General features: G+C 41.4%; 1 protein-coding gene across 7 annotated transcripts; it reads left to right on the top strand.

The window, feature by feature from the left end:
- Nucleotides 1-24,356: 24,356 nt before the first annotated feature.
- SLC6A1 (solute carrier family 6 member 1) lies at nucleotides 24,357-136,645 on the top strand. 7 transcript variants are annotated; one of them, XM_073352310.1, is made up of 18 exons: nucleotides 26,645-26,860; nucleotides 31,265-31,433; nucleotides 31,905-32,223; nucleotides 40,327-40,554; nucleotides 88,970-89,390; nucleotides 90,063-90,194; nucleotides 91,842-91,942; nucleotides 98,518-98,627; nucleotides 98,755-98,887; nucleotides 101,687-101,821; nucleotides 101,943-102,046; nucleotides 102,417-102,541; nucleotides 116,884-116,996; nucleotides 119,399-119,530; nucleotides 120,210-120,312; nucleotides 121,755-121,855; nucleotides 129,295-129,462; nucleotides 134,182-136,645. In XM_073352310.1, the coding sequence occupies exons 5-18, from the start codon at nucleotides 89,153-89,155 to the stop codon at nucleotides 134,284-134,286; spliced, it is 1,800 nt and encodes a 599-aa protein (XP_073208411.1). In that variant the 5' UTR covers nucleotides 26,645-26,860; nucleotides 31,265-31,433; nucleotides 31,905-32,223; nucleotides 40,327-40,554; nucleotides 88,970-89,152; the 3' UTR covers nucleotides 134,287-136,645. The 7 variants fall into 7 exon arrangements, with proteins under 7 accessions (XP_073208414.1, XP_073208411.1, XP_073208410.1 ...); XM_073352313.1 differs by lacking the exons at nucleotides 26,645-26,860; nucleotides 40,327-40,554 and adding an exon at nucleotides 24,357-24,521; XM_073352309.1 differs by lacking the exon at nucleotides 40,327-40,554.
- The last annotated feature ends 107,148 nt before the right edge of the window (nucleotides 136,646-243,793 follow it).

Raw genomic sequence — 243,793 nt, 5'->3', positions numbered from 1 at the left:
CCAGTTTCCTTCCTTAGTGTCCCCCTTCCCAGCTCTGACACCACAGAGCCTTACACCGGTGTCCCTGTTCCCATTCCTGCCCTTAGCCAAACATAATTCCAATTTCCCCACTCCCATTCCCTGTTCCCATTTCCCCCTTTAGCAAAACATGATTCCAATTTGCTTACCCCCATTCCCTGTTCCCATTTCACCCACCCACTTCCCGATTGACTGCAGACTATATAGTAAAACTTGAGTTCTGCTTACTATACCTTAACCAATCATTTTTCTGAAATTTAACTAACCAATCCTCACATATTGTAACATGATTATGTAACTAATTATATCCCACCACCTTAATTAGTTTACACCCAGCAAAATTAATTATACAGCAGACAGGAACAATCACAGAACCAGACAGAGATTATACAGACAAACAATAGCAAAGTGGGAACTATAATGACAAAACAATACAGAAGTGAGGATTTCACATCCCAGTATTGATAAGTTAGTTCTTGCCAGACAGGATGCTATCAAACTAAGTTTCCTTTTACATTTTCTAGGCACTTCCCTTTCTCTGGAGGCGATACGCATTATCAGGACAGGATTGTATTCCTAACAGCCCAATAGCACCTTCTTTCAGTGTGACCAGTTTGGAATGGGAGGCTGTGACCGGTTGCTTCCCAGCTTATGGCTGCCTCTGCTGCTTAGCCAGAGGCCTTAGCCTAAGACCAGGGCCTGAGCCTGTCACAGTGAGAGAAGGCCCTTACACCGGCAGACAGTGATTTTGATTCTTTCTTTTATACCCCTAACTAGCCAAGTGATAAGAATACACCTAAATTCTTAGAGTACAGGCCTTTACAGACAGGCCTGAATATCTATATCCTAACAGGGCTCAGTCTCTGGGCTTCACCTCTGGGGTGGCAGGCTCTGGCAACGGGGCTTTTGGCTCCAGCACCGGGCTCCATCCACGTGGATTCAGGACCCATCCCCAGGCCATGAGGCTTCAGGCTCCGGCCCCCTGGTGCCTCCCCTGACCACCCATCCAGGGCTTAATTTGCCCCCAGGCTTGCCAGAGCTGAGTAAGTCTGCTGTGAAAAGTTATACTTGTATGTTTGTTAATATTACTTTTCTCAGCACACTTACTAGCTAGCAATAAATAAATACGATTTGGATGTGTATGTGTGCATATTTATTTGTTTTTCCTGAAGCTAATGAAGTATTTTAGGAAAAAATATGCGAGCAACCACCAGCTAGAGTTGGTGGCCACACTCTGAAGCCACCAAATAATTTTCCCTGAGGCAGAGCACTCCAGAGGCAGCATCAGGAGCCATGTGGGCTTTGCTGGATGGATGTCCCCATTGCGTTGAGGGGGAGAATAACTTACTAAAGCCATTTAAAAGGTAGAGTGTACTCTCCTCTCCTCCTCCTGTGTGACGGGCCAGCTCTGGGAGCCTGCTCCTAGGGAATGGGTTGGAGATATGGTCTGACCAGTTGCTTCTAAGGATGTGTGTGAGGGTGGGGAAGGCAGCCCTACTCACTAGCAGCAGCTGTTTGTTCCCCAAATGCAGAGGCTGAGATTCTGGGCAATCCTTACCTGGGCCATGCAGAGAGGCCTCAAATGGCCACACAAGGGCAAGCATGCTCTACCCCTGCACTGTAAGTGAAGGTATGCATAAGAGTTGACATATCCAATTATTCCCTTACATAGGCAATGAATTAGGGCATTATAGACCCCCCCAAGAGAAGAAATGAGAACCCAGATGAGACAGTAGAGCATAGTGGTTACAGTAAGCATATAGCTCGAAGATTTCATTTCAGTCACTTACTCCTGCTTCCTCCACCTTTCCTGAAATAGTTCAATTGTTAATCTAATACAGGGATCATGTCTTTCATTATCTCTTAATGTTGACTGTATAAGGAAATTAAGAGAATCAGATCTCTCGCTCAAAAAAACCCAAATACCTGGTACGCTGTATGCACATTTTTCTGAAGAACTGCAAGGCAATGCTGACAACATCAGACTAGGTTTAGAAAAGGAAATGAACCAATAAAACTCTCTAGAGCACTATTGAACATCCTGCTAACCGCTTCTAGTAGAACAGTAATAGAAAGAATACCAGCCCAAAATTAAGATTAGGTGTTTTCATGAGATACTAGATATTAGATATGATTTGTATTACAAGAAAAAAATTTCAGAAGAAAATAATGTCTTCTAGGAATGTCCCAAGTTGGTCTGATGTAGGAAAACTGAAAGAATTTCTGGTGTAGATGCTCTAAAGCCTCCCCCTTTATTAAGGTTATTAAGGAAAAGCCCTGGTACACAAACATGAAACAAAGATGCATACTGATTTAAAATCCTTCTTTCTACAGGTTCATAAATCCCATCTTTAAGAGCCAAATTCCACTGTCCTCTCAAGCAGATCTCCTGCTGCCAGATAAACTTGGCCCAGTGGTTGCAGACATAAATACTGATTATATGAAGTAGTTAACAAGAATAACATGAAAGTTCATTTTTTAGTTTTATCTATAATTAGTGCATATATGGTGCCCGTCTCTGGGGGAAGAGTCTACATTCTCTTCCTTGTCAGAACTTTTTAAAATGCTTGTTAAAACTAAAAATGAGTTTTGCAGCTCACACATATCCATTCTCCCTCCCCGAAGGGCAATTTTGTCCGTGGTGGTTTCAATGGACTGCTCACACTCTGAGAGGGGCTATTGGTCGTGATTTGTTGGCTGCTTCCTGGCAGCTCTGCATGTCTAATTATAGGTCAGCCATGGCATTCTGAGAAGCCAGTTCCCCTCTGTGTAGTATTCCATGTTCGTTCCCAGTACGGCATAGGCAATCAGGTCTGGTAATGTAAATCTAGTGCCTGCCAAGGGCTTACCCACTCTTAGCATGTAAGGAAGAAGCTACACTTTTTCAGAAGAACAGCCCATAGGGAGAGAAACATCTGAAGGAAAATGATGGCTCAAAACGAGTCATTGGAAAAGTGGTGACTGGCAGGTTCCTGCTGGTCTAGCTTGCTGTAGCCCAGCTTGTTGTAGTTTAGTTACTAACTGAGCAGCTTATAATTATGCCTGATCCTGCCATAGTGTTGCACTCGGCACTCTTATCAACTTTAATGGAAGTACTGGTTTGGAAGACTGTCAGCACTGGGGAAGGTTCTGAGTGGTAAACACCTTCAAGAGTTTTGGCCCCTGCTGGTATGTACTGCTTCACTTCCTAATATTGGAAGTCCTAGGACCCTGAGAACTGAGAGTTTCATTCAGATCTACACCTCCATAGCACTGAGCCTGAGGAATGCTGACCTTGAGATGTAAGGACCCCAGACCTGCCCTGTTTGAAACAGAGCTTTAAAAGCCTCCTTTTTCAGAAATACTTCCTCCCTGCTCATTGAGCTGCTTTTAGTATTTTAATAGCATGGTTTAAATATGATATATGAATGGAGATCTGAATTCTTTTCAAACTCCTGGAATGCCAGTGGCATATAGACACCTAAACAAATATTAAAAAGGACGAATCAAGGAGTAAACAAGAAAACAGAGAAAAATAAGAAATATTGCTAACTTCATTACTTTATGATGTGATCGACTTTGGCTGAGATTTTCAAAACTGTATAGGGGATTTGCATAATAGTTTCCATTAATTTTAGTAGGAATTGGGCATCAGGACCTCTCAGGGGCTTTGAAAAATCCCACCTTTGTCTTCAGCATATGTTTTAAGTGAAAAGCTCAAAAAAAAATGTAATTTGCAGCAAATTAATGTATCTGTGCTTGCTCCATTAGGGATTTTCACCCTTGTAAACTGTTTTCACCCAGCATTTAGGTATATATTATTCAGCTGTATTCTTGTAAATTTTCCAGGGTATGCTAATAAAGAGGAGGTCCCTCAAAGGAAGCAATGCAATGCTGTTGTATGAAGCATCTGGAACATGAAGCATCTCTATACAATATTCATTATAATCAGAAGTAGCCTATCCTCAGGATCAGGTAAGTGCAGGCATCGGACGAGCTTGTGCATTCATCCTGACTTTGATAATATTGCCAAAACAACATTGTTAGGAAGTTTTCCAAGACCAGTTGGCCAGTGTAGTACATAATGTACCTCTAATATAACCATGACCTTTGCATTATTAAAACATCTCTGCAGCAATGCTTCTGATTGCTATTGTTTCCTATGACAGTGCCTGTCAGTTCTGTATAATCACTCTTTATTATTGTCTTATGATTCTGTCTCCACTCCTCCAAATGATATTTCCTTACTATGATAATTTTAAGTATTTTAATATTCCCCAGTTTTTGTTTGCTGCTTTCCCTCATGACATGTTAGCAGCACATACCATAACCCTTTTCTTTCTGCTACTGTCCTCGTGGCTTGCAGTTCTGACATTTTGCTTTGCTTTAAACATTCCTTATCTGCCAGCTAATTTACATCCTTGTTTCTAAGCTCTAAGTCACCTGGACATGTAATCACAGGCATCTGACAAGCAGCGCAGATACTATCAACCATGACCATATTTTTTCAAAAAGCATTTGTTCGGTTTTTTCCTCACACACATTTCTGTCCAAATGGAAGAAAAAAGCAATAATAAACAGTTCTAGCCAAGCCCCTCCAGCACCAGCCTCGTTTCCCAAAGATAGCTAATCAATATGGAGGCAAGTAGAAGGTAGCTAATATGGATAATGATAAAATAGCAGGTGCATTGCTTTGATGCTTTGTGGCTGTGGAATTAATATCTAGGCCATTCTTAGCAGGCTTCACTCGCTGAGCCTCTGGGGAATAACTCTCCTTCATGGGCTACTCCACAGGGGATCTTGGGTGGCACTAGGGGTGATATACAGCCCTACTCATACAGTCGAGGAGTATTTCACAATCTTTGGTGACTCCAGATGCCTCATGGTCCCACCACCACAGTTTATCTCCAGCAGTAACAGCCACCTGACATGGGTCCATGCCCAACACAGCTCTGAGAATGGCTGCATGTTTCATTATGATGGAAAATAGCTTTTCATGCTTCTTAACTATTAAACCTAAAAATCCCATTTTGACACTTCAAATTGCCGTGATCCACAATATAAACAGTACACACTTAGGCACAAGGGAAAATATTTATTTCAGCATCTTGCGCTAACTGGGATTTGGAAACATTTCCAGCTTACCTACATACGTCTCCCAAACACTTTCCTTCTTCAAGTGTCTTTAGGGTTTCCAAAGATCACCCTCTACTTTTGGTAGTGTGGAAAATTAATATGTTCCTCATCGAATAAACTGTGAGTTGGAAAATTTGAGTTGGAAGTTTTGTTGCTTGTTTCATGAACAGTTTCATTTTTGACGAATAGGCATTTTTGGTGAATAAATGGTTCAGAGAAAAATTCCCAACCAGCTGTACTGAGGACCATGAGTCCTGGTTGTGCAAAGGGAAGGAGATTTCACACTGCTCTACTAGGGAGGAATGCCAAACCCAAGAATCGTTTTCAAAAGCACTCTTTGGCCTAATGCTGCTCCCATTGAAGATAATGCTAAAACTCCCATCGACATGAAAAGTGTGTGGTGAGTGCTGAGTGCTTTTGAAAATCACCCCCCAAAAGAGAGAGAAAAAATACCATGAATTCCTATCGCCTGTGACATAAACTCATCCCTCTCTGAATTAGTTTCTGTTAATATGCAAAAATGAGACAAAGATGGCTGGTTTGGGGGTTTTTTAAATAGGATATTAAATATGATCCTTCATTTTTATTTTATTGGACTAGGAATCTGAGCGGTGTGTGTTAGACATCATCCATTAATCATGCAATACGGATCCTGAGTCCATTCATGAAGTGGTAATAAACTCCTGCAGACAGTAAACAAGAGGAGCAGGTGCTTAGCATTATTTAATCTTGTCAGAAAGCAGTAAAATTTGCCAACTGTTGCTTTTGAGACTGATGAAGAGCAGAATAACCGGGGGAAGCTACTGGAAAAATGAATATAGCAATAGAAACAAGAGATTTAGGAACCACACCTACAATTCTTCTACCTACAAAACTCCCAGAAGCTAGAACATTACATATAGATTGTAAAGTGCCTTGAGATCTATTGATGACATGCACTGTAGAAAAGCTAGGTATCAATAAATTATTACCTACTTTACAACCCACTTTGAGATCCCTTTGCATTCCTGGAGTAAAGGGCCCTTAGCATCAATGAGAATCAGGCCTCCAGTCCCACCCCCTCGTTCTTTCAAAGAAGCAAGTGTAGTTGCAAGGTCTGTGTGACAGTGGATATGTACCATTGGCTTCTGTGCATTCCTGTTCCTCCTTTAAAAAAAAATACAATTAATTATTGTTTGAGATACACATGTGCATATCTGAGGACAGGTTTAGTCCTCAAATATTTGGCTTCCAGGACTAGGATTATAGAATAGGATCACACTGTTCACTTTTAGTTTTGTTTTCATTGTTGTTCAAAGAAAGTGGTAGTGTGTGAGAAATTTAGTTCCAAATCCACAAAGGCTGAATCTGAATCTGAGTTTGGAATCCAAAGCAAATTTCTGTGCTTATTTTTTGGTTTATTTTCCTTCATGTAAACAGCTAGTAAATATTATCAGCCCTCTGTTTCAAGCTAGGTCATATCTTCAGGACATTAGGGGCATTTTAAAAAAAACTATTTCTCTTATGACAGCAAGTGAGAGATTATCTTCATATGGGCAGATGCCTTAATGAGCACTATTTTCAAATTATTGATTTATAGAATTTCATGTGGATTTCCCAAACATGCACCATTTCTAACAAGCAGCTCTTTTGACTTCTCCAAATAATTTGCAAGACCAGTTTTGAATCTAAACCTTTAAAAGGCCATCAGACCAGTAATAGGAAATTTTAGAAGCATTATTTCAAAACCATATGCTACATAGATCAACTGTCTTTTTGCTGCCTTTTCTAAAATACCATGGCCAAGATTTTCACAAGTGAATAGTGACTTTGGGTGTTCAACTTGAGATGCTTTAAAGGGGCCTGAATTTCAGAAAGTTGGTGCTCAGCACTTTCTGAAAATCAGGCCACTTTAAGTTTTCTAAAGTTGGGCACCAAAAATCTTGAGTCACTTTCAAAAGTCTTGGCCTACTGTTATGCATCATACTAAGACAATTTGCATCATAACTAGTGTACTATTAATGTGGTTCAGATAAGAAGAAGAATGGATGCAGATTAAGTTGCTAGGTCGTTTATTGATTAATTAAGGATTATAATAGTGTTTAACACTTGAATTTACTATATATTCAGTACAGCAAAATAATTGGCATATGTTAAAATATCTGCCCACTGCCACATTTCTCTTACTATCATGTAGTGTCACATGAGTAGTTTAGATGAGGCCAAATACTCCCTGGTGATGAAAGAATGATCCTCTGTATTCACCCAAGTAGAGAACACCACAATACAGGGAGACATGGCCAGCTGCAGGGACAAGTCGAGTATAAAGCGCAGCCATGATCAAGACCAGTTTAGACAAACGTGGGGATGCCTGTGAAAACAATTGTTTGGGGCCCCTAGATTCAGTTACTGACCTCTCTCCTCCATCTGTCACAAACTCCTATGCCCTGTAAATTTCTTGGGACTGAGCCCTGCAGTGGGTGAGGGAGAGAATAAGCAATGCATTCTGAATTGGTGCATGTGTTTGTGGAGACAGTTAAGGAAATAGTGTCTGGAGGACGGGGGAAGAGCTGACTCCTGTTCAACTGATCCTGGTGGCAGGAGATAAGTTAGGATGCACCTTTACACCCAAGCTGACTAGCTGTATGGCTGGTGTTATCCCTTAAGCCAGTCAAAAAGTCAGACGCTACAATGTGCTGCGTGTTTTCTTTAGACCTGAATGCTGCCATGTGTTGCTCACATGAGACTTGGACACTAGCTTGGAGGTGCTTGCGTGGGACTTGAACTCTAATAGTGGGGGGTGCCGATAAAGTTGCTTAGATAGTACTTGCATATTCCATTGCACAGGAGCACAACCAAGGTGTTTAGTTATGTGTTTAGATATATTATAGGTTTATACAGGACAAAAAAGTTGGTAGACCTGGAAGGTGCATTTCTACAGATGGCTAAGCAGAGCGAAGTCAAAAGAGCCAGGAAAAGGCAGGTGCTACCACCCCCGGAGATGTCTACTGTGCATTTGTGCTGATTGCTTAGCAAATTAAACTGTGCTCCATGCCCAGAAAAGGAAGTTAGTCTGAGATATTACAGCTGCTTTGTGCCTGGCTTTTCTAAGATTTCATACCAACTCTCTGTATACTTGACTTCTTGTTCTGTGTGTATACATTTTCTGTACCACCAACTTGCTCCTGAGTCAGGATGTCAAAGCAGGTTGTTCTTTCTTTTCCAGAATGCTGCAGTACTCCGGTGTGCAGCCATTAGTAAATTACAGGGTAAGGATCCCCCGTTGATTTCCCCCATTCCTTGTATTAGCAAGTGCATGGGAAACACCATTGGAAGGCAGTGCAATTTAACATCTACTGTAACTTATTTTTTCTTTTAACATTTAAAATGTTTTTGGATATTTTTTTCTCTGCCTCAGCTGAATGGTAAAAACAGTTTTTTAACACAGAGCAGCATACTGCAGCAAGATCTAGTAGTCTACTGTTAACACACTTCCTTCACCTAGTATCAACTGATCTTACAAAATACGTATCCTAGTCTGAAGTCCATGTCCACATTAGGTCTTAAGAGAAAATTGACTTACTCTCATCCCAATGCCCCTTTTGTACATAAGATGAAACCTCCCTATTCGTAAAATGGAATGAGAATTAGAATAACAGGAGTGTGACATGTATGACAGCTGTGGGGAGGAGGCTTACTTGATATCTGCCAACACTACACCTGCCTAAGGTGAGCTCCTGCAGTGAGCTCCTGATCCTGCAGTGAGCTCCTCCTGGGCATGCCAACTGTCCATGAAGAGTCTTACTGCTCTCAGGATCGAACATTAAGATCGTGCTATTTGTCCTTCCCTTTAGTGAGCACTAGGGGCCTTGCACCTCAGATAATTAGCTACACCTGTGGAACATCAAGTATGGCACAGCCAGAGGGCTGTGTCACTGAAGAGGATACCATGGTCCTTGGAGGGACATGAGTCCAGGAGCAGAAGAGGTGATGGGCAGAGCACCATTGGAGGGGGTGCACTGGCTACCAAAGCTAATTCCCATATCGGCCACAAGAAGGCGCTAAAGTGGTGAGTGAACCCAGTTACACCATGATACATTAAACAATGAAAATGTAGAGGCAGTGTGAAAACCATTGGCTTGCTTTTCAAAATAACACTGGGACTATTGTACTGATTGTATTATTAATTTTTCCTATCTAGTTAATTATAAAGCTTAATCCACGGTCTTTGCTTCAGGATTTTGGTCCAGCTTCATGGAGTCCATATGGAATTGCTAATGCTACTGTTTCTAACCACGAGATAATCCTTCCTCTTGCACTGGTTTAGCATGTTTGTTTAGTTGATGTTGATTTTAAAAAAAGGTATTTTTTAGGAGATGTTGATTTAAAAAAAGGTATTTAAAAATAAGTATTGACTAAATTCACAGCAACTCAGCAAAGCTTAAAGGAATGTAATTAGTGTTGTGAATTAAGCTGTATAGAAAGCATTTCCTTATCGGTTCTAGCCTTCTCCCTTTGACTAGCTGGGAATGATAACTTGATGAAATTATTGTTTTTGTATAATCCCTTTTGATCAGCACTATCTTGCAACCAGCAAATGTCATGAAGATTGATGGGTGAGATAAGGATGACAGGCAATCCTGCCCTTCACTGGAAGTGTTCAAAGAAAGTTCCCCTTTAACAAGAAGTCCCACCCCCCTCAGTGCCATCAGAAGTCCCACCTTAACTGGCAATGATGATGTCACAGGAAATGGTGTTATGCTCTAAAATTTTACCCTCTGGGGAGTGGCTTATCACCTTTTGACCTCCGACCCCCAATAAGAAGGCCTGCCTTACCCAAGAAGGGAGTCAATAGGATTTAGTATATGGCCCAAATCCCTTCTTCAGTATCTAATAAGTAGTGTCATTTCCTGTGACTTCATCATTGCCAGTTAAAGGGGGTGGGGGAGCTTTCTAATGGCACTGACAGGGCAGGACTTCCTCTCATGTCAGTCTTATCTCATCCATCAATCTGTGTGATATTTTCTAGGGGCAAGATACTATTTTCGTCTCATTCATATTGCAACTTAATCACATTAATAGGTCTTAATTGGTGGGTGTATTTGTTCAGATTTACTTTGTATTGTGTAAAGAGTTGTCACTTTGGATGGGCTATCACCAGCAGGAGAGTGAATTTGTGTGTGGGGGGGTGGAGGGTGAGAAAACCTGGATTTGTGCTGGAAATGGCCCACCTGATGATCACTTTAGATAAGCTATTACCAGCAGGACAGTAGGGTGGGAGGAGGTATTGTTTCATATTCTCTGTGTATATATAAAGTCTGCTGCAGTTTCCACGATATGCATCTGATGAAGTGAGCTGTAGCTCACGAAAGCTTATGCTCTAATAAATTGGTTAGTCTCTAAGGTGCCACAAGTACTCCTTTTCTTTTTGTATTGCCTGTTTCCCAGAATCAGTTCATAATGCAGATCAGCTTGGTGAGTCATTTCTAAAGACTTACATTGAGGGAGTCTGTCTTACATGTTGTTGTTTTACTAAAACTACATGCATAGTTTTTTCATGGTGTGCCATATTGGAATGCAGTTTCTGATAGTATTGACAACCTTAGATTGAAATAGAGCAATACTGTATTAGCGCTAAAGGACTAAAGGCATGCGCTGCTCTGATAATGTCAAAATTCATCTGTGCAGGTGTGGCTAATCTGTTCATTAGTTTCATGCTCCTCTGATGAAAGGCCCTGGACATAGCTCCTATGTTGCATGAAGAATATTTTCCAATTTAACACATGTATTAGTAACTAACTGGTCATTGTTTGGCACCCAGGCATAATAAACTAGGTGCATGGAATATACAGATCTGAGATCTGCCAGGCTATTTACTCTCTTGTAGCCTTCTCTTCTGGGATTTTACTCAAGAGGGAGCAATCCAGCCCTGAGTAATGAATATCTTATCGATAAGACTTCTCATCTTGAAGAATCCCACAGTGGTTTACAATCTACTTCCAATACATATATGAATCACTTTATCCGCTGCAGCAAGACAGCCAAACCTGGGGGTGAAATGAAACAACTATTCAATATGATAAAGCAACCCTATGCACAGAGGCCACTCAAGGCAATCTGCTGCTCCAGGCAAAACTTCACTGTGTTACCTCCCCATCACACTCCCATTAGTGCCACAGGCTGTCTACAGGGCTCTGAACTGCAGAGCACTCTACTGTGGAGCATTCTCAATGCTCCATGTAGACCTTGCTGGTGCAAACTAAAGGGTACCTACTGTACGTTAACACAGTCCTGTGGACTACATCAGTGTGAACTAGGTACTTTTTAGTTCACGCCAGCAGGGGACTACATGGAGCAGTTAGTGTGACCTGCAATTCATACCCCCATAGACCCATCTGCAGAGCCATGTAGACAATAATAATTTTTGTTGGTTGAGCATTTTAAAAAAATTGCTTCTCCCAGAAATCCGCCACCTTGGGCAGCTGCTGCTGTAGCAGCTGCCTCATGTGCCTATAGCTAGCAAAGCTCCTGACCACACAAGATTTTAGGGCAGGAACTGAAGAACAATCACAGCTTCAGGGAATATATAGGTAGACCGCATGTAATTACCCAAACTGGAGTCTGGCCAGAATGCTGGAGCTTAACATTCTTTCTCTGGTGAAAAGAGCAATGGAAAGGAAAACACACTGACCATAATTGGTCAGGTTCTTAGTCTTTGTTGTATGTGAATGACACCTCCCACAGCAGAGTTCCCAAAACACAATGCTGGGTATTGGCTCAGTACTGGCTCAGAAGGAGGCATTCCACACCGCCTTTCGACATTTACCATGTTAGGGTGCTAAGGCTGAGAAATGAGCAAGACATGCTCAGCCATGAAATGTAAGCCTTCTGGGTGATTTAAAGAAGGACAATGTCAGAGCGTATGAATGAGATTTGCAAAGCTCAGTGCCCATTGAAATTAATGGGAATTAGGATTTCAAATCCCTCAGGAGGTTTTGAAAATAGTCTATCAATCCAAAATGTATGTTACACAGGACATGGGTCTAGCTGGGACCCCCTAGATGAGCCCTCTAGTGAATGGGACTACATGGGGTCACCCAGTCCAGTCCCCTGCTCTCAGCAATCCTGTTTTATAATCCCATTTGTAAATTTAGCAAGTTACATCTTAAAACTAGTTAAGTTTGCCCTCATTACTCCAACTGAGAGGTTCTTGCACATCCTCACTCCTCGGATGGTTAGAAACCTTCTTCTAATTTCCAACCTAAATTTATTCATGACCAATTTACCCCGCTTTGTTCTTGTGCCAACTTATCCTTCAGCTACCATAGCTCTTCTCCCTCTCTGGTGTTTACCCTCTGATGTAATTTACATTTTTTTCAGATTAAATATATCAGAAAAACAAATATTAAAAGGGTGTCAGGGTATTTTTTTAAAAAATACTGAAAACCATATTATTTGTCTTTGAATGCTCCCTTGCAGCATTTGCAGCCTCAACATTGCAGCACTGCACTAGTGCAGGAAAACCTGGCAAGGAAACAAAATGCTAACAAAGAGCAAAATGGTGTTAACTACACCAACAGGTTTTGTTTTAATAAGCGAAGAAGTTAAGGAAAGAAGTTAAGGAAAGTGGCCAGTACCAGATGCTTCAGAGAAAGGTGCAAGAACCCTATAATAGGCAGATGTGAGTGTGACAGTATACCCCTGTGTTCATGCTGTACACACTATTGTAAGAATCTTTGTACAAATTATGTCTTGTAAAGTATCATTTGAAAACTCATAATTTGCTGGTCAGTAATCAAGTACATTTGGCAACATTGCATGTGAAGTTGTAAGATTCTCCTGTATGGTGGTGTTAATACATGTTCCAAACCCCACAGAGCTGCCGAAATAAAAGTTGGCATACAAAGAACATAAGAACGGCCATACTGCATCAGACCAATGGTCCATCTAGGCCAGTATCCTGTCTTCTGACAGTGGCCAATGCGATGTGCTTTAGAGGGAATGAACAGAACAGGTAATCATCAAGTGATCCCCTGTTGCCCATTCCCAGCTTCTGGCAAACAGGTCTGTCAAGGTTCGTCCCCCAATCTGAACTCTAGGGTACAGATGTGGGGACCTGCATGAAAACCTCCTAAGCTTACTTTCACTAGCTTAGGTTAAAACTTCTCCAAGGTACAAATTAATTTTATCCTTTGTCCCTGGATCTCCACTACCACCACCAAACTCTAACTGGGTTTACTGGGAAACATAGTTTGGACACATCTTTCCCCCCAAAATCCTCCCAAACCTTGCACCCCACTTCCTGGGGAAGGTTTGGTAAAAATCCTCACCAATTTGCATAGGTGACCACAGACCCAAACCCTTGGATCTGAGAACAATGAAAAAGCATTCAGTTTTCTTACAAGAAGACTTTTAATAGAAGTAAAGAAATCCCCCCTGTAAAATCAGGATGGTAGATATCTTACAGGGTAATTAGATTCAAAACATAGAGAAACCCTCTAGGCAAAACCTTAAGTTACAAAAAAGACACACAGACAGGAATAGTCATTCTATTCAGCACAGTTCTTTTCTCAGCCATTTAAAGAAATCATAATCTAACACATACCTAGCTTACTAAAGTTCTAAGAATCCATTCCTGGTCTATCCCCAGCAAAAGCAGCATACAAACAGACACAGACCCTTTGTTTCTCTCCCTCCTCCCAGCTTTTGAAAGTATCTTGTCTCCTCATTGGTCATTTTGGTCAGGTGCCAGCGAGGTTACCTTTAGCTTCTTAACCCTTTACAAGTGAGAGGATTTTTCCTCTGGCCAGGAGGGATTTTAAAGGGGTTTACCCTTTCCTTTATATGGATGACAAGGTCTATCCTAAACAAAGGAATGTGTGCTTGCCTTAATTTACATTTAAGCAGTAAACAGAGTCATTAAGCAGGAAGGGAAGACAAAGAAAGTTCAAACAGGTGAAAAAAACCTCAGGAAATATCCTTCCACATAGAATCTTTGGCTTCTGGTTCTCACCTGGAAATGTTTCTCAAGAGAGGGACTGAAAGTATAAAAAGGAGGGAGAAACACCCCAAAGCACCCCTCTCTATCTCTGCCCATCACATTCCCTGTGCCTGAAGAGACAAAGGAAGCAGACAATGAACTCTGTGGGAGGGGCCCTGACCTAAAGAGCTTGGTCAGTAAGACTGCTGGAAGCATGTGGTGAGAAAACTTAGCTGTGAATCTAATATCATTTGTTAAATTAGGCACCAGTAAGCATTTACTTTTTATTTTTCTTGTAACCATTTCTGACTTATGCCTCATTACTTGAAGTGACTTCAAATCTCTCTCTTTAGATAAAACAAGTTTATTAACTATAATCAATGTGTTCAAGTTGAAGTGTCTGGGTAATTCAATTTTGGGTAACAAGTTGTGTGCATATTATTCCATTCAAGGAATAAGAGACAATGTATTTGTACTGTCACTGAGAGGGCTGGGCAGTACAGGACATACGTTTCTGGGGGAAAATCTAGGATTGGGAGTGAATTGGGGTCACACGGCAGTAATTTTAAGGCTGGTAAGAGCCACAGTGTGGCTGGCTGGCTGCAGCGCACACACACAGACATGCTAGAGGCTGTCTGTGAACAGGAAGGCATTGTAAAGGGCACCCCAGGTCACAGTGTAGGGGTGACATAGCTACTCATTAGTCTAGATTGTACCCTGGTGCCACAGTGGGATAATCTGCCTCCCAAGAAGGACTAATTTTATTGCCTAATATTCAAGGTCAGTGTAAACCCTGAATTCTGAGTTTTTTATACCTTCCAAAACTTTTTTTTGTATTAACTGTTACAGTTCTGGATATTCTTACTGTATGCATCCGATGAAGTGAGCTGTAGCTCACGAAAGCTTATGCTCAAATAAATTGGTTAGTCTCTAAGGTGCCACAAGTACTCCTTTTCTTTTTGCTAATACAGACTAACACGGCTGTTACTCTGAAACCTGAATTCATATAGACTCACATATACTCATATAGATTCAAAACAGCAAGACATAAATGGGTTTTATTCAGTTAAACAGTATAAGAATCCTCGTAAATTGAGGGAGTGGATTTTTCAGCAGATCTGCCATTAGCATGATCCAATAACACCCAAGAGCACAATGATCAATGAACCAAAACCAGCTTCTCCCGGGGTTTTTTTCCAAGCTATTAGAAAGTGAAATAATCAATTACAAAGCTGACCTTTTGAAAAAGGGAAATAGGAGAATTTGCAATACAGTTGAATGAAGTACAGTACATGGGTTTGAAGGAGTGTGCTACCCCTTTAATGGACTGACTGGTGCTTACAATCTAGACAGCCTGATGTAATCAAGGGCAATCAACCCCTTCCCTGCCCTCGGGCTATTTAAATAGGAACAAGCAGTTGTGCAAGAGAGGAGACTAGTAGCTATGCAGGCTATAAGGGGGGTGGTGAGCCTTCAGGTGCTAGGCGATTAGCTTGAGGAGACAGTGTTGCTAACTCTCATTATTTTGTTATGAGTCTCATGATAATTATTGTTAAGGCCCCAGCTCCTGAAGTCAAGTGGAGATGTAATGATTTCAGCTTTCATTCCTGAAGAAAAGGTAAGTTTTTAGCCCTTGTGACTGTAGAGAAAGTGTCAAAATGTGACCCCAGTGCACTCTACCGGTTCAAAAAGTAGAAGGGAAATAAAAAAAACACCAAATCGGTTATTTGTACATAATCTCATCATTTTAAAGCCAGTCACATGATTTTTGGTGAGCCTGGCTCATGATTTTTGAACACCTGGGGTTGGCAATGCTGAGGAGATTGGAATCTTTGATTTCAGCCCTCTCTAAGTTTGAAAGCTCTGAACCAGGATCCTGAGGTAAGGGCCTTATGAATGCATGACAAATGCACCTTCTCTGAGACCTTGTTAAAGGGACCTGCTATTTGGTTTATTTTGACTTCCCTTCACAGATCCTTCAAAGTGAACTTACTGATACCCCAGTTGGGGAGAGGGGTGGAAGACATGGTGGGACACCACTATAGTGCCACCACTGGGCTGCAAGGAGTGGGGGTGGGAATGGAACATGCCTGTCACAATGGGCCAAATGAAATTCTGGGGTAACTCCACTTCAGTCAATGGAGGTATGCTCTGTGGAGCAGATAGCAGCCCATCCTGTGTGTCTAGGAAGCCGAGTAAAGCAAAAGGTGCCCCCTATTATTCCTTTTGTACTGACCATCCAGAAGTCGAATAGCAGTATGAAGAGGGAATGGCTTTTGGGGAGCTGCTACACCCCTCCCTGTGCAGGTGGACAGGGACTGCAGGAGAAGGAGTGGGGAATGGGTGGACCCTTGTCTCTGTGCCAGCCAGTACATCTATCTGGGGGCTTTATACTGCTCCCTGTCACTGTAGCATCTGAGTGCCTTCTCTGTGACATCTGCGTAGTTATGCTGGGGGATGTATGTCCCATATGTATATGGCTGGCAGAGGTTATGTCCCCTTTGGAATGGGGGAACCTTTGAGTCACATTTTGTTACTGATCTTCTGGAAGAGTGGAAGCACTAAACACTGTTCCACAAAGCTGCAGTTGACCCTGGGGTGAATTTGGCACTGGGTTTTTACATAGTGATTGTAAATGGTAATATTTGCTTTTGACGATAATTTCTTTATCCAATTCTTATGGCTTGATTTTCCCTATCCGCAAAGGTCTGTTTTTGTGGTAAGCACATCTGGATGGTTTTCACCAGAGTGGAGTTGGGAAAGGGATCGTCTGCTTTGAGAACCTATTTTGATGACAGACAGGAAATAGACAAACTGCTAATTTTAGCTTTGCCATCAGTTCCTAGCCAGTGCGCTTGACAGAGCAGTCTCTTGCTGCTTCCTCAGCATGCAAATCTCTTAATAGTCCCTGGATACTCTCTAGTCGCCATTGTTTGAGACTCTGATCTCATGATGATGATATTCTTGAATCTCTTCTTGTCTCTGCTATAGTTAGCATTGCTCATACATTTCTATATATAATAATTTCTCTTTCCCTTCCACATATTAAAGTCAAATAGCTCTGCTTAAGGGAGAGCCAAGACTGTTGTGATTTATTTTTTTAAAACTAGCCAAATCTCTTTCTGGGATATGAAAATGTAATGGAACATTATGAATGCACTTTTATGCTCTAGAAATGCAAAAAGAGCTATTGTGATAATCATTAGATTATTTGTTATAATCTATTAAGGCCAAATGCTGGCTCCAATAACATCCATCATTGTTGGGCTCCAATGCAATTATCATTAGGGACCTGATCCAAAGACCACTGAAGTTGGTGGGTGGCTTTCTATTGACTTCAGTGGGATTTGCTCAGGCCCCAAATATTTGTTAATCTATTCAAACCAAACCTGGGTTCCAGTAGTGTCCACCAAAGCTAGGCTTTACAGCACAGGTGGTCCGAATGAGGAACTTTCAGGAGGCACTTAGGGCTGCAGTAATACTCAAAACTCCAGTGGGTTCAAAGGGAGGGGAGGTTCATCCAGCTGTCCTCCCAATTAGCACTCTTCCTGCCCTGTTCCCATACTTTTATGCACTGTGTCCCTTACAAATTCAGCCTATGGTGTAGAGTGGGGAAAAGAGGTCAAATAATATAAAGTGCTGCTGAGATGAAGCTGGTCGGTCATCACATCATGATTTATGCTTTAAGAATCCTCTGACCAAAGTCTAATTTCAGTTCAATCTCTATTCAGTTACTGAGCCAGTAATGTACTGCAACCACCTTTGGCACCAATTGAATGAGTAATGGGGATAGGGGCCGCTGGGTATTTTTCCAGCTTTCCCATTTTGTGCTTGAATAAAATAAGGCCTAGGAAACACCACATTAAAGTATAACTTCTCAATATTTCCAAGTCAAAAACCAAGTTTAACTGATGTAAAGATTTCTTTACAGTGTGACCCTGTGTTACTGTGCTTCAGAGGGGGAAAGACAATAGCTACAAGGGTGACCCATATTCATGCTGTTTTTAATCACAAGATAATTAAAAACAAATTACTTATAATAGTGTCTTTCATCCCAAGGGTTCAAAAAGCTCTTTACAAAAATTTGGCCAAATGTTGCTCTTAATTATATTCATACAATCATGTTCAAATCTGTGTCTCCTTTCTTCAATCACTGAAATGCACACACCTCTGGGAAGGTACACAGCAGCTGCTTATCAGAACAGAATAAACTATGCAGCAAGGTAGGGCAGCAGGTGAAAAATGCCAAATCCAGTAGAAATGATGGGATATTTAGACAAGTGGAATACTATAACCCACATTGGGCAGGAGGACATGAGATAGCACCCCCATGCTTGGGGAAAGAATTGCCATGGGATTTTGAATGAATGCAGGTGGTCAGGATCTTGACTCAGCTGGCACACCTCCCTTCAGCCTGGGGTAGGGATTCAGGACCACCTGTTGAATTATTAGCACCACCTAGTATAGCACCTGTGTTTTCATAGTTTCTGTCCTAGTACTGACCAGATTTAATTCTGCTGAGCTGAGATCTATTGAGGTATAGTCCAAATTGTTGTGGCTCAAAGCCTTGACATGAAACTATGTTGTTTCTAGAAATACAGCCACAGAGGCCTGATCCAAATATTCAGTTGTTTATGGAAGCATGATTCCCATCTGTTTGTCAAAGGAGTTAGTTTTCTGTTTCCAGCAGTTTATTTTGTGTCAAACTGCATGTTGGCACTGTTTGCACAGTTCACAATTAGGGGAAACAGATTGTTGCTTTGATCATTCAATCATGTTGTGTAGAGAACTGTTAAAAATGTAATGCTGTAGCTTGTAGTGTTTAACAGTATTAAGTGGTGTGTTGGCTGCTATCAAAACCCTTGATGTCACTGTATTCACAAGTACTAGTTTGCTTTGTACGTAACAAAACAACTGTCTTTTTTTTTTTCCTGTAGGCCTACAGCTAACAGCTTCCAGTTTAAATCGATTTTCAGCTTCCACAATGGAACTGTCACAGGTCTTGAGAGTATCAATAGTGTTGGGGCAAAGAGCATTCTAACATATTTCCCTCTTTGTATTGCTTAGTGCCCAGGGACATTTTACGTTAAATGCATGTTACTGCATACTCTGTTTAAATGAACAGAGTGAAAATAAATCCCTGGGGAGTGAAGACTGAGTCTTATCCATATCCAAATCACCCTTGTCCCACAGGGAAAAGGAGGTTGGCCATCATCTTGGCATCATCCAGGGACAGGAGTGGGTGAGATCTGTGGTTCCCTCTCTGGGATCAGTGCAGAAAAGTTCATGCAGCTTCCTGTCATATTAGCTTTCTCATGCCTCCTACCCTACCCTGGGAAATCCATCCTAACTCTGCTGCTTATATGGAGATTCTGGATCAGCAACCAGATGGAAAGTTCCTGGCAATGCAGTTCCAATAGAGCTGCTCTTCTAAGGAGCTGGAGTAGGGAACCAGTGCAAAGACCCTGTGCCTCCAGCAGATCCTGTGAGAGCTATGGTTTCTGGGATGGAACCATCAGGTGTTCTGCATGAGGATGAACCCTGCTGCATTCCTACATCATTCAGGAAAGCTCAGCAAGGAGATAAAAACTCAGTTTTCCTCCCGCATAACTCTTGGGTGTTTCAATGGGTGAGGACTGTCTTCTCCCTGGATGATTGCTGTGAGCTCTTTTTTTGCAACCCTATGTAACAGATACTTATTTCTTGTTTTGCTGCAATATAATTTCTTTCAAGGTCTCTAAGTAAGAGTTTTCATTATCTGCCAGAGGAAGGGAGAGGATTTGAACATGTCTCCCACACCCTTCATGGCAGTGCTCTCACTACTGAACTATGGAATATTCTGATGAGGGGCTCCCTCACTCTCTCCTGTTGAATCTGTTCCAGGCAGAGGGGAGAATTGAATCTGTCTCTCCTATATTCCAGGTGAGTGCTCCTATCTCTGGGCTAAAAGTTTTATAGGGTGGTTGCCACTGCCATCTCTTCCTCTTCCTCCTCGTCCAGCCATTTTGTGTAGTGTGAGGCTGGCACCTGACCCATTCATAGAATCATAGAATATTAGGGTTTGAAGGAACCTCAGGAGGTCATCTAGTCCAACCCCCTGCTCAAAGCAGGACCAATCTCCAACTAAATCATCTCAGCCGGGGCTTTGTCAAGCCTGGCCTTAAAAACCTCAAAGGAAGGAGATTCCACCACCTCCCTAGGTAATGCATTCCAGTGCTACACCATCCTTCTAGTGAAAAAGTTTTTCCTAATATCCAACCTAAACCTCCCCCACTGCAACTTGAGACCATTACTCCTTGTTCTGTCATCTGCTACCACTGAACAATCTAGATCCATCCTTTTTGGAATCCCCTTTCAGGGAGTTGAAAGCAGCTATCAAATCCCCCCTCATTCTTCTCTTCAGACTAAACAATCCCAGTTCCCTCAGCCTCTCCTCATAAGTCATGTGTTCCAGCCCCCAAATTTGTTTTGCTCCCCCCCACCCCCCGGACACTTTCCAATTTTTCCACAACCTTCTTGTAGCCTGGGGCCCAAAACTGGACACGGTACTCCAGATGAGGAGTACCTCACCAATGTCGAACAGAGGGGAACGATCACGTCCCTCAGTCTACTGGCAATGCCCCTACTTATACATCCCAAAATGCCGTTAGCCTTCTTGGCAACAAGGGCACACTGACTTATATCCATCTTCTTGTCCACTGTAACCCCTAGGTCCTTTTCTGCAGAACTGCTGCCTAGCCATTCGGTTCCCAGCCTGTAGCGGTGCATGGGATTCTTCCGTCTTAAGTGCAGGACTCTGCACTTGTCTTTGTTGAACCTCATCAGATTTCTTTTGGCCCAGTCCTCTAATTGTCGAGGTCCCTCTGTATCCTATCCCTACCCTCCAGCATATCTACCACTCCTCCCAGTTTAATGCCCTATGCAAACTTGCTGAAGGTGCAGTCCATACCATCCTCCAGATCATTAATGAGATCAGTCCCACAAGACACTGCCTAGGTGCCTAAGTTGGCTGACTCCACGTAATGGGTTCCTGTTCACGGCTTGTAACACCAGGTGCCTCCCTGCCTATCTCTGTGAGAGGGGAGGGACTTAAGACACACTCTTCTTGTCAGCATCTCCCAATGGTTAGCTTAGATGGCTCCCTGCCTAGCATGCTGGCTTTGTGGCTCGCATTCTAAATCACCGGTCTCTCCCTATTCATTGTATAGTGAGCCTTGGTGCCTAACTCAGGCTTTGTGGATCAGTGTTTCTGTGATGATTTTTTAAGTGTCCTAAAAGTTAGGAGCTATGACACTTTGTTTCAATGCCTATGTCCTTTGTGGGTCCAGGCCATAGTCCCTAGGAGGACAGCTGTGAAACCGTGGTATAAAGCAGTGAATTTGTAAGCCAAGGAAGGCCAGGACTGAAAGGAGGCAGTCCCAGAAGGAGGACTGAAACTCTGGTCTAAGGGGGGGAACTTGCTGTCGGGGAAGGCAGGACTGGAACTACATAGTCCCAGGAAGAAGGGCTGTTTAACTTGAATTTACAGCTGAGTGAAAGGGGGCTCACTCTGGGAACTTAACTGTTGAATAAATTCTCTCTCCACTGAGGGACAATATTCTATTAGACTTTTGCTGTGAGTAGACTCTTTCCAGGAACCTCAGAGAAACTGAGGGAGAGTGCCTGCAGCACCACCCTGGGTCATGAGGGGTGGTGGTGGAGACATTTACACTGTTATAGCCACCTTTGTGTCTTGCATATTCTGAAGGTTTCTGCAGGGGATCTGCTGAGAATAACTAGAATTCAGCTATTGGCTGTTAAAACTGTTCAAGGAGTAAAGGACCACTCGACTTGAGTAAGATTATCAGAATATGCTCCCAAATTAATAAAAAAAAACTAAGTCAACCAGAATAGCTTGAATACAGCCTAGAACCACACAAGGCAATTGGGCTAGCCATGGAGTAAGGTTCTGATCCATGGAAGAATCTGACCCTATATGCCCCTGAAGTAACAAATATGTCATCAAACCAGTGTTAGTTCCCTGGTATAGTAAGTAGAAGAAGTAGACACCAACTAAAATATCTGAGACCACATAGAAAGGAAAACAGCCTATTGGAGAATAACAGGACAATCCGATTATTACTCACAACATGAACACCCACAATTAATGGGCAACAATATTAAAAATTCAGTTAACATAGTTACTAGATCAAAACTCCTAAGCAAGTCACTGATGATTCTGAGCAACCTGTCAGCCCATGCATAACTACTTGTGTATCATAATAACTAGGCAATTTTATGAGAGCCCCTCTATCTACTTTCCCTAGTCTTGAACATGTTTTAAACACTGATTCTCCAAAAGTCTTGAGAGTCTATGGAGAGGGAAAAAACGTTCAGAAGATAGATTATGGCCAGATGGTTCACAAATGCTGGGTGGATTTGTTGCCCAGGGATAGGACAAACAATAGCCTATCAATCCACCCACCTATGCCTTCTGCTTTGGGGAATCCATTAAGGAACAAGAATATAGGAAAAAGGCATGCAGTCTTCCTTTTACTGACAAAACAACAATGCAATGGATATTAGTTTCTCTTCAGCTGTTACAGATTGTATATCACTGATTCATTAATGTTAGAAGGCACTGAACGTTGTTTGACCTTCAGAACATTGCAATGATGCCCTGAGCATCAGCATATAACATATGGGACTTACTCTTCCACTGCAATGGGAATTACTTTAATCCCTCAGGAGAATAGGGCCCTACATGCCATCTAATTACAGCCCAAGCAATCCCCTCCTGTGTTGTGGAGAAAGATGGAGAAGCTCTGTAGTGAAGAAACACTGTTGTAGAGCTCAAACACTAACCCTCTTAAGAGAGCTTCACATATCCCTGGTCCACCTTTCTCCTAGGCTGACTGCTAGAAACAAAGGTCTCAATTTTGAATGTTAACAGTTTAGACAGAGCAATGTTGAAGGTATTACTCTTGACATACAAAAGGCTCCTCCAGACAGCCAACCACTGTTCCACTGAGGCTAGCTTGAGCATGCCATCTTCATGTCTGTCTTTTGGATAGGCTGTAATAAGATCAAGGGATATTTCACTTTTGAGACTGAAGGGTGCTGAGTGGTGGTAAGAATTCATGTGGGCTGAATCTCCCACGAACTCCTATAAAAGGAGAGATCTGCTCTGGAAAAACTGAATTAAATGTTCTGGACCACAATCTCTTCTGGTGTAAACAGGCATTTCTCCACTGGCTTCAATGCAGTTGCACTAATTCACATGAGCAGAGAATTTGGCCTTTGTGTCTCCTTAAAGGACCCATAGAGGGAAGCAGTTGCCCGGCTGATATGCCCAAAGGTATCTAAAGTCTTAATGGTTTGAGACCTGTCTACCTTGTAGGTCTAATCAGCCCTCTGAATTGCTATTGGAATCCGATAGATATGGACAAAAAACATTTTGCGAAGACACCACCTCCAGATCAAATTTCTCTTTTACTTCCCCCACCTTCCTCCAGTAAATGTACTGAGAAGGCTGTGGAATGTAAACCTATAAAAATGGAGACTAATTCACTATTGTTCTAAGGTAAGAAGCAGCTGACTCCACCTCAATCAATGGCCTAAATTAGCAATAATAATCCAATCTTCCAGCTATATGGTCTTGAAGAGCCGAGCTAATGTATGGATACATTTGCTGTCCTTTCCAGCAAATGTCAAGAAAGGTCATGACTAGAACTGACATGCATGAATGTCTTCCTCCTTAGAAGTCCTTCCAAAGCATAATAACATTATTTTTCCCAGTAGCATCCATAACAAGTTAGGTGTATGATGGTTGTGCCAAGAGGACACAGTCAGGATCAGGGATCCAGTGTGTAAGCCCAGTAAAAGAAGGTTGCTGCCCTGGACACGCTAAATACTTTACAAACACACTATCTGACATACTTTTTTTTTTTGGGGGGGGGTAGTAAAACTACTTGCTCAAGAAACTAAAAATTCATTTTATGTCGCTGTAGAAATGTGTATAGGGAGGGGAAAAAGGGATTAGGGCCATATACTGAAGTCCTTACTCAGTACTTATTCATGCAAAACTCCCATGGTCTTATCGTTCAGTAGTCTGTCCTCAGATAGTTGCAGGTGATACTTTCTGAAATCAATAAGAATTACTCATACATACTTCAAGGCAGATTTTGGCCCACTGTAAGAACTTTAGTGTATATGGCCCCATGGTTGGTTGTATCTCCATCACTGCATTTTGACTAGTTTCCCAAACCTTCATCTCTTTTGACAGGTTGCAACACAAGAAACATTCAGCACCAGTGATTAAACCTATTGAAAGAGGCTACCACGTTAGTAACTTCTTCCAGCACTATGGCATTAATCTGGTATGCTATTTACCCTACATTTTCTTAGTGTTGAATTCAGAGGATCAGAAAATACCATCATATAGTAAATGGTGAGTAAACACCTCTATGATGTTTAGACACACACTTCAATTGCTTGCTTGCTTCCTTTTTGAAGGATCAGCAGAATAGAGAAATCATGGTTGAGGTACTCATTAAAATGTGCCTATTTTGGCAGCTTGGTCAAAAACAAAGCTGACACAGCTGCAAAAAGAAAGCAGCTTTCCCAAAGATTAGCAAAACTAGGACCTTATCTGAAATAACATAAACTGACTTATCTCGGAAAAACCCCTGGAAGATGTCCTCCATTTCTCTTGCTGAAATCCTGTTATTAGTTGTCACATCTTCCACTCATTTCAAATGGACCCTTCGGGAGTCAACACACTTTTTTTCTAGATGTCACTTCTCACAAATAGCTATAGTCTAACTGTTGTTTGTGAAATTCAGTTACATAGCAGAACATTTTGGCTTTTAACTCAGACATTTCTGACAAGGAAGAGTGTTTTTGATACTATCAGGTACTACATCAGTGACTTACCACCACTTTATGCATTTATACATGCCTTATAAATAGAGCTGGTTAGGAATTTTTCAGTAAAACGTTTTATCATTGGGAAATGCTGATTTGTTGAAACTGAAACTTTTTGTGAAAACTGTCAGCTTCAATGAATTTTTCAACTCTAAAAAAGGTTGGAAAGAATTTTTTTAAAATTGTGGAGAGGTCTTTTGATATTTTTAAATAAAATTTTGGTTGTGGGTTTGGACCAACTTTTCATTTAGAAATTTAAGCTAACTGTTAAAACAATTTGGGTTTTTTTACTAATGTTTCAATTGATCAAAACGACTTTAATGAATCACAATTTCTTACAAATTTTTCAAGAATTCATCTTTTTGTCCTAATGCAGGATGGGGAAAAAAATTTGAAATTAGGAAATTTTCATGAGCTGGAAAAACCATTTCTGGAACATCTGTGTAAAGGCCTGTGGCAGGGGGACTGCAGAGCATGAATAACAGGAAGGGGGTTTTGGGGTTTTTTTTTTTTTTTAAATTCTCAGTACAAAGTAAACAATGCTAGTTATAACTATACGGCTGCCATGAAAAATATGACAGGTTTCAGAGTAGCAGCTGTATTAGTCTGTATTCACAAAAAGAAAAGGAGTACTTGTGGCACCTTAGAGACTAACCACTTTATCTGAGCATAAGCTTTTGTGAGCTACAGCTCACTTCATTGGATGTATGCTGTGGAAAATACAGGGGGGAGATTTATATACAGAGAGAACATGAAACAAGGGGTGTTACCATACACACTGTAAGGAGAGTGATCAGTCAAGGTGAGCTATTACCACCAGGAGAGCGGGGGACCTTTTGTCGTGATAACCAAGGTGGGCCATTTCCAGCAGTTGACAAAGTCTGAGGAACGGGCGGGGGGGGGGGGGGAGGTGGGAATAAACATAAAAACATGATTGCTCTGGGCTTGTTGGCATCTAGACAAATACAGGAGGGGGTCAGAGGTAGCTGTGCTCCAGACCCTCCCAGTGAGCTAGACCTGGATCCCGCCACCAGCTAGAACCCCCTCAGTCTAGCAGCCACCTCTCCAGAGCTGCTCTTGCCTGGGAAGAGTCTGCTGGGGGACAGCAAATCTCCATACTGCCCATGGTCTCTCCTGGTGGAAAGGGGGACATCTCTCAAACCATAGCAGAACCTTTTCCCCTGCGTCCAGTCTAGCCTACACTCCTCCCCCGCCGGTCTGTCCTCCACTTGGCCCGTCACCTCCTCAGTGCGTTTGGGGGGGGGCACTCCCCCGCTGCCCCCTGAGCTGCTCCTTTGCCCCGCTCCCACAATCACCCCCAGCGCCTGCCCCCGCTTTGCTGCTGTCTCTGATCTGCACCTGCTGAGTCTCCTTCTCACCTCGCCCGCAGCACCCCGCCCAGCGCCCCTCCCCCCACAGCGCCGCTGCCCCTGTCCCCGCAGTCCTGCGCCGGGGCCCGCTGTCCGGGGCACACGCCCGTCGAGGCCGCCCCGCTGGGCGCGTGCCTGGCGCAGGGTCCCGGCCGGGCCGGGGGCTGTCCTGGAGACCCGCCCGCCCCCCCCCCCCCGTTCTCGGAAGGGGCCCAAGCTGCGGCGCGGGGCCCCCGGGCGAGGTGGCGGGGGCCGGCCCCCGCACCCAGGTGTAGGACCCAGGCGGTGGGGGCGGGGCCGCTCGGCCCGGCTCCCCTCCTCCGGGTGGGCTCGCGCGTGCTGCGCGGGGAGGGCGAGCCAGAGCCCGGAGTGTGCAGCCGGCGCCGAGCTTTCCATGAACAGTCCTGTCGGGCAGGGCGAGCAGCGCGGGCGGGCTCCGGCACCTCCGCCAGCAGTGGCGGCCGCGGCAGCAGCCTCCTCGGGAGCCCGGCAGGTAGGTGCGTGCGGTCCCGCAGCAGCTGCCCCACCGAGAGCTGCTGCTTGGCGCTTTCTCCGCGCCCAGCCGTCCCGGGGTGCTTGGCTGGCGCCGGGGGCGGGTGGACGGAGAAGCGTCGGGCTTTGGGGTGTTGGTTGGGTCGGTTACACTCACGGGTCTCTCCGGTGAGGACAAACCCCCAGCGAGCCCGTTACTGGCACTTTGTAATGCATGGGGACCCGGCGGTCCTGCCCCGAGAATAGCCTCTACCTGTGGCATCTACCTGTCCTGCTCATGCCTCTCGCTTGAACCTGCTCTCAGGCCAGCTCTGTGTCAGCGAGGCTGGAGCGAGATCTCTATGTCTGTGCCACTTGCCTGAAGTTTCTTTACGCCCTGTGGTACCTTGTGGGGCGTATGATATCTTGGGAATGATCTTTGTTTGCTTGTGCAGTTCTGAAAATGCAGAATTTTTGAAAACACATCCAGTGTTTCTAGCATGTAAGGGGTGAGATGTTTCTAAAAGTTTGGTTCACAAGCTATTTTAATGCTTTGTGAGATGTGCAAAAAAATGGCTTTGCTTAAAATTTAGGATTTTCTACAGGGTGAACTAAATATCAAGCTCAGTTTCTATTCCCATCTATAAATAACACTTATAATGTAACTGCAGGTAGCTACATCTTAGAGAGAGAGAGGGGCTTATATCCAACAATATCAAATTGTGGACAGTTGCAAAAAGGGAATCTAAGACTATTGGCTACTATAAAAAGGCAACTAAGGTGGAATTGACACTGTAATCCTGTTAGTAGCTATAATCTTAGATTTCATTATATCAAATCTTAGGGGACTATTCCCTCATTTAAAAGACCAGGTTATAGATTTAGAGTTAATAACTACCTTTGCTGCACATGCATAAATTATTTATTATATGTATGTAAAGCAACCACCAAACACCTGTTAAGAATACTGCATGTCAGTCTATCACATAGATTTGTCTTCTTGCTGAGCTATTTGCTGAACATTTCCTATTTTCTCCCTATTTGCACCCTGTCATGTTGTTTTCCTCCACAATGTTATCAACAGTGGCACAGAATGCTTGAGATGCTCCTAGATGCCAAGAGCTTTGGTAATGAAGGTCAATGAACAGGAATTTGCCTAATGCCAGTATAAAGTCATTCCTGTTCCCAGTTTTCTCCCCAGAGGGTGACTGCTTGAAGGTGGTTAACCCCAGCCTAACTTGATTTTACCTACACATTTTGGATTGCAGAAGTAATTAGGTACAGGCACTCTTAAGGCCCTAGGAAGAACTGAATCAGTTCTCTCTGTTCCTCATTTTGTTATTCACTGAGCTAAACACTGATTTCTTGTTAACATGAAATCTTTGTTCTATTGAAGTAGACAGGGTGAAAGGAGAAAAAAAGTGTCAACATGAAACAAATAAGTGTTGTTAACTTGAATGACTAAAATATCAGACTCTTACACTAAAGAACTACTGTTTATATCACTTTTATTTAATGAACATGATAGTTCACCTGTTTACAAAAAAATAGGCATTGATGGTTCTGATGCTCTTCACCTTTTTATTTTTGTTTGAGTTGTTTTTTTATTGTTTGAGAAAGGATGGTGAGGCGGTATTGGAGACTTAGATAGTGGTGGTTGGAATATTTTTCTCTAAACAATGCATTGGGATGTGACAAATGTTCTATGAAGACACACATTTCAAATGAGATGCTATGGGAATGGTTGACAGAGCAGTCTGCATCTGGATTTTAAAGAGATTGTTCATTCAGCTCAATATGTTCATGAACTTCAGTTGATGGTGTTAATGTTTGAAAAGAGTGAACTGTGTCTGTTTAACAATATGTACAGTGAAAGTGCTGGAAATAAGATTTTGTTTTACAAAATTATATCTCTAGATGTTTTCTTGTCTGTTAAATGTAACTTGTGTATTGTCAGTCCTTTGTTATGTATGAAACAGTTCTTGGACAAAAATAGGTGAACTATGTTCATTTAAAAAATTAATTAGTCATTGTTTAGAACTGTTTAACAAGCTACAAAACATTGCACTGTTTTATAAAGAAATCTATTGAACAAAAATGAAGAGCAAAGTTTTTTTCAAGAGTAAGTTGAGCATTCTTTGGATATTATTTGAATCATTTGTATCTGGAAAACATGCAACCCTCACCCTATGACACTCTAGATATGCTGACATTAAATTTTCCAGTGTCTTACTAAAAGTATTTTTGCAGAAGATGAAATAACATTTTAAATCAATGTGATTGTGCTTCAGTTTTGGTCTGTAATTAAAAAACACACTGATTTGAAAACATAGAGAGAGCTTAGTAACATATTTATAGCTTGTTAGTGTGTATCCAAGACTTGTAATTTCAATTCACTTATTTTCTTTGCTTAGCTGCATTTGAACTTATTTAAATCTATGTTCTCAATAGAGATGAGTGAACTTTAAAGAAAATCAGGTCAGGCATAGATTCCAGGCATGTAACCCTTTTTGGATGCCCAGAAATAGCCACCAGAAATAGCATGACAAATTTCTTTTTCATGAACAAAGCTTTTTTTCTTTTCTTTTAAGGAAGAAAGAAGCTTCATAGAATCTCTCTACAGATATCAGAGCCTTGTAGAATGGATGTTTCTAGCTTATTTTATTAGAATTAATATAGCTAGTGTAATTTCTACTTTTCTGCTGTTGGACTTAGGGCCACTTGACTTCAGAAGTATGAGATTATTGGGGTTTATTTTAAAATAAAGATTTTTCTTAAAAAAAAAAAAAGATTATCTTTGTATGCAGCTCATGAGCCTTTTCCTTAGAGGCAGATGCCGCTCATCTGTAGAAAAAGGTTTGGGGGCATTAGATGTTTGGAAATTGACAAAAAAAAAACCAAAAGAAAATACCAGGAAAGGAACAAATTTGTTACTTGTTTTTTCTCAAATAGCTAATAAGAAAGCAGTTGTATTGACATAAGGTATAGGAAAAAATAGAACTATCTTATTATTTGAAACAACAGGTAGAATTAAACTACCACATGCCTTGTTTTTCAGGACTTCACAATTGAAGGAAATGATTAGTTTATCCTACAGTAAATGGAGCAGATCATAACCTCTTCCAGTGCTTTCTTTGTTCTCTATTGGACAGATTCAATTGCTAAGAAGCGATGAATTTTTAATCCCTAAGTAGATGATGTCATAATGACATCATCACATCCTTCATTTGATTGATTCTCATAAAAGAACAGTAATGAGATTTGATATGCATGTCTTAAAATTCTCCCTTCCCTTCAGGGGATTGCCTGACCTGCATGGCAAATTCCAGTGAATAACACTGAGTTCCAGCAAAAAAGACATTCCTTTTTGGAAGCCAGGGTGGGACATGAAGGAGCAATGGACTGATCCTGATCGACTTAGAATTTAAGGACTTACATTCTCCCCATTTGAAGTTTAATCATGTATCTAGAAGTGGAGACATTGACCAATATTTTCAAACTTGGTGCTGCTAAATCCATGTTTAGGCACCTAAGCAAAGGTGACTTGATTTTCAAAGGTGCTGAGCATATTCAGTTTACACTCACTTCATTTGGATTTGTGGAAGTTCAGCACTTCTGAAAATCAGGCCACTTTTATTTATGTTTGGATACCTAAGTTTAGGCACCCAGGTTGGCAAATGTTGATCATTAAGCACAAATATATTTGAAAGCTTTTTCCCCCCCAAAAAATACCAATCAAACCAAAATATTAGCCATAACTGTAACTGGGTATAATCTGATGATAATTGCAATGTTAGTTTTCTATGTTGATGACTATAAACTCTAATTAAAATAGTTGAAACTCTGATACAGTTGTATTAATACAGCAGAATTCTCCTATCATAAGCTTAGATTTAATGAAACTCGGTTTATTGAGAAGCAGAGCAAAATCCTAAAGTCTTTCAGTGCATTATTGTGTGAACATTGTAATTCTGATTATAGTAAGCCCCGTTTATAATGGAATTGTTCTTTAATTTAAATTCTTGTAAGAAAACTTCATTGTTTTTCATAAGGTAATCTGCTACAATTTTTAATTTTTAGTACAAAATTTTGGTATCATATTTATTACACTAAAGCAAGGGTTTTAAAAGGAAAGACATGTCATTTAAATGATGGCTGGGGTAGGCTGCTGGTTTATAGAGCAGCCTGGGTATTTTTGCACAGATCTATGAATATTTATAGAATTCTATAAGTATAAGATAAATCACATGCAGCTTATTTTATACACTCTTTTATCTTAATCATTAATTGTATATGATAAATTTGAAATAATTCTGAGATTCAGCCATCAGGTTAAGTGAACTGTTCTTAATAAACTTGGAAGGCTTTTATTTCATTTGTGTGTGTGTGTGCGCGTAAATTTTGCTTTATCTCTCTCTTTATAAAGTATTGCGCATGATGAAAGACAGGGAAAAGAGGTGATCTTCATGTTGCTGTTGGTTCTTTATTGGGGTTTGGAAGGAGTTAAAGAATGAAGCCAACCTCTTACAAGCACCATCCTGGCGATTGCAGTTACTGCTCTCATCTTTGATTCTCAAAGACAACCACCAAGTTCGGTGAATATCCTGGAACTACATTTCAAAAGAAGCCAATGATTTAATAACCATGGGCAGGCTAATCTCAATGCAAGAGCTGGTGTTGAGTTGAATTAATGATATCAACTTATTTACTTAAGACACAGAAATCTTACATCATCAGGCCTGTCAACTTCGGTAGTTCACCAGTGTTGTATTAGGAACTGTTGAGTAGTGATTGGGCATGGGCATTGTTAACAAGCAAGGGGGATGGTTGTTTTATAATTGAATCCATAAATGATAGGCACCCACACGTTATTGGTGCCAGATACATTTCTAAATAAATCCCATAAGCCTGTCTGCACCCATCTTGCATGAAATAATGAATTTTCATGAGCTGTAAACCTGTTCTAGAATGACTCAGGTATGACAAACAAACGATAGAACCCTAGTGTTAGAGAGAATCCTGATTTGATAATATTCCATGGAAATTTCTTTTCACTCTCCTCTCAGGATTGGCCACATGCTGTGAATCTTCTAGCTTGTGCCTGCATTGTACATTGAAAACAAAAGATGGGTTTGGACTTTGTGAAACATCTATGCCTTCTGACTGAATTTTAGATGATCACCAATGACATTTACATGGTTGTGCTGTAATGCAGTGACATATTTGGTTATATAAAATATGGAAAGCCAAGCATCTCAGAACCTTTTCTGAATGCTTTCTACTAGAGACTGTTACTGCAATAATGACCTTCTTGAACATGAGATGACCGCACCGACTTGGCCAAACAGAGAAGAACAATGAACATTTTCATTTTGGAAAAACAAGGTCAGTTGTGGCAATTGTTGAAGAAAATGAAAATGAGGCAGTCATGTCTTGTCATTGTACTGATTTAATGATAGTAAACAAGATGTGCAGTTTTTGTATTATATTATGTAAAAATACAAAAGGATGTAAAGCAGAACTTGATGCAAATCAACAGTTACCGTATCTATGTTATGTCTGATAGTTAACACAAATTAATACATTTCAAAAGTAAAAACAGCACAGTGACTGAAATATTCTGTTCCATTTGCTCTCTAAAGAATTATCTTAATCTGCAAAGGATATGAATAGGCAGCAAATTTTATGTTTGTTTTCCATTTTTGTTTTAGGCTCTAAATCAGAATAAATTTAGACATTGAATTGGTTACTACTGTTCCTAAAACATCTTTTAGTATTTTTCCATGTTTATTTTATAAAGGAATTCATCATAGAACATGAGACTTCTTCACACTGTTTTTACTGGTTCACTTAATAGGAACAAAATGTATAGCCACACTTTAGAAGTGTGTTTCTTTCAGATAAACCAAAAGTTCTTATGTCTCCTTAGATAAGGGAGCAAATCAACTTGACTAATTGATGCAAAACTTCTGTTAACTTCAGGGGACGTTTTCTTTCAGGATTTGGTCCTAAATTTACTAGTGCTGAAAATTATTTAAAAATTATTTTCAGTTTTTTCCTTCACAAATTCAAAGTACCAAGAAGTTCAAACATCAATTTGTAAATAGTAGTGTTAGCAACGAAATGTGTGAGATTGCAAAGAAACACTAGCATTTTGTAGGGATATTCTGTGGCTATGCAAAATGAATTTGTAATGATTTTAACAATTATTTAAAATTAGGCAAATACACAAGCTTGTGAAAATGAGGGTGCTGACAGTATCGGCAGTGGTAACTGTGTAATCTGCAAGCCAGGGACTAAATACCGCTCAATAACAGTAATACCTGGAGTAACTTCATTAGCTTTCGTGTCAATACTTTGGATTTAGCCCAGGGTAATAGGCCCAACATAGTCAGACAATTTAAATTCTGATCTCTTTATGTTTCTGTTCCAATTTCTCACACTGCCAGTGTGATCAGCTTTTAACATGAAGAGACACTGCAGGTTTTAGCTATAATTCTGCTTTCATATTGGTTCACTCATAGTTCTGCAATACAAAACCCGTCAGATGTATTTTCATTTGGAAACCTGGAATGCACAGAAGGTGTAGATTCTGTGGTAAAAGGCAAATGTTGCACACTAGCTACTAAATCACTTACAGTATTCACTTCAGCATTTTGTAAATGGAATATTTGTCTTGCTCTTAAGAAATCCAGATGTGCAAATGTTGTTCATGGAAATAGAGTAAATAAATCAAAACCGTATTTCTACCTGACTTGAAGTAGGCATTATCCACTACATAGATTCAGATGTAGGTTTTGACAATCTAACTTTAAGATTTAAATCTCAATAAGCCAGAGACTCATTTCCATGTTTATTGTTCTGAAATCATTTCCAGGCACCGAATTGCATCTCAAAAAGAATATCTGTTGCTGGACAATGAATTAAAAACACTACAATGTTTGACTACAATACATTTTTAGTCACTTCAAATAGTGAATAAATGTTTAACTTTTACTCTCACAATTTTATTAGCAAGAAATCCAGTTATTTATTTATTTATTATAGCCTTCACACTGTTACTTAAGCCTGACTGTAACCTAAGCTATGGAATTATCCTTGTTTAAAAATAGGTTAATGAATATAAATTTGAATGATCCATCAGATCTAAAGATATACCATAAGTCAAATCAAGCCCGACATCTGTACTTTTAAGCTATATGATTTTTATTATCATATTTTATGAAAAATATTTAATATATGGGAAAATCTGGTCAAGTTTTTACCTTTCTTTTTTTACACCACTTCTTAAAAACACAGCAAATATTATAAGAAGGATACATAAGGAAGGGAGTAAAGATTTTTTTTTAAATAGAAAAAAATATTAATTTCCTTTTGATATTGGAATATTTTGCCTTTGCAGTGTCTGACCAGTCTATATATAATAGTTAATTATATAGCTCCATAAACTAAGTGACAAAAGCAAAACTGTGCACAGTAAAAAGGAAGAAGAGCCTCTTTTGGAATGGTTGAATATTGAATTGGAGGCAAGAGTACATGTCAGAAACCTATTTGCTTGGGAAGTTTCATTTTAAAAAGTAAATATACCTTTTCAGACAGACTGTATGTCTGTTACATTCCATATCTTTGTTGCATTTAAGGGAGAGAATAGAAATATAAGATTTTCTATCACAAGGGCTGATCCTGCATTCCTTCTGCAAGCAAAACTTCCATTTACTTATTCATCTCTCTTCATGAAGTAAAGTGACACAACTGACCCCAAGATGTGAACCTCTTTTCAGATATGTGTTTTCTGAATATATGCTGTCATAAATATAAAGGAAAGGCTAACCACCTTTAAATCTCTCCTGGCCAGAGGAAAAAAACCTTTCACCTGTAAAGGGTTAAGAAGCTAAAGATAACCTTGCTGGCACCTGACCAAAATGACCAATGAGGAGACAAGATACTTTCAAAGCTGGGGAGAGGGGAAAACAAAGGGTTCTCTCTGTCTGTGTTTTTCTTTTGCTGGGACCAGAGCAGGAATGCAGGTCAGAAGTCCTGTAAAGGATTAATAAGCAATCTAGTTAGATGTGCGTTCGATTCTGTTTTGTTTAAATGGCTGATAAAATAAGTTGTGCTGAATGGAATGTATATTCCGGTTTTTGTGTCTTTTTGTAACTTAAGGTTTTGCCTCGAGGGATTCTCTGTGTTTTGAATCATAGATTCATAGATATTTAGGTCAGAAGGGACCATTATGATCATCTAGTCTGACCTCCTGCACAATGCAGGCCACAGAATTTCACCCACCACTCCTAAAAAAGACCTCACACCTATATCTGTGCTATTGAAGTCCTCAAATTGTAGTTTGAAGACCTCAAGGAGCAGAGAATCCTCCAGCAAGTGACCCGTGCCCCATGCTACAGAGGAAGGCGAAAAACCTCCAGGGCCTTCCAATCTGCCCTGGAGGAAAATTCCTTCCCGACCCCAAATATGGCGATCAGCTAAACCCTGAGCATATGGGCAAGATTCATCAGCCAGATACTACAGAAAATTCTTTCCCGGGTAACTTGGATCTTACCCCATCTAAAAACCCATCACAGGCCATTGGGCCTATTTACCATGAATATTTAATTACCAAAACCATGTTATCCCATCATACCATCTCCTCCATAAACTTATTGAGTTTAATCTTAAAGCAAGATAGATCTTTTGCCCCCACTACTTCCCTCGGAAGGCTATTCCAAAACTTCACTCCTCTGATGGTTAGAAACCTTCGTCTAATTTCTAATCTAAATTTCCTAGTGGCCAGTTTATATCCATTTGTTCTTGTGTCCACATTAGTACTGAGTTTAAATAATTCCTCTCCCTCTCTGGTATTTATCCCTCTGATATATTTATAGAGAGCAATCATATCTCCCCTCAACCTTCTTTTAGTTAGGCTAAACAAGCCAAGCTCCCTGAGTCTCCTTTCATAAGACAAGTTTTCCATTCCTCGGATCATCCTAGTAGCCCTTCTCTGTACCTGTTCCAGTTTGAATTCATCCTTCTTAAACATGGGAGACCAGAACTGCACACAGTATTCCAGGTGAGGTCTCACCAGTGCCTTATATAACGGTACTAAAACCTCCTTATCCCTACTGGAAATACCTCTCCTGATGCATCCCAAGACGACATTAGCTTGTTTCACAGCCATATCACATTGGCAGCTCATAGTCATCCTATGATCAACCAATACTCCAAGGTCCTTTTCCTCCTCTGTTACTTCTAGTTGATGCGTCCCTAGCTTATAACTAAAATTCTTGTTATTAATCCCTAAATGCATGACCTTACACTTCTCACTATTAAATTTCATCCTATTCCTATTACTCCAGTTTACAAGGTCATCCAGATCCTCCTGTAGGGTATCCCTGTCCTTCTCTAAATTAGCAATACCTCCCAGCTTTGTATCATCTGCAAACTTTATTAGCACACTCCCACTTTTTGTGCCCAGGTCACATCTGATTACCCGGTAACGTATTTACCATCCTGATTTTACAGAGGTGATTCTTTTACTTTTTCTTCAATTAAAATTCTTCTTTTAAGAACCTGATTGCTTTTTCATTGTTCTTTAGATCCAAGGGTTTGGGTCTGTGTTCACCTATGCAAATTGGTGAGGATTTTTATCAAGCCTTTCCCAGGAAAGGGAGTGTAGGGTTTGGGAGGATTTTGGTGGGGAAAGACGTTTCCAAGCAGACTCTTTCCCGGTTATATTTGTGAGACGCTTGGTGGTGGCAGCAATAAAATACAGGGACAAAAGGAAAACTAGTTTGTACCCTGGGGAAGTTTTAACCTAAGCTGGTAAAAATAAGCTTAGGGGGTTTTCATGCAGGTCCCCACATCTGTACCCTAGAGTTCAGAGTGGGGAAGGAACCTTGACATGGTGGCAGAGTGGTGGGATTAACTTGAAATAATTTTGACATCAATTTGAGATTTTTTGAACCAGAAGCATGGATTTTTTTAAAGGAAAATATTTTTTTTCCTTTGGGCTGCTGGAAAGCAGGTTTTAAGCTGAAAGCAGTTAGAGGTTGTTTTTTTTTTGTCTCTGCTTGGGAGGCAGAGCATAGACAAAAGGGAATTGTCTTTTGTGAACTGGAGTTTTCTCTACTTATAGGCAGGGTAGTTAACCTCCTGCAGGGAAATTCACAAGTCTTCACAGACCTGAAGTTGATTTCTTTTTAACCTAAGAGCAACTAGAGGGGTTTTCTGTCTATTTGCCTGGAGACAAAGGTGTTGGTTTTGGGTTTTTTTTTTTAGGATTTTTCTGTAGGCTGGCAATCACTATCAGAGAACATAGGTATCCGGTTACAGCACAACATATATATATATATATATATTTGACAAGCCAAGATTTTTTGTTTGTTTTGTTTTATTTCTAACTCTCGGGTGTAAAGTTAGTTAAAAACAGAGAGGCTAACATGACAGAAACCAAGGCACAACACAAATTGGAGTTAACCAGACTGGAGGCAGCGAAAGAGGCAGAAAAAGCCCTAGAGACTGCTCACAGGAGTGTTATGGAGGCAAGGGAAAAAGAAATGGAGGAGAAGGAAAAAGAGAGGAAGCATGCACTGGAGATGGAGAAGGTAAGGGCTGAGCAGAATCTACTGGATAACCCTAACAATCCTTCCCCAACAATCCACAAATGGGAGCGACTGTGTCCACAGTATAATGAATCCAGTGATATTGCTGAATATTTTCTCACCTTTGAGAGACTGTGCATTCTCCATAAAATTCCTGAAGCTCACAAGATGACCACATTGGTCGCAAAATTGACTGGAAGAGCTCTGGACATATTCAATAAGATGCCTATTGATGAGGCTTCTGACTATAATAAGTTCAAGGATTTGGTTTTAAAGCAATTTCAAATTACATCTGAAACGTACAGAGTAAAATTTTGAACCCTTAAGAGAGGGCCTCGACTAAGTAATGTGGCTTAACTAAACCAGATGAAGGATCTGTTAGATAAATGGATCCAAGGAAGGGGTGTCACTAGCTTTAACGGAATGCATGATTTGATAGCTCAGGAGCAATTCCTGAATATGTCCAAGGAGGAAATAAAGGTGTTTATGGGATAAGGAAATAGACTCTGCAGAAAGTCTTGCTTCTTATGCTGATCAATACGAGTAGTCCCAGACCGCCAGAGAGGTGGGGCAAGCCGGAACAAAACGGGTGGAGGGAGGAGAGAGGAACAACCCTGGTTGCACTTGGAGCGGATACCCGAAGGGAAACCCTCAGACCACCCCCTACTACCCGGGGCAGCCCGAGGCCCCAACTACGCACCAAGGAATACTCCAGACACCTTGTCGTCCTGCCTCACTGTTCTCCAGCAACCCACCTTGCCCCAGTGATCCGTCAACTGGATGATGTTTTAAATGTAGTGAGCCGGGGCACGTATAGGCCAACTACCCCAAGAACCCCAACAGATTACAGTTCATTGCACCGGAATCACACCAGAGGTCTTCAGGTCCAGATACCTCCCAGATACCCTTGGAGCATAGGGAAACTGTGAGTGTGGGCGGGAAGAAGGTCACCACGTGAGGGACACCAGAGTGCAAGTGTCGGCTATCCATGCTTCCTTAGTGGACCCCAATTTAATCAACCCAGAGATCCAAGTGACAATTCAACCCTTCAAGTCTAACTCTTTCAATTTGCCTACAGCCAAGTTGCCTGTCCAGTACAAGGGCTGGTCAGGAATGTGGTCTTTTGCAGTATATGATGATTATCCCATCCCCATGCTGTTGGGGGAAGACTTGGCCAATCATGTGAAGCTAGCCAAGAGGGTGGGAATGGTCACCCACAGCAAGGCTAAGCAAGCCGTCACGCCTAGCTCTGTTCCGGAAACTTCTACCAGGACCTGGTCAGAGGTGATGGAACTGGACCCCATGCCAGCATCTGTAACAGCAGTAGTGGATCCAGTCCCAGAGACCCAGACAGAGCCAGTCCCAGAACTGGAACTGGCGGAACAACCAGCACCAGACCCATTGCCAACACTGAATCCAGTACTTGCAACCCCAACACCAGAGGGCCCCACCGAACCTGTACCAGCAGCAGCAGATAACCCTACACAAGAGGCTCAGCCCGAGCCTGAAACCCAACATAGTGCACCAGCGGAGAGTGGTTCACAGTCAACAGAAACAGCCCCATCCCCTACATCGCTTCCAGAGGGACCAAGCCTAGGTCCACAATCCAATGAGGAACTGATGTCTCCAGCATCAAGGGAAGAGTTCCAGACCAAACAGGAAGCAGATGAATGCCTCCAGAGAGCTTGGACGGTGGCACGGAGCAACCCACCGCCTCTCAGCTCTTCTAATCGATCCAGGTTTGTTGTAGAAAGAGGACTTTTGTACAAGGAAACTCTTTCTGGTGGACACCAGGAAGACTGGCATCCTCAGAGACAGTTGGTAGTTCCAACTAAGTACCGGGTCAAGCTCTTGTGCTTAGCCCACGATCATCCTAGTGGCCATGCTGGGGTGAACAGGACCAAAGACCGTTTGGGGGGGTCATTCCACTGGGAGGGAATGGGCAAGGATGTTTCTACCTATGTCCGGTCTTGTGAAGTATGCCAGAGAGTGGGAAAACCCCAAAACCAGGTCAAAGCCCCTCTCCAGCCACTCCCCATCATTGAAGTTCCATTTCTGCGAGTAGCTGTGGATATTCTGGGTCCTTTTCCGAAAAAGACACCCAGAGGAAAGCAGTACATACTGACTTTCATGGATTTTGCCACCCGATGGCCAGAAGCAGTAGCTCTGAGCTACACCAAGGCTAAAAGTGTGTGCCAGGCACTAGCAGACATTTTTGCCAGGGTAGGTTGGCCCTCCGACATCCTCACAGATGCAGGAACTAATTTCCTGGCAGGAACTATGGAAAGCCTTTGGGAAGCTCATGGGGTGAATCACTGAGTTGGCACCCCTTACCATCATCAAACAAATGGCCTGGTGGAGAAATTTAATGGGACTTTGGGGGCCATGATACGTAAATTCGTAAATGAGCACTCCAATGATTGGGACCTAGTGTTGCAGCAGTTGCTCTTGCCTACAGAGCTTTACCACATCCCAGTTTAGGGTATTCACCATTTGAACTTGTATATGGCTGCGAGGTTAAGGGGCCATTACAATTTGTGAAGCAGCAATGGGAGGGGTTTACACCTTCTCCAGGAACTAACATTCTGGACTTTGTAACCAACCTTCAAAACACCCTCCGAACCTCTTTAGTCCTTGCTAAAGAAAACCTAAATGATGCTCAAAAAGAGCAAAAAGCCTGGTATGATAAACATGCCAGAGAGCGTCCCTTCAAAGTAGGGGACCAGGTCATGGTCTTAAAGGCACTCGAGGCCCATAAAATGGAAACGTCATGGGAAGGGCCATTCACTGTCCAGGAGCGCCTGGGAGGTGTTAATTATCTCATAGCATTCCCCACCTCAAACCGAAAGCCTAAGGTGTACCATATTAATTCTCTAAAGCTCTTTTATTCCAGAGAATTTAAAGGTTTGTCAGTTTACAGCCCAGGGAGGAGATGACGCTGAGTGGCCTGAAGGTGTCTACTATGAAGGGAAAAGTGCTGGTGCCGTGGAAAAGGTGAACCTCTCCATGACCCTTGGGCGTATGCAGCGACAGCAGATCAAGGAGCTGTGCGCTAGCTACGCGCCGACATTCTCAGCTACCCCAGGACTGACTGAATGGGCATACCACTCCATTGACACAGGTAATGCTCGCCCAATTAAAGTTCAACTTTACCAGGTGTCTCCTCAAACTAAAACTGCTATAGAACGGGAGATCCAGGATATGTTACAGATGGGTGTAGTCTGCCCCTTTGGCAGTGCATGGGCATCTCCAGTGGTTCTAGTTCCGAAACCAGATGGGGAGATACGTTTTTGCGTGGACTACCGTAAGCTAAATGCTGTAACTCGCACAGACAACTATCCAATGTCACGCACAGATGAACTGTTAGAGAAACTGGGACGGGCCCAGTTCATCTCTACCTTGGACTTAACCAAGGGGTACTGGCAGGTACCACTAGATGAATCCGCCAAGGAAAGGTCAGACTTCACCACACATGTCGGGCTGTATGAATCTAATGTACTCCCTTTTGGGCTGCGGAATGCACCTGCCACCTTCCAAAGACTTGTAGATGGTCTCCTAGCGGGATTAGGTGAATATGCAGTCGCCTACCTTGACAATGTGGCCATATTTTCGGATTCCTGGGCAGAACACCTGGAACATCTACAAAAAGTCTTTGAGCACATAAGGGAGGCAGGACTAATTGTTAAGGCTAAGAAGTGTCAAATAGGCCTAAGCAGAGTGACTTACCTTGGATACCAGGTGGGTCAAGGAACTATCAACCCCCTACAGGCCAAAGTGGATGCTATCCAAAAGTGGCCTGTCCCAAAGTCAGAGAAACAGGTCCAATCCTTCTTTGGTTTGGCCGGATATTACAGGTGATTTGTACCACAATACAACCAAATCGCCGCCCCACTGACAGACCTAACCAAAAAGAAACAGCCAAATGTCGTTCAGTGGACCGAAGAGTATCAGAAAGCCTTTAACCAGCTTAAAGCGACACTCATGTCTGACCCTGTACTAAGGGCCCCAGACTTTGACAAACCGTTCCTAGTAATCACAGATGCATCCAAGCGTGGTGTAGGAGCAGTTTTAATGCAGGAAGGACCGGATCAAGAATTCCACCCTATAGGGTTTCTCAGCAAGAAGCTGTCTGAGAGGGAAAGCAACTGGTCAGTCAGTGAAAAAGAATGTTACACTATTGTCTATGCTCTGAAAAAGCTACGCCCATACATTTGGGGACGGCGTTTCCACCTGCAAACCGACCATGCTGCGCTATAGTGGCTTCGTACAGCCACGGGAAATAACAAAAAACTTATTTGGTGGAGTTTAGTTCTCCAAGATTTTGATTTCGACATACAACACAACTCAGGAGCTTCTAACAAAGTGACTGATGCACTCTCCCATGAAAGTTTCCCAGAATCAACTGGTTAAAATTGTCCTTGAGATGTGGAAAATATTGTTAGTCTTTATATACTTGGTAGTATATTTAGAGGTGCATGTGTCTTATTAACTCTGTTTTCTCCTAGAGCTCCAGGAAGAATCACAGCCAGCGTTTCACCCTATCTGTGATTTGGGGGGCATGTCATAAATATAAAGGGAAGGCTAACCACCTTTAAATCCCTCCTGGCCAGGGGAAAAAAACCTTTCACCTGTAAAGGGTTAAGAAGCTAAAGATAACCTCGCTGGCACCTGACCAAAATGACCAATGAGGAGACAAGATACTTTCAAAGCTGGGGAGAGGGGAAAACAAAGGGTTCTCTCTGTCTGTGTTTTTCTTTCTCTGGGACTAGAGCAGGAATGCAGGTCAGAAGTCCTGTAAAGGATTAATAAGCAATCTAGTTAGATGTGCGTTCGATTCTGTTTTGTTTAAATGGCTGATAAAATAAGTTGTGCTGAATGGAATGTATATTCCGGTTTTTGTGTCTTTTTGTAACTTAAGGTTTTGCCTCGAGGGATTCTCTATGTTTTGAATCTGATTACCCTGTAAGGTATTTACCATCCTGATTTTACAGAGGTGATTCTTTTACTTTTTCTTCAATTAAAATTCTTCTTTTAAGAACCTGATTGCTTTTTCATTGTTCTTAAGATCCAAGGGTTTGGGTCTGTGTTCACCTATGCAAATTGGTGAGGATTTTTATCAAGCCTTCCCCAGGAAAGGGGATGTATGGCTTGGGGGGATTTTGGGGAGAAAGACGTTTCCAAGTGGGCTCTTTCCCGGTTATATTTGTGAGACGCTTGGTGGTGACAGCAATAAAGTCCAGGGACAAAAGGAAAACTAGTTTGTACCCTGGGGAAGTTTTAACCTAAGCTGGTAAAAATAAGCTTAGGGGGTTTTCATGCAGGTCCCCACATCTGTACCCTAGAGTTCAGAGTGGGGAAGGAACCTTGATATATGCCATGTAAAAGTGTACTGTTTTTATGTGGTGTGTGGAATTGTTATATTTCTATTGCAATTTAAGTGTCTTTAGAACTCAGAATTGATACTTGCCGGGTCAGAGAGATGTAGTAAGATGTCCTTACGAATCAGAATCTTGGGACTGTTATTAGCTAACTAGATTTTTCTGGCTAAAGTGGGCGTATAGCATCAGTCTCATAAATGATATGCTGCCTACAGGGGGATGGTATCTGTCTGGCATGTCTTTTAAATTTTTCACTACTATAATCTCATTTTTCCACCAAGTGACTTTATTTTCTTTCCGAATGTTTATAGTGAAGTTGAGATGCTAATCCTGGACGTTGGAAACATTTTAGGGTTTAAAAGCATGGCCTCCATCTTTGGTCAACAGCAAGAGAACACTGTTGGGTATGTTTTTCTTTTCCTGAATTTCTTTTCAGGCCATTGAAAGCCTAAGGAGACATTCAGCATGGCAGAGATGCACAGATTCCTCCTACTGTACTGATGATCAGCACAGACATTACTGAAAACATGCAGAGGCTTTGCAGCCTTGTGTAAGAGTAAATGTTATAAACACCAGCAAGGGGTAGATACAATCAGATGAATGCTTTTAATTATAATTTAAATAATTCCGAATGACCAGGGGGGGTTGCTTCTGGGGAAAATATGTATAATCCCAAAACCTGCGGAAACTAAAATGAACATTTTATTATCTAAATTATTTGTTTATATAACTAGAAGGATAGTGGGGGGATGGACCCTCAAGTAGTATGTGTGTGTTATTCACTTGATATGTTCCTCCTTTTCAGTAGAGTGAAAAAGGTTAAGATATTCTGAATCCTAATTTAGTTTAGTATTAATGCTGTTGTTAATGCTAATCTTATGTATAAAGCCACTATTAGTTCAACAAAATAAACAAGCTACAGCTATTAATGTTTTTAAATATTTAAATTTTTTAAATGAATGATAGCAGTATTTACTCAGGCCAGATTCTTTAAGGGCTTGACTGTTCAGAGTGCACACATCCCACAGTAAAGGATAACTCACGAGTCATTCTTCTTTGGGGGCACTTCTGAATGCACAAAGCCTGTGCAACCATTATTGTCTCTTTGTGGAGTACAGTATACTAGTTTACTCCCCTTTGGGTGGCCAGCCATCTGGTGCAACCCTTCCCCAACCCCTTAGCAATACTTTGCTCCCCCAATAGCACAGAGAGGGAGCATTCCGAGTATCCCCACTGGCACAGAGGCTGGAAGTTTGCTCAGCTCTTACATGGCCTGTGTAAGGGTGATTGGGAAGCTCTTTGTAACCTCTACCTCTCATTGTTTACTTTTGTAAGGGTTAGGTACAATATTGCCCTAAGTTCTTACTCCAGGCCAAATTTTGCTCTGGACTATATTGGTGTAACTTAAGAGCAAGCTTTGGCCTGTTGATTTCACTAGGAGTTTTGTATGAGTATGGAGTTTGGAATCTGGCCCTAAAATCGAAGGACAGGGTGAGCTTTCAGTGCAAACTTTAAAGATGTTTTAAGTTTATATGGCTCACATGATGGCCTAATTCCTGTTGCAATGCAGACATTTTGCCTGCAGTTAATTGTTGCCACATATCTAGCACTTGGACAGCTATGTACCAGATTTGTGCCTGAAACTGGGTGCTTAGCAGACTAAGCAGTAGATTGCCTCCTGTTAACTAAAATATGGACAGCAAAAAATATGGGCAGCAAGGGAGGCCAAGCTCAAGTCTGACTGATAATTGGGTCAGAAATGTATGATGTTAATGTTTTTGGTGAACATATGAAGTGATTTTTCTGTTGACTTTTCTCAGTGCTTAACAAACTCACTGGCCAAGGGTGCATAGGCAAGTTTCATGTCAACCTCTGGAGTATTTGAATTTTCATGTAGGCAATGGAAAGAAAACCTTCCAAATGTGACCCCAGTGTAGTGCTGTCTTCATGTATCTGCAGCCAACCAGCCTCAAACAGTAGGCAGTCGTGAACTGCTTAAAGTCCAAATTGTAATTCCAGCCTGAGCACACAATAGTCCATATTGCATGAGTGGAGCCACTACCCAGCTGCTACTCAAGGAGTGCACAGGGATCCCATATGGAGCTGGACTCCACAGGGCACTATGCTTGTGCATCTGATGAGTGAGCTTTCCAAGTCCTGTCCCCACACTCTCCAGGAACCACCCTGGTTCTTCTATGGCCCTATGGGGGTAATGGGTCTTGAGAGAGGTGTGGAATGATTCTGTTCATCTCAATGATGTGTTAACTCTGCAGAATGACTCTGTGGCTCACAGTAGGCATTTTGCCTCTTGCTGACAACTGGTGCTAGATGTAGACAGCATAGTCAAGGACAAATTATGTTCAGAACTAGTTCAGTATACCCATGGTTTCGGAAACAGTGCTGAGCAAAAGTTAAGGGTAAGTAGGGATCAGAAATATTCTGCACAAGGTCAGAAACCTTTTTGTCAGCAATCAGTAAATTTCCTAGTGTAGAGGGCGTCTGAGCTTTTCATAGAGCCCACAAAACACTGCTTTCAAAGCATCATCCTTCCTACCCTGCCCAGCATGTAGTTCACATTTTCTAGCTAGCAACTTATTGGATGATTTGGCAAGGGTTGTTTTAATAAATTAGGTTACTTATTTTCTGCCTGAAATTCCCCGGTTGGTGGCTCAGGGAGGCTTTGTATTAAGCTGTACAGAGCATAATGAGGTTGCAGGAATGCTTTGATGTGGAAATGCTTATATACGAAAATGGCCTGGGCAATTATTGATATAGAATGCTTTCCCAAAGTATTCTGGGACAATTTATATTAATCAAATTCAGATTATACTGTAAAGATAATAAATTTGATAGTAGCACATCAAAACTCTCCAAATTCAATAGACAACATGAAAAGGTAAAATCAAAATAATTTTCTTCCTTCATTTTGTTGATACATTTATAGCTTACTTCAATCATTTTTCATAGGCATGTTTGATATCTGCAGTAATGAGAAGTTAATATTGCAATGCTACAGATTAGCAGAAAGATTTTTATCTTTCATATAATTCGTACCATAGCCATTCTCCACCATCAGATTTACTGAGACAGTGATTCATCTTCAGCATTGAATGTCTGCAATGAACTGTCACTACATTTGTCTGACTTAATAAAGATTGTTATATAAGAGTTGCTTCCCCTTAGCTGATTGAATTTAATTTCCCAGGCCACCTCTGGCTTCTAATACTGTTTATCAGCAAAGTAGAGTTTTCTGTATTTTTTCCTTTTCCACTTGCATCTATCCTTGAGGGTTATTAACACAAAGTAGCCCTGAGTGATGGCTTCGACACCAGAGATTCTAAAAGTCTGTAATAGCCATAATAATAGAGTTGGTTGAAGGATACTGGTTGCCTTGGTAACCGGGCATGTGCCATACAAGATAATGTACCTGCTATAGTGAAGAGATCTGTGCTGCATATTGATTGCAAGAGTTTTGAGTATTCATATAAATGTTGTATTTTATAATGCATGTTCCAGCTACGAAGTAATTGTGGTTTACTAAGCAGACTAACTGCATCCAAAACATCTCTGAATCTAGAGTACCTTGAAAACTAACTGTATTTTGTTTTGGTTTGATTTTTTTTTGTTTTCGTTGGGCATTATTATAAGGGTAGTTTATACCAGATATGATCCTATAATTACTGTGGGCTTTTTCTAATTGAGTTAAATGATATTTCATCATCAGTATTCACAGTGACTCTTTTTAGTCCTCTAATTCACATTGTATTCCCACACTATTTTTCAAATACTCCTGAAAACAAAGGGCTAACAGTGTTGGCTAAAACAACGCATCTACTGAAGGACATTCTCCTGTGTGCCGAGTGACAGCACAAGGCACTTCTGTCCCATTTAAATCCTCAAAATGGGGCTCAAGCGGGATGTAAGTGGTGCATAGGCCTTGTGAGCGAGTATAAATTTCACCCACTATTAGCAGGACTGTGCCTGCTTCCCCACGTGGCTCTTGATCTGGATTAACCCTACACTTAGAGTCCTGGGCTTCTTTTGAGCAGATCCCTAGAGATACCAAATTATGTGGTGGTTTCTGAGGTGCACAAATGAAAACTAGGCTGAGACCACCAAACTCCACTTTGTCTGTGAGCTCCAACAGATCAGAATTTGGCCCAGGTATCCAGTGGTGAAATAAACTAAAATCATTAACCTGTATACCTAGACCAGATCCTCAAAGATATTTAATTCAGGTGGGAGTTAGGTGCCTGAGTACTATTGTGGATATGAGCCTTAGCCCCCAGGAAGCCACTTCAGGTGGCACTTCTAGGCTGATTCTGTGCAACTGAAGCCAATGGTAATTCTGCCATTGTCTTCTGTGGGTGTGTGATCAGGCCCATGATATTTAGCAAAGCATCTTGTCATCCAGATGTGTTCTACCTTGTCCTCATTCCTCAGTGTTCCTCCTCTTTGTATCATTATTGGTGTACTCTCGTCTAGGCTTGGCCAGATTAGAATTTGTTTGACATGTTACTATATTCATTCAATATATTTGGTGAACATTTGCACACACAATGAAAACATTCACAGCTAACAGGACAGGTTCACAAATGATTCAAAAGCTAAAGAGGGAGCCAAAATCAATGGAACTTCTGGTTTAACAAATCCTGTTTGGCCAAGTTTAGTTTTGTTTTAGTCTTTTTTAAATTTTGTTCGTTTAATGCTTGACATTCACATTTATCACAATATCGAAAGGCCTTTGCCCAGATGGATCATTCACTCAGGAAAGAATTCGTCAGTGGCCCTTTTTCACAATATTGATTATTTTATCAAAAAGTGTCTGAATTTTATTTTAAAAAATGACTTGTTTCACTAAAAGTTCCATGTTCAGCAATTTCTGGGTCCTAAATTAAGAAAAGGTAATAGCTGGCAAAAAAAAAAAGACACGTAGGACCAGCTCCTCTGGAGGTGTAAATCAGCAAGGCTCCATTGGAGTCACTGAAGCTACACTTAGTTACATCAGATGAGAATTGGGCCCATGAGCTCAGTTGGTCAGATTCGTTCCCTGGCAGTAACTCAGACTCACGACCCTGGAGGAATAAAATCTTCCCCATGGGAGTCACAACACCACAATGTGCCTTTAAGCCTCGTTCTATCAGGGGGTCCACTGTTGCCCAAGATTGGGTAGTACTTGCCAGGGACTGGTCTTGTTCAGGACATTGACTGATTCAGGGCATCCTAGGGAATCTGAATGCAAATTAATCTGCCCTCCCAGTGCTGAACCCCTGGGAGAGTGTGGTAAACTATACACTTACTTGCCTTTACCAGTCATAGATTTGAATTAAACATTACCTTGTTCTTTATAGCTTGACTTTTTAAGGCAGCATTTGACACTGTGCATCTTATAAATCTTTTGGGTCAGTTGCATGCAGTTTAGGGACTCTGGCATTGTTTGAATGTAATTTTTCACTCTCAGAAGTATAGCTATAACGTTGAAATTGAATTTATGGTTTATGGCATCAACCCTGCACAGATATGAATATTGGGGTTCTTTGTTTTGATTACTTATTGAATATTATCAGTTTGAGATGATTGCTGGAGAGGATAGATTTGGAAATGTTAGTTATCTCCAATAATTACTTGCTGGGTTGTGTAACTTAGTTCATTAGTACAAGTAATTTAAAATGCAGTGCTCAGACTCTGTGAATTCAATTCTTCCTTTTGCTATTATCCCTGTTCTTAAATCCTTCCATTGCTAACTAGCAAAGTGCCTAGTTAATTTCATTGCTGACTTATGAAACTCCTAATAAAATGGATTAAACTTATAAAAGATACCAAGCGGGTTTTTTTTTTTAAGTCTATTTGAAGTTGTTGGATTTTGGGCAGCAATATTTTCACACACCTAGAATTTGTTTTTGCTTGATATTAAATGTCTGATCAAATTCTTTGTATTGTTTAATACTGAATGAAGAGACCATAGTTTGAGGCACTGTTACATTGTTTTGGATCCTGTGACCCATCATAAGATATTCTCGTGAAGGATAACCTTTTGTGTTTGTACTCTATTTCAAAGACTTACAAGGATCTGATGCTTTCAGAACCTACTGTGTTTAAGTAGAACCATTACAATTACCATTCCTTTTGCAGAGTTCACAACCATTGGAACTGATGGTTGTCATATATCTATGACTGTATATCCCTCTAAGGGCCAAATTCTGATAGTCTCTTCTTATGCAGAATTTATGTTGAAATTAGAACCATTGAAGTCCATGGATGTTCTGCTTGAGTAAAAACCAAGTTTCTAATGCATTCACAATTATACACATATTGGCCAAGACCTACATCTCATATTCATTTTGAGGAGTACTTACTCACATAAGCAGTCTCATTAAAGTTAATGAGACCGCTTGTGTCAGTGAGTGGAGAATCAGGCCCCGTGTAAGAAGTCCGGCTCTTAACCACATATCTGTATAATTTTCAGTGAACACACAGTGTAGTTTGTATCTTTTCTTACCTTTAGATATTTTCCCAATATTCCGTTTTACACTGCGTTTTACACTGCTGGTTGCTTTGATTAGAAAGTTTAGGCATCCATAAGATAAAAATTGCTAAAAGAGTCATTGGCTTTCCATTTAGCAGTGGGTCCAGCAACTAGATTCTTTGGTTCAAGGCCCAGAAGACAAATGATTCCTTTGCCAGGAGGAAAACAAACTAACAGGCTGAAATAAGATGGCATTTGTGATATATAGCTTAACAAAGGCTGTGAACCCAAATGGAAATAGGGGTCAGTCATAGGAACAACACAGTACCATGTCTTATTAGCTTCACATTGACATGTGGTAATGGCACAGTTAACTCTTGTCACTTCCTTATCATCTCTAGAGAATGGCCACTATTGTTCATTTAGCATCTGTATCTGAATTAGTGACAGTGCTAAGTTAGCAGCACGTTTTTCTGTTTCCTGATGTTGCTTTCTTGCTTGATCCACCCTTTATAGGCCATTCCTTCCCAAGATTTGCAGCTAACATTGCAAATGAAAGCCATATATTCATTTGGGTCAGAGTCATTCCAACTGTATTCTAGCAGCTCACCTAGTACCCAGTCTAATGATGTCGAATGAGAAAACCTGAATAATTTGAAGACTGAGCTGTTTACTTCAACTGGTATGAAATACAACAACATGCTCTAGGAAGGCCTTTGCTTGTGGTGTGTATGTGTGTGCACTCTCTCTCTCTCAAAACTACAGAAAATCAGCACATCCAACTGGGGTCAGAAGGGTGAATTCCCCCCTATGCATTTATGGAATACATGGAGGATCTTGACATCGTATACACCAGTATTTTTGGCACAGTTGGCAGCCTTCTCCCTGATGTGCTGACACCCAGCTCCATAGCCTGGTGGGAAGAGATGTGAGGCCATAAGCCTGCTTCCACCCTGCCCCCTTACTGTTAGGAGGGAGTACTCTCTGCACTACCTTGAGAATGGGGACTGCTGTTGTCTTTGATCTTTGTGTCCTCTTCATCCTACCATGCTCACCAGCACTGGGGCCAGACACAAACTGGCCATTAGTATATTTATTATGTCATAGGGGTGACATTTACAATATTGAAATATATGAAGCAATAAGTGGTCCTTATGGCTGATTAAATGTTGAAGAGAGCCAGATGCACTTGATAACCACAGAAGCTGCGTATTGTGAGTATACTGCAGAGCCCTGCAACTGTAAACTATTGAGGGGGCTAAAATCTAGAAACTTGTGGAAAGTAGGGTTGACATCTGATCTTGCAGGTCTTTGTAAAGCTTATCTGACCATCTTGTTTTTCAGTCTTCACTGTGATGAATCCACAGTGGTTGTTTGTCAGTCTAATGGTAGTGAATGTGAAAGTTGCTAATAAATACCACAAGAAGGGAGATCAGAGTTTAGGGATTCCCATACATCTATGTATACATTTGCGTAACATACCTAAAGTTTTAAGAATCAAGTGACAGAACTGAACCAATACAAACATGCACTTTCTGAAGTAAAATGTAAACACTGTCAAGAGTTAAGTAAAAAGCTAAAAAGTACAGGTGATCATCTCAAAAGATGCAGAAAATCAGTGTCTTTGCATTCTTCAAGATCAAATGTGTCACTGAATGAAACTTTTCTAGTGATGTTCAAGAGCTTTGAGTTCGATCATCCCAAAAGTTAGACATTTTCAAGCCATTGTTGTTATTGAAATGTAGCCCCAGTGATAATTTAAATGCTTCTTCCAGGCCTGCCAGCCATACTTCAATGTCAGCTTCATTCAGGAGTACACTCCATTTGTTGTCAAGACCCCGGGAAAAAAAAGACAAGGATGGGCAGGAGATTATGCCATGAAAACAAGAGAAAGGCAAAGATAAAAAAGTTGCAATCTTCTTTTATACTAACAACATTGTCAATGTAGCACAAAATGAGCAATTTAAAGAAATGATTGACATTGTTCCCAGACAGATTTAAACTTGCAGTTCCACTGCTGGATGCTCCAAATGATGGAGTTGAAGGAAAATTAAAGAAAGAATGAAGAGAATCAGAAGCAAAACTGTTGGTTGCACACAAAAGAATGACCTGACAATAGGTACAAACAACCAAACATGGAAAAATGCATTCATCCATCTGAAGAGAAAACCACAGAACAGTAGGCCAGATTCTTAGCTGCTGTAAGGTAGCATTGTTCCACGCAAATCAATGGAGCAACACTGATTTTCACCAGCTGAGAATCTGGGCCACTGTGTCCAAGTTACTGAAGAAGCCATCTAAAAATACAGTCAAAAAGTATGTCAGGTGTGTCATGGTTTTTTGTTTGTTTTGTTTTGCCATTTTCTCAAACATAAATGAAAGGAAGAGCTAAGAATACTACTTAGGTCAATAATCTAAGGCCCCTGGTATCTGAGTGTGTTAGGTATTGTTGCTTTCTCCTTGGGATTTAGAGAGTGTGCAGAGCACCTAGTGGAACTTCATCTTCTCTTCTTGGTTGGTTGACTGAAAGAGGATTATTGCTTCGCTTTACAGTGGCCTCAGTGGAACTCTAAAGGAAGGCTGTGTCTTTGCTTTTGATTACTACAAGTATATTAAAATTTGCACTTACCATGAAGACTATTGAAGATTATTTTACACGAGAGATTCCAGAGTGGAATTAAGTTTACAAAACAATCGAAGAGGGATTCAGAGGGACTTAACAAATGATAAATTATCACAATCTCAGTGGACGTCTGGTTTGACATAAATAAAAAATATTTGGAGATACACGGACAAAATTGAAACACAATTTAGACAAACCTTCAGACCTTTCAATTATCTGATTTGTTCCCAGAACAGGAAGAGGAGGCTGAGACATGGCTAATGGAACATATTACAGAGCTCCTTCTTTCTCTTCCTTAGTATTTAAAATTGAGGCTCAGATTTCCATCCTACATCTGTTTGTGAAGGAGGTTGTGTATGACAGCAGATATTAATATCGGCAACAATAACTGAACTTCAATATGCAGATGATTGTGCTGTAGTTGCACACTCAAAGGAGGATCTACAAAGATCCCGTAATTGCTTCTCTGAAGCTTACAAAAGCCTAGGGCTAACTCTGAAAATCGGCAAAACAAAAGTTCTCCACCAGCCAGTCCCCAGGCAATCATCAGACCCAGCAAGGAAGATCTACATCAACAAAAAAGAACTGGAAAATGTAGAACACTTTGCCTGTCTTGGCAGTCATCTTTCACAGAGGGGAGACATAGAGGTTGAAATCCAGCACAGAATTTGCTGTGCTAGCCTTGGCTTTGGCAGACTGTCTCACCGGGTGTTCAACAACCACAATATCAGAACACATATTAGACTTTTAGTTTATAAAGCGGTGGTAATCCCAACTCTCCTCTATGGTTGTGAGACTTGGGTGACACACAGAAAATACCTGAAAAACTTGGAACACCAGCACCAGCTCTTTCTTCAGAAAATCCTCAACATAAAGTGGGAGGATCATTGCACTAATGTTAGTGTCCTCACAGAGGAATATTGCTTAGTAATGAGTGTCCTTTTCCAACAACATGATAAAACCGAGATCAAGGTAGAATGGGGATCCATATAAGTAGGTAGGCCTTTATAGGTCTGTAGTGCAATGAGTAGGGTTTTCTCAACACCTAGTACTGCTGTAGAATGTATTGGGAATTCATCAGAAATGTTGATGGGTGACTTTCTCAAACAAAGAGTTAATCGTGAGCAAAAAGAACATTACTTGGCATTAAATTTATATTTTTCAGCACTGTGACACTTTCAGTAAAATTTATGTTTTTCACTTTTAGGGCTTTTTTGTTTTGTTTTGTTTTTTGAAACTACCTGGTTGCCCCAGCATCTCTGTGGAGGAACAGTCAAGTAGTTATATCCAAAAGGCTTCACTTAAGCATTCATAAAACTGCAGACACAAATCTGTGTCTGTCGTTTGTATCTGCAAAATGGAAGGTGCAAAACTGGAGGTCAAGTTGAGGCCCTGTTCAAACTCAGGATCTGAAAAGTTGTCGTGTGTCTAAACGAGAGATGTCACTCTTGAAAATTTCCTGAGACCAAGCAGACAAGACGCGGGGATTTGTTTTTAAAATCCGAGAAGAGAGAGACTGTTTTCAAGGATTGGTAATGGGAGATAGAACCTTTTCATGTGTAGTTACTGATTCCTGTCTGATCCTGATTTACCACCACGTGATGGAAGCTCATTGGCCTTTGTGATATGAGTTACTGCTTGCAATTATTTTCTTAATGGACCTGAGTCCCCATCATAGCTGAAAATTCTTTGGTTGTTTGTGTGTGCAAAGAATGCAGCACTGGGCTCTCCCTATGTAGTACAATCCTACAGAAGGCCATATTTTTACTTGTTTTGCTTGGTTGCATCAGGGAGGAGTAGGGGCAGCTGTGCAGAAAACAGCCAGAGTCCCTGAGTGAGCTCCCTGAGAGAAAGTTGTGGGAGTACCAGCACTACAAGGAATACTGGAGGGAGTGTGGCTGGATGAGCCCCTCGCCTCATAATCTTCTATACTAACCAGTAGTCTTAGGCTGATACTGCGGGGAGTCAACCTAGACCTTGTTAAAGTGTGTAGCAGATTCTGCTCTTGCACATACTCTGGTAACAGGGCATTTGATTTTTTGGGGGGCTGGGTGGGAAATACACATATGCCAGTGCACCTGTTAATGGCCCTTGGGCCCTTTAAACTGGGAGCTGTAGTCGTAGGTCGCCTAATCACATACACTGCAGGAAACTAGATACAAGGTTTTCTGCTTCTGAGGCAGTGGTAGCAGAGGTCCCTAGTCGGCAATGTGTAGTGTGGGTCTCTCGTCTTCCAGCTAGTGGAAGCTTGGAAAACCATAGGTGGTTATTTTCCATTTATTTGCTCTTATTATGGAACTCCTGTGTTGGAAAATAAAGCCACTGTGGAGGAAAGGGTCTTGAGCTGGGAGCTTTGTTCTACTTTTCTAACTGGTGATTTTGCCCACTGGCTTACAACCTTTTTAGGGACCAGGAAGCATTTGGGCAGAATATCTCCAACCACTTGCACCAGTGCATGTCCCACACCTCTCCCCAAGATGGCACTGGTTACTAAAGCCTAAGGTGCACTAAAGAAATTCCCAGAGAGAGTGTCAGGTTAAAACACACAGATGTGAACAACAGATTCACTTAGCCATGGCCAGATTATACCCATGGGAGAAGGTTTGGGGGGCTCAAACTCCATAACACACATCATAGTTCCCTTGAAATCCCTTCAGGTGAGAGGGACTATTGAGAATGCAAAAGAAACAGGGTGTACGGCTTCCCCACACCATATATCATGGGAATCCACTGGGAGGAGAATCCTCATCCCCACTTGGCCTCCTCTGGCCACTGCTCTCTCCTGACACCTTATACCTGAGCAAAGTTCCCTTCAGAATGGGGACAATGTAAGTTAGGTCTTGAATTACTACTTGTTCAGCCAGTAGTGAAGTAGGCATAGATAACTACTGTGCTAGCCATTGCCTGGAGACACCGGGGGAAGGGCACAAAACTGCTGACAGTGGCTTCTTCCCTTGTCATTCTAGGACTGTTAAAACTACTTAAGTAAGGATAAAAAGAACAGGAGAACTTGTGGCACCTTAGAGACTAACAAATTTATACCTTTAGTCCTTTTGGTATGATGTCCGTCTGTTTGCATTTGGAAAGGAAGATGATGTTTGTCTGTATCTGTACAAGTATTTTCATGAAGTTGATGGATTTCCATTCCATACAGCTAAATTCAGTGCCTTGCAGAATGACACGTTTCCGAGTAGCAGCCGTGTTAGTCTGTATCCACAAGGTGCCACAAGTACTCCTGTTCTTTTTGCGGATACAGACTAACATGGCGGCTACTCTGAAACCTGTCATTAAGTAAAGATGTAAGGGCTATTGTGAGGTAGAGAGAAGGAGAGAGCATGCAGTGTGCCTGGCCCTTGTCCCTTCTCCTCAGGATACATCAGCACTGTTTTGCTACACTCCATTCAGAGAAGTGGAGGGCAGCATGAGCCCCTCTGTTACAAGTAATGCCTGAGCTGATTTTATTATTTGCCTGCTTTTCCATGTTTATTTATTGACGAATAAAATATGCAGAATTTTGCAGAATTTTTAAATATCATGTGCACAATTTTTTATTTTTGTGTGTGCAGAATTCTGTCAGGAGTACATTACTTGTTTACATTTTTAATGGATTTAAATAAGTAGATCTATCACGGAAACATTTCCTTTGGTCTTAGGTTTTATAAAAACTTGTTCTGATCAGTCAGTGTCCGTTCCAAGTCAATCTTGCAACGTGCTGAGTGCCCTCAATGGAATTTGTGGATGCACTGCCCTTAATAGGATCAGGCCCTTAATTTGCACAATTAATTTTAATGGATGGTAGTGAATCTTCGCTGGTTCTGTTATACTGATTGATGGCTTTAGTCAGATGATAAATTAGGGAAGGAAAGAACAGTCATATAAGATGTGTAACATGCACTGCACACAAAGTAGCTGATACGCATTAGCCAAGCAAATCTGCTTGTTTTCTCCATTTATATTTTTTACCATGTATAGCCATTTGGGACCACTTTTATATAATGCTTTCTATGCATTAATTCAAGGGTATCTTTATCTCAGGCTTAATGTTTGCTGTCTTGGGAAGGCACTGCCTCGTAAAAGCTAATGTATCTTTCCTGCTTGCAATATTTTACAGTGTGATAAGAGCTTCCCTCTGAAGAGAAGACACAGGAAATCAATCACAACCAAACAGATGTTCAGAAGTAGAATTTTTACTTGGGTGTGGGGAAGGATATATTTCAGAAAGTAAATCACTGGTGAAAAAGTAAATACAGATAAATAGGTATCAATGTAACATTCTTAATTCTGTAGCTTGGATCAACCTTGAGATTGGAATGAGGAAAAGACCAAAGAAAATGAAAGGAAGAAATGGATTCCTTTTTATCTTTTATGTCCTATATTCACAGGGATGCGCAGGTGCAGCAATTGCTTTTAAAACGTTAATTGTTTGGCAAGGAGCCAAGCTTCCCAGTGGCATAAGCAGGTGTAATTCCATTGGTATCTGTGGTGTTGAGTCTCTTCATTGAAATCAAAGGAGTTGCATCTGCTCATGCCACCAATGAACATGGGCCCAGCACTTTAGTGTGGGACATTGTCATCTTGGGACAAGTATTAGGCTTAAAAATCCTTTCCCTTCCAGCGTTAATTTCACTTCCAAAGAAGAAATCATATTTCCTTCAGATGGCTTGGGCTGGAGGATTTGCAGGAGCAATACTGGGATTCAGAATAGGTCACTTTATAAATTACAGACTCACTGGACTAAATTTTTCCCTTGGTTAGTCCATGCAAGGCATCCAGAATCATTGGTTAGGCCATCAGTATGAATTGAGGATGTGGATATATAACTGAGAGCAGAATCCAGGCTTCCTGAGTCTAGGTTATCACTTTCTCTATTAAGTGGAACATTTCTAGTTTTGCTGTACGGGAGGAATTCACCTCTGCACTGGAATAATGGATGCAAAATGGCCCTAAAGAGGAATACTTCTGCCTGCTGTCTGGTTCTCTGCCCACATCTCATGCAGGGGGCATGCCAAGGATAGAAGGGAATAGAAGGTGGCATTTATAGGGCATTCCTATGCCCTGGCTATTATACAGCAACTCCAGGATCAGAGTTGCTAGCCACCTCCCCTCTGTTTCTGTGCTGGGTTGTACACTAACACATGAATTTAGGCTTCAGTGTATGTGTAATATATATGTGGGAGGGGTAAAATCTTGCTGGAAACCTTATGTCACGCGGTCTGGAGTGGCTCATGACCATGAGTGCCAACCTCAGGGCGGACGGTCAAGAAACACAGCATGAACCACAAACTGGTTGTGTGTTCTATACTTAGATTTCACCAACCAAGTAACAAATGTGAACTCCTAAAGCACCATAGCAGCCTTAATAGGAAGCCACAGACATTTCCCTGGGGTACTCTGATCTATCATGCCACCCAGGCAAGCCTGCCTCTGTGATAGATGGTTCCTCACACCAAAAATGACAATATTATTCAGGTTACTCCCAGTCCCAAAGGACCAGTTACTTACCCCAGGTCAATTGTACTCTGATCTCAGACCAAAGACAGCACTTGTAACCAGCCCTGTGACAAACTAACTAAAGGTTTATTAACTAGGAAAAAGAAATGAGAAGTTATTTGCATGGTTAAAGCAAGTAAACATACACAGAAGTGAGTTACAATCTTACGTTCAAAAGGTAATAGAAGCTTCTATAATAAGCAAGTTTTATGTCCTTTATGGCTAACTCAAGCCAAGCAGCTTGGGAATCTCTTGTTTATGTTTAGGAATCTTTGCTCCTCAGAGTGCAGACAGCATAAAGATAACAATTTCCCCTTAACAGACATTTTTGTTCCCTTCCCTCAGCATTCAAGCTGTGAGGGGACATGGGCTTGCGCACTTACTTTCTTCAGGAGTGTGGGAGAAGCAATCAGAAAAGTCTTTTGTCCACAATGGCTGATCTGATGTCTGTAGAGCTTCTTTTGTTGGGGAGGAGACAACACCTCTTGTAAACTAGCATCTCACACTTGGTAATGCTTTTCCCCTGACTATGGGGAATTTACACTCTTAGCAAATATTTTTATAGTTACAGAGCAAACATTTAAACACTACTTTATAACCCAGGATACAGATATTATAAGTAGGATTAATATATGCAGCATCCTATAAGCGTTCCATAAAGTCTACACATTAAATATGTTCTTATAACTCTAATATCTATTTCACCAATACTAACACATGTGAACTAGAGTGGTTTCCAGCTATGCATTGGTCAGTGTTCAGTAAGGCCCAGGGCCTTGGCATGAGCTGGCACTTGGACTGCCAGGATCATAGCTTAATACTGAATGTCATGGCTTTTGTTGGTTTAAAAACCTATTGAATTAAGATTCTTGAGTAGGTCCAGTGGGTTTACCTTAATTGTGGAAACCAGGAAACTTAAGCACTATGGTGGTTCTGACATTGCCTTGCTGTGTGTCTTTGGTCAGATCACTTAAAATCTGTTTCTCATTTTTCCAATTATATAGACAGAATAATGCTATCTTGCTTGCGTCACTGTGTTGTTATAAGGCTTAATTAAATACCCACAATATGTGAGTCAATTATGTTCACTATATTACAGTTTTGTTCTCATAATTTTTATAAAACAAACAAAATTTACTGACCCATGAAGATGTGCATGTGCATATACTGAGTTTCTATGTCATCATATTTCTGTAATCTTTATCCTTCCTCAACTCATCGCTACACCCCTGTTCCCCTCACTAGCATCCCATCTAATGCTCAGAGTGTAAGTTCTTTGGGGCTGGAACATAAGCTATCCTCTTTCTGCCCTCACACTCATAAAAATTCAATTGAGGCATGCCAAGTAGGGCCACCTGTCCTAGTTGTATCTGGGTGCTGGGATTTTGTCAGGAAATGTTATCACTGATCTGCTTATTGCTACCATAATGTGATCGATATGGCAATTTCCTGCAGTATCATTGAAAGATCGTATTTTGTTAAGTTTATGTATTATTGTGGGCTAGGATTGTAGGCAATCTTTCGGTGGGGTGGGGACAGGAGACTAATGTTAGAACTGGGATTTCAAAAGACTATATTGAAAATGTGCCAGACAAGATGGATTTGGGGGATAATAAATGTTAAATGGATTTCCAGAAGATTCCCTAGGGAGTGGTTAATGAAAATTCCTCACCTCTGGTTATGTGAAAACCCAGCCTTTTGAAGCTATGCCTTGGGGAGATGGTCATTGTCTGCTGGTTACCTGCAGAAGGCCAAGATCAAAGGCCCAAGCTGATTAAAGAAATGACTGATCTGCTCAGCCTGTGTTCTCATTCTGGATCTAAGACAGATGGACTTGTAACCACAGGGATAAAACAAGTTTTGAACGACTAACACCTACCAGAGCCCTAGGCTAGAGTTAGGGTGACCTTTAGTGAGCTTTATAGCATGTGTGTAGGAATTTGTATTGTTTTAATATGTTTCTCTGTAATGCTTAAGAATAAATGTGCTTGTTTAGAAGAAACTTGTGGTTATGTGTAATTGCAGGCAGTACACTGGTCCTAGGCTTCAAAGAGCTAACAAAGTGCAGGTACTGGCCTGTTTAGGCAGTCTGGCTTGCTGGGGATATCAGAGCGTAAATCCAGGGAGCTGAGCAGCCTTAAGATCCTGGTCAGAAGGGAGTGACATTGATCTCTGTCCAGAAGAGGTGACATCTGGGAGCTGGAATTCTTTAAGTGAGTGTTAGTGGACCACGGAAGGTGAAAACATGTGCAATTAACATGAAACTGTGACATAAATGTTGTCACTGACTACTCATTGTTACTGTAACACCTCAGAACTTTGTGCAACTTACTATGAAGGTAACCAGAACACTGCTCCTTCTAGTCTCTGTCTCTTCCTTTAAATTGATTTCTGGTTTCTGAATATGTATGATTCTGCTAGAGATCTTCTATAATATCACCCTTTAAACACCCCCCACTACACACACACAGAAATTAAGCAATTTCTTGATTTTGCCAGGCTCCTGGGCTAATCTAGTTCCCTCCATTAGAGAGAAGGGAGGAATCTGAAGGTTGAGGGTTCTGATTCAGTCTAGGTCCATTTATTGCACAGCATGTGTGCTTTTCCTTTTTCATATATATTTCTTTTTTGTAGTGCAGCTATGGTTAAAATATGGGTAGAAAAGCAACTGATTTAAAAAGGATCTTTTCCTACTGACCAGATCAGCTTCCCATGGGAATTCTGAACCATGCCTGCTTGCTTTACCTGAAGAAGAGCTCTGTGTAGCTCAAAAGCTTGTCTCTTTCACCAACCAAAGTTGGTCCAATAAAAGATATTACCTCACCCATCTTGTCCTGCTAATATCCTGGGACCTACACAGCTACAACAACATTGCTTGCTTTATTGACTATTTTACTCCTGTTTTCACTACAGAGCTAATATAAATGTGGGAGAGTGAGCTGGATTATTTTTTGATTGGAACATCATTTGCAGAATCATTAACTAACCCAGCTTCAAACCTATGACTTTCATGGTTTCAGTGCCATTATTACACATAAGGTGGTTTGTCATGTCAAAGTATTGGAAGATGCACAGCAGCGTCATAGCAGAAAGTTGGGAAAAATCAGAATCATAGCCGAACAAAACAAATCACAGGGCATTAAAAATATATATTATTACAGTATTTGTATCTTATAAATAAGACCAACAAAGGGTGGTGGGAAGCAATGATTGCCTTTGTGTTTATACAGTGCCTAGTACAGTGGGGTCCTGGTCTATGGCTGAGGATCCTAGGGGTTACAGTACCAGAAATAATAAAGACGAATTATTATCCCCATTTTACAAATGGCAACTCAGATACAGAAATGGTGACCTGCCCAGAAAGCAAGTCTCTGCTTGGAGGCCTGTGACAGGGAGATCTGTTGAACCAAGATGTTTTGAGACACTGTCCAGTGCCTTAATCACCAGAGCAGCCATCTGGTGTCTGGGCCCATTCAGTAAAGTAAAACCTGAAGCATTTACTGAACTTTAAGAATGTGCTTAAATCCTATTGGTTTAAATCAAAGCTGACTTTAAGTCAAAGACTAATCGAATTTAATTAACTTAAAGAAGTGCTTAGCCACTTTCCTGAATTAGGGCTTAAGTATTTTGCTGCATCAGAAACAAAATTGTGTTTCAGAATTAATAAAAATTAGCACAAACCTTCATTCATATTGGGAAAATCCATACTTCACATAGACTATGGAATGCTCTGCTGAAGCTTTGCAGACTGGTAGGACTTGGGAAGACAGCATTGTATCACTTACACTTGATTCATGTTTGAAAGATTGTCTAAATAGCCGTATAGGCTGGAAACTTTTTTTTTTAAGTGAGCTAATGCAGTTCTACACACTATGGAACATCCATCAATCTGCTTTTAAATTGCAAAAATCACAAAAGTCCATGACAAATGCAGACAGTATAACAGATTCCTAGCCTTGATGAGGATACGTGAGCCAGAATGAACACAGCTTTGTTTTCAGATCCCAGGATGCATTTGCAAGGCTGATGGTATGAAAACCATTCTTTTTTACTGGTAAACTGAGCAAAGGCAAATCAGGCACAATGAAAATGGAATCCCAGATGCCATTTTTAGAGTCACTTTTCAAAGCATAAATGCATCCCTCATTTCCAAGCTGCATGGAGTTAGTGGGTAGTGAGACAAATGCAGAATGATTTTGTCATCTGCAAAACATTTTCTAGTTGTCTTTGTAGTCGTCGATCCTTATTTCTCTTGTTTGTTTCTTTGCAAAATAAGCTGCTTTGTAATGAAGCAGAACTAAGCAGCCTGATCTCTGGTGTAGTTCAATATTTTGCTTTTCCTTTGCCCCCAAATGTGGTGACCCACTTCCCAATAGAACCAGAAAACAAAAGAAAAGAAAAAATAAATTCTTACCTGGTTTGGAACAATTACCTCTCTTTGGAATTATTTCTTGTAATAAAATATGTTTATTGTCGTGGACTTCTATAGTAACTAAATATTCTACACCCTTGTGAGAGAGGGAGATAAGGATGATTTTATGCAGCACTGAAAGCCAATTGTAATGTACTACTGACATGCCCTGAAGGTTCCTGATCAAGGTTTTGGGGGGAAAGTGTGGCTGTAGAGAATTCATCCCATGATTTCTACTAGACCCAGCCAGCTGATGCCAGAAAAGAGTTTAGTAAGAGCTTTGTGAATACCTATGTAGTGTAGACATGAGCAATAAAGCTCATAGTTATGTTACTCAATATTAAGTCTCAGTGCTTTGATTTAGGAGCTTCCAGTAATCAGGATACAACAGCAGTCATATCTTGAGATTACAACAGCTGCTTAACAGCACAGGGTAAATTTAAGTAGACAGAATATAATTACCTGAGTTGGAATTAACCAGGGGTCTGGGGTTAACTCTAGAAAAATGCCAAGGGATCTTTTATGGCCACAGATTATTCTGATGTTACTTTTGGATCTCATCCAAAAGATGGACTTTTTGTGAGGAATATGGTCATAGAAAGAATCCACCCAGCGTATAAAGCAGTATCTATGTGTAATAATGCGTGTGCAGGAATTCCTAGGGAGAAATATATTAGACAGTTTGGCTTTGAAGCAGTTTGGATAAATTATGTCTGAAAATCAAAAGAGTTGATCAACAATGAGGCTATGTAATGAGTACTTTATGTTGTCCCAGAGGTTCTAATATCAAGCAAGCAGTCCTGTGTGCCACTGCCAAGTAGCTGAAATTATACTAAAATCATAAATGAGGCATTGCACATTTTCTATCCAAACACACACATTCTTAACCTCAGGCTCTTGTGAGATACCTTAGGCCTCCCTCCAAAAAATATCAGGACTTCAGGGATGCAAATAGAAACAGTGACATTGAATAGAATGGGAGCAATAGAGAGATGAGTCCTGTTCATGTAGGCTATGAAGAGGAGACTCCCCCTGCTGTTCAGAGTAATATAGTAAGGAAGCACATTGTTCTTGATTGTTTATATAATACAGTGGGACACAAGTGGGAGCTTTGAGTGAGGCTCAGAGATCTCAGGGGAGGAGGAACAGCGAGAGAAATGGGGTGAGAGACGGTGATGGGGACTCTAAGAGGAAGAGAGGGAGTGGGGAAGGGAGCAGAGCTAGCTGTGAAGTTGCTGCAGGGGAAACAGGCCATCTGCCCCTGAAGATGTGGAGAAAAAAAGTACTTTGGTTCCCAACAGGCAGTGAATATTCAAATTTATGTAAATAAGCAATTGCACTTATGTAAATTTGACCTGCAGGCTTTTACGGGCCCAATGTGGGCAGGCCTGGCCAAATCCCAGAAGACATTTTGACTGTAAAATCCATCCAGATGGGATTTTAAATGCTAAATTTCATAATTATCTCTCCTTTACATCCCATCTGACACTATTCTAGCATTCTGGCTAGTATTCTAGACTATTGTCAAATTAAGAAGTATTCATCCTTGGCACACAGATATTTCACTTCTCCCAGGATAATATTTCAGCATGATGAAAGAATATTGCCGTAGTATAATTTTCCTTTGTTGTTTTGTGTTAGCAAAAAGCCTGCAAACTCAAAGATGTGCTGCACTTATTAGGGTGGCAGCCAGAATCCTGTTGTACGGCCAATCCACACACACACACACACACACACCTCCCCCCCGCCCCCGGCCTTGTACTTCAAAACCAAAAATTCCTTATGGTATCAGGATTTGAAAACTGAATGATATTCACTTGCATGGGCGGGCGGGCAGGCAAGCTAAGGAGTCAGCTGTGTGGTCTTGACACTTGAAGACTTCCACCAACCCCTAAAGCTGATTCCCCTTTGACACCTGCTCATGGGCATTTGGCTCCTCCCCTAAATCCTCTTATATCCTGCCATCTCCTCTACACCCTCTGTCCCTGCTGTCCACAACACTTCCACTGCCTCCCACCTCAGTCCATCCGGCCGCAGAGATGTCAAGGTTTGCAGAGCTGCATGTGTGACACCCCTTGTTCTTGAGAGTCCAGTGGGGATGAGGGCAGGCATGATGGGCTGGGAGAGGAGGGCAAATGTGTGAATGTTGAGAGATGCATCTGATTCTGCTGCCTTCTCCTGCTCCCTCCTTGACACACCCAGATGCCTCATCTCCTTCTCCCTGGAACCTCCCTTCCCCAATAGGGAACAAGGGCTGACTAGCAGAATTGAGATCAGGAAGGAGTTGGGGCTGCAGGGAGGAGGGGAGTTCAAGTAGTGTAAACTGAAAGAGTTGTACTGCAGCTGGACTTCTGGCATAGCATAGGGGTTCCCTCTTCCTCATAGACCAGGCTGCAGCCCTCAAGTACAGCCTTGTTCCTAGGCAAGGGAGATCCTGCTGCAGTCTCTAATCCTCTCTGGCTCTCAACATTCCCCTCCAGAAAGACATAGGAAGCCTTGGTGGGCTGGAGAAGGCAGGGAAACTCTCTCCTGGAGTCCCCCACTGAGGCTCTGTTGCTTGGCTGTAATTTGGAGCCTGGACAGAGATGCTTATTCAGTGCCTGGCCAGGGGCTGGGAAGGCAGCTCAGAGCTAAGTTGATGGAGTGCTTAAAAGTTTAAATGCATAAGGACTTAATTGTCCTGAGCTGGTGTCCCAGTCACTAGCTAGCTACAGAGGTAGCCGTTCTGCTTGGCTGTCCAAAAATCCTTTAACTCCCCCTACAAAACTATCCTTCACGAGCCCCTCTGCTTCATTATGCCCCCCCAAAAAACTCCCACTCCTCCTATAATACCTCCTCCTCTATCATATATCCTGGCACACTCCTGTTTGGCCCCAGTATACTGTGTAATAGCCCTCCTGCACTGTGTCCTTATAGAACTGTTCCTCCTCTAGCTGCCAGAATGTTTCCTCGTCCCCCATAACACGCTCATTCCTCTTCCTGTCCCCAACCCCTTGGCTCCTCTGAACTTCCAACATGTCCTCAGAAATAAACACCTTCTTCCAACCCCCCCCTCAGTACTCCTCTCCTCCTGTGCCCCCAAGACCTCCGCAACAACCCGTCCCACCAGGATTCACCAGAATGTTGCTTATGAATGTGATGATGTCTTACTGTTGCTGGGGAATTCTGTGTGGATGCACCACATTCGTCCCACTCTCTTTGTTCCTCCTTCCCCCTCTTCTGAGCAAGATTTACTCTCGCCTACTGTTGGGGAGAGGAGTTTGAGAAACTTGCTCTCTCAAATGGGAGCTTTAAGGTTTATGATTCCCCAAGCTTTTCTCCGCAGCCATGATGGCTAGAAACTTACCTTTTCCCCCCGCTGAATGTCATCACAGGAGCTGAAGTTTTAAGAAAAACACGAAATATCATGAGAGTTGTCAACTATTCTTGGGGATTCCTTCTGTCATCATTGTTCTGTTTGCACTACCTGAGATTCTAAAAGTGCCAATCAGATCTGTGGACTCCAAACAAGCTATGTGAATGGGACTGTAATGCTTAGCAGCCTTTCTGTAGGTGATTAAAATCAGGAGAGCTGCTGCCCACATTGCAGCTCTGTCTAAAGGTTTGCTGGCAGGTACATATGATATACGGTATATATAAAATGGTGGGGTCTAAATTAGCTGTTACCACTCAAGAAAGAGATCTTGGAGTCATTGTGGATAGTTCTCTGAAAACATCCACTCAATGTGCAGCGGCAGACAAAAAAGCTAACAGAACGTTGGGAATCATTAAGAAAGGGATAGATGATAATACAGACAATATCGTATTGCCGCTATATAAATCCATGGTATGCCCACATCTTGAACACTGCATGCAGTTGTGGTCGCCACATCTCAAAAAAGATGTATTGGAATTGGAAAAGGTTCAGAAAAGGGCAACAAAAACTATTAGGGGTATAGAACAGTTGCCATATGAGGAGAGATTAATAAGACTGGGACTTTTTAGCTTGGTAAAGAGACCACTAAGGGGAGATATGATTGAGGTCTATAAAATCATGACTGATGTGAAGAAAGTAAATAAGGAAGTGTTTTTACTCCTCATAACATAAGAACTAGAGGTCACCAAATGAAATTAATAGGCATCAGGTTTAAAACAAACAAAAGGAAGTATTTCTTCACACAATGCACAGTCAACCTGTGGAACTGTTTGCCACAGGATGATGTGAAGGCCAAGACTATAACAGGGTTCAAAAAAGAACTAGATAAATTCATGGACGATAGGCTGTTAGCCAGGATGGATGGGGTGGTGTCCCTATCCTCTGTTTGCCAGAAGCTGGGAATGGGCGACAGAGAATGGATCACTTGATGATTACTGTTCCGTTCATTGCCTCTGGGACAGCTGGCATTGGCCACTATTGGAAGACAGGATATTGGGCTAGATGGACCTTTGGTCTGACACAGTATGGCTGTTCTTATGTTCTTGTGTCACCAGCTGGAATATGGCATCATGGAACTGAATAGGTTGTGATGTCCTATCCATTGCTTTACTGTTAGTGATTTTTAGTTTAAATTTTGTTCACATTTACAGTATTCACTCATGCGATCATAGATTAATCCTTCTATATTTTTATTTTAAATTAAAATTCACATTTTAATGCTAAATTAGAAAATAAGAACAGTTAAACCGCATGAAGAGGCATTATCTAGAAAAGTGCTATCACCATATCCATAAGGGTTAGCTATTGGAATGATCCACTTAATACTAAATTAGAATTAATCTGTATACCCTTTAAGAGTCATAAAGGCACAAACAAAAACCTTGCAGTGGTGATTTTGGGTCCAACTTTAAAGGTATTTAAATGCTAAAGATGCAGATAAATGCCTAGTGGGATTTTCAAAAGCACCAACTCATTATGAGTTAAGTATTCCAGAGAGGTCCCACTGGTGGGAGGTAACTGCTTACATGCTTTTGAAAAATTGCACAAGGCACCTATTTGCATCTTTAAGTGCCTAAAAACTTTTAAAAATCTGGTCTTACCCCTTAAGGTTACTGCTACTTTTGCTTAACTTCATCCTTCCAATTCAGAGTTCCTGAGGGCTGCCATAATCCCAGTTGTTCCAATAAAGAGATAATCTTCTTTGTCATGATTATTTTAGCAGTACTAAGCAAGCATAGGAAACAGTGGGAGTACATTGGGTTTCAGGAACATAGACACTTTGGGGTTTAGTTACTCATTTTTTTACATAATAGCCATTTGAAATTGCGTTGTCTGTGGGAGCCCTTTTCAAGTACTGAAGTTCCCTATTAAGGTATAACAGTGATGTTTGTGATCTGTAGTATACTGTCTTGCAGAGAGTCAGTGAGACAAAGCTCAGGAATGGAAGTTCTGTGCAGAAGATTTTAAATGAGGCTGGGAATCTGTTCTTCTAACTTCTTCGTGATGAATGGTCTTCATTTATCCTGGAAAGAAGAGTATTCAAGGGAAACTGCACTCCATAGTTGAAAGAAGTAATGGTTATGAACTGCCATTTAATCAGGGAGGCTAATTAAGTTTTAGCTCTAAATGTTTCCATGGGAGAGCTGCTGCATATGGTTCGCTGTAGTTGGAACTGCAATTGCAGGCAATTATGTAGTCCTTCATTGGGCAAAAACTGAAAGCTCATAAAAAGAGGGATGTTCAAGTTGTTTGGCTTTCACAGAGATCTTGAATTCTTCAGAATTATCCCAAGTCTAAAGATCAGATCCCTGAGCTAGTTCCCTACAAATGAAATGAGCCATTGACAAAACATATTAATTTGGCAGGAAAAGATGAATAATCTCAAAGGTTGTAGAGTGTACATCATAAATGACATTTTTATACCTTTTTAATAACATCAGACTTAATAGCACATAATAAATACACATGCAACTTGTACACAGATAGAAAACCAGCCCTTTAACAGAATTATTGTTTAATCTTCCAGCAACACAACACGTGTAATTTTATAAAGCAATAGGAAGAGGTAAGGTACTTGAACACAATTATACACTAGCTCATCAGATGCAAGCAAAGGGCCCAGTTCTGTAGTCCTTAGGCAAAACTTCCAATAGAATCAATCAAGAAGTTTTACTTGAAGGTAGGCAGACCCACATTGCCTAGTGAATAGAGTGCTGGCCTGAGACTCAAAAGAACTGGGTTCCGTTCTTGGCTTTGCCACTAGCCTGCTGGGTGAACTATTACTAGTAGCATTTTGTCATGAGTCACTCTTGCAGAAGGATTCAATTAACAATGTGTTTGAATGTCTCCAAATCAAGCTGTGATTGGCCAGGAGGAGGGCAGGAGAAATAGCTGCAACCACAGGTTAAATAACTTTGAGGTGCTGGAGGGAGGCTGAGGAATAATATTTCTCATCTAATATCCACAGGCAGCTAAGAATACAAATGTGGTTGCCTGGCAAGAAAATGTGGTTGTCCCACTTTCCAGACTGTGATCTCATTTTCTCAAGTAAATTAAAATGGAATATTGTTGCTTTCATGGTTGCCTGAGGACGTTTATTTCTCGGCATTCCATTTGTTCTGTTACAGATTATTGTGCCAGTGTTTCTCAGTTGTATTCTCTTCTTTTCAGTACGTCCATCGCCCATTTAGTTTAATATAAATGACAATGCCACTAATGCCACCAGTCGGAGAGGGTGAGTCAGAATCGAGACTGTCATAACTTATTTCAGATGTAAGCGAAAATTCTAATACCTGAGCAACATTATGGATAATGGCCGTCTGGTCGGAAGCCTCAGTCTAATCCTACAAAGCAGCACTAGAGCAATCGTCAATTAAGTGCTGCCTGCTGTTGCTGCTGGTTCCTAAGGGACTGTGTTCCCAAACATGTCCTTGGTCACATTTCAAGGCGCTAATTAAGGATGGAAAGCATCTGCATTTGGACCACTCATATACCTCTTCACCAGCTCCTGGAGTGTGCTTTGCTATATAAATTGGCATGGGCTTGTTTTGATTAAGATCCACTTGGTACCACTGCAGTGCTAAGGATAACGAGAATAGTATTTCCACCATGAGCAACATACCCTGAAAGGCAGATGCACTGGTGGTTAAGGGTGGGATTTTCAAAAGTGCCTATGTGATTTGGGAGCACAAGTCCCACTGAAAGTCACCTAAGCTCTCCTGAAAATTCCACCCACATTTGTAGTCTCATTTGTTGTGGATTTCATGATACTTAAGAGTAATTTTAGAGGTAACCCCTGACAGGTATTGATCCTTCTGGAAAAGGGCTAAGTAGGTTCTGCTGATTCAGAGGTGGGTGGTTTATAGCCCCACCTAGATGTAAGGGAAATTGGAGCAGCTATCTAAAGAAAGAGCATCTAGGGTGTGGGCTGAGTGGTTGTCAAGAACCCTCTGCTTGGGGAGATGATAGGAGATGTATTTTGTTATTGTTAATTTAATTGTTATTAAAGTCACGCTCTCGGAAGGGGATCAGCTTTTGACTCTACACATGTGCAGACTTCCCCATCATTTGATTTCATCAGACTTCATTTGATTCAGGATGATGGATATATTTATTTATTTTTAATCCAGAAAACCCAACTGGGTGCCCTGTGTTCCAGATATTTTTCAAATATTTTTGAGTAGTTTTCATACACCTGCATTTAAAATGGTTAGCTTGCCAATCAAGGACAAATTAGCAAATTAAACTTCCTGGCCCTTGGCAAACACAGCTAACCTTGCAACTACAAGGTTGTTAAAAAGTAGCAAAGAAGAGGCCATCTCTTTCCCAAAATGAAATCAAACTGTGTTATGCAACAACTGCAAGTGAGGATTTGTCTACACAGCAAAGTTTTACCAGTTATACCAATATAGTAATACCGAGATAACTCTTTGCAAGTTACAGGCTAAAGTCAGTGGGGATGCATGGACATGAGAGGTTATTTTGTGGGCTAGCTTAAAGCAACCAACATTAGCTAAACTATAAGGGACTCTTAGGCCAGGTCTATGCTAGAAAAGGTTTGCTGGCATGGCTATGCTGACACACTCTTTGTGTCAATGACGCTTGTACTGCCAAAAATGTGATTTTTGCCAGCATAGTTTATACAGTAAACTATACCATCAAAAGCACTTTATGCTATGTGTCTACACTAGAGCTTTTTCCAGTATAGAAGTGACAAAAATTACACCCCTAACGAATGTTGATATACCAGCAAAAGTTTTTCATGTAGGCTTGGCCTTATACTAGAATCAAAATGCGCCAAAAGGGATTATACCAATATAACTATGTTGGTTCAACTTAATACCCTGGATTATACAAAAAAACCTTTTCCATGTAGAAAAGGCCAAACAAAGCCTTCTCCCTCTTGCTTCAAACCATCTACTTTGGCCTGTAAATTGCAAATATTACTCTGCCTCTTAAAAATCAAAATGTTTCTTGGAGCATCTGCTTACCTTACTGGCAAAAAATACTGCCTTTGAATGGACAGACCTGAGATCAGAGCACAGATGGATAGTGCATTGAAACTGAAGCTTTGTAGTGCACTTCTCCCCAGTCCCACCATCTTCTCCAAGCCATTGTTTATGTAGCTGACCTCAGTCAGACCTAGGCCCTTCCCCTTGTCCTGCCCCTTCCCATCTGAATCGCATTTCCATTCCAGTGCTGTGCTCAGGCCTTCTCCACTTACCACTGAGACCACTCAAGCTGCTATGATTGTCATTCAGTTAACCTTGTTGGCCTGGTCTGGTGAACAGGAAACCTGACACTTCACTTGCCCAGATAGTACATCTAGTTTTCCTAGGGTTATGAGCCTTTGACTTTGACCCCCATAGACTGTTTGTGGGCCTAAATTATCTTCCCCCAAAGTGGGCATTGGGTCTACATGGTACTGAGCAGCATCACCAGCTTGGGGTTTGGGGACTGTGCTCAGCAAGTGTGGGATTAGTTTTGGGGATGCAGCCTCTAGCTGCACTTGTATGGCTGCTGCAGAGGCTACCAGGATGCAAACAAGTGTTGCTTATTCAAGTTAAATTGACAAAATGTGGCCGATTGAGTTGCCGCATTCAAGCCATCAGCTCAGAACTGTTGTGTTCTCATGGATGTGTCAGTGCTCACTGGATAAAGTCCTTATCTTTGTTTCTTTGTTGCTACCAGTTTCATTGATGGTTTAGAAGGAAAAGTGGGAGTTGGAGTTATTGGACTTTATGGCCATATCTGTTTGCCATGTGTGATGATATTAATTCTTGTATTTGCACAGAGGTATTTTATAAAGGAATGTATAAAATAAATAAAATTAAATATATAAAATAACTTTTCATTCATACCCTCATACGATGGAAAACTTTTACCCGCTAGCTACAGAATAGTAAATGAAGTGGTTTTATTTTATTTTGCAAATATTGTAGATTACTGCTTTTTATTCTAAGTAGTATGTCAGCAATTCTTTGTTCTTTTTACTAAAGGAGTCACCACACTCTTTGCTTAATGAAAATGACAAATTACTTTGGGGGTGGGGAGTATTTGATGCCCCAACTAACAAAAACTTTGCTGAGGCTACTGTACAGCTATGAAACTGATATCGATGGCAGGTTTGCCCAAATAATAACTGAGCAACACCTCGAGGAATTGACCTGAGATAGATAATCTCCTTTAAGAGATATAATACAGACTGTACTGCCACCCAATAAAATACTCAGTAATGTAATGTCACTTTGGAGTGACAGTGGTGTAACTGAGAGTAGAATTTGGCCCATAATTTCTTTCACAAGAAGTATGCTGCCGGCTTTTAATAACTGAGAAGAGGAGAAACACATACCTTGCTTTGTCCATAGAGTAATGAAATTCAGGCACCACTCAAAGAAAAAGATGACCACTTTTCACCTATTGACCACTTTCAAAATTTGTAAACTTATCTTGAGCTTCTACTTTCTGAAGCAAGAAGAAAGTAAATTGTTCAGTTTATCTCTTACTTCCAGAACAAGCTTACTGATTGTTTGTCCTTATCACTTCAAGCCAGAAAGTTTTATAGATTTCTAGACACTTCAGTAGCACGTAGTTTTAAATTCATGATTTGACAGGGGATGGGGAATTTCTTGCTCCCAGTTAAACTGCTTTCATTTCAAAACGAAATCCCATTTAAAGCTGGAGGTCTGGATTGAAGCCTGAGGATCAAAGAAAATAAAATAGAAAAAAATTTGACTTTAACTTGAAGTAGTAGCTGAAAAGGTAACCATCAAAATTTATTTTGTTTGAGGGCATATCCCTTCTGGTTTCTCCAAAAGAAGCCATATGTGGTAATATGTGCCTATAACCTGCTTTTTATATGGAATATAAAACATAATGACGTGGATGAAGCATGAGAGCATAATGCAAAGGCTTGGTCTTCGTAATGTTCAGCAAATAGGGCTATTTAAAATGATAAGCTGGGATCTAAAATTTATACATGCCAAATAACACATTAGAAGCATTTGGAACAAACTACTTTAACAGCAGCTGGTGTCAGTTGATAGACTAGGAAATAGAGATTATCATCAACCAAGCCTACCCCACCCCCTCCTTTCTAAATGCTGTCAGCTTCAGGGAAGTTTCGATCTGTCAGCTTCAAGGAAGTTTCGATCTGCATCCATATGACATATAAAATTAGAAAAGGAGTCTTTTTAATCTATGTCATTTCTCAAACTCGAAGCCCAGCCCTTACCTCAACTCCCACTAAAGCCAATGGAAGCCTGGCTTGAAAAAAGGATTATAGGACCAAGCCCCAAAGCTGTTGAGAACTACCACTTCCTGTCCAGGAAAATTCATTCCTCCCATAGGGGCTGACCCAGTGCACACTGAATTCAGTGGGAGTTGAGGGAACACAGATTTTTGCAGAACTGGGCCTGTAAGCCTCCATTCCAGTGCATCCCTGTTTATGAATCATTGCAATTGATTTTTACGTTGTAGTTAGTAGTAGCTGTAGAAGTGAGTCAAATGGAAACCAAAATGACTTGACAGTATGCTATCATTATTTCAGCTGTTCTGGATTTCTTCTAAGTGGTGGTTTAAATGAAAGGGGAAAACGTCAGATAATCACATCTCAGTAAAGAATGGATGGAAGGTCAGAAACAGACTCTCACAATTGCATGAAAGATAAATTACAGGCAGCTAAAACACATTAATGTTTCAACATTTATATAGACTGTTTCTTATTTATATTGGTAGCACCCAAAGTCTCCAGTCAAGAATGGGGGGGGGGGTTCCTGTGTGCTAGGCACTGTATAAGTAGAGAGGAGGACATTGCCTTTGTGCCCACAAGCTTAGAGCCTAAAAAGGTACAAGGGAGAAGTTTGAGTAAGAAGTGGAAGGGGCAGAACACCCTGTAGGATGATAGAGATGTATGAGATGCATTTGCACTTTGATCTCTCCATTGAGTTCATGGTGGAATGTGGGCAGTCTTTAAAAAGTCTCATCTTACGCAGGGGCTAGGTTCTAAAGTCATTGCGTAATGCTAATATCATGTATAGTCAAAATTACACTTGAAAATCCCTTAAATCGCCCATAAAGTACAGTATACTGTACATGGTTTTGTGTATACAACCCTGTACAGTAAAATGTATAAACGTATAAATGTATAATGTATACAATAATATACAGTATATAATAAAGAGTACATATGCAAAATATAATTTTACAGTATTGTATTTTTAATTACAGGGGGGTAATTACAGGGTGTCGTCAGGGCTTGATGTCGATCCAGGAGACGGAGGTGACGGAGAGCTTGGGTGATGGAGAGCGAGTCGTAGACGAAGTGGTTGTTTCTGGTTCAGCTTGAGAAGTTGATTGCGTAGGCTCATCTGCTACTGGTTGTTTTTCCTTGAAAAACATGGTGATCGGCAACTGTTGCTGTTGGCTCCTGAGCTGCTCAAACACTTCTTGATATGGTCTCAAATCGTCCGTAATACTACGTGTGATTTTGAGGCTTCGTTCCATAGGGGGATCGTATTCAGAAATTAAATCATTCTTCATTGGCAGATGCAGCTTCACCAGTAGTCTGCACATTTTTGAGGTTGAAGCGGTTCCTAACACTGTTAAGCCAACCTTGGCTGGCTTTGAATTCCTTCTCATCAGAAGGCTGTCCCTCTTCAGTGGGAGGTTTGAACAGCGCGTAGAGGCTCAGAGCCTTTTCCCACAACGTGTTGCCATCGATAGGCATATGTTTACGGTTCATGTCTTCCAGCCATAAGTTTAATGCCTTTTCAGTCTTCACTAAAGTCTTATCACGCACTTGCCTCATCACCTTCGCAGTTCTTGGAGCACTTGATGCCACGGCTTGATGAATTTCTCTCTCTTGAATCTTGATGGCACAGATGCTAGATTCATTGCGGCCATATTTACGTTCCACGTTGGAGACCGACATACCATCTCTCAGTAAGTCCAACACAGCCACTTTTTCCTCCAGCGTTGGAACAGATCGCTGTTTCTTTGGTTGAGCACCAGATGAAGTAGTTGGCTTGCGTTTAGAGGCCATGTTGAACACAAAATACGTCTCTTTAAACACTAGAATCACACTCAGCACAGTGAGATGCTCACACTATGAGAGGCACGCAGGAACTGAGACCGACTGAGGGAACAGCAGATTCATGTTTTCTATCTCGCGCTCACTCTGGGGCATACGCTCATTGAGTGGAATGGTGGATGGAATAGCCCACACTATTTACGGGTATCTTGTTATTTTTCTTTTTTTTTTGTGCCGGGCGCATGTAGTTGAATTCACGTAAGTTAAATGCGTATATGATGTGACTCACCTGTACCCATTTTCATGGTACATAATCTCCATTTCATCACCACTTTTGTTGTCTGCCGTCTGCTGGCAGATGTGAAAACCACATAGAAATAGACTGGTTTGAATTATTACTGTGCCCAAATCATAGAATCATAGAATCATAGAATATCAGGGTTGGAAGGGACCCCAGAAGGTCATCTAGTCCAACCCCCTGCTCAAAGCAGGACCAATTCCCAGTTAAATCATCCCAGCCAGGGCTTTGTCAAGCCTGACCTTAAAAACCTCTAACGAAGGAGATTCTACCACCTCCCTAGGTAACGCATTCCAGTGTTTCACCACCCTCTTAGTGAAAAAGTTTTTCCTAATATCCAATCTAAACCTCCCCCACTGCAACTTGAGACCATTACTCCTCGTTCTGTCATCTGCTACCATTGAGAACAGTCTAGAGCCATCCTCTTTGGAACCCCCTTTCAGGTAGTTGAAAGCAGCTATCAAATCCCCCCTCATTCTTCTCTTCTGCAGGCTAAACAATCCCAGCTCCCTCAGCCTCTCCTCATAACTCATGTGTTCCAGTCCCCTAATCATTTTTGTTGCCCTTCGCTGGACTCTCTCCAATTTATCCACATCCTTCTTGAAGTGTGGGGCCCAAAACTGGACACAGTACTCCAGATGAGGCCTCACCAATGTCGAATAGAGGGGAACGATCACGTCCCTCGATCTGCTCGCTGTGCCCCTACTTATACATCCCAAAATGCCATTGGCCTTCTTGGCAACAAGGGCACACTGCTGACTCATATCCAGCTTCTCGTCCACTGTCACCCCTAGGTCCTTTTCCGCAGAACTGCTGCCTAGCCATTCGGTCCCTAGTCTGTAGCTGTGCATTGGGTTCTTCCGTCCTAAGTGCAGGACCCTGCACTTATCCTTATTGAACCTCATCAGATTCCTTTTGGCCCAATCTTCCAATTGGTCTAGGTCCTTCTGTATCCTATCCCTCCCCTCCAGCGTATCTACCACTCCTCCCAGTTTAGTATCATCCGCAAATTTGCTGAGAGTGCAATCCACACCATCCTCCAGATCATTTATGAAGATATTGAATAAAACCGGCCCCAGGACCGACCCTTGGGGCACTCCACTTGATACCGGCTGCCAACTAGACATGGAGCCATTGATCACTACCCGTTGAGCCCGACAATCTAGCCAGCTTTCTACCTACCTTATAGTGCATTCATCCAGCCCATACTTCCTTAACTTGCTGACAAGAATACTATGGGAGACCGTGTCAAAAGCTTTGCTAAAGTCAAGAAACAATACATCCACTGCTTTCCCTTCATCCACAGAACCAGTAATCTCATCATAAAAGGCGATTAGATTAGTCAGGCATGACCTTCCCTTGGTGAATCCATGCTGGCTGTTCCTGATCACTTTCCTCTCATGGAAGTGCTTCAGGATTGATTCTTTGAGGACCTGCTCCATGATTTTTCCAGGGACTGAGGTGAGGCTGACTGGCCTGTAGTTCCCAGGATCTTCCTTCTTCCCTTTTTTAAAGATTGGCACTACATTAGCCTTTTTCCAGTCATCCGGGACTTCCCCGGTTCGCCACGAGTTTTCAAAGATAATGGCCAGTGGCTCTGCAATCACAGCCGCCAATTCCTTCAGCACTCTCGGATGCAACTCGTCCGGCCCCATGGACTTGTGCACGTCCAGCTTTTCTAAATAGTCCCTAACCGCCTCTATCTCCACAGAGGGCTGGCCATCTCTTCCGCATTTTGTGATGCCCAGCGCAGCAGTCTGGGAGCTGACCTTGTTAGTGAAAACAGAGGCAAAAAAAGCATTGAGTACATTAGCTTTTTCCCAATAGGCCACAAGGTTCTTCCACTTGTCTGTTCCTAGGGTTGCCATTCTTTTCACCCAGCAGTGGGCGGCACCTAATGAGATGGACCCTGTTCTTGCAAGGAGCCCTGCATGAGCAGACTCCTGCACCCAGATGGAGCCCCACAGAACTCATTGCAGAACCAGGGCCACAAACTTGAAAAACCACATTCAATCCTACCAGCTATATCACTTAATATTAAGGAACAAAATTATGTTTCTGGGTATTGAATGCACAATTTGCACCCCACTGAATCAGGAAAGCCCTTTTTAATAAAAACATGCAAAGAACAAAATCAAACCAAAATGCAAGTACAAAACCATTGTACCAAATGCACAGTTTGATAGCTGTAAACCTTGAACTTTCTGCTCCTGTCCAGTCCTTTTGATTTTTGTCTTCATTCTTCACATGCTGTCTCTTTTTTATATTATAAAATCACTCATGGCCCAAATCTTCAGTTGGTGTAATTTGATGTAGCTCAGTTGAAATTCACGGAGCTACTCCAGTTTTACCTGCTGAGCATACGACCCTCTAGCCTTAACAGCACTGGTCCAGCAAAACACTCAAGCACATGCTTAACTTTTGACTTAGTGTCACTACTCCTATACTTACATACTTTGCTGGATCAGGGCCTTTATCAAATAACCTAAAATAGATGTGCATAGCTGGTTGCTCGCTGACTAAGCAATGCGTTCATTTTCATGTTCCTTTACATGTGTATTGTGGGGTAAAAGTTAGATATGTTTGTGTTAATTTCTTCCACAAACCAGTCATGTTCAGTATGGGGCCTCTGGTGTGGGGAAACTCTGGTCATCTGTGCTTGAGAGTTCAAATGTTAGCCAAGAAAATGTGCACGGATATGTTTATCAGGGTAAGTAATTATGTAAATTCTAATGTTAGATTCTGAGAGAGACCAGGTGACCTCTGTGAAGCTCGAAAGCTTGTCTCTTTGGCCGACAGACATTGGTACAAGAAAAGATATTACCTCACCCCCCTTTTGTCTCTCTAATATCTGGGACCAGCATGGCTACAACCACATTGTAAACAATTTTAGATCCTGTCAACTAAGAGACAGTGAATTTACTTGAAGGCAGTTTTATTTTGAACAAGTGCATGTTCAGTAACAGTTAGCAGTGTGTTACTGGCAAAATATTTTCTGCAAGGAAAATGACCTTATTCCATATACTGCTAAGCATGGATTTCCTGCAATCTATCTATTGTATTGTATAGACTCCATTACCACAGTATCTGAGCACAGGAGACTTTAATATATTTATCCTAACACCTCCATGAGGTAGGGCAGTGCTGTTATTCCCATTTAGCACATGGGAACTGAGGCACAGTGAAACTAAATGGCTTACCCAAAGTCACATGGGAAGTCTGTGGCAGAACAGGGAATTGAAAGCTGCTCTCCCACGCTAGGTCCCTAACCACTAGCCTATCCTTCCCCTATCAGTGCTCATGGGGGAGTAAAAGTTACTCAACTGCATGGTAGCAAGATTTGGGCCCATAGTGTTTCCAGGGCTTTTGAGCAGATGACAGCAGTAGGTTGTTAGGTTCTATTTGATACCACCCCTGTTATTACGAGGCTGAAAACCTGCATATTTATGAATAAGGAATCGATGATGAAGGTAACATTCTCCCTTAAGTGATCTGAGGCCACTCTCTTAGATTAAAATTATAAAACCAAATATCTCCACGTTTAAAAGTTGGAAATGGCCAGGGAGGCATGAATGTGCAGCCAGAATCTCAACTTGTAAATAATAACACCATTCAGCAAGATGGCTACTCCCATCATTTGGCTCAGAAGTGCAGTATTGCCAGTTCTCATGATATTTGGTATTTTCCTTGAAGCCTGAACTCCTGTGCTGTGATTAGGGAAAAGCTCAGCTTTAGGTTTTTAGAAAAAGTATGTTTCTAGCCCTCCTAGTTACAGAGAATCTTGAAAACGTAGCCCAAGTGGGTCCTAAAGGCTCAACAATGGGAAGGCAAGTAAAAACCCAAAATACCGTTTTAAAAAATCTCATAATTTTTAGGTCAGTCTCGTGATATTTTTGAATCCTGACTCATTTTTAAACTCTGGATTGGCAATACTGAAAATATAGCACCAAATTTGCATTATGTCCACTTGTACCTGTCTGAATTCGGCCCATGTAATTTCAATGTAATTCATAGTTTTTACAGGATGACACACAGGGAGAACCTTGTGAATTTTCCGTTGGGCACAATAGTTTGAATGAGATCCTATGGGCTAGATAGGATTGACAATTTCCTAATCACACAAAAATGAACACACCTGCCCCGCCCCTTCCATGAGGCCCCACCCTTTCTCTGAGGTTGAGGCATGAGGCTGGGGTTCAGGGGGCTATGGGCTCTGGGCTGGAAGTGCAGGCTCCGTGTGGGACCACAAATGAGGGGTTCAGGGTACAGGAGAGGGCTCCGGACAGGGGGTTAGTGTGCAGGGGGATGAGGGTTCTAGCTGGGGCTGTGGGCTCTGGGGTAGGGCCAGGGATGAAGGTTTTGGGGTACAGGAGGGGGCTCTGGGCTGGGGCAGGGGGTTGGGATGTGGCAGAGGGTTGGGATGCGGAGGGCATCACTGAGGCTCTGCAGGCTGTGGCTGCCCTCGTGTCTGCAAGCGGACACAGGTTGCGGTTCCTGGCCAATGGGAGCTGCGGAGCCGGCACTTGGGGCATGGGCAGTGTGCAGAGCTGCCCATGCACCTAAGGGCCACAGGGATCAGGTGGCCGCTTCCAGGAGCCGTGCGGAGCTAGGGCAGGCAGGGAGCCTGCCTCAGCCCCGGGCCCTTGCTGTGCCACCAACCACACTTTTAACGGCCCAGTTGGCAGTGCCAATCGGAGCCACCAGGGTCCCTTTTTGACCTGCCATTCCAGTTGAAAACTGGATGCTTGGCAACCCTAGGGCTAGCTTGTGGCTTTGAGTGCTAGAGGAGCATGTATAGCAGCCACTGCTGCTACACCATTAGCGGGATGTGCTGCTCCTTGCAATGATGCACAACATCAAGTTTCAGCACAAAATACATTTTATTCATAGAGCTGTAAGTCACTGAAAAGTGACAGTTTCTGCAAAGTGCTTCTGACACAACAGAATTGCATTTAGAAGGATGGAGGTTATTGAATTGGTATGGTGCTATATATTTTCATTTTGGCACTACTCTGTGAAAACTTGTCAGCTTTATAGCTCTGCTCATGCTTAAAGACCTGCTAATCATATCCAGAACACAGCTCTGCAAAGTAGTCTGATAGCTACATGTAAGGGAGTGGACTCACCCCTGCGGCGCCTCCTGCTGGTCTGCGTTGGGAATTAGCTTACAAGGCTCTGGAGCACCCTCTGCAGGCCGGCGGTCTGCCTTACCGCTGGCCCCGCGTCCCTCCCAGACCCAGTGCCCCTTGTCTCCTGGGTGACTGCCCCCTGGCAGTACATCCACTGTCTCTCCGGGTCCACCCTACACCCACTATCCCCACCTTGCCTCAGTGTAAGGCTACTGCCAGTCACCAACTAGCCCCCACTCACTGGGGCAGACTACAGTGTAAAAGCCACTCATCACTGGTAAGGAGGGCCTACTTCCCTACTCAGCCTGGGCTGCTTGCCCCAGCCACAGCCCTCTCCTGGGCTGTTCTAAGCCCCTCAGGGCAGGAGCGGGTGTCTACCCTGCTACAGTACGTTAAAAAGAAATACATTGACTAGATAAAAATGAAGGGTTGGGTCACCAATTAGCGTTGTTCTGCTGCTCGGGAAGTCAGAATCTCCTCATCTCTCAGCTGCTCTGGGGAGGGAGCAAAGTGTGACCAGGTCTATATCCATCTCTGCATACGCTGATACAATGTGATGCTGATGCAATGGCATAACTTTGCTAGTAGGTGCATTGGGTGGGGTGGGATGGAGGCAGGGCTCCACCCCTTCCTGCCCCCTTTCACTCACTTCCATGATGCAACAATATCGTGGCTCTGCAGAGCCTGTTTCTCTGCACATTCACCTTATACCACCTTCGCTCCCTTATGCCAAAATGCAGGCCAGGCCATGATCTGGAAGTTCCAGAATTAAGGTTGCATGTGCAACCTTAATATACCCCCACAGCCCTGTGTATGCATTAGTCTTTAATTATGTGATCACATACTATTTTTTCACAAACACCCTGCTTCATTCAGTACACAGGGTGCATGGTGCTCACTAAATGAACAGCTATTCAATATTTTGTACTGTCCTCATTGTTCGATGTGTGGCCCTAGAGCTTATTTACTGCACACCATTCACACTCTACTAGGAAGACAGAATTCATTATCTCATGGGCTTTTCTATGGTGCTCATCACTCAGTCTCCAAGTGCTTCACAAATGTTAATTACCTTATCTTCACAACACCTCTATGAGGGGAAGGGTGGTATTATTCCCATTTTACAGGTGCAGAACTCACGTCAGTAAAAAGTTCACACTAATTTTGGGTGCCCAACTTGAGATGCTTATGACTGATTTTTCAGAGAACTTACCATTATATAGCACTTCACATGTTCAGAGCCCAGCTCCCACTGTCTTCAGGTACAGTCGAGAATACTGAGCTCATCACACTTCAGGGTATCAGACTGATCACCCAGGCAATGAGGAACATGCAGTCAGTGACCAGCTGTGAAAATGTTGGCTTAAGTGCAGGGGTGCTGAGAGCCATTGAACCAAACTGTAAACCCTGTATATGATGGAAACTGCTTCAAGACTGCGGGTGCGGCAGCACCCCTAGTTCCAGCACCTACGCTTAAGTGACTCGCCTAGCATCACATAGGAACTCTGTGCTAGAGGCAGGGGTAGAATCCAGTTCTCCAGGGCAGCATTCACATGCCTTAACCATTAGACTGTCCTTTTGCTTCTTGCAGTCCCCTGCCTCATTCACCATACACCTTCCAACTTTTGCACCAAATGAGGCAGGGATACTACAGGGCAACAACTTCCTTTACTACGCAGCCTGGATTGATTCCCCATAGCAGTTCCATTCCATGCACTGAATGTGGTAGGGGCCCAGTGGAAAAAATAGTATGTGACAATGCAATTAAAGACTCTGTCACAGTGCATAAGAGCAAGAGGGCTGAATTAAGATTGCACAGGCAACCTTAATTCTGGCATTTCCTAACTTTTTGTGCTTGCCTTTGCAACCTTAACAATGTTCTTTTAACATAAGTTTTGTGTGTGTGTGATTTCCTTGGTTTCTAAAAAAGCAAACAGAAAAAAACAAATTTCATCATAATGACACTCATCAGCAGGGTTGGAACTAGAGCTGGGTGGAGAATGGTAATTTGGTTTGGTGGAGAATTTCAATATTTTGGGATGTGGTTTCATTCTGATTTGGAATAAAAACTACAAATTTCAAAATTCTTTGTGAAAGGGAATGGAGCCATGGGTCTGGGACAGTCCACCTTGCAGGCTGCCACAAACCATTTAAGCCCTACAGTCCCTGACTCAGAGGCAGACACATAATGCCAAGGATCCAGGTGGGTGAGCTGGTAGGTAACTACGCAATCTTCTACCTGATAGGTATGTTTTGAAAAATGCCTAGTTTCTGTGAGAACTTTGTCAAAATCCAACCATCTCCATGAAACACTTTCGATTTTTAACAAATCACCAAAGTTTGATGTAAAAATCTTTAGTTGGAATTTTTCCAACCAACTCTAGCTGGACTCTTTAGATCCACTGCACCGAATTCTGCCACTTGAGCTAACGGAGTAACTGACAGCAGTAGTAGGTTGTCATCCTCTATGTAGACCAGCATCAGAGGGGGATGAGAGAGACACTTTGACAGGGAGTGTCACAACTTGGTTGGCACAGAGGAATGGTTCCATTCCAGGTTCTAGAGGGGAGTGTGCTCTAGTGAGCATACATTCTTCTGCCTGTTCCTCACAAGCTTGACCCCTCTGTCCCATCCCCTCCAACCTGTTCCTGAGTCAGTCCTGTCTCTTCGCCACCCCAGGCTCCCTGTCTCAATCCCATGCTCCTTGCCTACCTAGTCCCAGTCTCCACTTCTTCAGACTTCTCACCCCAGTTCCAGTCCTAGTTTTCCCTTCTGGGCTTGTTGCCAGAGTCCCAATCTCTCCCTCTCCATACCTACCGCCAGTATCCTCACCTAATTAGCCCCAGTTTCCCCGCCCCGGGATCATCATGCAAAATGTCTCTCTATTCCCCTACACTGGCTTCCAGTCATAGTCTCCCTCCCTGGGCTCCTTGTCTAATCTCAGTCTCCTGCCCCCTTCACTCCCTTCCCAGCACCATGTCCCAGTCTCCCACCTTGCTGTCTCCTTGTCCCATTCTCTTTGCCAAGCCACCCACTGTTGTCTCCCTGCACCCAAACTCCTTGTCAAATCCTTCTCCCACTACCCCTGTTCCCTTCCCACTGGTTCCTAGTCCCAGTCTCCTTGTCCGGCCAGTTCCAGTCTCCCCCCTCCACCTCCTCATTAGACTTCAGTGTTTCCCTCTTCTCAGCCAACTGACTCCCAATCTCCCCTTGCTCTCCCAATCTCAGTTCCAATCTCACCAGACTTCTTGTCCCAATCTACTCCTTTTCCTCCTCCCCATGTCTGGCTTCTGTCCCCTCTGCAGTCAAATCAGGCAGCTTCCTCCTCTTCCTCCCTGAGGTGCTAGCAAAGGAGTCAGTGAGAGCGCAGATGAAATTTGTTTGGAATATTTAAGTTAAAATGTTTCTAAGAAGGAGGCTAATAAAAATTACATTATTTTGCCTATGATAAAAAATTCTGGTGACTTTTGTCATCCCTGTGCTCAGGAGAAGGGAGCTGAAATTTGGCAGGAAGGTGGCCTTTGTATCAGGGATGTGCCTTTTGCCATGCCCATGAAAATCTGCCCACATTTGGCCAAGTCAGAAGCCTTTTAAAAGTTGCAATTCAGTAGAGATGTGTTGGAGCTTAGCAACTAAAATCTCAGAAGATTCTGTCCTCACTGAGCATGCTTGTGGCTCTCACGGCCCCTAGTGCTGACCTGACCATCCTCTCATAGCTACTATGTGTGGTGGGATTACACATAAGCCATCCCATAGAGCAATTGAGCATGCTCCGTCCCCTCACAGCTCCTTTGTGAGTCCAGACAAACACATGCACCATCCCCACAGAGCAACTGCTCGGGGCTACAAAGAGTCAGAAGGACTTTCCTTATAATGGCTGATCTCAGCTGCTCTAAGCCAGGCACTGTCACTGAGAACAGGGAGTCAAGCAGACACCTAGTATGGAGAAAAAGTCATCTTAAGTGGTTAAAATCAACAAAATTATAAGCAAATGAAAACAGTGTCTTATAATGGGAATTGTCAGGAAACCTTAATAGGTGGTCCTACGAACCTGCCTATAAATAATATGCGTGTTCAGAATTTCAACTCTTTTGTAATTAAAAGTAGTAATTAATGGTAAAGGAATTCTTGTTTATACAAGTAATTTATCATCTTCACTAAAATAACTTACATTCCATAAAATATTGATAATTGCTAGCAGTTCATTTTCCAATGTAAAACATATCCATCAGTGATATACTGTACACAGTACACTATATCAAAGAAATAAGTGATACACAATAGTCAGTCTTTTTAATTATTCTGGTTATTGTCTAAAGCAATAAACTGATGCAAAAAGAATAATTTTACACTTTGGCAAATGAGGAACGCTCCTAGATCTCAAACAAACCAAAAACCTGGAGGTCTGATCAGTGTGTTGTGAGAAAAGGAGGCAGAGTGTTTTATATCTCAGTTTAATTTAAGGCAGTATTTTATATCCGGGATTTAGGAGATTCACACACAGCAGTAGATGGTGCACAGTTTTTATTAGCATTGTGACTCTAAGCTCATTCATTGCTGTAATGTGATCACTGTTACAGTACCAGACTGAGCTACAGGGCAATGGCCTGGTGGGCTGGTTTCCCACAGAGGCTGCAGGATGGGTCAGTTCTTTCCCATCTTGTATCTGCTAGGCTGTGAAGACTGCAGGCTCCCTGCAGACTCAAAAAAGGACTCAACAAAAGGGAGTGCTGGCATGCAGCAGTCTAGCTCCGTATAGCAAATCCCTCTCTAGTGGCTTGCAGGAATTGCCCTAACTACTCTGATTCTGCAAGGAGTCTTTGCTTGAAGCTTCTCCTTTCCAAGCCTTAGGGGTTCTCTCTCCTCAGCCTCTCCCTGATCAGCACAGCAGCTGCTCTGATGTCCTCTGGGCTCCCTCTCCCTCCATCCACTGGAGGTGCTGCTGCTGGAGCCTTCGGGCCATCTCTCCCTTTCTGTCTGCCTAGCAGAGTGGGCTTGCTGTGCTTTTGGGTACTGTCTGCTGCTGTGTGGGTGGATGAGTGCATATGCCTCTGTGGGGTCAGCCAGAATCCTTCCAGGAACTGCCCCTGGGACAGAGCACTTCTATCCTCCAGCAGTCACTGGTTGCAATGACTAAAGCAGGGGCCTTCCTGAACCAGGCAACGAGCTTGCAAAAGCCATATTCTAAAAAGAAATGTATAAGGCAGCTATGGCCATTGGCATCATCAGAGAAATAAAAATGACTGACCTATATGTAAGCTTGTTTCAGTATCAGGATATCCAAAACACTAAACACATGACTGTTCTCCAACTGAAACTGCAGGGGGAATTTTAGGTAAGCACAAAGTAATTAGGCAACTGAAGTGGAGCTAGGGTACCAAGTTATCACCCCTACCAGAAACATTCCATGGGATTTATAATGCAATAAGCACCCAGGACCTTAGTTTTACTTCTTATTATCTTATTATCTTATTACTTATCTTATTGATAGGAGTCGAGGACTCCTGAAAATCCCACTAGGTCCCTATCTTCATCTTTAGGCACCTAAGGACCTTTCAAAATCTGGCCCAAATGAATGTGTGTGGTAAAATAGTACATGCAGTATAGCATCATATTTTGCATATGTGTATTGCATAGTAAAGAGGTCACTTATGCAGGCAGTAAATGATGCTATGATATTTTGGCCCTAAGAGGAGCTTGCTTGTGGATATCACGGTATGGGAGGTGACCAATTTGAATAGATTCAGCAATCCCAGTTTCATGCACCAAGTCTACTTTGGTATGTTGCTTACACATGGTGTGCTGCTACTCTGAAACCTATCCTTTGAACATAGTTCACCAGTAGAAATAGAATTCTAGCAAAAGCTTTCACAATAGGCTTAATTCGGCTACCACTCAAGTCAATGGAAAGAGGCAATGAAAGTTAGATCAGGCCAACTGTGTGCATGCGTGTGTGTAAGGCAATGTTTCTTTAGAATTTCATAGAGCTAAGCTGCTAGAACATGGCCTTGAGCCGGGACCTAGGAGCTGTTACACTCCAGGGAGGGACACAGTGGACAGTATGGGGTGAAGCTAATGGAATCCTTGACATAGAGGGCTCGTTCATTAAAAGGAAGTTTTGTTTTTTTATATGCTAGTGTATGTGTTTCAGTTTCATAGATTCCAAGGTCAAAAGGAACCATTGTGATAATCTGATCTGATTCTTGTATAACACCGGCTACAGATCTTCCTCAAAATAATTCCTAGAGCATATTGGTTCCATATCCTACCGTCTAGATTTTGGGTACTATTTGTAACAGATGTTGCTGATATCACTGTGTGCTTGAGTTGTATGAGGCCAGTTCTTGCACCCTTGAAATACAGCTCTTTGCAGCTTTGGAGAAGGGGATTTAATGCCTTTGTTAATTAAGTGGCAAAATAGTGCACTCCCTCTTTCCTGTCCCTCCCCTCCCCGATTTATTTACATTACCTTGGCTGCAGTTTGTGCTAAACTCTCTAATAGCCATGCTTCAGGAATGTGGTCACAATGCAGGTCGTTCAAATAGCATCCAAAGAACTGTTTGAGGGGGCACAAAAGGCAAATCACACCCATCTCAGCCATTGTGGTCGCAGACTGGAACAATGACACAAGTTGTTATAGGTCAGGACTGAAGTGCATTGGTTGAACTGGGTTCCCAAGCTTGCTCAGCTTAAGGTTGCTTAGCATCTTCCCACACTGTGGTTGACTGTAGTTGGAGCTTTGATTCCTTATTGTCATAAGAATCACACCCATATTCAGAAAACCATCCCATTGTCCTGAGACAGACTTTCCAACTCACTTGAGTTCCTTTGAAAATTTCAGCCTAAGGGAGATGGGCACAGATTTGGACACCTGTCTCCATAAAGGCTCCTGGGAAAATCTCAACCTTAATCCTACAAAATAATGGAGTAGGGTGAATATTTTACCATTTGTGTGTATTTAACTAGCCCCCAACAATTCTTTTTTGCCAGAATCAGGGAATACTGGGCCAAATGAATCACTCCCCTGACTTCACTTGAGCTGTCGAAGGGGGAATTTGGACCATTGTATCCACAGCACAGATATTGCTATTTTAAAGTGAAAGTTTTAAAACAAATGTTCAGGTTGATAAGCCCAAAATGTCTCTTCTGATTTTTTTTCTATTGACTGGCACAGGCAGTTTTCTTCTTTCTATATGTGGATAATAAAACCCAAAAAACCATGTGCATGGAAACCATAAAGAATGAATCTGAGAAGCCACGCACTCCCAAGCAGTCATTCTGCAATGATAAAGTTGTGTGAATTTGTGATGGAAGAAATGGCCCACGACACTTAAAGAGGGGGGAACGTTATCTGGGCTTGTCAAGGGAAGGCAGCATTGCTTTATGGTGTGTGTGGGGGGAGAGGAGAGAAATGAGATCAGAAACTGCTGCAAAAGGTGAATGGTGGTCAGCTTTGCAGCGCTGACTTCCCCTCCCCCCCACCCCCCAGGAATGTGAGGTCAGAAGGCTATAAAGGTGCAAGCCCTGGGTGTTGGAAGCCCCTTTTTCCGCACGCAGGCAAGGCAGCACCCACCCTCCCTCCCCTAGAGGTGGTGAATACCAGGTTGGGTTAGGACCTCCTGTGGGCATTGTACTAGTCGCTCCTTTTTAGGTGGGGCTGGGAAGGAATTTTTCTCACACCACCAGATTGGCTGCGGTGGAGTGAGGTTTTTTCACCTTCCCCACAGCTGGTGTCAGGAAGGACCTTTTCTGGTAAAAAGAAAAGGTGGTAGGCTATATGTCACAACTTATTTTGTAAATGTGGGGCGGAAGTCCAGTGCAGGTACTTCATAGGGAAGGCATCCAGTGACCAGATAAATAGCCTGGTAAAGGACTTAAAAGGAGGTGCTGGATAAAGGAATGGAACAGAGGAGCTGGGTTGGGGACACCTATGATTGGTATGGCAGAGAGCCAATCCCACCTCATTCTTATAGCTCACCTTAACCCTCTTACGAGGGGGGTGGGTGGTAAGGTCCAAGCCATGGGTTGGCTGGGGGGGAACCTGGATGGAAAATGAATGGAGACTGGTGCATTGAAGTCAATAGGAATTGCAGATGCTTAGCACTTTGCAGAAGATGTCACAAGTTATTTATAGTACAGTCATGCCTATTTTCTGCTGCTTGTCTTGTGTGTACCGAGGCCACAAAAGAGTAACATGGACATGGTAAAGCTGTGCAAAATGATTAATTCAATACTAGCAAATGCTGTTTAAAAGGCCCAAGGGTGTAACCCATACCAGAAAATACAGGGCAAGGATAGTGTGATCATTATAGCCAGTTACCTTAAATTACAAGGTGGAGTGAATCATCTGCGCTCTGTATGCTAGCCGTTAATTGTAAGAATATGTAAGTGTGTGCCTTACTTTACTTCAGCCTTTAAGGGTTGAGCCTTGTGGTTCAATGTAGCCTACTATTTGCAAATTCCTTTGGGAGTCTCCTGGATCAAAGGTGCTGTTATAAATGCATCGTCTTAATAATAAGAGGGCCGCAATTATCTGTAGAAAATAACACTGGGATAGTCATGATGGCTCCCTGCAAATAAAGAGAACCTGCAATTATCATGGGAATAAATCTTTAACATGTAAATGTACAATGTCACTGATTTGTTAAAATTTGAACAATGAAAACATTCCTCTTTTAAACTCTTAAAGCAGCAATTTCATTATTGACACGTCATGCCTATGAGCAAAATTATGCACTGGAATATGGAAATGCTGGGTCCCTGACCAACCTGTAAATTGATGTTAAACTCCTATTTTCTGCAGGTGAAACTGCTCCAAATTCTAGCTGACAAAAATATTCCTAATCTTTATTAAAGCATGGGCATTACTTGGGATGTGTGAAGAGCCTTTGTTTAATTTTCATGACTGTTGCCACCACTCTGCTGCTTTTCTTGGAGCATAAGATAAAGTCAGTGTGTACCACCACTTTCTGAAAAAATGTTATGCTGTGCTATTGGAATTGTTTAATGCATGTTTAGAGAAGCATGAGATCTGAAGCTGACTATGTAGTTTCACGTTTTCTCTCTCACTATTTTACCTTTGATCCTGCTACCATTGAGTCAACACCAAACCTCCCATAAGGCAGGATCAAGCCCTTAGATAAAACATACAGCAAAAGTAGCTTTCATAAGGAAAGGCCTCAATTTAAAGGCTATTAAATCAATGGACATCGTCTCATCAGCTTTGGATCAGGCTTCAAACAAGAGGTTACAGTAGAAGCACCTCTGAATTCTGTTTTGATCTTATGTCTTACAGATTAATAAAGAAGCTGATTCTGGGATTTTTGATTGGATCACAAACTATTCCAGCATTTTTTTATTTTGCCAAACTCTTACCCCCCTAGTTGGGTAATCAAAAGCCGCAAAGCTGCTGTCCACGTGGACTGGTGCTGAAATTTCTCGTCTGCCTCCCAGAGCCTCTCCAGCTAAACCCAGAGACATGGCAACGAATGGAACGAAAGTTGCAGATGGACAAATCTCCACTGAACTTAGTGATGCTTCCATCACCAATGACAAGCCTAAAACCTTGGTAGTGAAAGTACAGAAGAAGAAAACAGATATTCCAGACCGAGACACCTGGAAAGGAAGATTTGACTTTCTTATGTCCTGTGTGGGTTATGCCATTGGCTTGGGGAATGTGTGGCGATTTCCATACCTTTGTGGCAAGAATGGTGGAGGTACACATTTTATTTTATGCTTGTAGCCTGCAGTATCTATTTAGACTAAAATGCCCCACAAAATGTTCATTTTAACATTAAAGTATAAGTTGCTGCTAATCTTTTTTCCATCAATAAAAATAAGAAAATTAATTGTTTGCTTGGTGTTGCAGGAAGGGTGCCATCAAGGAACTGGTTATAGCTCCTTGATTCTCAGGGTGGATTTCACTGCTGTGGGGCCTGTGGAGGTCAGAGCAGCCTGGGGCCCAGCAACTTTAATTAATCAGAGCTGGAGCACATTGCAGTGCCGCCTCCTCAGCCACTACACCTGGGCTGAATTTGTGGGGAGATGGTGCGAGGGCTGGCTACACCAACTGTGAGCTTCCCCATGGCAGGGTAACTCTCATCCAGCCAGATCCAGCTACTTTCCTTCCCCTTTGTGCCACCTGAACTATTTTAAAAGCAAGCAATCCAAATTATATTAGGTGAAGTCCTTTTCTCCTTGGCTTTCTACCTCTTTGGGCTACTAGTTGTTCAGAAAGGCATTCATGCATGTTAGCAATTTTGAATAATCAAAATAAAAATGAAAAAAAATCTGCTGTATAATAGCTATGGAAGTATTGGACTCTTCATAAAAATGTAGATTTAAGATGACTTTTCACTGTAATGGACCACTTACTGTATTCCTTTTAGGAGCATTCCTGATTCCATATTTCCTTACTTTAATTTTTGCTGGAGTTCCACTATTCCTTTTGGAATGTTCCCTTGGTCAGTTCACATCTGTAGGAGGCCTTGGAGTCTGGAAGCTTGCTCCAATGTTTAAAGGTACAATATGAGATTTGTATTAATATCTACCGTTCTGATACTTCTAGGTCACAGAAGCTGTTCAAAGCACTTACAGAGCAGATACAATGTTCCTTCATTTTTACTTTGCTCATTTTTTTAAAGAAACATCTGATTTTCTGAAGTGGGGCTGAAACTTTCAAAGTCATCTAAAGGATTTAGACACTGATTCCAGTAAAATTAATAGAAGTTGGGCATCGAAATTTCTTGAGTAGTTCTGAAAATCTCAGAATAAATGTTTTACTTAGTCTTATAAATTTTATATTTTTGACAAAATATAGAATAGTAAAGATTGTTTTGAATAGTACTGTGTGGAGGAGGTATAAAACATAATGGTTTCAGTTCATAGCCGTGTCAGACAACCTCCTTTTATCCTGGTTCATATGGGTTTTCAGCCCCTATTATTTATTAATATTATTACTTGCATTACAATAATGCCTAGAGGCCCCAATAGAATAACTTTAAGTTTGAACCTCAGAGCAAAACTTAGTCCAAACTTCTTAGTTTTTCCTGGTTTGAGATGCCAACAATGAGAAACTGTGAGTTTTGTCTTGGTTGTAAATGAAACCACAGCACCCAGAGCGAAGGCTTTGGGTTAGTAGTGAAACCTGAAATGAAACAAGTTTCAAATATGTATTCAAAAGTTAGTTCTGCTCCACACTACAGTATACATTTTAGCTTTCCTGCATTGCCATCTATGTGTGTGACTTTCCCCGTACTTACTCCCACCTTGTCCCCCTCTTGTCTGGATTACTGCAATAGGACTACAGCCGGAGAGCATCTTGGAAAATTCAGGTGATGCAGGTTACAGCTTACATAATGGTCTTTCCCAGATAACACATTACATCTGTGCTCTACAGTGTACACCAGATCTTCTCCAGGCACAATTCAAAGTACTGACTTTGGTCAACTGTCTTTTATGCTTTGGGTCCCATGTACCTCTGAGATCAGCTTGAATGTCATACAGTCCCTCAAGGGGTTCCCGTGGGGAGCTGAGGGTGGGGCATTCTCAGTGGATAGCCCACAACTCTGCTCCCTGCCTTTGGTCCGACACAGCCTGAGTTTGCTGGCTACTGCGGGATACTCATTCTATGTCCACAGGCATTTTCTGAGGTACCAGGGTTGAGGTGTGGTGACTTACTTGAGGAAGCAGTGTGATAGAGTGTGTGGGGTTGTGGGTTGGAAGTCTGTTCATATGTATTGAAACATAGTACTGCACATACAACTAGGCCTCATTTTTTCAAAATTACCCACTAGTTTTGGGTGCCAATTAGAGGCACCTAGGAGATGTTTGTTTTCGTTATTTTCAGAAGTGCTAAGCACCACAACTCCAGTGGAAGTCAATAGAAGCTGCAAGTGTTTATCATGTCACAAAATCAGGAATCAGGTGTCTCAGTTTGGGCACCCAAAACATGAATCACCCAAAATTAGTGTCCACTTGTTATAATGTTAATTCTAGAGTTTCAACTGGGTGCATGATCAATAAATCAATACAATGTAATTGTTCTGCGTATGATGTTTCCCCTTTGTATGCCACCATTTGTATTAGTGCTGATGTTGTTAAAAACATTGCCAAGAATAGTAGAAAAATCTTTAATATTCACTGTGTTTTGTTTTGTTTTCCTGCAGGTGTGGGGTTAGCAGCTGCTGTCCTGTCCTTTTGGCTAAATATTTACTACATTGTGATTATTTCTTGGGCCATATATTACCTATATAATTCATTTACTACTGTAAGTGTGTGTTTACTTTTGTTTTAATAGAAGAAGCAAAAACTTGTTGCTGATAGCTGATAGCTGCTTAATCCAATCCACCTCCTTGTAAACATCATTGTGGATTTAAAAAATAATCTTTTTGAGAACTAAATTGAATGTAACCTCTTTTATTTAAGTAGAGAAAGTTTAAAAAACATAAACAAAGTACACAAAAACTCCCTTTTTCCCCAAAAAAATTTAGAATGAAAAAAATTTATTCACAGTTTTTCATTCAAAAAAATTACAAAATGAAACTCGGTGAAAATTTCATTTGGATTCAGTTTTAATAAAAGCCAAAAATTTCCAAAATATGGGAATTTTAGATTTTTTCTCTCTATTTTCAATCATGATTGTATGGAATGAATGAAGTCTAGCGTCCCTTAGACACCCACCTCTTTTTTTCTCTTCCCTTTTCTCCTTTTTTATTCTGTAATTTCTCAAAACTTCTCACATTTTGGAAAAGTTAAAGTGACAATGTTGCATTGTTTCATTTTTCCTTTTGCCATTCTGTAACTTTTCCAATGTTAACAAAGTTTTGAAAAGATACAGTGGAAAAAGTGATGGAGAAAAAAACTTTAGACATTATTCATTTTGTTGCACTTAGTGGGGAAAAAGAAGGCAGAAAAATCGGGGAAAAGGAAATTCAAAATGTTTTTGGTTTTCAAAAACTGAAACAAAACAAATTTCAGTTTGACATAAGTTTTTGTTTCATTTCAAAATTTCAAAAGTGTTGTCAAAATGCTGTCTAGAGACCAAAAATGTTGTCAAAATATTGTGTTCAACGAAACCCTATTTTTCATCAGAAAAATATTGCAGTTGAAAAATTTAAATGAGCTCTAAAGTTGAGTGTTGTTTTTGTCAACAAACAATATCACTAAAATAAAAGTCTATTATAACTGGAACTACAGTTGGCACATTGACATTTTGGACTTATTAATTTCATATTTATTATTAATAATGTATTAAGCACCATTGCTGTACAACTGGACCCAATCAGGCAGTTTTTATGAAGTTATTACCCAATAAAAACTCCTATTAAAATGAATGAGAGTTTTGCCTGAGGATAACATACTTCTTGTAGAGCGCAGTCTAAATCAATCTTCATTCTCTTCCACTATATGCTGAATGGAATTTCATAGAAATTCAAGTGGTATTTCACCCATATGTGTGATCTATAGATTGTATGAGATGCCTTCCATTTAGTTCTCATGAGAGCAAGTATGGGTAAAACAAGTCTGATCTTGTGTTCCTTATTTACAAAGATGTTCCACCCTCCTCCCCCAAACAGAAAGAAAGATACAAACAACAATGTAGCACTTGGTCAGCACAGAACAACAACTCCTCTTTAGAAATATTTTTCTCTATGCTGCCATGTTGTTATAAGATAGAGGCCCAGATTCTCTGGGCTGGCCAAGCTCTGTTCAGCAGAAAACTGGGTGGGGGAGGACAAAGATAGCTTCTCTGCACCTTTGTGGTTCTCCAATCCTGAGACTGGTTCAGTTCCCCTCAGTGCACTTTAGAGCAGCCTCAAGGCAGTTTGTAACTCCAGAGAGGTCTTTTGGAAGCCACGGATTGCCAAAGTGCAGTGGTACTCCAACCATGCCCCCCACCAATGCGGAGGCCCAGGAAGCATGGTTCTGTACTACCCAGGAATCATCTATATAGGGGGAAACTTAAGGAGATCAGTTAGACCAGCTGTATGACTAATTTGTGCCACTGAAGTGTCTGAAAGGGGCCATGGCAGAGCCAAGAATCTGGCTCAGGTTGTTGTGTTGTTGTTCAGTATTGTGCATGCCACAATGGAAATTCTGAATGCAGCTTTCATTAGTCTCTTTTGACTTGGCTTTTCTAAGGAAGCTTTACTTTGCTTCTCATTATTTTCTATAGTTCATATTTAAGAAACTTTTGTTTTCTATAAATTTTAAAAAATGGGTAGAAAATACAATTTGGTAAAGCCACTTTCCAAACATACTAAATTGAAATGAATACAGACTCCATCAGAACTTGCATCTTGTTTCTGGACAACCTCGTTAGTTAGGGACTTAAGGTGTTTTCATGATTCATAGATTTAAGGCCAGATGGGACAATTATGGTCATCTAATCTGAGCTCCCGTATAACACAGGCCATAGAACGTCACTCAGTAATTTCTGCATCAAACTCATAATGTCTGTTTCAGCTATATCATATCTTTTTGTCTTGATTTAAAGACTGCAAGTGACAGAGAATCCACCAAAAAGAAAAGGAGTCCTTGTGGCACCTTAGAGACTAACCAATTTATTTGAGCATTCCTAAGTGAGTTGTTCCAATGGTCAGTTACCCTCACCACTAAAAAAAAAAATTGGGCCTTATTATTAGTCTGAATTGGTCTAGCTTCAGCTTCCAACCACTGGATCTTGTTAGGCTTTTTCTGTTGTATCTAATATCAGAAATGTCTTCCCCATGTAGGTACGTGTAGACCATAATCAAATTACCTCTTAAACTTCTCTTGGATAAACTAAATAAAATGAGGTTCTTGAGTGTCTCACTATGAGGCATATTTTCCAGACCTTGAATAATTCTTGCAGCTCTTTTGTTGAACCCTTTCCAGTTTTTCAACATTATTTTTGAAATAGGGACTTAAGAACTGGACACGATATTTCAGTAATGACCTTGGTAACGCTGTATACAGAGATAATACGACCTCTCTACTCCTACTTGAAATTCCTCCTCTTATGCATCCAGAGATTGTGTGTGTTCTCTTACCTACTTGTCCAGTTGGCTATCTACCATTATCCCTAAGTTCTTTTCAGTGTCACTCCATTTCAGAATATTGTCTCCCATCCTGTAAGTGTGACGCAAGTTCTTTGTTGCTAGATATAAGACTGGCATTTAGCTGTATTAAAGTGCACATTTTTCAGACAAAGGTGTACTTGACCAAACAGTCCAGATCAGCATGTGTAACTGACCTGTCCTCATCATTATTTACCTCTCCACCATTTTTTGTGTGATCTGCAAATTTTACTAGAAATGATTTTATATTTTCTTCCAGATTATTGATAAAGATATTGAATAGCATTGAGTCAAGAACAGGTTCCTGTAGAATCCCACTAGAAACACTCCATAGGATAATTCCCCATTTATTTATACAGTAATTACTTTGAGATATATCAGCTAACCAGGTTTCAGAGTAGCAGCCGTGTTAGTCTGTATCCGCAAAAAGAACAGGAGTACTTGTGGCACCTTAGAGACTAACCAATTTATTAGAGCACAAGCTTTTGTGGGCTACAGCCCACTTCATCGGATGCATAGAATGGAATATGTATATCTTAGTACATGTTCCATTCTATGAATCCGATGAAGTGGGCTGTAGCCCAAGAAAGCTTATGCTCCTGTTCTTTTTATTAGCTAACCAGTTGTTGAGCAATTTAATTTGCACTATACTGATTTTGTGTAGTGCTGATTTTTTATGGGACTAAGTCAAATGCTTCACAAAAGTCTAAGTCTGTTAAGTCAATACAGCAGCCTTTATCAATCAAAACTGTAATCTCAAAAAGGCATCAAATTTGTTTCTTCACCATCCTTTATTTCTTTACTGCTTGCATCCCATATCAGTCTTTTCATGATCTTGCCCAGCATTTATATCAGGCCAACCAGCCTATAATGTCCTAGGTCATCCCATTAACTCTTTTAAAATATTTGTGCAACATGAAGTTTTTTTCCAGTCCTCTGGAACTTTCCCAGTGTTCCAAGATTTATTAACAATCAATTTTAGTGATTCAGAGAGCCCCTCAGCCAATTCTTTTAATACTCGTGGGTGTCCTGTTGATTTTAAAAGGTTTGACTTTAACAGTTTCTGTTTAACGTCCTTCCCAGTTATTAATGGAATAGAAAGTATTTCCTTATCGCTGTAAGATATGAATACATCATCCTGCTTCTTTACAAATACAGAACGTAAATATTTATTGAAAACTTCTGCTTTTTTCACTCATGATTGACAATTGTACCATCATTATCTAATATTGAACAAATATAATATTGACCTTGATACCTGGGAACCTACTAGAGCAATGTATAAAAGATTCCATTTGCAAACACTTGGAGGATGAAGGGGTGATCACTAGCAGCCAGCATAGATTTAACAAGAACAAATCATGCCAAATCAGCTTGATTGCCTTCTTTGACAAGGTAACTGGTTTGGTGATAGGGGGAATGCAGTGGACATAATATACCTGGACTTTAGCAAGACTTTTGCCACAGTCCCACGTGACATTCTCATAAGTAAGCTGAAGAAATGGGGGCTCAGTGGAACTACCATTAAGTGGATACATAATTGGTTATACAGCTACAAACAAAGAGTAACTATTAATGGAATGATGTCAGATAGGAGGGAGGTCTCAAGTGGGGTTCCGCAGAGATCTGTTCTGGGTCCAGTATTATTTAACATCTTTATTAATGACCTGGATGTAGGAATAGAGAGTATACTGATCAAATTTGCAAATGGCACAAAGCTAGGGGAGGTTGCAAACGTTTTGGAGGATAGAAATAAAATTGAAAGGGATCTTGATAAATTGGAGAACTGGGCTATAAACAACAAAATGAAATTCAACAAAGACAAATGTCAGGTGCTACACTTAGGGAAGATAAACCAAATACACAAATACAGAATGTGGGATAACTGGAAGTTGTGGTAGGTCACAACCTCAACATGAGTCATCAGTGCAATGCTGTGGCAAAAAAAAATCAAATGCAATTTTGGGTTGCAGTGACAGAGGCATAACATTCAAGTCACCAGAGGTGATAGTACCACTCTACTTGGCGCTGGTTAGGCCTCAGCTGGAGTAGTGTGTCCAGTTTTGGCCACCGCTGTATAAAAAAGACTTAGAGAAACTGGAAAGGATCCAGAGGTGAGTGACAAGTATGATCAAAATGATGGAATGCAAGCCATATGGGCAAAGGCTGGAGGAACTGGGTATGGTTAGTTTGGAAAAGAGATTAAGAGGGGACATGATAGCAATCTTAATATACTTGAAAGGCTGCCATTAGAAAGATGGAGAAAAATTGTTCTCTCTTACTACAGAGGGCAGGACAAGAGGCAATGGGTTCAAATTATAGCATTGTAGATTTAGATTAAATCTCAGGAAAAACTTCCTAACTGTAAAACCAATACGACAATGGAACAGACTGTCTAGGGAAGTCATGGAAGTTCCTTCACTGGAGGTTTTCAAAAGGAGGCTGGATAGCCATCTGTCTTGGATGGTTTAGACACAACAAATCCTATGTCTTGGCAGGGGGTTAGACTAGATGACCCTTGCGGTCACTTTTAACCCTATGGTTCTGTGAGACTATGATTCAATACCAATGTTAGGATTTTGTTTGTTGATGATGCATTTAAAGAATTTCTTCCTATTTTCCTTAACCTTACTGGCCATAGATTTTTTTTTTGTCATTGATACCTTTCAGCTTTCTTAAACATTTTCTTAAAGCGTTCTTAAACAATTCCCAAGTATCATTCACACTTTTATTTTTTCCTCCCACTCAATTCTGCTCAAGATTGCTTTCAGCTCTGGGCAATTGGCCCTCATAAAGAACCAAGTTTATTTGTTTGTGACTATATTCTATTTGCACATAACATTTTCTGGATTTTACATAACATGTTCTTCATAAGACAAAGTTGTTGGTAGTCTGGTATATGCTGGGAGTGTAGGATTGGGGTCTAAATTGGAGTATTTTGATTTTCAATTCTCGTGAAGTCTCTGAAAAACTCACTCTGTATGCAGTTTCCACGGTATGCATCCGATGAAGTGAGCTGTAGCTCACGAAAGCTCATGCTCAAATAAATTGGTTAGTCTCTAAGGTGCCACAAGTACTCCTTTTCTTTTTGCGAATACAGACTAACACGGCTGTTACTCTGAAACCTGTCACTCTGTATGCTGTAACATGTGCAGTAGTCTGCAATAATATATAAAATCACTGGCTTCCAAAAGTATGACTATCAACAGGGTATATATTTTATTGAGATCAACATTGTCCAAAATTACTTGCATAGATATTCAGTCACTGGATTCTGGTTTTTATCAAAACATCAATTCTTAAAGTAATGAACACTGTTGTATAAAATACCACTGGAAAATATCAGCTGTAGTTCAAGTTCCTGTAAACATCTCTCCTCCTCAGTCTGAGAGGAAAACTGAAACCTTTGGAAATGGCGTGCTCAACAATAGTCACATTTCATTACCTTTAATGTAACAATGACTCTTGAGGTCCTCTCCAGGGCAGCCATAGCTTAAAGAACTGTCAATACACTCTCACATTGTGAGAGGCATAGCTGATTCTGAAACATTTTTGGCTGATATGGTGAAGAAAGGAGGAAACATTTTTACATTTGATTCATATAATAGAGAAGAAAAATAACTTTTATGGCAGGCATTCTCCCAGGGACATACGTGCAGTGCAGAACTCAACCTACATTAGTTTTCGAGTCAGCTGTCATTCCTAGTCAGAGGATATCACTGAGGTAATTCTTACTTGTAAAACATTGTCAGTAGTTTGACTCATATTTTTTCTTTTTAAATAGACTCTTCCTTGGAGACACTGTGGAAACTCATGGAACACAGAGTGCTGTTTCTCCAATTACAGCATAGCAAATACCACCAACATGACAAGTGCTGTGGTCGAATTTTGGGAGTAAGCAGAGCAGAATCTCTATACATCATTTGTGTGCATATGCATAGTTCAGCTTGTTATAATACATATACATACTCACTTTGGAATAAGCAGTTGTCAAATGCACCATTCTTTTTGCTGATTCTAGACGCAACATGCACCAAATGACAGATGGACTGGAAAAGCCAGGGCAAATCCGATGGCCATTAGCGATTACACTGGCAATTGCCTGGATTCTAGTGTATTTTTGCATCTGGAAGGGGGTAGGCTGGACAGGAAAGGTAAGATTTAGAACTGTTGTACACGCTCTTACACTGAAACTGTGCCTAGTTTGCTCAACCAAGTATTCTGAAAATTCATAAGGTAAGATGTACTAGTGACAGCCCACTTGCTGGAAAATCCCTCTGAGATATTGAATGCTGCGTTACTATAAAGTATAAAATCTTCTATTTTTTCACCCTTGGATCTCTTTGTAACAGGGTATGAAGGGTTTTGATAATTATTCAAAAATTACTTGATAATTACTAACAATGAGAGAGAGACACCAGATGGGTGAGGGAATGTCTTTTGTAGCATCAACCTCTATTGGTGAAAGGGGCAAGCTTTCAAGCTTCACAGAGCTCTTCCTCAGCTCTGGAGAAGGCAATTAGAGTGTCCCAGCTAAATACAAAATGGGACAGACTGTTCAGCATAAGAGTTCACACACGTTGTAGAACTCCACTTAAAATGAAGTGGGCAGTTGCCCACTCATCTCCTGGAACCAACACAGCTACAACACTGCAAACAATGACTAAAAATGTCCATACAAAAATAATGGAAAGCTTCACGAAAAATGCGTCAATTTAAAACCATGTAAAATGGATGTAGATGTGATGTACACCTCCCTGCACCACAGTTGGTGAATCTGGCCCAATATGTTTAGTAATCTACCTGTACCTGTCACCTGTACTTTGCATAAAATCCTGTGCATAAGAAGAAATTCACAACTTCATACTTTGGATCAACAAGTAAGTGCCTGCTTAATGAAGCAGCTGTGTGTGTGGGGGGGGGGGGGAGGTTATAGTTTAAGGACTTGATTCTTAGCTACCCTAAGGCTTCCTTGCACCACAATGGCAGTTTAAAGGGGAGCAGGTTGGTAACATCCAGTTTGAGGCCCCTTTAGCCTGCCAGGGCAAGCTAAAACAGCCTTAGAATACATGAGAATCAGGCAAAAAAAAACCCCCTGAAACATGCAACAGTTTTGAAATTCTCATTCAGGGTCTTCTGTGACCATTAATACCTATAAATCCCATACTAGACAATTAAGGCCTTATGTTAAACCTTAACTCTGCCACAAGGACTTACACTTTCCAACACTCCTGTATTCTCATTACTATGTACCTATACTATGAATATCCGCTGGTGATAGTAATATAATTTCAGTGTATTTACCAAAAACTACATTCACTGTACATTAACTACATGAATTTGAAATGTAGCTACAGTATAATTCTGAGGCCTGGCCTTTATGCAGCTGCACGCTGGGTTGGAAGAGGTACAAAGAGCCTTTCCCCCTTGCACAGCCCTTGCTGGGGCCAGTCAAAATTGCTGTCATTGCGCTTCAGGGAAGGTAAGGACTACTCCCTCCCTACTTCCCTGGGGATGACCTGGGACTGGGAACAGCATTTAACATAGACCCTTGGGCTTCACCGTGTTCTTATGTTGTGCCCACTACCTCTTCTGTGACTAAAAAACATCTCCCCAAATTAGCAAGTCCTGGGAAGAAATGCCATGGAGGTATGTGCTGCTGCAGCTCATTGTCTGTAGGAGCAGCTGCAGCCTACTGCTGGGTTGGGGTGCAGGATTCTACACCATCAGTCCCCACATTGGACATTGCAGGGGACCAGGATTTGGCACACCAACAAGATATAAAACACTATCATTAGGCAGCAAAATACACATAACTGAAAGGAGCCAATTTAGTGACTGCTAAGTGTATGTCTGCTCCCTTCATATAGACTGATGACAACATGCAGACGATTTGTCACTTATCTGAAGAGAGAACTAAGGCTATGTCTACGCTACTGTGGTAAGTCAACCTAGGTCGACGTAGCTTAGGTTGACTTACTGCAGTGTCTACACAGCGCTGGGTCAACGGGAGACACTCTCCCATTGACTTACCTTACTCTTCTTGTTCTAGATGGAGTACCGGGGTTGACTGGAGAGCGCTCTGCCATCAATTTAGCGGGTGTTCGCTAGACCTGCTAAATCAACCCCTGGTGCATTGATCCAGCGGTAGTGAAGACATAGCCATAGTATAGTTGTCAGATTCAGACTCCACTCTAGTGATGTTACCATACTGCACTTAAGTGAACTTCGCACATAAACTTTGATGTGGCCAACTGAAGGCCTTCTTACTGGTCAGTAAGAGCCATGCTCCACTTTCAGGTTAAGCTGATAGTTGGATTTAGCTTGTTCAAAGAAAATGGCTGCAATCCAGAATTTCCCTTCTCCTCCTCCTTTCATACTTTCCAAGGAGGCAGCTAATCCATTTTTGTGGCCTGTCTTCCCAACAATCTATCCCAGGGCTTTTGGAAGCCAGATGGTGTCAAGATCCACTGCAGGGCAATTCTGTCACCAACAAATGTCTTCCACCTCTCCCCTCTGCCTGATGTAGGGATAGAGCTCACGGGATGGGAAGAACAGAGGCATATGGTGCTCTCCTCCAGGCAGAGCTCTGCATGACAGTGCTGGTGCTCACACTGCCAGCAATGAGGACAAGAGCAGTGTGAACCAGTGCCTCAGGGGCAACCCTGACCTCTCCCCAGCCTCTGGCCCTAAGAGCAGGTGGCAGAGCAGTTGGAGGGGGATGTTATTTACATTTGGTAAGTAGAGGATTCTGGACCTGGTGTATGGGAATAAAGAGCAGTATACCGTCACTTCCCCACCAAATTTGACCCTTGCCTAGTATTGCAGATTGAAAAACAAATCTGGGTTCCTATCACTGTATTTTTGTGAAGCAAATAGCTAAAGCTACTGAAAGTTAATGCAAAGAGCCCATTCTAACTCCATGCTTACAATTCCTTGTTTCTTTCTATTAGGTGGTATATTTCTCTGCTACTTATCCATACATCATGCTGGTAATCCTGTTCTTCCGTGGAGTGACACTGCCTGGGGCAAAGGAAGGCATTTTATTCTATATCACTCCTAACTTCAGTAAGCTTTCTGATTCTGAGGTAAACATTTAATCCTTGTAAACCAAAGTTCCATGCTAATTGCTCACCATTAACAAAGTACCTAAGCAGCCACCAAAGTGTACATCTACACATAGTAAAAAAATTTGCTTTCTCCAATTAGGTCTGGCTCGATGCTGCCACTCAGATTTTTTTCTCCTATGGTTTGGGTCTTGGTTCACTGATTGCTCTTGGAAGTTACAACCCTTTCCACAACAATGTTTACAGGTAAATGTATTGTTATATGTATTATAGTAGGACTTAGACATCCCTACTGAGATCAGGGCCTTACTGTGCTGGGGGCTGTACAAATACGTAGCAAGAAACATTTCTGGGTCCTAAGATCAAAGAATCTAAATAGAAAAGACCAAAGTAGTAATATCCCCATTTTACTAATAGGGAATTGAGACCCAGAGAAATTATGTGACTTGTCCAAGGTCACAGAGAAAGTATGTCAAAAAACTGAATCCAGAAGTGCTGAGTCCCCAGTCAAGTGCCTTAACCATAAGACCATCTCTCAATGAGGATAATAGAAATCCTGGAAGGTAATCAATATTACTTTGTTTATTAGTCTAATGTACCTCTTTCTTTGTTTCAGGGATTCCATCATAGTGTGCTGCATAAATTCATGCACAAGTATGTTTGCTGGCTTTGTCATCTTCTCTATTGTTGGATTCATGGCTAATGTCACAAAGAGGCCTCTTGAAGATGTTGCAGCATCAGGTAGGCAACCTATTTCTTTAAGCAATTCAGTGGCATCCATTAGTCTGTTTGCAGCAATATATATTTTATCCAATAATTCCATTTAATTATTTGTTCACATTTAAGATAGTCCAAGAAAGATTATAGGGCTTGCTGGAGCGCAAGACTCCCATGCTGCTTTGCAGTTAAGATAAAGATGTCTAATGAAGAATGAAAAGGAGGACTTGTGGCACCTTAGAGACTAACCAATTTATTAGAGCATAAGCTTTCGTGAGCTACAGCTCACTTCCTCAGATGCATATCGTGGAAACTGCAGCAGGCTTTATATATACACAGAGAATATGAAACAATACCTACTCCCACCCCACTGTCCTGCTGGTAATAGCTTATCTAAAGTGATCATCAGGTGGGCCATTTCTAGCACAAATCCAGGTTTTCTCACCCTCCACCCCCCCACACAAATTCACTCTCCTGCTGGTGATAGCCCATCCAAAGTGACAACTCTTTACACAATGTGCATGACAATCAAGTTGGGCTATTTCCTGCACAAATCCAGGTTTTCTCACATCCCCCCCACCCCCATACACACACAAACTCACTCTCCTGCTGGTAATAGTTCATCCAAACTGACCACTCTTCAACTTTAAATCCAAGTTAAACCAGAACATCTGGGGGGGGGGGGGTAGGAAAAAACAAGAGGAAACAGGCTACCTTGCATAATGACTTAGCCACTCCCAGTCTCTATTTAAGCCTAAATTAATAGTATCCAATTTGCAAATGAATTCCAATTCAGCAGTTTCTCGCTGGAGTCTGGATTTGAAGTTTTTTTGTTTTAAGATAGCGACCTTCATGTCTGTGATTGCGTGACCAGAGAGATTGAAGTGTTCTCCGACTGGTTTATGAATGTTATAATTCTTGACATCTGATTTGTGTCCATTTATTCTTTTACGTAGAGACTGTCCAGTTTGACCAATGTATATGGCAGAGGGGCATTGCTGGCACATGATGGCATATATCACATTGGTGGATGTGCAGGTGAACGAGCCTCTGATAGTGTGGCTGATGTTATTAATGAAGAATGGAATTTCATTGTGTAGTAACCCTTAACCTATTTTGAAATGTAATTTTACAATGTACTAACACCAAGATTTATAACGGATTACATTATCCAGTAAAGGCCATATGAAAGGACTAACTAGCAGGTGTTGAGACAGTTGGAAAGTTGCAATGGAACAGGGAACTTTGGAAATACCTTTGAGATTTTGCTTAGTTTATTTCAATGAACTAAAAATAAAAGTGAAGATTAGTTGAAATATTCATGTTTCCACCTGGTTTGGAGCTAAACCACGAATCATCTCAGGTTCACTCAGAAAACTTGTGATATTGAGAAAGTTTTCCACAATCCTACTTTGAGTTTCCAACAAAATCAGGCTGGTTTCACCATTTTTGTTCCAAACATTTGCACAACCTGTGTGTACCAAAAGAGGCAATCATCAGGGGCCAGAATCAGGGTCATCCTTAGGATTTATGGTGCCCTATGCAGTATTATTAAACCGGTGCCCCTATGCCCGACGGCAACCCGGGCTCCTATGTGTATTTTAGATAAGGGTGGTCTTTTAAAGGATTTATTTTAAAAACTATGTCTGACGGTCCAAGCATTTAAGGCTAAAGATGAATACTTAGATTGGGCATCTAAACATCTATGCAAGGATTTTTTACAGATGTGATTTTATAATCTTCAGCAACACACTAATGAAATATTTTTAAAGCAAATTTTAAACGAAGGTCCTGTAGACTAACATGTTCTGAGTAAAGTAAATATTGCAGTAATGCACAACTGTTTTTGTCAGTAAATTAAGAAACTGACAGTATCTACCTGGGGGTTGGCAAATGCCCGCTAAAGGGCTTCATTACCACTTGAATGGCCCTTTAACACTTTCAATGTAGCTCAGGAAAGCTCATGCTCAAATAAATTGGTTAGTCTCTAAGGTGCCACAAGTACTCCTTTTCTTTTTGCGAATACAGACTAACACGGCTGTTCCTCTGAAAACTTTCAATGTTGTGCTAATAGGTCTTGCAGGCTGGAAGGCTTTTTCCCTTTTAAGTACTAGATCCCCTCTGGAGGAAGACTCAACAGGCTGCAGCAGCCAGCTGTGTTGGGAGCCTGCAGGAAGGGTCAGAACAGGGATAGGAACAGGTGGGTGGGTGGACACTAAGACCCAAGGGTGCCCTAAATTTTTGGGTGCCCTAGCAGTGGCGTATGCTGCATATGCCTAACGATGGCCCTGGCCAGAATAATAAAGAATGAAGGGCAACAAGGATATAATTACTCCCAAGAAATTATTAGGAAGAAAGACCATCCTTCAGACTGGACGTGTGCTGTGGATATAAACTGTTCAGGAAGGACAGATATGGGAGGAAAAGTGGAGGAGTTGCATTCTATGTAAGAGAGCGGTATGATTGCTCAGAGCTCCAGTATGAAACTGGAGAAAAGCTTGTTGAGAGTCTTTGGGTTAAGTTTAGAGGCGAGTACAACAAGAGTGATGTCATGGTGGGCGTGTGCTATAGACCACCGTTTCAGAAGGATGAGGTAGACGAGGCTTTCTTTGGACAACTAACTGAAGTTTCCAGATCACAGGCCCTGGTTCTAATGGGGGACTTCAATCACCCTGACATCTGCTGGGAGAGCAATACAGCAATGCACAGACAATCCAGGAAGTTTTTGGAGAGTGCTGGGGACAACTTCCTGGTACAAATGCTGGAGGAACCAACTAGGGGCCATGCTCCTCTTGACCTGCTGCTTACAACCAGGAAGAATTGGTAGGAGAAGTAGAAGTGGGTGGCAACCTAGGGAGCAGTGACGATGAGATGGTTGAGTTCAGGTTCCTCACAAAAGGAAGAAAGGAGAGTAGCAAAATACAGACCCCGAACTTCAGAAAAGCAGACTTTGACTCTCTTAGGGAACTGATGGGCAGGATCCCCAAGGAGGCTAACATGAGAGGGAAAGGAGTCCAGGAGAGCTGGCTGTATTTTAAAGAAGCCTTATTGAGGGTGCAGGAACAAACCATCCTGATGTGCAGAAAGAATAGCAAATATGGGAGGCGACCAACTTGGCTTAACAGTGAAATCTTCGGTGAGCTTAAACTCAAAAAGGAAGCTTACAATATGTGGAAATATGGACAAATGACTAGGGAGGAGTATAAAAATATTGCTCAAGCATGCAGTGGTGTAAGCAGGAAGGCCAAGGAACGATTGGAGTTGCAGCTAGCAAGGGATGTGAAGGGTAACAAGAAGGGTTTTGACAGGTATGTTAGCAACAAGAAGAAGGTCAGGGAAAGTATGGGACCCTTACTGAATGGGGGAGGCAACCTAGTGACACATGATGTGGAAAAAGCTGAAGTACTCAATGCTTTTTTTGCCTTGGTCTTCACAGACAAGGTCAGCTCCCAGACTGCTGCACCGGGCAACACAGTATGGGGAGGAGGTGAGCAGCCCTCAGTGGTGAAAGAACCAGTTAAGGACTATTTAGAAAAGCTGGTCCAGAGCTAATGAATGCAAGGGTGCTGAGGAAGTTGGCTGATGTGATTGCAGAGCCATTGGCCATTATCTCTAAAAATTTGTGGCGATTGGGGGAGGTCCCGGATGATTGGAAAAAGGAAAATATAATGCCCATATTTTAAAAAGGGAAGAAAGACCGGTCAGCCTCACTTCAGTCCTCAGCAAAATCATGGAGCAGGTCCTCAAGGAATCCATTTTGAAGCACTTGGAGGAGAGGAAGGTGATCAAGAACAGTCAACATGGATTCACCAAGGACAAGTCATGCCTGACCAACCTGATTACCGTCTATGATGAGATAACTGGCTCTGTGGATATGGGGAAAGCAGTGGATGTGATATATCTTGACTTTAGCAAAGCTTTTGATAGTGTCCCACAGTATTCTTGCCAGCAAGTTAAACAAGTATGGATTGGATGAATGGACTATAAGGTGGATAGAAAGCTGGCTCAATTGTCAGGCTCAACGGGTAGTGATCAAGAGCTCGATGTCTAGTTGGCACCAGTATCAAGCGGAATGTCCCAGTGGTTGATCCTGGGGCTGGTTTTCTTCATCTTTATTAATGATCTGGATGATGGGATTAATTGCACCCTCAGCAAGTTTGCAGATGACAATAAACTGGGGGGAGAGGTAGATAAGCTTGAGGGTAGGGATAGGGTCCAGAGTGACCTAGACAAATTGGAGGATTGGGCCAAAAGAAATCTGATGAGATTCAACAAGGACAAGTGCATAGTTGTGCACTTAGGAAGGAAGAATCCCATGCACTGCTACAGGCTGGGGACTGACTGGCTAAGCAGCAATGCTGCAGAAAAGGACCTGGCGATTACAGTGGATGAGAAGCTGGATATGAGTCAGCAGTGACCCCTTGTTGCCAGGAAGGCTAACGGCATATTGGGCTGCATTAGTAGGAGCATTGCCAGCGGATCGAGGGAAATGATTATTCCCCTCTATTCGGCACTGGTGAGGCCACACCTGGAGTATTGCATCCAGTTTTGCGCCCCACCTCCCACTACAGAAGGGATTTGGACAAATTGGAGAGAGTCAACGGAGGGCAGTGAAAATTATTAGGAGGCTGGGGCACATGACTTATGAGGGGAGGCTGAGGGAACTGGGGTTATTTAGTATGCAGAAGAGAAGAGTGAGGGGGGATTTGACAGCAGCCTTCAACTACCTGAAGGGGAGTTCCAAAGAGGATGGAGCTAGGTTGTTCTCACTGGTGGCAAATGACAGAACAAGAAGCAATGGTCTCAAGCTTCAGTGGGGGAGGTCTAGTTTGGATATTAGGAAACACTGTTTCACTAGGGGGGTGGTGAAGCACTGGAATGGCCTACCTAGGGAGGTGGTGGAATCTCCATCCTTTGAGGTTTTTAAGGCCTGGCGTGACAAAGCCCTGGCTGGGATGATTTAGTTGGTGTTGGTCCTGCTTTGAGCAGGGGATTGGACTAGATGACCTCCTGAGGTCTCTTCCAACCCTAATATTCTATGATTCTGTATGAAAAACTACAGGGATGTTCTTCCATAGCTTTTATTAATTATGTGCCTCTCTGTGCATGTGCTGTCTTACTAACTGTTGGGATAAGTCAGCTTTCATTGGATGTATTAATCAAAGTCAGTTGTTGTTGAACAAATCTGAACTTGAGGGAATGTTACTCATTGAACTTGTAATTGCAATGAAAAATTCTATTGATTATTGGTTATTTATTAATTTGTTACTGATTATTGACAAATTTTTGATCACAAATGATTATCAACATATTTAATATTTCCCCATTAGGCCCTTCAGCTCCTTGTTAACTCAGTTGCACCTTATACAGAGAGAGAGAGATGAATATGAATTGTTTCAAGTCTCTCAAGGCAGTCCAGTCCAGTATAGGCCCCTAAAGCAGTTAACATTGAATGGGATGACTGCCTAACTGAGTCGCTTACTAGCAAACCCAGCTCTTAGGGCACCTACTAGGGATTCAGCTTGTGCTAAGGAGAATGGATGACAGGGACTGCTACTTACAGGAGACAGTATTAACAAATGGGGACACGTTCAGGCAGTCTGGTGCTTAACTGGGTGTTAAACAGGTGTGAAAATCTGAGCAACAACCCTTTGCTGAGGTGGTTCCCAAAGTAGAATAAATACAGATGAAAATGCAGTGACAATCAGTTCCATTTGTCTGTTTTTACTCATTCATTCATTATTTTATTGTCAGACTTTCCAATCCAGCATTAGTTTTTCCTTACTGACTTATTTTCTAGGGACACGACCCTGTGCCTCTCCAAGTCAATGGCAAAACTTCTATTAGCAGTGGGAACAGGATTGGGCCCCTTATCCGGACAGTTGTTTTATTAGGATAATAAGCTGGGAATCCTGGTTAGCAGGAATCTGTTGTATTTTGCTTGAAATTCACTGACTTGACCTCAAGTGAAAAAGCTTAGCTTACTAGAGCTGATGCTTGCCATGACTCAGTTGCCATGCCAGATATCCATACAGATAAACAGTAACTGTAACCTCAAGGAGGAACATGCTGATAACTATAAGTCACTGGTTGAGGGACACCAGAGTAGTATGTCTTACCATGTTATTATGAATAACCCAATTATAAATACCTTCTGGTCTTCTAATGAATAGAACTTGAATCCCAAGAACATTAACTGTCTTAAGCAGAATATAAGTACAGAGGAATAAGCCAGAAACCTGTAAGGACATGTAAAGTTCCCATGTGATGGCTGTGAAAGTCAGTGGTGTGAGAAATAACCTTCTTGAGTTGTGCACTTGATTTCTATGTGACTGAGTAAAGTTTTCCAGTGGCGCCTGTGAACAGTTGCCAACGATTCCAAACCTGGGTGCCAAACATTAGGCTCCTAAATGCATTCTAAGGCACCTCAGGCTCAGAGCACAAAGGTCTGTAGGCACTCAAGTCCACATTTTAGGCTCCACTGTGGTCCACAAAAGTCCTGCTAGGCTGCCATGAACAGTATAGATCTCTAAACTCACTTGGTGCCTATGTGTTTGCAGTAAGACTTCCTTCCTGTGTTTGGGCAACTGCACTGCTGCCTCACTCTAGGCACCCAGTCGTCTGTCTCATGCCTAAGTCCCAGAGCAATCCACAGAGCAGGGGAAGACAGGCATTTGTCCGCCTCGCTCATGTGCAGGGCCTGATCCAATACTCACGCTCAGTCACCACCTACTGGATCGGGTCCTGTTCAAAATCAGGCCAGAGGTAGTGGTGGCCATATCCTGCTTATAACTGTTATCCCAGTGGTTAGAGCACTGCCTTGGGATGTGGGAGACTCAGGTTTAATTCTCCCCTGTCTGAGGAGGCAAGAGGATTTGAACAGGGGTCTTTTTCTCAGGTGAGTGCTCTACCCATTGTGCTAGGAGGGGCTCTCTCAAACTCTCCTGTTGAAGCTGTTCCACTGTGGATAAATAATTAAATTGTCCTTGGGCTAGAGAGTGTGTGAGCATCACTGTGAAGCCTGGTGGTTGGGTCACCCACCTTGGAAGACCCAGGATCCAGTCCCCGCAACTCCAATGACTTTCCATCAGAAGATCCCCATGGCTCAGTGGTTAGAACATTCTGTTAGGGGTGTGGGAGACCTCTGTTCAAATCCTTTCTCCCCCTCAGGTAGTGGAGAGAACTCAACTTTAGTCTCCCAAATCTCAGGTGAGTCCTATTAATACTATACTAAAGGTTCTAAGATGGGCAGCATCACCCCCACCTCCTCTGGCTGTTCTCTGTGGAGCGTGGCAGGGACCTGACCCACTTTCACAAGAAACTGCTTACAGGCCTAAGCCACCTGACTCCAGGGGAGGAGTTCATGGATTGCAAACAGAGATAAGTGCTTCTTGGCACTTATTTAACTGGGAATTGGTCCTGCTTCGAGCAGGGGGTTGGACTAGATGACCTTCAGGGGTCCCTTCCAACCCTGATATTCTATGATTCTATGATTCTATGATCTCCATGAGGGGGGCAGGGCTTAAGACATACCCCTGTCATCAGCATCTCCCACTGGCTAACTTAGGTAGTTACCCACCTACCATGCTTAAATGTCTCTCCCCCAATGTATTGTATAGGGAGCCTAGGTGTCTAACTCAGGCTTTGTGAATTGCAGTGTTGTTCCTGTGTTTTCTAGACACCTAAAAATTGTGACACTGAGCATTGCAATGCTTAAAGTCCCTTTGTGAATCCAGGCCTAAATAAATAGCTTGATTATTCACAGGTGCTCAGCACCGGCTGCTGTCATTCATTTCAGTGGTAGCTGCAGTTCCTAAGTGCATTTAAAAAACAGGCCAATTTTATTTAGGTCTCTAAATATGGATTTACTTTAATAACTTAATTGTAATTACCCTAGCTTGTCCATAGCAAGCTAGTAAATAAATACTTATATAAAATGCACTTTCCTTAGATTTTTAGCTATCCTAAAACAACGTATTGTCTTGCAATCTCTTTTACATTGTAATTTAGGTTTGCTGACCTTTAGGCCTTTATGTCAATTGGTGGAATTTTAAAGTTTGTAAATGTCTTTTTTCGATAATTCTTCAAACACAGTATTATTTCCGTATCCTTCCAGAGAATCTTAGAAACTGAAGATGGTCATCTGGTCTTCACATCCTTGTCATTATAGGATTGCAATGATTTGCATCTGATGAAGTGAGCTGTAGCTCACGAAAGCTTATGCTCAAAATAAATTTGTTAGTCTCTAAGGTGCCACAAGTCCTCCTTTTCTTTTTGCGGATACAGACTAACATGGCTGCTACTCTGAAAAATGACTTTACTGCTGTTCATGTAATTCTGGCAACAGAAATGGTCTTGGACTGGAACTTACCATGATATTGGACTTGGTGTTCCAGGGGGAGAAAAATCCAGAGCCCAGTGACCTTAACTCTCCCCATAACTGTATTTGACACCATGGGTCCATAGAGCTCATTTTATGAGAAGCCCTTTGAAGTATCTTCTAAGTCATCTTTAAATACATGAACATAGCTCTGACACACACACGTAGTGTTAATATATCTTTCCTTCTGCTTGGTATAGCAAGAGAAACTCCTTTGCACACTAAAATCCATGTGAATTTTTGCTTGTTCTCACTAAGCCTATTGGACCATTACTTGAAACATCCTAGTTTAAAGTTACCATTTACAAATAGTAGAGAAAACTGTAAAATTTGCTCACTGAGGTAATGGTTTATATCAAAATGCTAATAATGTGCTGAAGACAAATTGGCAGAGCATGACTTGATTTATGCAGATGTGCTCTGGGACTCTGGTAATAGCTATCAGAGTGGTCCAGAAGCAGTGCATGGTGCTACCATGCCAGAGACCTGGGTTTTAGGAGTGAAGTTAGACACCAGCTTTCAGTGCACCTGAAGACCAGACTCTGAGTTCGAAGATGTCCACAATAATCCTTTTCCTGCACTCCCGCTGCTAGCTAACAATGACTCTATTAAGTGCAGCCTGAAAGGAGGCTGGGTTGGTGTGTCAGCAGGAAGTTCAGACAATATAACAGGAGAAGACTGTTTCTGTTCTGATTATTCCACCTATAATTGTCCCTTCTGGGAATATCACAGAATGGTTTTATAGACGAGGGATAAGAAAAACACTGATCAGATCCATTTGGCATGGATATTACATATAGAATATTGAAGCAGGAAATGATAGCCAGCTGAATTTCCAGGCTTTGTTCAAATGGCTACCATTTCTACAGTCAAGGAAATGTAAGAGAGTTTAATGTGTTAAGCTGTGCAGTCAACTTCCATTTATAGTTTACAAAGGGTTAATAGATGTTTTAATACATTGCTAATCCGTCATCATACAGTCCAATAGGTCAATAGATGGCTTATTACTAACACCTTCTATTGATGTGCTTATAGCGATCTGTAACACAAAGTATTCATGTCTGTAACATGCTCAGAAAATCTATTAGTCATTTATTAACCCATTATAAACCATTTCTAAATCAAACTTTAATACAAAGTTAAATGGTTTACTATCTAGCTTTTTATTTATTTTTTTATTTTGGGGGGGATACTAATTAATATGCACTGAATTATTTTAAACAGAAATACCAGCTTTGTCTCATACTGTTCAGATATCTGTGAAATGTTTGAAAGGAAACCTGGAACCTCATGAAACTTGGTTGGCTTGAGGTTAGTGAGTGTGTGTGTGTGTGTGTGAAAAAATCTCTGATGCAGAGATATAGAAAAGAGAAACTGCGAGTGCAAAATAAGAGCAGTCCTCGGGCTTGTCTGCTGTGCCCCACAGTTTGGAATATGGGGGTGTGAAAAGCCATGTCCAACAAAGCTCTGCACTTTAACTCCCGCATGTGGAGACTGCAGGTGTGACTGTAAGGTTCCTAGTTCGCATTAGCATACTCCTCTTCAAACAGTTCATGTTCACAGCATTCACACTCTGCAGCATTTTGGTGCACACTGCAATTCACACACTCCTAGTCCAAACTGTAGTATCTTCAGAGGTGGTACTGAGCGTATGCCGTAACACCAGTTCAATAATAATTTTCTTGTAATAAGTAATTTGCCACACAAGCTCCCTGTTAATTCAGAGGCTCTTTGAGGATCGTAAGAATGTAGTTGTCAGTTTCAAGTGGACTTGGATGCTCTATGGAATAAACCTGGGTCAGTTCATGGGTTTGTACTGAAACTGCATGAGTCAGTTTTTCCATAGTTTTGACTCAAAATCAAGTGAATTTTGCTTTGAAATTGTCAGGTTCTTGAAGGTTTAAAAAAAATAGTGAAGCAGTTCATTGAGTAGCTGCAGCTGTTAAAATTGACTACAGTATTCACCTTTGTGTGTGTGTGCACTTTCTGAGATCTTTGCTTTGACAGACATGGGTTCAAGAATTCAAACAATCTCAAAGCAAAACTTGGAAGTTACACATCCATAGGACTTAAAACCAAAAATGCTCTCTCATACCTTTAGGAAGCAAAAGCAGCCAGACGAGCACAACTCTAATAGCAATGATGTTCTTTGACTTCTGCTCGCCCATTCTTTTTGTTCAGTAGACTCAAATATGCATATATGTCCAATATATATATTACATCAATTTTATTATATAGGATAATTAGTCACTTTAACTTATTAAAGTAAGTTTTGATTGATAAACTAACAGCTGTAGCTGCTTCATGCTGAAAAATAGGAGTGTGCATCTGCTACTATATGTATTCTTACAGGTGCACTTAGCAACTCTTGGCAAAATCTCGTGGGCTCTTCCTTACGATGTGAGATGAGCAGAAAGGAAACAGAAACAGCAAGAATGTTTCAGAGTGGGTCATTCTCTCTTTACAGTTTGGTTCTTACATTTTTAAAATATCAGGCAAATACCAGAGTGACCCACAATTACAGAGTAGTTATGACAGCAGTACACTTACAGGGAAATTATTAAATGACCTTCCTGTATTTAGCCCCCTCCCCCCCCCCCCCCCCCTTTCAGCCCAGTTTACAAAGAAAGGACTCTATGTTAAGTAAATCACAGTTAATCTGCTAAGAGATTATGACTGGGCTAGTAATGTTTGTTTTGTGTCATAATTATGTTTGGGTTTTTTTTTTTTGGTCCAAAATACTACTTTACCCAGTGATGTATGGACAGTGGAGAGAGAGTTAAGGCAGAAGTGAACTAGTTCAGAGAGCTGTGTTGGTTTCTAATCTTGAAGTAAACTCTTCTAATGTTGATATAGTCCTTAAAATCCAAAACAGGTACCATGTATTATTTGTCAAAAAAATTTCTTCCACATATTCAGAGCTTCACATCTCCTTGATTCTGAAAAAGTAATATGCAGTATCATGAAACTATGATATGGCTGTCTTTGGACTTCGATTTTAGTCAATATTATCAGCAGCTGCTCTTGTAAAGAGCCTTTCTGTAGAATCAGAGAGCACATGACTCTGTGGTTTGTATAGTGCTGTAATGCTACTTCTCTCAGTGTTGTTGGTATAATAGAATATGCAAATAGTAATGAAAAATACCAGCCAGATGGCATTCCTTAGATTTTACGAACAGGAGATAGGCTACATAAATTGGGAAAGGCATCTTATGATATTTGCTATGGCTCTGGCTTTTGGAATATTATGTATATTTCATTTGACAATTACACTACAGATGCTGTGCAATAGCCAGATCTGGTTTGGCAGTTCCATGTTCCTGCTGGGATTTGATTTTGGAAGCAGACTCTGTTTTGCTCCTCAACTCATGAAGCAACACTGGAAAAAATGTGGTTCATATCCTCCTTTATATATATAATCAGACTGTGATTTGGATTAAGCTATGAATAATATTTGCTCCCTTTTGTTAGGTATAGAGCATCATCATTATTAGAAAGGAGCTTGGGTCCACATGTGGATTTCATACACAGTAATTATAAGCGCATTAGTTCAAGCTGGGATTTTTGGTCTGGTCCAGAGATAGGAACCAACCCCCAAATGTGGATGCAGATCCTAGTTCAGAATCCACAACCCAAAATTATGGAGCAATTCAGATCTGCTGTATTGGGTTGGGCCCACCTCTAATATTCTTTTTAAACATGTAGGCTTGATAATTCATCACATCTTTTTTGACGGGGTTGCAAATTGCCATCTGAAATATTTGCTCTTTGAGTCTTGATATATTTATTCCTGACATCATTTTCTCTAAATGCTCCAGTTTCATTTTGTAAAAAGTAGTATGAAGTGAGAGTTTTAAAGACACTACCATCACAACCTTTGCTTTGTGTTTGATTGATGCACATGAACACAGCAAAAGCAAGGGCATATTTCTCTTTCTGGGATTTTTGCCATGTGGGAGGCATTCCAATCATATTTAATAATGCTGATCAGCAAAGGTCGAAGTATATGCAATGAGGACATTGGAAGGTAAGCATCTTGGAAGATGATAACATTCAGATATCTAATGTTTGCTGCTTCGCTGTTCGAAAAGCTACAGTATGTCCCTGCCAGTTATCACAAATGTAGTTATTTTCTGTGAAAACTGAATAAGGATTATATTGAATTTACAGTTAATAACTAGGATGTCCACTTGAGGAAGAGGCACTCCAATTTTATTTCTATGATTACTTTAGACTACTATGAGTTTCTCCATCAGCCTATGAACAGCTAGTTCCCAATGTGCTGAGACAACAAAAACACACTCTTTCCTTTTTTAATAAGGGTCATTTCCCCCGTCACCTTCCACTTCTTGTGTTTCATAGTAAAAAGACCAAGCATACTGGGACCAGTGCTGTTCTACGTATTCATAAATGATCTGGACAAAGGAGTGAACAGTGACGTGGCAAAATTTGCAGTTGACACAAAATTACTCAAGATAGTTAAGTCCAAAGCTGAAAGTGAAACATTACAGAAGGATCTCCCTAAACTAGGTGACTGGGCAACAAAAGAGCAGCTGAAATTCAATGCTGAAAAATGCAAAGTAATGCACATTGGAAACAATTATCACAACTACAAATACAAAATTGTGGGTTCTAAATTAGCTGTTACCACTCAAGAAGATCTTTGAGTGATCGTGGATAGTTCCCTGAATACATCTGCTCAATGTACAGCAGCAGTCAAAAAAGCGAGCAGAATGTTCGGAACCATTAGGAAAGGAATAGATAATAAAACAGAAAATATCTTAATGCCACTATATAAATCCAATGTATGCCCACACCTTGAATACAGTGTGCAGTTCTGGTTGCTTCCTCTCAAAAAAGATATATTAGAATTGGAAAAGGTACAGAGAAGGTCAAAGAAAATGATAAGGGGCATGGAGCACCTTCCACATGAGGAAAGATTAAAAAGACTCAGACTATTCATCTTAGAAAAGCGATGTTTAAGAGGGAATATGGTAGAGGTTGATAAAATCATGAATGGTTTGGAGAAAGTGAATAGGAAAATGCTACTTACCCCTTCATATAACACAAGAACTAGTCATCACTAGATAAAATTAATAGGCAGAAGGTTTAAAACTAACAAAAGGAAGTACTTATTCACATAGTGCGAAGTCATCCTGTGAAACTCGTTGCCAGGGGATGTTGTGAACTGAGTTCAAACAATAATTAGATAAATTCATATAGGATAGGTCCATCAGTGGCTATTACCCACATGGCCAGGAATGCAACCTTGTGCTCCGGGTGCCCCTAAACCTCCAACTGCCAGAAGCTGGTGCTGGACGACGGGATGGATCATTCAAAATTGCCCTGTTCTGTTCATTCTCTCTGAAGTATCTGGCCCTGATGACTGTCAGAAGACACTTCTTATGTTAGAGTAATGTATATTGCAATAGAAATCATTCCATGAAATAGCAAATGGTCCTATTCTTAATACTGGAAAGTGAATCTGCATCTCCATCAGAGCTATCTTTTATATTCCTTTTATCTATTGTTCTGCATACATCAGAGGGGAAGTGTCTCCACATTTCCTAAGGACTGTTCTGGCTGTTGCAGCTATCACCAGCTGTTTGAGTGTAGGTTCAAGGCAGAGAGAGTTCACAAGGAGACTGAAGATGCAAATTCTATCCCAGAGAGGCAAGCATATTTGCAGTATTGAAACTCATAAAGGCAGCCTTTTAGGAGCAGCATTTTGAATTACATCTAATTTAAAACGTTTGAACCTGAGGTACCACTTACTTCTTTCTCTATAGAGGAGTCTATTTTCTCTCTATTATTTCCCTGATCTCACTATCCCACCCCAAGTTGCACCTCATTAGTCTTCAGACTGGCAAACAAATCTAAAACAGAAGTACCATAGAGTGCAAATACCCTGACCATCCTGTTGCATTGTATCAAAGCTAAAATAAAGATATACAATTAATAACCCATCTCTTGTTTCTGTTACCAGGTCCTGGACTGGCATTTTTAGCTTATCCAGAAGCCGTGACACAGTTACCTATCTCTCCATTGTGGGCAATTCTGTTCTTCTCCATGTTGCTTATGCTTGGAATTGACAGCCAGGTAATGTTGCTTACTGTTGATTCTTTTAAAATACTTACTAAGGAAGGCTAATTATTTTCTGTCATATGTATGACATGACACACAGCATGCAGTGTTGTTGTAGCCATGTTGGCGCCAGGATATTGGAGAGGCAAGGTAAGTGAGGTAAATATCTTTTATTGGTGATTCACCTTGTCTTTCTAATGACACACAGTATCTCTTTCTGTGCATTTCACACTGTAAGCTATCATTGAGTACAGGACCACTTCTAGTGGAATGGGGTAGACAGCTGTGGGAGGGGACCTAAGGGTTTGGGATTTTCTGAAGGCCAGCAACTGGTACTGAGCCACTTTCCTTTCCACAGGAACTGCTAGTTCCAAACCTCAGAGTCAGCGGCTGCAACAAAAGTAGGTACAGTATGCAGGATGTGTACTCTGCAAACAAAAGGGCCTCCCCCTTAATTAATAACAATTTTATATTGTTGATTATAAACATTTCTGAGGTGTCCATCACTGTGGCAATATTTGGACACAGTTTAAAGGTTTAGACACAACAAATATTTCCTGACAAAGGAATCATATACGCTATGACTCCCCGCAGCGCCTGACTTAACAGCTAAATTGATAACTGGAAAAGTCTAGCTAGTAGACCAAGTGCAAGGAGACTCGAGAACCTACAACTAGCAGAAGGCATGGACCAAGAGGCCATCTTGCATCTCATTCTAAATGTAGTAAATTGCAGGATTGGAAGTATAACCCATAGGTGCGAATTCAAGAGGCAAATGGCTACTACTGAGAAACCTTGTTTCTGGCACCTGAGGGACAAACAGAAGAGAGACAGCCTAGCATAGTTGTCATGGTAGCGTGTGGAAAGGAAGCAGGTCTCTGAGATACTGAGGCTTAAACCAGGAAGAACTTTATACATGTTAACCTTAATCTTGAATTTCACCTGGGAATGAATAGTCAGTATAGAGCTTAGCTGTTCTGCCAGTCTGCCGCACTGAAAAACAAGATGCGAAAGAATCACTTTGGCGAAAATCTTTTCTGGACTTGGAGTGCTTAAAAAGACTGGAAAACTTCATACAGCCTCAAGAACATATTTCCATCACAGAAAGGGACTAGGTGGTTTATATTTTAATTGCCAAAGGAGTGATAGTATTTTCATTTTCTATAAATTCCATTAATTTACAAAATACCTTTGTAGACCATGATTCTGCCACTGGTCATGAGCATGAAGAGTCCTGTATAAAGCCATTCTGAAGTTCATCATCGATGCAGGGATCCATACACACAGTTGCAGCGTAAGGGACCTTTGCAAACAACAATTCTCCATTTGATTACTAAATCATATGGCATTGATGGTACATAACCTGTGGGACTGCTTACATATGACTAGTACTGCAATAGTCTTTAATTAATTAGAACAAAATTCTGTGTTTTTCTGATAGCCAAACTGATTGATTGCAGCCCTTGCCAAGAAGTGTTTAAAAAACAAAAAAGAAAAGCAAGGCATTTTGCCAAGAGATATGAAAAGAAACCAAAGATTCTTATTTTTGCTATTTCCTTTGTCAAGCCTGGAGTTCATTGAAAAACTATAAACCACAACATTCACTCTGGGGAACTACTGTGAAATTAATTGGGTCAAAAATATTCTTGAGAGAGCTTGTCTCTAGGCTATTTTAACAGCTGAGGAAGATACTCTAATATTATTACAAACAAGATATGTCTACAGGCTGTCAGGCTTTCTTCTTTTTTCTGTCTAACTGCTCCATCAGTTATTAATGAAACATTTCATGCACTATAAGAAGAACTGCAAATATTGGCTAAGTCATGATTTCACTTCTAAAAATGACTGTAACTGCACATACAGCAGGCTTGCATGATTTCAGTTGTCATCATGGAAATAACTTTCTGTTGGTAATTTTTCTTAAGTTTCCCCATGGGGTTTCAGATCCTCAGCTGGTGTAGATTGGCATTATTCCATTGACTGAATGGAGCTACGGTGATATACACCAAATAAGGATCCAACCCTGAGTTTTTCACCTTCCAGTTGAGGTGCCCAGTCTGGCAAGCTTTTATGCATATATTTAATGTTCTTCATGTAAGAAATGCCAATCAAGCACATGCACAATTGTTTGCTTAGGCTGTATGCACTTCTTCTTCCATCACAAAAGAAACAACACTTGATCATAATGGAGCATATGGTAATTTGTAAGAGTTGTGCCAAAAGGATAATTTTTTTGCATAGATTTTAATAACCAGTAAAAGGGATTTTCAGAAGTGTTCAGCATCGGCCTATGGTTGCACCTACTGAATTTTCCATTGACATCAATGGGGGCAGCACTGAATGCTTTTGAAAATGTTGCTTTAAATCTAACACTGCAGCTTCATTGTGTTGTGTGTAACCTGTAACTCTACTTGCAGTTCTGTACTGTGGAAGGATTCATAACAGCTTTGGTGGATGAATTTCCAAAGTTATTACGCAATCGAAGAGAAATCTTCATTGCTATTGTGTGCGTTGTTTCCTATCTGATAGGACTGTCCAATATTACTCAGGTAAGTTTTATATAAAGGGATTTTTATTTTGAAAGCTTACCTACAATGTTTATCATTTTGTTCAAGTTCACTAAGAAGCTGAAGAATGGAAAAAACCCTCCACTGTGGCTATAAGGTTAATATATTTATAAGGAAATATACTAAAGAGGGCAGAAAGTGGAGCTGGACAAAAACTATCATTACCCTCTGAAGATTTGCTCAAGATGCAAAGATTAGTACATTGAAGTCAATAGAGCTATGCTGATTTTCCGCAGTTGGGAATCTCACCCAAGGCTCCTAAGGCTCTTTGAAATCCTTAAGTGACAACACTATGAAACAAAAATGTATTATTATTATTATCATCATCATTATTATTATGAATTTACTGGTTGCAAATTAGTTCAGAAAAATTACTGAATGCATAGCCAATCAGGAGTTTGTAATTTACATATGCAAGCTAATTGGTTAACATTATTCTAGTTCTCAATAACTACTGATCTCTTAAAAGGCAATCAATACAATCTTAAGCATTATATAGCTTTTCAGAAAATTAAACTACAATTTTAAAGTAATCATAATAAAAATAAACCAATAATAATAGAGAGCTACAAAAATATTAATGAGAAATCTTAACCTGTCTTCAAAACAAATATCAGGTGAAATGTGCTCACTTCAGTCATTTGTTTCTTGTATCTCATAGGGTGGAATTTATGTGTTCAAGCTGTTTGATTACTACTCTGCAAGTGGAATGAGCCTATTGTTTCTTGTATTCTTTGAGTGTATCTCTATATCCTGGTGCTATGGTATGTGATATGTTCGTCTCTTTATGCTGCATGGGGTAGTGAGACTATAAATTTTGTGAAAAAGAGGGGCCAGTTTCACTTATTAAGACCCATTTTGTTCAGTAATCTGTTTATCTAAATATGGGGCCAGATTTTGCTTTCATTTGCATGAGTACAACCTCCTTACGGCACGGAAGGTTATGCACATCTTAGTGTAGAATTTGGTCTATGGTGTATGACTCTCTAAAACACCCCAGAGAATAATATCAGCAGTTGTGGGAAGGAAAGTGTTACATGTGTGTCTTCATATTTATTTGTAATCCTGTGTTAGAATGAAGAAGTTTTCTTCCGATCCAGCTCTAATTGCTTCTTCGTTGCTGGAGTGATACACAGGAATGCAGAACAGATTGGCCCAATTTTTTTTCTTTTGAAGATTAAAAGCCTTGCCGAAAAAAAGTTGCTGCCCGTGCATAAGCAAGGCAACAAAATGTACACCCTAGTCTGCCCAGGGTGTTTGCGAGCTTGATATTGGGTTGTGGCCCCAGTTCCATGCTTATGCCAAGCATGGTCATGTCCATATATGAATCTTGATGTAAGGGCTTTGCTGACTACCGTATGCCTCATGTCCAAGCCAGAACGGCAACAGTCATCATTTCTGTGTCAGACAGGAACAATTTAGCAACTTTGATTTGCATTGTGGGCTTGATCAAAAACCCGCAGAAGTCAGTGGGAGACTTTCCATTGCTTGTAATGAGCTTTGGATGAGGTCTTTAATAGGAATAAACCATGTTTGGATGGAAAGGAACAATGCACCATATGAATCCAGCATATGAATAAGAAAGAAATGTAACACTAGGTATCCCAGATGTGGACAATGTGCAGGTCTGCAGGTTTGCACTTTTTGAAGGATGACAGAATAGTGGTAGATCATACACGTAAACAAAAACTGCTGTTTGCAATTAATGCATCTGTACAAGGCATTAAAGAACCCTCTCATTCCCTCTCCTACTAGTTGAGGCTGGGATTATGAAGGCTTCTTTAGAAAATCTCAGACTAAATCTCTTATATTCTAACAAAGCTTGAAGAGTTTTTGCTAACCTGAATGATAGTGTTGTCATTGCAACCTAATGATGTTAAGGAACTTTTCAACATACTCATGGAGCTAAATTGACTGCTGGCAGCAACGGGTACAACATCACTGATTTGACCCATAGCCTCCTTTCTCAATGTGGTGCAATGAGAACGATATATAAAAGTCCTGTTTTTCATGGCATTTGCATGCATTTTTTCTCCTGTTCCGTTAATTGCAAAGTTTTGCCATAGTCTATATAGACTTTGAGAGAAATGCTCCTTGACCACATTACTGAATGTGCATTAAAAGGGTCTTTATTATCTCAGACCAGTTGTGCTTTCGTCATCTGTCAGACAAAAATTTCTTTCTTCTTTTTATTTCTATGTTCTAGGCGTTAACAGATTTTATGACAACATCCAGGAGATGGTGGGATACAGACCCTGCATCTGGTGGAAACTTTGCTGGTCTTTCTTTACTCCTATCATTGTGGCAGTAAGGAACAAAATTGTTATACTGTGATATGAAGGATATAAATGACTTCAATATGTGCTAGAATATAGTCATGCTATCTTAGCACATTTATGCAAATCCTGACAGTTAAGACTAATGTAAGAGAGAGGAGACAGACAGGAGAATCTGGAATTGGAATGCCAATTGGAATGCCAATCTTTTGGAATTGGTCTAAGAAACGAATGACTTGCAGAATTCTAGGGTTTATGCTTTCAGAAGTGGTGAGTAGCTTGATGGTGGAGATGGCAAATCCTGTAAAGTTAAACATGATACAGCTGTCCTGTTCCAAGTCTAGAATGCCCCAAAAGTGCCCACTTCCTGTAAACTATATTCCTTCACGGGCGTTACAAGTAGAGACAACAGAATGTGTAAGTGCTGCAAGCCGGAGTCACTTCCTTCATGGAACTCTGATGACTGTGCCACCAGATTGTGTCATCAGCTGCTGGTATCTGCTTTGCTGACAAATCCAGACAAGTTTCTGTGCATCATGTACTATAGATGTAGCTTGAACCATATTTGTTTCTCTCAGAGAAATACATAAACAGAGAGAGGCAAACTGCAGCATTTCTTTAACTAGAAGGAGTTTCAGTAAACCAAATTGGAGGAAATAGAGGGCTACGTTGAGGAGAAAACATGTAAAGAACATTGCTGTGTCTCCTTACATCAGAAGTGTCTCAGCCCTCCATTTTTCTGTTCCTCGCTCAACCTTCCCATCTCCAAGCTCATTGTCTCTGTGGGCACTCAACACAATGATAATGTTGATGCAGTGTTAAATTTGAGATTTGAACCCATGAAAATAAGGCAGAAAAACCTTGAAACATTGCCCACTTGTGTGTGTATGAGTGTATGATCATCACCTTTCCTGGCATGATCAGTAGGGCTGGTCAATGGAAGATTGGGGTTTTGACTAAAATGAAAATTTTAGACAAAGAGTGTCCACTTTCTTAGGAATTTTTCATTAGAAACCCAAAAAGCTAAAAAACAAAAGCTTTCAGCATTAGGGGTTTTCTTCTTTTAATGAAAAGTTTAAAATTTCTGCTGAGAGTTTTGACTTAAATAATTTTGTTTCTATCGATGTTTCTCATAGGTAAGGGAAGGAAATGTTTTCTGATCAGCTCTAATAAATGCCTAGACCTCCATTTCAGCAAGATATGGAAGCATGTATCCGAGGTTAAGCTTGTGACTTTATTGAAACTACTCTCATGCTTAAAATCAGACACATGCTTGAGTATCTTACTGAACATTTAAAAATTTGAGTTGAATGTGTAGAGATGCAAAAATAGTTAATCAAATGTCACATCATTTTCACATGAATCATGCAGGAAGTCCCATTTGAAGTTAATGGTCCAAATTCTGCTAGATGTTATACTAATGTGAATCTGCATGGAAGCCAGTGATAAAAGCAGACTTGATGGAACAGTCTCACTTAGTTCAGAAAATCCTTTCTACCGGTCAAATTAATGACTTTTGTTTATGATTATGGCCAATATGTTAACAAAATTATCGAATACTTTATTAATAACAGCTAAAAATGTAATTGTATTGCATCATATATTATATTTAGTAGGGAGAAACAGTAAACTAATTTTAAATGTATTTACATTTCATTTCAATTGTTATAAAAACAATTAAACTGAAAGTTTTACAAGTTACAAAAGGATTTTTCATTAGCTTGCTCATAACAAGTCACTATACTCATTACAAAAACATATAAATCAGACTTTTAAGCCTTCTAGCTCACATTGGTCAATGTTATGTAAACATGTAGTGAACAACTGCATAATGCATAAATACAAAAGATGAAGTTAAAGTTACTTTTCAAATAAATGGGATTTCCCGGTGGCTGAGGGGTTTAAGCTTCAGCATAGCGTCATGTTAACGTCATTCTTTAATATAAAGTGTTTGGCTGTATGTGCACAGAAGCTGGATCAAAGGCCTAGATGGAGAAATAAGTCTACAAATTGGGAGGCTAATGGTTTGCTATTGGAGTCCATGCCTGTTGTACAAACATGTTGCTATCTGGTTTTCTTGTATAAATTGGAGGTTATGGGACTGTGGTGCCTCCTGCTGGTCGTCCAGGGAATTAGCGTTCCAGCCTCCGGAGCACCCTCTGCAAGGTAGTGTCCCGCTTGCTGCTGGGCCCTGGATCCCAGTGCCCCCTTTCACACTGGGGTGCTGCCACTTGCAGTACCCTGCACAGATCTGGGTCTCTCCTCCCCGGGGAATCCTCTACCCCCCACCTCGCCTCAGGCTGTGGCCACAGCCAGTCATCACCTAGCCCCCATTCCCTGGGCCAACTGCAGTGTAAGCACCACTCATCATAGGCAAGGGGGGTTTGGACCTGCTGCCTCTGACTACCCCCTGGGCTGCCCTCTGCAACCGCAGTACCTATTTGGCCTTCCAGTAGGCCTGCAGCCTGGGGGTTTCCGGGCTGGAGCTCCCCAGTTCCTCTAGCCTCCCCCCAGCCCTGCTCCACCTCAGGTACCTTGGCATGCTCCCAGCAGCCAGGTCCCTCCCTCGCTAGAGAGACAGTCCTTCTGCTCCTGGCTTCCCTGCCTTTTATAGGGCCAGCTGGGTCTGTTTGGGGCATGGCCCCAGCTGCGGCTGCCTCTCAATCAGCCCAGCTTTTCTCCTGCTCCAGCCCCCTCCCAGGGCTGTTTTAAGCCCTTCCAGGCAGGAGTGGGTGACCACCCCACTACACCCCCCCCCAAAACCCCCACACCTGGGGATAAGGGGGGCCTCTTGGCCTTGGCTCCCCAAAATTAGCCCTCCAGGGTCACCCCTCCAGGCTCGCACACTTTTTCTCCAAGGCCTCCCAGGCTCGGGCCTCCGCCACAGCCTCCAGTCATGCACGCAGGTTAGGGTCCCCCAGGCCCTCTTCCTTCAGGTCTGGGTTCCCGCTGCCACCTACTCTACCCCCAGCTGGGTCCTGGCCCAGTCTGTCTGGGTTTCCTGAGTGAAGACCTCCCTGGTGATGGTCTGGGTCCCGCCCTCCTGTGGGGTCCCTTCCATCCAGGCTGCGACCTTTGCTACTTCTCGTGCTGGTCACTTTGCTACTGGCTGGTCAGTCACTCTCTCGTCCGCCTCTAGCTGAGTTTGCCCTCCTCCAAGGGGGCAGTTCTTCTTCGTGTGGCCCGGTTCCCGGCAGGCTTGCCGCCCCTTTCCTGCCCCAGGCCCCGGCTTCTTTGGTTTGTCCCTCACTGGGCCAGCCCTCCCTGGGTTGCCCTGGGCTGTATTCCTTGGGGCAGAGCACTCCCGCCATAGGTGCCCCCTCAGCCCACAGGCCCGCAGCCGCCTGGGTTCCCTCACCCAGCGGACTGCCTGAGGGACTTGCCGCGGTCCCATGTCTGGATGAGGCACCCTGCCCCCAACCCAGTAGGGACCGTCCTGTCTTATATGTCTATGCCTGGCACAGCCGTAACAAGCCCTTTGTTCTGTGCCAGGCCTCCTGACCCCGGCACTGGCCTCCTCCCTCAGCAGTTCCTCCTGAACTCCTTCCAGAGGAGCTTTACCAAGGCCCGCTGTTCCTCCGCGAGCTGGGCCATCAGTTGCTGGAGAGCCCATTGCACCTCTCATAGTCTGTTCTGAGTATCCCGGCCCCCCGCAGGTCATCAGCCCCCTTCCTCCAGGGGGCTGACACCAGGGGATAGTACCTGGGGTCTCACCATAGAACACCCTGGTGTATCCGGGATCCATCATCCCCTGTTTCAACTGTTAATGTCCGGGCAATAGTCCTGCCGTCCTTGCACTTTCCCCTTGTATCAGGGGCGGATCGACTATGCCCGCATTCTCCACCATGTGTGGCGGGGCGGGACTCACCCCTGCAGCACCTCCTGCTGGTTGTCTGGGGAATTAGCGTTCCAGCCTCCGGAGCGCCCTCTGCAGGCTGGTGTCCTGCTTGCCGCTGGGCCCCGAGTCCCTCCTGGTCCCCGGTGCCCCCTTTCACACCAGGGTGATGCCATCTGTAGTACCCTGCACAGCTCTGGGTCTCCCCTCTCTGGGGGCCCCCAACCCTCTACCCCCACCTTGCCTCAGTCTATGGCCACGGCCAGTCATCACCTAGCCCCCGTTCCCTGGGGCCGACTGCAGTGTAAGCACCACTCATCATAGGCAAGGGGGGCTTTGGACTTGATGCCTCTGCCTACCCCTTGGGCTGCCCTCTTCAACCCCAGTACCTATTTGGCCTTCCAGTAGGCCTGAAGCCTAGGGGGTTTCCGGGCTGGAGCTCCCCAGCTCCTCTAGGCTTCCCCCAGCCCTGCTCCACCTCAGGTACCTTGGCATGCTCCCACCAGTCAGGTCCCTCCCTCTCAACAGGCTGGAGAGACAGTCCTTCTGCTCCTGGCTTCCCTGGCTTTTATAGGGCCAGCTGGGTCTGTTTGGGACATGGCCCCAGCTGAGGCTGCCTCCCAATCAGCCTGGTTTTGCCCCTGCCCCAGCCCTCTCCCAGGGCTGTTTTAAGCCCTTCCAGGCAGGAGCGGGTGACCCCACCACTACAGGGACACAACCTATTTAGAAAGAAGATCTTTATTACATATTCAGAGGGAGATTCTGCTATCCTTACATTGAAATAAAAACACCTTACTTCACCAGTGGTCCTATTTGAAACCAGGGGGATTACTTAGATACCACTCACCGTGAGTGAGGGAATCCGAAACTGGCTCTTGGTTGTGCGCAAGACACAGCACACATATAGATGCATGCATTCAGATTCTGGAATCATATATAAAGGCATGCGTACAGTTAAAGTTTGTGCCTTTCTCATTAAAGGATTAATGAGCAATCATTTGTAATAGCTGAAGGCCACAGCCAAACAAATCAACAATACTAAAGAGAACTGACACAGTACTTTGAGTGTTCCTTGCACTCACCCATTCCCCAAATGCAGTGACCCACTTCTCAATTCTCTGAAAATAATTATTAAAGAAACATTGTTTGGGAAACTGTAAAAATTGCAATGGAAGGAGTGAGGGGAGCATAATTGCTTTTTATTGTAAAAATCTTTATTTCTGGGAATCCATTATTCATGTTGAGTTCACAGGTGATGATAATGTGATCTAAAAGCTGCCAGCTTACATTTCCCTCTTTGGTAAAACTTTCTACATGTGGCCTTTGCAAATAAAGGTTGAACTTGTGAGCAAAGTGAGCTTTGCTTTCTTTCTTGATTCAGTTAACAAGGTTGCCCCTGAGGTATGCTGTGTTAGCCACTTGCAGCAGGCTAGGAAAGAAAGGACTTTGTGTTTGGTGAATTTATAGAAAAATGACTACATTAAATATCAAAAGGTATTTTTTTCAACAAGATGAATGGGGGATTATATGGACATCACTTGATAGTGCAAGTTCAATTAGTACAAGATGGCATTAGGGTGGTACAAAGCAAATGGTATTCCACACACAGTATATTGAAAAATTTTCTCTGGCTTACCAACAAAAGTCAGTTCTATTGTACCTGGTGAATGGAGGTACTGGCCTTCCATTCCATGCTTTGCTCTGTGATATAGACAAAAATCTGCAACAACTCCACTTTAGCCTCAAGTGGCAGTAGATTGTGCTCCTACTAGAACTGGACAGAAAACTGTTTTCCCATCCAGTGAGAAGTGGAGATTTCAAAAATTCTCTCATCCCAAATTAGGATGGAGAGTCAAAATGTCACTGTTGTGAACCACTAAACCAAAAAAGCATTCAATTCAGGTCAATTGACATGTTTTTGCTTTGATTTTGACCTGTTTAAACAAACAGAGGATTAAAAGAAAGTTAGACTAAGTTATTGCAACTCAAAAAAAACCCCAAACTTTCTATTGCCAAAATGTTGAAATGGTATCTTTCAAAACATTTTTGAGTTGGCACATTCACCCAAACTGCCACACACACACTCACAATCTCTTCTCTCTGCGTTCTCTTGCCTCAGTTCTTGTAACGGAACAGGAGTAAGATCTTGACAAGAATCCCATGCAATATATCTATCCCCTAAATCCAATGCATACAATAGATAGCAACTGAAATAAGAACGAACTAGGGACAAATTTTCAAAAGAGGGAAGGAGCAGTTCCCTGCAGGCACAAACACCAAAATTTGGCCATACTTGTGAAAAATCTAACCTGTTTTCTTTGTATGGGCAATTATAGCTTCAATAAGTGGCCAGATCCTCAGTGGGTATAAATCAGTGTAGCTCTGTCAACTTAAATGGAGCAATGAAATTTTATACTAGCGAGTAGCTGGCCCAAAGCTCTGGTTCTTTTTCAGTTAGTTTCTGTCAACATAGCCCCAAAATGAAGGTATACTAAGATGCTACCTACCATGCTTTAGACCTGAGTGAATGGTTATAGCTGACCTGGCTGACAGCTGTAATATGTGCCAAAGCTGTTTAATTGTAGGATGCTCTGTTCTTTTAACAAGTGTGTTTAATTAAAACCCTATAGGCCAAATTCTGACAGGTGCTTTGAAAAAGGCCTAATAAAATTTGAGAGAAAGAACACCTTGCTCTTAAATTATATCATCATATACACTGCAAAAGCATTGTTCTGTCTTCTGGCTAAGTTCCACACATGCATACCTTCCAGGATCTATTCCTAAGAGTAGAGAGAACCTGCCTAGGGAATATGCATTGAGGATGCTAAAAGGTCAAGGAATTTACGCACAGAAACATGCAGACCAAAGCTGAACCCCTAGGCCAGAACATGGTCTCTGGTCATGGAGCATCTTTGGACCCTGCCTGGGAGGTTTTTTGAAGGGACACTAAACAAAGACAGACAACTTCCGCATCAGCTTGCTACAGGTGGCTGTTGGTTTTCTGGCATGAGCTAGTAGTCATCACAAGTCAAACTTTGGCCCAATGCAGCCACTATGGACATCGCAGATTCACATCTCTTTTAGTAACTGTTACACTGTTTAACATTTTCCAGGGTATTACAGTAAAAAGTCTAAAGCAGTTAAATGCCTCCCATTCCTCAAACTAATTCTTCTTGGCATCTCACAGGGGTGGACTGGAGTTTTGTAATCTAACCCCAGTAAGCACAGAGCAGGGCCAAAAATGGGACTCAGCCAGAATGCAGTTCCTAATTCTCCCTACCTCTACGGGAGAAGTGACTTATGCCAGCTGTTCCCCTGCCTCGGTTCACTGCCCCTTCTGCAGTGGCTCAGCAGTGCTGGCTGGCACAGGGTGGGGTGGAGAAGGCCGAGCCAAGGTTCTTCCACCTTGCAGCAGTGGCTTCTGGCCCCCATCCCCAAGCAGGGTCTGGTGATGCGGGCAGCTCATGCAGGAAGTAAGGGGACACTTTTTGCCGACCTTGCTTTCCTCTCCTCTCCATGAGGGTGGAGGCAGGCTCAGGATTGAGCCCAGTAAGTCCAGCAGAGTGGTTTGGAAAACACAGAGACAACTGTAGATCACAGAGACGTCTCACTATTTTTTTCCATTTTTTTTTCAGGGAGTGTTTATCTTCAGTGCTGTGCAAATGACTCCTCTCAAGATGGGCAATTATGTTTTCCCAAAATGGGGCCAAGGGGTTGGCTGGTTCATGGCTCTCTCGTCTATGGTGCTGATTCCAGGTTACATGGCATACATGTTTCTTACCTTAAAAGGCTCCTTAAAACAGGTAAGTCTTTTTTATTTATGTGTGCATGATTATATTTTATAAGCTATACATGCCGTGATACTTGACATGCGACTGGTGACCTTAGTTGCTTTGGCATCAGTTGTCTTAGCTCAGTCCTTTTGCGGCAAATGGAAGAACGTGGAAAACATGATTACTCTTCCTGTCCAGAGTTTAGGCTTTCTGAAGACATCAGATATTAACATAGCTTGCTACCATAACAATGTCGGCTCTGAAAGCCTGCCAGCTACGAAGTACGAGGATGGCAAACAAAATGGCTGAGCGTTAGCCCAATAAGTGCAATTTACTCCTAACACGGTAGGCAGCTGCAGCACAATATGTCAGTGATAAGGCTGACGTAGTTCTAGGGATCTGGGGGGCCAGATCCACAGCAGCAATTCAGTATAGCTCCCTTGACTCTAGTGGCTTTAGACAAATGGACACCATCTGAGGCTCTGGCTGTGACGTTACTGAAGACCTGGGCCCAAATTCTCCACTGCATCCAACCTGCTCTGGGCTACAGCGAGATGGTTGTGGCTGCCTGCCCTCAGCACAATGTAGAGCAGGATCCTGCTCTAACTTGTGGTGCTGGCATAACGGCCCTTACAGCAGTGGAGCTCAGCTTCACTCAGCCCCCAGCCCACCCCAACCCACCACCTCCTTCCCTCCTGCCCCATTGATGTAATAGCACAAAGTGGCCTTAGCAGACTGGAAAATCTGGGCTCTGCTGCCTTATCTTGCAGACCCTCCTCAGGCGAAATTCCCAGTGAGGTTGAATAAGAATTCTCCCTGTGTAATGCATGAAGGACTTGGCTGCTGCTGAAGAACATAAAAACCCCAGAAGTTGATACAGATAATGATTCCCACAAGGAATTAAAAATTGCTCACTCCTACCTATATCCCTGCTCTTGATGAGACTGGAAATCCCGCATGGTGTAACTGGAGTCCACATGCTGTAGCCCTATTATTTTTGTGAGACTACTCTCATGAGCAAAGGCTACAGGATAGGCCAGTGCATGCTGCACAGGACCCCTCGCCAGGAGGTCTGGGATCTGTTCCTGCTGTCTTGAGCAAGTCACTGAACGGCGACATATAAGCCAATGCAAAGTGTTTGGTTTTGCCCGTCCCAGCTTCTTTAGCATGTATGAAGGTGACATCATAAATGTGTATTTAGAAAGGCCTAGATCTTCAAAAGATATATAGGCTCCTAACTTCCCTGGGATAGTGATGTCACACGAGGCCATGATCTGAGTGACAGCTCTGCCTCTTGAAGTGGGCCCCTCCCTAGGGGAGGGAGAGAAGCTTTGTGCAATATCATTATTTGCACCCTGAAAGATCTTGCCAAAATCCTCCAGCAGTGAGGAAAGTGAAGACCTAGGGATGTGATGGATTCTCAGTCACTTGAAGATTTTTAACTCAAGATGGGAGATTTTTCTAAATGATATGCAATAGCTCAATCAGAAGTTATGGGCTTGATGCAAAAATCACTGGGTGAGGTTTCATCATTTGTGCCATGAAGGAAATCAGATGATCATAATGGTCCCTTTTGGCCTGAATCTCTGAACCTGAGAGAGAGAAATCTGTCTTGAGACCACCCAAAAGTATCCCCATACATACTGTCCCAGATCCAGTGGTGTGGATAAGCTGTGGTGTAGGATGGGAGGTGCGGGGGCAGGGGTGGCAGCAAAGGAAGCCTTAGTCCATTTTTTTGTTCTCCCAGTCTTGGAGCTGTTCTGGCCCCTGACATAGTTAGAGCAGCCTGGAGGCGGCTTTAATTTATGCTTGTCTGCCCAGTGCCCCACAGTGTTATTCTGGCAGCAGGGAAATAGCCCCCCAAATCAGGACCATTGTATACAATTATGCTTTACCACTGTTTAGTCTTTCAATTAAACAACTTGAATAAAGGTCTTTTTTTCCATTCTGCAAGTGTATTCTTAACCACTGCACTTCCAGTTTAACAGAGGTGTTGAGAGGCTTATGCCATTAATGTTTCTAAAGCTGTTTGAGATCATTAGACAGATGCTGCTATAGAACGGCAAAATGTTATATATTTCATTATATAACTATTAACGTCATCACCAAATAGATTTTATCTGAGCACATACTTTACATCTTCCTGTGCTGAGACACATTCTGTAGCTCAAGAAAGCTTATGCTCTAATAAATTGGTTAGTCTCTAAGGTGCCACAAGTCCTCCTTTTCTTATTGTGATTCTTGTTTCAGAGAAAGATTTCTTCAGCAAAATTGCAGGAATATATGTTTCCTCCCCTCATGACTGTAGGGGCCAAAATTTACCAGATTCATGTCAGATTTTCTAGAATATTCCTTAAATCAGTTTATAAACAGCAATCCTTGCAAGAAGACAGATGACCCTAAGCTCAATTGACTAGTGATGACTCACACATTGCTCAAATCTGCTGCCCAAACACTTGACTTTACTTAGCCTTAAAGCCTCACTGATGTTTCATGGAAGACTATGAAAAACTTTCTATTTTTTGAGTCTGTGATGGTGGTGTGTCATATTTTTGGAATCTCTCTTCCCTAATTAGTATTAGTACTGGGATATGTACATAGAAATAGAACCTTAGGAGCAGATCTGCTTTTCGGCCATGCTATAGGATACCATGACAGAAGTTCACCAACTTGGTTACCCTTTATCTTAAAATTCTATTTAGAAAGGATTGATAAATGATTACAGACATGACATTATAGATGTTTAAAGGAATAGCAGTAGACTGTATGTAGTTATAAATTGGACTCAAACAAACAATCTATAACATTTGATTAGCTATTTTTAAAACATTTATTAACCCTTTATAAACTATAAGTAGTAACTGAATATAGAGTGTGACTGCTAACTATAGATAGGCAAACAATGCAGATAAAGTTATAACTATGTTAACCTTTCTCCGAAACTCTAAGTGAACTTCTGTAGAGGGTCAACATTTTCTAGTCAAGATTTTTCACTTTTTTGCAGAACGAAAACAAATGTTTAAATGTTGGGATTTCCCACAGAATGGAAATTCCATTTTCTGACCAGCTCTAAAAATTACTTGCTGATCACAGATTCAATCCTGCAAGGCTTTTGCTAAAGAACTCTCACTCAGGACCTTTGACATTACCAGTGCAGGATTATGATTTCAAGTGAGCAACAGGAAGTGACTGAGGATCTGACACCTTATTTTTTATATATGTCATGAGTAATAAAAACATGAAGGGAGGAAAAAAGTATAGTAATCATCTACAATGTAAGCCAAATTGTTTAAAGTTACAAATTGTTTAAAGCTCAGTTAGGTCTAAAGCCATACATTGTGGCAGGGGGAATAAAATCTTCATTGTCACGTACCTACATTAAACATTGTTTTCTTTAACACAATGTCAAAAGCTAATCAAAACCATCAAAGTACGTTGATGTCTGGCTGCATCTTATGCAATAATTGGAACAAGATTTGTTTCCAAAAAAGTATGATTTGCGTAGCAGAAACCCTTTTCATCTTGATAAAGCCAAATTCCACTAAAGCACTTTAGTGAAGGATCCTTAACTGAGTGCTTCAGTTTTTGTGTTAATGCACCTTATTCCATTTACAAATAATTCCCATTCCTGTCATGATTAACAGGAGACCAAAAACTCACTTTTAATGGTGTTTGTTACTGTCATAAATATAAAGGGAAGGGTAAACCCCTTTGAAATCCCTCCTGGCCAGGGGAAAGCTCCTCTCACCTGTAAAGGGTTAAGAAGCTAAAGGTAACCTCGCTGGCACCTGACCAAAATGACCAATGAGGAGACAAGATACTTTCAAAAGCTGGGAGGAGGGAGAAAAACAAAGGGTCTGTGTCTGTCTGTAGTCGTCTTGGCCGGGGACAGAACAGGAATGGAGTCTTAGAACTTTTAGTAAGTAATCTAGCTAGGTATGTGTTAGATTATGATTTCTTTAAATGGCTGAGAAAAGAATTGTGCTGAATAGAATAACTATTTCTGTCTGTGTATCTTTTTTGTAACTTAAGGTTTTGCCTAGAGGGGTTCTCTATGTTTTTGAATCTAATTACCCTGTAAGATATATACCATCCTGATTTTACAGGGGGGATTTCTTTATTTCTATTTACTTCTATTTTTTATTAAAAGTCTTCTTGTAAAACACTGAATGCTTTTTCATTGTTCTCAGATCCAAGGGTTTGGGTTTGTGGTCACCTATGCAAATTGGTGAGGCTTTTTATCCAACATTTCCCAGGAAAGGGGGGGTGCAAGTGTTGGGAGGATTGTTCATTGTTCTTAAGATCCAAGGGTCTGGGTCTGTAGTCACCTAGGCAAATTGGTGAGGCTTTTTACCAAACCTTGTCCAGGAAGTGGGGTGCAAGGTTTTGGGAAGTATTTTGGGGGGAAGGACGCGTCCAAACAGCTCTTCTCCAGTAACCAGTATTAGTTTGGTGGTGGTAGCGGCCTGTCCAAGGGGTAATATTTTGTACCTTGGGGAAGTTTTGACCTAAGCTGGTAAAGATAAGCTTAGGAGGTTTTTCATGCAGGTCCCCACATCTGTACCCTAGAGTTCAGAGTGGGGGAGGAACCTTGACAGTTACTAAGATGTTTAGCAAATGTGACTGCATAGATATTTAAACCTTTGCATTAGCAGGGAGAATGGACAGGATTGTCTCTCAACAGCAATGGCCAGAGAAAGATGTTTAGAAATATTCAATGACTTCTTCTCACTTTTTTTTTTTAAATAGCGCATCCAAGTAATGATTCAGCCAAGTGAAGACATTACTCATCCTGAAAATGGTCCGGACCAGGCCCAGCAAAGCAACTCCGCAAACAAAGAGGCATATATCTAAATTTCTGAATTGGAAAGGTACACATGCTACTCTGGAAAAACAAAAAACAAAATGGTTGAATATGACCACAAATTTATGTCTGAGAATATAATTACCTACCTCTAGTGGCCAAAAGAAAAAAAAAAGACCATCACCACTATAATGGAATTGATGGGGGTACGATCAAACCATTTGGGGGGCTCAGATGTTGGAAGTGTTATGTTTTCTGGCAATCCACAGACTGTTAATGTTTTTATCCTTTCACAATAAGAGTTAACTATCTTGGAATTTGTAAACTAACGTGCAGGATATTTTTAATCTATCTTTTAGCATAACAATTTGATGTTTTGTGCTGATGATTTTTAGTAGTTTAATGATAATATTTCTTACAGCGGAATCCCAAGACTGTTATTTCTGACTTTGCAGGAAGTACAATTAAATTTGAAAGCTGTTTTTTAAAGACAAATAATTTTGTACACAGATAGATTTCCAATGAAAAGTTCGCCCCTGAAATTCGTATTAGCAAACACTATTCTTTTTTTGGTTCTTATAATTATTTTTCAGGCAACTTAAGTTTAGGTATGTTATAAACCATTCCTGATACATGTTCGATTAATATTTATAGAAATACAGTATAAACAATTTCTTACATACTAGCTAAATACATTATCTACACTTCAGCTTTCTGCATTTACTTCCACAAACTCATAATATAGTCTTATAGTGAACTATACTGTATCTTTTAAAAACATTTTATTTTTATATTTATAAATTTCAGATACACATTGTAGAAGCACAATGTTTCATTATAATGTTTTAGCAAAATACATAATAATATGAAACTATTATGAGCTCTTACTAAGATTCCCAGGTTAAAGCAGTACAGACTAGTCATAGTTGAAGCCAGGTAGTGTTTCTGTTTATATTACACCATTAACAAGAATATCGTATTGCCACCAAAATAGAAACCAAAACAATAGTTTAAATATTGAACCATCTCCCTATAATTCTAATTTAGGGCTTTAGATCATGGACTGTGGTATTCAGTCTGTTTAAAGGTCTTTCAACACAGTTTGTAACTAACAAGTAAATTATAGGTTGTGGACCGCTCTAGCACTTTGAAGACAATTTTTTTATTTTCTTGATTTTTTTCATTGATATATATATTATTCGTGGTGATGATGATGGCACAAGGTTATTGCTATAATACAAAAAGCTCCCTTACTCTGAATTTCCCACACAGCTGAAACTCCCACTGAAGCTAATAAAAGTTCTTCCTGTGTAGAGAATGCAAGATCAGGCCCTATTCAGTGTTTCTTATTTGGCAGCTATAAAAGGAGGATGGCAAGAGTTATGGAAAATGCAGTATTTGATGATTGATTGTAAATGACTGCGACAGAACTGTGCAATGAAACATGCTTTTTCAGCAAACTTTTGTGCAACGTACAATGTTAGATAGCACACAATTTATGTAGAACTACTATGTGAAAAACATATTAACTAACTGTGAACGTTGGGTTTTTTGTTGTTTTTGTCTGAAGGTGACAAACATATGTTCTTGCAATAAGGTATTATTCTCAGAATGTCAAGCACATAATTGTAGAAAATATATATATACATATATTTCAACTTATGTCATAAAATCACAAAGTATTGTTTAGTAACTTCTAAACTGTTTCATACAGTAGGTCAACTGTAAAAATATTCTGAAATCTAAGATACATTCTAAATGTCTATAGCTGAATTCATACCTAAATGCAAAAGTCTTGTAAGTTTTCAGGGTTTAGGGGGAAAAAAAACCCCATACATCATACATACACATGATAATTGTGATTTTCATTAGACAAAGGATAAAAATTCCAACTTTCTCTTTAATGTAATCAAGTCCCATGTTGTTCTAAGAAAAATGCAGTATTTAATGTTTGATTGTAAACAATTTTGACAGATGTTTGGCAGACCTGCTCTTTAGCAGAGCTCTGTACAAACTATTATCTCGTATAGCACAAAAAATAGTGTTGTAGAACTACTGTGTGTAAACTGTGAATAGCTGTATCTTTTTGTAGTATTTACCCTAAAGAAGAAAAATTATTGTATGATCATATATGTTTTTGCAATAAGGAATTCTCTGAACACCAAGCAAATCTATCTCTATATAAAAATATATATGTAATATATACATATTCTAAAATATATACAGAGCCTGTTTAAAAGAGTACAGTATTATTTAGTAAATTGCAACCTGTTCTATGGACCAAATGTAAAATATTTATAAATTAAGATGCATTTTAAATGTCTATACTTGGTGTCATAATTAAAGCACGGTTGTTATGTAACTTTCCAAGAGTTTAGAAAAAAAATAAAGGCTATATTATACATTAAATGATGTGCTGTTTTTATATCCTGCACTAGGTGAAAACAAGTTTTGTTCAGGTCCCTTTATTTTCTTATCTCATGAAGCAAATTCCAAACTTTTAAGAAATTAGTGTTACCACATTCTGTATATGTGTATTTATCCATCAGTCTGGCGCAATTATAAATTAGTCAATAATTTGCCTGTAATTACACAATAACCAAGGCTTGCAGTAAAGGTGTTGTATAACCCCTCCCAAACCAATCGTTTATCTCAGGTCTCTTTCAGCAGCAGTAGCACGCAACTGTCCCCATTATTGGTTTTTATTTGGAATAAATACTTTAAGTTAATACTCAACAGCTAACCACACAAATTGACGTTCAAGTATATCATCTGAACTGACCTTACTGGTAGTTAGTAGAAACCAGTTGTGGAATCCTCACTACCATAAATAACCCTTCCCCAAGTATTCTCAGGGAATGTAGTTGGCCTGATCCCCACTGCCTTGCAACTTGTATAGGAAGCATTTTGTATCCACAGTGGACAGGCATAAGACATTGATTCAGCAAAGCACTGAAGGCAATGGGATGAAGTGCTTTGCTGATTAGGGAGGGACTTTAACACATGTTTCGCTGTATAAAGGCCTAAGCAACAGACAATACAGGGCAATGGAGAATCTGGCCCAAGGTACATACTTGTATAAGAGTTATTCACCAAAGTAAGAATCAGTTTTGCATTACCCGATCCTCTTTGTAAATAAAACACTATTCCATTGCCAAGCAATAAAATACCCAAATCATGTTTTATGATGCTGACAAAAAGCAATGTATTGCTCCCAGTTGTGATGCAGCAGTGAATTTCAACAACATTTCAGGAGTTTACCACATCAGAGATGACAATGAACCAACAACAAAATACTCATGGTGGGTGCTGATCCATTAGGAAGTTGAAACATGGGGGAGAAAAAAAAAATCCAAATGAAAAACGTGGCAGTGAAAAAAAGCAGTTTGAGTGCATCAGTCTTGTTTAGGCATTTATAAAAAGCCACACAAGTAAAAACTGTGGAAAAGCCTTAAATATATACATATTGACTGAGATTTTCAAAGCTGCTTTAGACAACCAAGCTCCACTAAAATTAGGCAGCTTTGAAAAGCTAAACCCTTGTGATTACTATGCAATCCTCGTTGTGTGTATTTTCAAAGGGAAAGCCATTTGTAATGGAATGAAGCATTCTATCATGAGCAAAAAGAACAGGAGTACTTGTGGCACCTTAGACACTAACAAATGTATTTAGTTAGTCTCTAAGGTGCCACAAGTACTCCTGTTCTTTTTGCGGATACAGACTAACACGGCTGTTACTCTGAAATCTATCATGAGCTTTATGTTAAAATGCTGTCTGGGATGCACAGAGGCCTGGCAGCTACCTCTCTCCCCAAACTGGAAGCAGGAGAAGATTAACCCCAGGCCTGGCTTTTCTCCATTGCCTGGGTCTCTGAAAAACAGTTGCTTCAAAGCTGGTGCATATACTCCCTTCCCTGACAAAGGTGCACTTCCCCAATTAATCCTAGTCCAGCAAGGCCTACAGCGAGGCTGCTGCTGGCTTCATTATGAGTGTACCATAACCCTGCTTTGGAGTCTTAACATGCTCCTGTTGGTTTTTTTTTAAATTAATTTCCCCCCCTTTTCCAATGGCCTTCTCCCCCTCACCTTTTTACTTAAAAAAAAAAAACACTAGGAGGAAAATGACTTTATTTTACAATTTTATCAGAACATGGAACTTATTTGAGAGGGTGGAGGCAACTTCCAAACACATACATAACAAGGAGTCTGGTGGCAGCTTAAAGACTAACAGATTTATTTGGGCATAAGCTTTCGTGGGTAAAAAACCCCCCACAAAATCTTATGCCCAAATAAATCTTAGTCTTTAAGGTGCCACTGGACTCCTTGTTGTTTTTGTAGATACAAGCTAACATGGCTCTCCCCCTCCCTTCCAAAACATGTTTCTTTTGAAAAATTTTGACCAAGTCTAATTCTCATTCATGGTATTTTGTGGCCTAGTGTCTTTAAATTAAACATCACATGGCAAAGGTTACATTTCGGGCAGGTGGTAGCATTGTTTTGGGGGGAGGGATAGCTCAGTGGTTTGAGCATTGGCCTGCTAAACCCAGGGTTGTGAGTTCAATCCTTGAGGGGACTGGTCCTGCTTTGAGCAGGGGGTTGGACTAGATGACCTCCTTAGGTCCCTTCCAACCCTGATATTCTATGATTATTTAGTAATGATTGGATTGCATTGCATTGCCCATGAGCAAGGGAAGCAATTCTAGATTAAGCCTAGCTAGTTAGCAGAGTGATATTTCCATGTTCTTCCAGAGGAACTTTCTCTCCCTGTCCTGACAGCAACTAGATGAGAAAATGCAAATAAGGTCACTTCTTCTCTACAGGACGCCCCCTAGGAACTTCTTATCTTTGTTTATCAGGAGTATCGTTGAACTGCTTGTGTTTTAAGTCTAAAATAATGCTGGGTGTTTTATCATTCGCCACAAAAAAAATCTAAGCTGTGTTGGGAACACAAGATCCCTCTATGCAATGCCTTAAAATTAGTACAACAGCTACAATTATTTAGATGTGCTAAACACTGAGTGAAGACAGTTTAGCATTGTCAAGATCGAGTCCAATGTGGCTGCAGTGCTTTTAGCCAGGTTTCCTTTCAGTTACATTGCTATAATTAATACAGCACGCAAAAGAAACTCTAGTTCTGCTATACTCAGTTTTCAGAGGCACCAAAGGCTTGTCAGATGCTGGAGGCTAATGCTGTGTGCTATGTACTTGTTTACTCCTGCCCTTTTGTGCCATGACACAACTTTGGATGTAGCTGGGATTTGACACCATTGCATGTTGCAAATCTTTTTGATTATGATTCTGTCATAGGCCTGCAGGCTCCTGAATGGGCATCCTTGGCTGGACCCTATGGAGCCCTGGCATGGGGTTTCAACAGCATCCCAGAGTGCAAGGAAGCATGCCACAGAGCCAGATGGCCTTTAACCTACCTCATGCCAATCACATTCCATTTAGTTCAGTTCTGCTTTGCTTACCAAAGTGAAAAGGAGAATCTAGCCCCCCTATTCTTTAACAAGCAGCTAAGAACCCTTTCACCTGTAAGCTAAAAGTTAAGTGGTTAATTTTTACACACATTTAATCATTAGTTTAGGGGGGTAGTTCAATGAGTAAATATTTACACCTATTCTTGTTCTCCCATTGTATGCACAGTGGCACAAAAGGGGACATTCACCAAGCCAGAATAAGTCTCTGAAACACTGGTGGTGCCTGGGTGGCACCAAAGGAACAAAATGGTCACCAAGATAGAGGATAAGAAGGAAAACAACTAGTTCTACTCCAAGTTTCTTCACCATTTTCCATTTTTCATTGTTTTCCCCCTTGTCTCCTCCCCTCCCCCCTCCTTTTTTGTGGCAAAATAAAAAAAGGAAAAAATGGAGGCAAAACAGAGGGAAAGGCAGGGAAATTGAGAAATAGCAACAGTGAAAAAAACTTAGAGTTAAAAAATTTGTAATGTTCATGAAAAATTACAAGTGTACAAAAAAAAACCATTTGTCTTCCAAACCGCTGTAAATAACATACCTTCAGATTGCTAAATAAGGTTCCCCAATCTCAGTTTTTCAACCAGTGCTAAAGAGAACAAGTAGGCCAGCTCTCTTCCCTGCCAAAATTTACCAGAAAGAAGCTTGAATATCACCTTAGGAAAACACAGTTCACCTTGGGATCAAATTAGTCCTTTATCCTTTTCCATTTTTCAGTCTTTAGGCATGCCAATAATCTCCTTCCCTCAATGCTCAGCTGCACCAGCTCTTGACACAAGATCAGTGTGAACATCAATGCTTTTGACAGGCTAGAGAGAAAAATCCCATGACCGAATTTTCCTCAACCCAATGCAAATGCTAATCCAATATTTTTTTAAGTAGTATCCCTCACTGTTGGCCTGTTAAGCCACAACTAGATTTCTTCTGGTAGTTTTCCATGCTTAAATAATAGAATTCTGATGCGTATGTATTTGATTTGTGGCTGCACATGTCAATTATTAAGTATGAAAAATTAGAGGCTATTTTTGAAAATATGATCCTTTGTTTCCCTACAACTAATCTGAAGAAAGCATAAAACAGACAGAAGAGAATGCCTTTTGAGTAAGCCTGTAGGCCAGTGGTTCTCAACCAGGGGTATGTGTACCCTTGGAGATACTAAGAATTCTTCCAAGGGCTACATCAACTCATCTAGATATTTTCATAGTTTACAACAGGCTACATAAAAAGCACTAGTCAAGTCAATACAAACTAAAGTTTCATAGGCAATGAGTTATTTATACTGCTCTGTATACTATACACTGAAATGTAAGTACAATATTTATATTCCAATTGAATTATTTTATAATTTTATGGTAGAAATGAAAAAGTAAACAATTTTCCAGTAATAGTGTGCTGTGAGACTTTTGTGTCTGATTTTGTAAGTTTTTAAGTGAGGTGAAACTTGGGGGTACACAAGACAAATCAGACTCTTGAAAGGGGTACAATATTATGGAAAGGTTAAGAGACACTGCTGTAGGTAATGGGAGAAATACACTTCTATTTTAACTAGAATAAATATGTCCTATGGAATCAGAGAAATATAGGGTTGGAAGTGCCCTAAAGAAGTCATCAAGTCCAACCCCCTGCACTGAGGTAGAACCAAATATATCTAGGCCATTCCTGACAGGTGTTTGTCCAACCTGTTCTTAAACGCCTCCAATGATGAGGATTCCACACCCTCCCTTGTTTCAGCACTTAACTACCTTTTGTAGTTAGAAAGTTTTTCCAAATAGCTAATCTAAATCTCCCTTATTCTTGTCATAGATTCAGTGGACATAGAGGATAATTGATCGCCAACCTCTTTCTAGGAGCCCTTAACTTATTTAAAGACTGTTTTCATGTCAGTCAATCTTCTTTTCTCAAGACTAAACATGCCCCCTTTTTTCCCTCCCAAGTGTAGTGCTTTTTTATGGTGCTACTGTGGCTCTAAGAGAATGAATAGAATCTCCAGAGTGTGGGAGCTGACAGTGGGAGGAGGCGGTTGCTTTTAGGTTGAACTGATAGTTAAGATGCTCTGTATATATGTTAATAAAGACGGTTAAGTTACTAGCAATGAATTACTTGCATATTAAAACAACACATGGTACCAGAACTAGGGTAAGTGATAAAAAGAACCAGAAGTTAAAAACAAAAAACCTTGAGGTGAAAGTTACTCAGAAGTGAAAAACAAGTTTGAATGGAATAAGATGGATCAATTAAGAGTTCCTCCACTTCTAAAAATGCCGAGAAATGCCGCAGAAAATTGGAAAAGGTTTAAACAAGAATTTGATTTATTTTGAGGGCATCAGGATCTACTCAGGAGGAAGTTGAACAAAAGATTGCTTCAGTACCTGCAATATTTTTTTAAAATAGCAATTTTATTATATAAGTCATTTGAGCTTAATTGTTATAGAAAAAGCTGACAATGAGTTTCTCTCTAAACATTTTGAGGAATATGAAACATGAAACATTGGAAATATTTCAGTTTCACTCCAGAAATCAAATGGATCAAGAGACTTTTGAATAATTTTTCAGCTCTAAAGATAAGAAGTCAGACACGTAATTTCCAAAATCTGAGTCAACGATAAGAGATCAAATTGGGATGGGTATAAAAAGATATCAGAGTAAGAAAAAGACTTTGTTAGAAGAACTAGATCTAAATCCGGGACAAAAAAGTAAGAATTTGTCAATCTGCTGAACTTAATCAACAACAACTGTACATTTTAGAAAGAAAACAAACTGATGTGAATATGAACTTAATAAGAAAAACTAAAAAACAAATCTATAGAGGAAACCAGTGAAAGTTAAAATATGTGAGCATATGAAAGAATGTTGTAGATGTGGAAGGAGAAACCAACCTAGATAATAGTCAACATATATTCAAATCTGTCTGTAAACTGAGACACCTGAAAAAAATTAGAAATATTCCTTTAGTTCAAAATTCAAAAGTTTCAGAGAAGATATTGAGTAAGAAAAACAGCGCTATCATTACAGATGAAGAAAATTTAGTTCTGGGTATTTTGAAATACTCTGAACTACCAGGAGGATTGGACAGTTTCACTGTCTACTGATGGAACATTTATTTAATATGTAATAGATTTTCATGCACAAACTAATGTAATTTCAGAAGAAATTATAAAATGCCGAAAAGTAAAGCCTTTAGTAAGGGAACAAATACATACTAATTTATGATTGTATAGTGGTGAAAAAAATCCTGTTCTTCTTCGACTAGTGTAGTGTAGGTGTGTCCCTATGCCTCTAATTGGAGATTTTTGGTAGCAGTGTCCCATTGAGCCTGCGCATGTGCCCACCCTCCCTCCTGGTCAGCCTCCAGGCTAGGGCGAACCCCCCTCACTTCCTTCTCTACAGCCTTTGGCCTCAGACAGAAGGAGCAGTTGTCCCTTCCTTATCTGTGTCATTAGCATAAGTACTGTTTGTTTTGTTACCTTTGCTCTCCTTAAAAGTAGTTAGGCTAAAAGAAAAGGAGTACTTGTGGCACCTTAGAGACTAACCAATTTATTTGAGCATAAGCTTTCGTGACCGACAGCTCACTTCATCGGATGCATACTGTGGAAACTGCAGAAGACATTATATACACAGAGACCATGAAACAATACCCCCTCCCACCCCACTCTCCTGCTGGTAATAGCTTATCTAAAGTGACCACTCTCCTTACAATGTGTATGATAAGCAAGGTGGGCCATTTCCAGCACAAATCCAGGTTCTCTCACACCCCCCCTCCAAAAACCACACACACAAACTCACTCTCCTGCTGGTAATAGCTTATCCAAAGTGACCACTCTCCCTACAATGTGCATGATAATCAAGGTGGGCCATTTTGGTTATCATGCACATTGTAGGGAGAGTGGTCACTTTGGATAAGCTATTACCAGCAGGAGAGTGAGTTTGTGTGTGTGTGTGTTTTGGGGGGGGGGTGAGAAAACAGCAGACCCCCACCCCCCCAGAAAGGCTTGTAAAAAGAGCTCCTCCGAGTAGCTGGCCAGCCAGAGGGGTTCCCCAGTGCGGCCATGTCGGCACCGATCCCCACACATGGGCTCCGAGTAGCTGGCCAGCCAGTGGGGGTTCCCCAGTGCGGCCACCTCGGTAGGACGACCCCGGCAGCTCTGAAGCACTGACAAGGGGCCCCCTGCTGTGAGCTCTGCTGCCGCACCGTCCCCACAGCACCGAGGGGCTTCCACAGTCAGGCTCTCAGGCAACGATACCGCCCCCTAAGGAGAGTGGCACAGAAAAACCCTTTGGTACCAGGTGCAACAAAACTCCCACCTAGGAAGTGTTCTGCACCTTCCCAACCTTCGACACTGACAGCGTACTACAGACACTCCTCTGTGGTACCACCTGAGCCCATGGTAACACACCTGCTCTGGTACTCTGGAGACCTGTGGCCTCATTACCCAGGGAGAGCCAATTACCATACCATCTCTAAAATAGTGGCACCAACAAACTTTCTGCACAACAAAACTCTCATTTAGGGAGTGCTCTGCCCAGCTATCGGTACTGACAATGTACCACAGACACTCCTCTGTGGTACCAAATGAACCCATGGTACTGCATGAGCTCTGGTACCCTGGAGACCTGATGATTGGGGAAGAACCACAACCCCCATTACTTGGTACCAGGACCCCGGTATCAAGCACATCCCAGCACCCAGAATCGCTCTTGGCAGTGGGCTGTATACTGCCAATACCCCAGTCAGCACCACCCTTACCCACTGACGAATCTGACACTGGCCAGGAGATCATTTCCCCAGCCCTCATTGTGGCCCACTGTCACACTACAAGGGTCCTCCCAAATTCCATCAATCCAACCTACAATCGCGGTATAGGCCCCCTGAGGTAAGCCCACTGCCCATACCCGCCTTCCTCCCTCCCCCCCCAAGGTCATATTGTAATTCTTGGGCGACGTACACACACATGTCGTGACTATCCCCGGTGTCTCTCAGGGAGAGTCCGCCAGATGGTTTGCTACAGCCTGGCTGTCCAGAGCACCTGAGCTACTCCTCCAGCACACTTCTCCTCATCTCTCCCAGATGAGGCTGTGCTGCCCACCCCTCATCACTAGGTGAAGATTTTAAGAACTTTCTGCATCTTACCAAGAGGGTGGCAGACGAGCTGCAGATTCCCCTACAGGAGGTGGCAGATTCACATCACAAGTTAGTGGAAATTCTGCATACCACATTCTCATCCAGAATTATCCTCCCAATTAATGAGGCAATTCTAGATCCTACCAAAGTCATCTGGCAGACACCAGCCTCCATCGCACCATCCAGCAACAGAGTGTAAAAACAAAACAAAACATAAAAAAACCCAAAAAACCCAACCCCTACATCTCTACCCAAAGAGGCAGACTTTGTTTTCAACATCCACAACCCAACTCCATCATAGTGGATGTGGTTAATGCACGAAGCAAGCAACATGATGCCAAGTCAACTCCGTATGATCAGGCTTGGCAAGATGACGTAATCATAGACAACATTACTGTTTAGAGTCATAAATCACCAAACTGTCATGACCAAATACAATTTTATTAATTATGGGAAACCCAATGTGTTTCTGGAACATTACTGGGAAACACAAAAAGAACAGATTCAGACCATTCTTAGAGATGATCAGTTAATAGCCAGACTGGTCCTAGAGACAGCATTGGATGTAGCTGTTACAGCTGCCCGCCCAGTCTCCATGACAGTGGTACTGAGGAGGGTTGTGTTGGTTTTGGGTTTTTTTAATTTTTTTTTGCTACATCTCTCTAGATTACCCAAAGAGCTACAGACTTCCAGTTTGAAGGGCCAAACTCTTTGCAGAGAAGACAGATTTTCTCTCCACATCCTGAAGGATTCTTGGACCACGTTAAGAATCTACCCTGTGGGACAGAAGAGAAGATCTACCTCTCAACCACATGACAAGTCACAATCTTCTCAATATCCACCATCTAAGTGCTGTTATGAGCCACAGTGTAAGAGGACCAGGGCTCAAAAATGGGAACAGTCTGCACCCTAGTCTGTGACTTCTCAGACTGCCTCTTATAAGCACTTTTGATGAGCTGGTCGAGGGCCTGAACAGTGATACCTTACAGCATCAGGAGCAATCTGTATACCTGTCTCGCCACTCAGAAATCACCTTGCCCTACTTCACAGCAGTTAGGACCAGCTCTAAAGCAAGGAGATTGATTTCTAGCCCTGAACCTACCGGGTACCTACTTCCATATCTCAATACAACCACCGTACAGGAGATTTCCTACTGCTTACCTTTGGGGCAGGATTATTATAGGTACAGACTGCTCCACGCAGGGTAGTCTCCAAGGTTCACTTCACTGTAGCAGCATACTAACCCTGGTACAGTGACTAGACTTTATCAGCACCAACCTTGATGCAGTACAAGCGAGAGCATTCATCTTGCTACCCACATTCACCACCCTGGGACACGGCTCCCTAATATGCGGGGGAGATCACCTACACAACCACAAGGTTCAAGACAAATGGCCTTCCACAGAAATGACCTTCCATATCACTCTTTTGGGGCTAAGGGCTGTCAGGAGTGCCTGTGCACACTTTCTGCCTTTCATCAAAATCAACACACAAAGGTCATGATGGACTTAATGTGACCTGTATGTTTTGTATAAACCACCAAGGAGCTGCCAGATCTCCCTCCCTCTATAAGACACCATTCAAACTTTGGAATTGATGCACCCATCACAATGTGTTCATCTCAGCTGCCTATCTACCAGGGATACAGAACATCACAGCCGATAGTCTCAGTTGCAATTTTCTCATGACAATGAGTGTGTACTGAATTCAGAGGTGCTTCAACATATATCTGCCCTTTGGGGAATCCTGACTATCGATCTCTTTGTTACTTAATGGAACAAGAAAGGTCCTTGTTACTGCTCCAGGGCCGGCCTGGGGAAACATTCACTGGCAGTTGCCCTCATCTTCCCATGGGACAGGGCCTACTTGTATGTCTTTTCCCAGTTTCCTACTCTATCCAAGATTCTGTTGAAAATTCAACGAGACATAGCGAGAGTTATTCTGATTGCCCCCCTTGACCATGACAAGTCTGGCTACCTTACTGACACAGAATACAATATGCCCTCCTGGTTCTCTTCAGCCCATCCCTCACCCACTCTCTCAAAACAGCGGGCTGACCCTTCACCCCAACCTGCGGGTCCTCCACCTCCAGGCTTGGCTCCTTCTTAGTTCCAAGGCTTAGAGGCAGAATGCTCTGACAAGCTGAAAGATGTGTTGTAACACAACCAGAAGTTGACCACTCGACATACTTATCTACAAAATGGAAACAACTCCAAGCGACTCCAAATACACAGACCCAACCTCATCTTTCCTCCCTCTGATTTTGCACTACATTTTAAACTCTTACTCAGCTCCCTTAAGGTTCATCTCGTGGTGAAATCGGCTTCCTTCTTGGTGTTTACTCACCCACTAATGTGTAGGTTCTTTAAGGGCATTGGGAATCTCTTCCCGCATGTGACACCACCCACTCCAGCCTGGGACTTTAACCTAGTTCTCAGGGCTTTGACTAGACCTCCCTCTGAGTCCAGGGCACCTTGTTCTCTCTTACACCTGTCCATGAAGACAGCATTACTAATTGCCATCACCTCAGCTAGGCACATAGGAGAAATAGCAGCCCTGATGGCACATCCATCGTTCATGGCCTCTTTTTTTTTTTAAAGACAAAGTAACTCTAAGGCCATATCCCAAGTTTCTCCCTACTTTCTCTGCACTTTTCATATGAATCAACAGATCCATCTCCCTGTTTTTTCCCAAAACCACATTGTGACAACTGGGAGATAACTGTGCATATGCTAGATAATAGAAGGACATTAGCATTCTACTTGGATAGGACTAAGGACTTCAGGAAATCCCCTAAACTCTTCCTTTTGTCCACAGAAAGATCCAAAAGCTCTGTGATATCGGCTCAAAGACTATCCAAATGGGTCTCTAGTTGCATTAATGACTTATCAAGGGAGCAACTTGCTTCCAGTCCAGAGTCCATACGCACCCCACGAGGTCAGTTTCTACCTCAATCACATTCCATAGGGATACTCCTATCTCAGCAATCTATAGAGCAACGAGTTGGGCCTCTGCCCATACTTTCACAGAACATTATGCGATCACTGAAGATTTGGCCGCTGACATCATCCTCGACTCTACGGTACTCTCTGTAGCAAAAGACTCCACTCTGAAGTCCCAGCCTCCAGTGGTGGGTACTGCTTGGGAGTCACCTACAGTGGAGCACCCATAGGGACACTACTCAAAGAAGAAGAGGAAGTTACTCATCTTGTGCAGTAACGATGGTTCTTCGAGATGTGTGTGCCTATAGGTGCTCCACCACCCGCCCTCCTCCCCTCTATTTTGGAGTTCTCTATAGGGCTCTGCGGTAGAGAAGGAAGTGAAGGGGGTTCGCCCATGCAGTGCTAAATAGCCTTGAGGCAGACAAGGAGGGAGGGAGGGCACATGCGCAGGCTCAATGGGACACTGCTACCAAAAATCTCTGATTAGAGGCGCAGGGGCACACATACACCTACAGTGACACACATCTCGAAGAACGACCGTTACTGCACAAGGTGAGTAACTTCCTCTTATAGGTAATTTGTGAATTACAGGTGTAAGCTAAAGATAATTAAGAAAACATAAGATTTGTAGTAGTTAAGGGACAAGGAATTTCTATTTTAGGTTTATCACTAAATCTAATTGGTAGATTTCAGATTATTCAGAATTCTGAAACACTGGAAACAGAACGTTAATTTACAGTTATGCCCTGGCATTGGTGAAGTGGATACAATGTATAAAATACAGTTAAATGAAGCAAAGAAACCAGTTATACATGCAACTAGAAAAATACCCTTAGCTATTAAGAAATAGGCTACAAAAGGAATTGGAAAGGTTAGTTAATTTAGATATAACTAAAAGAGTGGAAGAGCTGACTGAGTTGGTGAATTCATTAATAATAGTAACAAGAAAGATGGATCCTTACGGTTACGTTTAGATCCAAAAGACTTAAGGTAGTATGTTAAAAAGGAACATTTTAAAATATTTCATATGGAAAAAATATTTGGACAAATAGGAGCAAAATACTTTTCTTCTTTACATGCTTTTAATGGATTTTGGCAAATACCACTGGCACAAGACAGTCACGTGCTATGTACGTTTAGCACATCTTTTGGACATTACTGTTTTAAAAGATTCCCTTTTGGATTATGTTCAGCTCCAAAGGTATTTCACAGAGAATTACAAAAGATTTTTGAAAATATAGATGTCACACAAGGGTACATGGATAATATAATAATGAGGAAGATCTTTAGAAAAGCGTGATATAAGATTAACTAAAGCATTATCTAGAGCAAAAGAAGCAGAATTAGAAATAAATGTTATTAGAGTGCAAGAATTAAAGTTTTTAGGAGAAATACTGACCAGTCAAGGATTACAGATTGATCCACAATGAATACAAGTCATTGATAACGTTGTTTACCCAAAAGAAAAGGAAACTTTACAGAAAATTTTGGGTATAGTTAATTTTATAGGAAAATACATACCTAGCCTATCAGAAAAAACAACAGATTTAATGGCTCTACTTTGTAAAAATAATCAGTGGAACTGGGACTGTCAACATCAACAAGAATTTAAGCAGCTTAACCAACTAATAAAAATAGCGCCAGTATAATTCTATTTATATGTTCAAAACTATCTTCCAAACAAGGCATAGGAGCAGTTCCACTACAAAAGTATTGTGATCCATGGAAACCAGTTGCTTATGAATCTAGAGCTATGTCAAAAACAGAATGTCAGCATACTCAAACAGAAAAAAATGCTTTGGCATTAGCTTTTGCAGGCAAAAGAAAATCATACTTATATTAATATTTAGTAGAGCTGTACTGGCAGAAACAGAGCATAAATCATTAGTTAATATTTCAAAAAGGAATGTGACATCCGGAGCCATGATAGAGGATTGCATGATTGAGGATTAGAAACCGAATGATAGAATATGAAGCTATAATGGTAGAAATTGGGTTTAGAAAGCTACTATAACAAAAGAGGTAGCATCTCAATCTTACGTCATCATGACTAATAATGGTCAAGTGTATAGACGAAAGTGGAGACATTTGCAATGGTTACCTGGAATACCGCACTCAGCTGAAAGAAGAAATGATACAGTACAGCAACAAGAGCACCAAGAAAATGAAAATGACATAATTCCACTAAGCAATAAGAACCAATTCAATAACACAGCAAATATAGAAATTAGACAGTCATTGCCTCAGATAAGACCTGTTAAAAGACTTATAGAAAGTTAAGATAATTCTGATAAATATATAAAAGAATAAATTTGTGCTAAAAAGTTGAAAGAAGATGTGGTGTTATTGTGGCTTTAAGAGAATGATAGAATCTCCAGGCAGTTGGTTTTAGGTTAGACTGATTGAGTTAAGATGGTTATCACTACATATCTAATAAAGACTGTTGTTAAGTTACTAGCCATGAATTAATATTAAGACTAGTGGATTACTTGAATATAAAACAACATATTTTGCACTTTTCTTTACTGAATTTGACCTTGCTGATTTCAGACCAGTTCTCTAATTTGTCAAGGTCATTTTGAATTCTAATTCTGTCTTTCAAAGTGCCTGATGCCCCTTCCTCCCTCCAAGCTTGGTGGCATCTGGAAATTTTATAAGCATATGCTCCACTCCACTCCAAGTAATTTATGAAAATATTGAATGGTTCCAGACCCAGGACTGACCCCATGGGATCTCATTAGATACACCCTCCCAGTATGACAGCAAACCATTGATATCTACTCTGAGTAGGGTATTTCAACCAGTTGTACATTCACCTAAAAGTAATTTCATCTGGACCACATTTCCCTAGGTTCCTTATGTGAATGTCATGTGGGACTGTGCAAAAGCCTTACTAAAAATCAAGATATATCATGTCTCCTGCTTTCCCCCCATTCACTAGGCCACTAATCCTGCCAAAGACAATTAGATTTGTTTGGCATGATCTGTTCTTGACAAATCCATCTGGCTATTCCTTATAACCCTCTTAGCCTCAAGGTGAATATGATGTTTTTGTTTAATAATTTGTTCCAGTATTTTTCCAGGTATTGAAGTTAAGCTGAAGAGTCTATAAATCCCTGGGTCCTTTTTGTTCCCCTCTTTAAAGATAGATACTATGTTTGCCCTTCTCCAGTCCTCTGGGACCTCACCCATCCTCCAGGAGTTCTCAAAGATAATTGCTAATGATGCTGAAATTGTTTCAGTTAGTTCCTTAAGTACCAGAGGATGATTTCCTAAGGCCCTGCTGACTTGAATACATCTGACTTATTTAAATATTCTTTCCCTATTCTGGCTAGCATCCTTCTCCCTTTCTATTAATACTAATTGTGCTGTGTATCTGGTCACCATTAACCTCTTTAGTGAAGACAGAAACAAAATAATCATTAAACACCTCAGTTGTCTTGATATCGTCCATTATTAGCTCTCCTTCCTTGGTACGTAGCAGATCTACACATTCCTTCATCTTTCTCTTGCTCCTAATATATTTAAAGAACCTCTTCTTGTTGCCTTTTATGTCCCTTGCTAGTGTAATTCACTCTCTTCCTTAGCCTTTCTGATTTTGTCCCTATATGGCTGTAGTATTCTACTGTACTCCTCCGTAGCAATGAATCCATGTTTCCACTTTCTGTAGGAGGCCTTTTTGATTTTTAGGTCATTAAAGAGCTCCTGATGGGATCATATTGACCTCGTACTATTCTTCCTATTTTTCATTCATATTAGGTTAGTTTTCAGCTTTGCCTTTAATATTATTTCCTTGAGAAACTGCCAGCTCTCCTTAACTCCTTTATCCCTTTCTTCGTATGGGGCCTTACCTACCAGTTCTCTGAGTTTCTTAAAGTCTGCTTTTCTGAAGTCCACTGTCTTCATTCTACTGCTCTCACTCCTTCCATTCCTTAGAATCATGAAATGAATCATGTATGAGAGTGACTAATCCTCTAAGCATTTGCACTGTATGTTTGTCAGTTCTGTCCTGTCTGGCTTACTTTTGCCCTTCTAAGCTATACAGGAGTCAACCCAGCAAACTAATCCTAGAATGCAATAAGATGAGACATTTCTTCCTTTCTTCAGACATAAAGGCAGAAGACTTGTGACGAAATAAAAATACTTACTGATTTTTATAAAATAACGGTTTTCCCCCTTTGTTGAAATTTCTATTCTCAATTTGATTTGAAAAGGCCTTTGTTAGCCTAAAGGGGATGAGTTTGAGCCTTTCAGGGGCTGACATTTTTTCATGAAGATTTAATTCATGTCTGTATTGCTGGTCTTCTGTGCAAAAATTAGTTTAAACATGATACAGCGGATACTGATATTTTCATGTTTTACATTTACTTTGCAGGGTCTGATTCTTTATTCTGTAGGAGAAAACAAATACATTGAGCAAAACCCCAGCATTCAGTTTAGAGTTGTATGTTATTGGAGCATTTTGTTAGAAGGTGTGGTCTTTCAGTGATGACTGAGGATACGCCTACACTGCATGCCACTTGTGGTGGCATCTAGCCTATGTGTATCCACATGCCACAGTGAAAACAGGTTGTGTCCACCCTGTGGCGTATACATGTGCCAGTGAAAGGTTCTGGGAGGGAGGAAGCAGCTGGGAGCTGATGGAGCCTTTACCGGGTGCCTTTCCCCTGCCAGAGTCTTTCCCTTTAGTGAAGAAAGGCTTCAGCAGGTCCCCACAGCAGGGAAAGTCTCCTGCTGCAGGGAGGCAGCTGTGGAGGGAGGACATTACATGGCTAAAAACAGTAGTATAGATGAGGGGAGTCACTGCTTGGGCAAGTACAGAGCTGTGCGGGGTACATACCCACAAGGTTCAGGTGTGTCTTTACTCACCTATGTAGTGCCTCCCCATCTACTATACTGCTACTTATATCCATGCTTGGGGAAGGTATAGTGTATGTATTCTACACATCACCGAAAGGAGTGTGCATGTAGACACTGCTTTTGGTAGATATAGATACTTTGAATGGAAGGATGGTCCAGTGGTTAGGACACTAGTATATCACTTGGGAAACTGGGGCTTATGTCCCTGTTCCACCACAGAATGCCTCTGTGATTTTGGTCAAGTCACTTAGGATCCTTCGAGGATCCAGGGTTTAGTTTCTCTGAACCTCAGTTCCACATCGGTAAAATGGAGAAAGCAGTAAATCCCTAGTTTACAGGGGTAAATACATTCAAGATTGTTAGGCACTCAGACACCTAAATACTTTTAAAAATTTGCCACTAACTTCCAATGAAATCAACCGGAGTTAGGTGCCTAAATACCTTTAAAATCTGGTTCTCAGATATTATGATAATGGGTGCCATAGAACTAACTAACTAAGATACTTTTTAGATGGGGCAGAGAGAATGCAAAGTTCATGTGTGGTGTGTTCCCCCCACCTCTCACTCACACACACACGGAGTTTGGACAGTTCATATTTTAAAATGAAATTTTTAAAATAAAATGTCATGCATTTTAAAGTAATTTAATGGAGCGGATTTGATCGAGATTTGACTGCATAGGATTAAAATAATTTATTTTTCAAAGTGCCAGTTGATATCCAGAGAGATGTTCAAAGACACCACACTGCCATTGCAGACAGGCTTGGTTTGGAGAAGACACACTAAGGGTTTTATCTGGATGATCCCAGGGCCATCAGTGCTTTGAAATTCAAATCTAAATGAATTGCACTGAATAATGAAAACTAAAAATCACAGCAACTCAAAACAACTTACTTTTTTATTGCTTAAAATGATGCACACAGAGCACTTTCTATATGTTACTAACATTGACTAGAAATTTGTAAAATCCAAAGGAAAACATATTTGCTCTGAATCCAGCACACCACCTCCCAACATAATTTTATGGAAGTGTTCTCTCTCAGCCATAGACTAGATGGCAATAGACAAAAACCCAAACAAAACCAGAGTTTTATTAACCCCATGTAGTAAATGTTTTATTTTCTACATGCCACTATCTGTGTTGGACAGAAATACTAAATAAATGCAGGATTCTTCTTCATTTCCTATCCTGGTTAGTTGTGTAGCGCTGCTGTAGACTGGTTGACATTTGTGTTGAACACAAACATATTTTGCAAGGTGAAATTAGTTTTGAAAGTTTGGTCTATGGGGTCACATCCGCAGTCGTTACTCAAGCAAGATGTCACATTCACATCAGGAGGAGTTTTCTTTGTGAAAAAACTACAGGACTGGGCCCATGGTTTGAAGAATGTTTTGGGGCTCCTTGTGGATGCAGGACGTTACACTGTAAAAAACTGAGATATTATCACTATTAAAAACAAAGGTTTCTGGCTCTGGAAACACTGGAAGATAAAACTGATCAAGGACTAAATCCTGAATGCTGTCCCCAGTCCATATAAACTGGATGTGACGGAAACCCCCTGGGAGCTGCCACCTGATGTGCCAAGACTACTTCTGCCCCTGCTTTCCCTGCCAGCTTAGGACTCCAGCACCCTGTCTTGCTGAGCCAGACACGCCAGTCTGCTCTAACACAGACACAGGGTCTGAACCACATGCCCCAAAGCTGCAGTCTTAACTGAAAGCAAGTTAAGAAGTGTTCCTGCCTTTAGCACTCAGATGCCCAACTCCCAATGGGGTCCAAACCCTAAATAAATCAATTTTACCCTGTAAAATTGTAAAGCTCATGCTCAAATAAATTGGTTAGTCTCTAAGGTGCCACAAGTACTCCTTTTCTTTTTGCGAATACAGACTAACACAGCTGTTACTCTGAAATCTCTCTTTACCCTGTATAACGCTTAAGTGGTTCCAAGTATTAACAGACAGAACAAAGTGAATTACCAAGCAAAATAAAATAAAACATGCAAGTCTAAGTCTAGTACAGTAATAAAACTGAATACAGATAAAATCCTCACCCAGTAAGCTTCCTTTTACAGACTAGACTCCTTCTAGTCTGGGTCCAGCAATCACTCACACCCCCTGTAGTTACTGTCCTTTGTTCCAGTTTCTTTCAGGTATCCTTGGGGGTGGAGAGGCTCTCTCTTTAGCCAGCTGAAGACAAAATGGAGGAGTCTCCCAGGGGCTTAAATAGACTCTCTCTCTTGTGGGTGGAGACCCCCTCCTCTCCCCTATGCAAAGTCCAGCTACAAAATGGAGTTTTGGCGTCACCTGGGCAAGTCACATGTCCATGCATGACTGAGTTCCTTGCCAGCCAAGCCACATTCCTGGGAAAGCTCAGATGTGAACTGCTTGTCTCCAAGTTCATTGTTGGCTTAAGGGCTTCTTGATTGGGCACTTACTGAGAATAGTCTTTTCTCAGGAAGCTGACCAACCGCTTCACTAAAACTTACTCAGAATCAAAACATGTATGCAGCCAATATTCATAACTTTGAATATAAAAATGATACATGCATACAAACAGGATTAATAGATTCAGTAGATCATAACCTTTACAGAGATATGTTACACCATATATGTAGCATAAAACACATTCTAGTTATGTCATATATACATTCATAAGTTTATTTCCATAAAGCCTTATGCAGGGCACCGTCACACTGGAGTCCTGTGAAACTCATTAAGGAAGAAACCTTTCCACCCCAGACATCACAAGAATAGCAGAGCAACAGCAATGGACCCAGTGGCCCCTGCTACTTTCGCCTTCCAAATTCCTCCTGTGCACAGCGACAAAAAGAAACCCTGTGGACTACAGCCACGTTTATGCAGGGAATATAGGATCGTCCTATCCTGACTCCTTCCTCCTCCTCCTATTTTAGGGACATTCCTGATTGTGGCTGTGGAGGGATTTTCCCCTAAGTCTCTGGTCACAAATGGAGTAAGACTTGTCACTAGCCATGAACAACATGAATATATGAGCAGGCAGCACTCAAAATTCTTGATGTCAATCAATTAAGAACATAATGCGCTTAAAGATTCAACTTCTCTCCTAAGATGCAAAATGGCCAATCACCCAGAATGCTCCTTGCAGGGAAGGGGAACATGTGTAGTGTATTGTAACTACTGTTCACATTACTGGCTGAAAAACTGATTTGTTTCCTTGTTTTCCTAGCTTCCCTTTGAAAATCCGCTGTCCTGGACCTAATTAGGGCATTGCCTGGATGATGCACATTAAGTGGCATATTACCTCAGAACAGCTTGAAGGTTGCCAAGCATGTCCTGGCCCTTTGTTTCCTAATTAAACAAATAACAAAATGAGACTGAAAGAGTATGGTTGAATTTGGCCCTCAGGGTTAGAGTTTCACAAGGGTGCTCCACTGGTCAGTGATAATGGCAAGGTAAGATCTAGTGTTGGAGCCAAGTCTACTCTAAGCATGAAGAGCTCCAGAGGGCCTGCCAGTAAACTTCTTATTGCTATGGGCTAGATCCTGAGCCTGTGGAAATCAGTGAAGGAGCATTGAGTTAAATTTGGAACTGCACCCATTTACACCAGATAAAGATCTCATCTAGCAGGTGTCATTTTTCCAAGCTCTTCAGTGGTTGATATTAGGGTTAATAGCAGATCTTCATGCTTATTTTGATTGTTAAGGCTGAAGTAATCTGGTGAATTATTTGTGAGTCATGAGTACTTGATGGTGCTAAATATGGCCAAAACTGCCTTAGAGAAGGACTGGACAGATGAGGCAGTGTCACAAGAACTAGAAATTAATTTGTTTTGCCAGCAATGATGCTTTAGTCATAATGGAATATCTTAATCATCTGTCTTTGGATAGAATAAAAACTGGAGCACTCAGGTACTTAACATTTTAAAGCAACACTGCATAGAAAAGGGCCAAATTTTACAACAACCTCCTTTACATTTGGGCCTGGAATTTTCTCTGCACAAACAAGACTGGAGCAAATCAAGTAATACCCAACCTGTACATGTAAAAACCCAATCAACTGACTGGCATGTTTACTACATTGCAGAAGCACAGTTTCTGTCCAACACAAGGACTGTAGTGAAAAGCAATGACTTCTAAAAAAGCCAAATAGAGGTGAATTTGAAAGGCCTGGGGGGGTTGGTTTTATTTTCCAAAAAGGATTTTCAAAAGCCTTTGCAATAATCACAATTCCTATACCATCACAACTCACCTAAACTTCTAGGCCAATTACAGCAGTCCACGGAGAAGAAAGAAGAGACCATGGTACATGTGAACAAGACAGTATTTCCACTCCTCTCCCTGCATCATGGGGTCTGATATTATGATATGCTGAGAGCCTCAGATATAGGATCCCACCCTTGTTAACCCCAGTTTCTTGATTTCCTCCTTAATGCTTGTAAAGTGCCTTCAGATCCTTGGAGAAAAGATCCTCTGGAAGAGCACAGTACAGCAGTGGTACAGTGTGTTACACGTCAACAGGTAAGTGACTTATTTGCTAATAATTGACTTTTCTTGTCCAGATGTTTCATTTTAATAGATTGTTTTCCTGGACTGGACAGATACACTGGCTACCAAGAGTTCAGCAACTACCAAGGTGGTGACTAGACTGCTGTGGGCATTCAATGGAGGCTCTTCATTGAAAACAGAACACAGATTTCATGTCCAAGCAGAGAGATTCTCTTTCTGTTGACTATATGAGGTTTTACCCGCACAGCTCTTTATACACATAACAGCAATGAGCTGCTTCCATTCATGCTCAGCATTGGTTTTATATTACAGAGAAAGGGAAAATATTTAGTCCAACCAATTTGCGCAGAAGATTCTGATGCTGCCACAGCTATTCCTGAAAATATGCTGCATCTTTTGTTGGTGCCACTGTATGTTTACAAGCATCGAGACAACAGGCAGCCTCTGGATCTTTACAAGCAAATTTTCATTCCCAAACTCCAGAACTTCTGGTGCAGAAAGTCATTAAATGTCTTGGCTTGTTTAATGCCATCTGGTATTGCAGGTGATGGTATGCAACTGCCCTGAGAGCAACTCAGTAGTATTTTGCCAAAAATCTTCCGTGAGCAAGACAATAAATATCTATCTAGTGATAAACAGAAGTGTCAGGTTCTGTTAGGGAATTATTTCTAGGTCATTTCAGTTCACTGCACTGTGTCAAAAATGTTTCCTTGAATGAGTGACCAACATAATTAATCAAAACATTGTGGAAGAAACACCAATTTACACTGAAGGAAACACTAACTTTGCCCCGAAAATGACAGAGCCCAGCATTTTGAATCCCCTCTTTACCAATTGTCATATATTAGCAATAAATAAAACTCTCATCTTTAGCATACAAAGGACAATCACTGCCACTTTCCAACAAAGTGAACTGTGCTAGTACCTAAAGGAAAACAAAGCTCTATTTTTCAATGTCTGCTTCAGGATCCTTAAATTAAAATCTAGATTTCTTTTAACTGAATTTGGGTAGAAACCCAGCTAAGGATAAACCCTCCCAAACCAATTAGATTAAATTAATCCCAGGCTTAATTCCATCAAAGACAGAAGATGGGCACAGTGATTAATTAGGTCCATTGTCCTGCATCACTATAATAGGATGTAATCTGTGACCTTTAGGAGTCGGCTCAGCCTGAATGAACATCATTGTCTAATGACACCTTTCCCCATTGCTTTGAGAATTTGGCATCCTTGGGCTGCAATTCAGCAAAGCCATGGTTATGTTCTATCAAAGTCAATATGACTTAAGCATATGCCTAAAGTTAAACATGTGCTTATGTGCTTTGAATAGGGATGGACCACTGAACTGGGGCCTCTTGGGCATGTGATTACTGTTCACTAAACCCAGATCTGTTGGACTTGGGCTTGTGGACTCAATGTTTCCCAATCAGTTCTTGAGTGTCCACACTGCACTGTAAACCTGGGTTTACAGTTGCTGGGCCTTTCAGCCATGTGAACACATCCATATTTCTGACTCAGGTCTGTGGCTTGAGCTGTGTCCACACTGCAAAATGACAGGCTTGGACCCACATCACAGCGGAACTCAGGCTCTGATCCACCCCACCCAGCAGGGTTCTGGGATCCAAGTCGTGAGTGCTTGCTTCCCCAAGCCAGACTGATCTGCATGTAGACAGAAGCAGGCTGAGGCTCAGGCCAGAGTCAAAGTCCAGCCTTAGTATACAGTGTAGACATACCCTATGTCTACATTGCAAAAGCTCTGCAGGATCTAGCTACCTGAGCTAGCTTGAATCCAGCTACTTCGGGTAACAATAGCAGCAAAGACAGTGCAGTGCAAGCTTCAGAGCAGGCTAGCAAGCTGAGTATATACCCAGCATCGGTGCCAGTCTTGGACTACCTGCCCAGAAGCCCATGCTGTGCTGACTTCACTGCTATTGTTAGCCGTGCTGGCTGGACTCAAGCTAGTTCAGGCAGGCCAGCCTTTGCGCAGCTTTACAGTGTGGACAAACCTAAGAGGTACACGTCCCTGTGCTTCTCCTGGGGTGGTACCTCCACGTGCTCCCTGACACCAGGGGCTGTAGCAAAGCTACCATGTAGCTGACTGAAAATAAGAGACCCCTCCTAAGTTGCAGTAAGTCCATTAAACTGTTCGTTGAAGTGGTGGCAAGGCAGGCTGAGCTGATGGCTGTTTTACCAGCTCTTCCATCAGTCATAATGTAGTTTTGTGGTAAAGGGACTGTGGAAACTGGATGATTTGTATCAAGGATAAGCTGTTTCTTTGTAAGGGTAATCTATATAGAGATGATGTTTGTAACTGAAGGCTAGAGGTTCAGATAATGAAAACATTGTGTGTTCAGCTAAATCCCTTGGGAAAAGATGGTATTTCTGCATGAAATTAGTGCCATTTCCCAGATGTAAAGGAATGAGGATCTAGGGTAAATATCTCATGGTTAACTCCTTTTTATAGCATTGAAAACAAGACAAAACAATATAAATAAAACAAAACAAAACAGGTATGAAAATATTTCATCTGTCCAACAAGATCAAAGTCCAGGGTAGCCTATTTGTGAATACATGTATCTGCTCAGATAAAATCTCCTGTACACGCCAAGTAAATAGCTGAGAGCAAAAAATGCACATATATTTACATACTCAACACAATGGAAAACATGAAACACATGGATATTCTTTTTGATAGTGAATGGCATGGAAAAAACAAAATTAAATTAGTACTTTATCTAAACACTCTGGCTGTATTCCAGCCAGAGGTGATTTTGTATTACAAGAGTTACATGTTGAAAAAAAAAAAACTTTACTATTTCTAATTCTGATCAAATGAATGGCTATGTGAAAACAAAATATTGGCACTGACTGCTACTAACTGGAAATGGTAAATACACACATAGTCCGTATTGAAAAAGAGGAATAAAGGAGAAAGGTCACAATGAATTGCTCCATCAATATCAATTACTACACAGAACTTTCAATTAGCACAATACTTTGCATTACTATATTATACTTCAGTAGGACAACTCACTTCCTTAAGTTTAGGCATGGGTTTAAGTACCTTGCTGAGTCAGAGCCATTACAATCTTTGGTCACATGTACAAACAGGACAGCCTACTTCAGTAATGTGAATATGTGTAACATCAGGACTAAAACTTGCAACTTTCAGCTACCCAATAAACTGAAAAAAACCCAAACACTCCACCAGACATAGCTGGTATAACAAGTTTAACATACCTTGCAAGAGAGGGGACTGGTAAATCAATATGCAACTAGTACATTTCTCAGACCAGTTAAGAGAGATCTCATCCTTAACTTGTATGCAAAATCTGTATCTGTAGTTTGTAGTAGAGCTGGTTAATTTTTAACAAAAATATTTAATAAAAATGCTCTTTATTGACATTTTTCACAAAAAATGGTTCTGAAATTCTGTAAACTTCACAAATTTCTAATCAAGATTTTTCAATTTTTCAAATAAGACATCTGACTTTTCGAAATCTTAAATTTTTTTAAATCCCACCATACAACTAAACTGATAAAATGCTTTAAAAAAAAAAAACAAAACCCTGAAACTTTTATTCAGAAACAACTAGATAACGTGTTTTTCATGTTTTGAAAAAAAAAATTCAAAATGTTCATGATTTTTTTCATTTTCTATGAGCTGCAGTTTGGAGCTCAATACAACAGTTGGGCCTCAATCAGCAAACTTATGTTCACAGATAACAATTACCCAATCACAGACACATAATATTGGCGATATAACTCATGGTAAACATCAGAAAAACAGGAAGTGAACTAAAAGTGTGTCCGCACTACTTCAGGTATTGAGGGCTGCTATGTGCATATGAACAAGTCTGCCATGTTTCATCATTTAGAAAATAAAAATATATGTAGTCACAAGCCATTACATTATATTATATTAGTCTCAACTGAAAAGGATTGCTAAATACCAGCCAGAGACGACTAACCAGGAAAATGGTATGACTGAAATGACAGCCTCATTCGCTTGCCTTTCCACACCAGGTTACATAAACCCATTGTGATGTAGGCTAATTACCTTGATTTGATTAATCCCTTCTAGGGCTGAGCAAACTAATAGCAGAGAACAATAGAATTGATTAAAATTTTTCATCTGGAAAGTTTTCTTGTCAAAAAGTACAGTTTCATTTAATCTGTTTGGTTTGGGTTTTGATGAGAAAGTATCAATTCCAGTGAAAATTTTCAAAGTTACATCAAGAAATGTTGAACTAGAAGTTTTTATTTCAAATAGGCATTTTGAAATTAAACAAAAATGGTCATTTTCTTTTGACATAAAAAGTCCTTTCTTTTAATTTTTTCAGTTTAAGAACATGTAAACAAAATGACAAGTTGAATCATAGAATTTGCGTTGTGCTGTGCCAGACAATGATAGATTACATGAGTTTTGTGAACTGAATGGCAGAGTATCAACTTAAAATTTCTACTTCTCTTGTATCCTAGACAGATCAGGTTCGTGGCCTCAGTCCTGCAAGTGGCCAACTGTCATGGCTTTAACCTAGAAAAGCAAAATTAAGCATGTGTATAACTAAGCACATGCAAAGTCCCATGGAAGTTATGACCAGACCCATTCTTCAAGTGCTAATGGGGAGGGGAGAGTACCAGTAAAGAAAAACACTCACCCTCATCAATCATGTGCTTAATTTTGAACACATGCTGGACTGGGGCCAACATGCTCAGCACCTTGCAGGTTCCTGCCATAAAGATACATTTTTGACATATACAAAAAAATTAAAATGTATTTTCTTGAATGGTCTGAAGTAAGTCTTCATTTTCAGAAACGATATTATGACCACACTGCTGTCGTGCTTTCAAGCCTTCCTCTTTTATGGGCTCCATTTCCCAGAATTTAGAAGTATTTCTTATAAAATGGTAATAAAACAAACCAAAAACAGGAGAACAACGGATTCCTAAGAATATAGTAATACTCAAGTAACAACCTTTCATTTTAGATCTTTACATTCTCCACGTTACCTTGCACTTAACGTTTTGTTGCTTGAATTCCATACACCTTTGTGCTTGTATGGCAACATTTGCTTCCTCAGAAGCTTTCGATAACGTATTTGTTAAGGTTAAGAACGCATGTGACTACGCAGCCCAGCTTTATATAACCTGTTTGTCATACACAATGAAGCCGTGCAATCCTGTGCAACTGAATATAATGGGCTTGGCGTTACTTTGTGCAAAAAAAAAAAATCCGGTTTATTGCAGCCCAATTTGGATACGTTTAATTGAAAAGTTTCCCTGTTAAATTAGTACTTTCGAGGTTTAATGGATACCCTAATTAGAAGGTGCCATTAACATAAGCACACAAATTAAAACAAAGCCCACTGCAGCCTTGTATTGATGTCAAATTGTTATACATTCAAGTGGTGCTGCTTAAATGGGGTATTTTTATTGCCTTCTCCATGGCATTTCTTTCTAAAATCTTTTCAGCAGAATCTCCACCATTTTTACATTAAATGAAATAATGTACTGCTGTACCCAGATTTATTCTGGTGAGGAGTATTGTGAAATAAACATAAGGGAAGATACATCCCCCATTGTTTGCAGCTGAAAGCATTTCAGACAGGGGTGCTGGGATGCTTCCAGCTGAAAGCCGTGTTTCTTTGTCATGTTCCATGACAAATAGTGCTTCAGAGAACAGTGTCATCAGCACAAGAAAGGGGGGGGGGTCAGGAGGGGGTAGGAGTGGAACATGCTCCATGGTACATTAACCAGGAAAAGTTTGGAGATACACAACTCAATGGGCTGTCAGAACAATGTTCCTCCAATGCGCTGCATAGAGTAGCATTTTGTCACTGTAAGTACAAATGCCAAAACTGGCTAAGTCTTCAAACACACCACGTACATTTTTTTAGTGACTGATGCAAATAATGGAAGGCAAAGAAGGAGGAGAATTCACTAATAAATGCATTTGCATATGCTTGAGAGCTCAGTGGCTCTCAACCTCTAGCTTTATGACTCAGAGTCAGCTCATGTCTTCAATGACATGAGAGTAATGATGTCAGCTTAGTCTTAGTGGAGAGTGTTCAGAACAATTTGGCAGATATTACTTTAATGAGGCGTGACAACATTCTGGTGAACCTTAATAAAAGACCATGTATTATTTTGCCGAAGCCCTTTTAATCATCCATATACTAACATCACCATCACTTCTCATTCCACAAATGTTTGTGTCTCTCCCTGCAGTGTTTATTACTACTTGCTGTTGTTTGTATCACAACACCTAGAGGCTTAACCAGATCAGAGCCCCATCCTGCAAAAAACAGTCCTTTGTGTAGCATCACAGATCACAAACAGGGAGAAAGGGTTAAGTTCAACAGTTCAGATTGTTCCCTGTGAAGAGTTCATTCAACTCTACTTTCAGCAACAGTAAAGAGTCTTCAGATAGATTGCCCTTACAAGACATGCTAACCTCTTGTTTCCACTTTTGTGCAGGTGTCATGCAGTCATAACTTTACTGAAACTGGGGCCAAAGCTGTAAAGGAAGAGCAGGTGGATTACCTTCCCCCTCCACAGCTGTTTTACAATAAAAGAAGGAAACTAATTTAAATTCAATGATCCTCTCTCAAAATAGAAGCTCATCAGTGTTAGATGCTACTTAAGTTTGAACTTATTGTCCTTGTTAGTTTGCACAGCCAGATAATGAGTGAGGCGGTTCTGTCCCGTCTTTCCCATGGAATCTCATCTTGAGCATAAAGTTGTTAATTCCAAATCCTTGCCACTTGTTTACACCTCCAAGTACGTAAACAATTTATCCAGTACCACTTGGCTCACTAGATTTGACCCTAGCACAAAGTAGCATTAGCTTCTGGTATATGAAGGAAAATTGATGGTGAAAACCTTAAACACAAACCAATGCATGGGGCAGTTGCCTGATTTAGGAGGTTAATAGTATTAATTTGGGTAGTATGGGTTATAGGCTCACCAATCAATCTGATCAGAAGATAAGGTTCTTGTCCCAGAATCAGGTTACACAGAATATGCACACTGTGGGGGGTATGACAGGACATTCACACTGAGACCAATATAGTCTTAAAGATTTTTATTGAGATAAAAATGAATTATAATTAAAGAGTAATCAAATGGTAAAATAATCAGAGTTACAAATGCAATACTACTATTTTAAAGATATATATGATATTATATACTATAAATCTTTTAATTAATATACTCACACCCTTCCTTGATGACCCGGTTATAAGAGACCAAGGACCAGCCTCACCTCAGGGTCCTCAATTCTTGAGTGGGAGGTGCAGAGTTTAGAAGAAGCTGGAGCTAAGAGCTATTGAAGCTGGCTTAGAATTTCACTTTGACTTAAAATTTAAAATTAAGCTAGCAAACTAATAAACTCAGAAAGACGCTTGAAGCTTAGATTCTTAGACACTTAGATTGGATAAAAGGTAAGTTGTGGCATGGTGGGTCACCCCCCTTATAGGGCATGAGTGCTTGAGCCCTCCTTCTATGTCCAAACTTAGTTTCCTCACCCACCAAACTGTTGGGATACACTTACTCCATAGGCTGGTATGTTTGTACATATTGAGGACATACACATACGTATTAATGACATTAGATCATTCACACATTTGTTATTTTTGTTCTCCCGGTTATTTTGGTTCTTTCCTTGTGGTGTACCTGTTTACAGAGAGCATGAACTCTGGAAAGCCCCTATGCTCCCCTGCTTCAATGCATCCTTTATCTATCTAAGTTAAAGGTCACTGCCATATATGGACCTTATGCTTTAACTTATCACTATCTATCTAGGTGAAAGGTCCTAGACATATGTATGCTAACTTTGCCTTAGCTTAACATACAGAATATGGCCTGTAGGTCTCTTTCATTACAGCCAAACTATTTTAGTATAAAATATATTACCTATTATATATTATATATCCTATAAACCTATCATAATAAAACAAACAATCAAAACCATAAGAAAAGATATATAGGCAAGCAAGCAAGCTAACCTTCTAGGCTACAGGGCCTTATTCAAAAAGCTCCCATTGACCTACATACACTTGTCATCTGAAAAGAGTCCCAATAAACTTCTATGTCTGGACTGCAATGGGAAGGGAGAGGGAAGCGCTCAGCATCTCTAGGGATCGGTCCCCCATGGATCCAGCAGTCATTTAAATTTTCTGTAGGAGTTGCTCTGGTGGTTATTTTCTTCACCTGTCCAACACCACATGGCAGACAATCTCCCAGAGCACTCTGCTGAGAAGTAATGATTTTTTTATCCCTCAAGACCAACAAACAGTGTAAATTGTGGAATAAACTCAAAAAGCCACTGTGTAAACTTAATCAGGATGCGTAATGTTTCAATTTAAGAGATACAAATTAACTGTGAAACCAACTTTCCATTCAAACCTAAAATATAAAACCCTAAACCCATTCCTTTAAAATATAACATCCCATTACTCCAGTGTCCATCACACATTCACTGCCATACTAACTGTGTTTGTTACAGAGGCACCAGCTGAGTTAAGGTTGAGCTAAGTTTTGCATATGAATGAATATACTAGCATCAAGATTTTCAAAGCAGACTAGGAGATTTTAACCACACAGCTCCCATTTGTGACAATGGCGGGTGTGTGGATAAATCTCTTGATAATCTTTGAAAGTCTCATCCAAGGGGGCGCTAATCCCCAGTTTTGGTGAAATTCCCAGCTGAGGTAATTCCGTTCTGCCTACTTATGTTTTTCCTATGACTTCAACTAGATCCTTCCCTTTCTTCATTTGATGTCTAGCATCACTGGGCTGTGCCACCTTTCACCAGAAGAGGTGAATGCACTTCTTATATAGGGGCCCATCCCTGATACCAATGGGACTTCTTGCACAGTAATGTAACCCTCGCTGTAAGCACAATTTTTGAAGCATATTGGACTCTATTGATGCAAGTTGCTATAAAAGGCCCCAATTCAGCAAAATACTTAGCAACATGTTTAGCTTTAAGCAGAGAGGTAATCCCATCTCTGATCAGCAAAGCAATTAAGTACATGCTTAAATCCCAATGAAGTCAAAGTATGGCCAAAGTAAATTAACACACTTCAGTGTTGAATAGGGGCCTTCATGTTTGTAAAGAAAGCCGGAGCAGCAATTTGGCACTGAACTCTCTTCAGACCCTTTAAAAATGCCAGCCTTGGGCTAAAAGCACCCCAGGCCTGATCCTTGAATCCATATTTATGCTGCGTAGTTGTTACTCACAAAAGTAGTCACACTCACTCACGTTAAATGCCACCCAATGTGAATAACGGCCACAGATGCAGGCCTTTAATTAGTGCTATTGTGATAGCTGCCCTCTTGCCTGACACACTGGGAACTGAGTTGGGGATCTACAGACCTAACAGCATGAACTGTTACAGCTTAAGCTAAAAAGCCAAGGCTAGGGCGCTGGGTAAAAACTCATCTTTGGTGTATCAACTAAAAAGGGGGACCTGTAACACACATTCTGCTGTGGGTTACACTATTATAAATACAAGATAAATGGCATGTATGTCAAAAAAAATCACTTGTGATTTTGGGTGCCTCGAGTTATGAGTGCTCAACTAGACACATCTGAAAGGGGCTTGATTTTCAGCAAGTGATGTGCACCTACAGTCAAAAAAAAAACAACAGGCCCTTTTTTGGGTGACTCAGGCTGGGCACTCAAAACCAGAGGCACCCAAAATCATTGGTGACTTCTGAAAATACAGACATTACTATTCTTACTGAACTGGAATTTGTTCCCTTCCTTCCTGTTCATTATCACTTGGAAGAAAATATCTATTTACTAGTTGAGAACAACAACTGCATACAATAGGACTACCTATGGGGTTTTCTGCTAGAAAGCTACTAGAAAACTGGCTCCTAACTTCATGGATTCAAAGTGGTTATACATACGCCACTGTATTCATAATGTGCAAAATACAAGCTCTAAAAAGAGCAACTGTAATTCTGCCAAAGAAAACAGCAGGAGACGCTTGTATTTATTAAACACTGTCAGTCATCTTCTAGGAATGTTGCTCTGTGGGAGGTCCAATTGATTATATAACATAGCTAAATATGTCTCCTTGCACCAAAGGCTGGTCTAAGTACTCTATCCATTCATGCACTGAAAAATACCACATGACAGCATCTTCTGGTGCAATCATAATGCTGTCATTTTGTCAGCTAAAGAGCATTTGATTATTACTTTTTGTTTGTGTTTCTTACAGTATAAAATTCAAGTACCAGAAATCGTGAACAAAGTTACTATATTTAGATTAAACGACATGATTCTCCAATCAGGCAAACTTTTTAAGAAACTGATGTTTGATCATTCTAAGTATAACTAAATAATGTGGCATCCCTGAAATACATGACTGCTGTGTAGTAACTGTTAGTAAGTGCTGACTTCTCAGTATACAGTAGAGTACAAGATACAATACAAGTACCTTGCCTGTAGCTTTTGGCATCAGTGTAAAATGTACTAAAAACTTCTTATTAATGACCTACTGATCTTGCTGACAATATGCTAGGGACAGTGTGAAATCAAAGGGAGTTTCCTTCACAGAAGAATTATAGGATTGGGAATGCAGAAGAAACCCAAAACCATTTCAAATTGTTTTTATTATTTTAAAATGAAATTTTCAAATCAACACATTCTTGTGGAACATGCCAATTTTGACAAATTACCAAAACCCTACTAACTGAAATTTTTTGACCAGCTCGAAGCTGGGTTTACAACTGCCTACCTAATCTGTATAAGAAATTCTCACACTTGTGCCTGCAGACTGGCGAAATGAAAATATTTTTACCCAGCACATTCCACTAGCACTTTGTCAAGGAACTGAATTAGAGCTGAAACAGCTCTCTCCCAAAGCCATCTTTTAGCATCATATTCTGGCAACTGATAAAGAGGAATTAATTTTTGAATAATCCCTTCTCAATTGCCCTGAAATGCAAGCGCCTCAGGAAATTGTGCAGCCTCTGAAGTGTGGAGTTCTTCCTGAGAACTTTATAGCAAGTAAAGAAAGTTCTTGAATGTTCTCAAAAGGAATTCTTGATTGCAGAGGAGTCTCCTGGCAGCTATCAAGCAATTAGGATTAAAAGTCACTCTAAATTAGCTGATGGAAAAGATACAGCACAAAGAATGCAGATGTCTTTCTTAATTCCATTCTCCCCCTAACACCACTAATGCACAGGTTTGTCCAGCCTGTTAGAGTCTCTTGTTAGCCTTGACAAGTATTAAGATCTATGCATTATAACTATGTTTAACGATTAAGGATATGCAAAAACGTGCATATAAAGAAAGTCTGGAACTTTTTATCTGAGAAAGGAAAGAAATAACATGGAGCTTAAGAGTATCCAAAATAATGAATGGTACAGATGACATAGATTAGGAACCTTTTTTCACCCTCTCTTATAACACAAGAACGAGGGGATGTTCATTGAAATCAAGATATGGCAAATTTAAAACTAATAAAAGGAAATACTTTTTCACCTAATGCACAATTAGCCTGTGGAACCCATTGCCACATGACATGACTGAGGCCAAGAGGCTAGCAGGATTCAAAACAGGGTTAGACATTCATAAAGGTAACAACAATATCCAGGATTTTTATAATCAACATAATACACCCTCATACTTCATGGCATAACTCAACCTCTGATTATTCAGGGTCAGGAGGAAACTTACCAAGTGGGGTAGAGGGGGGAGATTATCTTTCTACTGGCTACTGCTGGTTTCTTTTGCACCTTCTTATGAAGCAGCTAAAGGTGTTTTTTAAAGATGCTGCCATGTTGGGACACACCTGTCCCAGCAGTGTATGGAAAACACATGCAGGCAGAATAGCTCCTTTGTATTCACAGATTGCCAGCAGAGAGATTCCAGCCACTCCACATGCCCACTTCACACTCCTAGCTCTTGCCCCAGTGCATATCTGCACAGAAGGAACTAGTGCCTCACTCTTTGATGCCACTTGCCTGATCTTTTCATATGATAGAGTCAGCCTTGCAAACACCGATCTTCCCCCACCATTTTCATTATATAATACTGATCAGCAAACCACACCCATGCACATTCCACCCCAGAGGTGGCACATTTAGTTGATTAAATGATCCTGGCACATCATTTACATGCAAGCTTGCTGACTTTGCAAAGTGCTTTGGAATCCATTTTGAAATACAGCACTGTATGTACTACAAACAGAAGGTCATCATTACATTCACTATTACATGACTGCACACAAACTTTAAATGTACAGTAATATTTCTCGTTGTAGGACAAATGAAGGCAGACTCACACTATAGGAAAGAACAGTGTATAACACACGGGCCTTGAAATAATCCTCGGCTCAGAGGTGAATTTCACCCCTGGTAAATCTATCACTTCATTTCATTACAACATCCTCGAGACACTAGAGCGAGGACAGCTTTGAAAGGTTAAGATGTGATTTTAATGTGTTAAACTAGAATATGTCAATTTTGCTCATGAACCCTGAGCCACATGACTGCCTTAGGACAAAGGAGAGATGATGAAGCATAAAGGAATATTATGGGGTCATTTAAAAAAGTTAAAGGAGCAAAGAAAGGTTATTCATAGTTAGAAGGCACTTAATTCATATTTGTGTTCCCTTCTTCAGCAAAATCAGGCAGTAATTTTGCTTAACCGTGCAAGCATTTTACCATAATTTATTCACTTGTCATTTGATATTTTCCAGAACTCAAGAAGACAAAGTGTATTTGATAACACAAACGATCACAACTAAGTAAGCTCACTTGGATATTATTACTATTATTATTGTTATTTATATTGCAGTAGAGCCTAGGAACCCCAGCCATGGAACAGAACCCCAATGTGTTCAGTGCTGTATAAACACAGAACAAAAAGATGATCCTTGCCCCCCAGGGCTTACAATCTACTATTGCATATGGAAGTCCTCATCCTGGCCCATCCCTTTACACCACAACAGGTACTTATATGGTGCCCATCACCATAGTACTTGAGTACCTCAAATGTTAATTTATTTATCCGCACCACACCCCTAATGAGGTAGAGAAACCTGATTTATCCCCATTTTACAGAGGAGAAACTGAGGCACATTTGGGGGCCCAAATTCGACCAGCCTAAACCTCCATAGAAAGCAAATTTCAAAGCCACATGCATAGATATATGCAGAAGCCAAACATTAGCTTATTTGCACAAGCAAGAATTTGTGCAGGAAACGCTTTCATGCTTATGCAGTCAGGAAAGAAAGACAGACACTATGGGACTTATCTGACCAATCACAACTAAGCAGCACAGCTACATTTTCAAGCATTTGTTATAATCCATAAATCCACTCAGTCAGAATAAGGAAGTGATGTATTTGCAGAATATCCACAGGAAGGGGGGGGCTACATTTAAATAAATTATTCCTTATATTAATGCAGTTATTAATGCAATACATATTATTTTATCCTGCCTAGCCTTAACATCCTTCAACAATGGAATATCTACCTCTATTCTAAAGCACAATACATCTTACTGTCTCTCTCCAGTATCCCCATGGATCATCACCCCAGCTAGAGAAAGCTATACCTGCAGCTTCAGCGCAGCACACTATGAAACAGCCCTAGAGAACAATGATGCTGTAAGAACTCTCATAGAAATCTTTTTGAACAGATGGGACCGGAAACAGTCATCACAAAGAAAAGTAGCCACATATCCCTACAAAGTTTGGCAGGACATACAAGTTAGCTGTTCCAAAAATACCTTGAGTTAGGTCAGGAGAATGCTTGACAAAATGACGTAGCTGAAGGTTTCAAGCTGTAGGGTAAGATTTTCAAAGTGCCTAAGTGACTTAGGGTATGTCTACGCTGGAATATAGACTCACAGCACAGCCAGGGCTGACCCAGGCTTGCAGGGCTCAGGCTGCAGGGCTAAAAATTGCAGCGTAGATGTCTGGGCTCGGGCTGGAGCCTGAGTTCTAGGAAGCTTGGGCTCCTGCCCAAACCCAAATGTCTACATAGCAATTTTACAGCCCAAGCCCTGCGAGCAGTCAGCTGACGCAAGCCAGCTGCAGGTATTTAATTGTTGTGTAGACATTCCATGAGACTTAAGTCCTAAGGTAAGATAATGGATCCTGAGTAGAGCCATGTGAATAACCAGTTTTTCAGTTCAATGAAATCAAATCCAAACAAAATTTTTTAGCAAAACAAAAAGGGTCAAATGAAACATTTAAGGCTTGTCTACACAGAAAAGCTAGTGAACACTAACTCCTTACGTGAGCACGCTTATGTGTGCACTGAAAGTGTCCTCAGGTGGGTTAGTTTCATACACAAAGACGCTTTTAGTGTGCAGTAAGAATATCCATACAGGGAATGCACAGTAACTTCTGCACTGTACATTCATACCCTCACTTACTGCATGCTAACTTCCCATGTAGACTTCAAAGTAGCATTGTTAGTCTGTATCCGCAAAAAGAACAGGAGTACTTGTGGCACCTTAGAGACTAACAAATTTATTAGAGCATAAGCTTCGTGGGCTACAGCCCACTTCATCAGATGCATAGAATGGAACATATAGTAAGTGTATATATATATACACACACACACACACACATACAGAAAAAGAAAAGGAGTACTTGTGGCACCTTAGAGACTAACCAATTTATTTGAGCATAAGCTTTCGTGAGCTACAGATCACTTCATCGGATGAAGCTACAAAAACAGACTCCAACGAGAAACTGCTGAGCTTGAATTAATATGCAAACTAGATACCATTAACTTGGGTTTGAACAGAGACTGGGAATAGCTGGGTCATTACACATATTGAATCTATTTCCCCATGTTAAGTATCCTCACTCCCTCTTGTCAACTGTCTAAATGGGCCATCTTGATTATCACTACAAAAGTGTTTTTCTCCTGCTGATAATAGCTCATCTTAATTAACCAGCCTCTTACTCCACCTTTTCATGTTCTCGGTATGTATATACATCTATCTATCTTCTTACTATATGCTCCATTCTATACATCCAATGAAGTGAGCTGTAGCCCACGAAAGTTTATGCTCTAATAACTTAGTTAGTCTCTAAGGTGCCACAAGTACTCCTGTTCTTTTTTCCCATGTAGACAAACTCACAGTTTGACCCAAAACAAAGTATTCTATTTTCAAGGGGTTTTAACACCTTTTTAAAATATGGAAATAAAAATTGAAACAAAAAGTCATTTTGAATAAAATGTTTCAGTTTGATAAGATCAAAATTAAATGTTTTGACTCTTTTGGAATTTTGTTTTCCACATGAAACAATTCAGCAAATTTTACATGAATTCATGAAATGTTTCTGACAACCAAAATACAAATTTTTTGGCAAAAATATTAAGTGTGAAAAATTTCACCCAGCTGTGCCTTGGTCACTTTTGAAAACTGGAGTTAGATGCTTTTGAAAATGTTACCACTAGACTAGTTGCCTTGGTAATAGCTACATTCTTTTCAGTAAAGTTATTTTCAAACCAGGAGGTCGGTCAACTTTGAGAAACCTTCAGACATTGCTTCTGAGCAATTTATCACTGCAACTGATGCTTAGTGTTAGAAGTTCCCTTTTAAACCTACCGTTTTCATTTTTTCTTTGGCTTACAAATCCCTTGTGAACCAATCAGCATACCTGTTGTACATCAATGAAAATGGCATAAATCACGCTGCCCCAGCTGCTGTTATCTCTTCAAGGTTTTTTACAATGATCATCAGCAAATTCTATTACCACAAACGAGTGTCAAGACTTTACTAAATTTAAGCTCTTGCTAGGGATCATTTTCCTGAGTGCCCAGAGTAAAGTTAATATTAATGCATTAGGCAACTGTGCAGACTACTCTGAATAAAGCTTGTGCAATGATAGAATTCAGTGCGTTTCCTCTAGTTATTTTTAGGTATTTGTACTGTCTCTTCCTTTGCTCTTCAACCTCAAACGAATCCCCTTGTACCTTCCTGCCTTAATCCAATAAACGTATGACTGGGGAATGCGGCTTGGACCTTGATCTTGCAGACCCATGCATGACATACAACAGGATATACGCAGCTGTTGTGCTCTACTACAAATGTAAGTGGAGGCTACGTAAGGACACCAGGCATAAATAAGATTAATGGCAAGGTATCATCTGCACTGAGCCCCCTCAGCATTTGCTCCCATTAAATGGGGAGAGGCCTGCGCAGGGCTGAGGAGACATGATCTTTGTTGTGCTAGAAAGGTGCTAAGCTACACTTTACTCTCTTAATTTCTTGTTAGGGTGAAATATTGAAATACTCCAGAAGCAAGATGATCAAAAGAGGATGCACCACATTTATCATCAATTGCCCAAGAACATGCAGGTTTCTAGAAGCATTTAGATCCCTGGCATACTCAGTGGTTTAATATGACCATTAGCATGGTCAGTTCCAGAGAGACATTACATAAATTCATTAGTATCGCCATTTCCTTACTAGTGACACAATACCTGTTTACCAACACCAGCTAGAAGTCAACTGTGCATCTATGCAGCATTTCTTACTGCACAGTCAGACTCCCCCCATGCTCTCTGACCTCATCACTTTTTATTTTACACTTATGTGTGCATTGCCCTCCTCCTGCATTGAACAGGATCAAGCTCTTGGTACATAACTTCCCCTGTCTTACAGTAAACAGTATTTCTTTAATGGTTTCTTGGTGGTTATTGCTCCTCCATTCCCCAGTGCAGCAGAAAGATTTACAGATCGGGACACTAGGCTACAGTTTAACTTAGATCAAATTCAGCTCATTTTCACCAAAGGTACAACATTCATTAACTTTCTACCTATTTGGTTACTTATAAGTAGGGCCCCACCAAATTCAGGATCCATTTTGGTCAATTTCACGGTCATAGGATTTTAAAAATAGTAAATTTCATGATTTCAGCTATTTAAATCTGAAATTTCATGGTGTTGTAATTGTAGGGGTCCTGACCCAAAAAGGAGTTGTGGGAGGGTCGCAAGGTTATTGTAGGGGGGTTGCGGTACTGCTACCCTTACTTCTGCGCTGCTGCTGGCAGTGGCTGCCCTCAGAGCTGGGCAGCTGGAGAGCGGGCGGCTGCTGGCCAGAAGCCCAGCTCTGAAGGCACAGCCACTGCCAGCAGCAGCACAGATGTAAGGGTGGCATGGCATGGTATTGCCACTCTTACTTCTGCGTTGCTGCTTGCAGGCGCTGCCTTCGGAGCTGGGCTCCCAGCCAACAGCTGCCACCTTCCGACCACCCAGCTCTGATGGCAGCACAAAAGTAAGGGTGGCAATACCACGACTGCCCTAAAATAATCTTGTGACCCCCCTTTGGGGTCAGGACCCCAATTTGAGAAACATTGGTCTCCCCCATTAAATCTGCATAGTATATGGTAAAAGCACACAAGACACCAGATTTCAAGGTCTGTGAAGCATTTGTCATGGCCGTGAATTTGCTAGGGCCCTACTTATATGGCCCTCTTCACTGTAACATTTGAGTGGGTTTTCCCAAAATTCCTTGCTTGTCATGGTTGCTACATATACTCTTTCGTGTATGTGTGTGTGAGTGTGTGTGTGTGTGTGTGTGTATGGGAGAGGGGCTATAAATACCATTGTTAAGTAATTATTAGTAATCCAAGCTATTATTACAGTGGGAGTCACCAGATGCGATCATGACTCATAGTTTTACCAGTTCTTTATCTGTGAAACATCTTAGCTTTGACAAAGCCGCATATGTTGCCAAAATATTTAGACCAACTTGAATTACGATGAAGGTGGAAGACAATCAAAACATCACTCACTACTACTATGGTTCCATATGCTGTTTTTGGTCACTGCCATCCTGAGTTTGATTCAGCTCCAGGTTATGCCAGGACAAAGAGCCCCCAGTGGCAGAGAGTCAACCTAGAGAAGGACTGCAGTGATACGCGACAACCTCAATCCCTGCTCTACCACGAGGATTCCAGTCAGCAAACAGCATCCTAAAGGTGAGGAACCCCAACAGGGAAGAGGACATTGCCAAGGAAGCCAGAGGATAGGCTGGTTCATGGCATTCCTCAGGTACCTCCACTGCCAGGACTCCAAAGTACCCCACACTGCACTCTGAATCTGCTTCTCCTCTGGCACAGCTCCCGCAGAAGGGAAGCGGTCAGCAGTGGAAACACCATCTCAACCCACATGGACATTGGCCTCCACTGGCACCGATGGAGAGCTGGAGCCTGGTTTATCCGTGGCCGCTGGAAGTGACCAAATGGGAACTGAATTGAGAGATAAGAAATGCCTGAGTAGCTAGGGGCTGAGAAGGTCTTGAGATGAGCTCCTGATTCTGACCCAGTCGACAGGGACAGGGAAGAAGAAATGCTCCAGCTCTGAGGGAGGAGTAACAGAAGGCAGGTCCTCGCAAGTGAATGCAGTCCTGGAAGATATTCCAGCACCAGGTTTTCCTTGCCTTCGAAGCCAATTGTGTGCCCCCTCACCCTCAGCAACACAGGGCACAAAAACCCTTTTTCACTTCAGTGATATCTCCTGCCTCCTCCCATACTCCTGAGCACCTTGCAATAGCCTGCATGGTCCTGGAATGGATACAACTTGACTACTGGAGCAAAACATGCCGTTTTCTGTTCAGCTCCAAAAACATTTTGGATGGCTGATTAATTGGTGTCTTCCCTGAGGCAAAACAAAATAAACCTGCTCTAACAAAGAGCTGTGCAGATTTTTTTATTTAACCACCAAGTACAAAATGGTAAGTTGGGTGCTTTTATTGTTTGTTTGTTTTAAGCAGGTAAGAATTATTATGATGATTTTACCTTTAATCAGCAGCAGAGCTGGTGTCAGCCTAGCCTAAAACCCCCTTTCATATTCTTATAAGCATCAGCTAACTGGATAAAGAGGATTAATTACAAAGTGGCTTCAAACGAGAAATTCCCCACGCCTCCCGCAAAGGTATTTAAAAGATTTTTGATTCCAGTGTCTATGGCTAGCCTGCACTGTCTTCTTAAATAGTGATTAGAATGTAATTATACACCTAAGAACTTATTTTTAAAAACTTGTGTCATTTTCAGGCCTAGGGGTTATTCAATACTCAAAGAAAAACAACAGACCTGATTTCTTCTGTTGTCTCATACAAACACTGGTTTCTGGAGCGAGCAAAGTAAAGAAACAGAGTGTATAATTTGAAGAGCTAAATCAAGCAAGAGACTTCAGAGCGGGTACAATTTCCATGACAACCAGTATTGAGACTACTTTATCAGAGTGAATGAATGCTCTTATAAGATATGCAAATACAGCAAAAACTTTTAAAATAATTTCCATTAGGAAATAATGTCTATGCTGCCATGTGATTCTGAGTACACGTAACATAGTCACAGAATAGAAATAATTTGTAAAACACATTCCCCCAACATAATAAAAAAAAACAAACAAAAAAACTTAGCTCTGAATAGCTGAGGGCTACAGCACTTCCCATGTAACAAGGTGCTTTATGGACATAAAGTTACAAAGAAGAAATGCTGTATGGGGTGTACGTGTATGTATATATCTACTCAAAGTTGGGTTAGGAAACGATAAAAATGTCTTCACCACCACCTCCACCTTTGCTGCAATTGAAGGGGTTACACTGATGAAAAGCAACAAGTCTGAATTTTGCCCATAGAAACCCTCAGTGAAACACAGGCGGCTTATGTGTGCTAATTCCCTTTAATATCAGAACCCAACCATACTTGTGCGAAAGCACTGGACTGGGACTCAGGGAGCTGAGTTCTATCCCTTCCTCTGCCACTGGTCTGCTAGGTGACCTTGGGTGAGTCACTTTCCCTCTCTGTGCCCAACTTTCCTCATCTGTAAAACAGGGGTCATGATACTGTCCTCCTTTTAAAGAACTTTGAGATCTATGGATGGAAATGGCTACATAAGAGCTAGGTATTAATATTTATTATTATTTAAACCCATTTAAAAAAAAACACCCTATTTTTAAACACAGACTTAATAATGCTTTCTGCTTACAAGGTTTAAACACTGTTTTCCTGCTGGGTGTAGACCCAGAGAAAGCCATTTAAGAAATCAACTATTATAAAACTGCTCATATCTCATGGCCAAATTTAGCTCTGATGCAACTGAGAACATTTTCAGTTGATTTACATGGAAACTGCTTGCTCATGCCTGGGATAAATTTATTCCTAGATCCTTACCTAGTCCGTGCAAAATACCTCTTGCCTATAACCACAGAAAATCCCTCCTATTGAGAGTTTAAAACAATATCTGGGGATAATCTTTCTGTGCGCTACTGTGCTTGCTGTGGGTATATTCCCCATGCACTGATATGAAAATCCATCTCTACCTCCATTAAGAAACTGGTGAATAGGAACTTCACTCATCTTCATTATGAATTTTGAAAAATGACTTATGATTTAATATTCAAATTGCAGGAGCTCCCAGAGGTTCCAATCAGGATCTTAGTGCTAGGTACTGCACTTCGCATGTTAAGAGACATCTCTTGCCTGAGGTTTACAATTCCCTCACTATACGGCATGTCTGACTACCATCTTATAATGATATGAATGCACATATCAATGCATGAGGTCTAAGGGTTATGATCTTAATTCCCTTCTCATTTACACTGTTGTAGATCAGCTGTAACTCCAGGTAAGTGTAAAAATGGTGTGGGTGGAGTATTAGGCCCTCTTTACACTTCTGTATAAAATTCTGTTTTTGGATAAAATATTCAAAAGCCCTGAAGTCCAATCTGCAAAATTGACTGAGGCCCAGATTTTTAATTATTTAGGCATTGCAGTGCTCAGTGTCACCATGCCTCACTGATTTAAGAAATTCAGTTTAATTTTCAAAAGGGATTTAGGCACTTCTAAGTGATTAAATCCCTTTTGAAAATGAAATTTAGGTTCTTAAATCAGTTACGTGTTGCAACGTTAAGAGCAGCACTGCCTAAGCACCTTTAAAAATGGCCCTTATGCACTAACGGCCAGATTTTTAAAGGTACTTAAGTGCCTAAAGAAGCAGATAGGAATTTTTGAGAATTAGATGCATAACTCCCATTGATTCTGTGCTTAACTTGCATAGGAACTTTTGAAAATCCCACTAGGCTCCTATCTGCATCTTTATGCACCAAAATGCCTTTAAAAATCTGGCCTTAGACACCTCAGTCTCATTGAAAGTCAGTGGGACATAGGCTTCCAAGACCATAAAGGGACTTGCGCATTGCAATGCTGAGCTGAAGTGGCAATTAGCTGCCTAAGTCTCTTTGAGGATTTAGACCTAACTGATAAAGTCACCTTTGAAAGCGGTACGTACATACGCTCCTAAATCACTCCAGTGCTTTTGAAAATATTACCTTGTATGTTTATTTTGGGTGGGATTTTCAGACATCCTTGTCATTGATATAACTGAGCTCCCCTTAAGCCAGCAGTAAAACTCCAGTGAGTTCACTGACAGCAGAGTTAGATCAATACAGAGTGATTCTGAAAATCCCTCTGTTACTTGGGAGTGTTGTGTCCTGAGAAGCACTGGGGAATAGCCAAAAAATAAAGAAAACAATCCCCTGAAACCAGGCTTTGCAAAGCAGTCATGACCAAATGCAAAACCTTGCAACTGGAGATTTTCATATTTTACTAATGAAGATCTAATGAAATTTGATCTTTTTATACTATTTTTATTTCATTCTGAAAAAAGATCTATATTTTGCAAATACCTCAATTTTTTCAAAGATTAATTTTTATACTGAAATCAACAAAAACTCAAATTTTGCATTTAGGAGTTAAAACCCCGATTTTGTGATCCCCCAAAATCAAGATTTTATTTGCACAAAAGTGCCTGAAAGTTATGTGAAAATAATTGTTAATTTCAGACAACTCTACATTATTTTTTGTTATTTTTTATTTGAGGACACATTATTATTTTGTCACATATGATGAACAAATGTAATGTGCTGCATATCTGGAATGCTAACTCTTATATCTGTTCTGAGCAGATCTAGCCAGTATATTCATTTTGTTCTATTTTTAAAAAAACCCACATTTGTCAAAAGCTTTTGTGTATGTAAAAGTTCTACTACTAATATGTTTTTCTATCACAGCTTTTCCTTCTATCCTTTTTACCTTCCCTTTTCATAGTTCACAATTGAGCTATTCTAAATAAAAAATGACAAAGGGAAGATGCTTGGTTTGCTGCTCATAGGAGTCAAAGATCACAATGGTGTTTTCTCCTCATTTAATAGAAATTTATTAGACTGGTATCATTTAAAAATCCCAAGGAAAATCATATCTGTGCTTATCACTTCCTGAACAGACTTCTTCCACTTGCAAAGAACATCAGATAGATCCCGAGCTAAAAGTCTGATACCAGCTCTTATGGAAAAATGTATCATCTATTTTGGCCTGGAGAAATTTGAAAACTCAAACTTAACAGCTAACAGCCACTACCCCACCCCTGGGTTAAAATAGTACAATCCTATGATCCGCCATGACCAATGCTTTTGGAAGTTCAATGAAAACAGCACTACTGCTGTAAGTTGACAGTTTTGGAGACAAGAGGATTAGAGTTTTTTGAATTTGCTCATATAGAATAGCATCAACTGAGTTTTACCAGAAAAGCACAGAATGTAAGGCAAAATAGATACAATTCAACAAATAAAAAAAAAAAACCTTAAGAAAACACTCTCTTTCTAAACATTTACAAATTCTCACAGGGCCATATAATTCCACAGACATATAGTGAAAAATAGCAGAAAGATGTCCTCTTTGTTTTGTCAAATATCTCAGATTGGGCGGGGCAAGACTAAGCCAAAGTGGAATTATCCACATCAGTCTCCACAGCTCCACCCACTCCATGTGAAGTCTGCCTTCTTTGTCTGAGGTGCTAGGCTGGCTAATTAGCTGTGGCCCAAGGACTCAAGGTGCCCTCTGGAGCATAATCCCCCTGCAAACCCACAGGAATGTCTAGAGTGTCTTTTCAGACCCATTGCAGAAGAACAGACCTCTGGGTTCCATGTGGCCCTGAGGGGCCATAGCTGCACTCTGGGGAAGGTAGGATCCTGCAAGTGGCCCAAGCCCTGTAGGATTGCCCTGTGGATCCTGGTATACCTATGGAGCTTGAGGCCCATGCCTTCTACTTATTACAGGGGAATGAGTCAGGAAAGCAAACAAACAAACAAACCTTGTACAGCCTTTTACAACTAACTTTGGCCCTCCTGTTAACTTTTGACATGGAAAAGCATGTGTTAGTGCAATGTACTGAGAGTTATGGATGCCGCAGAAAAGTATAACTGGGTAAAAAAAAGAATTGGAAAAGTTCATGGAAGATAGGTGCCACAACAGCTATTAATGAAGATGGCCAGAGACATAACCCCATGCTCCAAGTGTCCCTAAACCTCTGACTGCCAGAAGCTGAGGCTGGATGACAGAGGATGGATCACTTGATAAATCACCCTGATCTGTTCATTCCCTCTGAAGCATCTGACATGTTTCTTTATAAAATGGCTCCCTCTATGTGGTGTGAACTCACACATACAGTTATTAGGAATATAGGTGTCCAAGTCTCTAAATAGCCCAACACAATGTCCAAGGTCTGATATGTTTCATAGTAGCAGCCGTGTTAGTCTGTATTCGCAAAAAGAAAAGGATGATACTAACAGAAGCCCTGGTCCTTTCCAGCTTGGTCATGGCTCTTGCATGGATTCCTGATTCCGCCACCTGGTGCCTTTTGCCTTAGGTCACTGCTTTGAATCTAGCCTAGATTAGTAGTGACCAGCTGCCTACTGTGGATTTATTTATTTTTAATATATTAAATCCACTGTGATCTCTAGATATACATACAATCAATATAGAGCCCTAAGTAACAAAACAGAGAATAGGCAACAAGTCAATCAAAGAAGCCTCTCTTCAGTTCACAAAGTTATAGCCACTCAAGCCACAAACTGGAGTGAATAGAGAAGTGTTAGTTTTTAATTTCCAGTGCACACTAAGAGTTAAAAGACCCAAGGAGGAAACAAATACCCCAACTCTAAGTGGCATGGGGACCATTAGCAGGAGCATCTCAGCAGATCTCAACTGTTGGAATGATACACAGAGAGTAGGACTAGTTGAAAAATGTCCATCTAAACATTTGTGTTCCTGACTAAATGAAAATGTCTTCTTTCTTCAAAAAAGTTAGAAAACCAACATATTCTTGGTTTTAGACCCAAACATTTTCATTTTGAGGCCCAAAATGTTTCAGTTTTTAACAACTGAGAACTGAAAAGATTTTAAGTTTTCTGTCTTTTGAACAAAAGTCAAAAACAAACATCAGGGGGAAAAAAGACAGAATCATCAAAATATTTAGCAACTCTCCCACCGCATACTGGCTTTAGGAGAGAGGCAGCCTACATAAAGAACAGGGACATAAATGAGGGAACTGTGAGTTAGTGTTATCACCCCAGTCTCTTGCTGACAACTGTCCACCCAGCACAAAATCCACCCTCATAACCAATATTAATTGACACCGTTGTGAGCAGCTGCAACCACAAGTCAGATGTTCAAATGTATTGGGGAACTGTGGAGAAGTTTACCTTGTGAGTGGATTTGCTCTATACATTAGCAGAGGATTTCAGTCAGTAACCAAGGTTCTCAAATTACTTAACAAAATCTTTAAAAGACACAGGAGAGGGAGCCTTCATCACTTGTTTTAATTACTGAGTATAGCATGTACCATAACATTGTGGCACCAGGGACCAGCATGTGATTCATTTTACCTGGATCTGCAACAAACTCTTTATTAGATTCCCAAATGACCACTAAAGTTGTCTGAAGTTTGTGTTACACAATTGTTCTTCGTCAGGAGCCTGAGTGAGCCCTTACACTCATGAGGAAGATCAGATTTTAATAAGGGCTCCCCAAAACTGAACCACTGAAATACAACCTGGTCAGTGGAGATTCTGGAATAAAAAGTAATGCTCTGAATGAAAATGTGGTATCATTACATCATTCTTCACTTGTCCTGGTAAGAAAGAAGTGTGGTCACGTGACAGAAAGTAAGGGGTAGAGGGTGTATTCAGCTCCAAACTGCTATAAATAAACTTCTCCTCTCTCCTTTGATCAAGCTTACATTTGCTTTCCAACTGCGGTCAATGGACTAGCCTGATTTACACCAGCTGAGGATCTTGCCTATGTAAATGCAAAATATTGCAGCTCAGCCCATCTTCTCATAAGTGGACATAGCAGTGCCTTAATAAATACATTCCACTATTTGCTTCTTTGAAGTAGAGCTGGTTGAAGATTATAATAGTTCAATAGATATTTTTGTGAATAAAAGCTCAGAGTCTGATTTGCTGTGGTCAAATTATTCATCACTTGCACCAGTAACATGTGATTTACTATTCTTCTTATGCTATTCCTCTAGCGAAAACATTTCCAAAACAATACCATGTGACTTAAGCAACCAACAGTAAATATAGAATATTCTAAGTGAACACAAACACCCCATCGGCTGAAACGGTGACATAATCTGTTCAGTGAATTATGAATACTGAATATATGTATACATATATGAATCAAGACCAGGACACAAGCAAACTTTCAGACAAAGAGCTAATTTTGCAACCAAATGACTGGCAAGTAACAACCTCTACTTTAAAGCAAGGGGAACTCAGTGAGAACAGTATGAGCATCTTTCAATATCCATTTTTCAAATATCTCCCTTGAATAGGTTTCTCCATATACACCTTGAAAAGCTGCCTATCAGAACAGGAGCAAAAAGTAGCATCTTGCAAACTGCTAGAACAGTAACTGTTTCAGATGAAAACATTGCTGAGAAACACCTGTAAAGCTGCATGAAAGGTTTTGACAGACGGACCATCTAAAAACCTTCACCAAGAGCTGCATAATCAACAAATGGTTCAACAAAACTGTGTTGGTGTATAAACTTATACCGGCATTGTGCACAACATTTTGCATTGGTACTAGGATACAGATAATAGCCCATTCCCGAACACCACCAAGCTACACTATCTGGAGACAACAGGTGTGAAATCTACTGAGTCCATGCAGTATAATTAGAGATAGGTAGATAGGGAAATATTGGCCTGTCCCAAGACTTCCACTGCTTGATAATATTTCCTTCAGCTCATAGCTGATTGTTCACTCCGGAAGCACCTATCAGCTTTTTAATAACATTTCTGACATTACAGGGTATGTCAGGAGCTTACTAGAAAAACCATCATTCCCCTGCCCCATCACCCATCCATCACCCATCCATCATTCTGCTCCATTGCTGTCCAGTGAAGCCAGCATCAGGACTATACCCCAAAAACGGACAATCCCCTTGACTAAAGCAACCACCTCACAGTAGCTGTAAAGTTTCCAATACATCATTATTCAAAACTAGGGCTGCTGATTAATCGCAGTTAACTCACATGCTTAACTCAAAAAATTAATCGTGATTAGAATACCAATTGAAATTTATTAAAGATTTTTGGATGTTTTACTACATTGTCAAATATATTGATTTCTTTTACAACACAAAATACAGTGCTCACTTTATATTATTTTTATTACAAATATTTGCAGTGTAAAAATGACAAACAAAAGAAATAGTATTTTTCAATTCACCTCATACAAGTACTGTAATGCAATCTCTTTATTATCAAAGCGCAACTTCCAAATGTAGATTTTTTTTTTGTTATGTAACTGCACTCAAAAATAAAACAGTGTAAAACTTTAGGGCCTACAAGTCCACTCAGTCCTACTTCTTGTTCAGCCAATCGCTAAGAGAAGCAAGTTTATTTACATTTACAGGAGATACTGCTGCCTGCTTCTTATTTACAATGTCACCTGAAAGTGAGAACAGACGTTCACATGGCACTTTTGTAGCTGGCATTGCAAGGTATTTACATGCCAGATATGCTAAACGTTCATATGCCCCTTCATGCTTTGGCCACCATTCCAGAGGACATGCTTCCATGCTGATGAAGCTCATTAATTAAATATGTGACTGAACTCCTTGGGGGAGAACTGTATCTCTCCTGTTCTGTTTTACCCACATTCCGCCATATATTTCATGTTATAGCAGTCTCGGATAATGACCCAACATGTTGTTCGTTTTAAGAACACTTTCACTGTAGATTTGACAAAACGCAAAGAAGATACCAATGTGAGATTTCTAAAGATAACTACAGCACTCAACTCAAGATTTAAGAATCTGAAGTGTCTTCCAAAATCTGATCAGGACGGAGTATGGAGCATGCTTTCCGAAGTCTTAAAAAGAGCAACACTCAGATGCAGAAACTACAGAATCTGAACCAGCGAAAAAGAAAATCAACCTTCTGCTGGTGGCATCTGATTCGGATAATGAAAATGAAAATGCATTGGTCTGTACTGCTTTGGATCGTTATCAAGCAGAACCCATCATCAGCATGGACACACGTCCTCTGGAATGGTGGTTGAAGCATGAAGGGACATATGAATCTTTAGCACATCTGGCACGTAAATATCTTGGGATGCTGGCTACAATAGTGCCATGCGAACGACTGTTCTCGCTTTCAGGTGACATTGTAAACAAAAAGCGGGCAGCTTTATCTCCTGCAAATTGTAACCAAACTTGTTTGTCTGAGTGATTGGCTGAAGTAGGACTGAGTGGACTTGTAGGCTCTAAAGTTTTACATTGTTTTATTTTTGAATACTTTTTTTTTGCAATAACTCTACATTTGTAAGTTCAATTTTCATGATAAAGAGATTGCACTACAGTACTTGTATTAGGTGAATAGAAAATATTATTTATTTTGTTTTTTTACTGTGCAAATATTTGTAATAAAAAATAAATATAAAGTGAGCCCTATATACTTTGTATTCTGTGTTGTTGAAATTGAAATCAATATATTTGAAAATGTAGAAAACATCAAAAATATTTAAATAAATGGTTTTCTATTATTGCTTAACAGCACGATTAATTGCGATTAATTTTTTTAACTGCTTGACAGCTTTATTCAAAACCATTCCCACTAGGGAGCCAGTTATATTATTCCTCTGTCTGGTTGCTCTGTGCAGCTTTTGCACTATGTGGTGGACGTGTTATTGTAGAATACATATTAGGGGACTATAATGAGCATGTTCAGAGTGTTCTCCTCCCATCTTTCCTGCCCAAACCTGTAAACGCCAATCTCTCCCCCCTCTCACACACATACCCCACAATGCCAAGTTCTCCTCTCCTATACACTGGTCCTATCCCACTGCTTGCACTGATGTAATTGTGAAATAAATTTGGCTCCAGGATATGAGTCAGAAACAGCCCTAAGGAAATTAAAACGCCTGAGGCTATAACACAATGAAGACAAAAGGAACGTCACTGACCTTCAGATCAAGACACTACATATTCATTTCTAGATCCTGCTCCTGCTCCCATCCAAATCAATGGTGAAACCCCCACAGGCCCGGATGTTGCAGGATGAGAGCTCAAAGCAATCATGGCATGTCATTGCAGCTCGGGAGGACATACCCAACCTAGCTTTACTCGAGCTAGCTCAGATACGAAACCACTGAAGCTGCAGGAATATGAGCTTCAGCATGGGCTATATGAACTTGCCCAAAACCCATATTAAAGCTATCTTGGGTCTGTCAGCTCGAGCTGCAATCTCGGCCTGTGACTGCAATCTAGGCATACGCAGACACTGAATGGCAGTCAGCACACCATGGAGAGTCTATGAAGATGAGCTTCCCTTCATTACGACCTCCAGGTATGATGTCACACACAGCATGTTCGCCCCCTATAACTGCCTTGTTGGGGCTGGTTAGTGTGGAAGAGGAAGGGGCATGGCTACATAGCCACCAACAGCTGGACAAACCCACAGGAGTGTTCAGGTCAAGGAGTCACACATCTTATGGCTTTTTCCTACACATGTGGACTGGGAGAGAGGGAAGTCCCCATCCACCCTTTCCACATCTAGAGCGCACAGGCAGGGCAGCCAGGACACACAGAACCCACCAAATGCAAAATATGAATTAAAATACTAAGCACCTGGCAGGGGAGAATGAATATTTGATGGTGTTTCCGTCACAAAAGCCAGAGCTGGAATAGACCTCATAGGCCAAGCCGGTCAGAATTTTTCAACAATTTTTTTTCATTGAAAAATGACCATTCAAAACTGAAACTGCTCATGGAACAGCGTTGGGTTTGATGAATTTCCCAACTTGAACATTTGTAGAGAAAAAAGTTTCAGAATTGTAAAAACCATTTTGACATTTTTATAAGAAAAATTCTGGTTTTTAGTTTTAAAATGACTTGTTTTGAAATTTAAGATGATTAGACTGAAAAAAAAGGTCAAAATCAAAATGAAATGTTTCAAATTTATCAAAACATTTCAATTGACCTGATATTAACACAAATTCATTTTTTCAGTTCATGAATATTTTTGAGATTTTGATTTTTTTTTGTTCCAATTCAAGACTAGGAAAAAAATGTCAATTTCTCAAAAATATTGACAGGATGGGAAAACCATTTCGTGTCCAACTCTACTCACTGGTGATAAAATCCTCCAGCCATTTCTACCGCCTAGGGCAATTTTATTAATCCAGTTGGCATTTTGAATGATTATTTGTAATTGGCTTAACCTCTAAGGCATCACACTATATGGAACCTTGGAATAGCACCTTGATCAACAAATAAACAATCACTAACTTGTTGCTGTTCTCAAAAATGTGTCAAGCTTGTTTTTTAAACAAACCTGAAATTGCCTTGCAAATTTATGGTAATGTGATCGCTCTAATGTGCAGCAAAATGAGATGGTGATTATTCAGGAATAATCATCTTACGGAAATTCTTGCTATATGTGCAGCTAGATACAAGGATTTTTTAATGCTTATTCTTGTTTTATTTCCTAAGGGCTAAGATTCAACTCAAGAACTGAGATAACAGTTGATAATTTAAAGTGACTGTGCTTTATACTCTGTTGCATATGCAGTGAAAGTGGGGGTATGGGGAAGCAGGGGAACTCAACCACATTTCACTCTATTGTGTATGAGCCATATTTGTCACCTAGGTTTTAATCCTTGTGCCAGTGAAGTCAAATGTAAGTTAGGCCATCAGTTCATATGGGGTCAAGATTAGGCTGTCACCTAACTTTGGCACTAAATCCTGCTTCACTAAAGTCAACAGTAGTAATCAACCTTTTGATTAATTAATATACATTAAAACATGGTAGCAACTGTAGTGTGGACATATTGAAAGCAATTGCGTCCTCCTTACGTACCCCTAGTTTCAAAGGGTATGGACAGAATCATAGAATCATAGAATATCAGGGTTGGAAGGGACCCCTGAAGGTCATCTAGTCCAACCCCCTGCTCGAAGCAGGACCAATTCCCAGTTAAATCATCCCAGCCAGGGCTTTGTCAAGCCTGACCTTAAAAACCTCTAAGGAAGGAGATTCTACCACCTCCCTAGGTAACGCATTCCAGTGTTTCACCACCCTCTTAGTGAAAAAGTTTTTCCTAATATCCAATCTAAACCTCCCCCACTGCAACTTGAGACCATTACTCCTCGTTCTGTCATCTGCTACCATTGAGAACAGTCTAGATCCATCCTCTTTGGAACCCCCTTTCAGGTAGTTGAAAGCAGCTATCAAATCCCCCCTCATTCTTCTCTTCTGCAGGCTAAACAATCCCAGCTCCCTCAGCCTCTCCTCATAAGTCAATCCATAAGTCAATCCATGTTTGTCTCATTTATTTGCCTTCAAGCCAGAGCTCTGGCAAGGAGTTTGCGGAAGGCTATCTTTCTGCTGTGTTAATCAGTGTCCCATAGTATATAACTATGCCTTTACTTGTCATCAGCACAAAAGGAAAAGTAGCAGTCACGGAAAGGAAAGAAATGTGGTTCTGCTGTGGACATACTGGGCATAAAGTTCCTATTTTTCTTACTGAAGTACCAGAACTCTGATACTTTGGTCAAGCCCTCTTCAACAGAAGACAGAAATAATCTAGTCCCCTTCATTCAGCGCACAGTACATTTATTAGGCAGTTTGATATAAATTGTAATTATTCAAAGGCTCTGAATGGCAGCATTTCTGATTAAAAATGAAAGCCAGTTTGCTACAGAAGAATGGGTATTAGATCTCTTTGTATTTCTTAGTAATTCTTAGATCACGGATGGCTGGTTTTATTTTTATTATTTTAAACAAACCAGAACAACAAGGACTTTGTAACACAAATATATCTTGCAAATCTAACATTTGAAAGAAGTTAATTAAAATTTAAAAAATTGAGAATAAATTATACTGGATGACACATTTCTTCAGCTGTATTAATGGCTTAAGCAATGCATGTTTCTCTTGAAGACCTAGACTAAAACGTGTTCTTAAGCCACACTCACTTGGAAAGTTAGAAATGACTTCACACACAAATGAACCCTGCTGATTGTTGACAGTGCTTTGCCATCTTTTTTATATCCTGTGTTGGTAGCACAGGTGTTAATCGTTAGCCATTTTTCTTATAATTAAATGAAAATGCCAGGGCTAGAATTGCCTCTCTCATAGAACACACATTTCATGCTTTGCTTAGCACAATAAGCTCCGCTAAACTCCCTATGAACCAATCATATCTAGTTGCACATGTTGCACACTTAAGAAGCAGTGGCAGCTAGAGATTGGCCATCAGTTTGGGGCTTGCAATGCTTAGAGAGATGTCAAGACTAGCAATGGTGAGCCTCGAAAGGGTCAGAGGTTGGAAGAAGCAGTACTAACTAAAGAAGTAAGCAAAAGATTGCAACTGGGGCACACACAAGTTCTTATCCTGTCTCTACCAAGCAGCTGTGTGATGTGTGCCCTGAGGTGATTACCTAAGCCTACTTTTAAAAAGGAGCCTGTTAATTTCATGTCTCCCCATTTTTGGGTGTCCAAATTGAGACACATAAAGCTTTTATTTTTAAGAGTGCAAGGCACCCACCCCGCCATTGAAGCTAATTGGAGTGTGGGCACTTAGCAGCCCGAAAACAACCAAGCCCTAAGTGTTGACAGCCCAATTTGAGACAGCAGTCGACATTTTTGAAAATATAGGCCTTTCCCTGTGTCTGCTTGATGACTGTAAAACAGGCGTAGTACTGGGCCTGGCTGGCCCTTCACACACCACAGCCACCTGCCATGGAATGTGAGGGAATAATGAGGAGGCACTAGCCATGGAGGCAGCTGAACATCCCTTCCTTAGGGCACTCGGAGATCCACGTGCAGAGGGCTTCTGCCACACTTGGATCTGAGGGGCACAAATTCCCCTAACTGGGGATCTCCTCACTGGACTGTTGCCAACTGTAATTAATTAGTGTTTCTCAAGCACTACCAACTATAGGTCCCGAGTAGTAATAGCTTCAATTGGGTTTAGATAAGCACCCAACCTTTTATGTGCTGACCTAATGGATACCACAACTCTTCAAGTCACATGGGCTGGAACTAGAGTGAGAACATGTTCTCTTATGACATTTTTAGGACCTGCAGCTTCCAACAGTCTTTCAACAGCATTACTCTTCTATTTCATTCATAATAATGATGTTTATGAAGGTAGTGCCTAAAGACTAACCCAAGAATGGGTGCTAGGCACTGCACAAACAGTAGGAGACAATCTCTACTCTGAAATCTAAATAGACAAGACAAGACAAGACAGATACAGGTGTGGGAAGGGGTAGAACACACAAGCAGAGTGAACAATATGGTGACAGCAAATGTCATGTTAATTGCACTTGTTTTGAGTGCGACTAGGAGGGGGATCAACTAAATGTACTTCTGGAGGACTTCTGTGCCAAAAATTTAAAAATTCTACAACACAAAATTAAAAATTCTGTGCACAATATTTTCAAATTCTGCAAAATTCTGCATATTTTATTTGGCAAAATAACACAATATAATCACACCAGTTTCAATTATTTTTCGTCATTTATTTCAAAATACCTGTCAGCAAATTTGTCTGTAACAATACAGACAGCAAAAGAGATTCAGAAAATGTTTTTTGACCAATACATTCCTTACTAGATTCCTTAGTAGAGAACTTTGAGAAATAATTAATGTAAACTACAATTCAGAACCATATTTCCCACATATCACAGAAGCAGTGCAAAGGCTGGGGGAGTCAGGGGTAACAGAAGAGCTGAGAGAGACAGAAATAATTGCTGGGAAGGAGCGCACATGTGAACTTGGAAGGCTGTTGGGTATGCTTGGGAAAAGTATAGGACAGGTTTTTTTGGGGGGGGGAGGGGGCAGGGAAGGACTGTTAGGGACCTACCCCCATGCAGATCATGGCTGACCTCAGTCTCTCCCATTCAGTCAGGCACATTTGCCCATGCCCCCATGTGTCCCTGCACCCCCATATGACTTGCACCCCATGTCCACGTGTCCCTCCACCTCCACTCAGACACCCACTCCCCATCCCCATGTTGCCTTGCACCCTCTCCACATCCCCATGTGTCTCTGTGCCCCCACTCAGCCACTTCCCCATCCCTATGTGGCCCTACACCCACTCCCCCTCTGCCCATGTGGCCCTGCATCTCCCTGCCCATGGCCCTGCACCTCCACTCCCATTCAGCCCCTGCCCCAATCTGTCTTCCCCCATTAACCCTTATGAGCCCCCGTCTGACCCCCCAGCATCCTGTCTATCTCCCCATAGCCCGTCTCCTGACCTGGCCCTACAGGCGCTATGAAGAAGGCTATATTATTTCTCTACCCTACCTGGCTGGGAGCAGCTGCTGTGTTCTGTTGCCACAGCTCCTCTGGTGGGCAAAAGGCAGAACTGCAACCAGTTTTCAGCAGAACCTTTTGTCTGTGCAAAAAATAAAAGTATGCACAGCTCATTAATTATGCATGTGCAGTGGCGCAGAATTCCCCCAGGAGTATAAATGGAAAGAAAAGTGAAGGGACAGGGACACTGAAGGGAAGTGTGTGTGTGTGTGGGGGAGGAGTTATTGGGCCAGGGCAGGGGAAGAGAGGATAAGAGGTGCAGGTGTGGAGTGCGACTGAGGTGAAGAAACTCAGGGGGTGAAAAGAGGGTTGGAGCAAACAGCCAGTCCACAACACTGCTGTTCCCAGCTGGCACACAGAAGCATGCAGGCATGTGAAAGTGAATAAAAATTAGAATGTCAAAGTAACTCAGAGAGCTTTTTACCCTAAGAAAGTTCAGGCTAAGGAAGGATGTTTAAGGTAATCCTATTTTATCAGCCCCAATTTCCAAATCCCATTCAATAACTACAATCTGAATGATATCGTAACTTTAAGGATCCTTCATTAAAAGCGTGACCTGTAGAGAGATATTTACTCTAAATGGAGGTGAGACAGCAGAAATAAACCAACCATTCATTTTGACTTTGTTTCCTCTCACTGTGGAATGGGAGCTAGGTAGATAGAAGAAGGACTGTATGAGCCCAGAGAGCATTCCCCAATTAACGCATCAGGGAATAACATTTAAATAAGCGATTAAAGCACATGGGCTTTTATGATGTTCAACTAAGGCCAAAACATCCCCTTTGCTCTTTTTCAATCACATATTACTAATTGCAGAAGAGAAAGACATTTTCCTGCAGCTCTAAAAAGGAAGAGACACCCTCCTCACCCCTCTTGCTGACTGAAACAAACCTGCCACAAGTGAAATGAAAAACTGCTGTCACATTCTCAGGGCCAATATCTTTTGAAGCTGAAATGAAGCTAAAGAAATATTGTATATATGGCTAGAAAAAAAAAAGATGTCTCTCTCCCATCTCATCATATTGTACACTATGGGCAAGGATATCAAAACCGCTCATTGAGCTAACACTGTCTATTGCAGGAGAAAGTAAAACTCCCACTGGTGTCAATGAGAGCAGAGTCAGACCAGCGGTGAGTGGTTTTTGAGTACCCTGTCCTCACTGAAATGAATTCTGAAAGTCAAAGAGCTAAACCTCAACCCAGCAATAAATCTGTTTGAAACTTTAATTTACATTCCAGTTGTAGGGACAAAAGCTGAGCATTTTCCACATAGTATGGTGAAGCAATAGTGACTCCAACACAACTAAGGCTGCATCTGGCTTCTGCCTTTGTTGGACTTTAAACTTTTCTGAAGCTCCTACAGAAAACAAAAAATGGAAAGTACCCTCAAAATTGTAATCATAATCACTGTAGTTGCTATTGCAGTCATAGCAGAGACACCCACTGAGGGCTTCCTTGTACAAGCTCTCTGCATGCAGAACTTCCACTGACTTCAGTGACAGTTTCAAATCGAGAGGGCTTGCAGCATTGTGGCCTGAAGTAGACACACAACTTGGAAAACTGTTTTAATTGATTTTCTTTTAAAATTTCCAAAGACAGCCAGGGACTGGTTTGTGTGATCAGCTTCTCCATTATCCTATTTCCTCTATACGTAAGGCTCAGGGACACATGATGACATGTATGTCCTGGTCAAAAGACCACTGAAGTTAGTGGAAAGATTTCATTTGGATCAAACTCATGGTCAGTAGATTCAAGTGTTCTTATATTAGCCAACATCAGTCTCTCGGTAGAGGTGGGAAACAGAAAAATGTCCTTGAATGGATGTTTCTCCTACCGTATTGCTTATTTTTCAGACTTCTTGATGTCCCACTATGTACAGGCCCTTCATTTGACTGACACCAACAGAAAAGTGTATCTTTACAATGGCATGTGTGAGGTCAAGGTACCTTTACCTCCAACATGTCTTACTGCCTGCAAAAGCACCTTTACCCCAAATATAAATTCATATTCTAACAGAAGGTTGAAAACACCACCCATTATTACTATTGGCAATCTCACTGTACATATGCTAAGTGTTCCCCCTAAATGTCATTTGACACTAATTCCCAAGATCCTGGGCCACATACAACTCATTTATCCCTTATAACTCTAGTATAACTGACCAGAAGTTACATCACTAGTTCATATTAAGCTAGATTTTTAACAGGTGAAAGTTTACACATATTGAATTTGCATGCACACAACCCAGAACACCAACCAGTGTATGTGTATTTGCACACACACACACGTTTTGAGTTGCACATGCTCAGATGAGACACATGCACACAATGCACTTCTGCAGATCTGTTTGCAGAGCAAATACTTCAACATGAAACCGTAGAATTCATTTTAGTCATCCCCAGAGGCATCACTGTTTTCCTTTCCCTTGCCCAGAGAATAGAGATACTGGGCTGTACGGCACGTTTGTATCTTGTAGCGCTATGTTCGACTTTTACAAATAGAAAAAGATTGTTGACAAGATGAATTTATGTCAACTTTGCCCTTTCAGGACTCAATCCTGCATGAGCTCTACATGCAGAATGCCAATTGCCTTCAACAGGACTTCCATGCATCACATGCTTGCAGGCCCTTATTTGGTATATCTGACACATGTGAATGTTGACTGGGAGAGGGAATGTTGTCCAGTGGAGAGAGCATGATACTGGTAATACAGAGACCAGTGTTCTATTCCTATGTCTGCCACTTTGGGTAAGTCATAAGAATGGCCATACTTGGTGAGACCAAAGGTCCATCTAGCCCAGTATCCTGTCTTCCAACAGTAGCCAATGCCAAGTGTCCCAGAGGGAATGAACAGAACAGGTAATCAAGTGATCCATCCCCTGTTACCCATTCCCAGCTTCTGGCAAACAGAGGCTAGGGACACCATTCCTACCCATTCTGGCTAATAGCCATTGAGGGACCCATCCTCCACAAATTTATCTAGTTTTTTTTTTCACCCTGTTATAATCTTGGCCTTCACAACATCCTCTGGCAAGAGTTCCACAGGTTGACTGTGCATTGTGTGAAAAAATACTTCCTTTTGCTCATTTTAAACCTGCTGCCTATTAATTTCATTTGGTGACCCTAGTTCTTGGGTTATGAGAAGGAGTACATAACACTTCCTTATTTACTTTCTCCACATCAGTCATGATTGTATAGACCTCAGTCACATCCCCCCTTAGTCATCTTTTTTCCAAGCTGAAAATTCCCAGTCTGATTAATCTCTCCTCATATGGCAGCTGTTCCATATCCCTAATCATTTTGTTGCCCTTTTCGGAACCTTTTCCAATTCCAATATATTTTTTTTGAGATGGGACGACTACATCTGCACGCAATATTCAAGATGTGGGCGTACCATGGATTTATACTGAGGCGATATGATATTTTCTGTCTTATTATCTATCCCTTTCTTAGTGATTCCCAGTGTTCAGTTCGCTTTTTTAACTGCCGGTGCACATTCAGTGGATGATTTCAGAGAACTATCCACAATGACTCCAAGATCTCTTTCTTGAGTGTTAACAGCTAATTTAGACCCCCTTATTTTATATGTATAGTTGAGATTATATTTTCCAATGTACATTACTTTGCATTTATCAACATTGAATTTCATCTGCCATTTTGTTGCCCAGTCACCCAGTTTTGAGAGGTCCTTTTGTAGCTCTTTGCGCTCTGCCTGAGTCTTAACTATCTTGAGTAGTTTTGTATCATCTGCAAATTTTGCCACCTCACTGTTCACCCCTTTTTCCAGATCATTTATGAATATGTTGAAAAGGACTGGTCCCAGTACAGACCCCCGGGGGACACCACTATCTACCTCTCTCCATTCTGAAAATTGACCATTTATTCCTACCCTTTGTTTCCTATCTTTTAACCAGTTACCAATCCTTCCCTCTTATCCCATGACAGCTTACTGTGCTTAAGAGCCGTTGGTTAGGGACCTTGTCAAAGGCTTTCTGAAAACCTAAGTACACTAGTCACCTCTCTGCCTGATTCCCTTCCATCCTTTGTCTCTCTTTCCACTTAGACTTTAAGGACCTCATGACAGGAGCTGTCTCTTTCACTATGTTTTTGTACAGCACCTATTACAATGGGGACCTACTGTCAGTTGGGCCTCTGGGTTCTACTGTAATACTAATAACAATAACACTACATGTGTGGCAGGAAAAATAATTCACCTGAAGTCACACAAACTACTTCACATCATTCCAGAGCTGTTCACCAGGGATCGTGCTCTATACAGCCTCTTCTTGGCCACCCCTCAATCACAGTATATGTTCAGAGCCTCTTTAAACATCCCCAGCTCTCAATGCAGGATGGTCATCATGACTTGAGATATCCTGAAGATAAATGAAAAAGTCCCCTCTGCCCAACTAACAGTAGGCAGAAAAGGGCGAAAAAGAGTTTCCCCATGATGCTCATCCCTCCTTCTAAAGTTTCAGTGAACCATGAGGTTCTATAAGCTTTTTTAATAGGATCCTTTGGGGTTTCATCGCTTTGGATATGCACAGTCTGCCCACTCATACATGGTCAAGACTAAGGACCATTCTGAAAATGAATTATAAGGAAGAATAGACTGTTCTTTCCAATGTTCTAAGAGAATTTGTTGCACACAAAGTACTTTAAAACTAGGCCCAGCAACACAATAATTTACCTCATTAAACTGTCTTTAAACCATCTTGCTTTGCCTACCAATCAAGCTAATAGCCACATCACATGAGCTTTGCAGCTGGCACAAATCTGGGGGCTTGGGAACCAGCTGGGTTTGAAAAACAAACTCTAGAGATGCTGCTTAGTGTACATGCCTAGACCAATTTTCTCCTAGAGTGTTAAAAACAGAGTTACAGGCCTGAAGAATTGCCACTGTAAAGTGATTGTTTTCCAACTGTTTCCCTTCACCACCCCTCTGCATGTGTCTAAGAAGACACAGGTTCATTCATCCCATATGTGCTGTCTGTGGAATCACACAGAACAGTGGTTCTCAAACTTTTCCAATGGTGACCCCTTGCACATAGCTAGCCTCTGAGTGCGACCCCCCCACCCTTATAAATTAAAAACACTTTTTAATATATTTAACACCATTATAAATGTTGGATGCAAAGCGGGTTTTGGGGTGGAGGCTGACAGCTTGCAACCCCCCATGTAGTAAACTTGTGACCCTCGAGGCATCTTGACCCGAGTTTGAGAATTCCTGACGTAGAATAAACTTGCTTTTATCTGTTACATACATGACTATCCAGAGTCATGGAAAGTCAACTCTTTCACTCAAAGGCTCTGCTATAGATCACATACAAGAATCTGGAATTAAAATACCTGTTGACACAGCAATGAGATATTAACAGTATCTTGAACTGTACATACAGGCTTTAGGACTTTGGAGATCTGAAATGCTTTTTTCCCACTAGGGTTTCCAACCCTGAAGGATTGTCCTGGAGTCTCCAGGAATTGAAGATTAATCTTTAATTAAGATTGTGTCATGTGATGAATTCTCCAGGAATTCATCCTACCAAAGTTGGCAACCTTATTTTCCAGGAGAAAAAGTTTCACTGTGAGCTTGCTGTAGGGATAGAAGATTAAATTCTTAATCTACTTAAGGAGGTGATTGCAAATGCACTTATAACCTACACAGTAGATACAGAGCATTTTCTGCATTTCCCTTCCTTCAATTTGTTGCAGTATCAACAGATTCTAGTAAGCTTATGATATTGCTTTAGAGATTTCTACAGCAGAACTGGGTCCACTGATCAACTAGGATGCAGAAATTCTAATTCATAGGACACTCATTCTTCACATTGACTATCTTCCTGTGATGGGGTCCAAAGGCCCCATGCTGAACCAGTGCAGAGAAGAGAGCAATAATAGACTAGGGATGCCCTGCCCCTCAACAGTTGGAAGGCATATTCTCAGTGGAGGAACAGTTTAAAAGGATGTTGGTAGCCCAGGAGAAGTGGGGAAAGTGGCACCAAGAAGCAAGGCTGATGCTGAGAGCTGGGCCAGGAGTGGAAACAGTTTTGTGAAGGCTGCTCTGGTAGCTGGGACTTGAATATTTCCCCCCTCCCTTCTTTGGGAGTTGAAAGCCCTAAGAGAAATTGACTGACTGAACAGGATGCTAAGGACTGATCTACACTACATGGTTAGGTCAACATAAGCTGCCTTGCATTGACCCAGCTGTGGAAGCGTCTTCACTTACATTTGGCTCCCACCGACATAAGTGCCTCTCTATGCTAATTTAGAAACACCACCTCCCCAAGCTGGGTAGAGTCAGTCAATGTAATTAGGTTGATGCAATGTCACTGCAGACACTGTGTTGCTTACCTCGACAGTTACTGGCTTTCAAGAGCCATCCCAAAATGCCCTACATTGACAGTACAATCGATACAAGCACTCCTAGTGAGGACACCCACTATCAATACAAGGAGCCAAGTGTGCATAAACAAGCAATTTAATAACTGTGGTGGCTGTATGCCAATGTAAGTTGGGCAGTAAAGTACTAGATCACTAAAGTCCTCCCCTTTTGGGGAATTCACAGTCTTTCCAGACCTTCTAGCTGGCTGGTGCCTCCTACATCCTTGCTACTCCCCAGAGGCTGGTAGGGGAGCCCAGACCCACCCTCTATACTGGGTTCCAGCCCAGAAACCCTATAAAAGCAGCCACAGTCCCTGTACAATCCAACCTCTTCCTGCTGTTTCCCAGGGCTTCTTCCTATATATCTGGCTTCCCGCCTCTCTAGGTTTGCCAGCATCCAGCTCCGTCTGTTCAGGGAGTGACTACAGCCTACTTCCCTAAAGCTTTTCCCAGCATCAGCTCCCAACCCTGCACTCAGTTACCTGGCTTTATACAGGCTCTCTCTGGTCCTACACAGGTGAGTCTGTCCTTAATTATCTCCCTCCAGGCAAAATTGCTCCTGCTTGTAGCCTAATTAGCTCATTGGGCCCACCTGACCCTATTCACCTCTTGCAGGGCTAGTGTGGGGACTCCACCCTATCACACTGATGGTGTGACCCCACAATTCCAGAAACATCAGCTAAGAATCTCTCTGTTTAATATTTGCTCCAGAATCAACTATGATTCCCTCATCCATGTATATCCCCCCCCCCCCACACACACACACACACAAATGCCTCCCAAGCATTTCTCTGCAAAGCAGAGCATCCAGATTGGCTTAAAAAAAATCAGATTGCTCTATTTTCTGCAATAATGTATGCAGGCACTTAAAAATTAAGGAAACATTTAACTCAGATTTTGGACACAATTAATTAAAATTTTGTAAGCCAATTTCTAGCTAATCCCATCTTCCACGTTTATGACTGCTGGTAAACTTTTTTGGCCTCAGAAGTAGCAATAAAGTACAGCAGTACTTCCCAACAGTACTCCACAGATATACCATAATTATAGTCAGGAGGGACCACCTATGAGTGGTCTCCACATCAGTCATTTGTCAGCCTCTCCACTGAAAGTGCCAAGAAAGAGGTGAGTTGTAATTCTGTCTTTTGTAGTGCGGGAATTGGATTCATCATCAAATACTTTTTCATAAGTCTACCAGACTAGTAACAACTTTCAGGCCCTGAACCAGCAAGCTGATTGCAATGACACTACTCATGTGGTTAAATATATATTCATATAGCTTATGGCCAGACGGAACCATCTAATCTGACCTCCTGTATATCACAGGCTATTAAATTTCACCCAGTTACCCATGTATTGAACTTGATAAATTGTGTTTGACTAAAGCAGGGGTCAGCAACCTTTTAGAAGTGGTGTGCTGAGTCTTCATTTGTTCACTCTAATTTAAGGTTTCGCGTGCCAATAATACATTTTAATGTTTTTTAGAAGGTCTCTCTCTATAAGTCTATATATTATATAACTAAACTATTGTCGTATGTAAACAAGGTTTTCAAAATGTTTAAGAAGCTTCATTTAAAATTAAATTAAAATGCTGATCTTAGGCCACCGACCCGCTCAGCCCACCGTTCACCTAGGCCAGCAGCGGGCTGAGCGGGGCCTGCGGCTGGGACCCCGGCTGGCAAGGGGCCGGCAGCCAGAACCCCAGACCGGCGGTGGGCTGAGCGGGGCCGGCGGCCAGGATCCTAGGCCAGCAGTGCGCTGCGCTGCTCAGCCTGCTGCCACTCAGCCCGCTGCTGGCCTGGGGGTCCATCCACTAGCTCCTGCCAGCCAGGGTCCTGGGTGCCAGCCCCGCTCAGCCCTGCTGCCGGTTTGGGGTCCCGGGCCTGTCCACATAGAGTGGGTACCTACCTGCTCCCTGGTTCTAGCCATTCTCTTCCTCTCTCTGCACTGAGATGAGGGTGGGAGTGCGCTGAGCACAGGGCTGGGGGTGAAGGAGCAGGCTGGAGGTTGGGGTGCAGGGTCTGGCCAGGAACTAGAATGAGGGAGGGGGCTCAGGAGGTTTGGGTGTGGAGCGCTTATGTGGGCAGCTCCCATTTGGTGCGAGGGGTGCAGGTGGGAATGTGGGGGTGTGTGTGTGCAGGAGCTCCAGTTTGGTGCTCAGGGTGGGGATGGTGATGTGGGGGTGCAAGAGTCAGGGCATGGGGGGGCTGGGTATGTGTGGGGGGTGCAGGAGTCAGGGCAGGGGTGTGTGAGGAGGGTGCAGGAGTCAGGGCAAGGGGCTCGGGGTATGTGAGGAGGGTGCAGGAGTCAGGGCTGGGGTTGTGGGGAGTTGCAGGAGTGAGGGCAGAGGGATGGGTGTGTGTGAGGGGGTGCAGGGGTTAGGGCAGAGGGCTGGGGGTGTGGGCTGGGGTCGTGGGGGTGCTCCCAGCCCCCTGCCCTGAGTGGTTCACGGTGGGGGGCTGGAGGGGATATGCCAATTCCACCCCCTTCCCCAAGGTCCCCCGAGCAGAGAGTGTGCTGCGGCTCCACTGTTCCCTCTCCCCCTCCATAGCAAGAGCTGCCAGCTGATTGGCCGCAGGGAGGGAACGGAGGAGGGGCAGGAACCAGCATGCTGGGGGAAGAGGCGGGGGGGAGGAGGAAGCTTGCCTGCCCTGCAAGGAGAGAGTGGTGGGTGGGGGGCGGAGAAGAGCGGGCCGGGCTGGGCCGGGCCGGATTTTTAATGACATCCTGCTGTCTGCCGTCCCCCGCAGACAGCAGCGTGCCATTAAAAATTGGCTCGCGTGCCGTCTTCTAAAGCATAATTTGTATTTGGCTAAAGCCTACCTATGAGAAAGGTATCCCGTCTTGATTGGAAGAGTTCCAGAGATGGCAAATCCTTGGTATTTTGTTCCAAAGATTAGGCAATTTATTTTTTTTTTTAAACAGTGAGAATGACTGATTTCTAATTTGAGTTTGTCTGGCTTCAGTTTTCCACCACTGGTTCTCGTTATGCCTTTCTCCATTAAATTCAAGAGCCCTTCAGTATCCAGTATTTACTCTCCATGAAGGCACTTACACACTGTAATCAAGTCACCTCTCAATTTCCTTTCTGATAAGGTAAACTGGTCAAGTTTTTAGAGTCCCCCACTCTAAGGCACTCTCTCCAACCCTCAAATCATTTCTGTGGCTTTTTTAGGCACATTCTTTTATACACAAATGTTGGTACCTGCAGGATTCCAGGACAGGCCTTATCAATGCCCTATATAGGAGGTAAAATCACCTCCCTACTCCTCCTCACTTGACTGTAGAGGACATTAGCCCTTTTTGTCACAGCATTGCATCGGGAGCTCATGCTGAGTTGCTTACCCAGCGTGACTCCTTAATCCTTTTCAGAGTCACTGCTTTCCAGGCTGCAGTCCCCCATTCTCTAGGTACGGCCTGCATGCCTCATTCCTAGATGCATAACTTTGCATTTGGCTTTATTAAATAAGCATTTTGTTTGAATGGGCCCACTTACCATGCAAATACAGATCACTCTGCATAGTCTCATCATTCGTTACTCCTCTGTCAATCTTTGTGTCATCTGCAAATTTTATAAGTAGTGACTTTATATTTAATTCTAGAGAAGTGATGAAAATGCTGGCTAGCATCATGGTTGGTATCGATTCCTGCAGAACCCTAGAAACACTCCCAATTGGTGATGATTCCCCCATTGACAACTACTTTTTGAGATCTGTCAGATAGCTAGCAAGCCAGTCTTGCTCAATCAGGGCAAATCACTGTTACTAACTCTGACTGGATTTAAATTGCTGACCTAGAGATAGGCATGCAAACCTTTCATTATGCCAGTAGCCTTTCATTTCTAGTAAGGTTTCCGGTTTGAATGAAGCCCAAGTTTCTTTAGAAACCTGGGACTAGTAAAGATTTGCAACAACAGACCCTATCTTCCATTACTCATTCCCTGGGACAGCCAGTCCTGCCAGAGTATAATTCTCTTGTTTGATATTTTTAAACCATTCTTTCCTCATTTGGCAAATACTTTACAATTACAGACTTACTAAATGGAAACAAGACTATAGTAAAATGGGGAAAGGTTGCTTTTATTTCTTACAATATATGAACAATTATTCTCATGTTTTTCATTGTGTCATTTGCAGCCTTGCCCAGGAAGAGAGAAGACATCCACTACTCTCGTCTTCACAACTTTGAAACAACACTGACTAATCCCAGTTTTTCATCAGAAATCCTTTTCTGGTATTTTCACAGGTTCCGTTTGATGCCGAAGGCAAAATACCGCTGCTATTTTTTGGCTGTTTATTAGGAGTAGTTGCCACAGAATGAAATAATAAACATCTCTACTCTCACCTACGAAATACATATTTAACCCTCAATTTGCCTAGAATACGTAGAGGAGGATGAAAACACTGCCCATACAAGCGACCTTGAAGGGCTGGTATTTTCCATTTGTTCATAAACAAACACCACTCTTGCTGGGAATTTTAAAATCTACTGGATTACAGATCAGATCTTATTTTTATTTTTAAACCAAAATGTTCCATTTTTTTCCCCAGCAACTCTTTTTTCTAAGTAGAAGCCTTGCAACAGCAATGTAATATATATTAAAACAAAATTACAGACACAATTCATCCAGTTTAGGCTTCTGAACAGAACTGCCCACATTAACTTAACTCCCTTCACTGGATCAGTCAGTATAATCTGAACCAGTAACGTTCTTGGATTTTTGCAGTCTTCCCCTCTCTTATTGCAAGAATTGTGTGTGTTTGTTATATTCCCTCTTCTGTTAAGCAGTTGATATATTAGAAGTGTTAATATTCTATATTATCTCTGAGACTTTCCTTGTCACAGTCCCTGCTCTCTCTCCCCTCCCCCACCGACTGTTTCCTTTCTCCCACTCTCTATTTCCCCAACAAAAAAGGCTGAGGTAAAAGTTGTTCTTGTCACAAACTAACATTTATAGAGAAGATTTTGAAACAAAAATGCAGAAAATATTATTTTTTCTTCTGCACTGGCTACCTTCCCAGCCTTGGGGCATGTAACTGACATCATATCTACATGGGATTCTTCACTGAGATTAGCCTCAAAGCAATTCAGCTATGCTTTCAGTAATTCTGGAGGACACAGCAAGGTCAAGAACAACATAGCACCAGCAAAGCTCCCCCTGTTAAAAGGTTTAACTCTAGATGAACGTTTCAAAGACCTACACAAAAACATCAGGATAGCATGTGATTTTATGTGTCTTATTTACAAAAACTCATGCTTAAATTATCTTCAATTAAAAAGACAGTTTGGATGAAAGTGCAGCATGATGTTGCTCTGCTAAGTTGATTAATCCTGTCAGCCTCAACATTAAAACACTATCTTATTAAATGGAACATATTGGGGATCAACCTAATTTACTGAAATCATTTGTTAAATGATTTGTTTGTATGTAAATCTGAAAGATATCAGAACAACAGATATAAACATGAGCCCTTTTCTTGGCTCTATTTTAATCACACCCCAGCTGTAAAGTGATCCTGTGTTAACCATACTGAGCGCTATGCACAGATTGTTTATTAATTATGTGCTAAGATAACAGGCTTTGAAAACATATATTGATGAGAAAACTCGCTAGAGTTCTACTCAGGTACAAATAGCCTCCCCCCTCCAACACTTAAAGGGGAAGGGGGCGAACCACAACCCAGAGGTTTTCAAGACATGAACATCTGTCTCACAATCAAATCAAACTATGAATCAAATCTGAACAGGGACTGGGTGGGAAGGTAGCAGATTCCCTACCCAACCACCACCACCACACAATTGTCTTTCTATGCAAAGGCCAAGTGAAGCCATAAGCAGGCATTTGGACTATCCAGGGCAATACCTACATCCAAAGTCTCTGATAACTCTGAATACTGTGGTGGCAGTTTACAGTTGTAGAACGGGATCATCTTGAGACCCACCAGACTACCAGAGAACTTTAGCAGTTGAGGAAGCAAAAATGAGCTCAGAGTTAGGACACTGGGACTCAGCAAATCATGGATTCCAAGGCCATAAGGGACCATTGTGATCATCTAGTCTGGCCTCCTGAATAACACAGGCCACAGAACTTCTCCCAGGAGATTCCTTTTTAACTAAAGCATATCTTTAAAAATATCCAATCTTTATTTTAAAATTGCCAGCAACTGCCAGTTATGCATCCACTTCAATCCTTGGTAAATTGTTCCAATAATTACCATTGCTGTTAAAAATTTACTCCTTATTTCTGGTCTGAAATTGTCTAGCTTCAATTTCCAGCCATTTGATCTTGTTATATCTTTGCTTGCTAGACTGAAGAGCTCTCCATTATGCAATTTCTGTTCCCCATATAGATACGTACAGGCTGTGCTCAAGTCACCCAGAAACCTTCTTTCTGTTAAGCTAAATAGATTGAGCTCTGGGATGCAGCAAATATATAGGAAAGTCTTCCTTGTGAGGAAAAAATCCTATAAAGCAAAGTCTGAGGGACACACATCGATGTCAGCTGTTGCATAGGACTCTCAATCTGGCCCCAACTATTTTAGGTCACATTGAAGTTTTCTGCATCAATTCTGGTCTTGATCATACAATGGACCCCCATTCCTCTGTACAGAGGTCTGTAGTACTGAATTGAATTGCAGGATCAGGGCCTATGTTTGTGACAGGTCTAAATAAATGTAGGTCTTACTGAAGTAAATAGGACTGCTGGCATGAGTAAGTGAAGCAGGATTTAGTCACAGGGATATTTTGATCTATGAGTATGTTGTGAAGTAACTCCACGTTAGTATATGGCTCTGATTTTGAATAGAAATCTGTACTTTTAATAACCTCTAGTTAACTCCCTCCCCAACATACCACACTGTGTGCGCTTGTTAAATTTCCAGGCTCACTACAATGACTCTCTGTTTACCCTGACATTTTCTAAGGAGGTGGAATAAGATGCCAGGGCTGTTTGGGGGGCTGAACAGTATTTCAGTCTCAGCATTAGGTCAGTTTGAATTATTCTATAGATGTGCTTTCAAAGATAACTGATTATTCACCTCACACTCAGTCTATAAGCTAAAATTTAAAGTAAAAAATACTTTATTTGTGCTCCACTATCTTTATGTCCCTTCCCTGCCTTTACACACAAAAAGCCCAGCAGCTTTTTAACATGCTTAAACACACATGCATTCCACCCACTTTACCGCAGGGGCAAAATGACCTGCCTACACATTTTTATTAATGTAGCCCTTATTGTTTCTGTCATAAATATAAAGGGAAGGGTAAACCCCTTTAAAATCCCTCCTGGCCAGAGGAAAAATCCTCTCACCTGTAAAGGGTTAAGAAGCTAAAGGTAACCTCGCTGGCACCTGACCAAAATGACCAATGAGGAGACAAGATACTTTCAAAAGCTGGGAGGAGGGAGAAAAACAAAGGGTCTGTGTCTGTCTGTCTGCTGCTTTTGCTGGGGTCAGAACAGGAATGGAGTCTTAGAACTTTAGTAAGTAATCTAGCTAGGTATGTGTTAATTATGATTTCTTTAAATGGCTGAGAAAAGAGCTGTGCTGAATAGAATGACTATTCTTGTCTGTGTATCTTTTTTGTAACTTAAGGTTTTGCCTAGAGGGGTTCTCTATGTTTTGAATCTAATTACCCTGTAAGGTATCTACCATCCTGATTTTACAGAGGTGATTCCTTTACTTCTATTAAAAGTCTTCTTGTAAGAAAACTGAATGCTTTTTCATTGTTCTCAGATCCAAGGGTTTGGGTCTGTGGTCACCTATGCAAATTGGTGAGGATTTTTACCAAACCTTCCCCAGGAAGTGGGGTGCAAGGGTTGGGAGGATTTTGGGGGGAAAGATGTGTCCAAACTACGTTTTCCCAGTAAACCCAGTTAAAGTTTGGTGGTGGCAGTGGAAATTCCAAGGGCAAAAGATAAAATTAATTTGTACCTTGGGGAAGTTTTAACCTAAGCTGGTAAAAGTAAGCTTAGGAGGTTTTCATGCAGGTCCCCACATCTGTACCCTAGAGTTCAGAGTGGGGAAGGAACCTTGACAGTTTCACACAAGATCTGTCTTTATCTTTGGAAGTTTACATACAGACAATGGTCTCTTTTCATACCAAAGGCCAATTCAACCCTTACTGGAGTGACTCGGGTGATTCTGGTCATATACAGCAAAATGTGTAAGTGGAATGAGTTTGCTGTTCCAACTCTACTCTCTTTACTACCTACATTAAAACCACATCAGACATGCTATTAGACTCAAAAGATGTCTCATGGTAAACAACATGGAACAGACTTCCTTACTCATTTTTCCCCTGCATTAATCCCTAAAAGGTGAGCCAGAAGTTTTCCTCTGGTCCGGCTGGAAGGAGCCATACTAACTTTCTTTCAGCTGGAAACTGAATGAGGCATTTCTTACAGCTGATCTTAATAGTAATCGGCCTTTGCACATCTTTTTGTTTAATATCCAATAGTGGCAGAGGCTGGGGACATACAGGGAGGTAATACAATACTGCCAACTTCAAGCATTCAAACATCGTAAGTCAGGCTCCAAAGACTCATGAGATTTTTTTTAAACAACACATTTTGGGATCTTTTTATTTCCTTTCTGATTTCTGAGCCTTTAAGGTACATTGGGTTCATGTGATCAAGATCATTTTCTAACCTTTATGGCTGCAGAGATTACTTCCTCCCTCCCCCAAGACATACCAAGATTCCTACATATTCACGATTCCATGAGCTGGGGTTTGAAAAGAAAAACAAAAAAACATCAAATACCACAATACCTGCAATAAAATTGTAAGAGTTGGCCACACGGGTATATCCTTGCATGGGTCTGTGTATTCTATATATTATATAAAATCATTTTTCCAGTTTCTTTTTAGAAAAATGAAAGACTAGTTTGGACAGGGAGCACTTTCATTTAGTTTTCCTACTGCAGCTACTATATATTCAGAGCAAGAGTCCAATTTGCAGCAACACTGCATAAGATACATCAAGTGCCCAAGGACCTCATGCAGGGTTCTGCTAACTGTTTAACTCTCCTCTGGCATCTGCAAACAAACAGGACCAGTTCCAAACTAGGTGTTTTCTACCTTTCCCCTTTCATTATCCCACCTGCGTTCCAGGCTTTGCAGAACTCAGCCAAAAGAGCTGGGATGAGCTAGTTCTGGATCTAGCTTTCTGCATTCAAACAATGAAACAGACTGAATCCAAGTCCTCCCTACTATATTTTGCATCTTATTCACTCCAGGGAGCCTTCTTTTCTGTGGTTTCCAGGCCAACAAATTTCTTCCCACATGACATTCACAATATTATGCATGCCGCTTAGCGAGACAGGCACAAAGGATGTTTGCTGTGGAGAAAAAAATAATAGACTAATAGAGCCTCAGCAAATCATTGTCTTATTTCCAATACAGAAAAGTGAAATCAGGAAATTTCAAGTCAATGTATGTGAATGATCCCTCCCCCTTGCCTTTATTTCTCCAAACAGGTTTGTTCACCTCTAGTTGCTAGGCAACATGGCTGCTTCACAGGCTCTAGGTCCTTCTAGTCCACAGCAAAATAATAGATATTCAAAGGGAAAAACTACACTGTCAAGAATGGAGCAGAAACTTTCTCTCTCTCTCTGGTGCTCAGTGTCTTTCAGACTACATAAAATCTCATCTCTCCATTCTGCACTAAAACAAGGAGGACTATCCTTGCTTAGCCAAAGTGTGCATCTGGTAAGGCTCTTAGAGTATAAAAAGGAGAATCAATTAATGAACCATAAAAAGAAAAGGAGTACTTATGGCACCTTAGAGACTAACCAATTTATTTGAGATGAGCTTTCATAAGCTACAGCATATGCATCCACTGAAGTGAGCTGTAGCTCACGAAAGCTCATGCTCAAATAAATTGGTTAGTCTCTAAGGTGCCACAAGTACTCCTTTTCTTTTTGCGAATACAGACTAACACGGCTGTTACTCTGAAACCTGTCATTAGTGAACCATAATACTTTTCAACTGAAGAGACAGTAAATATGGTTTATGGACAAAATAGCAGGACTTTACAAACAAGAAGTTTTATTGTTGCAAATATTTAAATCACACACATGCCATGTAATATAGGGTAAATTATTGATACAGCATTATTTGTATGCTGCAATGGTGTAGAATTTGTTTTCTTTACAACCTCTATTATCAAAGGTCTATAACTTGACCATAAAGTATAGTTGCTCCAGGCTGCAATTTATTTCTAAGCCAAGATCTCAGTGTTGATGTGCACTCCTTCTGCCCCCCAATACATCTTCCAAATCTTGAGGAAATAAAAAAATCATTTGTCTTTTTTCAAGTATAAAAAAATAATATCCTGCTTCAAGATTATTTTACAAGATGTACCACTTCCCCAGCCACTTCCATTTTGTCCAGTAATTGATACACAATGCAACCCAATTAGTTTTGGGGATCTTGAGAATAAATTTCCAAAATGTTTAGATTTATAATTTGGCTTGTATATGTAGGTGGTATTCTTAGGTTCAACCAGGGCAAAATTCTTACCCCTTGAGCTGTTCTGAGAGATCAACTCCAACATTCGGTTTTCCCTTACTTTAATCAGTTAGGGCACCATCTTCAGGTACTATACATTGGCAGAGCACCCATTGTCTTCACGAGAGCTACCCCAGTTTGCTCCAGCTGATGACTTGGCTCTTACTGTTTCTGGGCCTCAATTCTCCATTGGTAAAATAGAAACAATCCTCTCTTTTGCCACAATTTCACCTGTCTCATCTCGTGAGATAGTACGGTGTTCCTGGCAAGTAGCAGCACTTACTATAGGTTCAGTCAATATCTGGCTCAATGTAGCCAAAATCTGAGTTGGTGTCTGTAGGCACTACTGTTATTCAAAGAAATAAGAATTCCCTTCATGTATAAAGCTCACAGGTGCGTGTGCATATAGGGAGGGATAAAATCGGACTACATCTCTGCTGTGCAAATCTGATAACAGAATTTCAGTCTAAATAGTCATTAGGATTTTAGTATCCCTTCATTCCAAAACTTACTGAGTAGTTAGCTGGTTCAAAAACATTCCAATTTGGTTCACAGTTTTTATATCATTAAACATATCAGCACAAATGCACCAAAACAGAGTAAACTACAGTAATGTTTTAATGCACATTATTATAAAAATTAAGCAACACTGAAGGAACAATCTGAACAGATAACTCGCAACAGCAGCAATGGCTGGATCATAGTAGACATTTTGTTCACCCTCATATAACCATATAAAGACAAAAAGCAGGGGCTGGGGAAAGATGTAAGACATTTTGCCTACAGTTATAAAAATTATTTATTTTCCTTTCAATTATATACAGAACTCCCAGCTCTAGGTGAAAAGAGAGGATCCAAAAGTACAGTATCAGCTGATGTCATGCTCACCCTTTGAATCAAAGCTATTCTCTTTTGCCTCAACATTCAGGAACATTGTAACAAATTAATTTTGTATAAGTTGGGAGGAGACTAGGTTCTTAATTTGACAGTCAAGGGGTTGAAACTGATGTGCTCACAGAGAAAATGAGTATTCACAGAAACCAGTCGTTCAAAATAATGGTCGAATCCATTCTGTGCTCCTGTGAAGTGCTGTTAAGTGTTAAAAAATCTCAGTGGGGAAGTGAGTTTTAGAGCTAATTTATGATTAGAGGAATTAGGGTGAGGGGACTGTAATTTACAAAAAAAGTGCAATGTGCCTCTTATAAATATATCCCGTATAACTTAACAAAAGAACATTTATATTTTTAAAAAAACATCCTATAAATTGTAATAGAAAAAAAACTAAGCTCCCCCCCCAATCGGGTAAAAATAAAAGTTAGTACTAACTGAGCACCCCCAAACGACAATGTTGTATTTTCATCTACAGAAATGGCTGCAAAAAGCAGCAGAAACTAAAACATGGAGGAACTTGGAATGGTAGCAGGACTGTCATAGGCACAAGGACAAGAGCAGACATGTCTGCAGCAGCGCCTCTATCTGATTAGTGTGTGGGTATTTACAGTAGCATCTGCAGCACAGACAGCAAGCTACATAAGGCCTTGGGAACAGGAGCTGATGGCACATCTAAAATAGCTTTCTAAGGGGAAAAAGGGGGCAGCTCGTGAAAGTAACTCTAAAATCAGTGCGCCGGTGTGAGAAATAACGTCCGAAGCCTTTTCTGCCAGCAGCAACAGAGACTGTTAGGGTGCTGTGTGCCAGCTTAGTTCTAGAGAGACACTCTTGCACTGATTCCAAGTCCAGATTTAGGGTTCAAGCCCACAAGGTGCTGAACACTCTGACTGATTCAGCAAATCACTTACGTGCATGTGTAGTATCAGAAGTTGGAACTATGCATGTGCTTTGTGGGATAGGGGCCAGAGGATTTGGGACTTTGCAGGATTAAGCCCTTATTGAGCAAAAGTAATTCGTATTGGCTTCATTAGTGTGACAATAGGAATAAATTAGACTCCATTTTCTTTCACTGAGGAACTGTTCATGGATTTCAAAATCCAACTCTCCCTAAATAGTTGTCTCCATCCTCCTTTCTTCTTTTTCACCTTGAATTTATGAAAACCACAGACCAAATTCTGCCCTTGCTTATTGTATGCGATTACCTCATTGACTGATTGGTGGGATTGCATGGTCATAAAGTGTGGAGAGAATTTGATCTCGTGTGTCCTGTGATGTTGAACAATTGCTTCTAACCATTTGTTCATGTGTCATCCAGTTCTATAGCACCTGGATGTATTGGCAGGTCAGGTGGAAAACACGGAGTACCATTGTAATTCTTTGACCAATGCTTTCAGTAGCCTCTCTAGAAGACAATGCATACAAAAGCTGTGGGATTCTGTTAGCTCTGGTGTATACAGTAAAGAGTTTGCTCCTTTTCATCACATTCAGGCCCAAATTCTGGTTCCACTGGAGTTGGCCACTGCCTTCAATGGGATCAGGATTGGTCCCATACATCAACCCTGGTTGTTTATAAGTTCACCTCTGTACAGATCCACCACTTCCCATTTAGAGGCAGTGTGGGGAGGGAAGAAATAAGCCTAGGCCCCACCAGAACACCGTTCATGGGGTCAGGCATCCACAGCTGGAGGGGTGGGAGGATGAAAGCTGGCAAGATATGAATTGTTTCCCTCATGCAGCTTGTATTAACCCTTCCATGGCTTCTTTTGTGCTGTGGATTCCTCTCACAAACACACCCACCCCTTACAGGCAGCAGGGAGCAGGTTGCACTATTCAAAGGACCCTTTGTTCACCCCACCCTACATGATAGAGGGATTGTACCTTCTAAAAGAAAAGGAAACAGTAGCAACTGATTAACTGATTCCATAGTATTAGTTATTCTCTCTACCTCTGTCATGTTGCCTCTTGTTAATCAATCTAAACTGAAAACATCTTTTCAGTCTCCCCTAGGGAAGCCTCTCCAGTTTGCTAATTAGTTTTGCTGCCCATCTATTTTATAATATAATATGTTTTTTGAGAGAGCGAGACCAGACCGGAAATGAGGAAGTGTTTTATAGAATGACATCATCATATTTTCTGTGCTATTTTCTATCACATTATTTAATACTGTAACATGTTATGCTTTTTTTTTTTTTACTGGCCCAGCACAGTGAGTGGAGGGTTTCACTGAGCTCTCCACAGAAATGCATCTGAATAGTTCAAATTCTTTCTGCCAAGTCACCATTACTATGTATTTATTGCCATTGAATTTTATCTGCCAAAGTATTGTCCATTCACCTACTTTGGTTAGGGACTCTCATATTTCTCATAGACTTCTCTATTCTTTAAGTATTATCTGCAAATTTTGCCATGTCATTGCACCCTTTTCTAGGTCATTATAGGCCAGTCTTAATACAGAACATTGGCCAGTCCCCAAAGTAAATCATCTGCCATATTGAAAGTTAGCCATATATTACTACTATTTTTCTGTCTCCTAATAGGTTTCTAATCCATGACAGTACTTTACATCTTACCCCATTGACAGCTTAATTTTAACAGCCTCTCATGAGGAACTTTTGAAAAAGCCTCTTGGAAGTTGAATCAGTCATATCAACTGGTTCTCCATTATCCAATGTGTTGATGACACTTGCTCTCAGAATCCTAGGAGATCAGAACGGCATGATTGTCCCAGGCCAGTGCCGCTTAATAAGACTGAAAATTTTGTTAGCAACTCAGCCACTTCATGGACATTTTGTTCACGTGCTCAAAGAATTCTAATAGATTAACCGGGCATGACTGTCCTTTATAGAAGCCATATTGATTTAAAATTCCTCTCATCCCTTGTTCAGCTTGGAGTTTTACATTTCTGTTTATTATATTTCTGGTTTGTTTATTTATTTACTTTACTATAGTTTACTTATTAAAGGCACAATCCGAAATCAATGGAAGGTTTCCATGAGTTTTGAATCAGGGCCTAAATGCAAAAGCTGCAATTCCTGATTTCTCAGTCTTGCAGGAATTGAAATACCATGCCTGGAAGATGTGGTGCTTAGGAAAAGGGATGAACACACATGTTGTAGGAAATCAGAAGAAGCTTGACCTCAAATGTTTTTCTCAAATATTTCAAATATTTTCTTAAAATTTCAGTCTTCATTAGTTTAGAGATTCCAATTTGTAACGTTTCCCTCAAACTAACAAGTTCCTTACAATACATATGAATGTTATAATCATTGGTGTAACCAGTTCTGGAACACAGGATCATATGAATATATACGATCTCATACGAACCCAAGAAAGGCCAGTAAACTTTGTAACAAATATATGCAAAGGAAAAAACACACACAAACTCACACAAAATTTAGCTAACAGATGAATGCTTATGTATTGCAGAAGGAAAGGGCCAGAAAAAAGCTGCCCAAAAAGAATTAAAATGCTTGGAAGAGGGGCCAAGCAGTTTAGCAGCCATTTTCCTGGCCTTAGAGATACACAGGCTCAGATTCCAGATTCTCTCTCTCAGCTAGTAGAAAGTCAGCACATGTCAAGGATAGCAGACTGTGTTCCTGCCAGGGAGCCGGGGGAGGGAAGGCTGGTGTGCGTGCTTCTACAGCACTCCATGATTCCCCAAAGGACAGTGCTAGCAGAGCCAATCTCATGTTCCCACCCACCCCTGGCATCCCAGTTTACTGGCAAGACAAAACGTTAGAGGCTGCTGAGCATTCTTTCAAGAATTTCATGTCTCAAACACAGGCCTGGACTGGGACCAGGGAACATTAACAGGGGGAACTGGGGGAGGAAGAGGGTGAAAAGACAATTAAGAAAAAACAATAATTTCCAGAAAACAAGTCTCCAGCCATAAACCTAGTTTCATTTGTTTACCCCAAATAAGGAATTTTGGCTTACAAGTGACCCATACCCTCCCAAACAGGGACTGTTACTGCTATTGTCATTGTCACGGTCATTGCAGTACATAAAGCCCTGGTCTACACTAGGAGTTTAGGTCAAATTTAGCAGCGTTAAATCGCTGCAAACATGCACCCGTCCACACGATGAAGCCCTTTTTTTTCGACTTAAAGGGCTCTTAAAATCGATTTCCTTACTCCACCCCGACAAGTGGATTAGCACTTAAATTGGCCTTGCCGGGTCGAATTTTGGGTACTGCGGACGCAATTAGATGGTATTGGCCTCCGGGAGCTATCCCAGAGTGCTCTGTTGTGACCACTCTGGACAGCACTCTCAACTCAGATGCACTGGCCAGGTAGACAGGAAAAGGCCTGCAAACTTTTGAATTTCAAATTTCCTGTTTGCATGGTCACCAGCAGCTTGCCACGCTGGCCAGAGCTCATCAGCAGAGATGATCACGATGGAGTCCCAGAATCGCAAAAGAGCTCCAGCATGGACCGAACGGGAAGTATGGGATCTGATCGCTGTATGGGGAGAGGAATCCGTGCTATCAGAACTCCGTTCCAGTTTTCAAAATGCCAAAACATTTGTCAAAATCTCCCAGGGCATGAAGGACAGAGGCCATAACAGGGATCCGAAGCAATGCCGCATGAAACTTAAGGAGCTGAGGCAAGCCTACCAGAAAACCAGAGAGGCAAATGGCCTCTCCAGGTCAGAGCCCCAAACATGCCGCTTCTATGATGAGCTGCATGCCATTTTAGGGGGTTCAGCCACCACTACCCCAGCCGTGTTGTTTGACTCCTTCAATGGAGATGGAGGCAACACAGAAGCACGTTTTGGGGTCGAGGAAGATGATGATGATGATGATGAAGTTGTAGATAGCTGACAGCAAGCAAGCAGAGAAACCAGTTTTCCCGACAGCCAGGAACTGTTTCTCACCCTGGACCTGGAGGCAGTCCCCCCCGACCCCACCCAAGGCTGCCTCCCGGACCCGCCAGGAGGAAAAGGGACCTCTGGTGAGTGTTCCTTTTAAAATACTATACATGATTTAAAAGCAAGCATGTTTAATGATTAATTTGCCCTGGCATTTGCGGCTCTCCTGGATGTACTCCCAAAGCCTTTGCAAAAGGCACGCAGGACACTTTACCACACCGGGCTAGTAGCACGTACTCGGGAATCATTGTACAACAAAGCATTGCAGTGTATGTTTGCTGGCATTCAAACAACATCCGTTCTTTATCTCTCTGTGTTATCCTCAGGAGAGTGATATCATTCATGGTCACCTGGTTGAAATAGGGTGCTTTTCTTAAGGGGACATTCAGAGGTGCCCGTTCCTGCTGGGCTGTTTGCCTGTGGAGGGGTGAGGGGCTAGCCATGTTGTGGGGGGAGGCAAAATGTGACCTTGGAATGAAAGCACATGTGCTGTGTATGTAATGTTAACAGCAAGGTTTACCGTGAAAAAGTGTAGCCATTGTTCTAGAAAGTGTGTCTTTTTAAATACCACTGCCTTTTTTTTCTCCACCAGCTGCATGTGTTTCAAGGATCACAGGATCTTCTCCTTCCCAGAGGCTAGTGAAGATTAGAAGGCGAAAAAAACCACACCCGTGATGAAATGTTCTCTGAGCTCATGCTGTCCTCCCACACTGACATAGCACAGATGAATGCATGGAGGCAGACAATGTCAGAGTGCAGGAAAGCACAATACGACCAGGAGGAGAAGTGGCGGGCTGAAGAAAGTAAATGGCGGGCTGAAGAGAGGGCTGAAGCTGAAAGGTGGCAGCAGCATGATGAGAGGAGGCAGGATTCAATGCTGAGGCTGCTGGAGGATCAAACCAATATGCTCCAGCGTATGCTTGAGCTGCAGGAAAGGCAGCAGGAGCACAGACCACCGATATAGCCCCTGTGTAACCAACTGCCCTCCTCCCCAAGTTCCATAGCCTCCTCACCCAGACGCCCAAGAACGCAGTGGGGGGCCTCCGGCCACCCGGCACTCCACCCCAGAGGATTGCCCAAGCAACAGAAGGCTGGCATTCAATAAGTTTTAAAGTTGTAAACTTTTAAAGTGCTGTGTGGCCTTGTCCTTCCCTCCTCCACCACCCCTCCTGGTGCTTCTCTCCGCCACCACCACTCCTGGCTACCTTGGTAGTTATCCCCCTATTTGTGTGATGAATGAATAAAGAATGCATGAATGTGAAGCAACAATGACTTTATTGCCTCTGCAAGCGATGATCGAAGGGAGGAGGGGAGGGTGCTTAGCTTACAGGGAAGTAGAGTGAAACAAGGGGCAGGGGGTTTCATCAAGGAGAAACAAACAGAACTTTCACACCGTAGCCTGGTCAGTCATGAAACTGGTTTTCAAAGCTTCTCTGATGCGCATCGCACCCTCCTGTGGTCTAACCGCCCTGGTGTCTGGCTGTGTGAAACCAGCAGCCAGGAGATTTGCCTCAACCTCCCACCCAGCCATAAACGTCTCCCCTCTCAGATATTATATATCTACACATACACACACACACACACACACACATACACATATGCTCTCACAGATATTGTGGAGCGCACAGCAAGCAGTAATAACAGTGGGAATATTGGTTTCACTGAGGTCTAAGAGTCAGTAAACTGCGCCAGCGCGCTTTTAAACGTCCAAATGCACATTCTACCACCATTCTGCACTTGCTCAGCCTGTAGTTGAACAGCTCCTGACTACTGTCCAGGCTGCCTGTGTATGGCTTCATGAGCCATGACATTAAGGGGTAGGCTGGGTCCCCAAGGATAACTATAGGCATTTCAACATCCCCAACGGTTATTTTCTGGTCTGGGAATAAAGTCCCTTCCTGCAGCTTTTGAAACAGACCAGAGTTCCTGAAGATGCGAGCGTCATGTACCTTTCCCGGCCATCCCATGTTGATGTTGGTGAAATGTCCCTTGTGATCCACCAGTGTTTGCAGCACTATTGAAAAGTATCCCTTGTGGTTTATGTACTCGCCGGCTTGGTGCTCCGGTGCCAAGATAGGGATATGGGTTCCCCTCTATGGCCTCACCACACTTAGGGAATCCCATTGCAACAAAGCCATCCACTATGACCTGCACATTTCCCAGGGTCACTACCCTTGATATCAGCAGATCTTTGATTGCGTGGGCTACTTGCATCACAGCAGCCCCCACACTAGATTTGCCCACTCCAAATTGATTCCTGACTGATCGGTAGCTGTCTGGCGATGCAAGCTTCCACAGGGCTATTGCCACTCACTTTTTAACTGTGAGGGCTGCTCTCATCTTGGTATTCTTGTGCTTCACAGCAGGGAAAAGCAAGTCACAAAGTTCCATGAAAGTGCCCTTACGCATGCGAAAGTTTCACAACCACTGGGAATCATCCCAGACCTGCAACACTATGCGGTCCCACCAGTCTGTGCTTGTTTCCCGAGTCCAGAATCGGCGTTCCACCGCATGAATGCTGCCCCATTAGCACCATGATGCCCACATTGCCAGGGCCCGTGCTTTGAGAGAAGTCTGTGTCTATGTCCTCATCACTCACATCACCACCCTGATGTCGCCTACTAGCCCGGTATCGCTTTGCCAGTTTCTGGTGCTGCATATACTGCTGGATAATGTGCTCCTAATTGCCAAAGTGATCTGAACGGGCTCCATGCTTGCCGTGATACGGCGTCTGCACAGAAAAAAGGCGCGGAACAATTGTCTGCCATTGCCCTGATGGAGGGAGGGGCGACTGACGACATGGCTTACAGGGTTGGCTTACAGGGAATTAAAATCAACAAAGGGGGTGGCTTTGCGAGAAACTGAATGTCCCCCTCAAGGATAGATAGAACTCAAAACCTCAAGGATAGAACTCAAAACTGGGTTTAGCAGGCCGTTGATTTCACAGAGGGAAGGAGGGAGGGAGGAGAAAATGAATACAAAACAAATCTGGTCTATTTCTTGTTTTGAGCCACTTCATCTATCTTTATACATCTTGCTGGCAGCAGCCTGTGCAGTGTGACCGCTAGCCATCGTCGTCTCCTCGGTGCTCGGCAGAAGATGGTGCAGTATGACGACTAGCCATCATCTTCTGCTGGCTGGAGGTTAAAAGACAGTGCAGTGTCAGTAGGACTGAATCGCCACGAGACGAAACAAGGGAAATGACCTGGCTGAGTCACTCCCATGTTTGCCCAGGTGCCCGATTAAAAGAGCACCCAGAACTACGTCGATGACGGCTACCAGTCATACTGCACTGTCTGCTGCCAAAAGGCAATTAACTGCTGCTGTGTAGCAATGCAGTACCACGTCTGCCAGCACCCAGGAGACATACGGTGACAGTTAGCTGAGGGGGCTCCATGCTTGCCGTGGTATGGCGACTGCACAGGTAACTCAAGAAAAAAGGCGCAAAACGATTGTCTGCCCTTGCTTTCACAGAGGGAGGGAGGGAACGAGGGCCTGATGATATGTACCCAGAACCACCTGCGACAATGTTTTACTCCCATCAGGCACTGGGATTTCTACCCAGAATTCAAATGGGTGGCGGAGACTGCGAGAACTGTGGGATAGCCACCCACAGTGCAACGCTCCAGAAGTCGACGGTTGCCTCGGTACTGTGGACACACTCCTCCAACTACACGCACTTAGAGCATTTGTGTGGGGACACACACAATCAACTGTATAAAAACGCTTTCTACAAAACCGACTTCTGTAAATTCGACCTAATTTTGTAGTGTAGACATACCCTTAGTACCTCTCAGCCAAGGGAGGGTGATGAGGATGTGATACCTAAAGGGTTAGGGCTTCCCATCATTCATTGATGTAATTTTTACCCAATAACAGCTATAAACACTTCAGTGCATATTGTAGCAAGGGTGTCATTAAAGGGTCACAGACTCTATCATTGTGAGTTGTAACACAAAGAACAGGCATGACCTTTAAGCACTGAAATCCTATCGCTGCCTGTCTACTTGCTACTCTCGGGCTTTGATCTTGCCATTGACAGCATGCAGACAGACTGCTGTGCCCAAATGGTGCCCTGATGAAATCAATTGCAGGATCAGAGCTTTTGGACAAACTTCACAATACCCAGAAACAAGAGCCACTAACTGTGGTAGGTAATGGATTCTACTATTTAAAAATAGCATTTTTTTCTATAGAATGAAAATGTACTTGCATTGGACAGCCTATATATCCAACCTAGGCCCTGGTGGTTTATCTGTATTTAGAATACTTAAGAGTTAGGCACGCTATTTATTAGTATTTCAGATTTAGCCCCTCCTTATTTAAGAATTTCTTCTGATATATTTGTTATTTGTAAGCATTCACCAAATAGACTGGATGAATAATTTCCACCCTAAAGATTATTCATGAAATATTCCACTGCTCACTATTTGTGTTGTGTGATTGGTCTCTTAAAAATCATGATATTGTTTTGGCTCCCTTATTGGATGACAGTCTTTTTAAATGAGAAAATACCAAATATTAGATGCTCAAAGATAATGGATAACACTCCTAGTACTGCATGCATTTTTGGGTTAATAATCATTCATGCTAAAGTTTATGAAGCATTTAGAACTAAACATGTTCATAAATACCAAGCTGATGTCTTAACATTATGAACAAATAACAGGACCTTAAAGATTAAATCAGCACTTGTGTTCACAAAAAATATCCATCAGATTTTTTAAATTATTTAACTGTTGCTAATCAGTATCTAGGACCTGATCCTCTTCTGCTGTACACCTTGTACAGTTGTCATTTACAACTGTGCAGAGCTGTGTTTAAAAAACACTGTCACCGGTGGAAGTGAATGGAGAATCTGAGGCCAGGTCTACACGACACACTTACATTGGTATAACTACATTGCTCAGGGGTGTAAAAAATCCACACCTCTGGGTGACACAATTATACCAAACTAACCCCTGTGTAGACGGTGTTCTGTCTACAGAAGGGCTTCTCCCGTTGCCATAGCTACTGCCTCTAGCAGAGATGGATTAACTATGTTGACAGGAGAAGCTCTCCTGTTGGCATAGTAACGTCTTCACTAAAAGGGCTACGTGTACAGCACCGCAAGTTGACAGCAAACTACACCCACTTTCCATTCACTTTACACAGGGGTAAATGACAACACAAGGAGCGAGGCAGTGGAGCCTCTCACCAAAAGCATGTCCTGCTTCTACACATGCAGGAATTTTAAGGAGCATGGTGTTAGCTATTTTTATCTATTTATTTCCTTTCAGAGAGCTCCCTTCTTTCCCTTCATTGATCCCCTTGATTAAAAATTATGAGAAGAACAAGCTGGGTTCCATCCAGATAGATCATGTTGTGCGAACAGGCATTCACTCTTCAACCAATCATTGAAAAAGCTACTGTTTGGCAAAAACCCATCTTGACTTTGAGACAATGTTTGATAGTGACCCTGAGGAATAACACTAGAAGTTATGGAATACCAGACAAGCTGAACAACATAATAAGGAGTTTATATGATGGAAGGAGATGTGCAGTAAGATCAAATAAAGGCCTAGGTGAGTGATTTGATATTGTGACTGGAGTTAGACCAGGGTGTATGTTATCACAAACCCTCTATGCATTAGCAATAGACTGGGTGATGAAGCTAGCAACAAAAGGCATCCTGGATGGTATACAATAGCTTAGCAGAATTAAGCTACACAACTTGGACTCTGCCAATGACATTGCTTTACTAAGTATGATGTGGAACGGAATGATTGCCCTTACATCACAGGTAGAACAGGAATTAGCAAAAATTGGATTGAAAGTAAATGTAGAGAAAAACCAAGATTATGAAGGTAGGAAATTTCCCAGCAGATGCAAAGGAATATGTGAACGGAAAAGAAATTGAACATGCAGAAGAGCTCTGCTATCTGGGAATGTGGTGACGTTTGAAGGTGGCTGTGACAAATATAGTCTTATGAGATGAGGAAAAGCAAAAATCCCTTTTGGAGGGATGAACAATCTCTGGTCAAACAGAGGTCTCCACCCCAAACTAAAGGTCAGATTATACCATGTGACTGTACTGAGCATACTACTGTCTGGAGAAGAGACCTGGCCGGTAGCTAACAAAGAGGTTGGAAGCTGCCCATTACAGATGGCTGAGGAAGATACTACATATTTAATGGAAAGACAATGGCAAGTGTAAGAGTCAGTGAGCTCCGAGAGAAGGACATGCTAGAAAATAGCAACAAAGAAAGAAGGTTCAGGTGGAAATGGGAGACATGCTAAACAAGCACTAAATTGGAGAAAGCAGGGAAGGCCAAGGAAGAACTGGCAGAAGACAGCGACAGAAAATATTGACTGCATTGACTTTACCTGGGAAGACATATCACAACTAATGAGCAATTGTAATCAATGGAGGAAATGGACTACCTGATGTGTCAGCAGTACAGAAAGAAAAAATGGTTACCCACCTTTTTCATAACTGTTGTTCTTCGAGATGTGTTCCTCATGTCCATTCCATTCTAGGTGTGTGCGCAGTCATTGGAGATTTTTGCCTTAGCAATATCCGTAGGGTCAGTTGTGTCCCCTTGAGTGCCGCACTCATGTGTCGGTATAACAGGCACTGCCGGCCCTACACCCTCTCAGATCCTTCCTGCCAATGGCTCCAACAGAGGGGCAGGTGGGCGAGTAATGGAATGGACATGAGCAACACATCTCAAAGAACAAGAGTTATGAAAAAAGTGGGTAACCGTTTTGCCCACGTCAGTTCCATTCTAGGTGATTCACAAGCAGAATAAATGCAGGCAAGCTCAGAGTTCACCGTCTTGCAGCATGCAGCACTGCTCTGCCAAAGCCAGCGTCGTCTCGTGCTTGCTGGTTAAGCACATAATGAGATGTGAACGTGTGGACAGATGACCAGGTAGTGACTCTACAGATCTCTTGGATTGGTACCTGTGCCAGGAAGGCCACTTTGATGACTCTTGTGCCCTAGTCAAGTGTGCCGTCACAATTGCAGGGAGAGGCACTTTCACCAGCTTATAGCAGTAGCAGATGCAGGCCATGATCCAGGATGAAATCCTCTCAGCAGACACTGCGCGACCTTTCATTCTGTCTGTCATCACAATGAACAACTGCATTGACTTAGAAAATGGCTTTGTTCTGTCTATGTAGAAGACATGTATGTGGGCAAACTACAGCCCACGGCCCGCACTAGGCCCACCAGAATTTTTAATCTGGCCCTGGAGCTCCCTCCAGGGAGCGGGGTTGCAGGCTTGCCCTGTTCCGTGCGGCTCCTGGGAAGCAGCTGGCATGTTCCCCCTCCAGCTCCCAACCCCCTACCCCAGCCCTGATCTCGCTCCTGCCTTCCAAACCCCTCGATCCCAGCCCGGAGCACCCTCCTACACCCCAAACCTCTCATCCCCAGCCCCACTCCAGAGCCTGCACCCCAGTCAGAGCCCTCACTCTCCAACACGCCCCAACCCCCTGCCCTGATCCCCCTCCTGCCCTCTGAACCCCTTGGTCCCAGCCCAGAACACCCTCTTGCACCCCACACCCATCATCCCCAGACCCACCACAAAGCCCGAACCCCCAGTCAGAGCCCTCACTCCAATTTCATGAGCATTCATGGCCCACCACACAATTGCCATATCCAGATGTGTCCCTCAGGCCAAAAAGTTTGCCACCCCTGATGTAGAAGGCCAGTGCCCTCCTGACATCCAGGGTATGTTGCCTGTGCTCCTCATCGAACACAGGAGGCTTTGGAAAGAAGACGGGTAAGTATATGTCCTGGCCAGTATGAAACTGGGAAACTACTTTGGGCAGAAATGCTGGGTGCAGTCGCAGGTGGACCTTATCCTTGTAGAATACCATATAGGGCTGCTCCGAAGCAAGCGCCCTGATCTCGGCCATCCGGCAGGCTGATGTTATCACAACCAAGAACAAGACCTTCCAGGAGACAGCAAGAAGCCAGAGGCTCAAAGGGAGGCCCCACGAGCCATGAGAGCGAGAGATTCAGGTCCCAGGAGGGGACAGGATCCTAGACGTGCGGGTAGAGACGCTCCAGACCTTTCAAAAACCGTGCATCATGTCACAAGTGAAGATCCACCTGCCTTGGAATGAAGGATGGAAAGCCAAGATAGCAGCCAGGTGGATCTTGATAGATGACAGGGACAAACCTTGGGGTTTGAGGTGCAGCAGATAATCCAGGATCTCCTGCAGTGGGGCCTGCTCAGCCTGAATATGCCATTCCAAGACCCAGCATGTGAACCTTTTCCATTTGGCTAGGTAAGTCACTTTGGTGAAGGGTTTCCTGCTACCCAGCAAGACCCGCTGGACAAGGGCCAAGCATGCCTGTGCCCAAGCATCCACGCTTAGCCATGCAGTAGCCAAGCCATCAAGTGCAGTGACGCCAGGTTTGGATGCAAAAGACTGCCGTGGTTCTGGGACAGCAGATCTGGCCAGAAGGGCAGCTGCAGCAGGGCTGCTACCGATAGGCTCAGCAACGTGCCAAACCAGTGCTGGCGAGGCCATGTGGGGGCTATTTGGATAACTCTCACCCTTTCATGCTTGATTTTCACAAGGACCCTGTGAATCAACGGCACTGGTGGGAAGGCATTCACCAGCACCCCCACCATGGAATAAGAAAGGCGGCTGAAAGGAAGGTTACTTACAGGAATAGGCTTGTTACAGTCCACGCAGGGCTTAAACCCCAAGGACCGAGGCATGCCCCAATACACTTAACAATTACTTAACACTAACTACTATAAACAAACTATTTACAAGGCCCTCAGGCCTGAAATCAGAGACAAAACCACTAGCCCTTGCTATGCAAGGAAAGGTGCTCTGACTAACACGGTCAGTAAGAAGGAACTGAGAGGGCATAGGGCCGGAGGCGCCTGATATACTGACGCATGAACACAGCACTCAAGGGGTGTCACAGCTGGCCCTACGGCTACCGCTAGGGCAAAAATCTCCAATGACCATGCACGTGGGCACACACACCTAGAATGGAATCAACATGAACAGGCACATGAAGAAGACCTAAGGTTTAAGGTAAGTATATTTACACATAAATTCCCACTGAGAATGTGTGGTTTTGTACAGTTATGGAGGCACACAGAACTACACCAAATAATGATGTCAGGAAGCTTTGTTTATATTAAAATAATGACCAGAAAATCAATCATATACCAACAGCAAGAGAAAAAAGCCAAAATCCATTCTGCACTCATCTGCAATATAGCTCTATGCATCTTTGTCTGCAGGGATCACACCACACCGTGGGTAGAATGATGACAGAATAGTTGCGATGGAATGGACACAGGTGATAGCTGCAGGGACGGGTCATGCTTTATGGGGAACTAAAGGAGGAATGATAATTAATAAGAAACAAAAATATTCATTATTTAGATGGATCACCTATAAATCAGGGTTTTACATGCTGTCAGGTTCACTAAGTAAACAACCAAAGTGTTTCCATCAGAGGTTGAAGTATAAAATTCATCACAATGGATCGTTTGTTGTAACATATGTAGTTGGCAGTGCAGTGATGACGCATTATGCCCAGTCTAGGCTTTCTCCAGAAACTTCAAAGGTCATAGGCAGAAGGCAATTTTGTATAAATCCTTCAGTCAGCTAGAAAAGGCTCTTCCAGTTCTGCCCCAGCTCCAACAGGCATACAAGAAGTGGCCTGCTTTGAGGAGAAGCATAGCAGAAGGGCTGGAAATTCAGCAGACAGAAGCAGCATGGCAGCTTAAGGAAAGGGAGGCCTAGTGACACTTCATTTCATCTTATTTGTCTGTTCTGCTCCCCCCCCCATATCAATTACATTTATATTTGCACTGAAATGGGGAACTATGAATAGAATACAGCAATATGTGCAAATACAGAATATGTGCAAGCAAACCACTGTCTATAATATATTCAGAGTTATAAAATGACAGAAGCACCCATGGGTGGAAGTGAACTTTTTCTGTTGCATTTAAGCAGTAATTTAATTTGACAGAAAATTGCTTGCAGGTCACATGATGTGCAATCAAACTGGGTCCCCCGTCTTTGTGCACCTCCAGATGTGATTATTTTAATCTCAACATTGTTGTGCCTGATGATGGTAATTTCCAGTACAGTAAGCATCAATGAATGTAGAACACATCCCTCATCATTACAGGACACTGGCTTCCCTTTAAGTTTAGACTGGCTTGATTTTTCCCATGTTCACAACTCCAATTCTAAACCAGTTTAAAAAAAAATCACAAATAGCATGTCTTAGCTTGAAACTCAGCTCTGAAGCTCCTCTGTGCTTTAACTGAGCACCACACACACTGCACTGTTCAGAATGTCCATTACTTAATTTTAACCAGCGTTTGGCAGCAGCTGCATGAGCTTTGAATGACCTGTGAGCACAGTGGGCTGTGAAAGGCTGCCTCCAGTCTTCACTGGCTTGAGGCTCACATCTCAGCTCTAATTATAGCAGCTCTCTCTAGAGCTAGGGGTCACGGAAAATGCTCACACCTTGTCAGGTTTTAGAAGAATCATTTATACCATGGAGCAAGTTAAACTGATTTAGATGCCCCCCCATGCATGACATTCAAGCTGATGGATGCCGTGGAAATTACATGCCAGATGCTGCTTTTTAATCATCTCACTCCAGCCAGTGCGAGATTTATTAGCAGGTATTAAATGTTACTATCAACCCTCATCTGGCATTTTCTTTGCTTTGCATCTTCTTGAACTGTGCCACTCCTGCTCTGCTTAGTGCTGGATGTTGACCTTTCGTTGCAATGAGAAACAAACCCCGGGGCAAGAGAAGTACAAAAGAAATGGGCCAAAGTAAAATATGATGGATTGCTTGGGTTATAATCTCAGACTGCTAATGCCAGTGTTATTCCTCATGAATCATTTCATTTCTCTACATTTCCTCCATGTGAAATCGCCTTTACATATTGTAGTGTATCCACAGGCAACTTGCACATTCTGCCTATATGAAGCATCCAAATTGACCACTACGGAACAAGTAATTTAATTCAGCTGGGATCTCAGTTAACCTGTTAAATTCCTTCCTTACAATACACATTATCCCCTCCCATCCTGCCCCTGGAAAAAACCCAGAATTACACAACACTAATGTTCATGCATTAGGGATGAATCACAAGAGGGTTAGTTCAGAATGGATACTTCTGAATGCTTCCAACTGGGTATCCACTCTCTTAGTAGATCAACTATTTTTCCCACCAGATCTGCCTCTGAACCAGTGGGTAAATACCATCTTGGTTGTCTTAATTCATACACATATCACCTCCACAAATCCCTATAACTTCCAGGAATTACTACAATCACTCTGTCAGACAGCACTTATCAGCCGGTGTAGTCATGGTTTTGTTCCTTGATGTGTCACTTTATAAAGACAGAGCACCAGATTCAGTCTGGCATAATTGCATGCAGCGCAGCCTGAAGAGGTCTGTGTGATTATGCTATGCATGTGCCGTAAACTCATATTTCTGCTCTGACCCTCAGGCTGCTGGTTGCAGGGGCCAGTTCCTCTAATGTAATTTAGAGCAGCCCATAAAGGCCCCCAGTTCAGCTAGGCACTCAATCATGGGCCTAACTTTTAAGCACAAAACAGTCCCCATTGACTTCAGTAAGACTACTCACGTGCTTAAACTAGGCTCTTGCTTAAGTACCTTGCTGAATCAGGGTGAAAAGGAATACACATATCATCATAGTTAAGTCCCTAATGGAAGCTCTCCAACAAGCTCTGAGAAGTCTCCCGCTGCATTTGCGCTCCCAGGGGAACATCACATAGGCCAGCTTCCGTGAAAACAATTTTAGTTGTGCTAAATTAATCCTTAGCCCAATTATGTTAACTAAGCAGCCAAGGGGTTGTATGTAGAGAAGTCCCTCCAAGGCCCAATTGCAACTCTCATCCCTCAGATCCCTTAGCAGTACACCAGCAGCCCTCACAACAGCATTTTGTGAGTTTCCTGGCAGCAGGCTCAAATCAGTCCTCTGGAGCCAAGGAAGAATTTCCTCACTGGGATTTGAACCTTTGGATTCAAGAAACAGTTCTCCAACAGACCTAAGCATTTGAAATTTGATCATTCCTCTCACCTTGGGAGAGACATTTGCATAATGGAATACTTTCCATTTAGATAACAGAATTTTTTCTTGTACATCAAGTGCTGCATAGAAAGACATGATTCCTGCCTCAAGGAGCTTGCCATCTAAGAGACCAATGATGTCTTTCATCCTAAAGCAACTCAACACCTTATGCACTATGGGCGAGATCCTTGGCACCCTTCAGCCCCTCTGGGTGCTTTGTACTGCTCCAGTGATGCAAAGCAGCTAGGAAGCTGGTGCTCATGGCTGTCTGGTTGTTCGAGGCATAGCTAAGGGAAAGCAGCCATTCTCTCTTAGAAGTTATTGCAGTTAGTTACAGCTTGCTCCAAGTGATAAATTTCATTCTGCCCCCTCTCCGCTACCCCTCCCTCCCCCGCCCCCACAGCCTTGCACCAGAGCAGCTAAGGATTTGGCCTTATAGACAGAGAAGTGAATTCAGCCACCACTAAAATGTTGCCATTTCTGGAATAGATCATGATAGCTCTTTAACAGACCACTGAGTCAATATGCAACTATTCAGGACAAAAATGAAGGCTACGACATCCAAATGAAACTATACAGGGAACTCAGGTAGGCAGAATAGTTCCTCAAACCAAAATTTGGCCAGGACCCAGGTTAAATTGCCCTGAGATCATTCCAGAGATAGTCAATGCCTAGCACTTTACCAGCGCATAGCCTCAGTAATATATTCGGAGGGAAGATGACCGTCTACTGAATCATTTTTGGCAGCACACTAAAGTTCTCCTTAGAGGATTCCCATCCAGATTCCAGGTATGCTGGATGGCATTTTGTAAAGAGAGTACTATTTACAGTATGTACTCACTTTCACATGAAGGCTATTGGAAGACAAGGTGATTTGCTGGCCATCCAAATGCACCAATTTAAGGCCACAGGCTGCTAAGATTTGTAGTAGGAGACAGAAGAGCTAAGCCATCCTGCTGGAAGGAGAACAAACCATTGGTTTTTTTAGTTTAAACTATATTCAGAGAAGAGCTGCAAGACTGAGTACAGGTGCAGCACAGAAATCACAGTGTTAGCTTAAATAACAGGGTGACTAACAATTGCATGACAAAAACAGCTGTTTCACACACCTATAAAATAGTCAAGTCTCCAGACCCAAACTGAGAGAATTCTTGAAAGAGACAGAACAGACACTTTGGAAGGCGGATCGGGTTAAAAGAACGGGAAGCAATCCAGAGGGAATGTGCCATAGTACGGAGGACTTTGGTGCCTTAACCCTGCACAGTTTCAGGGTGAAATTCTCGCCCATTCAAGTCAATGGAAATTTTGCCATTGACTTCAATGTGTCCACAATATCACCCCTCTGAAAACACACAGAGCTCAGCCTGATGCATAGATAGTGGTTAAATAGGCACAACCCCAATATATAAATGTATCAGGAACACACACAAGCGGAAGCAACATTTGTCATTATACAGCTTAACTGGTTTTGTTATTTTAGGGTGCTTAGAATAAGCCAGCAGCTAAAAACATCCCACAGAACTAGTCTGTACTCAGTACAGCATTCAGCACCTCACGTGACCCTAGTATTATTAATGCCATGGGCATCTATTTATACACAGGGTAGTCATTAAGAAACCAGTATATGAAACTGAAGATGTTGCAGAGTGGCTCTACTGAAATATTGTCCTGATGAAGATCTATTTTTTTATCTCTCTGGTCCCTCTAATACTAATCCCTTTATATATAGTATCTATTTCTAGCCATACAACTACTGTATTCATCTATCCAGCCTTTGAATTTTTGGAGGTTTTAGAATATCTGTGTAGAAATCAAGCAATCTGGGACATTGTTAGCTGGATTCAGTGAAGCACATTTTCCGCCTTAACTTTTTTCAACAGAGATGTTTGTTCGGGAGTATGCTATCACACCGCTGTATGTTTAGGCAGTAGTTCCACTGCCTAGAGATCTCATTGCAGTGTGTGGAGGTGTGATTTATACAGTTTTATGTGGAGTGGAACCTTATTATAGGCTATGTCTTTAATGCAAGAAGGCGTGGTTTTATGTCAAATTAACTATCTCAATGTAAAACACACACCTTTTTGCAGTGAAGACAATATAATGTCCATTCTTTCCAAACAAACAGAGCTTCATAATGAATGGCAGCTCACTATAACTGGAATTATAACTGGCACATGGCAATGCATCAGAACAAAATGTGGGGTTTACAGCCCACTGCAGTATAAGCAGACTCCCATGGTATCAAAGTTCACACTAAATAGTTTCCAATGCATACTTTGTGCATTGCTTTATCTTGCCATCTTTTAGTGGTTGGGTAAACTGTTAATGTCTGACAATAGAGACAAGTGAAGAGGAGTAGGGCAGTTCCTTGTTAGAGCTCCACTTAACTGCTATGTCTGGGCATTCAGTATACTTGACACTAAGGGCCAGATAGTGGCTCCACAGAACTGGGACTGATGAGGAAGCAGTCTACCCCACAAGGAGCTCCTGGTGTCACGGTGCATCAGTCAAAGTCCACTAGTAGTTTATTCACATGGCTGGAAGACTTTTTTAATTGCATCAAATACTGACTGGCTCTTCATCGACAAGCAACATGGTACCAAGAAGCCTAATGTGAAAGGAGATTTGGTGGGTGTGGGGACTGGACATATTTATCATTCAGTGAAAAAAATGTCAGCCCCCTCCCCCTTTATGCCACATGCCAAGCACAATTGGAGAGCTAAATTCAGAGCTTCCCCATGCTATCCTGCCAGTGGCTTCAAGCCAAAGACTAGCTAGCTGACTAGTGAGAGGTTGTTCCACTCCTCTCAACTCAGTCCAGGGCCACTCCTCAGCAAGAGCTGAGAATGGTGTTTAGAGATGCCTGCTGGTCCTGTAATGTTAAGGAGGAGCACTCTACAGCAAAATCATTTCACTTGGGATCTTAAATCAGACTTGATCCCTGGTCTTGAGGGATAAAAGACAAATGCTATAACCCACCAAGATATTGAAAAAAGTTACAGCTTTTAATGGTTTCTAATAAATGCATAGCTGCCATTAAGAATCCCCTACGTGTGTCAGTTCTCTCACCAGACCTGTTCATGAGATGACACACCCTTAATACAACAGCTCAGTTTGTATTTCTCCTGTATCTCCTTTCTGCTACTTGAGTCACAGCTCTATGCTCTTGGTTCATTTTTCTTCTGCTCCAAGATGTTTCAATCTGTGCTTTCACAATTCTCTAATGGTGCTTCATAGTCTACTAGCTTCATATTGCCTGAGCTAAATCAATGAGGCTTCCTTGTCTTGATGATAGTCATGACAATTATCATTTACACTCATCAGCAGAGGAATGGTTTATGAACTGTGGAAGCCAGCCACAGCACTTCATCTCCACTGACTTAATAGTTCTTCCCCTGAATTTACAGAGAAACTACTGGTCTAATTAAACCTAATCTTTTCTTAATGTTTATATTATGTTTTTGGCACACAAAATGTTTATTTTGTACTTAATTGAATCTCCCTCTCCAACAGGTATACACGGGACAGTAAGTATCTAACATGACATCAAATTCTACTTGCTCTTGGTATCAATAGTAGGAAGAGACTAAAGTGGGGGAGTAAGACTTGCGAAGCACATTTACTTCTTAACTCTTTGTGGCAGCAATTCTGCTTAGTCACATTGTCAAACTGTAGGGAAAAAAAAATCTTCCAAGTTAAGTTAAAGAGAACTAACAAAGCAGAATACACACAGCCAGAAAGGGACAAAAATATGACTCACATTTAGCATTCATTTAGCTTTCATATTCAAAATAGCAAAATAATTTTGGTTTTAAAATATCCTCAAACCAAAGGCTACTTATTTGGATTCCTGCCCCACAGCTTTCAGAGATGGTTCGCGTAAAAATTCAGGACAAGATTTTCAAAAGTGATTAGTAATTGTTTGTGTCTAAATTGAGACCACTTCAAGGACCCTGAATTTTCAGAGGGTGAAGATTCCAGAGGGGCACCCAAAATCACTAGTCACTTTTGAAAGTCTGATGTAGATATGGAGCTCAGTGAGCCTGCAGGAAGCAGGAGAGGAGTTAGCCAGAACATACTTGCTAGCAGCAATTTTAAAGGACTACACTACAATATCAAGGGCACAAACAGAAAGTATGGATACTACCTATGGGCTAAGCAACAGGAGAGATCCCAGGAGAAGGGCTAACGTGCAGCCTAATCTCTCAGAAGTCCTAAATGTAGCAGAGCTGTGAAAGAACCATGCTCTATTTGTTCATGTAGGTGTCACTGCTTTCTCTGGGCTGGCCACTGTCTGAGATGGTATACTGGACTAGATGGATCAAGAATCTGTTCCAGAATGGCAATTCCTATGTTCCTATGACTGCACTGATGTTGGCTGAAGCACAGAAGAGAATACAGGATATTACTAGGGTCCCAGGCGGTTACTTGGGACCACTCTTTCATTCCTTTGTATTTTTATAACTAAGACATGTAAACTGGTAAAAGAAAGTGCCATAAGGTATTAAGACAAAAATGCTTTCATTTTATCTATCCAGAGTAAGCAATCTGTGTGAAAACATTAATGAAGTATCTATCACTGTCAAAGCGGTTACTATACCCTGCAGGATCAATAAAAATAGGAGAGCTTCAGCCTTAAAACTATGGGGGAAAAGGACCCCATTAAAATTGTGTTACACTGAGGCTTTCCTAAAGGAATAAACTCGTACAGAAAAATGATAAAAGATAAAAACACCCTATCATCCGTGGGTGAACACTTTTCACAAAGCACTCACTCTACATCTGACCTCTCCGTCCTTGTCCCCAAAGGAAACCTGCATAACACTTTCAAAAGACAAGCCGGGGAACTTGAATTCATAACTCTGCTAGACACCAAAAATCATGGACTTATTAAAGACACTGGATTTTATAGCTCATTACAACAATCTACCCACTACCCTCCTTTGTTCTAGGACTGTAGAGGTGTTAATGGCCCACTTCACCTGGAAAGAGTTAACACATGTTGCAAGAGACCATTATCTCTGCCTCCCTTGACCTGAGGAAGAGCTCTGCGTAACTCAAAAGGTTTTCTGTCTCGCCAACAGAAGTCGGTCCAATAAGTGATATTACCTCACCTACTTTGTCTTCCTAAAAGATTGGTTCTCTCAAAACTGCATCCAAGTCAAGATCAGAGAAATTAAACGAAGCAGGGAAGCACATGTAATGGCAGATCTTTAAAATATTGGCTTTACCCATTTAAGTGATTTGGACTGAAGTGCTTTGAATGACTGCAATCATGTTTAGCTCTGCAACAGCTACTGAAATTATGACTACAATATCCAAAGCTGCAGTCACAGGGGCATTAAAAGCTACAGGGCAATAGTTTGAGGATTTGATAGCTGTAGCTGTGCATCTTAATAGGATGCTGGGGGTGAGAATAAATAAGAATGGTAGAAAGTACAACTATTTTTGCTTTGCTTTTCTTCCTCCTGGAGGTGAAGGAACAACAAAGTTAATGCTGAACTGTGGCTTAAAGACAAACTGAGCATTACCTTTCTGTGGCACAGTCTTTATTATAACCTGCCCCGTCACCTAGACGGCATACAAAACAACTGGAAAATTAAATTATGCTTCTTTACCAATATTGTATGTGAACTGTAAAGCTGATACAGTCTTAACCACGGAGAAACTAAGGCTTCCAAAATAAAGTATATAGGTGCAGCAAGTAAGCCATTCAGAACTTTTGCGGTTGCCATCTGTTGCAGGGCACTTTACAACAGGATCTGTGGGAAGATCAGAGTCTACACTATTTGTTGTTAATACACAAATTGAAAGATTCACACAAAGTTAAAGTTGCAGTACATAGAAACACAACAATTTCAAGCTGCATATGTCATATACCCACTCCTTCAGCTTCAGAGGACAAAGTTTCCAACAGCGCTAACGAGGAGGATAGAAAATCATATAGGGATTTTTTTCACAAGCATATAATATTCTACAGATATGTCAAGAATAAAATGATTAGGTGGCTCCTAATTTAACATACAGCTTTTAAAGATCAATGGTTAATGGCATTGTGTCAGCAACAAGCAAATTACAATCCTCAGCCTGCAATATACTAGATCTTCTCAGATGCGTTAAAACTTTAAAAAACGCTGCTAATTCTCACAATATTGACACTTTCCAGGTTACTAGTCAAATGAGTGCTCAAAGGAGGGTTTGCATGAGTGTCTCTCTTCACAGAGACACATGCGTATATGGTTACTGTATATTTATATATGTGGGTAAATGTACATTTTAATACTCTCTCTAACTTTTAAAGTGTTTGAGCTGAAATAGCCAATAAATGCTGAGGACACCAAACAGCTCAGAGAATTGTACATGGGAGACAAAGCCTTTCACTGCTAGTTTACTAGTCCAAATCAGCAATGTCTGAAATTACTATCCAGTGGTTGCTTTTGAATGCTAGATGGTGGCTGGGGATTGCTGTGCATGTGAAGTGACTTCATGAGCATAAGCTGGTTCCCAGAGGATGTGGTGTTAGTAACATCACATTTTACTGCTGTTTTAAAATAAAGCTTACAGCCCTCCCCAAACTAGCTACACAATATTTGCTTCCCTGCTCTTCACTACTGCTGTAAGTGCTTACAGTCTGCCACATTTCCAGAATCAGAGCAATACCACAAGAGCTCACATAACACCATTCTGCCTCCTAGCGAGTCTCGCCATCGAAAGCAAAGAGAGGTGCAGTAGACATCACAATTAATTATAGTTTTTACTACAAAAGCATATTAAAGAGGGGAAATTAAATGAGATACATCTTGGGAGCCATTGAACTTTAAATCCTAGGTCTGAGTGTTCAACGTGTCTCCAGTACGCATTTAGTAAAGGTAATCAGCTTCCCTGGAGGCACACCAGACTGCCAAGACAAGCAAATTCCTCAATCACCATCTCTTTCATCCTGCTTTTAAAACTGCAGATAATCCCACTGCTGCTGACTCCCTTGGTCCATAGCACTGGAAGCCTGCAAAATTGAAATACTTTATGTCATTCTGCACTTGCTGAATCTGAATCCTTCCAGTGCCTTTAGACATCACTGAGAACACGAACAGGGCTTTGCCATCTCTGTCTACCCTGGGCTCCTCTTCGCATGCTCTTTATGTCTTTCCTCTCTCAGCACTGTTCAAGTACTTTGGTCAGCTCCTTTACTTGTTTCTCTTAGCTGCCCAATGGCAAACCTGCTACGGCAGATGCCCTGGCTTCGTTCTAATACTACAAATATTTCCCATCTTCTTTTCTGGAAAACATTGGAGAAAACAAGCTGTCTAAATCTCTGACCAATCTTGGCCTATGTTACAAATTCATTCCATTCAATACTTAGTATTTTCCTTAGGCATTTGCTTTTAATGCCTTTAGACATCTGGCTATAGTACACCTTTGGTGGATTTCCAACTTCCACACCCATATGTTCAAGTGGAAACAACATTTGAGTTGTAGTTTGGTTTTTATATTGTAGATTTTCTATGACCAAAACTTGGTTAAGCTGGTGAATGCAGCTGCCACCTTGCCGATTTGTGATATTTCCTTCTGCATGTCCCCATTGACTTACATATTACTGGCAAGGCACATGAATTGACTCATCTCTTGTATTCCTTTGCCTTCCAAAAGCAATTGGAGTTGGGAGTTGCTGGAGTTCTCATTAAATTTGTTTTTTCATAACTGATTATTAATCCCACCTATTTTGCAATTTTAGATAGTCTTTTGGTCTTTGCTTGCATGTTGGTTGAGTTGTCACTTAGATTTTTCTGAAGACATAATTCTTCTAGAGTACTGTCGTTAATCCATGAGATGCTTGTGTTGCATCTGTCTCCACTTTTTATCAGGATGAAATCACTGGCAATGCCGAACAGAAGAGGTGAAAGAATACATCCTTGTTTGACATCTGTGCCTATATTAAATCATTCACTCAAGTCTGTGTTTACTTTAACAGATCATCTAATGCACTGATGATCATTATTTTGTTGGTATACCATAACACTTACAGATGTTCCAGAGTGAATTGCAAATGGAAGCTTCCAATACTTTCTTAAAACCTACAGATTTTATGGAGGAGTGTTTTTTGCCATTTGATACTCTTTGATAATTTGAGTGAAAATCTGGTCAACACATGAACTTCCAAGTCAAACGCCAGCCTGCTCTTCCCTTAGCTTTGCCTTTCCTTTATTTTGCTAACACTGCAGAAGACTTTGCCCATCACTGCACTCTTTACCTTTCTAAATGTTCTCAGGGTATACAGCAGCCTATCTAATTTGTTAAAAGTTTAAATGAAACTAACAGGGGATATAATATGGTCATCTTATCTCATTCATAATTGCCTCCTTGAAAACAGCAACTGTAGATCTTATATATCACTTTCAATTATTAACCATGCAATGACACTGCACACATTGATTTATCAAACTAAAATTAGCACTGTGGTGCTGTTACTTTAAAACATACATTTGGATTGGATTTTTCCTCCATATTAAATTTAGGGCTTATCTACATGGGGAAAATGTACCTGCATAATTATACCACTATAGTTGCACTGGTATAACTCTCTGTGTGGACACTGGTATTTCAGAGTAAGGATATATTTTTCTAATTTAGCTTATACCACTTCCAAAGCAACGTAGGCTAAACCAGAAAAATACACACTTATACCAGAATAAAGCATTGCACCGGGAGCTCTACAATTATAACTATAACAGTATAATTATGCTAGTACATTTCTCCATGTAGACAGGGCCTTAAACAGGGACTTTTAGAAAGAGAGAGAAAAGATGGTCTTGTGGTTAAAGCCACTGAACTGAGACCCAGGAGGCCTGACTTCTATTCCTACTTCTGCCACAGACTTCTCATGTGACATTAGACAAGTCACTTTCTCTGTCTCAGTTCCTAATCAATCAATGGGGATAATACTTCCCTACCTCACCAAGCCAAAGCTGTTAAATTCAACATAAAGAAGATAAATTAATCAATGTTTATGATGCGCTCAGGCACCATGGTTCCAAGGCCATAGGAAAACTTATAAATAACTATATTATCAAAAAATACCATGAAGAAATTTAATCAGTTCTCTCCACACATCAAAAAAAATCTACATTCAACTGAAAAACAGTTATTGAAACATACAAAGAATATTGAAAAGAGGAAGAGTTCTGGAAATTATGAAAAAGGAGTAACAAAAATTCAAGATGAACAGGTAAGATAAACTGGACAACCACTTTTTGTTGTTACTTCTTCGCACGCTCTCAATGTTTGCTGTTGCAGTAATTACACTACAGTTTGCCCATCCATGGTCTCAAGCGGGGAGTGAATTATCTAAGATAATGTAAGGAGGTTGTTTTAAGTGAAATAACTAAAGTGCTTGAAATGTGATACTGTATGTGAAACGTTTACAAGGAAGAATCTGATCTTTTCCAGTCCCTCCCACGGAATAAAGAAAATCTTATTTTCTTAATTTTTCAGACCAGCCTACCCCCACATTTCTAGACATTTTGATACAGAAAGAGCAAATTTACAGGAGATCAGCATCTCTCTTTGATTAAATTGATCATACAACCTGGTACACATTGTCAGCATGTAATACAGTACATGTAGGAATGTAGTCTTGAAGTTGGAACAGCGAATTAAAAGTCAGAACTCCTAGGTCCTGAGGAGAGCAGACCCAACCCAACCCAAGCAGGTCAAATTGTTTTTCAACTTGTACCTGGCACCTGTAGTTGAATCCTGTCAGGTTTGGGTCAGATTTCAGGGCTCTATTTCAGGCCCAGATTAACCAGCATGCACTCATTGCACTTGCACAGGGCCCCCATATCAGGGGGGGCCCTCTGACCACTAGATTTGGGTGGGTGGCATTGCAACTGGCCAAACATGAGTGGTGTTGCCACCTGCCTTGCTCACTCAGATCTGGCCTGCACTCTGGGCAATAGAAGAGAGCAGAAGTGCTGGACATCTGGAATTGGGATGAACTGCTGGACGGCCAAGATTGGGAGGAGCTGCCCTAGTCCAGGACAGGAGCAGAGTGCTGAGCTGTGGGGATGCTACTGAGTAGCCAGGAAGGTCCTGGGAGTCGTGGGTGAGAGGCGGGAGCAAGTGACTGGTGGGCTATGGGGAATGTTGGGATCTGCGGGATACGGGTGGGGGGGATGAGCGATAGATGTAGATTGTGGGTGGAATGGGAGGTGTTGGGGGACAGGGTTGGGATGTTTGTCAGTGGTGAAGCCAGATAAACATTTATTGGGCTTAGTTTCTTTCATTATTTTGAACTGGTTATTGTCATAGGCATATGACAACAAACAAACATCCGTCATAAACATAATTGTATTGATTATTTGTATTGCATCCCACATTAGCCACTCGCAGTGTTGGCAGGTATGGCATTTTCTGTTCTCTACAGAAAGCACACGCTCTAGTTCCTCTTGCCTGGCTTCTCTGACTTTTCCAGTCTGAGATGTCTATTTGTTACTCTATCCATATTCTCCCATGGGCTCACCTCTCCATACTAGCCCTTTAAGAGATTTCTATCTTTTAACAATTAAATATTTGAAGCCTGAAGGTTTGTTCTTGACATTTTAATTCACTTACTATGTATCTGATTTTTGCATTGGTAGCAGACTTCACTTTGTGTCTTATCTTTAAAATAAAAAAATAAAAAATAATAAAAAAAAAGCAGGCCCCAAGTTCCCAATTAGGTACCAAAGTAAGCCAGAATTTCAAGAGAGTGTGCTCACTGGTGTCAAGCTCTTGAAAACTTGGACATAAATTTCACATTGGTAGCTAGTGAGTCATGAGCAATCTTGAAAATCTGGACCGTATTTTGGTGCCTGAATGGGAGCGGAGTATTTTTGAGAAACTGGCCCCTGCTGAGTACTTGAAAAATTGGTCCTAAGTGATTTTGAAAAGTTGATCTCTCACGTCTCGGTCTCATTAGTGTGTTGAGCAAGTGTCCTCTCCATGTTCAACACAGAAGCTGGACACCTCTTCATTCCAACTTGAAAAACAGCATTTTAGGCTTGAAGACTTCCCCATTTCCTGACATTAAAGGACAGCTGAAGATGAAAAACTAGAAAGCAACCTCCGGTAGGGACAATCAGAAATACACGGAGCCGAAGGGAGATCACTTAGTAGGTAGTGCAGTTACTTCAAAAGCAGTGGAGAATATGCAGAGATAAAGAAGGTAGCCAAGCAGCCAATTTGCTACACTGAGCAGCCTCTCTTCAGCGGATTTAGCTGAAAAGCTAATTATTTTTCTATTGCTACCAATCTTGACAATTAATGAGTGTGAGATGAAACTGCTGATATTTGTAGCATGTAGTGAGCATCTGTGAGAAGGGGAAAAGTGATAACCAAAAGGTCCGGGTTACTTATGCAATGGTGATGCTGGTGATGAAAGTGCAAAACTAGGCCATGGGATGAATGATTTAATAGGAAAGAGCAGGGAAAGAAGAGTTATCCTAAAAAACCATTAAAATGCCAGAGGAGTCCTCTTGGAGGATTCTTGTAAAATCTCTGAGAGATAACATGATACACATGGGTGATAAAGGCAACAGAATAGTTGAGGATAGATGGTAAAACAGAAGAAACTGACTGAACTAAAAGAAAATACTTCCGCTTGCTGTTTTGTATCGCTATAAAAGGACACCATTTAGTCAACTCCCCAGTGTGCCAAAAGTCATTTCTTCAAGTGAATAACACTGAATAATCTTTTAATGTGGGCATCCGATGGTTCTTGGTGTGCCATTGCTTCTCCTGCGGATTATAGAAGAAACATTTCGTCACTTTCTAGCAGTCCTTGCTTAAGGCAGCCATACTGGTACATGATACTACTAGTCTCTCTCAAATAGAACTAATTTTATGCACCATGCATGCGCCATACATTTTCTTTGTTCCTATCTTACATGCGCCCTGCAAATCAAGCCTTAAATCAGAGTCCTCATTTATTCTTCAAGTGGATTTTCCTGGGCCAGGTCCATTTGTGTTCATAATGGAACCAATAAACTCAGGTTTGCCAAATGTGAAGAGAGTTGAAAATAAACAGCTCACCGTCAGCACTCACTGCCTAGTACAACAGTAAAATAGCAGATCTAGGACTTTGGTATGGAGTGGGTGGGTCCAATATGCAAAAATGTAGCATTATGCAAATAAGTGTTATGAAAACTACTTACATCTTTGTGAAAGATGGTGATTGGCATCATATTTAATGCTTTATACAAGCAACAAATTTCAAGATCCTGGCTGATTTGCAAAGCAGTCAGCTGAATTTTCTATCTGCTTGTTCATGTCTTGGGCTAATTATCCCTCTCCTCCACCTCCACCCCCACATCAACAGTATCTACTCAGATTGCAATGAATAAACACCAAGCCTAGCCCTTTCTAACAAACCTCAGTCCTTGTAGCATGCCAATAGTTTTTCAGGGATGGTTTTCTATTAATATTGGTGGCACTACTGCTTAACTGGAGATTTGTATAAGGTTCACACAATAGTTAATAAGCAATGGAAGCAGTCAAAATATAGTGTGGATAGATGCTCTTTGCAGGTACTAAAGGATACCTGATCCCTGCAGCATGTGATAAGAGGACGAGGACTCAGGAAACCTAGATTCCATTTATTGCTTTACCATAGTTGAGCAAGTTACTTCATCTATTTCTACTTCAGTTTCTCCAGCTGTAAAATGGGAATAATACCTCACAGTCAGGTTTGTTTACTGTATGTAAAGTACTTCCAGATGCTCATGTGGAAGGAGCTATAGAAATTATACCATAGATTTCAGCTCGTGTAGCCAAATATAAAATGTGGGTGACATAGGAACACATTCCCTAATTTGAACCTGTGTGTTGTGCATTTTAGATACCTGCATTATTTGTAGAGGTGGGCAAACCAATGAGATGTTTCCAAACCTATTTTGAGTCTGCAAAACATATGCTCAAGTTTGCAAGATCCTCACATATGTCTAAGAACATATCTACCCTGCCCCACAGTTCAGGTCACAGTAGTGTGAACTGCTGTGCACACCAAAATGCTGCACTGTAACTCCCCCACATGGATGCTGCAGGTGCGAACTGAAAGGTCCCCAATTCACACTAATGTAGTCCTATTTGAAGGGTCTGGAGGCCTCATTTTCTTGTGATTTAATATTCCTCATTTCCTGCTTCTTTTTTCTACAGTCTCTCCTACTTTGAAGATCTACCTGATAACATCAGAATCCAACCTTCAAGCCACTCCATTCCAGCAGTCTCAAATTAGGCAAAATGAGTTCTAGCATCCCTAATTACCTCATGCAAAAACATACAAAAATGCATGTTCAACGTGTCTTGATTTTGAACACAGGAGTGTCAGGATAGATACAGAATATGAAACTGAAGGAACAGAATTGTAGGTTGCAAGTGGCTAAGTGTTGCTTAGCAACAACGTGCACTGGTGTCACACAAATCATGACCTTAGCATCAGTCAACACCATTCACACAGATGCTGCAAACAGATCATCTGATGTGGCAGAATAAAAGCATCATTACCATTTTGTGCCGGCATGGGCACACAAGAGTAGATGCTCTTTAACGCCACTTCAATTGGGACAACGACGATGCCTGTCTTCTTCTAAGCACTAGGAGCATGTATGTCAATAAAATTAATAAATACCATTAAAATGATAAATTTTGACCTGCAGTAGAGATGAAGGCACAGATAGGCAGGAATTCAGTAATTAGGACAGCACTCAAGCACATTTGCAATGGCAAACATTGGAATCTGAATCTTTGAGGGGAAAAGTGACTTTCAGATAGTTTGTTTCCTATTTATCATCTCTACTAGTCTTTGTTTCCCATTTTGCAGCTATTTCCCTGTTAATATATAGTTTAACTTTCAATGATGTTTATGAAAATACTGAATCACATACTAAGTGTCCACTAGTTTTACAGACTTTTTGCATAGTTTCTTTCTTCAGTGATTAGCAAGGACAGATGAAACCACTTGGATGACATAAAACCCAGCTTGAACCTTTGCTGGTAACAACAGCAACAGGATCTGGTTTGATTAGATTCTAAAATGTTTGGTAAAACTTAAAACAAAAAACAAAAACAAACTTCTTCAGCATGTCTCCAGTTCCTACATTTAGGAGCAGAGACATTGAAATACTCATTGCAGCTATTCTGAAAGTATTTCCAACTGGAGATACACTGGTAGTACACAAAATTTAGTTAGTTAGTTAGTTCAGTGGTTTGAGCATTGGCCTGCTAAACCCAGGGTTGTGAGTTCAATCCTTGAGGGGGCCATTTAGGGATCGGGGCAAAAATTGGGGATTGGTCCTGCTTTGAGCAGGGGGTTGGACTAGATGACCTCCTGAGGTCCCTTCCAACCCTGATATTCTATGATTCTATATAACTAAATAAGAATTGCAGGGAGGTAGGCTCAGGGTATTCATCATTCAGGATCATTTCCTATAGTATGTATATAACAAGAGAATAGAGCAGATACTCAAGTTGAGCTTGAAACACCCAAAAAAAGCTTCATTTTTGAAGTGTTGAGCACTAGGCATTTGAAAATCAAGCCGGTTTAAGGTATCTGCAGTTGGGCTCCCAAAACCACTAGTCACTTTTGCAGATGGGTGCCTACTATAGATTGCTTTTTTTTCCCACTCCAATACCATCACCACCACACGTTGTTTAAAGCCATGCAAGAAAACATTGTGTTTGATTGAAAAAATTTTAACAAGCTTCAGACAAGACTCTGACCCTTCTGAATGTCTTTTATGACCAGTTTATAAGGCAACACTTGCAAAACCCTTGCAAGAGAACCCATTGTCAACTCTTGCAACTGAAGGAGGAGAATTAAACAGGAAGCTGCTTATTAGAAGAAAGGGGTAGAAAGGCAAAATGTGGCTGTTTTCAAATACAGAACACTGGATAAAAATAAAATCAGAGAATAGCAAGACTTCCCCTTCTCAAAAGCATTTTCTGAATACTCTGGGCCAGATCCTCAGCTGGGGTAGGTTGTTGTCACTCCTTTGAAGGCAATGGACTGATGAGGATTTACTCCAAAGGAGGGTCTTGCCCTTTGTGATTGTTTCCTGGCTCTCCCTCCCCCATATTTACTTTCTTTCCTAAAAGATGTTCACTCACTTGGTTTATTTCATTTCTGATTTAAGGAGTGCGTAGCAAAAAGGAGAATGGACCCATCCAAGGGAACGTGGGGGCAGGGAAGATATGTTAGCATGAATTCAAATCTCATTATTTTTTCCCTAAATACTTCATACTCTTCCTAGTGAGCCCTATGGCAATTCCACAATAGATTGTATGCAATCTGTTTTAGTAATAACCCTCATACCTTTTGCTGAACATCCACAGTGTTCTAAGCCTAGGGAATGTTTTGTTAGTAGGCTGTCCACACATTTAAAATTCCCTCTTTGGAAGCAAGCACCTCTGGCTCTCTGTTATGAATCTGGTTCTCTTTAATTTAGATGCACATCCTTTTGTCCTGTTTAACCACTTTGGGCTAAAAAAAGTCATTCAAGTTGACATTTTCTAAGTCGTTAAAAGTTTTCAAGACCTTCAGTTAAACCTCCTCTTAAGAGTCTTATTCAGTGGCTCAGAGGTTTGAGCTTCTCCTCATACTAGCCTTTTAGTCTTAGTGGATATTCATTATTTGTGTTGGTGGCCCATTTGTAGTCCTATGACGAAGGGTCTTTCAGTGTCTACATTCTCTGCCCCTAGGCACACACTCACATCTGTAAGTGAGTTAAAAATATATAGTCTTGAGAGGACTTTATTTTATTTTATTTATTTTTTTTTTTTTTACAAATTTCCCATTTGAAGTGTGTAAAAGACTAAACAGCTCATTGAAAGTGATTTTTTATTCACTCTTATGAAAAGTGACACGGAATCTTTAATGAGCATAGTTGGTTAGGACCATGAATACTCAAGTGGTCTGAGAGACAGTCCCTGCAGCACCATAGAGCCTGGTGCCTAGTAGTACAAATGCTGACTATCATGAATGGCTTTGTAATGTTCCACTAACTTAAAAATGTTATGGTTTTCACAGCAGGTGTTACTAATATACAGCTGATACTTCCATATTTTATTGCTGTTCTGATTTTGTAGGAATTTTATTGCTGTTCTGATATTCTAGATCTTCAACATGTGCACAAATACCATTGTTAATACTAATTCATAGCCTCTAGCACAAAATATATTATTAACCACAATACATACAGCAGCACACACTGTAACAGAATGTGAACAGTGCAAGGCACAAGTGAACAAAATAAAAGCAAACAACCCCCCTCCTGCTTAAACACTACAGTAGACTCTGAACAGTGCTGATAACTGCCTATTACTGCTGGAACAACAGAAAAAGCCACATCTTAATCGTGCTAATGACATAAAAGGAGAAAGTAACGTTCTAGACTAGTGACATATTAGAGTTTGGTTATCAGTGGTTCCTACTCAGTTTGATTCCTAGCCAAAGCAGAGGCTTGGGAAGGAGTAGGCTAATAGAACTATTAATTACTTTGCATTCTACAGCAGAACATCAATTAAACCCTACAATGCTCTTCTGAGGAATCATTATATACACATATTTTACAGATGGGGCGATCTAGGCAAAGACACTTTAAGCAACTTGCCCAAGGTACCATAGCAAGTGAGTGGCAAAGCTGGGAGTGGTCTAGCATAACAGATCCAACAGTGATCACAAGATTTTATTTCTACTAGCAATAGGCCCAACAAGTCCAGGAATGTTTGGAGCCTGGCATTTAGCAGGTGCCCATGTGTAGTTTCTGTTGCAACAGTTGAGAACAGTAATGCACAGACATTAATATTCTAGCAGAAAGAATAAACACTTAGCTGTATTTCTTCGACTCTGTTATGTCTCCCATGCTCCCTGGGGTGTTCTCTAAGATGCACAGGACCAACTGCTTTATGGTTTTAACATAACTCTGTTGTTTCTACAGGACCTTATGGCATGTCCATGTGAACTGAGGACATGAGCCTTTACAACACCTTTCCTACACGCTAATTTTATTTACTATTAAAAACATACACTATTGTAGCCAACAAAAGCACTAGCCTGTGACAGCATGAAATGCACATGTTTTGCTATTCAGTAATGTGGAATTTGTCACGACTATAGTGTCCTGAAAAAAGAACAGCAGTGGCTCAGCCAATCATTCAACTGTTCTGCCTTTGGCTTATTATCTGCAATCACAGGCAGTGCAATTTCTCCTATGGAGAACTTTAAATTCTTGTTACTTTCCTCTATTTTTTGTCTTCACCAGAAAATGTAGCTTAGCACAGACCTCTGCTTGGCTCTATTGTCCACTCTGATGTAATTTGGCCAAGCTACTTTGGGTGGAGGAACAAGTTCATGCATTAGACAATCTACACATATTCTTCCATGAGGAACATGGAACATGGAAGATCTCTTGTTCTGTGGTAATTATCCACCTCCACCTGTTTCTATACGGTAGTGTTGGTATAAACTGCAACACAACACAGTGCCACACTCAGTCTGGTACTATCAGTTTATCTGTTAGATAACCAAATATAAACTGATGCTCCACAAGCAAGCACCAGGCGTATCACAATATCTGATAAATGCTTGATTTTTCTGTTTATTAAAGAAGAGGTTGTGAGCATAACGGTCTCCTAGTGAACTGTCATCTACTCTGACTGCTACTTCTGGCTGAATTACTAATAGTTAAAATCGCTGACACCTGCAACCCTTGCTTTGAAAATACTCCTTGTACTGTAGTGTTTAAAGGGGGGGGGGGTGGAAGCGTTTACTTTCATTTTGTTCACTTGTCTCTTGCACTGGATCCTTTCAGCTTGCAGTGTAAGTAAACGCCTATCACAGGAAAGTTTTTTCACAGGGCTCTGAAAAGCCACCTAAACTGCATGGGTTGGAAAGATACAGTCAGTCTTGCCTGCTGTACAGCTTCCTTGCAACATGTTAATTAAGAAAGACCCCCCATACCCACCCTTTTCTCCTAAGACCACTCTTCTAAATTGCCTGTGTGTGTCTGCATTCTTCACTCCAATCCTTTAGGTTGATCTATTGTGGAGACTGTTAGTTAAAGCTCCCTGTGCAGTTTCTGGAGTTATTTCCCTCACCATCACCGCATTTATTCCTAAAGAGGGGCACTAAACCACAACATTTAGATCTGGATTTCAGATACTTTGAAGTTCAGACCGAGTTTTGGTTTGGCTCATTATGGGAATAAAGCTGCAAAATTCAAGTTTCATTTGTAAAAC

Source organism: Lepidochelys kempii, chromosome 7 (genome assembly GCF_965140265.1).
Source record: "Lepidochelys kempii isolate rLepKem1 chromosome 7, rLepKem1.hap2, whole genome shotgun sequence".
NCBI lineage: Eukaryota > Metazoa > Chordata > Testudines > Cheloniidae > Lepidochelys > Lepidochelys kempii.
The sequence above is the reverse complement of the archived record's forward strand: the minus strand, read 5'-3'. Positions and strand labels throughout refer to the sequence as shown.

What these genes read in the sequence shown, in the direction of transcription:
- SLC6A1 (XM_073352313.1), top strand. Translation starts at nt 89,153, where the DNA reads ATGGCAACGAATGGAACGAAAGTTGCAGATGGACAAATCTCCACTGAA. An exon ending in TGCTTGGAATTGACAGCCAG is followed by an intron (nt 116,997 to 119,398) that starts GTAATGTTGCTT and finishes CTCTACTTGCAG; the next exon opens with TTCTGTACTGTGGAAGGATT. An exon ending in TAAAAGGCTCCTTAAAACAG is followed by an intron (nt 129,463 to 134,181) that starts GTAAGTCTTTTT and finishes TTTTTTAAATAG; the next exon opens with CGCATCCAAGTAATGATTCA.